At 57.9% G+C, this 273614-nt stretch overlaps 1 protein-coding gene across 2 annotated transcripts; it reads right to left on the bottom strand.

Annotated features, from left to right (window-relative positions):
* Positions 1–30275: 30275 nt before the first annotated feature.
* TAFA5 (TAFA chemokine like family member 5) lies at positions 30276–207491 on the bottom strand. Of its 2 annotated transcripts, none has more exons than XM_086404316.1 (4): positions 136382–136773; positions 98960–99109; positions 57802–57929; positions 30276–32345 (listed from the first exon to the last, which is right to left on the bottom strand). In XM_086404316.1, exons 1-4 carry the CDS (start codon positions 136470–136472, stop codon positions 32337–32339), a joined length of 378 nt encoding a protein of 125 aa, XP_086260442.1. In that variant the 5' UTR covers positions 136473–136773; the 3' UTR covers positions 30276–32336. The 2 variants fall into 2 exon arrangements, with proteins under 2 accessions (XP_086260442.1, XP_086260441.1); XM_086404315.1 differs by lacking the exon at positions 136382–136773 and adding an exon at positions 207249–207491 and having other exon boundaries at positions 31425–32345.
* Between the last annotated feature and the right edge of the window lie 66123 nt (positions 207492–273614).

The raw sequence follows: 273614 nt of genomic DNA, 5'->3' as shown, positions 1-273614 counted from the left end.
TCCGATACCCATCACGGCCCCCTCCCAGGTTGATATTGGGAGCCCCTACCTGCTCCCTGACATCATGGGGGAGGGTCCTTTGGGCACCTCCCAGCACTTCCTGCCCAGGGACACCTGACCCCTGCTCTCTCTGTTCCCGGGTGACCGGTCCCGACCTCGGGGCCTTTGGACAGCTGCTGCCTTGCCTGACCCCTTGGCTCAGGTGCCCTTGAGTCTGGGACAGGCAGTGATCACGGGTGCTGGTAGGATGCTCCCCTGCCGTTCTAAGAAGGATGCTTGGAAGCAGTGGCCCCTGCAGGAAGCACCTCCCTGGTACCGGCCAGGGAGGGGACCGGCACCCCCACCCCGGAGATGGGCTCTGCCCTCTGAGGATGGGATGCTAGGGGTCCATCCACCTCAGTAGCCCCATCAATGCCCCTCAACCTATGTCAGATCCAGGAGGCCCCTGGCCACCCCAGCTCCCGGCTCCAGGGGCCGGCCTCAGGCCTGGACGGTCCTCACAGGAGGGAGCATCGTCAGGAGGTCCCCACCCCAAGACGGGGTGAAGGCTAGAGCATCTTGCCCCTGGGCCTCGCTGTGCCCAGGGGAGACCGCCTGTGGCTTCCCGAGCCCCGGGCTCACCGGCCCCCAGGCCTGCTGGCAGCCTCCCCTCCCCGCTCCATTCTCCAGCCCTGCTCCTTCCATCCTGGGAGTCAGGCTCCTGCTGGAGCTGGGATGCTATTAAGCTCCACTAAGTTTACACTCTTGGGAGTCCCTTGGACTGCAAGGTGGTCCAGCCAGTCCATCCTAGAGGAGATCAGTCCTGAGTGTTCATTGGAGAGACTGATGTTGAAGCTGAAACTCCAACATTTTGGCCACCTGGTGCAAAGAGCTGACTCATTTGAAAAGACCCTGATGCTGGGAAAGATTGAGGGCAGGAGGAGAAGGGGATAACAGAGGATGAGATGGTTGGATGGCATCACGACTCAATGGACGTGAGTTTGGGTAAATTCTGGGAGTTGGTGATGGACAGGGAGGCCTGGTGTGCTGCAGTCCATGGGGTGGCAACGAGTCGGACATGACTGAGTGACTGAACTGAACTCAACTGTACACTGGCCACGTAAGTTGTTACTGGGCATAGGAGGTGGGTGCCAGAGAGGGGTCCCCCTCCTGGAGGGCTCGTGGGGACTGTCCACTCTCCTGCGCCTGCCTGGAGAGCTTTCTATACTCAGATCACCTTCAGCTTGCAGGGGAGGCCAGGCCCGATGTGCCGTCACGGAAAATCCCCATGTGGCCCTTCTCCCCTGAGGACGTGTCTCCTGCACTCATGAATAATCAGCAGAGCCGCTCCCGCCACAATGAACCAAGCTGGACAGCTGGGCGTTGCCACAAGGGTCACCGCTCCCTGCCAGCCCTGAGGTCGGACAGAAGCCCCAGGCCCAGCAGAGCCCCCTAGGCACCAGCGGGCAGGCTCCTCACGAGTCCAGCCGCCCAGCTCTGCTCCCTGGCAGTGGAGGCCTCCTGAGCACCCAGCTTCCCCAGGGCACGGCTGGGCAGGTAGTCGGGGGGACGAAGGCAGGGCCCGGCCTGAGAGCCTCCGGCGGGAAGGGACGCTGGCTGGGCACTGACAAGACAGGGGTCCTCCGTCCCGGGGGCAGGGGTAGTCAATCTGATGGCCTTTCTGCTCAGCTGCCTGCCCAGGACTAAGTGTTGGACGGCGTGACTGGCCGACCGCAGGAACCAACCCTGGAGGGTAAGCGCCCATGGAGGGGGGCCCCAGGGCTCAATGGAGGTCTCGACACCGCAGGCCGTGCGTCTCATGATGGGGGACCCCAAGCCCTGACTTCGCAGCACCCCAGCGGCCGCCGGGCAGGCTTCTCCAGGATCGGGCCCTGCAGGATGGCTGAGCGAGCAAGGGATGGGCCAGGTCAGCGCCAGAGCAGGGCCCTGCCCTCTACCCCTGCAGCCGTAAACCCGCTGTCTTCAGATGCTACATGAGTTTTATGGACAGACAATGCCTCTCATCGCCTGATGATTATTTTTTTAATTTTGGCATTAATCATCCAAGGTCCCCCTACGTATTTTATGAAACGTTCTATCTGCCATTTAATGAGCTCTATACGGCTAATCAGAAAATAAAACGTAAAATGCAGAATGATTTAGCTGGTGCGATGGAGAAGGAAGGGTGGCCAACTAAGGCGAGGAAGGCTACTGGGGCAGAGTTGACCTTGGGATGGCTGAGGAGGGTGGGGGCCGTTCCGAGGGGGGTTTGGAGAGGACAGAGGCGGGGCAGGGGTCCTGATGGTCAGAAGCCAGCCTGGGCCCAGTCTCCACATGGCTCACCTCTAGGACTGGGAGGAGGGTCCCCTTGACCTGGGGGGCCAGGCAGGGCCCCAGGGGCAGGGCACATCTGTGACTTTTTGCTTGGGAATCACTCCCTCACTGACCCACTCCCAGTGGAGGAGGCCAGGCAGTTGGGAAGCATTGGCCGCTACGTGCGTCGTTTACAGTTGATTTAGCTTTTAAAGGCTCCAGAGCTGAGCCCCCAGAGCTCAGGCTAGGTTTTCAAATCATTAGCCTGAAGCAGAGTTCCCTGTTAACATGCAAATCTCTCTGAGCTGAGGCCTTGCCAAGCTGCTGTCATCCACCCTCGGACCGCAGAGCTCAGGGGGTTGGGGGGTGGCAGGGGAGGCTTGGGGTGGAGGCTGGGGGTGCACGGAGGGAGCAGAGCCGGCAGGGGGGTCCTTGACAGGCTTCTGGACGCACTCTGAAGCTGGAGGAGTGGACCCCTCTGAAGCTGGAGCACTGGACCCCTCTGAAGCTGGAGGACGGGTCCTGCCTGCGGTGGTGCCTCCCCCGCCCTCCCCCTGCCCAGGGCTCAGGTCTTTGAGCCCCTGATGGAGGAGGCCGGCTGGCATTTTTTAAAGGCTCCATAAATGTTAAGGACTTATTTACATAAATGGCCAATAAACATATGAAAAGATGTTCAAACTCAATAGTCATCAAAGGCATGCAAATGCAAGCGACGAAGCCATTGATACCGTTTTTGTTTAGCAAATTGGCAGAGATTAGAGAGAAGGTCACCCCTGGTGTGGGCGGCCTGTGGGAAAGGGGTCTGTTCCGGGTTGGTGGCTTCTGAAGGGGTCCCAGTTTCCCAAGACGGATCCGGCCAGGGGCAGCAAGTGTGAAAGTGCACAGGGCGTTTGCACGGTCACCTAACAAAGTCCTGCCTGGGGTTTCGGTAATGGAATTTCTAAATGAGTTTGAGGGTCGTACACGGATATACGCAGGGCAGCATCAATCGTCACAATGGGAAGGGGCCAGGTCAGCAAGACTGAGGAGGGGCTGCTGTCTCTGAAGGGATTCCCAGGCCCACGTTTTAAAGAGCAGGCATGCATGCTATCTAAAACTAGCTTCCCTGGTAGCTCAGTTGGTAAAGACCGCCTGCAATGAAGGAGACGCCAGTTCGATCCCTGGGGCAGGAAGATCCTCTGGAGAAGGGATAGGCTACTCACTCCAGTATTCTTGGGCTTCCTTTGTGGCTCATCTGGAATCCGCCTGCTATGTGGGAGACCTGGATTTGATCCCTGGGTTGGGAAGATCCTCTGGAGAAGGGAAAGGCTACCCACTCCAGTATTCTGGCCTGGAGAATCCCATGGACTGTATAGGCCATGGGATCGCAAAGAGTCGGACACAGCTGAGCGACGTTCACTTTCAGAGTGATGACTATAGCCCTGGAGACAGCACCTCAGCTCTGAGAAATTGCTTCAAAGAGGCAGGGGGAGGTCAGTATAGGTGTGATGTTGGTGAAAAGGGAATACGTGCAATTCAGCACATGTTTGTTTGTTTTTTTTTTTTTGCAAAGTGTTTCTGCTAGTCACCAGGGCTTCCCTGGGGGCTCAGATGGTAAAGCGTCTGCCTGCAAAGCCGGAGACTCCGGTTTGATCCCTGGGTCAGGAAGATCCCCTGGAGAAGGAAATGGCAACCCATTCCAGTATTCCTGCCTGGGAAATCCCATGGACAGAGGAGCCTGGTGGTCAGACGTGACTGAGCGACTTCACTTTTCTGCTGGTCATGAGGAACAGATGGCTCCATGAAGGATTTTAGTGCTTTTCTAAGTATGAGGAGATGCCAGGGTCAGGCTCATAAAACCTCCTGAAAACGTCTAACCCGAAGACCTGTTCTGAGGGCCTCATTCCTGATCTCCAGTCTGAGCTCCTTTCTGGGGCTGTTGCAGGTCAGCAGCTGCAGCAGCTCATGTTTCGATCCTTGCCGGGGTAGACGGCAACCTGGACAAAGCTGGGGCTGAGCTCACAGTGACAGCGAGACAGAGCCACGTCCACAGGAGCGAAAGGCGAGGCGGAGTCAGTCTGCAAGGGCTGCTGAGCAGCTGTCACAACCCGGGCGGCTTGCGACTGCGGGGACGTGTTCGTTCAGGCTCTGGAGGGCGGGGGCCTCAAGGTGGGGGCAGGGCAGCTTCCTCTGGAGGCTCGGGGAGGGTCCTTCCTGCCTCCTCCAGCTCCGGGAGACTGCAGGTGCCCCTCGGCCCGCGGCGCGTCACCATCCCTGCCCCTGGCTGCACACGGCCTCGCCCTGTATCGGCTTCTCTGCATCTCCCACGGGGACCCTGGTCACTGTGGGCAGCACCCACCCTTCTCAGCACGGCCAGCTCTTAACTTGACCCCAGCCTTGAAGACCAAACAAGGCCGAGTTCCCAGGGTGGGCGGGCATCAGGACTGCAGTGTGCTTTCCGGGGGACACGGTTCAGTCGACAGCAGACCGCAGCCGCCCATCTCCGAGTCCGGTGTCTCCTCTGGTTGCCACGACAACCCTGAACAGGGCTGATGGACAAGGACGCGCTGCCGGGGATCAGGAGCTCCTCCAGGGCCACAGAGCCGACTCGGAGGGTGGGTCAGACTCCTCGATCCCCCCTCCGCCTCCGTCCCCGTAGGCCCAGGGCGGGGCTGTGACCTCCTAGTGGGGGCCCCCCATCACACGACCACCCTCCCATCCCCAGGCCAGCCTCCTTCCTGCCCTCGGGTCAAGCAAACTCCTTAATGCCGTGGACTTAACGTCCTTGTTTTCCTTTATGGTTTCACCTCCCTTATCTACAGCCCTGAAACCGAGCGTGGTTTTGCCTTTCGGGGGGACTTTGTAAAAACAGAAGTGCACGCACGTATTCATTCAGTGCCCTGCGTCTTCCGCTCAGCGTGACGGTTTTGAGATTAATCCCTGCTTTTCCCAGATTTGTGGTTAATTCCTTTTCACCGTGAGTGATGTTTCACTTTGCTGTTAAGCCTTTGGCTCATCCCTCGAGGCTGTAAGGAGCAATGAGACCCAGTGCTGCCCCCTTGGCGAAGGTCCCCGCGTGGGCACGGCGGCCGGGGGTCTCCAGGCTCACATGCTAGACGCGGCCCCTACTGCCCTTGGAAACGCCAGCCAAGCTCCCAGTGGGGCTGGACGAGGTCGGTCTTTATTTCCTCCTCTGCGTTTTAGAGACTGCTTAGAGGTTCCCAAACATTGTTTGGATAGTTACATTATTTTGGAATCATGTTAAGAGAGAGGAGGCTGAACAGTCTTGTGCAGAAAGCTTGAACTCTGCAGTCAGAGGGACAGCGGCTCACCCCACAGCCCACGTGACGCTGGACGAACAGCACCTCCTCTCTGGGCCCGGGGTCCTCACCGTGCTGCCTCGTGGGCAGAGGGGATTAAAGGAGTCACGTCCTGATGGGTTTGCTAGGACTGCTAGTCTAGAGAGACAGAAGCATTCCTGTTTTGGAAAATAATAAAGCTGCACAAAAAGCAGATGGACAGGCAGCCCATCGCATGGAGCTGATGTTCCTCGAAAGGCCCAGCCCCAGCGCTGTGGTCCCCAGAAGCCTTCTCCCTGAGCCCAGGGGGTCTTCCTCCCACTCTGTCCCAGCCCCTCTGAGGGGTGACTCTGCTCTTACGGGGCTTCAGGGTCTCCAGGGAGAGCCCTGCCCAGTGAGTTAAAATGTGAAGCCACGGGTCAGGGTCACAGGCCTGTGTCTGAAGATTTGGAGCCAGAATTTAGCTCAGGGTCTAGCGAGTGGACTTGATTCCTGGGCCCCCCAGACACCCCGAGGCAGCAACTCCACACGCAGTTCAGCTCTTCACACTGACCGTCTGTGCCCCCCCAAATTCAAGTGCTGAACCCCCCACCGCGAGGACCTCAGCATGTGAGTGTATGTGGAGATAGGTCTTTAAAGAGGTGATGATGGTCCCAGGAGGTCACGGCGGTGGGCCCCGGTCCCACATGACCAGGTCCTTGTAAGAAGACACTCAGGGGGACGGCCACACGAGGACATGGGGAGGAATCCGCGTCTACCGAGGGGAGAGGCGTCGGCAGCAGCCAGCCCCGTGAGCACCTTGACCTCGGACTTCCACCCTCCAGCATGTGAGGAAGTAAACGTCTGCTGTTGGAACCGCCCAGGCTCTACGGAACTGAAGCAGCCTCGTCGTCACCCCCTTTCAAGCTCAGCCTGATTCTTGCCTCCAAGCTGGCTCCAAAACTGATCCATCCTTTCCACCTTCTGCCTCTCCTCCTCCTCACGTGTGTCCCTGGGCACTTTGTCATGGTGAGGGTTAGCTTTATGTGTCAGCTTGGCTGGCCGTGGAGGCCCCGACAGCTGGTTGGACGTGGGTCTGGGTATGTCTTAGAGGGTTCTGTGGACAGAGTAAGTCAGGGCCCCCCAAGGGTGTGTGTGCTGGGTGGGTGGGGAGCCCTCCATCCCTCGACCCCAGCATGGCACAGAAGGTAGAGGAGGAGCAAGCCTTTCCCTCTGCAAACCCGACGTCCATCTGTTCCTGCCCAGAGACGTCGGGGACATTGTTGTCTGGGCTCTCGTGCTTTGAGATTCACACTGGGACTCAAAGGACCGGCTGCCCTTCCTTATCTCAGGCCTCAGACTCTGCTGGGAGTTGCTCACTGGCTGTCCTGGGGCCCCAGCCTGCAGGCAGCTTGTGGGGCTTCTCGGTCTCCATCACCACGGACACAGATTCCTACAATAAATGTCTTCTGTTTAGAGGCTTCCCCGGTGCCTCAGTAGTTAAAGGATCCCCTTGCCAATGCAGGAGACCCGAGTTTGATGCCTGGGTGGGGAAGACCCCCTGGAGGAGGAAATGGCCACCCGCTCCAGTGTTCTTGCCTGGAGAATCCCATGGACAGAGGAGCCTGGCGGGCTGCAGTCCTTGGGGTGGCAAAGAGTCGGCCATGACTGAGCTCAGGCATATCCCACTGGTTCTGCTTCTCTGGTGACCCCTGACTCCTCAGCAAGGAGGCCCAGGGGGAGTTTTGCCAGAGTGCGGGGTGGGGAAGCTGTGGGCTCCAGCCTCTGCTGGAAACTCCCCTGAGTCCCCAGACTGGGTGACACCATGGCACCCAACCGGCTGCGTGGACCTCAGGAAGCATCAGTCCTCCTGTGTCTCCTCTGAGAACAAGCAGCTGCCTGGGAGGCAGTTACGCAGATTAAACAAGAGGCCCGCCCCATCGGCCATTCCATGCACGGCGGCCAGTGTGCCCTCTCCCCTGGTGAGGCCAGCCACTTCCGAGTCTTCTGAGTAGAGGAGTGCCGGGGTGCCCTGCGCCAGCCCAGGTTGGGGCGTGCACCCCACCCCACTGACGGCAGAGCCACCGGCGGTGAGAAGAGGGACACCTGACGGGCCAGGAGCAGAGCTGAGACGGATGTTTGGCTGAGGTTCAGTTACATCTCAAGGAAGTTCCCTCTGAGAAGTTTTGCAAAGTCCACTTATAGGACAAAAAAGGGCCACGGCCCAGTTTATGATGCTACGCCAGCCACCGTCGCACGGAGAGTGGGCACCTCGCTGCGGAGACGATGGGTGATCCCCTTGTCCACGCTGTCCCTGCCGGGGAGCAGCTCCCTGAGCCTCAGCCTCCTGAGCCTTTCATGACTGGTGTGGGCTGGGGGCAGGGCACTGGTCAGTGGGAGCAGGGCCGGGCTCTAGGAGAGTCCTCAGGGAGACCCCCCGACGTGTGCATCCTGCGTTGTGGCCCAGCCCGGACCCCACCCCACTCCTTGGCCCCTGGGATGCAGCTCTGTGGGAACCTGGCCTCAGCTCTGACCCCGTCCCAGGACCCCCAGTCCCTGCACTCTGCCCCACTGTCCCCGGGCACAGGGCCCTCCGTGGGGGCTTCCTGTCTGTGTTCCTTGCCATGACCCCAGCCTCCTTCCCGAGGCCCTGGGGCCCTTTCCAGGGACTCCCCAGCTCCCCCGGGAGGCCTCTCCCACCCCTCCTCTGCAGTGCTCCCCACAGCCTTGGCCGCTGGACAGCAGCCTTGGCTTCAGCGGGCGGGGGAGGGGGCTCTGGTGCCTGCTGTCGGGCTGCCTCCTCAGCACCAGGACACGGTGGATGGAGCAGCCCTGGACCCTCTCTCCTCGGGGTCGAGTTCTGGGAGGTTCGGCTCAGGGCCTGTAACCTGAGACACAGAGCAGCCTGGCTGGGAGTCCCCGCACCGACGGGCTAGCTCCCCTCACAAGGCAGCTCCCCTCACAAGGCAGGGAGGAGGGGACGGTGGGAACACGCTGGCCTCTGGGTTTCAGGGCGTGTGTGTGATCTAATTGCCAGGAGCTGTAACAAGGCAGGCCAGGCCCTCCTGCCCCTGCAGACCAGGGGGTCCACACAGCGCAAGCCCACTCTGAAGCAGCTGGCACTCTGACGGGCACCTGCCCTGGGACACGGGCAGAGAGCTGCCTGGGCACTACAGGGCTTCCTTAAAACGCCTGACACTGCGAGGGGTCATATAACTGCGGGCAACAAGGAAAAGCACCGCCGTCTTTGCAGGAGGCAGTTAGTCCATCACATGCTGGAAGAAAGGCATCCCGCCCTGAGAAGTGGCTCTGAAAGCTCTGATGTCCGGGATGGAAGCTCGGTGTAGACCAGCATCAGACAATATGCTGCAAGGGTGCCCGTGCGCACGCAGCACACACACACGCACATACAAACACATATGTGCACACATGCAGCACACACACACACATACATGTATGCATATACACACACGCAGCACACACACGAACACACTCACATACAAACACGTGTGCACACATGCAGCACACACATACACGCATACATACATGTATGCATGTGCACACACGCAGCACACACATGCGAACACTCACATGCAAACACATGTGTGCACATACGTACACACACATACAGGCACACACACATGTATGCATATGCACACACGCAGCACGCACACGAACACACTCACATACAAACACGTGTGCACACACGCAGCACACACACATACAGGCATACATACATGTATGCATATGCACACATGTAGCACACACACATGCCTACAGATGCTTGCACACACAAGTACTCACGAAAACATGCGTGCACGCACCTGTGCAAACACACACAGGTACACACACACAAACACATCCAGGCATACACACGTGTACATGTATGCACACAAGCACACATACCTGTGCACATGCATACACACGCACGTGGCTTTTATCTGTTCGTGAGGATGGACCGCCATAGCTGGGGTAAGCGGAAGTGAGTGTGGAAACTATGAGCAAAATGAAATAATTTGGTTAAGTTTTCAAATACAAGGGAGAATGTGTGGCCATAAAAGAAAAATAGATTGCTACCTGTATATAATTATTTGCCTTGAAGAAGAGGAGGTGAAATTCCTGGACTTGAAAGATATAGAAACGACATATGAAAGCCACCTCTTCCTCTAAAACTTAATCAAATATTAGGGGAGACGTTGGTCCATGTCAGGACTTTTCCATAGGAACTTTCAATATCGGAAGAGCCCAGATTGAAGTTTATAGATTTATGAAAACAAAATGCCATTTGATAATTTTATGCCCAGCTCAACTATTATTTGAGTGCAAAATAAAGAGAGACCTTTTGTTGTATAGAGATCTCCCATTGCCTTCTTGAAGAATTCTCTAGAGGGCGAAAGCTGTCTGCTCTGAGCCATCCTGTTCAAAAGCTGTAACGAGTGAACTGGTGTGGAGCTTATTATGAAACCTTATAAATGTAATATGCAGTCTAAAGCAAGGGTAGAAATGATGGCTATCGAGTGAGGATTAAATATTATAGGCTATAACACTGCGAAAATAATGATACGAACTGAAGAGCAGGTGGTGGGGAAAGCAGGCTGAGCGTTGGATCAGCAGCGACCTTACCATCCTTCTCAGCACAGGTCCATGGTTTAAAGCTCATTAATCAAACAATCCAAGTATCCTTATCACATTTAAGTGAATGAAGTTGTGTGTGTGTGCTCCGTTGTATCCAACTCTTTGTGACCCCATGGACTGTAGCCCATCAGGCTCCTCTGTCCATGGAACTTTCCAGGCAAGAATATTGGAGCAGGCTGACTTTTCCTCTCCCAGCAGATGTTCCCATCCCAGGCATTGAGCCTGTGTTCCCTGTGTTTCCTGAACTGGCTGGAGGATTATTGACCCCTGCACCCTCTGGGAAGCCTTGTAAGTATGAACTGGACAACTAGAATTAATAAGAGTAATTGTGAAGCCGGAAGTGTTGCCACCTTATGTTGACCCTCCGGCTCCCAAGCCCACAGGCTTGCAGTTGGATTTGGTCAACAAGGAGATAACGCGAGAGACCAAGGGGACTAGGCACGCAGCCTTCTTCCCAGAGGTCCCCTCAGCGCCGCTGGGGCTGCCGTGTCCCCTGACCGCAGGTCGCGGCTCCTGTCCGCGTGGACTGCTTCACGCGCCGCTGGCCTCTGCCACGTTTCAGCAACTCCTTCTCCTGGCCCCTTATTCTACAGAGCTGGCTCTTCCTACATGAAATGACCACACACAGCCTGCTTTCAGGAGAAAGAAAGAAGGGAGAGGGGAAAAAGTAAAGAAATTCAGAGAAGGCAGAAAAAATAGCACAGCACTACTTACTACTTGAACTGGAGTGGGGAGCCTTTCCCTTCTCCAGGGGATCTTCCCAAGCCAGGGATTGAACCCAGGTCTCCTGCATTGCAGGCGGATTCTTTAGTAGCTGAGCCACAATGGAAACCCACACATGTGAAAGTATTCCAATATAATTAATTATAGCAAATTTGAGAAAAGCAGTCATATGGCAAACACAGCAGACGTGCCCACGACACAGGGAGACGTTGTGGAAGCACAAGAAGGGCCAGAGCCTTGGAGGCAGATGAAACGACAGTGTCTGGGGGCAGCTACTGTTAAACGTGGAATGGGAGTTACTGCAGACGAGGAGGGTCACTTGACAACGAAAAGCCTGATTCATCAGGGGCACATGCAAAAGTCCAAATACGCGTGCACAAAACCAAACTCCAGATTTCAGCGTGCCCCAGTTAACAGAACTGCAGCACAAGTGGGCGCATCCACCACCATTCTGCAAGATGGTAACAGAGCTTTCACGATAAATCAAGAAGCAGAAATATGAGATTATGAGAGGTCAAAGCGACACAATTACCAATAACGAGCAAAGAGACCGCATGAAAATACAGACTGTAGGAGAATGCACCTCAGACTTGCAGGGTTGACTTTCTTTTAAGTAGACGCAGAATGCTTGTGAAAATTGACCCGGACTGGACTACAAATCAGCGCATTTCAAAACCAAAACGATTTTACCACGAGACAGAGCACACTTTGTGAGCATGGTAACGTTGCACGTCACTGACGAAAACAACTTAAAATATCCGTACGTTTAGAAGGGGTAAGCAGACTGCCTCCCCCACCATGAACACTAGTCGGCGATGAAATTAACCAGCTACCTGTACCCCAGCACGGAGCCGCAGGGAATTACGAGGAGCAAAGAGGAAATGCCCGAGGCTACAGGGGACATGGTTCTCCTTATACGACATTTTAAATGATGAAATTTTAAGACTGGAAGACTGATTAGTGTTTTCCAGAAGGTGGGGCGTGGGGAGGTGTGAGGAGGTGATGGGGGAGGGTGTGGTTAGAAGGGTGCTGAGTGTGAGAACTGCTGAGTGTCCTGACTGCTGCTGGATTCATGAAGATAACACTGTGCAGGACGGAATCCACGCACGGCACACGTGTACCTGCCACACCACACGCACACACACACACCACATACACGCACGCGCACACACACACATATACACACGCACATACACACACGCACACATGCACACACACACATGCACACACACACATACACATGCCACACACACATGCACACAACCACACACATCCACACACACATCCACACACACATATCCACACACACACACACACACCACACATGCATACACACACACACACACCACATACACACACACACATCACACACACACCACACACACACACACCACACACATACACACACCACACATACACACACACACATACACATCCACACATCCACACACACACACATACACACACGTACACACACGTACACATACGTACACACACATCCACACACACACACACACACACACATACACATGCCACACACACACATCCAAGTAAAAGCGGGGAAATCTGAGCAAGATCAGTGAATTGTGCCACTCCAGTGAAACGCCACACTAAAATTTTACATGATGCTTGGATTGGTGAAAATAGGGCAAAATTGCATGAGATTCTCTCCATATTATTTCTTCTACCTGCATGCAAATCTCTAGCTCAATGAAATTTTTAATTAAAGATGTTGTGTATAAAAAAAAAGTTAAATACTTGTGGTTTAAAGGATAAATAACAGTGTAAAGTATACAACAGACATTTCTAAATAATAAAAGAGTCTATGATCAAAAATGTTAGACACAGCTGATGCAAAACTGGAGAAAAGTTTGCAACCTTAAACTCTTACTTTTGGAAAGAAGAAGGACCAAAAATAACTTAAGAAGTTAGGAAAAATAACAAAAACAAAACCAACAATGTAAATATCAAAAATATAGGATGAAGGTAATAAAAAAGTAGAAATTGATAAAATTGAAACCAAAATAAAGGTATTCAATATTTTCAATGTTAAAAGTTAGACTTTTAAAGAAAAATTTATCAACATCGACAACTTGCAAGAAATTTATCCAGAAAAAACTTCCAAAAACTAAAAGTCCGTTGCATTTTGAGGACAAATAAATGAATACTAGGGATGTAAAAGACGATAACTGTACTTCTAGCATGACCATATTATCCCCTCAAAGACAATGTCATTTAGAGATTAAGACGGTAGAGTGCACATTCCATGTATTTTTACGACTTCCCCAAAACATTAATAAAATGACTTTTTAACTTGAAAATCTTTTCTGAAGTTCTAAAAAGATGGGGGTGCGAGGAATACAGATTTTGAATCCAAGAAATAAACCAGTGAAGAGTAGCTAATTGAGTGAGTCCGAGAGGTCTGTGCTCCAAGCAGGCACGGGAGTGTGGGGAACCGAAAGGACGCATCCCAGAGAACTCACAAGGGAGGGAGGAGGAAGGGAGGGGAGACGGCTGGGACCTGTGGCGCCAGCACGGCCTCCGTTTGGAGAGCAAGTCGGCGCTGAGCTCTCCTCCCCACCCACGGCCACTCCGCTACCTCTGCTGGAGTCTGGGGATGTAGTTTCCACACTCGGCAAAACTGAGATGTGGGGACCGTATGCAAAAGACTGAGACATAACCTGGCAGGAAACCCTCGCCTTTCAGGTGAGAGATGAGAAGATAGTCTTCTGGGGAGTCAGCCAACCAAAGAGAAAACATCGAAATGCGCCTCGAGTCTCCAAGGTGATGAGTTCCCACAGAACGGGCCATCCACGTGTCCTTGGAGCAAATCCAGATTCCATGCGTTGACCCTGTAAAGCTTCCAAACACGCTGCACCGTGAGCCATCAGCCCAGGAGTGTCACGTGGGGGAAAAGTTTACGTGGGAGACAGCGGCCAGAGCTACAGAGCAGCGCCACTTGGAGGAAACGAGGACTTCCCAGAGAGCAGAAACTTTCCCCAAAGTCATCGTATACCCCAGAGAAATAAGAAAAAGATTGCAATAATAAAGCAAGAACAACATGCTATCTGTAACACACGAGGAAATTCAGAGAACAGTAACAAAATAGTGATTGGAAATGAAAAACATGGCTGTCAAAATGAAAAACCCCAGAGAAAGTCTGCAAGAGAAAATCGAAACAATCTCACGGTGAGGCGAACCCACAAAAAGTACGCAGAGATAAAGGGGAAGTAATGAAAAACAAAGAAATCAAATTAGAAGATCAGTTCAGAAGGTCCAACATCCCAATAACAGGCATTATAGGTGAGAAGAGTCAAAGTACATTAAACAGAAAAGATTAAATCAACAACAACAAAAAGCAAGGACATTTCTCAGAAATAAAGGGCGTGGGTTGAGGGATTAACAAGGCCCTGTGGATATCTAGCACAGGAATGAAAAGAAGCCCGCGCCAGGGCTCCTCCCATGGAGCTGGGCAATAGAGTAGAGACCATGCTGTGATCTTACTTGTAGGAAAGTTGGCTCAAAGGGTGGAACCAACAAGGTTTTGGGTTTCTCAACAGCACGACCGGCATGCAAAAGACAGAGGTATGCCTCTTCTGAGTCAGAAGGGAAACGGTTTCCAACCAGAATTCTTTACCCAGCCAAACCCTTCAGTGTGTTTTCATGGTCAACAATAAAATAAATATGTAGAAAAAGATAAAAGCCACTTTGGACAGGCAGACTCTGAAACCATTGCTTCCCTGGAGTGCTTTCCTGGGAGGCTCGGGAGGTCGTGACCACCCGGCCGAGAGCAGGAGCCCACCGAGGGCTCAGGGCACCGGACATGCTGTGCAGAGCGTGGCCGCCACCCTCAGGAGGCAGGTGAAGGCCTCTGTGTGGACAGCCGTCCACCAGACGCAGAGCTCACCATGCCCGGACTGGAGGGCATCCCTGTCAAACGGGCACGTGGAGGTTTACCCAGGGGCCTCACCCCGGCCGTGTCAGCGTCTGACCCAAGCTCTGTGCAGCTGAACTGCTGACTGGGGCCCTCCTCTGCCATTCCTTGGCTGTGTGCATGGCTCATCTCCTGGGATTCTGGGCCATCTGAGGGCGTGCACCCCACTGCACAGATGGGGCTTCTCGGGGCACATCCCGGGAGCTGGAGGAGGACTGAGCAGTCAGCACAGCTGCGGCTCTGACTGTGGCCGTGCTCCTCCCAGTCACCAGCTCCCGGTCCGCACTACAGCCCCTGCAGGGGCCCGGCCTCTGTGAGCGCAGGGGTCCCCGCCTCATTCACGACCTGCTCAGGGCACTCTGCAGAGGGCCGCACTAACTCTCCAGGTGCCAGGCGTCCCCACACACTCTGCTGAGCTTGTTTTCCCCGGGTGTCTTTCCTGTGCGGTGGCCACGGTGCTCTGACCTTTAAACTTAGCTCCCTGACTGTTACTCTCACTGTAAACCCAGTGACAGAAGGTACGGATATGTTCTTAGCTTACAAACTCTTAAAAATCTAAGAATGTGATTTCCACAAAGTCAGGGAGATGATGGCTCTGGGGAGAGTGTGGGAGAAGAAAAGACTGGGGTGAGGTCGTGGCGGCTTCGTCAGGCTGGGGAGGCTCCGACTCTTCACGGAAATGCTGGAAGGATGTGTGTTTCCTGTGTTACTGCTGCTCACCTGCATCGTTGAATGAGTGATATGATACATCTCACAGTAGAGACATTAAAGATGAGAGAACTCTATAAGCACATGTGTCCTGATAAATGTGCAAACTTAAGTCAACTTGAAAAGTGTCTGATAAAGTATAACTTCCCAACAATGATCCCCAAAGAAACAGCAAGCCTAAAAAGACCTTTAAGAGTTAAAGAAACAGCACTGGTCTTTTAAAGGCCATCTAGCTCATATTTTCAGTTTAAAAACTGGCACAGATAGCTTTATGGGTGAATTCTACCAAATAGTCAATGAACAGAAATCATTCCAATTTCATAAAGAATCATCCAGACAATAAAAAATGAAAGAACTCTTTTTATGAGGTATCTTCTTGATCCCAAGTCAGTGAAGGACAGTATAAGAGAAGCGTAGGTCAATATAATTTATGAGCATCGATTTAAAAATCAATCAAAGTGTTAACAATCCAAATGCGGTAATCCATTAAAAATTACTCATGGTCAAACTGAGTTTTCTTAGGAATAAGAAGATGCATTAATACCACATGTATAATTCACCACTTAAAAACATACAGTTATGAGAATAGAGGCAAGAAAGTACATATAAAAATTTTAACCTCATTTTTGATAAAAGCTCTGAAAAAGCTATGAATAGGAGAGTACTTCCTAAAGTTGATATAGGTTATCTCTAAAAACGGACCACAGACATCATGCTTTAGTATAAAACTTGTAGACACACTCTCTTTAAAATCTGGGACAAGTTAAGAGTATTTCAATTTGGTGGAGTAAAACAAGATAAATAGGAAAAGATTTAAAAGGAAAAATGTGACAGTATTGCCAGACAATTTTGTGGCATCAACAGACGTATTATTCAAAATAAGCTTCTCAAAGCTGCTTTCTGTAAAACCTAAAGGAGCGAACACTGGTGCATGAAAACCTGTTGAGGAGAAAATAACAGAACGACAATGAAAGACAATCAGAAGATCTAAATAAATATTTAAATACACGTTGTCTCATTTATGTCAAGTCTCAATACCTATACAATGCCGCCTTCACTGACTTCAGTGCACGTCTCATTAACATTCTAATATTTTTGGTAGAACTAGACAAAGAGCATTTTAAAAGTTTATATTTGGATATGCGGTACTGATAACAGTTGATATTTACAGGGCACAAATGCGACCCTTACAAAATACACATTTGTTTCAAATCAATACGGTACAGTCACCACGATAGATCATGCAATAGGCCATCAAACAGCCTCAATTTCAAAGGGCTGAAATCATGCAGAATACTTTCTTTGGCTACAGTGCAACTAATTTAGACCTCAGTAACCCTAAAATATCTAGAAAATCCCCAAATATTTAGAAGTTAAATAACCCATTTCTGAACAATCCATGGGTCGAAAATAAATAACCAAGCAAATTAGAGAAATACTCTGAACAGGACGATAATGAAAACACAACAGACCCACACGTGTGCGATGCGGCAGAACCAACTCTGGGAGGGAGATTCACAACTTTACATGTTTGCATTAGAAAAGAAGGAAACCCACAATGAAACGTGCCACTCTGCCCATGGTTTGTTGCCACCGCAGCCAGAGCAGACTGAGACGGGGCGATGGTTTCAATGGTGTGCGTTCATGTCAAAACGCTGATGTTTTCCACAGTTGTACGCTTGAAATACCTTCAGTTAATTGCACACCCATCGTAACTCTGTGTGGGCTTCCCTGGTAGCTCAGTTGGTAAAGAATCCGCCTGGAATGCAGGAGACCTAGGTTTCATCCCTGGGTTGGGAAGGTGCCCTGGAGAAGGGAAAGGCTACCCACTCCAGTACTCTGGCCTGGGAAATTTCAAGGAGTGTATAGTCCATGGCATTGCAAAGAGTCGGACACGACTGAGTGACTTTCACTTTCACAGCTCCGTAAAGCTGCTTCTTAAAATCCCAGCGTTTGGTTTCATTGCTTCTCTCCGTTACTTACTCGCTTTCTGGTTCGCTGACCTCCGCCTTCACTGCACCGTCTTCCTCCCGTGTGCACGGAGTCTGCTTACGTGCGTGCCTTCCTCCCATGTGCACGGAGCCTGCTTACGTGCATGCCTTCCTCCCGTGTGCACGGAGCCTGCTTACGTGCATGCCTTCCTCCCGTGTGCACGGAGCCTGCTTACGTGCGTGCTTGCTAAGTTGCTTCACTTGTGTCCCACTGTTTGCAACCCCAGAGAGTGTGCCCGCCAGGCTCCTCTGTCCATGGCATTTCCCGGGCAAGAATACTGCACAGTGGGTTGCCATGCCCTCCTCCAGGGCATCTTCCCGACCCAGGGATTCAACCTGCATCTCTTAGGTCTCCTGCATTGGCAGGCGGGTGCTTTCCCACAAGGGCCACCGGGGGAGCCCCTCATGGACTTTCTCTGGTTTCTTAAGGAGGAAGCTGATGTCAGTCACTTCATACCTTTCCCCCTTCCTAATATGATCTTTTAAAGCGCTGCACTGGCTGCATTGAAGAGATTTTCAGTGTAGTGTGTTTTTATTTTCATTCAAGTCAAAATATTTGCATTATTTTAATTAAACATGTTAAGTTCACAGTGTTCCTTATCTTCTGGATTGTGTAGAAGGTATTTCCAAGTATTGGGGAATTTTCCAGATACTGTTTTCTGATTGATTTCTAACTTGTGGTCAGATTCAGTTGTGGTCAGACAGCATGTATTACATGATTTTCATTTCTTGAATTTTTTTGAGATTTGCTTTTTCTCCAACATTTGGTCTGTCTTGGATCATCCTCCATGTGTCTTGAAGAGAGTGTGAGTAAAGTTAGTTCATTAGAATGTCTAAAGTTAACAAAGACTGATCAGACATGTACAACTACTTTTGAACAGAGTTTAGTAATTTGAGAAAATATAGGCACACAGCCCTACCATGGGTCCTGGCACGTGTAGGGGCCATTCTGTTGGTGGAATGTTCTAGAAGTGTAATTAGGTCCTCGCTGCTCTTATCTGAGTCATCCATGGCCTTACTGATTTTGTGTTTCTTTCATCAGTTACTGATGGCAGAATAATGATATCTCCATTTCTAATGGTTCAGTTCAGTTCAGTTCAGTCGCTCAGTCGTGTCCCACTCTTTGAGACCCCATGAATCGCAGCACGCCAGGCCTCTCTGTCCATCACCAACTTTCGGAGTTCACTCAGACTCATGTGCATAGAGTTGGTGATGCCATCCAGCCATCTCATCCTCTGTCGTCCCCTTCTCCTCCTGCCCCCAATCCCTCCCAGCACCAGGGTCTTTTCCAATGAGTCAACTCTTCACATGAGGTGGCCAAAGTACTGGAGTTTCAGCTTTAGCATCATTCCTTCCAAAGAAATCCCAGGGCTGATCTCCTTCAGAATGGACTGGTTGAATCTCCTTCTAATGGTTACCATCTCTGAATGTCCTTTCAGTTCTGACCATTTTGTTCCATGTACTGTGTATTCATTTTCAGGCACATAAACATCTAGAATTCTTTTATTTTTCGGATATACTGACGCTTTGTCATTATTGAGTGGTCCTTTTCATAGTATTGTTCCCTGTCAGAGACTCCACTCGTCTGTTATTACTCATGAATCCCCTCCCGGTTTCTCCCGCCTGCTGTCTGGATGGTACAAGCTGTCCGTTCTTTCACTGTGTGTGGTTCATGTTAGGGTTTGCCTGCATAAAGCACGTGTTTTGTTCTTACTGTTTTATCCCGTCTGTCCTCCCTTGACTTGTCATTGGGGTGCATTCTGTTTACACGCGGCTGCTGCTGTGCTGGGTTTGGGGCCGGCTCACTGTCTCTCCCATGGTCTCAGCTCAGCTTTCTTTCTACAGCCTCCCCTTCCCGCCTTCCGGGGCTGACCGCATGTCAGTAGCACACCGCTTCCCTTCCACTTTCAGCTTTCTAGGTAACACTCTGCTTTTAGCAGCTGCACAGTGGATTATACTACGTTATCACACCTCATTTAAGATTAATATTAAGTGACTTCTGAAAAAAAAGGAACTTTGTAACAGAATATTTTCTATCTGCAACCATCATCTTTTGGGCTTATATGCCTTTATGCAAGACAAGTAAAACCTCTGTACATTTGAAACCCAAACAAATGTATTTTGAAGAAATTACGAAATTGTGGACACGCTGCTGTTGTTTGTATTTATGATACTTGACCACTTCTTGCACTGCAAGGCTACTGGCAGGGAATTTTCTCACTTTATTTTACTGGAAATGTCTTTATTTCACATTCTATTTGAAGGATAGTTTTTCTGGAAGTAGATTGTTTGTTTGGTACATTTTTTTTTCTCCTAGATACTTCCGATGTGACTCTGCAGTGTCTGACCTCCACATTGGTTTTCTGTTTGCTTTTTTTAAAAAAATAGAATTATAGTTGATTTTCAGTGTTGTTAGTTCGAGGTGTACACCAAAGTTATTCTGTTATACATAAATACACACACATTTATAAATCTATTCTATTTCAGATTCTCTTCCCTTATAGGTTCTTACAAAATATTGAGCATAGCTCCCTGTGCTGCTCCACAGGTCCTTGCTGGTTACCGATTTTGCGCTTAGTCATGTGTGTATGATAATCCCAGCCTCCTGATTCTCCTCTCCCCTCACCCCTTTCCCCTCTGGTGACCATAGGTTTGCTTTCTATGTCTGTGGGTCTGTTTGGTTTTGCAAATTACTTCACTTCTGTCATGTTTTAGACCCCACGTATAAGTGGCACCTTATGATACCTGTCTTTCTCTGACTTACTTCACTTATTATGATGATCTCCGAGTTCATCCCTGTCGCTGCGAATGGAGTCATTCCATTCTTTTTCACGGCCGAGTAACACTCCCTCGTATGCACACACGTGCGGGGCCTCTTCTCACCCACTCCTCTGTCCGTGGCCTGCCTGGTCTCTGGCGGGGTGTCAGCCGAGCGTCCGAGCACCGCCACCTCTGTGGAGCGGGCTGCTTTCTCTTGCGGTTTTTGAGGACGCCTCTCAGTGCTTGTCTTGCGGAAGTTTCACTAACACGCTCTTCGTCGTGGTTTCTTGTTTGTTTTTTTTTTAATTTTATTTTATTTTTAAACTGTACATAATTGTATTAGTTTTGCCAAATATCAAAATGAATCCGCCACAGGTATACATGTGTTCCCCATCCTTTTCTTGTTTTTGTTCCACTTGGGGCTGTTGGCCCGAAGGGTCTGTGTATTCACGTCTTCTCCAGACGCGCAGGCCTCGGCCAGCACTCCTACAAATGCTGCTTCTACGCCATGTTTCCTCCTCTCGTTCCAGGGCCCTAATTCTGCCTCTGCTGCACAGTTTCATCTCCTCCCCAAAGGTCTCTGAGGCCTTCCCACTCTCCGTCCACAGTTTCGGTCCATTTTTCAGATCGACTCACTTTTACTGGCCCATCTCCAGGCTTACCAGCCTGCTCCTCTGTTGGCTGCCGGCTGCTATTGAGCCCATCTGGTCAATTTCTCAATGTATTTCCTAATGTTGTACTTTTCAGGCCCAGAACCGCCATTCTTAGATGTCGTTGGGGTTTCTTTGTGGACCTTCTCTGCCTCTCTCCTCACTGATACCCCATGCCGTGGCATGGCGTGCACGCTCAGTCATGTTCCTCACTGATACCACGTGGCGTGGCATGGCGTGCACACTCAGTCATGTCCAACTCTCTGAGACCCCAGGCTCCTTTGTCCATGAGATTTTTCCAGGCAAGAATACCGGAGTGGGTTGTCATTTACTCCTCCAGGGGATCTTCCCCACCAGGGGTCGAACCCTCGTCTCTTGCCTCTTCTGCACTGGCAGGCGGGTTCTTTACCAGCTGAGCCACAGGGAAAGCGTCCTGCTACCACACTGTCCTTTAAGTATTTGAACACCTTCATGAGAGCTCTTGGAAGTCTCTGATAAATCAGCAGCAGGCTGGTTCTGAGATGATGTCAATGTGTAAACTTTTTTCAGAGTACAGATCACACATTCCTGCTTCTTTGCACATCTGATAAATTTTGGTGGAAAGCTCAAAGTAGTATGTTGTGGGCACTCTGAAACGTCTGTTATTTTTTGAGGGTTCTTGCTTTGTGTTACACTTGGCAATTCTTTTGCCTGCACTCAGACTGTGAAATCTGTCTTCCCTGAAGTGAGGAGCAGCTGACACTTCTGCTTCAAGCTCCTATTTTCTGGGTTTGTTTTGTGTTCTTTGGTTTCAGCTCGGCTCACTTTAAATCCTGACTCCTCGTGTGTGTCTCACACCTGTGTGGTCTAGTGCTCAGCTGAGGATTTGGGCGGAGTCCACCAAGGTTTGGGGGCTCACCCACTTTCTGGGTCTTCGGCTTCTGTCTTCCTTGGTCACCCTGTGTTCCTCCTTCTGATGCCTCAAGTTGGAGCATCTCCTCTCACGGCGGCCTGGACCGTGCAGGCTGGAGACTGTCCTTTATCAAAGGCACGGCCTTCCCATCCGTCATCACAAGCCTTTGTCTCCAGTTTCTGCCGCACGGCCCCCTGTTGCTTAGTGATCAGCCAGGATCACTCAGGACTGGACCCTCAGTCCTGGATCTGGCCCCATCTGTGTCCCCTGCTCACAAACCTGCTCTTTCTTCACCCTTCCTGCCGCCTGCTGCTCCGCTCTGTCACCTGCCGCCGTACCCTCCGAGGCCGTGCGTTTTCACCGCCGCGGCTGGGGTTGGGAGTAGCCCCAGGAAGAGAGCCGTGAAGTTGCGGTTTTCACCTGATCAGCAGCAATCTTCCAAAAGTAACTCTTCCCCGTCTCTTCCTGCCTCTGTTCAGTGCCTTCGGAGTGTTGTGTTGGAGAACTGGGTTCAGGTTTTGTAGTTGTTTCTTGGAAAGAGTTGCCAACCTTACCATTCTCCAGTAACCAGCATCCCACCTCCCTGATCCTTGTTCCTTCCTGAGCCTCCAAGATTCGGCCAGTGATCTGCTGGGGCCCTTCTCTCGAGGCCTGGGAGGGTGATCTCCTCTTCAAATTCCTCGTGCAGGCAGGTTGGCATTCCCTTTATGGAGGAGGAAATGTCTGAACAGGCCCCAGGAGACGATGCTTTGAATAGGCGTCTTTTTTCTGCTGGGCGTCTGCAGCGCGTGGTGCTGACCCTGTGGGTGTGGCCGTGGACTGTCCAGCACGTGTCCTGCCTGTGCCCTGCAGGGGCAGGGCGCCGACCAGGGCTGGTGCCAGGAGAGCCCACGTCAGGTCACACCTAGGATGCCGCCGTAGGGCAGGGCATCACCCAGGGCCAGGTCTGCAGGCGTGTGCAGTGGGCAGAGATGATGCTGGGCATGGTGCCTGCGTGAGCCTCATGGAGCAGAGGGCAGGTCTAGACCCGACTCTTGAAGCACCTGAGTTTCGCAAAGGAGGGCAGAGCTGAGCTCAAACCTCCAGGTCCCCCTGTCCTAACAGAAGGCTATTCTGGTTCAAGCCTTCATCCCAACCAGGTCAGGACAACTTAGGCTGTGATGGGCCCTGGCCCCCACGTCCAGCAGTGCGCTCCCCACATCCCCGTGGCCCAGTGGAGACGACATTTACCCGTTTGCTTGTGGGGGTCGTCTTCCCTCCCCTCCCCTCACCCTGCAGCAGAGCCTGGACCCAGCACTGCGTCTGCTCTGTTCCCCACCACCCCTCACCCCCAGGCTCGTCCCGCGCTGGGTGGGCTGCGGTGAAAGCGCAGGTGAGTGAGTGCGGGAGGGGTTCTCACCCCCGGGAGCCAGGAGCCGGGGAGGTGACGCCTGGGTGAGCTGGGGGCTGGGAGCCGTGGCCACAGCCCTTGGTTCCCGTACTCCTGTTCCCTACAGCATCTTCCCCTTCAACACATTATTATCCGTTTTTTGGAAAACCACAGTTCATCTGGAGCCCACACCTGACGCTGCGTCCGTGCTCCGGGGTGGACGCTGCTGTCAGATGTTTCTGGGCCCCCGGGCGCCCCTCCCTGTGCCTGCTGGACTGTGGGGCTCGTGTCTGGGGGCCTCTCTGATGGGCCGCGTGGCCGAGTAGAGGGCGTCCCTGCAGGAGGACGCTGGCTTGGCCCTGCCTCACACTGCGCCAGGCGGGAGCAGCCTCCTGTCGCTGAGGAGCTGCGCCCCCGAGCAGGCCTCCTGCGGGGCTCAGCTGCGGCAGGACACACACATGTGGGCTCTGACACACACCATGGACACTCCCATGAACACACGTGTGTGTGCACACACAGACATTCACACACACACAGAGACATTCACACACACACAGACACACACACAGAGACACATTCACACACACAGACGTTCACACACAGACATTCACACACAGAGACATTCACACACACACAGACACACACACACAGAGACACACACACAGAGACACATTCACACACATGTGCACATACACAGACATTCACACACACACAGACATTCACACACACACAGACACACACACAGACACACACAGACACACACACAGACACACATTCACACACATGTGCACACACACACATAGACATTCACACACAGACACAGACACACACACAGACTCATCCTGGGATCAAACAGTGTCTGGAAAGCTAACTGGGAAACCAGAAGCTTCTCTGACCATCTGGCAAAGCAGGATCCCATGAACAGACAGCCCAATTTAGCATCTGAGCACAACCCTCACCCACTGCTGTGGAATATTCGCATTTGATTGCCCTCCCCCGGCACGTATGTCCCTGGAGCCTCACCGGAAGGGCCTCCGGGACAGCACTGACCGGCATGGGGAGGAGCTGTCCAGCCGCCCCTAGGGAGCTCCGCTCAGCCCCTCGCTCCCCCGGCACCCCGACCCCACTCAGCTCTGCCCTGCAGGAGACTGCGGCCCCTCCTGGATGCGGCGTGCACGCCCGCCTCCCCTGAGCCTGTGCTCCTGGGGTCACTAGGGCTGAGGGCTGCACCCCGGGGGCTGGAGAGAGGGCGACCACCCAGGGGCCTAAACGCCCCCTCCAAGCCTTGACCTTGACTTCACCTTGACTATGGAACACAGAAGCCAAGTCACCTGATCACAGCAAAAGCGATCTTTTCTGGATGAAGGAGACTGTTCAGAAATTCCTTGGACGAGAACAAAGCCAAGAGCATGGATCCCAGCGGCCACGTGGTCTCTGGGGGGCATGCAGGGTGCTTGCTGTCATTCCTGCAGCTAATGCTTCTTGTCTTCTTGTGAAGAGTGTCTGCACGTAAGGGGATGAAGCAGGGCTGAGAGGGTCTGGGGGAGCCCCACATGGAGAAGCCTGAGTGTCCACCTGGCTGACCCCCGCCAGGATGCACCCCACGCCCACGACACAGACTATTTCCCCAAAGGGATGGGCCTCCTCAGGCCGCAGCTCACCTCCAGATGATTGAGGGGCTCTCGCAGTCATAATTAAGGGGAAGTTTATGAACCCCAAGCAGAAAAGTAAGTTTAATTATTTGCAAGTCAGAAGCTCATTCTCTCTGGGTGACTTATGACAGCCAGCCTCCAGCCTTGGGGATGAGATCGGTTCCGTTTTAGGCATTAAATTGATAACTTGACCAAATCGATTTCATTAGCGGCTCTGTCATATCCGCAGTTACTGATGGGCGCTCGGCCCCGGGAGCTGACCACAGCCCTGCGAAAGCGGGAGGAGGCGGCGGCTCCACAGAGCTCGTGGCCTGCGTGGAGACACTCCTTCTGCCAGGACCTGTGCTCATCGCCAGATCTGCCCTCTGCCCCCGGGTCACCTGGGACTGCTCTTGTCTTCGGGGTTCACGGGGCCAAGGCGGTGGGGGCATCCGGTGGGTCCAGGCACCTGCTCGGGGTGGGGTGAGGCCCTGCGCCCCTGAGCATCACGGATGCTCCTGTAGGGACAGCGGCCTCCCCGGGCGCACAGCGGATCCGAGCCGCTCCCGGACCGTGTGGGTTCTGGGACTCGGGGCTGTGTTCACTCTCCTGAGTGCTCAGCCCGAGGTCCTCCAGCCTCCTCCCTCCACCTGCCAGGCTGCACAGGGGGCAGGGCCCGCTTCTGTGTCTGTGTCCTGGGCGTCCCGCCTGGTGTGGCCCCACCCCCTGAGCCAGTCAGATGGTCCCATGGTGGTCTGTGGGTCCCAGCACAACATGACGCACAACATGGCGTTTCTGGGACGAGATGGGGCTGGCTCACGGGGCCACGGCCCCGACGTGGGGTGGGATGGTCGGCGTCGCTCAGAAGGGAGCCCAGGCTGTCCGTCTGTCCGGCTCGGTGAGGCCTCGTCCCTCAGAAAGGCCCCGGGAGCCCTCACTGATGGGGCCTGGGGTGGGAGGGCAGCGGGGCCATCCTTGGCATTTGGGGCTGGGCCTGGACGTTCCCACTGGGTCACCTGTCACTCAGGGGTGGGCTTAGCTCTGGGGTTTGCAGCCAACCTCTGCCTGAGAGCTGGCCTTGCCAGGGCCCAGCCAGTGTCAGACTGAGCGTCACCTGGAAAGTGCCTCGGGGCAACCCTCCTCCGCCCTTCTCCCAGGAGTGTTGGGGGCCCAGTGGTGACCACGGGCTCAGCAGGCGTCTCGGTGTCTCCTTGGCAACAGGAGCTTTTCCTTCCTCGTCTCTCTTCCTGCAAGTGAGGCCAGGCTCAAATGGGAGGGCCATGCTGTGGCGGCTTGTGTGGGAGGTACCATCTCCACGCTCAGAGAGGCTCATGACCAAAACGCTCCCCTTGACCGGGTCTGGCGCTCGGCCAGCCTGGCGTCGGTATCCCATGTATGACCTCAGCAGGCCCATCTTAGCCAGAGTCCTGCCGGGTCAGTCTCAGGGCACCCACCTTCACTGACAGGAACCCCAGCCCCACCGTGTCCAGTCCCGGCCTCCGTCCACTCTGCTCCTTGGCTGTAAATCCCCAGCCATCCGTCTGCTCTGCTGGGAGTGGAACTTGACCTCCCGACTGTTGCAGAGGTCCTCAGTGGAACCTTCCTGACCGTTTCCACACGCCTCAGAGTGAAAGTGTTCACTGCTCACTCGTGTCTGACTCTTTGCGACCCCATGGGCTGTAGCCCACCAGGCTCCTCTGTCCACAGGATTTCCGAGACAAGAGTCCTAGAGTGGGTTGCCATTCCCTTCTCCGGGGGATCTTCCCAACCCAGGGATCGAACCTCGGTCTCCTGCGTTGCAGGTAGATACTTTACCATCTGAGCCACGAGGGGAGAGTGACTTTTCCTTAGCGCTCGCCCTCTGCGGAGCTGAGGTGCTGTGAGGCGTGGACACCTCCACGTTTGGGTTCCTTTCTCGCCTCCTGGCTCACTCCCGTCTTTACCACGGGACCGGACGGTGCGGCGGGCCTGGATGGCCAACTTCTGGGTTCCTCTTGCCCTGGAATAAAGCCCTCTCCTGGTGAGGGGCCCCTAGGGATGAAGGGTCAGCGACACCACAGGCGGGTCCACTGGGTGCCGCCCCAGTAGCAGGGGCCCCTGCACCCCCACCAGGAAGGAGGCGGGTTTCCTCCCTGCGGTGCTGGCAGAAGGAATAAATGAGGTGACATCTATAAAAGCAAAAAATAAATGTGGTTATTATTTTAAAGCAATTCCATGACCCTGGGCGCAGGAGAAGAAATAAAAGATAATTTAAGATTCAGTGTGTCCCCTAAGGAAGCCAGTGACTAAATGGAGAAGATATATGACCAGGAGACCAGCTGGCCAGCCAGAAGGGTGCACATGGGTCCTCCAGGGCAGTGAGAGCCGAGAGCCCACCCCCACCTTCAGGAGGGACGCCTGATGCCCAGGCCAGGAAGAGTGGAGGGGTGACGGCCTGTGCGTTGGGTGATCAGGCCCTGCCTTGGCGGTCTGGAGGGTGGCTGAGAGACAGAAGGACAGAGGGGCGTCTGAATCAGGCCAGGGCTGTGAGCTCTGACCTGACCAGTGGAGCTGGGGATGCGGGGCAGCGCCTGTGAAGGTCCGCATGCGGTTCCTGGTAGCTGCTGGGTCCCCTGTCTGCATGACAGGACCCCCGGGGCAGGACACAGGGTGTGAGCAACCTCCGTGGGATGGGGGCATCTTAGTGGGGAGCAGCCGGCAAGTCCCGATGCGGGTGAAGAGTGCTGGTGGGCAAACACGGGCATGTGTCCTGGGAGGGCAGGCTGCCGTCCTGAGGTCCTGGAGCTGCACTGAGAGGCCCAGACACCTGTTTCAGCCCCTCTCCTTGTCCCCCGCTCCCCGGGGCCCCTGAGTCCACTTCCTCCCACTCCTGTCTGCCTTCTCTAGCCCCTCCCCGAGCGCCCACCACCCCCATCTCTGCCAGGAGCCCCTTCCACACCCTGGTGTTGCCTCTCCCTGGGCTGGGCTGACCCAGCCACTCAGGGAGCCTCCTGAGCCCTGAAGTGGGTCCTCTCGGTGGCACTCAGGTGCTGTCACAGGTTCTGCTGGGGACACAGGGCCTACTCAGACCAGCAGGACGAGAGGTGGCTCCCACTCTTGCTGAGCCCAGCACTCTGAGAACCTCTGGGAACCTCCTGAGCCTCACCTCCACAGGGGGTTTCAACAGAAGCACACTCGGGTGGGCAACAGCCTCCCTGGCTGATGGTGTGTGACTTGGACTCCTGACCTAGGAAGTGCTCAGCACACAAGGGTGACCATGAAAACAGGCACGTGTACACACACACACACACACACACACGTGCACACACTCCCTACACAGCATGTACAGTGGTCCTGGTTGGCTGGTTCAGGAACCGACCATGGAGGGCGTGCCTGATCGCTGTAGAGACAGTCACAGAGGGATCCGCTTAAGAAGCCCTGCCCTGCCCCTGACCCGGAACCTCACCTGCCCCCGCAGGCAGGCGCCCCCAGGACCCCCATCACCCGCAGCCTGCTTCACTCCTTCCAGGAGGCGGAGCTGGCTCCGAGAGATGGGGCAGTGTTGGCGGCCCTGACTCAGAGTCACCCCTAAATCAGCACCCACCCTCCTGTTCTCTCAGGCTGCCGGCGCTGGGTCATTCACGTGCTCCTCCTCCTTGCTCTCCAGGAACCCGGTGAGCTCCGCCCAACTCCCTTTACTCCACCAACGGGAAAGCCGAGGCCCAGAGCGCAGGCGCATCTGAGCTGTGCGGGCAGCCGGGACAGGGCCCACGCCCAGACTCCTGCCCCTCCTGACACACAGCGGGGCGGCCTCCGCAGCCGAGGGTCGTGTCCCTGGGGAGCATGGCCCTCCAGCAAGGCTGTCCTGCAGGGGCTGGAGAGCAGTCCTTCCCCTCCTGGGGACGGTGTCCACGCCTGCCCAGCCTCAGGTCACAACCCGGCTGGCACCGGGCCCCGTGGGGGGAGTGTGTGACCGTCCCCCACACGAGGAGGTGGACCTCACGTCCTTTCCACACCCTGCAGGTGGGCAGCAGGGAGGCCTATCGAATTTGGTGGGTCAGGAAACTGAGGCCAGGAGCTCAAGTTAGAAGAGCCAGACTTGGCCCAGCCTGGAGTGGACAGGGCAGAGGGGGCGTGGCCAGGCCAGGGGAGGCGTGCGGGGCAGAGGGCATGTCCAGGGCAGAGGGCGTGGCCGGGAGGAGGGGCGTGGCCGGGTCAGGGGAGGCGAGGCGGGGCCAAGGAGACGTTGCTTCCACACGGAGGGCTTTGCAGTGCGTTCTGGACGCCTAAGTGTCCACACATTATGGAGACGCTCTCGCCGGGCACTCTGGCTTGTGGCGGGAGGGGAGACCCCTGCTGATGGGAAGGCCAGCCTCAGAGTTCGGCTGTCGCTGCAGCACACCCGGACCATCCAGACAGGTACACCGGGCTCCGCTTGGAGATCAGGGTCTGCTTTTATGAACCCTGGCGGTTACGAAGCTCTTTCTCTTTCCTCTGGCCTCACGATTCTGTTTTCCCCTGCTATGCCCAGAAGGCTCTGGAACAGCGGCCGTGCCCCTGGCTCTGGGTAGGGGAGGTTACTTTCCTCTGGCAGGCACGCCCCCTGCGCCCTTCCAGCGCATCTCCGTGTGCACAGAGGGAGGAGCCGAGGGCTGGTCGCTCTCCCGGCCACACTGCCCCGCCCTCCTGGCCTCTGATGGCCAAGTCCCCCAGGTGCTTCCTGTGATGTAGTCCCCGGAAGGTCCTGTCATGGCCGCCCAGGCCGCCCACAGTGTAGGGCACACCTGGGTGCCCTGTGGTGGCAGCTAGGCCTGTGTTCTGTCCTTCTTCCTCCCTCCTGGGATGAGCCCGGCTCTGTGCGGGAGGGCGGGGTCTCCTTCACTCCCTGGAGCGGCTCCAAAGGCCAGTGAAGCCTCCTCAAATCTAGCACAGACCTCGAGATGCCCACGGCCCGCCCGCCAGGCTACAGGTCCCAGAGTTGAAATTTTATCAAGGGCAGTTGCAAGCTGGTGGTCACAGCCTGCCCGATTTGGAACACGCCGATATCTGCTGCTTGGAGGTCCAAGCAGATTCCCCTAGAAAGGGGGGCCTTAGACAAGGGTCTCCTTCTGGAGCCCCGAGCAGGGTTCTGCAGCTGGGCCTGGGGGCATGAGCAGAGCCTGGCTCACAGACCCCGGTGTGGGTGAAGGCAGGTGGCCGTCAGCCTTCCCATGGGCTTGGCCGGGGATGAAGCATTAGCTACCGGTCAGGTGCTGCTCGCCCGCCCGGGGCTGGGCATCAGGGAGCCTCCGTGTGGTCCAGAAATGCCTGGAGGGCTCTCGCCTGCACTTGGTCACGGGGCCCACCTCCTGGGAAGGAGGCCCTGTCACCACCTGTGCCCTGAGCTCTGTCTCTGCCAGCCACACTGGCGAAAGCCCCTCCCAGGACACCGCGGCCAGCGAACAAAAGCCATGCTTATCAAAGGAGTTTCTCTTTATTTTCATAATTTAGCTGAATCAACACAAAATTGAATACTGTAAAACAAGGGGAAAATGCTGCAACATATCAAACTCCCAGTCTCTGCCCTCAGAAGGTGTCTACACCCACTGTTGAAAGAAACAGGCCGGGGGGAGGTGGTGGGGACGCTGGCAGGCAGGGCAGAGGTGCGCTGGGCCGGGGACCCCCCCAAGGCCTCCCTCCCCACTCCTGGAGTGACCCCGGGCCGAGGAGCCTGGGGTGGGGCAGCACCCCGCGGCTGCCTCCTCTGTGATGAGAAACGCAAGCCCAGCCATCTCTTTCACCCCAGGACAACACGTGCCCGTGAATCTGTGGTGACCGAAGGTAACTAAATACTCATGGACGTTGGGATGGGTCTTAAATAAATGGAGTTTCTCTCCTATCTTTAGTCTATGGGTGGCTGGAACAAGTTCTATATAGATTTTTTATAACTTTTTTTTTTTAGTAGCATAGACCTAGCATAACGCTCCTGTTAATTGGACTCTTAGGTAGTATACTTCAGCTGAAACTCAGGAGGATAAAGGGGTCTGGCACAGGGCGGCCGGGGGAAGGTAAACGTAACTGTTTGTTATCCGTGGGCCTGGCGACCCCACCTCGCAGGAGGGACGCGGGAGACGCGGGCTCAGCCCGTCCCCCACTGTCTCCGCCGTCTGGCATGAAGACTGGGATCACGGGGGCATCCGACTGGGAAGACGAGGTCGGCTGCCAACTGCCCTCCAGGTCTGCGAACGTCAGAGGGGTAAGAAAACAGGAAACAAAATTGGTCGGAACAGGCGTGATCCAGGGACTGGACACTCCCAGGACAGAGGCCCAGGAGGCAGGACGATCCAACCCAGACCATGGGAAAGGCCACTGGCCCTTCTGTGTCGCCGACCAGCGTGCCTGTGCTGCCCGGACCTGGCCCTCAGCCCGCTGCCCCCGAGTCCTGCCCCCTTCGCACACTGAGCGCCCCTGTGTCTGGGGGTGCAGGTCCCCAACACCCACCCCAGACCCTTTGGGAGGCCCCTGTCCCGGCCTGCCTCTCAGGGACGGCTGGGGCTGCCACATGAATTGTTAAATAGGATTTTCTACAAATATACAACATATAAAAACTGTTAAATATATAACTTTCGGCTTTGCAAAATACATTTAATGATCTCTTTCAAACAAGTGTTACTTTCGCTTTCTTTAATTTGCTTTCTGGAGCTAAAGGGCGGTCAGATGAGACAGCAGTCATGGGAGACCCAACATGCTCTTGCGGATCCTGGATTGTCCCGCTATCTGAATGGGGCGGCGAGAGGCGCGTCGAACTGGTTAAAACAGAAAGTGATTTTAGTAGGAGAAGGTCCACCTAAGTACAGAGGAGCAGGTGTGCACGGCAGGTTGTGGTCCCCGGCAGGCGTGCCCGTGGGGTCCGCGTGGGGACATCACGGGCCACATGTCCTCCGGTCACGTCCTCTGGCCGCGCGGGGCGGGGGCAAGGCCCGCAGTGTTCGTGGGGCGGGGGCCGCCCAGGCACGTCTCTGCCCCCGTGTACCCCCCGGTACACAAACCCAGGGACTCGGATGGTGAGGGCGAGTCCACTTGAAAATAGATTTTGCTCTTTGGTCTATTGAATATACTGAAAGGATAAGAAAATAAAAGCGATTCGGACAGTCTGGGGCTCGAGGAGAGGCCACGTCTGCGTCCGAGACTCAGTCCTCCAAGGACCCGGCGCTGTCCTCCACTCTCGGGCTGGCAGGGCTGCAGCCTCGTCCTCCTCCTTCTCCGAGTCCACGCCGGGAGGGCGGCCAGGCCAGGCTCCAGGGGTGCCCGGCGACACGGCCCCGCGGTGTGTCCCCGGCCCGAGTCCTGGGGGAGGCCAGACAGACTCAGCACGGGCGGCCGAGGAAGCAGGCTGTCCTTGACGGGCTAGAGAAATGGAGCGTGGGCGGATGGCAGCGGGTAGGTGGCGTCCACGACGGGCCGAGGACCGCGGCCGAGCTGTGGACTCTCCAGGGAGCCGGGGCCGCTCCTGGGGCCCCTCTGGGGCTGTGTTTGTCAGGAGACCTGAGAAGCAGAGAGAGGAGAGCCGTCAGCCTCCACACACACCAAGAGTCCCCGTCGGGAACAGCAGGAGCCCAGGGACCCCGCGAGGTTCGCCTCACCCGGACAATATGCTGGAAAGACACCAGCAGACCTTCTTGAGGAAAAAAACTAGTTTTCAGAGCCAAACTGGAGGAGAAAGCTATGCTTGTCACAAGAAGTCCCTGGGAACACCCTCTTCCTCCGGGTGGGGCCCTGCCTCCCACCCTTGGCTGTGACAAAGGAACGTGCTGGAACTCTCAGCTGCTGGTGTGAACTGCCTGTCCTCCGCCCTGTGCTGGCCAGGTCCTTGGGTCTGGGTGGCATCGGCCTGTTTCTTTAACCGTGTACACAGCAGGTGCTGCATAATTGCACAGAGGACAGCGCTGGAAACAAGGGTGCCTCACCCCCACAGAGCCCCTGGCAGGATGCAGAGCTGGGGTGTGCATGCTGGTTGATGGGTGCACAGCCCCCCAGGCAGCACTGGGGCATCTCAGGGACACGACAGAACACGCCAGGTCAGCGCCGTGAGGGGACGGGGTCCCCAGCCTCTGCTCTGCAGCGGGAGCATCACGGGTGAGACAGTGGACACAGGATAGGGGAGGAGGCTTCCCCGGGGTACCCCCGCAGCCTCCTGCCCAGTGTCCACGTCCGCGCCGGGCCCACCCACTCGGCAGGATGGGGCCTCCCAGGGGCTGCAGAAGCAGGGCTGGTGTGGGACCCCAGGGCTGTGGGTGCGTGTCCAGAGTGACAGGAGCCCCGAGGGGAGCTCCATGTGCCACTGGAGAGGGGGATGAGCATGAGAGCGGGCAGCAGGGGAGACGCTCGGAGCCCCTGTGTCTCTGCCGACTGAGGCCCGGCCCAGGAGGGGGTGGGGAGCAGGGCCAGGGTGGGACACATCCTGGGCTCACTCTCCAGACCGGCGCAGGGTCCTGGGCTTCCTGTCCAGACTGGGGCAGGGTCCTGGGCTCACTGTCCAGACCATTGCAGGGTCCTGGGGGGGTCACTGTCCAGACCGGCGCAGGGTCCTGGCGGGGGGTCACTGTCCAGACCAGTGCAGGGTCCTGGTTGCATGTTTCTCCCCATCTGACCAGCTGCCTAGCAGCCCCGGGACCCTGACCCTAATCCACAGCGAGCACCCCTTCCCCAGCTCTCCTGAGTTGGACAGAGGCCCCTGTGTGTGCCGTGGTGACCCTTACCTGCCCAGGACCCCGCAGGCAGCGTCCAGGCCCACCCTCTGCTCTGCTGCCCACAGCCCAGGGCAGCTGCCCCTCCCTGACCTGTCCAGTCACGTCCACGACCGAGACCATCCAGCCCGCTCACTCACAGGCTAGCTCGAGGAGCTAACCAGGAAAGGAAGCACTGAGCCCACTTTTTCTACATAGAAAGTTGTATAAATTCTTACTCGTGGATAAATGGGAAAACACTGGAGCATAAAAAGAAAATAAAAGCCCACCCACGTTTCCATACCCGAAGGTAAATATTTTGATAACATTACTGCATTTCCTCTGCACTCTGTAACAGCTCACATGCTCTGTGTTACAGCTACAATGAGGCTGGGGCTTGGCATGAAAGCTCGCGTTGTCCGACGCAGGCCGGCAGCCTGTCCGAGGGGTCGGCGACCCCTGGCCACGTCCATGCTCACGCGCCAACCCCAGGACAGACGGGCAGGGCCCGGGCTGTCTCAGCATCCCCCCTGAGCCCCGCCTGGGGGGCTACTTCTCACGTCTGCGAGCTCAGACAGCAGAGGCTCCCACGCCCCGTAATTCCACCGAAAAGAGGCAGGGTTTGGTTGAGGACTCGTCTTCACTCCTCGTGCCGGCCAGAGGAGTGGAACACGCTCACCAGCGGGGTCCCGGCCACGCGCCTGTCTGTGCCAGTTCGTCTGGCCGGGCTCTGCGTTTCTTCCCGATCTGAACAAGGACGCGTGTTTCATCACGGGCAGGCCCGCGAGAGGCCCCGGCACGTGCCCCGTGGGCCTGCCGCCCAGCTTGGTCCACCCGCGGTTCACATCTGTGCCGTGTCGCGGACACCCAGGTTTTCTTTTCTGGGAGGGAAGCAGGGCTGGGAGTCCATTCGGGACGCCCTCATGGCTTAAAGCGACTCAGTCTACACACCGTCCTAGGGCTTGTCCCAGAGGTTCCCCCATCCTCAGGAGGCCCCTGCTTTCCCCCACACCCCCGGACTCTGGCTTTTCCTGACCTTGGGCGGGCAGGTGGGTGGGGCAGGAAGGACACCAGGCCCCTGTCTGCTCCGGCCAGTCCCCCCGACAAGGGCCCAGCCTGGAGACAGAAGCCAGGACGGGTACACGGGGGCCCGTCCAGCTTCCACCCGAGCCCAGAGAGTCCCCTTCTGTCTGCGGCAGGGCCCAGGCTGAGTGGGGGAGGGAGGCAGACCCAGAACCACCAGAGATGGAGGCTGCAGCCAGACCGGCCAGGCGGGGGCTCACAGGTTTGCGGCCTTTGTGGTCAGACGTTGGGCTCAGCGGTCCTGGCCTTGGCCTGACTATCAGGAATGGACAGGCGGCCTGACGTCCTCAGAGGTGGTGTCCGTCTGGGACAAAAGGCCCGGCCCACCCAGAAGCACCCATGGGTGGGGACTGCCAGCTGGTCCCGAGGCCCAGTGACCGGGAGAGAGGCTGGGGAGTCGGGTCTGCAGCCCGGGAAGGCGGTCAGGAGCCCGGGGACCGGCTGCGGCGGGGCCGACAGGGCTCGTCTGGCCACAGAGATGCGTTTCCAGGCGAGGGACTTCATGGCCGAGGCGCGTCTCGGGGTCCCTGCTCAGGGCCCTGCGCTGGTCCTCATGGTGCCGGCTGGCCCCTGCAGGCAGCGGGAGGCTGCTCTGCTGGGAAGTGGGTTCTCTGGTTTCCAGCATCCTTCCCTGGGGACAGGCCCCTCGAGACAGTAGGCCAGACCCCCAGGGACCCCCGGGATCTCCTGGCGGGCTGCGCCCACACCTGGGGACCACATGCCTGAGCTCTGGCGGTGACAAACGAGAAGGGAGGCAGACCTGAGCTGGCGGTCTCAGCCCCAGGGCCCCTGCCTCCACCTGCTCAGGGACAAGCGGAGTCAGCGACTGGGACCCCAGGCTTGGCGGGACTGTGGGCTCCATTCCGCCAGGAGCTCGGGCAGCTGTCTGTCTGTCTCTGGAGGGGGCATCCGGCCTGGCGTCCCCTCCGCGTCTATGCGCCTGGGGGTTGTTCTGAGTGTCCCTGGAGGGGGGCATCCGGCCTGGCGTCCCCTCCGCGTCTATGCGCCTGGGGGTTGTTCTGAGCTGGCGCTGTGGACCCGCTCGCATTCCCGTCCAGGTGAGTCTCTCCCACCAGCCGGGGAAGCACGTGTTCTGAGGTGATGAGTTGGTTTTTCTCGGTGTTTGGAGCCTATAAAGCTTTGTTCACAAAACACAGGGACACTCTCCAGCTCCAGGAGTCCACGGAGCTGTGTTACTGGTTCCTCTGAAAGTTCCCACTGCCTTCTAGGTCTGGATGAATCTTCTGTTCAGGAAGCTTGAGGTTCTGATTTGAACGCCCTGAGCAAGAGGTCTTGAACAGCAGAGACACGGAAACCATGGGGCCACGAGATGACGGTGGCCTGCGCGAAGTGGCTTGACCACGAAGCCTGTTACTGCGGAGAAGCTTCTGGAAAGGCTGAGCATCGTCCCCTCCACACCCAGCCAGCCGTGTGACTGAGGCTCTGGGACTGTTTCTTGACCTCACACGTGAGGAGTGCTGTTAACTGAGCCCTGAACCCAGAAGGTCCCAGACGCGCGAGGAGGGAGGGACATACTCATTCCCAGAGGGGCACAGATGCTCAGATGTGGCCCCCTCTGCCCAGGCGTGAGGGAGGCAGCCACCTGGAGACCCAAGTCCTGGTGAAAACTCACAGCTGCGGCTGGTACCTGGGGCAGACAGGGCGGAGACGGGACACAGCAAATGGTGGGGCTGCAGACAGAGGCCAGGGCAGCCCGTGGCCCGGGGACTCCTGGCATGAGACAGCGGGGCCCCCTCCTCGCCTGCCCCTTGGGGACCAGTCTGGCTGCCCTGATCACAGCTACTGGTCACCGCAGCTGCCTCCACAGCTGTCTGTCCCCACCCCACCTGCACCCCCCTCTGCCTCCCTCAGGGGCTGCTGGACACCAAGAAGGTGACAGCCATGCCGCCTCCTGATATTTAGGGTTCCCAGGGGACAGGGAATGAAGGGCTTCGTCCCCTGGAGCCCACAGCCCCTAACGGTCACACGAAATGCCCCTGACCAGCGGGGACACCAGTGATGACACGCAGTAGGCACGGCCCGTGCCTGGGAATCCGTCCTGGAGGCTGCAGGCTGTGGTGGTCTTGTGGGACCTCGTCGAGCCGGTTCTGAAGGGCCAGGCCTCCACGATGCCCCTGACGAGAGAGGCCAGGGAGGGGAGGCGGCCGGGCGGGGGCAGGGGACGCCTGGGCGGGCAGCTCTGTCCCTGCCCCGCAGCCTCAGCACACTGCCCTCGTGCCTATGAAGCCGTGTGGGGTGGCCACCCGCCCCGTGGCAGGGGACACTGACGGCCGCTGTGCACATCACGTCCCCAGGGCACCCCCAGGCCCGGGTCTGGGGCCCCAGCAGATGGGGAGAAGCTGAGTCTGATCTCAGGGCCCCCTCTCCGGCTACCCTCACACTTTGGCCCCTGGCGAGGACTCAGGTGACCACGCCTGCCCTCCCGGGCTCAGCACCGGCCGTGGGTCTCCCCTCCTGGGGTCTCTGGCTAACAAAGCTGCTGCGTGGCCTCAATCACCCCGAGCCACTGGCCTTCCAAGGCCAGGGGAGGCAGGCCCCACCTCTGGCCGGGCTGGTCAAGAACCGGCAAAGGATGGGAGGGCAGCCGGCACCCAGCCCGAGGCGGGAATGTGAATGAACTGGACAGTCAGCTCGTTTGGGTCTCAGTGGCCTTCCCCTGGCAAAGCAGACCCTGCGTGTTGAGGAGAGGAGCTGATTCAGCACCTGCTCACCAGGGCGAGGATGCTGCACCGGTCACAGTGGAACCGGCCCTCGGGGGACAAGCGACGTGAGTGTGTGAGTGTGTGTGTGTGTTTGTGTGTGAAACGCCGCGAGGGGCTGAGTGCTGGCGTGGGCGTCCCACTGGAACAACGAGACGGAGAAGACTCGAGAGCCAGCGCTTGTAACACACCAGGGGCTCCTGGGGCCACCGCAGACCTCTCTCCCCGCGTCGGTCCTGCAGGCCTGTCTCCCCAGCAGGCGGTGAGTGCCTGGCCTCAGGCAGAGGGAGGCGGCAGAGAGAGACCTCCACTCCGCCCGAGGGAGGCCGGGACCCCGGCAACATCCTGCTCAGCTACTGCCCAGCTCTTGCAGGGGTGCACCGCCTGGACAGGGCCCCCAGGCTGAGACGGCAGGCGGGTCCCCGCCCCAGCCCCCTCCAGCGCCGCACTGGGCAGTCCTGGACCTCCCCACCCACTCAGCTGCCCCTGCAAGGGCCGGCTCGGCTTTTCCACAGGGGGTCTGACAACACTGGCCTCTGGTCTGTCTGCTCTGTCCCTGGGCACCGGCAGACTCTGAAGTCCCTTCTGCCTCCGCTCCCCGCCGGCTCCACCAACACCAGCAATGAGAGCCCGGCAGATTTGGCCAACCATCGCTCGCAGCCGCCCCACCGTCCCGAAGTCCCAGCAATTCTGGAGATGACAGGGCATGGCGGGGGGTCCTCCGAGGGGCATCAGGCAGTTTCCCTGACGCCTGGCTGTCCACAGCGTGCGGGGCCCCGCGTGCCCGGGGAGCTCAGGGGGGAACCCCGACCCCGCTCTGCCTGCCGCGTCCGCTTTCAGTGGGTGGGGAGTCACTGCTGGACCCAGGCCGCATCCTCAGGGGGACACGTGTCAGCAGAGGGTGCGGTGGCCCCACCAGGCGGCTGTCAGTCAGAGGAGCCTGGGGAGCAGGCCGAGGATCCGGCCAAACACTTTCTGGCTCAAATACCCATCCACGTCCATCTGTTAAAAGGAGCTTCACTGAGGGACAGCTCACAGCCGAGGTGCCCTTCGACGGGGTCAAGTCTGCGGTTTGGTCCGTTCAGAGCCGGGAAGCCATCACCATGGTCAACTTGGAACACCTGCCAACATTCCCCAGAGTACACCCGTCAGCAGTGACCCCCACGCCCATACCATCCCGGAGAGCCCCCAGGAAAGGGGTTCTGCGTCACGGGGTGGATGTATCTAACTTTCTGAGCAACTGCCAGCCCGCTGTCCAAAGGCGCTGACACGTGCACCTCTCTCGATGACGCACCGCCCAGCACTTTCCAGCACTTTCCGGAAAGACTGGCAAATTCACACGCCTCCCAGCGTCCTTTGTGAGGCTCCAGAGTGAAGCTAAAGGAGATGGGACCCAGCCCGGGAGCCCCAGGAGCCGCGCCGTCTGCGCTGTGACCCCTGATGGAGAACTTCTCGTCACACGTCCCATCCACATTTCACGCTTTAGGAAGTTTCTACCCCGAGCTGCGATCCCGTCTGCCTGCTGCCCGCTCCTGGGCTGGGAACCAGTCCCCTTCCATGGGCCTCGGTCCTCGTGGAGGGGAGCTTGACTTTCAGAAGCTCGGGGTATGGGGGCTGCCCCTGAGGATGGCCCAGTGCCGGCCTCCTGGTCACCGGGAGACCTGTAGAGGCCTCGGCTGTAAAGCAGGGTGACGACAGCCCACGGCGACCACTGGCCTGGACGGGTGACCTGTAGAGGCCTCGGCTGTAAAACGGGGTGACGACAGCCCATGGCGACCACTGGCCTGGACGGGGGCCCTGGGCATGTGCTCAGAACAGCGCCGGGGGGTGTCTGCCGTCACTGCTGGTCACTGACTGTGTTCAGGCTGCTGGGCCTTCAGTGTCCTTCTTCCTCCTGAACTCAAATGCCCCCCTGACTCGTCTCCAGCCACTTCATGGTTTCCGGTGTCTTAGTCTCTAATCCAAAGGAAATTTAATTTGGGATGAGGGGTGAGGTAAGGATCCCACTTGAATCTCCCCCAAATATAAAGCGGGTGTTCTCAGCATCCGTGTCATGGGCCACCCCTTCCCCCTCGCTCCCCCGTCCGTGGTACCAACATCTGGATTCGTGTCGGCCACGTGGTCTGGTCCTCGGATCAGAGAGAGCTTCGGAAGAGTGAGCGTCTTCGTGGGTGGTGACTGGGTCCTGACTTCATGAGCAGGGCCCGCTATGGACTCAGGAGGTGGGTGGGTGGCAGAACCAGGCTGCAGCCACACTGCCCAGCGCTGACCCCCTCACAAGGCTTCTTTACCCCCATGTCGCTCCCCAGCGGGAGGTGGACACTGGGGCATGTCCCAGAGTCCCATTCCACACTGTGGCTGAGTCCCACCCGACAGGAGGCCTGAAATCACTCTGTAACGTTCCAGAAAAGTCTCATCGGAGATTTGATTGAAGTTGCATTAAATCCAAACATCAAGTTTGAAAGGACAACGTCATAATATTTAGACAATCCCTACCTTATCAAAGTGTGTGACACCTTTCTATCCATCTCTGCAAGTCTTTGTAAGTTTCCCATGGGGAGGCTTTGTCATGATCTTTATAGGTGCTTTTTCTTACTGGAGTTATTCCCAGCTGTTTTATGTTTGTTCCTGCCATTAATGCAGCTCTCCTCTCTTTCACTTTCATTTCTTTATTAACTGTAATGAAACCGTTATGCTTTCTACACATAGCTGCCTGGAGGTAAGAACACAAAGGCTTTTTTCCAGTCTCTCCTCCACGAGCCAGTGGGCATGTTTTTCCTTAAAGCTGCCTACACACCTCACCTCCTGTTTTCACCTCCTAAATGACCCATGTTTAAGCGACTGCTGACTCTGTGCCCCAGGCCTCAGGACTGTTGAGCCTTTATTAGTCTAGTCTGGGACTGGCAAACTCATGCTACCAGGGGCCAGTTCGTGTACATTTTCAACTTTGCAGGTTGTAAGGTCTCTCTGCAAAGACTCAGCTTTGCCATTGCAGTGAGAACACATCCCTAGATGATATATAGGTGAATAAACCAGGCTGTGTACCAATAAAACTTTATTTACAAAAACAGGTAGGGGGCCAGATTTGACCAGCAGGTGGTAGTCAGCTGACCTCTGATCTAGACCAGAGCTTGCTCCTGTCTATGACAGTTTACAGTTGAACACAAGTAGAGAAACTTCTATGTTCCTCATTGGTCTAATTTAACAAATTCTTTAATTCATTTTCAAGGCATTCAGGTGATCCTCCAGAATTTAGGAAGTACCTGTTTACTTTCTGTAGGTAATAGTCATTGCATTTTCTCATATCAAATAGTTTTGTGAGTGCCTTTGCCAGAACTTCCAAAAAGTAATCAGTCCTGGGGGGCTGTAGGCCAGCCTCACGACAGCCACTGGCCCTCGGCCCAGGAGGGCCAGGGTGGGGCCTGCGTGTAGTGCAACGTCAGCCCTGGCTCCAGGGGGACACCGGGTTCTGGGAGGGCCCACCTTCTCCTCCAGGTTAGCCTGGAGGGCTGCAAACATCGCTCCTGTGATATTTTTTCTGAGGAATAAATACAGGGTTTGACTGCTGTCTTTTTCCGCATCTTCTGAATTAGAACACGTGTTATATTTGATCTCCTGACAGATCTTGTCCTACCTGATTCTGAAATATTAAAGTGTATTTGCATCTCATATCAATCTACTGTGTGGGGGACTGTCCTGGGTTCTTTTGAAGGCCTGCAGAAATCAGCAGGTTGTCATTGTATGTGAGTGCCAGCATAAGATCACCCAATCACCACTCACACCAGGGGAGGGATCCCCTGAGAAGCATGTGCACCCTGAAAACAGTGCTGACTCCCAGAGGGCCCCGGGCATTGGCTGAAGGACCTCAGTGCTTGGCAGGGCACACAGCCCTCATCACAGACTCAAACCTCTCTACTGAACAAAAGGACTCTGCGAACTTTAACTGTGGGGACCTTCCTGGCATCAGGGTTTCACCAGCCCCTAAAATGAACAGGGTCATTCACTGCATTTTCCAATTTGGGGAAGAGACACCTGTGTGCAGAACGCTTCCAAGAACATGCCAGTTAAAACATCTGGAACTTTTACTGGAAAACATTAACATTGCCTACTTCTTTGGTTATAATTCCCCCTGCCCCCAGAATATGATATATTTAATCAGATTTCCATGTGTCGTGATCAGGGGCCCAGCTCTGCACACGCTCCTGAATAATTTGAGGCCACATTACAGGCTGATTTTTCTTTCTCCCTTTCAGGTTTATGCTCTAACTTTTAAAAAACCTACACATGACAGAAGTAAAATGCATTTGTATAGTTTTTCCAGAGATGCAACGATCAATTCCCTGTCTTTAAAAAAAAAATCATTAATATTTCTTTTTCATCTTCACAGCTTTTCTCCTCTCGTTTTGAAGGTGGCTTTTTCTATAGCTTGGGTTCTTCATTTTTGTTCTGAGTTAAAAATAAAGTTATTTAAGCCATAGTGTATTGACGAGTCCATCTTTCCCTGTGCCCACAGGTGCACTGTGCTGTTCTCATCACATCCGAAATGAGATTTAACAATAGCTCAGATGTGTACACTGTATCGTCCAGTAAGTGCCAGCCCCACAAAATGCTGCTCATGTTCTACCTGTCTCAACCCTTACAGCAGCCCTGGTGGGGCTCCCCTGGTGGCTCAGATGGTAAAGAATCTGCCTGCAGTGCAGGAGACCCTGGTGCAATCCCTGGGTCAGGAAGATTCCTTGCAGGAGGGCATGGCCACCCACTCCAGTTTTCTTGCCTGGAGAATCCCATGGACAGAGGAGCCTGGTGGGCTATAGTCGCATCAGGAGTCCCCAAAGAATTGGACACAACTGAGCGACCAACACTTTCACACTTTCAGAGCAGCCCTAGGAGTCAGGGAATAGCATTTTGCCCATTTTTATAGATGCAGAAATGGAAACACAGAGAGCAAGGCCATGCACTCTGAGTTAAGCAGATCAGGCTGCTCTGCCAGGGAATCAAGCGGGAAGATTGATCTCACATGCACAAAACTCATGGGCGGGGCTTCGTGTTTTATTTCATCCTTGACCAACAAATTATAGGAAGGCCCTGGTTGCTCGGATTATGATTATTTTGAGAGGTATGGTTTCAAATACATGGTATCATGATTGGAAAAGAAGGCTGGCACATTCCTCCTTTTCAGTTCAGTTCAGTTGCTCAGTCGTGTCCGACTCTCTGTGACCCCATGAACTACAGCACGCAAGGCCTCCCTGTCCATCACAAACTCTGGAGCTTGCTCAAACCCATGTCCATCGAGTCAGTGATGCCATCCAACCATCTCATCCTCTGTCGTCCCCTTCTACTCCAGCCTTCAATCATTCCCAGCATCAGGGTCTTTTCAAATGAGTCAGCTCTTTGCCTCAGGTGGCCAAAGTATTGGAGTTTCAGCTTCAACATCAGTCCTTCCAAAGAACACCCAGGACTGATCTCCTTTAGGATGGACTGGTTGGATTTCCTTGCAGTCCAAGGGACTCTCAAGAGTCTTCTCCAACACAAGAGTTCAAAAGCATCAATTCTTCAGCACTCAGCTTTCTTTATAGTCCAACTCTCACATCCATACATAACTACTGCAAAAACCATAGCCTTGACTAGACGGACCTTTGTTGGCAAAGTAATGTCTCTGCTTTTTAATATGCTCTCTAGGTTGGTCATAACTTCTTCCAAGGAGCTAGTATCTTTTAATTTCATGGCTGCAGTCACCGTCTGCAGTGATTTTGGAGGCCCCCAAAAATAAAGTCAGCTACTGTGTCCACTGTTTCTCCATCTGTTTGTCATGAAGTGATGGGACCAGATGCCATGATCTTTGTTTTCTGAATGTTGAGCTTTAAGCCAACTTTTTCACTCTCCTCTTTCACTTTCATCAAGAGGTTCTTTAGTTCTTTACTTTTTGCCATAAGGGTGGTGTCATCTGCATATCTGAGGTTATTGACATTTCTCCCAGCAATCTTGATTCCAGCTTGTGCTTCATCCAGCCCAGCATTTCTCATGATTTTGCTTTCTATAAACTTATGTTAATCAGTACATAAAGGTTTCTGTGACAGTTCCACTAGTTTGAACTGTAGTGAGTCATTTTGTGTCAATAATCGTGTGCACATATATATCAATATATGACACCACATTGTTCCACTTTACCTGGACTTACCAGATGGCTCAGACAGTAAAGACCCTGCCGGCAATGCAGGAGACCAAGGTTCGACGCCTGGATGGGGAAGATTCCTGGAGAAGAGAATGGCTACCCACTCCAGTATTCTTGCTTGGAGAATTCCATGGACAGAGGAGCCTGGCAGGCTACAGTCCATGAAGTCACAAGAGTCAGACACGACTGAGTGATAGCACACTTTCACCTACTGATTTCTCTTCCACTCATTTGCCTCGTATCTTTATTATTTGCTTTTAAACTTCTGTTTGTAGGAGTGCCCCGAGAACGCAACACGTTTGACTCTTAAAAACACCCTGCTTAGTCTGTGCCTTTTGGCAGCGGAGACTAACCCGTTCACACTTATTGTCGCTGCTGATGCTGCGGTTCTGTCCTGAGCAGCAGGTTCCACAGCCTCTCTCTCTGCTCCGTTCGAGGTTCTTTTCCTCACACACAGGCTTACTTGCTTTCCTTCCACACGGGTTTAGAAGAAACCATGTTCTTGTTTCTACTAGTGGTGGCCTTTACGTTAATCAAGTGCACTTTTAATGACTAAGCCATTTCCTTAGTGATGGCTGTTCCTTCTTCCCACAAAGAGACACTCAGTGACTTTTCCTCTGCAGCCGCCCCCCTGCAGCTCTGTTAAATTAATCAGAAGTCACAAATCAGTTTATTATTACACAAAAATGTTCTCCACCATACATGGAGTGCATTGAGTAATAGTGTTGTCAAGTTTGTGTTCAGCTGTGTAACCCCCATCATAGGAATGATTTACATCTAAGCGCTGTGTAGTTAATTGGCATCCAGTCACCAGTGACCTTACCTATGGCCTATGACCTTTACAGTCATCAGCCACTCATTCATATTTCTTTGATGGCTCCAGGGCCTCTTTTATTGACTCTTTCAGGAAAGGTATGTGAATGGCACACTTTCTAAATTCTTGCAAATTTAAAACTGTCCTTTTCATTTTGTCCAAAACCACAATCAGAGATAGAACTGAACTCACAAGTAAAGGATGAGATGGCGGGAGGGCATCACCGCCCCCGTGGGGGCCACAGAGGATGACATGGCGGGAGGGCATCACCGACCCCATGGGGGCCACAGAGGATGAGATGGCGGGAGGGCATCACCGCCCCCGTGGGGGCCACAGAGGATGACATGGCGGGAGGGCATCACCGACCCCATGGGGGCCACAGAGGATGAGATGGCGGGAGGGCATCACCGCCCCCATGGGGGCCACAGAGGATGAGATGGCGGGAGGGCATCACCGACCCCATGGGGGCCACAGAGGATGAGACGGCGGGAGGGCATCACCACCCCCGTGGGGGCCACAGAGGATGAGATGGCGGGAGGGCATCACCGACCCCATGGGGGCCACAGAGGATGAGATGGCGGGAGGGCATCACTGCCCCCGTGGGGGCCACAGAGGATGAGATGGCGGGAGGGCATCACCGCCCCCATGGGGGCCACAGAGGATGAGATGGCGGGAGGGCATCACCGCCCCCATGGGGGCCACAGAGGATGAGATGGCGGGAGGGCATCACCGACCCCATGGGGGCCACAGAGGATGAGATGGCGGGAGGGCATCACCGACCCCATGGGGGCCACAGAGGATGAGATGGCGGGAGGGCATCACCGCCCCCATGGGGGCCACAGAGGATGAGATGGCGGGAGGGCATCACCGCCCCCATGGGGGCCACAGAGGATGAGATGGCGGGAGGGCATCACCGCCCCCATGGGGGCCACAGAGGATGAGATGGCGGGAGGGCATCACCGACCCCATGGGGGTCACAGAGGATGAGATGGCGGGAGGGCATCACCGCCCCCATGGGGGCCACAGAGGATGAGATGGCGGGAGGGCATCACCGCCCCCATGGGGGCCACAGAGGATGAGATGGCGGGAGGGCATCACCGACCCCATGGGGGCCACAGAGGATGAGATGGCGGGAGGGCATCACCGCCCCCATGGGGGCCACAGAGGATGAGATGGCGGAAGGGCATCACCGACCCCATGGGGGCCACAGAGGATGAGATGGCGGGAGGGCATCACCGACCCCATGGGGGTCACAGAGGATGAGATGGCGGGAGGGCATCACCGACCCCATGGGGGCCACAGAGGATGAGATGGCGGGAGGGCATCACCGCCCCCATGGGGGCCACAGAGGATGAGATGGCGGGAGGGCATCACCGCCCCCATGGGGGCCACAGAGGATGAGATGGCGGGAGGGCATCACCGACCCCATGGACGTGAGTTTGAGCAAACTCCGGGGGACAGTGAAGGACAGGGAGGCCTGGCGAGCTGCAGTCCACGGGGTCGCAGAGAGTCGGACATGACTCAGCGACTGAACGACAACAGAGACAAAACTGTTTTCCGGCAAAACCCTGGAGATGGTGCTGCTCTTCTCTCTGGTGCTGGGTCTCACAGTTTGCAGGCAGCTTCTCTGTGCCTTTGGAGGGAGGTCCATGGACTTTTCCTACTGCTTTTGCTTTTTTCTCCAATCCAACCTGGGAGATTAGAGAGTTTCCCTTCATTCTGCCAAGTCCAGATACTGCTGTGGACGGCCGAGTTCCGGAGGCTTTTGCTCTGCCTTAACTGGGGGCTCCCCTGGCTCCGCAAAGCTTCTTGAGAACCCTCTCTTCTCACCTTCAGCTGGCCTTCTTCTCACCATGTGGCTTCCCCCAGTGGCATCCACTTCCACATTCTCTTTGGCTTAATTTCCTGCATCTCCTATGAAGCGTCGCTTGGTTTAAGGTCGGTCCATGCTCCTGCGCTGATCCTCTGCAGCGACACCTCTGCCATCTGCAGCTTCTGTACGCATCTCAGTCCGCTCTGGTCCACGCTCCTGCGCTGATCCTCTGCAGCGACACCTCTGCCATCTGCAGCTTCTGTACACATCTCAGTCCACTCTGATGTCTTGGGTCCCTTTGTGTTCAGCCGCTACTTAGTCCTGCAAACTTTTGGGTGCTTGCCTGCATTTCATCCCAGGCTGCCATTTCCTCCAGGCTCTTTGCTTCTGGGTCACAGAGGTCACAGCCTCTTGTATCTGTTTGATGCCAACAAGCAGATGGTTCCCAGAAGCCTCACATTTACTGCAGAGCCTATTTCCAGAGCTAATCTGCCTTTAAGTCTCCAGAAAGCATTCCCTTCCACAGAGAGCTGGCGTTCTTTTACAGCCTTCTGTGTATATTTTAGATGTGATGCTTTTAAGATTCCTTTTTAAACAGGCAGCGGCTGATCCCACCTGGGAATGTGTCAGCAGGCTTGGGATGAGCAAGTTTGATTCTCTTAATTCTTGGGGCTGTGGGAGGCCCTGCCTGCCCCAGGCTGGCCTGGAAGGTTGGGGCGATGTGCAGAGACCCCGAATCTTCATTGGACACCAAAGGCAGCTCCCAGGGGGGCCTGTTCCCATCTGGGAGGTCAGGTTTTCTGTCTAAACGGCAGACTTTTGAGAAGGAAGGATGAAGGGAACATCACAGCCTTGGTGTGTTGGGCAGGCTTCTCTTGCCCCAGGCGACAGGCTCTTCTGGCTAACTGCCCCTGCCGGGGCTCACCTGCACGCTGGCATCCTCTATTCCTGCTGCTGGGGCCGTGTACTCACAGAGGGAAGCTTCCCCCGTCCTCATCCCCGCCCCTGGTGGGCAGGCTCCACCTCTGCCCGCTTGTTTTGTGACCACGGCAGGGTCTCTAGGTCCAAGGTGAGGTCCAAGCATGAGGAAGGGACCCCAGGCTCCATACCTGGGGGTGGCCTTCTCCTCCGTTATCTCCCTTTCCCCACACCCCAGGACCTGTGAGGTGGAACGGGGGCGTGCTCCCCTCCCACAGCTGAGGAAGCTGAGGCTCACGGAGGGGAAAGTGGCTCCTGCAAGGCTGCCTGTGCATCACACCTGTCACGCCTGCAGGCGGAGGGTGGGGGGACGGGCCTGTCTGGGCATGGCCCCGGAACAGGACTGGATAGAACAGGGGGGCTCGGGAGGTGTGATCCCACACGGGTCCAGGTGAGCCTGAGCTCACGCTCTGGCTCAGGGGATGACGGGGGGCGAGAAGACCCGGGGACAGGACGGCGGGGATGGCAATGGCAGCCGTGGTACCGGCCCAGCAGCCACGTCACCCAGTGGGTCTGTTCAATGCGGAGCTGACGTTTAAAGTGATCTAGATTGAGACACAAATCCTTCTTTTTCATTTTTCAAGAGTGATCTTTAACAAACGTCTGTGCCAAATGTTGTATTTCACGCCCACTGCAGCACCCAGAAGCCATCAGAGCTGCCACGTGGGTGGCGGGGCCAGGCAGGGGACGGGGGTCACACCTGGCCGCAGCGAGAGGGCAGAGCAGGAAGACACGACCACAGGGAGGGGTTTGGGGCGATTAGATGCCGGGCACGAGGGTCAGGCCGGGGCAGGCAGAGCGGATGCCAGGAGCCTGGCATTCTGCATCGGAACCAGAGCCGTGCTGGGTTAGGAAGAAGGTCACCACCCTGATGACTTCTGTTGTGCTCACGCTGACTTAACTTCTGTCTTGAATGTATGATCTGACTTTTCACAGAACAGTAAAGAAGGATCAGGCTTACCTTTGTCTTTTATGAAAAAATAAATCACCAGGCGATGAAACGCCATGTGTAAGATTACAAGGACATCGTAAACCAGCAGGAAAACGCTGTGTTTTCGATGACTTCGCCAGGATTTCTGCCCAATTAGTTCATGAAACATGGAATCAACAAACAGTATTAACTCAAGCAGCTCTTCTGGGAACTGGGGATGACTCTGAACTTCATCCATCCTTATCAAAAGCTCACGTGGACAAGATGGGAACTTGTGTGCTTGCAGGACCTCAGGAGCACTCCTGACCAGGGCAGAGGGCCAGGGGGAGGTGGAAGGCCCTGGGCAGCTGTGGCCAGCGTGCAGGCTGGCTGAAATGGGCAGTGTGCTGGGAGTGATGCCTGCTCACTCTAGAACCGCTGTCCCGATCATCAGGAGGGCTCTCTGCAGGTTCCTCTGTGGGCACACACGCCCTCAGGCTTCCCTAAGGCTCCTAGAGATCTGCGACTCTTTGGAATTCTCAGATCCCCGCCCCCACATCCGTCTGAGCGGTGGGACTCGGGTACCTGGCCAGTGCCCGCTGCCCCCTACCCCCGCCCCAGGTTCTACAGACAGTATTCTCATCCGTTTGGTCAGCAGCCACTTGACCTCACCTTCCAAGCACCGGGCATCCCCACAGCCCCTGAAGCAGCCCCTCCAGGGATTCCTGAGGGGCGCCTGCTGACGCCCTGAGATCCAGGGGCTATGAGTGCTGTGCCCCAGCGTCCAACACAGAGCTGACAGGGCCGGAGGGCAGGGGAGGGGGGAGCGCAGGAGGCGCTGGGGTTACTGGGACTGATCACGTGACCCAGCGGCCCGTGCGGTGCGAGGGGAGGGCCCCCCCGGGGCTGGCTGAGCGGGCAGAGCTCAGCTGACCCCGACCCTGGCCCACTGCTCTCTCGCGGAGCCTGTTAGCCTGTTAGCTCCGTGGGGTCAGGAGCACCCAGCCCCACGCAGTGGCCCGTCCAGCGCCCACTGGCTCTTTCCACTGGACACGCTTCCTCCCGTTTCAATCCTCACCACTGAAGTATTTAAAATCGAAGAACTGTTCTGAAGAACACTGAGGCTCGCGGCACAATTACGGTAAAGAGCCCCCGCAGCAAACGCCCCCCGTCTCAGAGCGGGCCAGGAGCGCCCAGGAAACGCTGTGGCTCGGTCAGACCTGCTTTCCGGCTCGGGGCGCGTCTCCGCAGAGGACGTGAAGGGTGTCAGTGCTCACGGCGCGGTGGTGCCCGGCCGCCACCTACGTTGGCGTTTATACACGGAATCTATTAAAATGCCCCGCTATTATCGCTGTGATGAATAGCAGTGATTCGAATGAACACAAAATGGATTGCAGACAGGGATTGGAGTCACGAAGGGGCATTTTTCATTGTTTGGCAGAAGGAAGAATCTGTGAGGGGCAGGTACCAAGTTCCTTCTGCGGCGGACGCACCATCTGCTTGCCTTTTGACGGGTTAACCCCAGACCTCCTGCACGAAGGCCTCTCGCCCTTGGGAGGGTGTCTTGTACACAGCGAGGAGGGCTGCAGCCCAACCTCCCTGCTGGGCAGCTGGGTCTGCACGGACCCCAACCTCCCCCTCCACCCCCGTCTCTCTGCTCCAGCACCTCCCAGGACGCAGCGAGGCATCTGGACCCAGGACCAGGTCAGAGGATGCCTAGCGTGTGTTTCTCGGAAGCAGAAGACACAGAGAGCCGGCCCAGGTGTGGCAGAGTCCTCAGGAGGAATCCTGCCTGCCAGACGGCGCCCTGGGGCCGGTGAGCCCTCCCACCGAGTAACCTGCCTGCTGAGGCTGCACTGGGCAGGCGGCGGCAGACGAGAAGCCCCCAGGGCTGGGAGGTCCAGGAAGAGCCCTTGGCACACAGGGCAGGTGGGGCCTCTCGGGGTCTCAGGACACACGCCTGGCGGACCGATAGGAATTCAGGATGGCCCACCTCTTCCCCAAGGAAATAGGAAAGACGGCCCCAAGGCAGCTCACTGCGGTCTCTGCTCAGCAAGGCCATATGGCACCTTGCTCCCGGCTCAGAATCAGTTTCGTTTCATTCATTCTCAGAAGAGCAGTGGGAAGGTGGTGATAGAGGATGAGATGGTTGGATGGCATCACTGACTCCGTGGACGTGAGTCTGAGCAAGCTTCGGGAGTTGGTGAAAGACAGGGAAGCCTGGCGTGCTGCAGTCCATGGGGTGGCAGAGTCAGACACGACTGAGCGACTGAACTGCGACAAAGGGAAGGCTCAGCGACAAATGCTTCTAACTGCTGGCTGGCCCGCTTGGCAGCAGAGAGGAACGTGACGTCGCCAAACGTCCGCAGGAGCCCTGGCCGTGCTGGGACAGTCCCGTCCGTGGAAACCCACACCCAGCAGGGCGGCTGGGGGCCGGAAGCCCCGGGTCGTGAGACAGGCCGAGCGTGTGCTCCTCCGTGAAGGGGACGGAGTCCACTGCTCCAGGGGCCCCGGGGCGGGCTGACCTGGGCTGACGGTGGACGGATGGCCAGACGGTGGGGGAGAAGGCCTTCAGCTGTGATGGGAGCGTGGCCTGAAGGATGCCGGTCGGGGGAGTGATGCAGCGCACACAACGCCCCCCAAAGTCCTGGCCCAGGGGGGCAAGGCTCTGCCATCTTGACCGGGGAAGGAGCCCGCTTCCCAGGGAAGGAGGGAAGGACTCACACAGGAGACAGCAAAGCAGGGGCGACGCCTGCAGACACTGTAGCGCATCAGAAAGGCGGTGGGAGCTCCTGGGTGTCCAGGGGCCTGGGGGGAGCCTGGGAGGGTCAGGGGAACCCTGTGGATGAGTCAGAAACCCAGAGCCCTGCTGGGCTGCACTCTGAGGACAATGAGAAGGCACGGCCCCCCAGGGAGGCTGGGGATGGGGTGAAGGGCGCAGTGCAGGGCCCCCAGACCCTGAACCACATCCTTCAGCCAACGCGGGGTCAGCCACCCAGAGCCGGATGTCACCTGCCAGGGCCTCTGGGCTCCCCTCCAGGTCCACGGCCACTACCTTCCCTGCTCGGGGGCCTCCACGCTGCCCCCACGGGGATGCTGCCCCCTTTGTCCTCAGTGAGTCTCGGTCCTTCTGATCTGGGTGCGGCCAGGAGGGGTCGGGACGGGGTCGCCTGTCCCCACAACGCTCGCCTCTCCTTCCACCCCTTGCACCCGGCGTGTGCCTCTCGCCTCCTCCTGGGTGCCACAGAAGTCTCTGTGCTGCATCCTGGGATGGTTTCCCCTCACGTTTTCCTGGGGAATCTTCCAGGGGCTCCACTGCCTGACTCCCGTGCCTGCGGGGTCAGCCCACAACTTTCTGGAAGCTTCTTCATGGCCCATACTGTCCTCCGTGGAGGGGCCATCTTGGGGCCTGTCTGGCCGCCGTGGGCTGTGCTGGGGGTGCATGGTGTCCCGGGTCCCCCGCGTCCTTCACCCTTATCCGCGTGGACCACTTCATCTACAGCCTCCGGAGGACGGGGCTCCCGGAGCGGGGAGCGGGCCCTCGGCTCCTGAAGCTGGGAGGACGGTCCCAGTTACGGACTCCAGGCTGGTGGCCCTGCCCCCGCCCGTGGACTCTGGGCTGGCGTGGAAATCCACTGGCTCCCCGCTCTGGAAGGTCTGGGCTGCTGTTTTCCAGCTCCGAGCGCTTCAGCTGAGAAGCCAGATCCACTCTGATGTCTGCATCTTTGTAAGTGACCTATTTTTTCCCTCTGAGTTTTCAGGATGCTGTTTTCATCTCCACGGGCCTGAGATTTCACGCTGACGCACCTTGGGACGGGGCTTTCTTCACTCATTTCCCGCCGGCGGTGAGTCCCTGCACACAGGAAACCCAGGCTTTGAGTCCTGGGAATTTCTTTAGAAAACACTTCTTTGATAATTCCTTCTTCATTTGTCTCTATTTTTGGATCTTATAGTCTCTAGACCCCCTGAATCGATCTTCTAATGTTTTTTTTTTTTTCTTTCGTACTTCCTACTTCTTCTTTTTTTTTTTTTTTTAAGTTCTCCTCCTGGCTTTATGAGACCTCTTCAATTTTATGTCCCACACATTTGCCAGAGTTTTAACAAATTCTGTTACACAGACACACACTCACACAGGTAGGTGCTGTCTGCAAAGACAGATACACACTTCACGTGGTGTGTGCAGGTATGTGACCCCCGCATCTCACAGCTCTTGAAATACGTCGTGCTTCCAGGAAGCTCCAGCCTCATACAGACAGCAGCCGCCGCGGGCGTGGCGGGGGCGAGCGCCCTCGGCCGCGAGCCTGGCGGGCTCACCGGGTGCCTTGCATCTGAGCCGTCTCCTCTCTGCGGCCTGGGCTCTGGTCTCCTCTGAGCCCCTCACCCCCACCCCCAGCTTCTGCGTGTCTGACCTCTCTCTCCTCCCACCGTTGAGGATCCTGCTGTTTGAACCCTGACAGGTGGGTGGGGGCATCACAGGGGGCCTTGGGCCCCAGCTCATAGCACCCAAGCTTCTGCACTGGGCTTGGCAGGCTGGTGGGTGGCATAGGGCGCCCCCACAAAGTTCTTGTCCATCCGGAACATCAGAATACGACCTTCTTTGGAACTGGGTCCTTAAGATGGAGTGAGGTAAGGACTTCGGGATGAAATCACCCGTCACGGAAGGTGGGCCCCACATGTGATGCTGGTGTCTCTATGGGAGGAAAGAGGGGAGCTCAGATGCCCAGAGAGGAGCCGGCGCCTTCGTAGGGGATGTGGCCTCAGCCCAGGAGCCCCCAGGGCCACAGGCACACCTCAAGGTTGGCAGGACCCTTGACCTTGCACCTGTGGCCTCCATGCTGTGAGGGAAGCTCTCTGTGGCTGTGGGTCATCCAGCGTGGTCACTGGTCACAGTAGCCTGGGAAGCTGGGGCCCCGGGTTTGCTGGAGAGAGGCCCCACGCCCTGCCCACACCCCTGGCAGTGGGCAGGTCTCACATCTCAGGAAGTTCCTCCACACTTGGCGCTGGCCTCCCGGGGCCCAGAGGCGTGCAGCTGTGAGTCCTACGGGCGTGAGCCTCTGGGGGTTCAGGCTCCCGCGGGGCACACAGCCCCTGGGCCAGTGCCTCCATACCATAGGCGGGGGGCCCTGCGTCCTGGCCCCTGAGGCAGGGGTCTGAGGGCAGGCCCGGCCAGTGGTTCCTCGGGAGTTAAGTCCCCCGGGGCCCCCGAGGTCATGGGCCTGCCCCACTTGGCTCTGCGGCTGCGCTGAGCTGGGGAGCCTTGCCCCCGCCCCGAGCTGGGGACCCGCACCCCCACCCGGTGGACTGTGTCCCCGCCCCGCGTCCCTGTCCACCCAGGCATCTCCAGGGTGCGCAAGTGGGAAGCATGCCTTCTGCTCTCTATCACGGTGGGGGGAGCCTGGCGCGGGCAGCTGCAAAGTGCCCCCTGAATGCCCTTTGAGAGCCTGAGCCCCTGCGTGCGGGCTGCTCTGGCCAGAGAGCCTGGCTGCCCGGCCCAGTGACGGCCGGTTCACGACAAGATGGGGGATGCGGGGTGATGACCCATAGGCCACTGGGCACCTCTCCTGGTGTCCAGGGGAGCCCCCTGGGCACCTGTCCGTACCTCACCACCATGCACTCCGGGGTCGGGGACACCTGGGCTCAGGCAGAATTCGGACGTCCAGGGTGGCTCCTGGGAAAGTGCTCTTGGCGTCACGAGTTTCCACGAAATCCAAGGTCCTGAGCAGACTGTACAGAGCCCCCCGCTCCCGCCAAGAATTCCCCTCACCCTCTAGAGCATGGCGTCCATGCAGCACAGGATTAAAACACTGAGCTTAATTGCTGATTTGAGAGACGAGTTCAACCAGCTGGCCTGTCCTGGTCTAGGAGGCGCTCGTTACAGCAGCTACCAAGGCGCATCTTCAACACAGAGACACCGAACGTGGTGGACGGAGCGTGGGTCACATCGCCCTGGGTGCCACCAACACCCAGGCGCTGCCTCAGCCACTCACGTCTGCACAGAAGCCAGGAGTGGGGGCGGTGCTCACACCCACCGGCCCCAGCCTCTGCCCGCCCCTTCCGCCTGCCCAGTCAGCTGCTGTCAGCGGCTGTTTGGTTGCCAAGGAGAGGATGCTGCTTGTGACCTTGGGGAGGGCCTGCGATGTTCACCTTGCCCCGTGTCGACCAACGTCACAGAGCAGAGACAGATCGCTAAGGGAGCCCCTGAAACAGGGATCATGGGGGCCCCAGAAGCCAGGTTCCCCCCACCCCGCGTACCCCCAGGATGCCGGGTCCTCAAGTCGTCATGGCAACTGGCCCTAGTACCCGCATAGCCTCACCCAGGGGCCCGTGTGCATGTCACCAAGTAGCTGTCACCCTCAAGACGGGGATGCACCCGAACATTTTTATTCTATTTCTTCCTCCTTCTTTTAATGCTGATCGTGAGCCACTAAATTAATTTCACAACCCACTAATGGGGTGATGACCTGCACTTTGCAAAGCGGTGATCCAGGAAATGCAGGCATCGGCATGCACCCAGGGCCTGGGTTCTGCTAATCAATTAATCAATTGATCACAAGCATCTACGTAAGACCTAAGTGGGGGATGGGGATGGTGAGACCCCCAAGGCTCATGCCTGCCCTTGGCTCGCTCATGGTTTGCTGGGGACACTGAGAAGGGAGCAGCCACGGCCATGTGGAGAAGGAGCTGGGGCGTGACCAGGTGGGGGCGGGGGGGCGTGGCCACCTGTGGACAAAGCCTGGCTGCAGGGTGCTGGGCTGAGGACCTGGCCACTGGGGTGGAATTAGCCATCTTGTGGCCAAGCAATCCCGAGGTCTCCTAGATTCCCGCCCCCCAGCCCCCACCACGGAAAACCAATTTATGGTAAAATGTGAAACTCCACGGTGCTAATTTGCCAGCTGTAAGAGGCCTGCAATTCAATCCTAGACGAAGATTATGTGCCCCAATTATAAGATGTTTGGGTCAAGAGCTTGCAGCTTCCCTTATAGCTCAGTTGGTAAAGAATCCGCCTGTAATGTGGGAGACCTGGGTTCAATTCCTGGGATGGGAAGATCTGCTCGAGAAGGCATAGGCTACCCACTCTAGTATTCTTGGGCTTCCGCTGTGGCTCTGCTGGTAAAGAATCTACCCGCAATGCGGGAGATCTGGGCTCGATCCCTGCGTTGGGAACATCCCATGGAGGAAGGGAAAGGCTACCCACTCTAGTATTCTGTCCTGGAGAATTCCACGGACTGTATAGTCCATGGGGTTGCAAAGAGTCGGATGTGACTGAGCGACTTTCACTTTTCACTTTGGGTCAAGAGCTCAGGTAAGCATTTAAGCAAGCTTGGAAAACAGGTCTCTGCAGGCCGGGGTCACCTCTGCAGACATTGGGAAGACGACGGAGCCTGTCGGTCCCCTAGGGCCATTGCCCAGTCGCTCGGTGCCACCTGCCAGGGTGAGGACCCGGGGCCCACTTCTTGGGCGGGGCCGTGACGCTCAGGGCCAGCACGTGGGTGGGAGGTCAGTGTCACCGCACACACCTGCCCCTCGGCCGTGCCTCTGAGTGGGGGGCCGCCCCAGGAAGTCGAGGGTCCCGGTGCGTGCATGCCTCCCCCGACCTGCCCCATGCGTGCCGGGTCCACCCGCCTGGACCGCGGGCTTCACGGGCTCTAGCACCAGACACCCCCCAGGGAGGGGGGCTACAGGAGCCCCAGGAGGCACGCGGGGCTCCTGCCAAGCCAGGGCTGCGTCTGAATTCCGCAGACCCGGCAGATTCAAGCCTCAGCTCCACGGCCCGCCGACCCCTGGCCGTCGGCATCTCTGTCTCTCCCAGTTGCAGTTTTCACGGCTGTAAAACTGAGATGATGGTTCTGAGCCCGGAGGTCTGGGGGATGGAAAGGAACGCGCGTCTGCACCTTCTCAGCAGAGGCCTTGGAGTAAATCAAGGATTCGGGCTGTGCCAGCGAGGAGGGGCCAGCCTCAGAACCCCCGCATGGCAGGGCGCCTGGAGGGGCTGGGGGCTTGATGAGAGGGGCACCCCAATTCACCATGATGACACAGACAGGTGCTGCCTGCACCAGCCTGGAGGGCAGGCCTGACCCAGCGGCAGTCCGCCGAGGCACCCAGGGCCTCTGGAGCCCTGCCCGAGCCGCCCCTCCTCTGGGGGTTCATTCAAAACCCCTAACACAGCATCACCTGCACCAGGGCTGGCCCAGGCCCCAGGGAGCCCACACAGGGACCCCCAGGCCTCATGGATCTGGGGATGGTGACCCCGGGGGTGGCAGTCTGCTTGTCGCCAAGGATCCATCCCAAAAAAGGGCACAGCACACAGATGGGGCCCTTGGAAAGGTTACCCGCCTCCTGGACTCTGGGGGAGGCGGCAGCCCCAGCTCAGAGCCCATTCCGCTGCCGGAGCGGCGAGGCAGGTTCAGGAAAGGGGCTGGGGAGCCTGGCACACCTCACGGGTATGGAGACAGGCCCTGCCTCCATGCTAAACACAGAGAAACAAGGGCGGCTGATATCAGACAAGCGCATGGCTGCAGCTCCAACTGGAGATCCGGGGATGCTCGCTGCAGCCCAGCTCTGACACCCTTGAGGGGCCGCCCTGCTCAAGACCCCTGCCACCCAGGCCTGCGAGGGGGAGGCTGCTGGCAGGGCCCCCAGGCCCGAACCCCCACAATCACAAGAGGCTGCCGAGGCATCCATGGGGCAGCGGGGGGCCTGCGTCAGCTTTAGGTCGGGCCTGCGCCGACCTTGGAAGGTGCCCCACTCAAGCTCAGAGCTGACCTCTGGCCGACCACGGGGCATGGACCCACAGCTCCCTGCAGAGCAGCTGGGCCACACTGGCCTCCTGACGGTGCTGCTGAGAGAGCCCACCTGCGCCCGCACATGGAGGCTGCGAGAGCGGGAGGAGCGGGTTTTCCTCTGGCCTAACTCCCAGGGGCCGTGGCCCCCGCTTCTCTGCCTGGGGGTGCCAGCAGAGAGCTCCCAGGTGCTTCCACGAGTTCCCGCTCCCTGACCTAACGCTCCCCGCCATCGAGGTGGGCGTCGTAGCCTGGAGCCCATGCCAGCCCTCAGCTTCCTACGGAAACCTCAGGAGGATGGGCCTGGATGAGGCGTGATAATTGGCCTGTGGAGCCAGCAGTGAGCGTGCCAGGCCTGCGGAGCCCCAGAGCGGCCCCCAGAGGTCACGGCCAGGCGTCCCCAGCTCCTCTGGCCTTCACTGTCCCCCTGTGCCGGGGGAATGCTCCTTTGGAAAAGGAATCTCAGAGAAAACATCCCTGGGACTGCTCTGCTGTTCTCGCCTCCCAGCCCACGGAGGTGAGCAGGGGACCCAGTGCTCCTCTTGGTGGATCCAGGAGGGACCCGGGGCCCCCCGGGGTTCTCAGAGCCTCTGCTCTAGATGCCTGCCTGGGGCGCCTGCATCAGACCACGCCCCACCCCCATTCTTTCCTCTTAAAGGCCCTCTGCCCAGAGGTGGGGTCTGAAGCCCCTCTGTGGGTTCGAACCTTTCCTGCAGCCTGGGGCTGGGAGGACATCGCCCAGAAATGAGAGCCCCCCCACACAACGAGCTGTGTGAGCTGAGCGGCCTGGAGGTGCTCTGTGTGGCCCCTTGGGCCGATGGGCACTCAGTGACCCCGCGATGCTCTGAGCAGCCAGGGGACAGACCCATCCGGCCACAGAGCCAGCAGCCTCTTGCATCAGGAAGCCGGGGCCCGGCTTCTCGCCGTCGCCGGTGTGGGGTCAACCCCCAGCCCCGCCTGCTCAGGCCCCTGGACCCCAGGACAGCCGGGGGGCTGCGTACATACCGTGGTGGTCTTTATCCGCCCGCCGGGCTGTGTGCACGTCCAGCCTGACCGGTTGATCAGCAAGTCGCAGCCCTCCCCCTCCAGACACGGGAGCATGTCACACCACTGCTTTGTCCTGATGATCCGCGCTGTGGACAGAGGACAGAGGACAGAGGACAGAGGTCAGCGCCGGCCGGGGGTGGGGCGGATCCCATGCTGCCCAGCACCCAGCCCTGGCCTCAGGGACGGGAAGGCTGGGTGGGCAGCCCCTGGGGCCAGTCGGGGAGCCCCGCCGGGCGCCGCCCCTGCCCTGGGCTCCCAGCCACCTGCTTGCTGTCTGTGGGCAGCTCTGTCACTGATTACTCGGTCAGCAGGGACGGAGGGCCTTGGGGACAGTGTCAAGGAGCAGCCAAGGCGCCTTCCTGGAAGGGACAACATCGTTCTCTCCTGTGTCTGGAACCCATGTGAGAGCAGGAAAGCCTGCCTGGTCAGAACCCCCTCACATGTCTTGGGAGCCACCCATCCGCAGGTCAGAATCCAGGTGCTGGGTCAGGCTGGAAGGAGGTGGGCAGGGGGCGGGCGGGGAAGTCTGGCAGATCTAACAGTGACCACAGCACTCCCAGAGCCTCATCCACAAAGGGGACCCCCCAGAGGCCATCCTGGGGTGGTGAACCCCCAGAATATGTCCCGGGGCGGTGAGCCCCCAGAGGCCGTCCCGGGGCGGGGAACCCTCAGAATATGTCCTGGGGCGGTGAGCCCCCAGAGGCCGTCCCGGGGCGGGGAACCCTCAGAATATGTCCCGGGGTGGTGAGCCCCCAGAGGCCGTCCCGGGGCGGGGAACCCTCAGAATATGTCCCGGGGCGGTGAGCCCCCAGAGGCCGTCCCGGGGCGGTGAGCCCCCAGAGGCCATCCCGGGGTGGTGAGCCCCCAGAGGACGAAACCCACCACCGCTCTGTGGCTGTAGTCGGGGGGCTGGGGACCCCTCACTGATGGAAACCCTGGAAGGAGGGGTTATGTGATGGAAAGAACACGGATCATATTAACGGACATGTCGTTAAAGGAACCTGGGAACCGCGGGTCGTTTCTGAATTAGGACCAAGTGACCCATGTCCTTCCAGAGGTGATCGCTGTGGTGGCTGCAGACCCGGGCGGGGCGCAGCCCACGGGGCCCACGCTGTTCTTCCTACGCCTCGAAATTCTCAGCAACCTTTGCAGCCTCCTGGCGCTTCTCTTTTCACAGAGGACAGCAAGCACAGCACCAGCCACGCAGGCAGCGGCTGTCCCTGCAAAGCGACAGCCACGCAGGCAGCGACTGTCCCTGCAAAGCGACAGGGGACCCGGGAGCCTCACCCCATGGGGGCCTGGGCCTCGGGGCCCCTGCAGGGGAGCAGGACTTGGTGAGTCTTAACAATGGGTGCCCTGGGAGGTGATCTGGAAGACAGACAAGGACGGCATCCCAGGTGACCCCTTGGTGTCAATTCTGACAGATAAGCAGGAGCTGCCTGAACACAGGGGAGAGTGTCCTGGGACCGATTAGTGATGCCCGCTGCAGGCACAGCAGAGGGCCCTGTGGTGTGTGCTGCCCCACGGCCCCACCCCAGGCATCTCACTATCCATGGTCACCGGTCAGTCAGCCTGAGACCAGCTCCGTTCTAGGCCGAGCTATGGACAGAACCGTGACCCACCAAAGTCACAGGATGACCCCAGGGTGGCTGGGCTTGGAGACGGGATCTTTAGAGATCCTGTTTAACTGAGGTTAAACAAGGTCACAAGGGTGGGGCCTCCCCCCACGGAATCAGTGCCCTTAAGAGAAGTGACCTCAGCAAGACCAGCCTCCCCTGCGTGGACACAGTGAGGAGGGGGTGCCGCCAGGAGCCCGTCAGCAGCACCTGCACCACAGCCTCCCATCTCCGGAGCTGCAAGAAATGGAGTTTCTGCTGCTCAAGCCCCACGGCCTCCAGTTGTCGCTGCAGCCTGAGCCTGAGCAGACAGCCTGGGAGACCCCACGGCTCAGAAAAGCCGCTCATGCAGCTGAAGTCAGAGCGGAAAACCAGTCCAGCTGAGTGGCAGCTCCTGCGGAGGAAGAGATGGGCTCTGCTCCCCCGAAGGGTGAGGGGGATGCCCCAGACACGGCTCCAAGATGAACGACAAAGGCCGCCCACTGCCTCGTGTCCCTCGGAGCCCCCAGGGCTGGCAGGCAGAGACGGCTGCGCCCCCAGCACGCCCCGCTTGGGCCTCCTCTCCTCGTCTGCACTAGGCAGAGACGGCTGCGCCCCCAGCACGCCCCCCTCGGGCCTCCTCTCCTTGTCTGCACTTTATTCCGGTGGAAGTCCCCAGTGCACCACTTTGGTGGCAGTAAAAGATTCACAAAAACCTTGTCATTGCAACAAGCACAAACCTTAAACCCATGGAGCAGCGAGACTGAAACACACACCCTGCCAATCCCTGGAAATCCTGTGTGCACAGCATAGAGAAGATCAAGACGAATTAAAGAAAGAAGGGAGGGTTTCTCTGGGATCAACCAGGACACGCGGGGTGAGAAGAGGCTCACGTGTGGTTAGAAAAGTCTGAATCTGTGCTCCCCTCTGTGTCCCGGGGCTACGCCCAGGGAGATGCTGTCAGGCCACTGTGCCCGGCTCAGAGACCTCCATCGGGGGGGCGGGGACCCAGCCCCTGGCGGCCCAGGGACCAGAGCAGGAACTTGGCCTTCTCAGGCAACAGGCCTGCTCTTCGCTGCAAGAGGGACATGCAGACCAGGAGGCAAGGAGGCTGGGGTGAGGCCCTGCTAGGAGAGGCCACAGCCATCCAGAAAGTGGTCATCCCAGACCAGGGGGCAATGTCAGAGTCCTCCTTCTGATGTCGACGCTGCCCTGGCTGGTTGCAGGACCAGATGACGGAGTGGGGATGGATGGATTCAATCTGCCCTGCTGTGCCAGCCAGGACCTTGAGCCCGGGGTGCCCCCCTCAACCCACCATAGGCTCTGTCCTCCCCGGGAAGCTCAGTGACTGTGGGGACAGAGGAGAAGCTGTAGGTGGAGTACCCGGCCCAGGGCTGGGCCAGACCACACCCCAAACACACGTCCTTCACAGTTGAGTGAGGACAGAAGCCACTCTCGGCCGCTGACCATGGTGCCAGAGATGGTGGACAGATGCTGGGGAGACGGAGCCAACCTCCCCACAGCCAAGGGTTGGGATGCCCACTAGTCCCCTGGAGCCCGCCCCCAGGCTGCAGTGGGCACGGCTCCAGGCCCTTGGTCAAGGCCACGAGCCCCATTCATCTTCCCTGAAGCTTCACGTGAGGGCTGCTTACTCCAAGCCTCCATCCCCTCCGGGAGATGGGGGCACACAGCCCCAACAGTCATGGGGGAGCCCCAAAATGTGACAGGACATTTGAAGGTCAGGGAGAGGGAGGAAAGCTTGAGGGGTGAGGGATAAGGTAGGGGGAGGGACAGAGGTCCTGCCCATGCTGCAGGCACAGAGCCTGCACACACATGTTCACACACACACATGCACATGTGGAAACATGCATAAGGATGCGGAGGCCCTAGATGGAGCACACTCACACGTGGAAACACCCAAAGCACACGCACACGCCTATATGTGGGAAACGGCTCATGTGTGCACAGCTACATACACTGACCTGCACACACGTGTACATGAATGTGGAGCTTCCCAGGCGGCGCTGGTGGTAAAGAACCCGCCTGCCAAGGCAGGAGACGCAAGAGACGCAGGTTCAATCCCTGTGTGGGGAAGGTCCCCTGGGGAGGGCAAGCAACCCACTCCAGTCTTCTTGTCTGGAGAGTCCCATGGACAGAGGAGCCTGGCGGGCTACAGTCCATAGCACTGCAGAGTCGGACACGACTGAAGCAACCCAGCATGCACTCACACTCACGGATGCTTGAGCACACACTCATCACCACACACGTGGGACCGCTGTGAGGGCTGCCTGGCAGGGAGCAGGCACGCGGATGTGTCTGCAGGACAGACAGACACACCGACTCCCTGACCACTGCCCTGCTTCCACCCAGAGAGGTGGCCTGGTGTGTGGGCACCGGCCCTGCTGAGGGTGCTGGATGGCCAGTAGCAACCACACAAGGCCTTCTGTTGGCCTTGGGAGCTCGGCTCAGCCAGCCCCAGCCCACTTCCTGTGGGGGCAGTCGGCGGCACAGGGCTGGGCCACCGTGTTCCAGGGACAAAGGGGCCTTTCATGCCCACACGTCACCACCTCATCTCTGGTCCTGACGTCATGGCAGCTCTCAGCTGGGGAGGGTGTTCCCTGGGGTGGAGGGGGTCCAGTGAGCAGAGTGACGTGGACGACAGCTGGGGACCGCAGTCCAGCCTGTTCCGGTGTCACGACCCGGGGCCCTCGGCCTCTGCAGGCCCGGGGAGTGGGTCTCCTGTGGCCGCATATCCAGTGCCTGTCCGAGGCACAGGGGAGGGCGGGTCCATCCACGCCGGGCCTTGGGGCCCAAGATGGACCAGCTCTGCCAACCGGAGCCTATGACGGGCGCTGCACCCAGGGACCCAGCCTGGTCACACTCCTCTCCTTCTGCCTCACACTCACACATTTGCACATATGCACACATTTGCATATGCACACATTTGCACACAACACACGCTACTCCATGTATACTTGCACTCACACACATCTGCATGCACACACACACACATTCGCACATGTTTGCATACAACACATAAATGCTTGCACGTGAGCACACACATCTGTGAACACACGTGCAACCCAGCACATGCAGTCTGCACACACTTGCAATACACATCTACACACGCTTGCACAGCACACATCTGCATGCACAGTTGCACATCCACATGCACTTGTGCACGCACTTGCACACGTTTGCACACACCACACACATTTGCACGTGAGTACACATCTACACACACACACACGCCTTCACAGGCAACACTTGCACATGCAGTCTGCACATGCTTGTACATACGTGTCTCACGTTTTCGCAGTAGTCTGCACATGCACGCACGTCTGCACACGCTTGCACACACACACATTTGCACACACAAGCACTTCTGCACACGTACTCATGTCCACAGGGTGGTGTGAGAATGCAGGCTGCAGAGCCACTCTTCCCTCCTGCAGCCATGCGGGGGCAGGCAGAGGCTGGTTCCTCCTCTCCGAGTGCCCCTCTGTGAGAACACCAGGGTAATTCCAGGCCCAGAGCCTCAATCCCGGCCACCGTCTCCCCAGAAGGAAGCCACCCCTGCAGCCCAGGTGCTCGTGAAGGACAAGACACGCCTCGTGGGGCACAGAGGACCAGCGTCTGGGGCAGGGAGGGGCCTGGAGCCTGGTGGGGAGCAGGGCAGGGCCCGGGTGTCCCAGGGGCTGAGGAGCAGGGGTCCGCTGGGTGCAGGTCGTGAACACATCAGGGACTGGCTCAGGCAGGTCCCGGGCAATCAGCTGAAGGGCCAATTGCCAAAACTGTGGGGGCAAACCGTGCCTGGCATCAAAGACAGACCCCAGGAGCCGCAGGGTGACGGGGGCCGCAGAGGGGCTTGGGGACACCTCCTAGAGAAGACAGAGTGCCGCAGATTCAAGGGACAGGGCAGCACAGGCCCATGCAGAACCCAAGCGGGGACCCTCAGAACAGGTGCCACAGGGACACAGCGCACCTGCCTCGGGGCCTGCTGGGGGCGCCAGCTCCTTCCTCCTTAAGAGACAGACACACCCTCCCACCCCTGGAGCCCCACTCTGAATATCAGCCACCTGGGGTCAGAGAAATTTGGGGCCAAATTCACTCGGATCCACGGCCAGCCAGTGAGAGATGGGGCACTGCCTGAGCGCGTTACACCCTAAAAAGCTCGTGGGGCTTCACACGTGCCGCTTCTCAGGAACCTGCAGAAGACCCAGAGTTGGGCTCAACCAGCAGAGACCAGCAGCGTCTCTCCTGGGAAGGCCCGGGAGACTGAGCCTTTGTCTTATCTGCAGACAGTTCCTGAGTGCTTGCCCTCACTGTCCACCCTCCAGGGCCACCACTCTGGAATTTTCCATCTCAGCAAAAAAGGCAGCCTGCAGGAGGCAGGAAAAAGGCAGGAGGGGCCGGGACTGAGGCAGAAGCTGCAGGGCCTAAGCCTGGACTCACTCTGCTCAAAGAGGACACTGCACTTTCCCCAGCACACTCCTCGACTGGGCCAAGCACAACTTTGATTGCTCTAATCCTCCAGACCAGGGTCCTGAGGATGTGTGGAGGGTCTGATTGGACCTCAGACCAAGCAGCTCACCAGCCATGAGAGCCTCCTACAGAGGCTGTGTGCAACTGTTGACCTCGTGGGTGTGTTTGTGTATATGCGTGTGTGCGTATGTGGTGTGCACAGATGTGCCCCTGTGTGACACCTGAAGCTCTCTCGCAGGGATGAGCTGCGTGGATGTGGGGCCCCTGCCCCTCCCCACCAGGACTTGTGCGATTCTGGGACCCCTTTCTGCTCCCAGCACACACAAGCTCCAAGGACGGGGAAGGTCAGAAACGCACCCCTTCCAGACGCCTCTGCCGGTCCCCCCGCCCACTTCCGCAAAACCGAGGACATGGACACGCAGGATGACCTTGAAGACACCCGGGGCTGGTGGCTGGCATGCGTGCTTGGACAGCAACTGTGGCGACGAGCGTGCTGCCCTCCGGAGTCTGGACAGATGGACGGGGACGCATGGCACTAATTGGCCCGGGATCACAGAGCCCGCGCTACTCCGCTCAACGCCCGCGCCCTTTGCTGCTCGTAAATTGCATGGCTCCCTTTGGAATAAACTGTTTCTTCATTTCCATTAACACATGAATCTGCTTACTTTACTCAACAGCTCGGAAAAATGAATCACCCAGAACAAAACCAGTGGGATTCCAGAAATCTCCGGCCATCTCTCAGATGCAGTCATAAAGGGACTGTGCCCGTCCAAGGTGGGGAGGCTGCATCTGGCAGCGACGTCCCTGGCCCCAGAGTCCCCCCGGCCTCGCTGGTGACGGAGGGCTCAGGCCACACGCACACATGGGGGAAGCGGCGGCTGGCATTTAACACGAGCAGAGAGACACTAACTACATACACACACACACACACCCCCACGGGGGTCGGGCACAACTGAGATGTGCATAGGTTTCCAGAAGAGTCCACCACACGAGGGGCTGGCACAGGCCCTGAGGATGGAATCGAGATGCTTCTGCTGCAGGAATGTCTGGAGGGTCCCCAGAAGGCCCCATCTTTCTGCTCCTCAGGGCAGCACGTGAGGGCCCCTCCTGGGAGTGGTCACCAGCTGGGGCAGGAAAGCCCAGCGGGGCTGGAGGTCAGAAGGCGCCTGGGGTTGGGGGGCGCTGTTCAAGGGTGTTCCCTGCCAGGCCACTCTAAGGCCAGCCCTCCTGGGTAGGAGGACTTCGAGGAGGGGGCTGGGGGCCCGCCCAGGGAGGCCCTGCCCAGCCTGGGGAGACGAGCCTACCCAGCTGGGCTTCCTGGCGGGCTCTGGTCTCCCTGCATCCCCCCGGAGATGGGTGGCCCTGGGCTCAGGAAAACTCCAGCAACCGTAACACCTGCTGGGACCTGCACGCTTCTGGGAGAGATCCACTGTGCCGTCACACACTAGGAAGCAGCTTCTGTGTTCCAGAAACTCCTGTTTGAAACGCCAAAGCCCAGGCACACCCGGTGAGCCCACCTGGCAGGGGGCTCCTGGGGGCTCCGGACAGAGCTACGGGGCTCGCAGGCTCCGCTGACAGTGGGCCGGCTTGCCGCTCCTCCCAGGGACACACAGGCTTCCTTGTGGGTAGATGGATGGCTGGCTGTCACTCATGAGGAGGCGATGTGACCGATCCTCTCATCACTCACGGGGGCGCAGAAGGAGAGGTCCAGAACTGTGCCAGGGTCACAGAACTGCTGGAGGGGCGAGGCGGGGACTGGAGTCTGCTCAGCCTGACTGCAGCCCCGACTCTGACTCCACATGGCCGAGGCCAGGACCCGGCTCCCCCAGCCGGCCGGCAGGAGGAACGTGACCCGCCCAGAGGGTTCAGGGCCTCTGTTTCCTCACTGTCCATGGGATGAAGGGGCCCACAGGGTGGGGGTCGGGGGGCTGCTGCAAGGATGGAGCTGACGTAAGAGCCAATTGGAATGAGCTGGCCAAGATACCCCCCCCGCCCCCTGCCCCACCACAGTCCATGCTCTTAGGATTATCACGGGCTAGGACAGCAAAGACAGCGGCCAGCTGAGTGCTGTGGGCGGGCAGTGGCTCTGCGGCTGGCAGGAGGGTGGGGGCACAGGGCCCTGGCCGTCTGTGCCAGCGCCCCGTGCCCTCAGGGGCAGCCCAGCCACAGCGAGGACCCCCAGCCCCCACCGGGCACCCCCGCCCCCAGGCACGATTAAGGGCCCCACGCAGCTGCCTGCCCCAGCCTTCCCCTGCCCCCGGCTCTGCTGGCCCACGGTCCTGCTCTGTGGAGGCACTGGCCAAGACCAGCTCAGGCCCCCGCCATCCACCATGTCATTCCCGAGAGAGCAGCTCAGCTCTCTCGTGGACAATGTCCACCTCGTTTGGAATTCTTTTCTCAGGACGCACTCCTGAGAAGGGGACGACGGGATCGAGGGTCTGAGCGTCTCCATGGTGCTGGATGCGTGCGGCCAGGCTGCCCGGAGGGTGGATGAGACCCTGACCGTGCCGCAGATGACCCTCTAGGACGTCCCAAGTATGACTGGTCAGGCTGCAGGCCTCTCCGTGTCCTCGGTCCCCTGTCCCTGGGGGAGCCGGCACCGAGTCGCGTCTGGCAGGTGGGTCTGTGGCCATTGCAGCAGGGGGTCAGGGGCAGCTTTACGATGGCCTTGGGCCTGAGTCAGTCTCCCCACAGAGGCGTACCCTCTCAGCGCCCACCTGACCGCAGAGCTGTGGGCAGAAATGGGGGCCCCTGCTCCTCGCTGGGTCAGCCCGGGCCTGGGCTCCGGGGCTCTGCAGGCGGGGCGGGGGTCACGGGCGATCCTGGAGGCCTGTGTGTGAGCACCCTCCCCGCAGCACCCGGGGCTGCAGGGCTGGGGTGGTGGCTTGTCCCCCGCTCTCTGTCCCCAGAAGCATCCGGAGGGCAGGGGACGGACGGGGTCCCACCGCACTGGACACACAAGGAAACCAGCGGCATCTCACCGGCGGGCATCCCACCCCGCGGGCATCCCACCCCGGGGGCCTCCCACCCCGGGGGCCTCCCACCCGCGGGCCTCCCACCCCGGGGGCCTCCCACCCGCGGGCCTCCCACCCCGGGGGCATCCCACCCGCGGGCCTCCCACCCCGGGGGCATCCCACCCGCAGGCATCTCACCCCGGGGGCATCCCACCCCGGGGCCTCCAGGCGGCTCTCCACAGACCCAGGTGCCGGCGCGGGGCTGCTCCAGCCTGGGGCCGGCTGGACCTGGGTCAGCGGCCGGAGGACAGGAGCCGCTTCCCAGGCTGACCACCAGGGTCTGAGGCCACCTGCCGCTCCCACGAGGGTTTCCGGCGTCCACGCAGACGCACGTCCACACTCGTATTCAGGAGCTTCTGAGTGCTCCAGGGCTCCGCTAGGTCTCTGACAATCAGAGCACGCAGCAGGCGGCTGCCGGGTCTGCAATCGCGGGCGGGCTGAGCTCACAGCCACCGCAGTTTAGAGGGCTGACTTCACCCCCTCCGCCGCCCCCAGCGTCAGGCTGCGCTGACTCCTCTTGTGAGGAACGGGTATGTGAGATTGCCGCCAACGGTCCCAAAATAGGCTCTGGGCCTTTGCCACGTTGATTACGGCTGACAGCCGGGAAGGGGGGACCGTGAAGGCATCGCCACCACCTGGCTCCAGCGTGTTCTGTGGGCCCAGACGTCCCCGCTGGGCGCGCGGCGGGCATCCTGATGCAGGCGGGGGAGGGCTGGGTCTGGGGGTCCGGGCCGTGCAAGGGGGTGGGAGAAGGGGCACAGAACCCAAAGGGACCCGAGACCCTGCAGTCCTGGCCCAGGGCCCCTTGGGGGGACCCGAGGGACGGAGCTCTGGACAGAGAACCCTTCCCCCCGCCGGGCCAACCCCGCAGACTCCTGCTCCAGCCCCCAGCTCTGGGGCCCACCTGGTGGCCGCTGGACCTTGGCCCGAGGATGGAGGGACACGGGGTGGACTGTCTGTGGATCCTGCAGGGGAAGTGTTTTGAGTTCTGTTGGAAACGTCGTGAGGAGACGGGACGAACGGAGAGCGCCCTGGCGGGGACGTGGAAAGAGCTGACGCGGCCACACGTGGCCACTGACCGCACGTCTTTACTGGACAGCACGGGTCTGCGTGGTGGTTTAAAGGCCCCTGTGCTGCGGGGCACAGAGGGGTCCCTGAGGGCTCCAGGGGATGGAGGCGGCCGTCCTGAGTCCACAGGAAAAGGTCTCCGGGACAAACAGCCCTCCCTGTCCCAGCCTTCCGGAACCTTCTCTGACCCTGCCCGACTTCTGCGAGCCAGCTGGGGCCTCTCTGCGGTCTAGGGTGGTCTCTGTGCCCGTCCTGTCCAGGGGGGCCAGGACTCAGGGACTTCTCAGGAGCAGCCTACCTCCTCCTTGAAAGGCTGCCCCCGGGTCTGGCTCCAGGCTCCCTGACCTGCTCTGGTCCCCTCGGTCACGTGGGACAGACAGATGTCAGTGAGCCAGCCCAGAGCATGAACCGTCTGTGATTCCTCTTCCTTTGCGGCAAAGGCTGGCGGCAGCTTCCTGGAGCCTTCTCAGGTGTCCCGAGTACTGCCGGGCCAGACTGGAGGGCCCTGTCCTCCCCCAGTACCGAGACTAGCCATCAGAGATGCAAGAGGGGTGGGAGTGGGCACAGCTCAGCTGCTGGGACCCCTGAGCTCCGGTGGCCTGTCAGCCTCTACCCGCCCAGGCCAAGGGGGCCACGGTCGCTGGCTCAGGCTATGCTCAGCCCACCTGCAAGGCACACCCAGCTCGAGCACTCGGGCCTGCACTCAGAACAGACAGACAGGCAGGGAGACCCACTGTCCCCGGATACGCCTGGGGTCCAGAGGCCCCAAGGCCACGCTCCGCCCTACGGTGGGGTCTGCGACAGAGGCCGAGGTTGTGGGCCGCACCAGGCTGGCACACGCCACACCCGAGACCTGGGGATTCGAGAAGAGGCGAGTCCTCCTCCCAGTCACTCAGGCGGAATCTTTCAATCACCCGGCAAAGAAAAATCTGCAAAACCCAGATTATGTTTTAAAATTAGACAAAAATTTTCTTTCGACAACTTCTAGACAGTGTAATTTAGCGAGCACATTCTTGATAATTATTTTTTCTTTAAATAGTTACAGTAGAATGGATTAATTTTCAAGACGAGTCTCTGATTAGCATGACTCATTAGCTGCCTGGGAGCTGTCCTCACTGGAGTGCAAGGTCAGAGAAGTCCCCTGGAAGACTGGACACCAGCCCCCGCCCGTGGCAAACTCTCCAGATTTGGGTAATCAAATTAGATTGAGAGAGAAAAACCACAGTTGTCGCGAGCTACCTGCTTCATTATCTCATTAGGATCAAGAAACGTATGTGGAGGGGGAAGAAAAAAAATCTTTCTTGGGCAAATTCCCATGAACCGACAGAAGCGCCTTGGGAGAGCAGACAGGAGAGGCAGCCAGGTTTCCAGTTTAACTCGTGACCGGGAGAGCATCCACCCCGGCTCCGGGAGGCCTCGGGGCTCCTGGAGGGCAGCAGGCGGAGGGGTCAGTCCCTGGCTGCGTGGGGACATCACACCTCCGTGTGCGCAGAGCTGGACACGCCCTCATTTAGGGCGGCCACCCGGGGCAGCCGGGCACCCACAGGGCTGGGGGCTGTGCTGGGGGCCCGTCTCCAGAAAGTGATGAGGCTGCGGTCCAGGGGAGAGGTCCGGCCTCTGCAGGAGAGATGCTGGACGTGGCGGCAGACACCAAGGCTGAGAATGCCCGCTGCTTTCAGGGAATCCAGGCCCCCACTAGGACTCAGACCTATCACCTTTCATGGACGATAAGGCCCATGAAATATCTAGAAAACCACTCTGCCCATTCAGCTCTCCTTTCATCCATCCACCCTCCACCCATCTACCTATCCATCTATCCATCCACTTATCAACCCACCCACCCTCCCATCCACCCATCCATTCATTTATTGACCCATCCACTCTCCCATCCGTCCATCTAATCTTTAGTGTGTGCAGCACCATGAAACTCTTGAACTTGCTTTCCTTTGCCCAGTGGTGAGAGGCCTGGTCATGCCTACTGAGAAAGGCCAAATAACCAGGTGCTCAGGGACCCCCTGTCCTCCTGCCCCCCAGAGCAAGCTTCAGAGGGAAGCGGGGGAGGAAGTGACATCACTAGCTGAATCAACCCCACCCCGCCTGCCTCTGGCTCCTGCGCAGCAGACATGTGGCCAGCACACAGCGTCCCAGACTTCCTGCCTCCCCTCCTCTCCTGAGGTCCACTTGGCAGTGACATAAGGAGCCGGGGACGGTCCGTGGGCACCGAAGACTCTGCCCGGGCTCTCTGCCCCCTGATGTGAAGACTGACTCATTGGAAGAGACCCTGATACTGGGAAAGACAGAGGATGAGATGGTTGGATGGCATCATCAACTCCATGGACGTGAGTCTGAGAAAACTCCAGGAGATGGTGAAGGACAGGGAGCCCTGGCGTTCTGCCGTCCATCGGGTCGCAAGAGTCGGACACGACCGAGCGACTGAACAACAATTGTAAACAGGGAACCAGCGAGTTTCTACCCATGAACTGGAGGTTCCAGCGGCTCTTCAAGTATTTCCTCCAGACGGCGCTCCCCGTCCTCCAGCAGCTCAGGCCTCTCCTTCCTGATGGGCTCAGAGCCCCTCTCCCTGTCCCCGCAGGAAGAGAGGCTGTGAGGCCTGGGGAAAGCAGGGCTGGGGAGACGGAGGCCCGGAGGCGGCTTGCAGCCCTGCAGTCCCTGCCTCCATCTGCATGCGGCCCGCCCCTGGGGCCTCTGTCTTCACGTGGCCTCTCCTCTTCCCATGAGGACCCAGGCACTGGAGCAGAGACCCCCTTGATGACCCCGTCTTAGCCGGTCACCTCTGATTACATGGCCACCCAAGGCCACAGTCACAGGCCCATGGATTAGAACTTCAGTGCATCTCTGTGTTGAATCCAACCCACTACAGACACCCTTCCTGGGGCACAGAGCAAGGCAGCCAGGGCAGGCCATGTCCCACATTCAAGTTCCACATCCCACACTTAGGAGTGACCAGCACAAGGCCCCCTGGCCCCAGGAAATGGACTGAGCCACGTGCAGGCTGCTGGAATCCAGGGTCACGTGAACTCAGCACGGAGCCCCTGAACTGGAGGGTGTGGGTGTTGGATCATTGGGGAGACGCTGTGTTCAGACACCACACCAGGATCGATCGAGTTGGCAAAAGGATAGACTGCTTCCAACTAAATCCAACAGCTCCACACGAGCGCTTTATCTCAGAATCTGGGAAAGGCGTCTCTACCAGAAGCACCTCACCTGTGTTAAGATTTACAAACTTCGATTTAAGGAACGGGAAGGAAGCCTCTCCTGACGTCTGTTTATCCACTCTATGGTTTGAGCCCCTCACGGTCGGAGAAGCTCCGAAACGGGGCAGGCTCAGCCTGGACGTCTGGAAGCGGTTCCCTTGGTTACCACTTTGATCTGCGTCCCCAGGTCCCCCCCTAACTTTGAGCTCAGTTTCGGTCCACGCACAGGGCCCTGCCTGGCATTCCTAATCTTGCTGAAATCCCCCAAGCCGGGAGGCTGCGCCGTGGTAACGGTGAGGCCCTGCCAGCTACCCGCGGTGAGGGGGGCGAAGAAAAGGCCCAGGGAGTGAAATGCCCACAGGAGATGCTGGAATCAAAGGCTCTGGGTTCACGGGGCTGGAGCCTCCTAGAAGCCCCGGGGGGCTCACTGAAATGAGCCCGGTGCCCCGCCCTGGGAGGTGGGGCTGGCGCGGGCCGGGGGTCTGGGGGTCCCCACGCATCGCGCTCCTGGGGCTGCGGCAGGGTGAGGCCCGTGGTCTCACGGCAGTTTGGAAAAGCCTCCGGCCCGCGGCCGCTGTGTCCCCCTCCGGCCCGGGGCCCCTGTTCCGGGCTCTCCTGCACTGTCCAGGGCCGCCCCGCCTCACTCGGCACAGGGCCGTTCTGGCTGCCTCGGGGAGCCCACGGCTGAAAGGGGTGACGCGCCCAGGGCCGCAGAAGGCGGCGTTGGCAGCGGGGGGCTGGAAACGAAGTCCTGTCCCTGCCTTTCTTCCTTGATCTGAGCCAAGAATCCAAGAGTCCAGCAACCAGTGACGGCCACCTGGGCAGCAGTATGAATGGCTCCCGGCCCGGCCACGGAGCTGCCAACTGGGCGTTATTTGTAGTCTGCCTCTGCCGGGGTCAGGGTCCGGGGAACGGAGCGGGTGGGACCGAAGCCTCGGAAACGGACTCCCATTCCCCGCCTGGGGCCGGACCGCCGCTCCTTCTGGGGCAAACACCGTCAGATCCTGCTGCAGAGGCGAGGCTGGCGTGAGGCCGGCCAAGGCCAGCGGGCTCTGTCCTGCCTTCCTGCAGCCCCCGTGGCTCCTGGGGACAGAGCCACCCTCCCTGCTGACAAGGGGGCACCGAGGTCCCAGGCAGTCAACCCCAGGCCCCGCGGGGGCAGCAGAGAGCTGGGGCCGGACCCAGCGGTTCAGAGCCGACCTCTGCCACTCGGGGGGCACCCTCTGCCCCTTCCAGCCCTCCAACCTGGGACGTCCGACTGCATGAGCCTACACCTGACTTTTGTCCTATTTCTTCTTTTCTTTGTTATTTCTGTGTCGTGACACTCGTCTCCAGCATCTTTTCCGTGAGTCAGGCTTTCATCCCGTGGGCCATGCTGGAGACCCCCTCTGACTGTGGGACCAAGACCCCCGGGCCACGTGCCATGGCTGCCCGCCTGCAGCCTGTCCCCCACCCCCACCGTGCGTGGGTGCTCCCCGCTGCACCTCTCAGGCCTGACCTTCCCCCAAGGGAGGCCTCTCCTGCCCCCTCCACTGACCACAGGCCCCAGGGCCTTCCTTGGGAACCCTGACCCTGCAAGAGGCCAGTGACACACAAATCCGAGTGTGGATTTGGGGAGTCTGCGCCCCACGAGGGGCTCCATGAGAGTGGGGCTGGCCTGCTCTGGCCCCTGCCGCAGGCCCTGCACAGCTCCTGGTTCAGAGAAGGTTCTGGAAAGAACCCGTAGAGGGTGGGGGAGGAGGAGCTGCTCTGGGAGCACTGCTGTTTCCAGAACATTCCACATCCTTCCATCACCAAGCGTGGCTGGGCCTGGCCGCTGCGGCTCCGGGAGTGGAGGCTCCAGGGCTGAACTGCATCTCATTTCCAAGCTTCCAGGAACGTGCCTGGCTTCTGCTGGTCTCCTCCATCGCTGCCCCGACCAGCAGCCGCCCTTGGTGTTCAGAGGCAGGACCAGTTGCTGGCTGTGGCCACAGGGTGGGCACAAGGTCAGCCTTCTATGCCTGGGGTCCCCGTTGCCAGGAGAGTCAGCAGGAGGCACCGGAAGTTTCCGGGTTCAGATAAGACTCCAGGCAAGGCAACCTCCTCTCCTCAGCAGGTGGACAACGCCTTTCCTGCCCCCAGGGTACCAGGCACCGGTCGGCCCATCAGAGGACACCACAGACAGGGCACCTGCACACCCCGAGCTGGTGCCGGGCAGCTGGTGCTGGTGGGTGCAGGGCGAGCAGGCGCTGGGCCTTGGACCAGGGCCCCCAGGATGGCATCTCAGGGCCCGAGAGGATGGCCCAGCCCCATGGCCCCAGCAGCACCAGAGCAAAGGGGCCAGGTTCTCCCCCAAGGGGGCTCCATCGCCCCCACACTCTTCTTGGGCTTCCCAAGGCTCAGAGTTCATCCACGCCCCCACCCAATCTGAGGGCATCACTGTGAGATGCATGGCTGCAAGGTCAACTTGCTTGGGATGAAGGTCCCCAAACCCATTTCCTCCTTTCCCTGCATATATAGCAAGAACGCACTTCCCAGGCTCCTGCACGGAGGCAGTGGCCCGGCCAGAGGACCTTAGGAAGCCGAGAGGCTCTTTCCAGGCTCGGCCCAGAACCTGCCTGCCCTCCCAGGCCACACGTGGCTCCTGTAAGACGGGGGCCCCAAGGTGTGGGGGATCCTGGGCCAGCGGGGCAGCACCACCATGATCCTGTGGTTACTGTCTGGCCGCTCAGTCGTGCCCGGCTCTTTGTGACCACATGAACTGCAGCACCCAGGCTTCCACGTCCTTCAGTGTCTTCTGGAATTTGCTCAAACTCATATCCATTGAGTCGGTGATGCCATCCGGCCATCTCATCCTCTGTCACCCCCTTCTCCTGCCTTCAGTCTTCCACAGCATCAGGGTCTTTTCCAATGAGTCAGCTCTTTGTATCAGGTGGCCAAAGTATTGAAACTTCAGCTTCAGAGTCGTCCTTCCAATGAATACTCAGGGTTGATGGAATAAAACAAACTTGTATTACAGGCTTGATCATCAGCAAACTTTTCTTAAGCCAGAAAGTGTCCCTGGAGGCTCAGTGGTAAAGAATCTGCCTGCAATGCAGGAGATCAGGGTTTGAACTCTGGGTTGAGAGATCCCTTGGAGTAGGAAACGGCAACCCACTCCAGTACTCTTGCCTGGAAAATCCCATGGACAGTGGAGCCTGGTGGGCTACAGTCCACGGGGTCCCAATAGTCGGACACGACTGAGTGTCTGAGCACAGATGCACAGGACGTCTCACAGCTGTGGCCCTGATGCCCCTGGAGGCTGAGTGTGGAGGGGACCCTGTGAAACTCCGCCAAGCCGGGCGGGCCCTGAGAGGACATCTCAGCTGATCCCAGCTCCCCATGGGCTCAAGGCCACTGCCAGCAGGCACGAGGAGGGGGTGTGGAGGCCTCCCTCCCACAGCCCTTCTCTAGACAGGGTCTCTATGGGGGAGCCGGCTGGCCAGGGACCCCCACCCTGTCCCTGATCTAGGAGTCAGGGTGGGCCGCGGGCAGAGACGCCCAGGAGGCCAAGATGCAGAGTCCGGCTCTGGTGTCGACACGGGTACCTCAGGTCCTGGCTCTGCCCCCCGAGGCTGTGCCCCAGTCTTGTCAGGAGCCTGCACCCCACGAAAGCCCCGTGACGGGGTGGTTTCCAGTGTCAGGCGGTTGGTCAGGCACCCACCTGGGCTTCCACAGAAGCTGGGCAGGTCTGAGACAGTCCAGGGCCCCAGGGTCAGAGCACTGAGGCCCCTGCTCCACTTGTGACCCTGGATGCCCACCCGCCGCCCCCCACCAGCTCTGTTGGGCCATGTCTCAGGCAGGCGGTGATTGAGGCCTGGGATGCGGCGCCTAACGGCCTTGACCTGGATCAGCCCCGCGCTGATGCTGACAGCACAGTGTGCAAGCCACACCCTCCAGTCCTTCAGTGAGGCCACAGCGGCCTTTGTGAGAGCCGGAAGGATGCACAGGAAGGTCACTCCCATAAAGGCGGGAAGGAGCCCTGCAGTCGGGGAGCACGTGGGCCTGAAAACCGCCCGCCTGCACCTTGGGCTCGGGGAGGGAGGTGGGCGGGAGGGGCAGCAGACGCAGATGCAAACGCGCCGAGAGGCACAGCTGCACTTACCCCGGCACCCACAGCAGCTGGGTCGGCGTCCCAGGCGGTGGGAGCAGAGGGAGCCACGGCCACAAGTCTGTAGTGAGAGGCTGGGCGCTGGGTCCCCACGATGTCCCGGTGCATCGCGACAGGAGGCCAGCCCGCCGGGGAGGGGCCAGTCCTCCCACCCCCCGCCCGCTACCCACGAAGCAGCTACCACAACATCCAGCCCCACATCCAGCCCCTAAATCACCCGTGGGCTGGCCGGATGGGTCTGGGGAGGTGGGCACATCCACGGAGAATTGCAAACAGTGGCCACCAGAGCCTGAAACGGCGCTGGCCCTCCATCACCCCATCTTTCTGAGTCCTTTCCCCCCACTGCCTCACATACGAGTGCAGAGCTTCGGAGGCTCAGGGGCTTTGGCGAGGAGGAGATGACCTACTTCCAGGATGTGTAAAGCTGTCCTGGTGGGGCAGGGACAGGGCATCATCCATCCTCCACCTAATGCCTGGTACCTGAGAGCTGTCCCAGTCTCCAACTTAGGGAACAGGCTGCTGCAGATACAGGGGACCCTGGGCTGCCCCCCTGTGCAGTGACCTGGTGCTCCCGGTTCAGAAAGAGGCAGATGTCCAGGGGTGGCCACAGGCTGGGGGCAGGGCAGAGAGGAGCCGGTGGGAATCCCGCCCGGGAGACTGTACAGGGCAGAGACCATGGTCAGCCCATCTCGAAGGACCCCTGAGAGTCACATGGATGGACGTGGCTCATGTGAGAGGAGAGTGGGTTTTGGTGACGCGGAAGCAAGGTCACAACAGCAGTGCCCTCAGCAATTTTCCACAGCATTGTAAGAGCAGAAGGCAGGAAGGACAGAGGGCACGTGGCACCAAGTTCTGCAAGGGCCCTGGTCTCTACGGCCATCACAAACACCCCTGCACCTGGGAGCTGAGCTTCTCAACACCAAGAGAAACCAACAGGAAAGAGCCAGGCAGAGACGGGGCTGAGGCTGATCAGAGATCGTACAAACGTTTCCCCAGCAAATCTGGAGTCTCCAAGGGCCCACCGAGCGTCAGCACGACTGGCTGTAACCCAAGGATGCCTCTGAATGCAGAAATTCCATGGAAAGTTTCAGAAGGCTCTGCGGGGAGGGGAGGACGATGCCCCGGGCGTGAGCGGGCACTGACAAAGGAGGCGCAGCCACGGAAGGTGCGAGAGGCCCTGTGGACGCGAGCGAAGCCTTGGGGGCCCCGCAGGGAAGCGAACCTGAGCTGCGACTATACCCAGCCAAGATAGCACCCGGCACAAACCACATTCGCAGGAAACACGAACCTGAATTTCAGCCGTGTCTTCCACACGTGGGTTTTTGTTCCCTGATACACATGAGGAAAACAGGCATTTTCAAAAGAGCTAACTGTGGAGTTTTTTTTTGGGGGGGTATGAAAGAAACATCTCCATCTTCTTCTGCCCAAATGATCTGCCACAAACAATTAAAACTCGGTGCTAGTTTTAAAGATGACTGCTCAAGGGGGTGGTCAGATCGCAGGCCAGTGCGGGCAACACAGGTCCACAGACCGACCCTCCCAGGGTCCATCAGTCATGGCTTGAGAACCGAGCGCTGAAACGCAAGCGAAGAACAGGAGTGTTTGCAGTCAAGGTCTGGGGAGGGAAGTTCACGGGCCAAAGTTTCCAGGTGAGCCCAGACCGATGAACACAGCGTGACAATCACCACCCCTCACTCATGATACTTCTGGTCCTTGAAGCGAGCCCACGTGACAGAGGACAGAGCAGACTCAGGAGGCCTAGGAGTTTCTTCAAAGACACACGGATACTCAGTGCAAGAATCACAACTGAGCCCAAGGGACCACGTTCACACTCTGGGCTCACGCCCTGGTCACTGGAGATCGTCTGAGTCTTGGAAACAGGCAGCTTCTTTCTTTCTTCCTGCGAGCCTGGCCAGGGCTGCAGGAGCCAAGGGTGAGCCGCAGGTGCGGCTGGCTCTAGGACACAGCGATTCTCGGGGAGGGGCCCCCGTCATAAGTCCTATGACTTATGTCCAGGGTACTTGTGGGTCTCACGGGGCTTGGAGGCCTGAGTGATTCCCTGACAAACACGCCTGCTCGTGTGGGGTGTGCTGCAGGGTCATCCCATGGACGGCAGGTCCTCCTGGACGCCACTTCGCCCCGACAGCAGAGTCAGCAGAGACCCCGGAGTCCTCGTGCCCCCGGTTCGGGTGGACTGGACATTCTGAGCCCCCTGCAGGCGTGGAGCTCCGGCCCGCTGTGGTCCCAAGCCCGGCAACCCCCGCCCCGTCCAGCTGCAGATTTCTGTGCTTCTCAGCAGAGCACCTCAGGTCCGGGAGAAGAGAAAGGCGACCTTGCCAGAGGGGCCCTGGGTGCTCTGGTCTCCAGTTTGGGACAAGACGGTGGTCTTGCAGCGGTGGTGGCGGGGAGGAGCTCGAGGTCAGGGCCCACCTCCCTGCTGAGTCTCCTCCCACTCGGCTCATTCCTCGGGGAGCTCAGCTGGGGAGGGCTTGGTCGTGGTCACCGCCACCAAGGCTGTGGCTCCCCCAGCTTCTGCATCACAGGCGTATCAACCTCGGGGTGTAAGCAGTGTGACCGAATAGCGGGCTCTGGTCGTCCCAGGCTCACCGCGTCCCTGGAACACGGAAGCTCTCCAGCGTTTCCTACTGGACACCTGCAGGCGATGTTCCCCGGGCCCCTAATTCACAGGTAATGTGTGATGAAAGTCTGACTCCCTGGGGTTTAGGGTTTTCATCGGCACAGATAAGTCAGGACCGGCTGTCCCAGCCTCTGGAAATGGTGATTTCCTGTTGTATTTATGACCCAGGACAGTCACCAGAGGCCCGTAAAGCCCGCTGCAGAGAAGCTGCTGTTAATCACCGTCTGCATCACGAAAACCCTCCCTCATTCAACACGGGACGTGCCTCCTTGCCGTCAGGACCGTGACAAAATGCCCTGACCCCACAGTCTCTACTCCTGATGAGCTGGCAAGTCTGCATGGTCGTCACCCAGTGGCTCCGAAGCAGCTCTGTCCTGCCGGGAGCTTTGACCACGGCGCTGCTCTGCCCTGGCCGTCCGCAGCAGACTGCCCTCCCTTCTCGCCCCTCAAGTTTCCTCTGCAGGGCTAGACTGGAACAGGGGGCTGCCTTCAGCCAGCACGCTTCTGGATCCGAGCTGACAGTGGCCACGGGTTTGGCCACATAAGGTGAACAGAGCTCACTCAGGTGCATTTGTCACAGGCACACTAGACGGGTCTCCCAGCAGCTTCTAAGTGGCCTGTCCATGGAACCCTCCTCCACGGAACCTCCTCCACGGAACCCTCCTCCACGGAACCCTCCTCCAGCAAGACCCTCCCTTAAAGATAGCTTCAGATGTCTCCGCGTGCCGAATCATGACGCCCCATGCAAGGCAACACTGTCCTTCGTAATGGACTGTAACCAATACTGCATTTATTTATCAAAAAAGCCACAATCAAGGAAGACCACCCCTAGAAGTACACAGCGATTAGCAACCAATTATGGGATTGGGGGTGGCATGCGCTGGCCCGAGGGCACATTCAGAGCCCGGAGCCGCCCCTTCCAAGAGGAATGAATGAACCGTCCAATGCCAGAGGTGGGGTGTCCAGCCCCTAAAGGCCATCCTTCATCTTCCTGTGATTCCCACAGGCTTGGACCGCCGACCAGGGCAGTCTGCCAGATGGAGCAGGGGCCAGAGGTCAGGATTTTCCATTCCCAACAAACTGAATGGAGAGGCCAGCTAGGGCAGGAGGCAGCTTGCCTGGCGGGGGGGGTCTGCAAGATCTGGCTGAAAACCTGAGCTCCGTGAGGTCCTGCTATTTGGTCACCAATGGGCAGGGACCCCCTTGTGCAAAGTCCAGGAGAAACAGGGCTGGGAGGGGGCTGAGGGGGGGACAGGACCGGGGGAGGGGGCTGAGGGGGGGGACAGGACCGGGGGAGGGGCTGAGGGGGGGACAGGACCAGGGAGGGGGCTGAGGGGGGGATGGGACAGGACCGGGGGAGGGGGTTGGGGGGAAGGGACAGGATGGGGGGAGGGGGCTGAGGGGGAACAGGACTGGGGGAGGGGGCTGAGGGCGAACAGGACTGGGGGAGGGGGCTGAGGCGGGGAGGGGACAGGACCAGGGAAGGGGGCTGAAGGTGGGGGGCAGGACCGGGGGAGGGGGCTGAGGGGGGAGGGGACAGGACCAGGGAGGGGGTGGCGGAGGCAAGTAATTCATTGCCACCCAGCAGGTACTTCCAGATGGTGCGCAGTTCTGCACCATTTAAACCACGCCTGTTCAGAAAGAGAGGCCGCAGAGCCAGCTTAGCCCTGGAAGGGCCTCCATAAGGACACCTCGTGGGTTCGTTTCCAAAGAACCTCCCAGGTGGAGCCTTGGGGACCCCGCTGGCCTGGGGCAGGTCACGGACGCTCCCTCCAGACGTGACCCGAGGCTCGTGGGCGGTGGCTGTGACCCAGGTCAGCCTGAGGGCATGCTGCCTCCTCCGCTCAGGGTGGCGCTGGGCGAAGGTCACCAGGAGGGAGAAAGAGGCACACCGCCCTTCCCGGAATGACTAGTTCTCCTGGAGGAACAGTGACTGGGCTTCAGTCAGGGACCCCAAGTGCCTGTGGTCTGGATGGGTCTCTGGGTTCCGGCCAGGTAAGGTCCCGGGCGCTGAGCAGCGGGTCCCACTCTCCTTTCTCAAGGGTTTTGGAGATGAACCTATGCCCGATTAGAACTGCATCTCTGTTCATCCATTAAGGTTAAAGTCGGGACCTCCTCTGTCTCCTGCGGCTGGGAGTCAGGGTGCTGTGGGATTGGCCGATTCCAAAGACAAGGTCAAGGAGGACGGGGGTGCAGCACCCCCCAGGCCAGGACCTCAGGGCACCTGGAGACCCAGCTCTCAGGGGAGACTCTGCGGCCCTGGCAGCCAGAAGCCGATTACTTTTGTCAGCGGAGTCAGAACAGGAGGGAAATTGAATTAAATTATAATGCAGTGCTGGCGAGCCGACGAGCGTCGCCCTCCCAGCAGAGCCCACGAGGTAAGTCAGCGTCAACAGGGGAGAGCGGCCGGGCCGGGCGGGGGTCAGCTGGACGACGCTGCTCACGCGCGGCCCCCGTGTCAGAACCAATACGGCGATAGGCGCATCACCAGCACGGGCACCGCTATTTCAGGAAATGCAATTCTATTAGAAGTTCTCCAATCTCTTCTCCTGCCTCCTGACTCTCGGGGGCCACAGGCCCTCCTCCTGCAGTGTGGGCGCGTCTCCGGCCGGCCGGGCCAGGAAGGGGCGGTTCTTGCTCCCGAGTCAGCCCTCTAGGGCTCTGGAGCACTCAAACCCGCTGCACACACAGGACGCTGGCCCGGGGCGCCCTCCCCCGAGCTCCCCCAGGGGCACCCAGCTTCTGCCCCACGCACCTGCCTTCCGGATGCCCCTGCCCTTCTGGGCAGGAATAATGGCCCTGCCCTGGTGCCCTCTAGCCCCCCGCGCTTGGGGCCCCGCTGGGCATTCCCAGACAGACAGGCTGCCAGTGTGGACAGAAGCCTCTCCGGGAGCAGCCGGCCCAGGGGTCTCTGCAGCCTGGAGACTTTTCCCCAAACCGGCTAGGCAGCACCTGGGCATGGGCCACAGTGGGCGCTCTGCGTGAGGGGCAGGAGGCCCAGGCCCCACCGCCCACCCGGGGGGCTGGCAGACACTCAGGAGGGTCTCTGGACGCACCAGGTTCCCCTGTCGTGGTGTCCAGCTGCAGCCCTGGCCTGGTGACAACTACCTCAGAATCAGCAGCGCCTGCGAGGCGGGCTCCTCCGTGGGCCCCGGGAGCTGGGAGGGTGGGCTGCCTTCGGGAACACAGACTAGGTCAGCTCTTTGCCTCCCCCATCACTGTCGCCCCGGCTTCCTGGTGTGAAGGGGAAGAAGTGGCCTCTTACCTGCCTTCCTGAAGACCTCCAGGGGGACGACGCCCATCTCAGTAGGCACAGGCGTACCCTGGGTACCAGTTCCCTTCCACCCGCCACAGGGACCCCTGTCTTGGGGAATAGACCCCAGAGTGTGGAGGGGCCCCAGCTTGCTCCGACAGCAGGCTCCAGAGCAGAGCGACATTGTGGCTGATGCCGTCCCCATGGGTCCCTGACACGGAGTATTTGGCCAAGCCCCTGACACAAACGTGGACTCGGGTTGATGACAGTCTCTCCTACCGGCTCCTCAGCCGGAGCAGAGTCAGTAGCAACACCACTCTCAATGCCAGTAAGCGGGGTTTGGGGGAGCTGGGAACGCTCTGTACTTGTTGCTGTATTTTTTTGTAAACTGAAAACTTCTCTAAAAATGAAGCATATTAATTAAAAACAAACAGACGAAGGAAAAACACAGGCTCCAGCCCAGACGATGTGGAATAAGACACGTGGCCCGATCCTGGGTGGGAGGAGAGACCTGTCCCCCCAGAGCTCACAGCCCGGACAGCCCAGCCCCGGTCCTCTGCCGGCTGCCCGACCACACGGACAGAAGAGATCCTCCCCCGTCTGTGGGTGCAGTGCAGCCCAGGCCGACAGCCCAGGATGGAGGAACAAGCCAGACCCCTCTCTCTGCCTGTCTGTCTGTCCTGCCTTCAGGCCAAGAGTACAAGACTGCCAGGCCAGGGTCCCCCTAAATGACCAGCACCCTCACCCCATAGAGCCTGGCCCTGCACCCCCACGGGAGGACCCACAGGCCAGGACTGTCTGGGGAACGAGGGGTGGATTCCTCCTGTGGATTTCACCCTGAGATGCTCATCAAGGTGGAGAAGGACACAGGTGCCGCGGGTTTGTTAGCGCTCTGGGTGGGGGGAGGGGGGGAGGATACACAGTGACACACGTGTGACCTGAGCCCCCGCTCTCAGCTGATCAGACAGCAAGAGACGATCAGCTAATGAGGTCGATACAATCAGAGGAGCAACCCAGGTCTTCCACTCTGCTTCAGAAGCATGTTTTAGAACTTCACACGGTATCGTCATGAGCTCCAAAGACCAGAGCTTTTTAGTAGTGACCCTGGAACTGCAATCAGAGCTCCATCTGAGACCACATGAAACGTCAGTGAGAAGTGTTCACAGACCCACAGGTGTGATGTGGACGCCAGAGCTCGTGGGAAGACATAAGGCACCAGCCCCCGACCTGCAAAGCACGTGGCTTAAGAGGAGAGCCCAGTAACACAGACCTGCTTAAAACAGGAGTTTCTGTTCATCCAGAAATTGCCTGGGAGCCCTCGTGCTCTGATTGCTGGACACCTGTGGCATTATGCAGGGAACAGTCCTGGGTGGGGGTCTGTGCCAATCACCAGATCTGCAGGCCGCCTCCATCCTGCCCGCCTCCTGCGGCTCAGGGACATGACAGACCCCCATCCTCATGGTGGGTGGACACACGGGAAGCCGGCTGACCACGCCAGGCTGGGAGAAGATGTTTGCAGGACAAGCCCCCAAGGCAGGAGTCGGATGCAGACTAAAGAAAGAGCTGCTGAGAATCACCCAACAAATAAGAGATGCTCTTCAGCTGCTCAGCAAGCCTGAGGAATCACGCTCACCATCACCACTCAGCAGAGGGATGCACGTCAGCTCCAAAGCGAGATACTGCTTATACCCCGGAGGATGGCTAAAGTGAAAAGACCCACAGTAGCAAGTGCTGGGGAGGGCACCGGGCAAAAGCGGCTTGACTACGTGGCTGGAGGCGGGCCCGATGGTATACGCACTTGGAGAAACACTTCGGCTGTCCCTCCCATAACTGACCGGCACCCCTGCCACGCCTGCGTACGTACACTGGCTGTGTATGCCCACCGTGTTTACCAAGACACACACACGTGTTCACAGCTGCTGTACTAACAATGATGAAAAGTTTAAAATAACCCAAACACCCGTCTTCTGTGAAACAGACAAATTATGGGACAATGATGCAATGGAATTCTACACAGCTGTAAAGTAAAATATCGCTCCACACAACACAGTCGATCTCACAGACACGGTGAGTGAACGAAGCCGCACACAAAGGTCTACTTTCTCTCTGGTTCTTTTTATGGGAGGCTCCAGAGGATGGGACGCTAGGGATGGGAGGTGGAGGGAAAGACCGCGGTCGGGGGAGAAGCGCCCAGTCCCCGCCGGCCAGTTGTGTGCAAGCCTGTGTGTGTGTTCGTCTCAAAGTGTTTTTATTTAAAAGAATAAACACTGGTTTGGGACTTCCAAATCCTACGCACGTTCATAGAATCTTTTCTGAACGTGTTCCCCGGGCATATTTATGGGTTTGTAACTGTACAGACACAGATTCCCCAGGTCGCCCGGTGCTGGAGAGGAGGCCTTGCAGGAGAAGGGGCCCAGTTCACTTCCCCCTGGCCCTGGGACACCCCCTCCACTTTTCAGGCTCCCCAGGCGCACTCACGGTTAAAGGAGAAGCATCTCTGCACACACACGCCTGCATCTCTGGTTTGGTGCCCCCTGGGGAACTCTGACTGCCAGGCCAGCTGTTGTCACAGTTCCACACGGGAGAGACCCCGGTGTTCAGGGTGGAGGTGAGGGTCACGGTCAAATGGGAAGCTGGGCTCAGGACCTGTGATGAGTTGGGTACTTAAGCCCCCGCGGGGGGGCGGCGCCTGCCCCCCAGGCTGTGGACCCAGCACGTGAGCGTCATGTCCTCCCTGGTTCCGGATGAAATCTGAGTCAGCGTGGCTGCTCGACTGTCAGCTGAGGACACTCAACAAGGTGACCGTAAAGCCAAACTAAGTGCAGCCGAAGCGCAGGGGAGGACCCCCCTGGCCGATCCAGAGAACCGCCCACCGGCGCCCGGCCCTGAGGGCCCACGTCCCTCCCGAGGCCCCTCTGACCCCCAGGCGCCCGGCCCCGTCTCACCCGTCAGACAGGCCGACTCTGCCTGGTCCTGCCTGGCGACTAAACAGTGAAAGGGAGAACTTTACTCGCCTCTGTGGCTCCCTTACTAGGGGCCTCCTTCCTGCGCCCCCCAGCTGCAGAGGGCAGGAAGGGGACGCTGACCCCCCACCCTCCGTGCCGGGGCTCTGAGTGGCAGTCACCACCTGGAGTCAGGCCACCGGGCCTGTGGCCAGATCCCTGTCCTGAGCCGCCTCCCTGCTGACCTCGTGCTCCTTCCCGCCAGCCAGGGGAGCCCCTTGAGCCTGCCTCCAACCCCTGTAGCCCATCCGCTCCCCCGCCCACAGCTGGGCCACACCTGCTGGGGGGAGGAGGACAGTGCCCAGGCCAAGCCCAGGTCCTCCTCGGTCAGCATGGATGCCTCTCTGCACTGAGATCCCTGTGGTGCTGGGGGGCAGGCCCACCTCCCTCCCAGAGGGGCTCCCCATACCCGCACTTCTTGGCCAGGCCCTGCCCTGTAACTCAAACGGTGCCTGGGTCCACTGCTCTATGGAAGCTGGGCTCCCAGAGAAAGCGCTGGCCTCCCTGGGAGGGGCGGGACCCTTGGTGGCCAGCTCCCATGACCCACCCTTGGACTCAGCCTGGACGCGATCAGGATGGCAGGCTGGGCTGCGTCCACTCTGCGCCTCCTTAAGGTCGACCCCAGGCAGGGCCTCACAGTGGCTGGGGTACCCCATGCCAGGACCCAGGGCTGGGCGATGGACCGAGGCTGAGGACAGCCCTGGTCACCAGGCTGAGCACTGGTGTGACCCTCTGCTGGGCACATGGGCACATGGGCAAGGCGTGAACAGAAGGCAGAGGCCACCGCCTCGCTCCTCTGCAGCCACCACACCAGGAAGGAAGGGGGACCCTCAACCACAGGCTCTGCAGGGCACGGACCCCTGAGACTTTGTTCACGACAGTAATCACGGCCTAGCGGCCGGCGAGCACCCTGGATGTGATGCCCACTGCTGCCCGCCTGCTCCTGACACCTGCAGCCCCGTGATGAGCGCTGGCGTCACCGATGCCCGCCTGCTCCTGACACCTGCGGCCCCATGATGAGCGCTGGCGTCACCTCTTCCAGGAAGCCTTCCCTGCTCACTGCAGCCTGAGTCCCTGGTTCCCTCCCCTGGGGTCTCGTGCCTCCTCCAGGCATCTCAGGGTAGGTCAGGACCCTTTGTTCCATCTCCCCAGGTCCTCGATGAGGCTGCCAGCCTGGGCCATTCTTATTCTGCACCCAGGTCTGGACCAGCTCAGCCCTGCTGAGGTGCTTCCCAGAGGGAACTGCGACTTTCCCGGTGGCTCTGAAATCCCGGTGCCCCCGCGATGCGGCTGACCATGCAGGGCCAACTCCACCCCCCAGATGGCCCAGTCTTCGGTCTTTAAAGGCGGGCGCAGGACATTGCTTCTCTCCACGGGTGTTTGTGGAAATAAAATCAGTGATTCATTTAAGGCTTTCAGCAAGGACCTGATGCTCTTGTCAGGCCCGGGCACGCTGGCCTGAGGAACTGCTTACAAAGCTCTGTCACCCCCACGTCAACCGTAGCTTTGTTTTGGGGGTGCTGAAAGCATCCAGATCTAAAGTCCACCCAGAGTCGGGGGCTCCAGAGCTGAGGACCCACGTCACCCTCCTTCCCCGGGGGACACTCAGCCATCTCGGGGCGGTGGGCCTGCCCCCAGCATCCTGGGCAAGGCCGAGGGGCTCCCTGGGGACCTGGGCGAGCCCGGGGTACCAGGCTCTCCTGGCCACGTCTCCCTCCACAAGGACAAGGGTCTGTGATGACGCTGAGCTGCAGGAGCGGGGCGGGATGGAGGCGCCTGCAGATCCGTCTGTCGCCTGGTGCAGACCCCACCCCGGTGCCGTTCCCTGAATAATGTGGCAAGTGTGCAGCAATCAGAGCACGCGGGCTCCCACCGCTCCCCGGGGCACGGCGTCGCCTGCTCCCGGACAGAATTTCCTCCAAGATGTTGCAAAGATCTTTCTTCTCTACGTGCTGATTATCCTCAAATGCTGATGAAAATGTCTAAGAGGAGGGAGGTGGCGTTATTAGCTTTCTGTTTTATAGCTTTCAGTGCAAGAGTCTGGCACTTCCGTTGAATTTATTTTTGAGTATTTCACTCTTTCTGAAGCTCCCGTAAATGGAACTGTTTCCCTGAGATCATTTTCAGAGTGCTCACTACCATTGCAGACAGATTCCACTGTTTTGTATCCTGACCTTGTGCCCTGCGACCAAACTCTTTTATTACTTTTAAGTGTGTATGTGTGTGTGGATTCCTTCAGATTTTCTTTGTAAAAGATCACGTGGCGTGTGAATAGACAGCTTCGCTTCTTCCTTTCCAATCAGAGTGACTTTTACTGACGTTTCTTGTCCAACCACCCATGAGGCCTGCAGGACAAAGCTGGATACAGTGGGCAGAGCGGACATCCTAGTCCTGCTCCTGATTCGAGGGCGAACGCACCCACTCTTCCCACTGAATGTGAAGCCACCTGATGGCTTTTCACAGACGCCCTTTGTCAGGTGAGACGTTCACTTTTGTTTCCAGTCTGCTCAGTGTTTTTATACTGAAAGGATGTTGGATTTTGTGAAGTGCTTTTTCTGTGACTAGTGGGACGACGTGGGACTTTTGATCTTTATTCTATCAATACCAAAGATCAGCAATTTTCATTTTTTGAATATGAAATAAAGTTACACCAAAAAAACCCCACAAATATCACAGCTACTGGTTTTCTTATGTTGAGCCATGCTTGCACCCTTGAGACAAATCACACTTGGTCATGACGTATAGTCCTTTTCCTATGCTTTTGGAAGCAGTTTGTGAGTCTTTTGTGGAGGATTTCTGCATTTATATTTATCAGGTCTGTTATTTAGTCACTCAGTTGTGTCCAACTCTCTGTGACTCCATGGACTGTAGCCAGACAGGGTCCTCTGTCTGTGGAATTTCCTAGGCAGGAATATTGGAGCGGGTTTTCATTTCCTTCTCCAGGCGATCTTCCCAACCCAGGGACTGAATCCAAGTCTCCTGTATTGACAAGCAGATTCTTAACCACCAAGTCGCCTGAGAAGCCCGCTGCAGTATCCGTGTCACGTCTTTTTCTCACACTTCTGCTCTCAGGGTAAACCCAGCTTCATGGAGCAAGTCAAGAAATGTTTCCTCTTGTATTTTTGTTGGAAGAGTTTGAGAGGAATTGACATTAATTTTTGTCTAAATTAGGTAGAATTCAGCAGGGGAACCATCTGATCCTGGGCTTTCCTTGCTGAGATACTATTAGATGATTATCTCATTATCTTGACTTCTCAGGGGTCTACACAGACTTTTCATTTCCTCTTGAGTCAGCTTTTGTCTTTCCAGGAAGGTTTCCATTTCATCCGAGCTTCCTAATGTGTCGGCAGCCAGCTGTTAAGTTGTTTCTCATTTTGGAATTTAAGCCTTTTTCTCTCTCTGATCAGACTAGTTAAAAATAAAATTTTGATAGTTTTGTTGATCTTTCAAATAATTAACTTTGGTTTAGCTGATGTCCACTGGTTTTTTCTATTCTGTTTCATTTGTTTCCATTCTAATTTTTATTACTTTCTTCCTTCTACTTGATTTGGGTTTAGATTGTTCTTTTTTTATAGTCTTAAGGTGAATATCTTTCTTTGGTATCTCTCTTTTTAGTATCATTTATGTACAGGTAAATTTATGTAGCGGGCGGCTGCGACGGTGCACAGAGTACAGCCAAGAGGAGCTACCCCACATCCGAGGTCAGGGGCAGCAGCCGAGAGTGCCAGGCTGTGATGGCACAGGAACGGCCGAGAGGAGCTACCCCACGACCGAGGTCAGGGGCAGCGGCCGAGAGGAGCTACCCCACATCCGAGGTCAGGGGCGGCAGCCGAGAGGAGCTACCCCGCGTCTGAGGTCAGGGGCGGCAGCTGGGAGGAGCTACCCCACACCCAAGGCCAGGGCAGCGGCCTGAAGGAGCTACCCCCTGCCCGAGGCCAGGGGTGGCGGCCGGGAGGAGCAACTGCACGTCCAAGGAGCCGTGGCTGCACGGGCGCAGGAGAGCCTAGAGGAGCTATTCCACGTTCAAGGTAAGGTGGGGCGTGGTGAGGAGATACCCCAGGTCCAAGGTAAAAGAAACCCAAGTAAGATGGTAGGTGAGGCAAGAGGGCATCAGAGGGCAGAAACAATGAAACCATAATCATAGAAAACTAGTCAATCTAATCACACTAGGACCACAGTCTTGTTTAACTCAATGAAACTAAGCCATGCCCTGTGCAGCCACCCAAGATGGGAGGGTCATGGTGGAGAGATCTGACAGAATGTGGTCCACTGGAGAAGGGACTGGCAAACCACTTTAGTATTCTTGCCTTGAGAACCCCATGAACAGTATGAAAGGGAAAAATGATAGGATACTGAAAGAGAAACTCCCCAGGTCAGTAGGTCCCCAAGATGCTACTGGAGATGAGTGGAGAAATAACTCCAGAAAGAATGAAGGGATGGAACCAAAGCAAAAACAATACCCAGCTGTGGATGTGACTGGTGATAGAAGCAAGGTCCGATGCTGTAAAGAGCAATATTGCGTAGGAACCTGGAATGTCAGGTCCATGAATCAAGGCAGATTGGAAGTGGTCAAACAAGAGATGGCAAGAGTGAACGTCGACATTCTAGGAATCAGAGAACTAAAATGGACTGGAATGGGGGAATTTAACTCAGATGACCATTGTATCTACTACTGTGGGCAGGAATCCCTCAGAAGAAATGGAGTAGCCATCATGGTCAACAAAAGAGTCTGAAATGCAGTACTTGGATGCAATCTCAGAAATGACAGAATGATCTCTGTTCATTTCCAAGGCAAACCATTCAATGTCACAGTAATCCAAGTCTATGCCCCGACCAGTAACGCTGAAGAAGCTGAAGCTGAATGGTTCTATGAAGACCTACAAGACCTTTTAGAACTAACACCCAAAAAAGATGTCCTTTCCATTATAGGGGACTGGAATGCAAAAGTAGGAAGTCAAGAAACACCTGGAGTAACAGGCAAATTTGGCCTTGGAATATGGAATGAAACAGGGCAAAGACTAATAGAGTTTTGCCAAGAAAATGCACTGGTCATAGCAAACACCCTCTTCCAACAACACAAGAGAAGACTCTACACATGGACATCACCAGATGGTCAACACCGAAATCAGATTGATTATATTCTTTGCAGCCAAAGATGGAGAAGCTCTATACAGTCAGCAAAAACAAGACTGGGAGCTGACTGTGGCTCAGATCATGAGCTCCTTATTGCCAAATTCAGACTTAAATTGAAGAAAGTAGGGAAAACCACTAGACCATTCAGGTATGACCTAAATCAAATCCCTTATGATTATACAGTGTTAGTGAGAAATATATTTAAGGGCCTAGATCTGATAGATAGAGTGCCTGATGAACTATGGACGGAGGTTCGTGACATTGTGCAGGAGACAGGGATCAAGACCATCCTCATGGAAAAGAAATGCAAAAAAGCAAAATGGTTGTCTGGGGAGGCCTTACACATAGCTATGAAAAGAAGAGAAGCGAAAAGCAAAGAAGAAAAGGAAAGATATAAACATATGAATGCAGAGTTCCAAAGAATAGCAAGAAGAGATAAGAAAGCCTTCTTCCGCGATCAACGCAAAGAAATAGAGGAAAACAACAGAATGGGAAAGACTAGGGATCTCTTCAAGAAAATCAGAGATACCAAAGGAACATTTCATGCAAAAATGGGCTCGATAAAGGACAGAAATGGTATGGACCTAACAGAAGCAGAAGATATTAAGAAGAGGTGGCAGGAATACACAGAAGAACTGTACAAAAAAGATCTTCATGACCCAGATAACCACAATGGTGTGATCACTGACCTAGAGCCAGACATCCAGGAATGTGAAGTCAAGTGGGCCTTAGAAAGCATCACTATGAACAAAGCTAGTGGAGGCGATGGAATTCCAGTGGAGCTATTTCAAGTCCTGAAATATGATGCTGTGAAAGTGCTGCACTCAATATGCCAGCAAATTTGGAGAACTCAGCAGTGGCCACAGGACTGGAAAAGGTCAGTTTTCATTCCAATCCCAAAGAAAGGCAATGCCAAAGAATGCTCAAACTACCGCACAATTGCACTCATCTCACACGCTAGTAAAGTAATGCTCAAAATTCTCCAAGCCAGGCTTCAGCAATACGTGAACTGTGAACTTGCAGATGTTCAAGCTGGTTTTAGAAAAGGCAGAGGAACCAGAGATCGAATTGCCAACATCCACTGGGTCATGGAAAAAGCAAGAGAGTTCCAGAAACATCTATTTCTGCTTTATTGACTATGCCAAAGCCTTTGACTGTGTGGATCCCAATATACTGTGGAAAATTCTGAAAGAGATGGGAATACCAGACCACCTGACCTGCCTCTTGAGAAACCTATATGCAGGTCAGGAAGCAACAGTTAGAACTGGACATGGAACAACAGACTGGTTCCAAATAGGAAAAGGAGTATGTCAAGGCTGTATATTGTCACCCTGCTTATTTAACTTATATGCAGAGTACATCATGAGAAATGCTGGACTGGAAGAAACACAAGCTGGAATCAAGATTGCCGGGAGAAATATCAATAACCTTAGATATGCAGATGACACTACCCTTATGGCAGAAAGTGAAGAGGAACCAAAGAGTCTCTTGATGAAAGTGAAAGTGGAGAGTGAAAAAGTTGGCTTAAAGCTCAACATTCAGAAAACGAAGATCATGGCATCTGGTCCCATCACTTCATGGGAAATAGATGGGGAAACAGTGGAAACAGTGTCAGACTTCATTTTTTTGGGCTCCAAAATCACTGCAGATGGTGACTGCAGCCATGAAATTAAAAGACGCTAACTCCTTGGAAGAAAAGTTATGACCAACCTAGATAGCAAATTGAAAAGCAGAGACATTACTTTGCCAACAAAGGTCCATCTAGTCAAGGCTATGGTTTTTCCAGTGGTCATGTATGGATGTGAGAGTTGGACTATGAAGAAAGCTGAGCACCGAAGAATTGATGCTTTGAACTGTGGTGTTGGAGAAGACTCTTGAGAGTCCCTTGGACTGCAAGGAGATCCAGCCAGTCCATTCTGATGGAGATCAGTCCAGGCATTTCTTTGGAAGGACTGATGTTGAAGCTGAAACTCCAGTACTTTGGCCACCTCATGTGAAGAGTTGACTCATTAGAAAAGACTCTGATGCTGGGAGGGATTGGGGGCAGGAGGAGAAGGGGATGACAGAGGATGAGATGGCTGGATGGCATCACTGACTCGATGGACGTGAGTCTGAGTGAACTCGGGAGATGGTGATGGACAGGGAGGCCTGGTGTGCTGCGGTTCATGGGGTTGCAGAGTCGGACACGACTGATCGACTGAACTGAGCGAAATTTAAGTAACTTATTTGTGATCATGGCTGGCAGGGCAGTCAGCTCACAGCACTTCTGAACGTGTAGCACACGGCCCTCACGGGTCGATGCCAGCCTGCCGGGTGCAGTGCGGGGTGGGGCTTGCAGGCGCCAGAGGGCAGGTGAGCCAGGTGAGGAAGCGCAGGGCTGGGCCTTCGCTCACCTCTGCTGTCCATCTGCCCACAGCTCAGAGAGCTGAGCCAGCCAGCTGGAGGCCGCACAGCAGCACAGAACACACATGCAGGGTTTTAAACGCACACCAGAACTCACTTATCTCAGTATTATAAGACCTGACTGCTTTTCCCCCTAAACTGGGGCCTGCTGTCCGCTCTGCATGTCCCCTTCAGAGAGAGCGGGTCGGGGGTCTGCACAGGGATGGACATGGATGTGGGGTGGCCACTCATGGACGCCTCCTGTTACAGGACCTCCGGAGTCTAGCACAGCCAGGGCCATGGAGCGTGGCCGCCTCCCTGGATCACAGGGCCCAGCTCCTCCAGGAAGCCTTCCTGGATATGCCCTGCCACATCTGCCCAGTTCAGCCTCCGTAAGGTTTGTGCTGCCGCGTGATGCCCCCTCCTCTCATCTCTCGCCTCCGCCTCTGGGCCCCACCCAAGTGCTCCTGCACTGACGCCGGGGAGAAGTGAGGTGATCCAGAGGGCTGGGTGCTGAAACGCCAAGGCTCCGGCCTCCTGGGTACGGGCCTCCCGCTGGGCCTCTGGGTCCTCCTTGAGGCGGCCCTAGCCCCAGTCCCAGCTGTGTCCTGGGGATTCCCAGCCATTCCCAGCTTCTCTGTCCTTCTCAGCTCCCGATCTTCTTCACCAGCATCTAAGTGACCTCACATTTGCTTCCCTTTTGCTCTGAGTATCTCAGCCCCGTCACGGGCTGCGATCGGGGCTGCTGACCACAGTGCTCTTGACACAGTGGGCCAGTGTGGCAGGGAGGGCCCCCCAGGGTCCGCTGGACCTAACAGAGCACGCCGGGACTTGAAGGCTCTCTGCAAGTCTGTTTCCCAGCTACGTGCTTTTTACCACATCCTGCAAGACAGATGCCGGGCCCTGCCTTCAGTCTAAGGAACCGTGGTGTACACTCGCCTCCCCTGTCAGAGCTTCTCCGACCTGAGCTCCAACCCAGCCGGGCTGCAGCACAGCCCTCGTCCTCACTGCGACCCTCACCTGTCGGGGGTCGGTGGTGCCAGTCCCGCACTGTGGTGCAAGTCTGCCAGGCACCCCCTCCCAGCTCACCCTCCTCATCTACTCTGTTCGCGTGTGGCGGGGGGTTCACACACCTCAGAAGCGCACACCGCCAGTGGCTTCAGTGTGCGCAGAGCCGTGTGTCCCTGTCAGTTTTAACCTTAGTGGTTCAGACAGGAAAGAATCTGTCTGCAATCCAGGTTCGATCCCTGGGTTGAAGATCCCCTGCAGAAGAGAACGGCAATGTACCCCAGTATTCTTGCCTGGAGAATTCCAGGGGACAGGACGTCATGGACTCCACAGGGTAGCAAAGAGTCGGACACGACTGAGCGACTAACACTTTCACTCTCACCCCCCCCAACCCCCCAGAAGAAACCCCGTCCCCTCACCCGTCACTCCCCAGCCCCCCGCACCCACGGACCAGCCCCTTGTGTCTCCGAATCTGCCTGTTCTGGAAACTCCGCGTACGTGGAGTCACACACCACGTGCCCTTGGGGTCTGGCCTCCTCACAGAGCAGCACGCTTTCCAGGTTGGTCCACGCCGAGCCGGTGTCACATCTCGTTCTCTTCTCTGGCTCAGTAATGTCCATTTGTGGGCACACCGTTCAGCTGACCCGTTTTTCTAGTAACGGGCTGCTTCCGCCTTTTGTCCGCATGGCGAAGGCTGCTGCGAGTGAGTGTGGACAAATTTTTGAGTCGCCAGCCACAAACTGACGCTTGTCATCTGCCTCTACAAGGATTAAATTGTGAGCTGCTGCAGCCGCTGACCTTCAACAACTCCCAGAAGGAGCTCAGGGTGGAGATCAGTAACGGGGTGCTCTGTGTCCTGGGAAAAAACTGGCAGAACAGGTCTTCAGATAGTTAGGTATTTTCAGGAGGTTTTATGAGCCTAATTCTTGCATCTCCTTGTATCTAGAAAAGCACTATAATCTTTCCAGGTGATGCCCACTCTTCATGACCAGCAGAAACCTCCTGTAAAAGATATGTGCTTGATCAAATGTACTCCACTTTCACCAAAATCGCACAAATACTGACCTTCTTCCCCTCTACCTCTTGGAGCGAACGGTCTCTAGAAGCTGACTGAGGGGCCGTCTCCTAGGCTGCGGCCCTCATTTTGCCCCAAATAAAACTCAACTCACACCCGTCACGGTGTGCGCCTTCTGCAGCCGACACAGTGGGTATGTGGTTTCATTCCTCCTGGAGAAAGAGCTGGGATTCCCCTGAGAGTCGGGCTGTCAGCTCACAGGACTGCTCTTGTTTAATCAAGACCATTCTTCCAAAGCAGCTGCTTCCCGTCACCTCCCGGCACTGGTGTATGAGGCTCTGATTGCCCACATCCTTGGCAACACTTGCGATCATCTGAGGCCCGACTGCAGCCACGCTGTGGGGTGTGCGGGCTGTCTTACTGTGCACTTGATGTGCAGGTTCCTGCTGACTCACAGTGGCTGGCGTCTTTTCAGGGGCTTATTAGCTATTCACGTCCATCTTCTTTGAAGAAGTGTCTACTTGGATCCTTTGACAATTTTAAAAAAATTGTGTTAACTGTCTTCTTAGTTTTGAGTGGTAGGAGTTCTTTATGTGTTCTGGATAAAAGTCCCTTATCAGATCCACAATTTGCAAATGTTTGCTCCGTTCTGTGGGCTGTCTTTTCACTTCCTCAATGGTGTCCTCTGAAGCCCCAGAGCTTCTCCTTTGGACGAGGTCTCATCTAACGGCTCTTCCGCTTGCTGCTTGCGCTCTGGTGTCGCACGTAAGGACCTTTTGCGAAACCCAAGGTCACAAAGAGTCCGCTCAGTGTCCCGCTACAAGTTCTGCCGTCTTCGCCCTTGAACACCAAGCACTTTGATCCACCTTGAGGCCGTCTGCATGCGTGGCGTGGGGCGGGCATCTGACTTCACTCTTCTGCACGTGGAGATCCAGATGTCCCAGTGCCGCCCGTTGAAAAGACTTCTCTTTCCCCATTGAGTGGTCTTGGTGCCCGTGTTGAAAATCAGCTGGAGTGCCGGGAGGGTTCATTTCTGGACCCTCAGCTCCTTGCATGTGCCCGTGAGGAGCCTCCTGGGGCTCCATCTTGGAGCCTCTTCTGGGTCTTCACTTGATCCCGAACCACAGCAGCTGTCTGTGCCCAGGCCCCTCCCAAGCCCACCTCACTGCTCCATGCTTCCTGTGCAGAGCCCCTCAAGGCCACGTCTGGGACCCTCGTGCTTTTAAACTGCTGGAAAGGGTGCCAATGGGCACAGGTGGTTGCCGAGGCTGGTACAGCCACCAAGTGCGGGCCTTGGAGCCCACCCACCTTCCCACTCTAAGGAGGTGTGATGCTCTACCCCGACCCACAGGGGCAGAGGCAGGCAGAGCAGGTGAGCGGGCACAAGGCCTGGGGCCCCGGCTCTCCAGCCCACGCCCTGGGCCCTGCCTCCCGGGCCCCCTGGAAAGGAAAGGCGCACGATGTGGCCTGGCCCTAACGTTGAGGCACATGACTTGGAGGCGTCCGTCCCCTGCTCAGGGCGTGGTGCCTGGCGGACAGGCGGGCTCCCGGCAGGGGTGGTGGGCAGCAGCATTGGCCAACGGGACCCTCCCCACGCTGCGCCAGCCCCGGCTGCGACCTCCTGCCCAGGGCCGCGGTGGACCTTACAACAGACCTGCCCACTGCCGCCCACAAGGCTCCGGGGTCCCCCTGGGCCTGGCTGAGACTCTTAGCCTCACTTCCCCGATGGCTGAGGCAGTGCTGCTTCTGAAAGCACCTCCGCTCTCCCCACTGCACGCCCGGCCCAGGCACCACGCTGCTTCCTCTGCTTTGATTCCTTTCAGAAGAGTTTCAGGAGAATTCAGCCGGTAGGGGAGGACCTCTCTTTATGAGGAAAGAGGCCAGTTCAGGGAGGTGGGCTGCTCGTGGATGGACAGCCTGCTGTGTGCTGGGCGGGGTGCGGCTTGGGGACCCGGCCTCGGTGCTCCCAGGGTGCTTCGGGGCATCAGGACCACCAGGGAACCTGCTGGGGGGCGGGGTCTCCAGAGCCTCAGAGCCCCCGGGAGCAGCAGGACGCAGAGCCCACCAGAGTGGGGGTCGCCACTCTGTATCCGGGCAGGGACGGTGGGTTTGTTTGCATGAGAACCTCTTTCCCCGACGGTCCCGTGAGTGGGAGCAAGCCTGGCCAGGTGCCCTGGGTCACCTGCATGCAAGGTGGCAGGGGAGGGGGCGGTGGTTTCAGTTTGTTGGGAAACACTTCAGGTTCTGAGACACGGCCGGGAGCTGCTGTCTAACCACCAGCACCCCCCGCCGCCTCCTTTCACAGAGATGCTCTCCTGGTGAGCTCCTATCCATCCTTCAGTACCCTCTCAAATGGCCCCTTGGAGATGCAGCTTTGCCAAGGTCACAGGCAGGAAGAGAAGGCTGTACTCTGGGGTCCCACAGCCTGGACCCCAGTCCCCCAGCAGCGCAGGTACTAGGTCCTGGACACCCTAAGAGTCAATCTCCATTCCAGCTCGCCTCCCTCCAGGAGCAAGCACCTTCTCTGATTCAGTGAGTGTGTGAATGAATGAATGATGCTGATAAATAAGTGAGCGGAGGTAGCTGGGCTCTGGTACTTTAAGGCCCCATGTTTGCTGAACATGGTGGGTGGGGTCAGCACAAGCCCTTCCTCCCAGTTTAAGCCCTGCTCACACCAAACTCCAATCCCACCCACCCCCAACACACACACGCAGAGTGAGTTTCCTCTTCACCGAGACAATCCACAGGTGAGGAAACTTATCATGCACACGAGCAAGCAAACAGAAAAGCAAAAATTAAATTAGACGGCAGCATGGAAATGCCCACTGTGCAAAAAAATGCCAACTAACTGGTTTGCGTGGCCTCCCCTGCAAACGGCTGGGTTTAATTTGGGTCTCTGGGACCTGGCTCCTGAGGTGTGGGGAGCTCGCCGGAGAGGGGTGAGGACGAGGTTTCGGATGAGCAGACCCAGATTCAATTAGTGATCAGTTCTGACCCGACTCCCCGCTAGGCGCGCAGAACTAATGAGCAGAGGGGAGGGACGCGGGGCCGTGAGCTCCTGCCAGGCCTGCGCCACCCCGTCCCTCCCTCCCAGCCAGGAAGAATCCATCAACGCCAGCCAGAAGGCACTCGAACGCGCGCTGGCCAGCTGGAGTTACAGGAGCTGCAGACACATGTGATGCGGGGACTCAGCCCACCTCGCTGGGGTCACGATGACCCACCCGGGGCCCGAGGGGCTGACCAGGCCCAGGGTCAGCGCGGCAGCCTTGCGGAAGCCAGGCGTGTCCTCCTGGAGGAGCCCTGGTGATTGTTTCTGAGAAGGGTCCCAAAGGCAAGGATGCGAGCACCACGCACGAACACCCGGCTGCTCAGTCACAGCCCATCCACGGGACGCTGATGGGTAGATGCTCAACAAAGACCAGGCTTCTTAGAGACAAAACCAGCTCCAGACCCTCAAAGGGTGCTGGCAGCCCCGGCAGCACCCTCCACTCGCTCCAGCCCCTGATGGCACGTCCTGACCCTCCAGGCGCCCCCAACATGCCCAGGGAGCCCTTCTGGACAAATGGCCGTGGCCACGGGCCTGAGGGAAGCAGGGTGGGTCCTGGGGCTGGGGGTGGTCCCAGAGCCCTGTGTGCCCTCAGGGAGCTTCTGGACACCCCAGGCTCTGCGGGTGAGGCCCCTGCAGCCAAAGGTGCCCAGGGCACCGGGGCCTGGACCAGTGAGCCCTCACCCAGGGTTTCCCTGTTCTGCTGGAGGCCCGGTGGGGCCACAGCTCCAGACTCCAGGCCCCGAGCAGAGTCACCACCCGGCCAGGTCCCCGACAGTCCTTGGAGAGGCTGCTGCTGACGTGGCGGGTTCCTGAGTAGGCCCGTCCCTGGCGTGGGGCTCACGGCCCTGCTGATCCCTTCCTTGGGGGCCTTTCTCGCTGTGGGGGCCGCCCTGGGACCCGCCAGCTCCTCAGAGAGCCCCCTCCACCACTGGGATGACGCGTCCCCATTCCCGCGGCAGGCCTGCCCTCACTGCTGATGAATCTCTGGCCTCGGTGCCCAGAGCTCGCCCGTGTCTGCACGCCTGCCACCTCTCCGTCATCTTTACCACCATCCCCTGCAGGCACGGTGGGCCTCCCCACGCCCCAGGTCAGAGCAGAGGAGGGCTCCGGGCAGAGGCAGGAGACTCAACCAGGGGCCTCCCTGCGCCCCAGGTCAGAGCAGGGGGCTGGCGGGGCACCACTCCGGGCTGGGGCAGCAGACTGAACCAGAGGCCTGGGACCCCAGAGCCCACACAGAGGCCCTAGGGGAGCAAGGGCTCAGTTGGAAGAGCCCAGGTCCCAGTCCAGCTCTGGGTGACCCGCGTGACCCTGCCGCCCTGCAGGATGGACCGGCTGATACCTCGGAGCCAGCCTCGTGGACTGCTGTGACCACGTCTCCCCCAGTCCCCTGCAGAACCAAGGACCCCACATCCCGCGTGGGGCCACCCACCCAAGGAACCTGGACCAACGCAGCAGGCCCTAGGAGCCCCCAGCCCACCCAGAAGAGGGGGTCTGCCCTGCCAGAGCCACGGGGTGGGCAGGGCACCTGGCTCCCACGCCCACTGCGGCCTGTGCCCTCCCAGCTCGCCCGCCACCCTGCCCCCGGCTGGTATCCCCACCACGTCGGCCTCGGATGCCCAGGCCTCCTGCTGGGCCCCCCGGGTCAGTGCCCTGCACCCCACACGGTGCCCTCGGCATCCCCTGCACCAGGAGCTGCGCCCACGGCAGTGCCTGATGGAAGGTGAGGGGCTCCTCTCTCTGTGAAGACCGAGGATGGTCCCCAAGGCAAGGACGCTAACAGGACACGTCTCGTCCCCCAGATGGCTCAACCTCTGGGGAACTGCCAGCCTACCTCCGGAGCGCATCGGCTGTTCCGGGAGCCTGGGGAACCTGCCACCTGCCAGGCCTGAGGGCAACAGCCTCACGGGCATTCGGGCCCCTCATCCTATGGCAACACCTCGGACCACTCGGCCCATAGCAACCTGACCGGCCAAGGAACGCCCTCAGGCCATGTGGGGACCACGGTGCCCCAAGCCCCACTCCTGCAGGCAGCCCAAGGCGCCTGCTGGAGGTTCCGTCCAGCGAGCAGGGGGCCCGGGAGGAACGTCCTGGATGGCCGGGGGCTGGCGCCAGGGGGCCCTGGGCTCTTACCGTCCACGCAGGCGGGCCGGGCTCGGGTGGTGCCCGCGATCTGCCCCTTTCTGCAGGCACAGCGGGCGGTCTGCCGGGCTATTGTCCTCCGCGGCTGGCTGCTGTCGCGGTCCAGCGTCACAATCTCACAGGTGCCAGCCGCCAGCTGACCTGCAAGAGAGGCACAGGCAGGCTGAGCGGACGAGCCCCGGGGACCAGCCCACGCGGTGCCCGCCCCACGGAGCCCGCCCCATGGAGAGTAACCAGCTCAGCGTGGGGATGGAGGCTGCTCCCTGAGGGACGTCTGAACTGCTGCCAGCGACGCTGTGAGCCCGGCCCTGTGAATGCCGACATGCGCACAGGGGGCCCCGGTGTCCTAACCGTTCACGCGGCGGGGCGCCGGAAGCCCTGCCCTCGCGACAGGACATTACCTGTGGCCAGTCTCAGTCTTGGCCAGAAAGGAAGGAGGGAAGGGACTGACCCCCAGTCCCGAGTTAGGAGTGGGGCTGCGCAAAGCTCGGCGATGGGGTCCAGGCTGACCTGGAGCGGGGGACCAGCCCAGACCCTGTCCAGGATCTCTGGGGGCTGCGCCGGCCGCCACTCCGTCAGGGAGAGCGGGCCACACATGCTAACCTCCAGGCCAGGCTGCCCAGGGTGTCCTCTCCGCCCCTGCTGGGCACACACCTATTCACGTGTGTGCCCGTGAACTGCACACACACACACAGTTACACACAAGGTGCAAACACACGCACTCCACACGCCTGGCGCCTGCACACGGAGGACAGCTTACATGGATACAGGACTGAGGTGTGAACACGCCAGGGCCGAGAGGCACACAGACCCTGAGCCCCACAGACGCGAACGTGCGCGCACACACACACCCGCCAGGGAGAGCAGGCATCGCTCTGAGGAGCCGGCGTGGCCAGTGTCCAGCCGCAGGGCCCGCCCCCCGTAAACCACGACGCTCTGGGCGGTCACACTGGACGGGACGGCCCAGCTGCTAGCCCCACGGAGGCCGCACCCCAGGCACCGCAGAGCTCCTGGTGGCCCCTCCCCACCGTGGGCCAGATCCTGCCCCGCGACGTGGCCATGGCCTCCACCAGGGCGTCCACTCACTCTCTGCCTCACTCATTCCCTCAGCAAATAATAAGCACCTACTGTATGCCGCCTCCTGCGTGGCCCTGGGACCACCGTGGGAGAAAGCGGGCGGGACGCGGCCCCGAGGGGCCCTCCCAGCTTGGGGACACGGCCTCCTACAGATCCCAGTCCGCCCCATGAGCTCGGCAGGGAGACACGTCGGGGAGCACGCCGCAGCTCACAAGGGAACCGTGGGGAGGTGACACCCTGGAGAGGGGCCCCACCTGCAGGGGCGGCGGGGGGGTGGCAGAGTCCACCCTGCGGGGACCAGCTGGCGGCCTCCAGCCCCGGGGGCCCTGTGGATGCACTGCGTCACATCTGGTCCCCTCTCCAGGCAGCCCACTGCACTGACCCATCCTGCCTTTTTGTCCCTGAGGTCACCTCCAGGTCCCCAGCCAGCCTGGGGCCGGATCCCAGGCAGCACCACACGAGCTGGCAGGACAGAGTGCCCGGAGCAGCCACCAGCTGCCAGGGCCGCCCTGACCGGGCGAAGCTGCACCTGGGTGAGACCTCACCCAGGAGGCCCAGCGGTGTCTGCGTCGCCTGGCCCTGGGCGTGAAGGGGGCTGCGTGCAGTGACCCCAAGCCAGCCACCCGGGGCTCGTGGTGGGCAGCTCATGGGGCCACACAGGCACAGGAGGAGGGACGCGGGGCCCTGGGCACCTCCCCCCTGACTGTTGGGACCCCCCCTTCCTGAGCAGAGCCCCTTCCCAGGCCGACACCGCACAGCCCCGAGGCTGAGGCTGCGGCGGCAGGTTTAACGTGCTCGAGCCAATTACCTACAAAATTATAGACAACACCAGGACTGGGGTGAAACTAGACAGACAGACGTGTACGTCAGTCGGTAGACGCACGGAGGCAGCAGGGATGCATCCCGGGAGGACGAGGAGGCTGCGTCTGGTGACAGGCGGGGCACAGCCTGCAGAATGCAGGTTCGCGGGCTGGCCCCGAATAGCCCTGTGCGGTCGGCCGCAGCACGGGCTCTGTCCAGCTGTTATTTAAGCTCCGTGGGGCTGCTCCACTGTCCCCAGTCCTCACTGCGGCCCACTGGGGCCCCGGGCACCTCTGGCTGATGTCAGCGGCCGGCAGAGCCCCGCATGTCCTGGGGTCCTGAGCCCTAGTCGCTAACTAACAGAGCAACCACCCGACCAGCCACGCACTTGCCACCCAAGCCGTGACCTGACCAGGGTCTGGCCTCGGCAGCCCAGCGTGGGAAACCCCTGCCCTGGGCACCTCACGCTTCTGGGGCTTGGACCCTCACTGCCAGGGGGAGGCTGGACAAGACCACCGGCGGGGTGTGGAGAGGGTTTCCACGTCCGTGTGCCCTGCCCCAGGTGGCCATCAACCTGACCATCACCCCCCCAACTTGGTGCCATGACCTTGGACCACAGCCCACGGGGCTGGGGGAGGGGAGGCCAAGGCCGTCAGTGGCCCCACCCCAACTCCTCCGCACAGGCACCCACGCAGAGATGAGGCTGAGAGCAGGGCCACGGGCAGCGGTCCGTGTCCGGGGCCTTAAAGAGCCGTCGGAGGCTGGGGGCCAACCCCCCGGAGATCTCACCGGCATCCTGGGGCTGCACGTCTGAAACCGCAGCATCGGCAGCGCGGCCCTGGCGGGGGACCACGCTGCTCCCTGGGGCCCGGGGGCCGTCCTTGCCTCGCAGCCGCGCAGGCCCCACGTCTGCCCCCAATGTCGTGAGGCCTCCCCGCGTCCTGCTCTACTCACGAGGTCACTGGGCATTTGATGAGGGTTCACTTAACAAGGTCAGGACTTCCCTGGTGGCTCTGACGGTAAAGCGTCCGCCTGTGATGAGGGAGACCTGGGTTCAATCTCTGGGTCGGGAAGATCTCCTGGAGAAGGAAATGGCAACCCACTCCAGTACTCTTGCCTGGGAAATCCCATGGATGAAGGAGCCTAGTAGGCTACAATCCATGGGGTCGCAAAGAATCGGACATGACTGAGCAACTTCACTATCACTAACAACCTTATCTTAGCTTGACCACAGATGCAAAGACCTTATTCCTAAATGCGGCCACCTTCGCAGGGATCAGGGCCATCTGAATGTGTTTTCAGAGACGCCATCAACATACAAAACCAAGGGAACTCGCCTGAGTGTAGAAACGCCCGAGGGGAACGGGCTGGCCTGGGATCCGTGAGCACACACTCCTGAACACAGGGCTGGTTTATTGATTTATTCCCAGTGCACCCCAGGCACACACCCTCCGGCCGTCTGTACCAGCTCTCTCTGCTGCCCTGCAAGCTCCCCCGGGGTCTCCAGCCCTTATTTTTCACCACTGGATTTCATATTTGGGGTTGGCTGTCTGCAGACTCGGATTCCATCCGCTGGCCTTCACCCCAGGGCTTTCGTGTGGGCCTCACCCTGCACTAAGAACATCTTCCCTGCTGCGCTGGGTCTCAGATCTCGTCCCTTACCGACCCCTGGAGAACCTCACGGAAAAATGCTCAAAGCCTGCCGCCTCGCCCCTGGCTCCACTGCCCCCGATGACACGGGCGGGCAGCACGCACTGAGAGGCCAGGACTCCTGGAAGCAAGCGGCCCACGTGAAGGGCGAGGGGGCAGGGACTCGGTGGGCCAGGACCAGCACACGGGCCCGGCACAGAGGCTCCGAGAGACCTGAGGCGCTTGCAAGAAGCGGCTCCGAGACCCCGGGCCACTGTTCCTGCACCCCCCACCCCCAGCCCAGCGAGGACCCGAGGCCCTCTGGGGCTCAGGGATGAGAGTGCCTGCGTGTACACACGCGTGTGCCCAGGGGTGCAAGGGGTGACAGGCTGCTTCTGTGAAGACGGAAAGAAACAAGAGGCTTTGCTGAGAGCCAGGCAGCAGCACAGTCTTTAACAAAGACCAGATGCCAGAAGGAAATGCAAGGAAAGGGTGCTTATCCCCCAGGGACGGGCTGCCTTCCTGCAGCGCCTCCCTGGGCCCCTGGACGGCGGCCACAGTCAGAGTGCATGTGGGGGGTTGTGCAAACCCTCAGTTCTGCGGCCTGGCTTTGTCCCACACTCGTGGGGACCTCATTCCAGGAAAAGAGCTGGCCACCCTACCCTGGACACTGTCGCCTCTGCCTGCAACTGGGGGTCCCCTGGGACAGTCTGCTTGGGATGGGGGAGCGGGAGGCACCCCAGGAGAGGCCAGGTCACTTCTCAGCCCCATCGTGGCCACCAACATGGGAGGCAGCCTTGCCCAGCCTTGGGTGCAGACGCTCCGTGAGCCACAGGGCGAGGGTCTGTGCAGGGGCCTGGTCCCCACTGCAGGGACAGAGACAGAGGATGAACCACAGCCACCGGGCATGGAGGCTGAGCCCGAGGAGGGAGCCCTGCCCGGGAGGGGCCCACCCTGCAGTGCTCACGGCCCTGTGGCCAAGTGATCCAGGCAGCTGAACGTGCCCCCAGGACCGGGGGCTGGGAACGCCCACGGGGCCCCGGGGGCCAGGAGCCCAGCACTGCCCCTGCTAGACTCGCTGCGCCCTCGCGGTGCTGGGCTGGACGGGCAAGAGCTGCGCCCAGCCCTCGATGATGCCGCTGGACGCTGTGTGCCGTTCTCTTCCCTGTCTGCACCAAGAGCTCACAGACGTCACTCTCACGTCCACGGGACCCTGACTGGGTGCCTGGGGCTCGGGGAAGGGACGCTGGGGAACATTTCTGTGGACCATGCCCCCACCCTCGGGGCCTCCTGGTCCCCGGGATCCTGCAGGCTGTGGACAGTCGCTGTCTTCTGCGCATTCAGGGGCATAGCCTCTGCTATGTTCTGGCCGAGTGAGTCAACTTGGCCAGGTTTCGTTTAGTCCCTGAGCCAGAGCAGGCAGGATGGCTGGACACCAGCCCCTCGATGTCCCCAGGATGGTCCCCAAACCAAGGCAGCCACCACCTAGACCCCAAGCCCAGCCACTGGACGGGTAGAGAGGTCCAAAGGGACGTGATGCGAAACTGCAGGTCAGGGGTCACTTCTCAGGGCCGGGAGCGCTGTGCATCCTGGTGGAGGTTTCGGGGGCGGGGCGGTCCACGTGGAGAGGGCAGCCAAGGCCGGCCTGAGGGGCGAGGGCTCCATGGTGACTCGGCTGGCCCGGGTCCTCCCTGCAGCACCTGCCCGCCCGCCCGCCCCCAGAGCCCACGCCAGCCCCTCTGTCCAGGCTGCACCGACATCCATCTGGGAGAGTGTCTGGCAGGACAGATTACAGGACAAAGGTTCAGGCCGCCTTGACGGGCACTCGGAGCCTTGAGAGATCACGGACGTCAGCCCGTGCCTGCATGAGGACGAAACCAGGGCGGACAAGGCGGCCAGCGGGGCCGGAGCTGACCACCAGCTGGGTCAGCACTCGGCACGCACGTGGCGAGGAAGACCAGGGCCTGGACAGGTCCCCGACAGGAGGGAAGACCTGGGTGATGAGGCAGCTCCGCTCTTGGAGAGGGTCCGGGCGTGCCTGGGCGCTGGCTGTGGGGCCGGCCTAACCTCTCCATTTACAGGAACGGGCCTGGGAACTCCAGACCCTGACCCCGCTGGTGTGGGGTCCCAGAGGAGAGGGGGCCATGCCAGGGGTCAGCGATCAGATCCCAGCCTGCAGAGGAGAGGCTACCAGCCACCCGCAACGGCCCAGAAACACAGCAGACAAAGTGCCAGTTGGGCGGGTGCGATACACTGCCGCTCAGCGCCAACTTGACCTTTCACCTCTGACCCTCCGTCCCACTGCTGGCCTCAGAGGCAGAGTCCGACGGTCCTGGCTACGTTGGGCGGTCAGTGCCCCTGCCCTGTCCTGCCCCGGTGACCCTGCCTGATGCTGCTCCACTGGGGACCCGTCAGGAAGGGCAGGGGTAATCGGGGGACAGGCCACGCTGAGGGGGAGACAAGCCTCAGGGCTCGGAGCACAACACCCGCCTTCTCCCAGCTTAAAGACGAGCCTTTGAACGAGCTCACCCTGCCCTGTGGGTCAGCCCTTGACTGCTCCCGTCAGCACACCAGGGAAGGATCATCATGGCTTTCTCAGCAAAGCCTCCGATCGTATGCAAGCCCCAGGGGCCTGCTAACGTGTCCCAGCTGGTTCCCCGGTCGCCGCCCCTCCAGTCCATGGCTACATCCTCCCCTCCTGCGCAGAACCCGGATGGGCTGGGACGAGAAGGGCAGGTGGTGGCCCTTCCCGTGGCCGGTGCGCCTTCTGGAACCTTCTGTGTGAGGAGCCCCCTGCGTGCCTCCCGGCCTGTCCTGCAGCCTCCAGACACGGGAAGGGCTCCGGGGGAGCAGGGGGAGGGAGGAGAGGGTCCCCTCACGGCTGCCAGCTCTGGGAGTGGCCTTGGCTTACAGATGCCCGCCCAGCAGGCCCTCCTGCGATGCTCGCCCGGGTGCCCCGAGGGCCCGGCCTTTTCATCGGCAGGAGAGCAGGTGCAGGAGGGACCTGTAATACGAAGGGAAGATGGCGGGCTGCGACCCCAGCAGTGAAGCGGGTTTCCAGAGACTGTACTTGAAATCCCCCCAACGGTGCCACAGCGGCCCCCGCGGTCAGTGTCCCCCCCGCCCCGCCCCGCCGGCCGAGCCCCGGCGGCCCCCGCGGTCAGTCAGCGTCCCCCCCGCCCGCCCCGCCGGCCGAGCCCCCGCCCCCCGCGTGCAGGCTCACCCAGGCTCGCAGAGGAGCCGCAGGGGCGCTGCGTGACCCGAGCTCTCAGAAACCACCGCGGGCCGTCGGGGACCGCCCCTGCAGTCTCCGTCGCGGCCGGCCGGCCACCTCCAGAGCAGAGGGCAGCGCCCGGAGGAGGGACGCGTGTCCTTGGGATGTGAGATCGCAGGGCCGCGGGACAGAAACACAGGAGCCGATGGAGGCCCCCGAGATGCTCCTGCAGCCGCCACGTGGAGCGACGGATGCCTCCCCAAGGAGCAGCTGTGGGTTCCCGGTTCTGGGCCCTCAGTCGGGCAGGGGAGGGTCATCAGAGGCAGCCCAGGCTGGGCCTGCAGAGGGCAGATGGCTTTAAGGTCGGCTGTGGGCGTGTGGGTCTCTGCTCCGCCCTGGAGAATGCTGGGTGGGGACCAGGCCCCCCAGGACTCACAGGCCCAGCACTGGCCCCTCCCTGCCTGCACCGCCGGCCTTCCCAGGCCCCTGGCCTGCCCTCCCTGCCGTCAGAGCCCTGCTCCCCTCAGCTAGGCCCCTACCCCTAAGGTCCACACGGGGCCTGGCCCACTCACAACCACAGGTCCCCATGGAAAGGACACTTGTGGGCATGCACCCGGTCACCCCACCTTCCAGCCTTCCCCCTCTAGCTGGGGGGGGGACGAAGGCGATCATGGAGAACACTGGTGGCCACACAGCCCGCTCCCCGTATCAGGACAGACTCCACAAGGGGGTGGGCGAGGCCTGCAGGTCAGAGCTGGACACGCCCCCCCAGGCGCCCGTGACCTCTCCACGGGAGGGGCCATCTGAGCCCCGACTCCAGCGGCCTGGTCTCACCCCAGGGGCTCAGGGCACGTCCGGTGGGTGCTGTCCTCTCTCCTGGCCTACACGCTGAGGAGGGCAGACGCTACCTCTCCACCCCACACTCCCTGGTGAGCCCGCAGGGCCCACCCAGGGTCACAGCCTTGTCGGTCGGAGCAGACTTCTTGGGGAAAAGCAATGAGGGTGGGCACAGGCCGTCGGCAGCCGTGGGCCTCCTCGCTAAGGTCACAGCTGCCTGACGGGTTCCAGGGCCACAGACAGCAAGACCCAGGGTTACAAACAACCCCATGTAGCCGGGAGAAACACGGCCCCAGAGAGGCCCACGCCGTAAACCCTGGAGCCTCACACAGGCGAGCATCGCCTTAACTGGTGGAGATGTGAGTGAAGGTCCTGAGTGTGGCCATAACACTGGGACCCGTGGCATCACAGCGTCCCTCTAAGGGGGCAGAGGGAGCCTGACCGCAGAGAGGGGAGGTCAGGTGATGCTGGGCTCGGGGGCTGGAGGAAGGAAGAGGCCATGAGCCACAAAATTAGGGAAACACAAGGGACAGATGCCCTCCTGGAGCCTCTGGGGGGACCCAGCCCTGCCTGAACCTTGACTTTGGCTCAGTGCGACCCATGTCCACTTGCGACCTGCAGGAGCGCAAAAGAGTGTGGTGTGTTCCAGCTGCAGCCCCGGCAAGCAGGCCCTGGGACTGATGACCGGGGACCCTGAGGCTGGGCCCGGTAGGCAAGGCTGGTCGGCGGAGGGGAAGGGCCTCCAGAGACAGAGCCTGTGGCGAGTGGGCCAGTCAGTGTAGCCCACATGGTCCCCAGTCCGGGTTTTGCTGGGGGTGTCAGAGGCAGAGGAGCCCCATGTCTGGGTCCTGGAGAGCTCCCTCCCCAGCTCGGAGACAGTTCCGGGCCAGCTCCTTCTTGGAAATGCGGGGAGAGGGTGTGGCCAGCCTCGCCCACAAGGCCGGGTGTTGAGACGGAGCTGGTCAGCTGGGCGAGGTCCCTGCCAGGAGCCCAGGTGGCCTGGCAGAGGGGCCAGCACCCCAGAAGTCTCCCTGGCAGGTCTCGGCCACAGCAACGGGGCTCAGTGGACCTTCAGAAGTGGCTGAGGCTCCGAGGAGCCGGTGAGGCAGCAGAGTGGGGTGGCCAGGGCCTGACCCTCCCAGATGTCCCCTAAGGCGGGCACAAGACCCCTCTGTATTCTAAGCACGGCCCCGGCTGGAGACTCTGCAGGCCTCCTGTCTGCCCCGCCCTCCCCTAGCTTGCGGGATCTACCTCACTTCTCTGGGTGTAGCCTTCCCCCCGGCAGGGCGGGACAGTCCAGGGTCCGGTCCACAGCTCCCTGGGCTGGTCCTCGGCCTGGCTGCCTGGTTTCAGGCAGAGAAGCGGGGAGCGAAAGCCTACTCCCCGGCGGACTGCACTTTCTGCTGCCCCCCCACCCCCCCGCCCCGCCAAGCACCGCCTGCCTTCAAGGACAGCGAAGGCGACCGCCCACCGCCCCGAAATGCCCGTTACAAAGCGCCCGGCTGGTCCAGCTGGCTCCCGGTCAATTATCCCCGCGAACGTGTCTGCTAATGAGGCGAGCGCGGCTGGCGGGTCCCTGCGGCCCCGGGGGCCCGGCCCGAGCTGGACCGGAACGCTGTTGGCACAGCATCGTAAACATGGGGCAATTACGCCGCGGTTTACGACTTCACAAAGGTCGATAAAAGGCACGGAGCATCACTCTGCATCGGAGCAGCCGGAGCCAGAGACGTCAGAGAACAGGGCAGACTCCTGCCTCGGGGCCCCACCCCCCAGGTCTTGCCCACACACCCCCCACGGTGCCCTGCACCGGTCAGAGCCAAGCCTGGAGTCGCCATGAACCGCGGCCTTCCCTGCAGCCAGGAGCCCAGCACCGTCTTGCCAGCGGGGCCCCAGAGAATCGGGCATCTGCTGTGTCAGCAGCACAGGGAAGACCTTGCCCGGGCCTCTGGGCTCCAGCCCCGTCCCCACCCAAGTGCCCTGGGGCCCTCTCCTCGGGCAGGGTTTGGCCTCTCCTGGCCCCACGCCCTGCACCACAGACAGGACACCCTGGGGCTCCAAGGCACCTGGAGCCCAGTGGAGTCATGGGGTCACGCTGGGCGATTCCCTGGATGGGGCTGGGCATCCAGCGGGGCCACCCAGACCATCGCCGGTGAGAAAGGGGCCCTGCGAGAGGTCCCCCTGCCCCACATGTCCAAGACCCTGCCGCCCCCGCCCTTGCTCCTGGGATGCAGCGTTGCTGTTTGCAGTGACCGTCTCCGCCGTGACCAGGGGTGCTTCCGGCAGGCGATGGGAGGAGTGGCTACTTGGGCCACGAGGTCCCCGTAGGGCGGTCTGCCCCTCCCATCCTGATCCAGAGCCTCTCCCCTAGGTCCTGGCCTCCAAGCGGACCGGCTCAGCCCGTAGGCCAGGCAGAGCCAAACTCCTTTTCCAAGAAGAGGAAATAGGGAAACAGGGGCCCAGCCGCTCCCAGAGGCTGGCCTCAGCAGCCTATAGACATGCCCCTGCTGTGGAGTGAGGCCCCTTCAAAGTCTCAGCTATTGGAGAAGAGTCTACAGGGTTCTGATGGATCCGGATGCTCAGCCACCCCCAGCCGCCTCCAGAATCAGGGTCTCCAGGGTGGCTCCAGCCACATCCATGTTTCAGGTCAGAGGTCGGAGCCTCTGCAGCACCTGCCCGGCAGGCCCCACAAAGACAGGAGAATCTGAGGACCCGGATTTTTGCTGTGGCCTGGGGTGCTCAGCAGCTGTCACAGCACGGCCTCCAGCCCGGCAGCCCAGGGACAGACCCCAGGAAGCCCATCTTCCCCGCCTGTGCCCTGGCATCCAGTGGCCTTCGACCTGTGCGTGCTCCCAGGTCCCCACCCGCCACACAGGCCTTGCCACGGGGTGCTGCTGTGCCCGCCTGCCAGGCCAGGGCCGCTCACTGCTGTCGGCACTGAGCAGGCACTGTCCACGGGCATGGACGGAGGGATGGATGGATGGGTGGATGAGCAGATGGACTGATGAGTGGATGGATGATGGATTGATGGACAGATGGGTGGATGGGTGGACGAATGGATGGGTGGACAGACGGATGGGTGGGTGGGTGGATGATGAATTGATGGACAGATGGATGGACATATTGATGAAAGGGTAGATGGATGGTTGAGGGGATGGATGATAGATGGATGGACAGATGGATCGGTGGATGGATGGATGGATGAGTGTCTGGATGGACAGATCGATGGATAAGTGCATGGCTGATGGACAGACAGATGGGTTGATGAGTGGATGGATGGACAGAGGGAGGGAAGAAGGGGAAACAGCTGACCATGAGGTTCTCGAGGGTCCATTCTCTCTGACCAGGGCCTCAAGGCTGGAACAGTGTGGGGCTCCCAAGAACAGGCGCTGGATAAATAACCTGGCAGGACCAAGATCCAAACCCCACGGGCTGCTGTCTGGAGCCCCTGGCTCCCCTGTAAAGACACCCACACGAAGGGCTGACAATGCTAGCCGACCAACACAGGCAGCCACGGCCTTTGCGACTCGCACTTGGGGGCTGGATTCAGCTGTCCTCTGCAAGAAGAGCAGAGCCAAGTCAGGAGCCGAGGAGGCGGCCACAGCGGGTCCACTGTGGAGAAAGGTCAGAGGCGCCACCAAGCTACGCGCACTGGCCATGCACGGCGGTGAGGGTGGCACTCCCGGGCAGCAGCGGGAGGCAAGGGGCCCTGCAGCAGGGCGGCACTTCAGAAAGGCAAGGGTGGGAGTCCGCGGCAGGGTCTGGAAGGCTGGTCCGGACCCATCAGACAGCTCCGTCTGCAGCCTGGGCTCCGGGCTCGGCTGAGGCGTCTGCTCTTAGGGGGCCTGAGCCATCAGTCACCAGACAGGATCCAGCCTCTGGCGCTGGCGCAGGCAGAGAGCAAGAGGATGAAGCGTCCTGGGGCAGCGGCGCTGGGGTCAGAGACGGGGAGGGGGCCTGTCTCTGCCCGTCCTCCAGCCTAGCCGCCCCGAGCCCAGGCTCACTTTGCTTTCTTTTCTTTCTTCCTTTCCTGTTGGATTTGACACAGGGGTTTCAATAAAAGCCTGCAGCGCTGAGCCCCACAAACACCCAGGCTGCAGTGCTCAGGGCCTGGGGCTTGGACACGGATGACTCAGAGACATGGGAAGTGGGATCTGACTTCAAGGAAGAGGGCTCTGCTGGACAGTGTGCGGCCAGGCCGGCGCTAAGGCTGTGTCTCCGTCCTGATGCTGCCCCTCAAGTGGACGCTGGGGCTGCCCATCCCTGTGTGAGCGCCTGCCTAGGTGACCAGGCCTGGGACTCGGGGCTCCAGCTGTGTCCTGCATCCCTGGGTGCACCTAACCAGCAACGGCACCTCCAACACGGGACCTAGGTTTCCCAGGGCGCATGCCAGGGCTGGGTCGAGGAGGGGCCGTGGACCCGAGAGTCCTGGCTCTGACCAAGGCTGGGTCGAGGAGGGGCTGTGGACCCGAGAGTCCTGGCTCTGACCAGGGCTGGCTCGAGGAGGGGCCGTGGACTCCTCTGGCCAGGAGTGAGGACGCTGAGGCTGGAGGCAGGTCGCTGCCTCGGGAAGTCCCAGCTCACTTGCTCATCCTTCATCCATCTCTGCTTTGTTCTGCAAAGATCAGCAGAGCAGCTCAACTGGACAACTCCAAGCCCACCACCCTCGTGGGCAGGGGCAGGACAGGGGGCAGGATGGATGTGAAGGAGCCTCGCAAGCAAAGGGGCTGGAGCACCCACCTCACCAACAAGGATCCCCCAATGGCCGCAGAGACCACGCAGCCCAGCTCTGCACACTGCCATGAACCCGAGTGGCCAGATTGCCAACGATGAACATTAAGCCGGCCGATCAATTACTCATCACGGAGCAGAGCCGTCCAGGGTATCTTTATGAGCAAGTAAATCCTGAGCTTGTTCCAATAAAGTATTTACGAGGACTCTTGCTTCTAAAGTGCACGATGGCCTTTTCTAATTCAATTGGCGCGGCAAGAGTAAATATGAAGACGTGAGTTCAGGAACACCGACATGGAGCGCCCCAGGTGGGCACGGTGCCCACCGCAGCACTCACTGCAGGCCTGGGCAGTGGGCACCGGGGAAGGCCGCTGTGCCCACACGGACGGGGCAGCCCCGAGGCCGGCAGACAAGCCCGCTCCCCTCTGAGCCCCTCATCAGAAACGCCGGGGCTCCCTCTGCCACGGACGCTTTCACACAGCCTGGACGTTAAGCGTGAGACCAGACTCCTTGGGTTTGAAACCTGGTGCTGCCTCAGTTTCCCTACCTGAGAAATGGGCACAAACAGCACCCCCAGGAGGAGGTGCTCACTCACTAAGTGCTCCCCCCAGAGGCGGGGCTAGGACCTGGCCCTCCCACTGGGCCCACGTGTCCCCAGGTGTGGGGTCGATCAAGTCTCGGTGCTCACGGCTCACCAGCCAGCCAGACACGCAGCACACACGCCCAGCAGGGAATGGGGCCCAGGCCGATGATGCCTCCCGCCTTGGGGGGGGGGCCCTGAGTGCTAGTCTCCCCTCTGAGCAGGTGATGATCTGCAGGGGCCATCGTGTTCCAAGCGCTGCCCCCAGCAGCTCTCACGGTCACTCGGCCTAAGGGGCAATGGCCGGGGCTGGAGCTGAGGGTGGGGGTGTGCGGGGACCCAGATCAGCTGTGTATGAACCTCCTGTGGCTCCTGAAACAGACGGTGCCACCGCCAGGGGGGCCTCCAGCAACACAGAGGACAGCCCCCAGCTTCTGGAGGCTCCTGGGCCCCTCCCCACAGAGACCGGACCCCTGCCTCCATCGTCCCAGTCACACGTCCTGCTCCGTGACCTTCCTGCCTCCCTGTTATAAGGAACTGCGGGGAGGACCTGGGCTGGAGCAGTTGGCTGATGGCCTGGGGAGGGCACGGGTCAGGGCAGGCCTGAGCGGTCCTGGTTCCGGTCCCCCCACCAGCCCCCACAGCTACAGTCGGCCATGACCTTGGATGTCAGACGGAGGACGCGTGTGCCTGCTTTACAGAATGATCCCACTCTGCCTGCCCGGGACGCCCCGAACCCAGCCTCCAAGGCAGGTGAATGCACTGGGACCGTCCTTCTGGCAGCAAATGGCCCTTCCCACACTCGAGTCATCGAAGCCTTGGCTCTGGGGTCCGAAGGGCTTTTCTATAACGAGGAGATGGCACATGTCCTGACTCTGCAGCCGCGGACGCCCGGGTGCTGCTCAGTGCAGACTGAAGGGCTGAGGTGGCCCCAGAAAAATCACAGACGGGCCTGGGGTGCCCGCCCCACCCGTCCCCAGAGCTTTATTTACAGCCGCTGCAACTTGAATCTCATCAAAGTGTTAGCTGCTCAGTCGTGTCCGACTCTTTGTGAGCCCGTGGACAGTAGCTCGCCAGGCTCTTCTACCCAAGGGATTCTCCAGGCAAGAACACTGGAGTGGGTTGCCTTTTGCTTCTCCAGGGGATCTTCCTGATCCAGGAATTCAACCTGGGTCTCTTGCACTGCGGGTGGATTCTTTACCATCTGAGCCTCCTTCATTAGATGTTCTTGTTAAGTTCTTCAAACATTTCAAGGTGTAAACAACAATTCTCATCTGAGGAGCCTTGTAGGCAGGGTCTGCCCTCGTGGCCTCGCCCACATTTCTTGGGGGGCGGGTGGGGGCCTGCGGCCTCAGCTCTCCTTCCGCGATGCTGTTGCCCCCACCGCCCGTCAAACCGACACCCCTCAGTGGAGCAGGCTTTATGAAGGCGCTTCTGCACTCCTGGTGGTGGGCTTATTTTTCCAGTGACTGCACCTGAAGTCTCCGTGCGGGGCTCACACGTGTCACCGACAAGTGCCCCTCCCTCCTGGACCCCTGAGGACGCCTCCGTGGCCTTTTCTGCAGGACTGCGGGGTGGGGGTCCTTCAGGTTCAGTGGGGCTACCCGCCCCCAGCAGATATCCAGGGCCCACCTGTTTGGAAGTGACGCCGTCCTGATGTCAACCAGACCCTCTGCCTCAGCGCCTCACTGCGCTGGCCTACCGGGATCTCTGCCCCTCCTCCTGAGTCAGCCTGGATGTCACCTCCACCAGGAACCCCCCACTCCAGCCCCAGACCCAGATCAGCTGCTAGTGCCTGAGTTCCTACGTCAACGACCTGTGAAAGTGGACGTGCCAACCCCTGCCTCCTGCCAGAGAGGGTCTCGGGGGAGGAGGCACCCGCCACTGGACCTACAACAGCTCACACCCAGAGCCTGAGAAGAGGCCTTGGGCTTTTGTGGGAGAGACTGTGCTCTGATGGGACAGAGAAGTGACCACTGCAGCGGCGGGCTGCTCTGGGTGGCCTCCGGGGGCACCTGGGCTGCTGGGCCATGGTGGCGGGGCTGCCAGGGTGTGGGCACCCAGTCCTGCCCCTGCGGGCACGGCAGCCGCTCAAGGGTTGGGGGTATGGGGTGGAGTGGGGTGAGGTAGGGGGCCAGCTCTTGTGCTCACTGAGAGCCGAGAGAGGATGCAGATCCATGTTCCCTGGACCCAGCGGGACCTCCGCGTCCAGCCCGGAAATGCCCCCACCTGGGCCACCCTTCCTGGAGCCTCTGGGCATGCGGGGATGTGTGGGAGGGGCTAAGTATCCACTCCCAGGCCATGGCCTCTGCTCAGGAGCCGCCTGCAGCCCTGCACCCTCTGCTGCTCCTCGCTCCGTAAGTGCTGCTTCCAGAGGGGCCCAACCCCAGGGAGCAGGGGCCGACCAGCGTTCTCCGGCATCCGCAGGGATCCGAGTCCACTCTCCCCCTGAAGACCAGCGCACTGTGCCAAGAAGCCTCGGAAATCAGGTCCAGGCTCAGAGGCTGTGATGCCCACGCAGCTGTGGGTTAGGGCCCCTGTGCCTGGACCACGGAAGCTTTGCCATCCTGCCCGGGCCCCCGGGGTTGGGGGGAGCCTTCCCTCTGCTGGAAGGGGGTCTGGAGTCACAGGAGCAGGGAAGAGCCGGAGGGCTTTGGGAACAGAGCCCTGCCCCGAGCTTTGTCAGCTCACGGCGGAGCCATCGTCCCTCAACACACACACACACATACACACACACACACACACACACATGGCTGACCCCCTCCCTGAGAACCCTGCTCTAAATGCATCCGCCGTATCCTCTGCACCACGTGGGTGGGTCAGGATCAGGATGGGCTGCGAAGCTCACGATTTTCCTGCCCAGCATCTGGTCTGGGCAAAGAACACAACAGCCGATGTCCCTGGGCCCCGAGACTCAGCGCCCTCCCCGGGGCTGGAGCCAGCTGGGGCTCTCCGCCCCCACCCCCAGCCCCAGGGGTATCCCAGACTCAGGCCAGTAGGCCTCACGGTGGTGCCCGCGAGGGGAGGGGACAGAGGGGTCGGGGGGCACCTGCCCTAAAGGGTGACACAGACCCCACGGAGGGCCTCCGGGGTGAAGGGCAGGGAGCAGCCACCTCACCCCACAGCCACCCACGCCCTGCAGGGCTGAGAGGGGCCCGCACCCCACTGCCAGGAGGAAGGCTGGGCCGGGGCAGCGCACACACGGCCCTGCAGGCCCGGGGCTGTGACTCTCGGGGAGGGGGCTGGCCTCTCCTTACTCAGTGAGCTCTGATCCCGGTGAAACGCGCGTTGACAAAACTCACTTTCAGAACTGTTCTTAAGCGCACCGCTCAGCGGCAGTAAGCATAGTCACGCTGCTGCGCGACCATCACCACCATCCTCTCCAGAACTTTCTCATCTTCCGGAAAAGAAACTGCCTACACTGTACACCGCCCCCCCCCACCCCTCCTCCTCCCCTCCCCTCCCCCACCCCCCACTTTCTGCATCTGCGGCTTTGACGGCCCCGGAAAGAATCGTGCCACCCCACGCGTCTGCGTCTGCTCGGGCGCACAGGTAAGATGCAGGGTGAGGGGTGACGTGCCGCTTGGGAACACGATGGCCAACCCCGAGAGCAGAGGCAGCAGCTAAGGCACTTTTTAATGCTGCATTTTTGCGATTACAAGTAAACACGATGTTTATTTAAAAAGAAGAAAGTCAGAGAAGAAAGAAGTTTCACGGATAATCATGCCACCCGAGGAAGCCACCACAGTGGGCTCTTCAGCACACGCTCATCCCATGTTCCTGCTCTGTGTGTTTCACACACGCATCCGTGTTTATAAACACGGGTCTCCGGGGTAACCCTGGGAGTGTCGCACTTAAAGCATAAACCCACTTTCCTCAGCTTTGAGAGTGTCCCCTGTGTTCCTGCCCCCGTGGTGGGGTCGGGGGGGGTCTCTGTGTTAGAGATGCCGGGGGACCCTGCTCTTCTGCCCCCAGACAGGTTCCACTCCCACATGACCCCGCCAGGTCCCAGGGGAGCTGTCACGTGTCCCAGGACCAGCTCCCTGAGGCGGGATTTCTGGGGCAGCTACCCTGGACACGGGACACACACGTCCCAGAGGCTGAGCCCGGGGCTCCACGGCTGAGTCTGCAGAGGGCGATCAGGGGCCTCCCCAGCTGTCCCCCTGCAGGACCAGAGAGCTGAGGCCTCCTGAGGTCTGACCTGTGCTGGCTTGCAGGCCACAGGGCTGAGCCTCCCGTAACCACTGCCCCGCTCCATCTCCTGTATACAGACCCAGCAGCCCACTTGGGAGGGAGGCTGCCGAGTCCACTGCTCAGGACCCAGAACCCGAGTCTGTGGGCCTAGCAGCTCCCCAGGCCTGACCTTGTGGGCACCTCAGCTGGGCTTAGCAATTCTCACCCCAGCGGTGGGCGGGGCCCAGGACAGTCACATCCAGATTCTGACCCCTCAGGGCTCCAGACGCCAGCAGCCTCTCCTGCCACTCAGGCCAACTAAACAGATTATAATTATTTCCATTGTGTGCCTTGGAGTGAGAAAGGGTCTAATTTTGGAATCAGTCAGTCTCAAGTTGACATTTGAGGCTTGCCAAGTTATTCATGTTGAACCTTGGGAAAGGTACTTAACGTCTAAACCCTCAAATACCTCACCTGTAAAACGGACGTAATACCTGCCTTCCATCGACCAGGGCTCCTAGGGTTAGAGGAGGTGGTGGATGAAAGGCACCTAGACAGATTGGTTCCCACCCCCATCAGCATCATCACCATCACCACCATCATTACCATCACCACCACCATCAGCACCATCACCATCAGCACCATCACCATCAGCACCATCAGCATCACCCCCATCACCATCATCACCACCATCAGCATCACCACCATCACCCCCATCACCACCATCACCACCATCACCATCATCACCACCATCACCATCATCACCACCATCAGCATCACCATCATCAGCACCACCACCATCAGCACCATCACCCCCATCACCACCATCAGCACCATCACCCCCATCACCACCATCAGCATCACCCCCATCACCATCATCACCACCATCAGTATCACAGACATGCACTTGCTGGGTTGGCCAGGTGCGACTGAGCCTCTCCCACCTCAGGCTCTGCTCCTTGCCCCTCTCTTCCCAGATGGCCTCCACCACTCGTGAAGCCCTGCCTGTTTCCCACAGGTCCACTGGTTTCCCCCTCCCCACCCTGGCATTCTCTCCACCCCTCACTCCAGTGCCACTCCAGGGCCAGGGCTCAAGATGAGTCCACTGGAGAGGCCCAAGCTCACAGTGCTGGCATACTGTTGGCACAGAGGGGAACAGGAGGGGAGAAGAAGGAAGCGTCTGCCAAGAGCTCACCCATCCCAGGCCCGAAGAGTCCACAGCCAAACCCTCCTTCAGCCCTGGATGTGGTCTCCATGACAACCTTGAGCAGCTCGCCACTGAGGAGCACCCAGTGGGCACCACGTGGGCGTGGAAGGGCTGTTGTTGCCCAATAGGGACCAACTTCAACCCATGGGACCAGGTGCCCCAGTGAGCCCACATCCCGGCACTGTCCGTGGAGGTCAGATGGAAGGAACCCGGACCTTCCTGTGTGCCCCAGGGATGCCCCAGGCATGTCCACAGTGCGACCCTGCCTGGCTGCAGACCTCCTACTCAGCCAAGGACCCCGAAGCTGGGTGACCTCTGGGCTTCAGTGACCCCAGTAGCCGAGGAGCAGAGGGGCCCAGCCTCAGGACACCCTGCCCCCAAATGCATTCTCCCGAAGCGACATTTGGAGGCCGTCCATCACTAAGGCCGAGGGCCCGCTTCCCCGCGGGCTGCGTGTTGCTGACCATCCGGGGAGCTGAGGCGTTACAGTGAAAATCGCTTGTTGGAAGAGGGACCAACCTGACAGGCTGCAGCCATCTGGTGGAAGCCCCTCACCTAGTATGTCCTCAGACACAGGACCTAGAGCCAGGGTCCTCCACGCCCCCAGCCCCTCGGGGCTCCCCTTGCTGCTGCTCAGATGGCAGCCCGGCCACAGGACGACAGGCAAGAGAGGACCCGGAGCCAAGAGTGAAAACCGCGGATGATAAAGCTATATTCTAGGAAACGAAGCCTCTCACCCAGGAACACAGAGAGGCTGGCAGGTCTGCGAGCTGCTTTGGGTCAGCGCAGGGCCTCTGCCCAGGTGCGCCCTGTGCCCAGGGCAGGTGCCCATGAGGGCACAGTCTTGCAGTCTCTCTTCCAAACTTTGCGTGAAGTTAAAAGTGTTGCCTATGCCAATACAACACAACCTGCTCACACACACACACACACACAAAACGCACACCCCACAGTAAAGATAAGTGAACGCACACACACATGTATGTGTACACATGCTATGCTATGCTAAGTCGCTTCAGTCGTGTCCGACTCTGTGCGACCCCATAGACGGCAGCCCACCAGGCTCCCCCGTCCCTGGGATTCTCCAGGCAAGAACACTGGAGTGGGTTGCCATTTCCTTCTCCAATGCATGAAAGTGAAAAGTGAAAGTGAAGTCGCTCAGTCGTGTCCGACTCTGTGCGACCCCATAGACTGCGGCCCACCAGGTTCCCCGGTCCCTGGGATTCTCCAGGCAAGAACACTGGAGTGGGCTGCCATAAAGGGGGGAACCCAAGGGTGAACGTGCCCCGCTGGACAGGACAGATGTGGCCGCAGAGGCCACCGACAGCCTCTTCATCTGCAAAGGCCTTCAAGCAGCCTCTGCTCTGAAGCACGTGACCGGTGCCCAGGGCCCACCTGCCGGGGCCCTCCCTGGGTTGCCACCCCTGGGGACCCTGTGTCCCTGCACACACACCCCTCCCCCCCAGCTCTGGGCCATCCCCACCCCCTCCAGGCCCCCCGCCCGCCCGCCCGCTCACTGCTGTTTCATTTTCACTGGAGTCTGGCAGAGACAGGGCACTGCAAGGCCGCCCCAAGCGAGGAGAAGCGTGTGACGGGGGAGAGCCTCAACCGCAGCCGCGGAAGGGCGAGGCCTGGATGACGGCGCAGAGCGCCCCACCTGCGCGCTGAGCTGTGGGTGCCCCCGCTCCCAGGCAGGGCTTCTGAACCCAGCGAGGTGAGCAGGGCACCTCGGGCAACACCTGCGGATTTGGGGCAGGCTGCCACTGGCTGCGAGGGTGGGCGCCAGGGCTGCGAGCCTCGATGACAGGACGGCCCCCCAAAAGAACGGCAGCCCCAACAGGCAGGGCGCCCAGCTGAGGCAGACCTGCCGGGGGGGGAGACGGCACAGCGCTTTCGCACCAGGAGGCCACTGAGGCTCCCTCTCCTGGACTGCAGACGCCTTGGGGGCTGCTCACTGAGCACGCTGTCCTGGCAGGTGTGGGGCTGAGAGCTGCCCGCAGGGCACTCCACTGCCCTGGACTTTCGACGGGCACCCAGCCCTCAAGCTCCCAGTCCACAGGCTGAGTCATCAGCAGAGCCGAGCTTCCCCACCCCTGATCCCTGCTAACCTCTATCCCTGCTGACCTCTGACCCCTCTAACCCCACCCCTGCTGACCTTGGACCCCTGCTGGCCTGCCCTGAGGACACCTGTCTGGGGATGAGCCCATCACCAGGCCCCCAGATGACCCCTGTCCCAGGTGCTGACCGAACCCTCCATCACCAGGAGGAGATGGTCCTTCAGGCACGCCCACCATCAGCCCCTGAACCATTTCCATAATCGGTGCCTCCCCCTCCAGGCCCTCCCCACCGCCACCCTGAACACACCTCCCCACAGTGGCCGACTTCAGGGTCCACCTGGCTGGGCCACCGCACCCAGACACGTGACCAAACATGAATCTCAGTGGTTCTGTGAGTGTTTGGGGACGAGATCGACACTCCCATCAGTGAACCAGTGACACAGAGGACGCATTAGCAAGGGCCTCGCCCAATCAGAACGCAGCGTGGCCCCACCCCGGCCTACGGGCTCGCTCCCGTCAGATCTGGGTTTACCATGACTTCGCCATCGTGTGACCCCTCTCTCTGTACACCTCTGGCTGGCTCTGCTCCTGGAGATCACACACACACACACACACACACACACACACACGGATGGTGGGGAGAGGGGTTTGCAAGCAGAGACACTAAAAGTCCAGGGGCCGAACGAGCCGCCTGGGGGATTTCTTCCCACGGGAATCAGAGAGAAGCGGGCGAAGCCTCCACCAGCCCAAGGAGTGTGGGCACAAAGAGGGGATGTGGGGGGGGCAGGCAGAGGGAGGTGGAGGGCTGGGTGGAGAAGCAGAGGGAGGGGCGTCCTCTCCTGAGAGGCGGGTCTATTACTGGCGCTTCACAGGGAACAGTTATGTGAGCACCGCTTTCTGGTGTTAAAGGAAAAAAAGAGACTGTAAAATAAAATGCTGGCATCTCAGCTGTATCTTGTGTCATAAATCCCACACTGCAAAGCAAGGCAATAGAGACACAGCCTGGTCACCGAGGATGGGTGGTCCCGAGTCCCCTCCCATCCCCGCCCAGGGGACCCCTGGGAGTGCTTGTGGCCAGGGCCAGGGCCAGGGCTCGGAGAGGCAGGCGTGGGCCCAAGAGCTGAAGCCCGATGGCTGGTGGTCAGTGCCCAGCGGGCAGAGCGAGAAGATGACGGATGACGGAGCAGGGAAAACCGCGCTGGAGACACGCAGCAGTGGGCAGGGTCGTTGTCCACCTGCCAGGCCACGGAGTGGACGCCAGCAAGACGACAGAGCCCCAAGGACAACTGCGGACGGGGGTTAAGAATAACTCGGGGATCTCAGCTCATCACTCGTGACGGACACCTCCCTCCAGGTGAGGTGAGGCGCAGGCACCCTGGGGCGGGAAGGCGTGTGGGGGTCCCTTTCTATCTGCTCAAACCTCCTCCAACCCTAAACTGCCCTTGTAAAAAGGGGACATCACAGTTTTTTTAAGTGAGACTATAACTACATGGTTCTTGCCCTTGGACCCAAGTGAGAACGTGCCTTATTTTTTTTTTTACTGTGGTAAAATGCACTCACAGGAAATTTACCATTTTAACCATTTTAAGCACACAGCTCACCAGCATTAGGAACCTTCACACTGTTGTCCGACCGTCTCCACCATCATCTCCAGAACTTTCTCATCTTCTCCAACTGAGACTCTGTCCTCGTTAAACATCCCTCCCCCTCCCTGCCCCTAGCCCGGGGCCCCTACTGTCTACTTTCTGTCTCCAGGGATGTGACTGCTCAGGGACCTCACGTCGGTGCAGTCGGACACGATTAGTCCTTCTGGGTCCGGCTTAGGCCGTGGAGCCACACGGTGCTCTCAAGGTTTATCTGTGTTTACCAGGTGTTGGGATTCCGTCTTCCTGAAGGCTGTGTAATGTCCCTCGTACGCCGAGCCCTCGTTTATCCGTTCATCTGTGGATGCCCATCCAGAACGTGCCTTTGGACGGAGCCAGCGAGGCCAGTTCCCCATCCCAGCCCAGCGCCGGGCCCCACCCTCGGCGACCAGACAGGAAGGTTCTCAGAGGCCATGTCACCCCACGTCCCCTGGCCCTCCCTGGAACAACTTTATCTCAGTAACTTTCAGGAAAACACCTTTTTTTTTTTTATTAGATGGAAAAAAAAAATCTGCTGGCACGCGACCAAAATATCTACAGATTAGTAGGCTTTGAAATCTCTTGTGCTCGCTCCCTTGTTAAACCAGGGAAACCAGGCACTGCTTCCAAGATACATTTCAAAAGCTTTGCAACGTGCTTTCTTAACACAAAAGTTAAGATTTAAACAGTAATACCACTAATTCCCCCGCAATCGAGCTTAAATAGAGCCGAATGGGAGATAATGAATGTCCTGTAGGAATCACACGGAAAGTTGCATTATCACACGTAACGATTTTTTTCCACATAATCTCGCCACTTAATAAGGCCACACGATTCCATGCAGGAGGGATTTTAACAGATGCCGCTCCGAACTCAGCTGCCATTGAGACTGTCTCTGTTCTTAAAGGATTAGCATCCGGCAATGTTGGGGGCCTTGTAGACACTAATTAACCAGCGCGAGGAGGCAGGTGAGTCCCGCCGGGCTCCCAGGGGCACAAGATTCGCTGGTGCTCACTGATGCTGAGACCCCACACCCCCGCCCAGAGAACCCTGCCATGGTCTCTGCGGCCCCCACGGACTTGGACGTGACCCAGAGAGTGGCTCCGAGCTCCACCCTTGGAGGACCTCATTCCTGCTGGTGGTGACGTGCTGATCCTCAGGACAAAATGCATTCACCTCCCCAGCTTTTCCGTGCAGTCGGACCACCCTCACGCCATCAGCCGCCTTCACTTCTGGGACACACCAGCTGGGGCTGATGGCACGACTGTGACCACTGCCACCCCGGGGGCCACGGGGACAGAGGCACCCGGGGAGGGGACAATGACTGGGGGGCAGGGAGTCCCCCGGACCTGGAGCTGGTCTCCTTCCAAGACCCCTGCTGCCCCCGAAAGGCAGAAGGAGGACCCCCTGTGGTTGGGGCAGTGAAGGCTGGCAAGGTAGGTGCACGGGTGGAAACACGCTCAGGGCCCTGGGGTAGAGTGCGGCCTGGCATCCCAAGTGCCCGGCACGGGGCTCGGGAAACCCTGAATTCCAGACTCGATGACCTGGGGCTTGTGCGCTCAGGGCCGACAGAGACGGCCACTCTGGACAGGGCTCCGGCCGAGCCGCCTGTGGCTGAGGGAGCGCTCACCGCTGGGATCCAAAGGGCTCCTCTGGGGTTGGGGGGGCACACAGGCATGTCCGGGGGGCACTCAGCCCACCTCCAGCCCCACCCCAAGGCTGGATGACCCGCTGGAGCGTGTTTCTGAGGTCTCAGTAGCTGGAGCCCCACGCCCAGGGGTCCATCCGTCACCCACAGCACTGCCTGCATGCAGGGCCCAGGTAGGCGGCAGGGACCACAAGGTTCTCGCGGCAGGATGTCCGAAGGAGCTGCTGACGGGAATGGGGGACCCCCCACAGTAGCCCCCCCGACTATTGGGAGGAGCCCTGGGTCCCCAGGTGCCAGCCTGTATTCAGACAGACACACACTTGTCACAGAGAAAACCAAGAGGTTCCCTGTACATGTAAGGCCTGCAAGGCCCCCCCGCCCGTGCCCCTGGCTCATCTCATGGGCCCTCTCGAGGGGTGAGACACACAGAGGTCTGCCATCTCCTGGGCAACCCGCAGGGCCAAGCCTGGCTGGGTCCCAGCCACCCCCGAGGCCGCAGGGGCCCCTGGGGGTCTTCCCAGTGAGTCTCCAGGGCCCCAGGGACACGGGCATCCCTCCATGGGGGAGGAGGACCGCTTCCAGGGCCTGGGGAGGGTCTGCAGGCCCCCCACACAGCGGATGGCAAGATGCTCGTGTTTTCTGGCATTTATCACCATCAGCAGCCTCCTAGGAAACCATGGCTCTTTGAAACAGGACTTGGGTAGACAAGAAAAATAACAAAAATAGCTAAAAAGAAGAGCAGCGTGGATCGAGGGCGTATGCGACGCGGGCATGGTGGCGAGTGCTGCCCCTTCCCCCTCCCAACCTCACACCACAGCTGGGGGGCAGCCGGAAGCATCCCCCTTACAGACTGGGCAGGTGGGCCCAGGAAGTGAGGCCACAGCCACAGCTGGATGGTGCCCAGGCTGGCTGGTGGCGAGGACCCCACAGGGTCCTGTGGTTGGGCTCCCAGCTCCCCGGGCACCTGCCCTGGGGGCGGCATGGGGGCGGGGGGCTGGGAGCAAACACACATGGGGCCCCCTCGGTCCCTGGGGATGCTGACCAGGGGGTCCGATGGAGCGTCTCAGCTTGGTAACTAGCCAGACTCAGCCCTGCTGACCCAGGCCGCAGTCTCGCCCCATCCCTCAGCCCACCTGCACAGGCCCCCAGGCTGCTGAGCCAGTCTGGAGCCCCCGCCGGTCACGTGGGGGACAGCCCCCCGTAAGCCTTCAGCCGCACGTGTCTCCCCACGAGAAATCCACTCCCGACACCTGCCAACGTCATTCGCCGAGCGCCACGCACCCTCGGCGAGCCCCTCCCTGGCCCAGCCCTCGGTTTTCCCACCTGTACAATGGGGCACTCGGTCTCGGCAGGCGCCCTCCAGCACCTCCACCTCCAGCGTCCGGGGTAACCCGTCCTGAGGCTCCTTTCACAAACAAGCTGCGAGCCTGCCGGGGACACAGGTGTGCGCCCAGGCTGGCCTGTCCACACGGAGTTCCCCAAGAGAATTCCATAGGAGACACCGTGCATGCGGGCGACTCTGCGGGCTGGCCGCCTGGTCCACTCCGGGTCCTACCTGGGTCCGTGTGGACACACACAACCGTGGCTGCAGGCAACACGGTTGTCCTGTCTCCCCTCCCTCTCCCAGCAAGCTCCCAGGACGCCCCCGTGTCCAGGACGCCGAGGGCTGGCTCTCCACACACGGACCAGATTTCACACGCAATCGCCCCAAGGGCTCTGCCCTGCGAGCCCCAAGACAGCAACCCCCCACGATTGGCCCCGGGAAACACAGGCGGCCTCAGGCTGGGGGAAAGAGCATGGAGAACGCTCCCTCTGCTGCATGTCGGGCTAAGTTCTCCAGGGAATTCTGCTGACCCTGTGGCTCCTGCGCCCCATAGCCCAGGGGCCAGGTCCAGCCTCTCAGCCCCTAGAATGCAGCCACGCGAGGGCTGGGGCAGGACGATGGGAGGAAACCCCCGGCGACTCCCTGCCCACTAGCCAGGGGCTGTGTCGAGAAGCTTCAGCCCAAGGCGGGGGAGGGGGTGCAGGCGGCAGGGACCCCGGGCGGGGCAGGGCTGGAGTAAGGGCAGCCCCTCCATACACACACCATCCTGGAGCCACGGGATGCTCGGGGGCACCTGCTGTCCTGACCCCGCCCCCACCCCGGGTCCAGGCACAGAGAGCGCCAGTGCTCACGGGCACAGACTGGGAGGAGGAGGGCCCTGACTGGGCCGAGGAGCCACGGGCTCCCACTCGGGACTAGGGGGTGCGGAAGTCAGAGACGGATGGTCTCTGGTCCCTGGAAGGAGGTTGGCTCAGGACCCAGAGAGCTCACCCCAGGGCCCCCGTGGGAGCACTCCCACCCCCCAGGGAGCCCACCCGGTGTGCAGGCGAGCGGACACTGGCTATTCCTGGACCACAGGCAGCGCCATCCCCAGTCACTCCTCCAGCAGCTGAAGGGCGCTCTGGACTACTGGTCTCACCTGAGTGTCCCTGTGGCCACCTCCACCCCCCGTCACTCCTCCAGCAGCTGAAGGGCGCTCCGGACTACTGGTCTCACCTGAGCGTCCCTGTGGCCACCTCCTGGGTCCCTGTGCCCACCCCAAGCCGGCAGGAGACCTCCGTCCACAGTACGGGCGCCCTCAGGACCTCCCACACCTCTGTGCCCTCCCCTCCGCATGGTCAGAGCTTGGGGCATCTCGGGCCGCCCTCCAGGTGGATGGCTGCGTCAGAGGCTCTCTGATGAGGGGCTGGGGGAGTAGGACCCCGGGGGACAGCCTGTGATGGGGCCTGGGCATCCCTCTCCTGCCCCCTAGTCTCTGCCTTTAATGGTGCTTCCCACCCAAGAGGAACCACTTTCCCTTCCAGAAGATTCCTCAGGCAGAGTACACCCCCGCCCCTTCTCATGCACAGTTTCCCAGCCTCAGTGGGAAGAAAACTACACCCAGAAGTTTGTTCTCAATGCCAAGACACACACTTAATGGAAAAAAAAAAAAAAAGAAATACGCGAGGTTCAATGGTGAGTCAGCTCGTTAGGACTGGGGAGTGAAGAGAACGAACATCACAGACACATTTTGAATAACGTGCCGGGAAACTGCTAAGCTGGCAACCGACTGTTCCAAGTGGAATCAAACGTGCGCTGGGGGAGGCCGGGCACCGATGCCAAAGTGGCTTTCACAATTTTCTTTAAAAAATGAAAGAAAAGAAAAAACAACTAACTTTCACACAGACACGTGCGGTTCACGAATAGAAACAGAGTCCTGGCCCCATGCGGTCAGCTCAGCCTGCAGACGGCCGGCCCCAGTCAGGGCGGGACACCAGGGCCTCCGAGGGCAGGATGCAGGGTCTCTCGGCGTTGCCCCTTCCATCAAGGAGTGATGGGGTTCAGCAGGAGGAAGTCCCCAGCCCCCAGAAGAACCCCAAACACAGGGAAGGCCCAGGCTGGAGGGGGCTGGTGCTTGCTACATTAAGGTCTGCAAGACCTCTGGTCCTGGGTGACGGCGTCAGTGCCCGGTCACAGGTGCATCATCCTCCAGCCCCCATGCGGTGAGTGGAACAGTGGACCCCAAAGGTAGGTCTGCTAGGTACCCAGAACCCTGGAAGGTCTACCCAGAATTCCGGAAGGTCTACCCAGAACCCTGGAAGGTCTACCTAGAACCCCGGAAGGTCTACCCAGAATCCCAGAACCCTGGAAGGTCTACCCAGAACTCCGGATGGTCTACCCAGAACCCCAGAAGGTCTACCCAGAATCCCAGAAGGTCTACCCAGAACTCTGGAAGGTCTACCCAGAACCACGGACGGTCTACCCAGAACCCCAGAAGGTCTATACTACCCCAAAGGTAGGTCTACCCAGAACCCTGGAAGGTTTACCCCAAACCCCGGAAGTTCTACCTAGAACTCCAGAAGGTCTACCCAGAACCCCAGAAGGTCTGCTGCTGCTGCTGCTAAGTCACTTCAGTTGTGTCCGACTCTGTGTGACCCCACAGCCGGCAGCCCACCGGGCTCCCCCGTCCTTGGGATTCTCCAGGCAAGAGTACTGGAGTGGGATGCCATCTCCTTCTCCGCCCAGAAGGTATAACCTACCCCAAAGGTAGGTCTACCAAGAACCCTAGAAAGTCTACCCAGAACCCCGGAAGGTCTATCAAGAACCCTGGAAGGTCTACCCAGAACCCTGGAAGGTTTACCTTACCCCAAAGGTAGGTCTACCCAGAACCCCGGAAGGTGGTCTGCTCTGGGGTAAATGTCCTTGCAGATACAGTGAAGCTCTCAGGATGAGGTCATCTGGATGCGGGTGGGGCCGAAATGCAAGGGCGCGCATCCTGATAAGAGAGGAGCAGGAGGAGGCCACGTGACACAGAGACTGGAGAGATGGGTCCCGAGCCCGGGAGAGCCAGGGCTGCCGGGAGCCACCAGAAGCACGAAGCGGCCTGGAAGGAACCCCCCCACCCCCGCAACGTCTCAGCCTAGACTCCCGACCTCCAAAAGAAGGGGACAGTAAATGTCCATTCTTCAAGCCCCCATCGTGGGCCTGTGTCCTACAGCCTCTGGAAGCTGACCGCCTACCTCTCTCTCCAGCATCCTCCGTGGAGTGCATGTCCCGCATTACAGGGAGGCCCCTTCGTTCTCAGTTGGCCTGGACACCAAGGAAGTGACCATGGCTACTGGAGCGTGGCCTGTGATGACCCTCATCCAACTGCACGACCCTCTGGGGCCCCTGCTGCCCAGAGCCTCAGCCCCGTGCCCACCAGCCTCCTGCTGCCTGGCTTAGCCTGTTCGCTGGGCCCGGCGCGCAGTAGATGCTCCATAAACATGCGCCCCCGTGGCTCACTGCCTCCACTGCGACCCCCCCACGAGCGTCCCTGTCTGGCCGGGAAGGAACTCTCCATCTTCTGTGAGCAGGAAGCCAGCCCCGTGGCCATAAATAGAAGGTAACCATAAAAATAAACACACGACCGTTAAAATGAAAAATGCCCACCCAAGCCCGCATAAAGTCATCTCGTATGCACAGCCTACGTGCCCTGGCTTTGGGAAACACTGATTTACAGATGGAGGCGTGCTGAGGACTTCCGGGCCGCTCCCAACCCTCACCTCCAGGAGATGCGGCTTCTGCCTCAAGCTGGGACTCAATGGCCATTGCCTTTATGGGCCCAGACGCCAGACAGGGACCACGTCTTTGCCTGAACACTGATGGGGCGTCTGCCCGTCCGGGCGTCCCTGGGACAGAGGTGGTGAGACCCCTGCACGCATGGCACACCTGGCCGGGCTCCTCCCGGCATGCGCCCCTCAATCACCCGCGTGTGGCCTGCTGGCTTCCTGCAGCCGTGGCAACAATGAGAGCAAACCCTGGAAACTCATCCCACTGGGTCCTGGGAGCCTCAGGTTCAAGGTCACGGCGTGGGCAGGGCCACGCACTCTCTGGAGCCTCTGGGGGAGGGTCCTCTGCCTCTTCCAGCCTCTGGAGGCCATGGGCATCCCTTGGCTGGTGGCCACATCGTCCGTCTCTGCCTCCATCTTCACATGGGCCTCTCTTGCATCTCTTCTTTTCTAAGGACGCTTCTCTCTGGGTGCAGGGTGGACCCCATCCAGATGATGGCGCCCAGAGAGTCTTACCTTAACCTCACCTGCAAATCACCCTCCTCCCCAACCAGGCCCCCCCACAGGTTCTGGGTGCACCGTCCCTGGGGGGCCACGGCTCAGCTCTCAGCCGTGCGCTTCTTCAGGAGCCCAGCTCGTCACGCACAGGGTCCCACGGGCACCAGCACACAGCTCGTGCCGGCATACTGCAGGCGCTCAATGTGTGGCCCACCCTGGGCCACTATGTCTAGCAAGGCCGTCGCCCAGGCAATCGGCCCCAGGGGCTGTGGCCGTGCAGGGCTCCTGGGGAAGTGGGGCTCAGGATGATGGCGGGGGGTGGGGGTCCTGCAAAGCATAGCTAAGCATCAGCGAGACCGGGGCTCCTGTCTCAGTAAAGCGTGCGGAGCCTGCTCAGCTGCTCCTGCGGTTGGAGGAGAAGAGAAGGAACTGGCTGATACAACCCGCCTTCTCCAGGCAGAGGCTGACTTTGAAAAGACTGTGTGTTTGAAAGGCTGCACACCCTCCTCCAGACTCTTGGGAAGAACAAAGGGCTGAGGGTGGGCATGTGTGGTGTGGTTTGGGACTTCCCGCAGGGTCCTCAGGGACCTTCCAGAACCAGCCTCCAAGGGGGAAGCGGCAGAGGGGGCCGCCCACGAGGTCCAGCCTCAGCCCCTTGCCGGACTCACTGTCATACCAGGAGACCAGGGCACAGACCAGCCACTGGCACCCCGGGGTCACAGGTCCATTGCTGAGGTCTCACCCCAAGTCCTGCAGGGTGGGGAAGGCAGGCACCACCATGCCGTCCCCGCAGTCTGAGACCTCGGATTGCTCCCCCAAGCCAGGGAGCCGGTGCCCATGGGACCCGCCAGGGCCACAGCTGGTGGACTGAGGCCTCCAGGGTGACCACCCCAGGCCCAATAAGGACCAAGTCATTATTGCCCAGGACACCAGGGAGCTCAGTGTACTGAAGGTAGCCCTCTCAGGGCTGGCCAGGCTCCCCCAAGTCCTGCCCGAGGTGCCCCGACTGTCCCTGGGCTACACTGCCCTGGAGGTGGCCACCACGTGGCTGGAGAGGCACCACCCTGGCCGTCCCATCCCGCCCTAGGAAGGCCTGAGACGGTCCAGGGTCTCCTGGCCCCGACCTCAACCACCAGGAGCATCCTGGCCTGGATGCCAGAGGAGACATCATACCTGCAGGGTTTTCATCGGACGGGGCAGGCTCCATCTCCTAAGGAGGATTAGACGCAAAGAATAAAAAGGACTCCCGTGCACCCTGGGAGAGCAGCAGACAAACACGGGCCCGTGGGTGGGAACGGCTGGACCCGGGGTCACCCGCCCCACGGGTGGGCTGCGAAGACCACTGGACACACCCACAGCCCTTGGCTCAGTCTTGTCAGACACGCGACTCCGTCTACGGGGCTGGGGGTCAGCCACGGTGCCTCACGTGGGTCCCCCGAGCACGGTCTGAGTCTGTGACCCACTTTCTCCAATCACGTGTGGGATCTTCCTACTGAAAGTGGGGGTCGTCTGGGTGGTACCCCCCGAGCTCCCGGGCAGCCAGAGGGGCTGGGGCACAGAGCAGGCCTCCCTCCCACTCCTGCAAAGTTGTGTTTGGACAAAGGGCCACGTGATCCACAGGGGACCATCCATAAATCACCACAGACACCATCAAGTCACCCAGACGAGGGCGGCAGAGCACACGGCCCAGCTCCTGCCCTGGGCCACCGGGGCACTGGCGACGATTGGCGGCAGAGGCCGTGTGGATGGCAGGGGGCGGAGGGCCTGCACAGCCAGGCCATTGGGGGGACGCCCACCCGGTTCCCCACCTGCGAGCGTCTGCCCTTCCCCTGCTAAAAGGTGACCCTGCTTCTCCTCCCCCACCACCCCCTGCAGCTCCACAAACACACACGGGTGCCTGGAAGGAAGGGGCTGGCCCTTCCCGCTGCTCAGGTCACTGCCAGGGGGCTGGGTGGGCCGAGAACAGCCTCCGTCCACCGCCAGCCCCGTGCAGCCAGCTCAGTGGGTGACCCTCCGGGCCTGCAGCCTGGGCCAGCTCGTGGACAGCATCTCAGCCCCAGGCAGGCGGCAAAGGCTTCCCGCCCTAGGGACTACGGAACGGCTAGGAAGCAGGCGGGTCCCAGCCTTCCTGCGCTGGACTCTCCGGGGCCACGTGGGGATGGGCCCTCCCCGCCGGGGTGGGGTCGGGGCAGGGCTTCACTCAAGCCTGGTCAGCGGCCTCCAAATCCCTGGAGGCTTGGGGCCACCCCAGCCCACCAGGCTCTCAGGGCCCAGGCCCGCGTCTGCCAGGAACACGGCCGAGACCCTCGGTCTGACGGGTCCCGGGGTGGCCTGCGGGGCTGGGCCTGTCCCCTGCCCTTTCAGCTGTCCTGGGCTCCCATCTCCCTTAGGAAGCCCCTTGCCTCAGAGATGGTTCTGGAGGGCACAGGTTGGGTCGGTGGTCAGAGCCCTTGTGAGGGAGAGATGGAGGGCCCTGTCCCTCCCTGGGAACTCCCTGAAGCAAGACCCAGCATCCTGGAACGTGCTGGCAGCCGCAGCTGAGGCCTCCCAGATGAGATGACCTGGGGAAGGAATCTCAGAGGGGCAGGGAGTGGGGAGTGGGCGTGGAGTGGGCAGCTTGAGTCCCTGGAGGGGCTCCGTCCAAGATCAGCATTGTCTTCAGCTCAGGAAATACGGGCTGGACCAACCTAAGTTTCAGGTCTGCGACCTGTCCGTTCTGCCAAGGAGACTGAGGGTCCCAGTGGTCCAGTGACTTGCCTGATATCACATGTCCAGCCAGCTTCCCAGTTACAAAGGCCATTTGCACAAGCATGTGTAAGCCCACGAGCCAGGCGCTGGGTCAGCGAGGTACGGGATGTGTGAGGGGGGGTAGGTATGCGACTCCAGGAGCCGCTGGGCTCCGGGTCCAAGCAGAGAAGAAGAGACAGTGAGCGCACACACTGGCCCACGTCCCCTTGGCTCTGTGACCTCTGTGACCTGTCCGTGGACATCGCTGGGCCTCGCTGGATGTGGCCTCCTCGGGCAAGGCGGCCCCAGGGTGCTGGGGGCAGAGACGGGACCCCCGGGCCTCTGCCCTGCTTCCTGCCTCCAGGCTGGGCGCTGCGCCCACGTGTGCCTGCCTGTGTGTCCATGCGCGCATGTGTCCCCACGTTTGTGACCATGTCAGCTGTGTGAGCGCCTCGGTGTGCACAGAGGAACAGACTCAGGAGGAAAGATGAAAGGGAGCGGTCATGGCAGGCCAGCTGGTCACCAGCACAGCAGGACGAGGACTCCAGGCCTCACTGCGTGCCCCTCCAGGGGGCTCGGAGTCCATTCACTGAACACGTGTGAACAGCAGCACACGTTACACGCAGACGCACAGTGACAACCTCGATGCTTTCTGTCACGCAGCTCATACTGCACTCTGCGTCTCCTGTAACCATCTACTGACTGGCAAGTGCAGAGATTAAGGGCAGCTTCCTGATCCAAGAGCAGGTTCTCAGTGTATCTCACTCACTCCATGTGCCTACGGACATAACACCTGTGGAGAGTTTAGTGAACGCATCCACGTCATCCAACCAGTCCACCCTAAAGGAGATCAACCCCGAATATTCAACGGAAGCACTGGTACTGAAGCTTCAATACTCTGGCCACCTGATGCTCAGAGCCGACTCACTGGAAAAGACCCGATGCTGGGAAAGACTGGGGGAAGGAGGAGGGGACGACAGAGGATGAGATGGCTGGATGGCATCACCGACTCGATGGACGTGAGTTTGAGCAAGCTCCGGGAGACAGTGGAGGACAGCAGAGTGCTGCAGTCCATGGGGTCGTAGAGAGTCGGACGTGACTTCACGACTGAACAACAAACCACCACACACACACACACACACACACACACGACGAGTCGGCGGTGCTCCGCTGCCGGGGACCCAGCACCCCCGCCTCCTGCAGGCCTCAGCGGCCCTCCACAGGGAGGGGACCTGGCCACCCCACACTGCCCCCTCGCCGCTGGCACCCCTACACGGGGCTGTGTGCCCAGGATGCGCAGAGACCCTGGTGTAAGAGCCTGGTGCGTACAGGTTTGTAAAGCAGACTCTGGAGCTGGAGCTCACACGGTCTGCTGCAGGGCCCCTGATGCCTGCTCAGGGTGGAGGCCAAGACAGGGCCTGAAGAGCTTCCAGAGATGAGGGCGGAGAGTCTGGCCAAGGGCAGCCCTCCCCAGCCTGCACGCCTGTGCCCGGCCCGGGGGTGTACAGCAGCCGGCCAGGCCCTGGCACCCCAGCAATCACCCCCTGACCAGCCCTTCTCCGCTCTCACTTTGTCCAGCTGTCAGATGCTCCGCAACAAGGCTCCCGTTACGTTGAGTGCGGGCTTTAGATTCTCTGCCACGCGGAAATGATGATACATAGCAATGAGGAGCTGGGCTATTTCAATGCAGCCCCCAAGTGCCCCCCAGCCAGCCCCACTTCCTTGGCCTCACAAAGGGGCTCTGCTGAGGGGAGAAAAGGCAGCGTGGCCGGGCCCCTTGGTGCGCACCCGGAGCCTCCGGGAGAAACAGGCAGGCAGGGTGGGCTGGGCGCCCCCGGCCTCCCGGGAGGTCCGGGCGGGTGGTCAGAAGCGTCTGGAACACAGGGCGTCTCAGTCTTCTGCCGACTCGAACACCAGCCCCGGGCCTCTGTCCTGACCCTCCTCGTTATCACAGCCTCTGAGAACCATCTGGGCACAGCCTAGGCCCCGGAACTCTCCCGTGCTCGGAAGCTCGACACGGGATCCACAATCCTTCCCGACCCACAGGGGGCTGCCTGCATGCGTCAGTGCCTGGGAGACCCTGTGTGGGTTGTAACCGGGGTGATTTTCTGCTCCCACAGATACATTTCTGATGGACCCCTGGGTTCCAGGAACTGTGCTGTCAGGCCTCTGTCCACTTTTTAAAATACACTCACAGACGTAAGAGACAGAGTTAACTCTGGGCTCACTCCTGAGCTCGTGACGACGACAGCGATGACCGCCAGGAGCACAGAGTCACGGCCATTCACAGGACACCACGGAGGGGCTGCTCGGGGGTACGCGTGCTCCCCCCGGCCCTGGGCGCCCAGAATTCCGTTTCTCTTCCAGAATGAGGCGCTAACTAAATAAACCAAAGTGGAATCCTGTTTACTCAACAGTCGGCCCTCAGAGCAGCTGTCCGATTCAGAAAGGACCTCCGGAATCAAGGCCGGGTCCACGGCAAGCGTGTCCGGATGTACACACTCATCTCCCGAAACACGCTCTCCCACAGAGGCTGTGAATCACACGCCCACCCACCTCCCAGCTCTGCGGCCCCCAAGGAGAGGGAGACAGGCAGACCTCAGACCCACAGCTGCAGCAAAGAGCGGACTGTACTGCTCCGGTTACATCAGCGGCGACCCGAGGGCCTGAATCTGCACGGTGATTGAAAAGCTAGGAGAAAAATACCTTCAAGTCTTTCGTAGAGAGAGACGGAAAATCCTTTTTTTCCCCTAATTCCTGCCGTTTCCTTAAGGCCGTGTTCTGAGACCTAGCATCGTTAGGGAGATCAAAGGAAGTCTCCCCTCTGCCTTCTTGGGGCACAGCACCACGCGGGCCTTCCGTCCCCCGAGTAAGAGGCTGCATTTGAAATCAGTTCCCCAGACCGCCCCCCCACCCCGCCCCGGACTAGTTCACAAACACGGGGCACGTGAGTGCTGTGTCGAGGCCAAGGCCAGCCCGAGCTCCCCAGAGGAGGGGCAGGGCGTCCCAAGGGGTGAGCAGGAGGAGGCAGGGTTGTCCAGTTCCCCACGGCCCCCGCCCCAGGCCGCAGCCCTCTTTCCCCCGCCCTCTGAGCGCCCGGCCCGGCTGGCCACGGCGGGCAGGAGGCTCTCACAAAGACCGGCCCGGCCAAGACTGCAATCAGGAACCACAATACGCCTCTCTCTCGTGCACAGCCCTATTCATCTTCGCCAACACTGGGAGACAGACTGGCCAGAGGGGGACAGATTAGCCACGGGGTGACCCGCATCTGCACACAAAAGGCGGAGTGTGGAAAAGCGGCTCCCCAGGCCCCCCATTCTTCACCGCTGAGAAAGCCAGATTCAGGGAAATGGCCATTTAAACAGCTCTCTCCCACCCGTCCGCAGACAACAAGTCACAATTGTCTGTCCGCCCGCCGCGCTCCCCCCTCCTGGGGCCAGTGCGCCTGGAAGGAAGTGGCCCGGGGCCTGCAGCCAGAGGGCCCAGGGGTCCCGTGCATCCAGGGCGGGCCGCCCCCCGGCCCCCCAGCACCTGCCCGGGGCTCCTGACCCCACAGGGGACAGTCAGGGAGGGCAGGGTGCTTGCTCTCAGTCTGACCTTTCAGAGATACGGGGTGCAGGGTGCTCCACCCTGGGAAGCAGGACTGTGACATTCTTCAGGATGGACAGACGGCGCTTCTAAGGACTGCAGAGGGCTGTGCACACAAACTTCCCCTGAGTGCCTGCAGAGCGCGGACCTGCTCCGGGCCCCACGCCCCACCTCCCTGTTCCTACACCGGCTTCCAGAGCGTTGAGCGCCTCGCTGAGGTTGCTGCCCAGAGCAGGGTAAACGCGGAGGTTTCTGTGCCAGGCTCTCCAAAAATCCAATCTCAGAAAACAGCACCCTCTCCAAGCAAGATGAGGCCCCGAACCCCTGCCCTGCCCTGCACCCATACTCTTTGAATCCAGAAGACAGAAACTCTCTGTCGATCAAAACATGCGTTTTGACCTTAAGACACAGGGCCTCAGGAGGACGGCAGGGCCTCTGAAGACAGCAGGACCGGTCGGCTCCCACCGGGCGAGCGGAAGGCCGGGGCTCAGCCAGAGGTGCTCAGAACTCCCTCTCTCACCACGACGGCTCTAGGATCACGGAGAATCTGCGTCCACACAGAACAGCCCCCTCCCCGGGGGAACACACACACAGCCCGGCCCTTTCCACCTTAGAAGCAGTGAACTTCACAGGAGTCCCCTTTCGAGAGATCCCCCTGAAAGCACAGCCCGGTGGAAAGGAACCGTCGTCCACTTGGTGGGCCCCAGAGTCCCCTGGCAGAGAGCGCAGCTGGCATCAGCCCCTGGGTGGCTTGCTAGCCCCCAGGGACCACCCATCCCCAGCCACTCCTGAAGCAAGCCGGTGGTGGAAGGCGGCCCTCACCGGGCCCTCTCGGGGCCGCCTGGGCCTGCAGCAGCACCCCCAGGGTGGGGGGGTGGTCCCCTCTCCCTTCAGGGCCTGGACCCAAAACCAAGGGCAGGAAGTGGACACCAGGCCAAAGGAGCAGGTGACGGGCAGCCTGGCCTCCCACACCTACCTGCTTCCGGAGAGCCAGAGGCAGCTCGTTAATTAGGCTGGAAAGCAGCTGAACGCTGCACACTGACCTTTGTGAGGGCCCGGAGCTAACGAGGATCTGCCTGCTCTTCGGGCCACGGAGGCTTGGAGGTGGGCTGGCCTGCCCTGTTGGCCGGGGTTGGGGGGGCACCGCGCAGTCCTGGGGGCAAGGGGCCTGGGGGCCAGTGCACGGCCACCATGGCAGTGGGCGCCGCCCGGCGGCTGTTCCACAAGGGCAGCCGGGCTGAGCCCAGTGCACCCGGGCTGCCCTCCAGAGCCCAGGCCTCCGAGCCAGCAAGTTCCCAGGAATGCCCCGGTACTCGGGTCCACACCCGCCCTGCGAGCCCCGGGGCTCCTGCCCTGGACAGCAGGTGCAGGGCCGCCCCTCCCACAAATGCTTCCATCAACTTGCTCGACTCAACCAAGTCCCAAGAAAGAGATCCACTGCAGCGCGAGCTCCGCTCTCAAGCAGGCAAGGAGGACGGGGGGCCGGACTTGGTGCGGGGCCAGGCGCTCTGGCGGGCGAGCCCCTGCTCCTAGAGCCGGCGGGCCCCGGGCTCGCCCGGAAGGCGGCGCGGAGAGCGGGGTGCGGACGCGCAGGCCTCGTCCGGGGCTCCCTCCGCCCGGGCCCGCGCCTGGCCCGCCAGCGTGGAGCGCGGGTGCCATCTACCGAGAGCCGGCGGACAGAGGCCAGGCGCCGCTGCCCACGAGCCGTGCGGGGAAGGGGACGGCACGGCAGCCCCGAAGCGGGCCGGGGCCCGGCGGCGCCAGAGGCACCGAGGCCGCCGCGTCCGCGCCGCCCGCCACCTCGGACCCGGGGCTGAGCGCGGCTGCGGGATCCACGCGGGGCCGGGCAGGGTGCGCGCCGGGCGCCGGGGCCCCGCGGTGGTGCCGGGCTGGCCGGGCCGAGCGCGGCGGCGGCGGCCGAACGTGCTGGAAGCCTGGCGCGCGGGGGGACAATTACCTTCTTTCAGGAACTGCGCGTGGATCACCAGGACGAGGAAGCAGCAGAGCGCGGCCCCCGCGAGTGCCCAGAGCGCCTTCAGGAGCTGCATCGCGGAGTGCCCACTCGGCCGACGCCCCCCAAGTCGAGCAGCAAAGGTCCAGGCGCCGCATCAGCGCCCCGCCGGGTGCAGCCGCCGCGGCCGCCCGCTCGCGCCCTCCATCCGCGCCAACGCCGCGCTCCGCCGCGACTGGAGGTGCCGCTCCGGGAGCCGGGCTGTGTCTTTTTGGGCAGGGGGAGGGGAGCGGGCGGGGGCGCGGGGAGGGGGCGGGCGGGGCGGGGAGGTTAGCACCGAGGCTCGGGCCGCGGCGGCCGCCGCTCCGGCCGCTCGGCCACCAGCGCGGGCTGCGGGGCGCCGGGGGCCCGGGCGCGGGGGGGTGGCCGCCGCGGCCCCATGAATCAGCCCCGCCGCCGCCCCCGGAGCCGCGCCGCCGGCAGGGCTCGGACGGCGGGCCGTGGATTGCGCAACGGCCCGACCGCCGGTCGCCTGTCGCCTCCCGCCGCTGCCTTCCTCTCGCCGCCGCCGCCGCGCTCGCTCCGGCCCGGGGCTCAGGGGGCCGCGCTGCCGCCGCCGCCGCCGCCGCCGCGGAGAATCGAGCGCGGGGCCGGGGCTGCGCGCCGGGCTCGGGGCCGCCGCACCATCGCCGCCGCCGGGGCCCGCGCGGCCGGGCCCAGCCCGCAGGCAGAGAACTTGCGTGGCCCGGTGGCCCTCGAACGGTGCCGGCCTCCGCGCTCCCGGAGCCCGCGCCTCCGCCGCGGCGGCCGGTCGAGGCCCGGCCCGGGCTCCCGCGGGCCCCCTGCCCGGCTGGGCCGGTGGCGGCGGCGGTGGCGGCCGCGCCGACAGGTGGGGCCGGCGACAATGCGCGCCTCGCCCGCGGGACGCCGCCGCTCCAGCCCGTGGCGCGCGCCCGCCGCCCGATCGGCTCGGTCCTTCTGGGGAGGCGGCGGGAGGGGCCGCGCGGCGCTCGGACTCCGGCCCGCGCCCGCCGCCGTCTGCGCTCCTGCCGGCCCGCCGAGCCGCCGATGCGCACTGGGCCGCGGAGGGGACCCAGGGGACCCCTGCCGCCCTGCAGCGCCCCCGCCTGGCGCGCCGGCGGGTCAGGCGAGGCCGGTCCGGCCGAAAACCGCGGGTCGGGCTCCACCTAGGCGCGCAGGGGCCTCACTGCAGAGGCGGCCGAGGCGGGGGCCGACCGAGCGGGGATCGAGCCCCTGGTGCGCCCAACCCCCCAGCGCTCCGCGGCTCCCGGGGAGGACGGGGGGGCGGGGACCCCGGCCTAGGCGTCGCCACTGCCCAGGACTGAGCCGCGGCGGCTTCTGAAAATCTGCACCTCGTCCTGGAAATACACTCGCTGCACATTCCGGCCCCAGTAGGTGCCATCCTTCCGGCCAGCGGTCGGCGCGTAGGCGCTCACTCAACGCCCGGGGCTGAGCTAGATGCAGGAGCGGGCCGTTCCTGGCCCGGCCTCCTCATGCCTCTGGGAAGCGCTGGCATTCGCTACCAACCCGTTTTCCTCACCAACTCTGAGTCCCAGAGCCGGGGTATCTGTGCCCAGTTCAGCGTCCCGGAGGCCAGTATAGGTCTCAAGGCAGTTGTTTGCCTGAATTGAATTTCAAATAAAATTCCAAATTCCCAGCAAAGGGCTTTGGCTGGGGATCAGGGAGGGAGCCTCTGCCTGATCCTAAGCCCCACCGTGTGGGGTGGGTGGGGCACAGGAAAAGGTCCCACTGCCAGAGGGTCCTAGGGAGCCTTAGGCCTGGACAGCAGGCCCCAGAAAGCTGCTTTCTGCCTGCAGGGACATTGATGTGCAGGAAGGGAAAGGGGCCACTCCTGGGAGTGCTCCTGGAGGTCAGGTGAGTCAAGGCCCTCCACCCACACTTGGGGACACAGACAGCAAGTCACTCCAGACCAGCACCAAGGTTGCTGCTGCCGACCTGGCCTGAGGTGCTGTGCCAGCCCCGGTCAGAGGGGAGGCCGCCCCTGAAGCAATGCCCCACGCGGGCTGCGTTGCTAGCCAGGACCCCTCCCTGTGGATGGTCCACGAGACAGGAACACCAGCTCTGGGCCGCTACCTGGAGAAGTGGCTGCAGCCTCAGACAGGCCAAGCAACTCAGACCCTGCCTTGTGGGTGGCGGGGTGGGTGGGTGTGGTCTCTCTCCCCTTGCATGGACCCTCGGAGTCCCATTTACTTTAACAGCCTCTTCCTTGGCCTTCACCCCCAGGCACTTTGCAGGAAACTCCCCCTGCAGCAGCCTCTGGGGAGCCGCCCTTCCTAACAGAATAGAGCCTGACCTCCACCAAGGTCATTGGCGGTCAGTCCTCACCTGGTGCTGTGCTGTCCCCCTCAGAAGGCTTGAGGATCGCTGGGTGCTCACTACACACACACCCCCAGGACCCCAAAGGGACCTCAAGCAGAAAGCAAGGCCAGCCTCTGACATCCTCTGTGCCCAGTCAAGTGGCTACTACTGGAAATTTTGAAAATTGCAAGTATTCTCCATTCCCCAGGAGAACTTTTACAAACTAACCATTTCGAAGCTCCTTCTATAAAGAGAACTAAGAGAAGAGAGTTTATAAAGAGAACCAGGGTGTAAATTTATTTTCAACAAGTGCAACAGGAGGGGAGGTGCCGTGGGGACCAGATTATCCTCCGGCTCCAGGGCCTTCCCCAGGGCCACACGTGCCGCGTTGCTTGTGCCCTTAGAGGAGTGACAGGTCCACAGAGGGGATTAGCCGTGCCACTGGGAAGTGAGTTCAAGGTGTCCGAATAAACACCACACACCGCAGGAGGGAACACCCGGGGTCTGATCAAAGAGATGCATCAGAATAAATGATAAAGCCATACTGGTGTGTGTACGCATGCTCAGTCACTTCAGCTGTGTCCAGTTCTTTGCGACTGAATGAACTGTAGCCTGCTAGGCTCCTCTGTCTGTGGGATTCTCCAGGCAAGAATACTGGAGTGGGTTGCCGTGCCCTCCCCCAGGGGATCTTCCTAACCCAGGGATTGAACCCACATCTCTATTGTCTCTTGCATTGGCAGGGGGGTTCTCTACCACTAGCACCACATGGGAATTGCGCCCCCCCCCCCAAATTGAGGACAGTCTTCAGGCCAGGAAGGGTGGGGAGTCCTGGAGCCACATGCTGGAAAGAAGGGAAGAGGCTGTAGCCAGAGGTGTTGGAAGGATGTCCAGGGCTCCAGAGCCAGCACATGTGACCCCAGAGGAGGAAGCATGCCTCCAAGGAGCAGAGGCCAGGCGCTCGCAGGTGGGAGTTGTGGAGCGAGCTGCTGTCAGGCGAGGGTAGCTCAGGCCACAGCTGTAAGAGGGCTGTCCGAAGAGAGAGGAGTCTTCTGCCTGGGGAGGGGCCTAGAGGGCTGGGTGTGGAAGACGTGCCTTCTGTTTGATGTGTCTCCAACTGAAACTTGACCTTCCCTTCAGTTGGCCACGTAGGCAGTAAACGTAAGAGTTTAGGTGTAACTGTGATTTTTGTCACTACCAGAAATCGCAGGAATCTTCATATCACATTACAGCTCATGCAGATAGCTTGAAATATCACCCTGACTTCCAATTATGGTTGTCCCACTGCCAGACATTTTTATGTAATGTTTTAATAAGGAAGCAAACATATTACTATATCAAAATAGGTTTCCCAACATTTGATAAAACTGCATTTCAATATAATTGGTTTTCTTAGTAATCTTGTATGTTTTTATGTTGTTCTGAGAAGGGTTTCATAAGCATCACCAGATTGCCAAAAAGGCCCATGGGACAAACAATGCCTGGGGTCTCCTGATCTCCTGAGAAAGGGAGAGTGTGAGAGAGAGCCAGAAAGGGCAGAATGGACATCTCTGGTCATCCACAGCAGGTAGGGACAGGGGTCAGAGGCAGGACCATTCCCTGGGAGGGAGATGCACAAACATCCCCAGGCTGCAGCTGGCCATCATCAGGCCAGTCTGGGACTTTGCTTGCCCACCAGCTCCACTGCTCCTTCCAAGGGTGCCTAAGTGTCCATATGCCCTGCCTGTTCGCAGGGAACCCACAGTCAGCTCTCCAGGTCAAGCAAGAAGCCTGCTGGTTCAATAGGACGAGAGTGACATCAGTGAGCAGTGACTGTACTCACTTCCACACTTATTCCTGTAGAGAGAGGACCTGGCCAGGAGGACGACCAGGTGTTTGCAGAAAGAGACGGAAAACCCAGGACATGAATACTCTTAACACATGACCCTGGGCGGTGGTGGGGGGTGGAAATCACTAATGACTCAGAGAAAAGTAAAGTAATAAAAATAATAATTCAAATAGCATCATTCTACAAGAAATTTGATAGAATGTGCACTAGTGAAAGAAAGTAAGTTACCGTGAAACAAAGGGAAAGAAAACAAGAAGAAAAACTTGAGAATCAACAAGACTAACCAGCTTGGGGCTCCAGGGGATACCCTGAGAAGTAAAACGGGCATGAGTGGAAACCAGGCGTGGAAATTAAGGGATGCCTTGCAGAACAGAGAGTAGATAGAAATAGATGGGAGGGTCGGTAAAGGCTGAGACATGCAAGGTGTCAAACGCCTATCTACAGAAAGTTTAAAGGAGAAGGTAAAAGGCAACAGAGACTAGGAAATTCAGACAACCGAACACACATCCTTGGATGGCAGCCCCCAGACTCAGAATAAGTCTGACTCAGACCAGGACCCAAGAAATGCAAGGGACTCGGAGCAGCTGGCAGAATGAAGAGAAGAAAGGAATGTTCTGGGAAGTCAGACGCTGGGGTTTCCATTAGCAGCACGGCTTCTAGAAAACCCCGGAGCAGGTCATTCGGCGCTAAAGAGATAAGTTTTGGCACCTAGAATTTTATACCCAGCTAGACTATCAACGTGGTTCCGCATTTGAGGTTTGAGGGCACACAAGACTCCGGTTGACTGGCCACGTGTCCACAGCAGCAAAATGACCCAGGGTGACATCCCAGCAGAAAAAGGAATCAAGGAGTTGGGTGTGGGAATATGGGACTGAAGAATATCTAGCATATTTGATTCTTTAGATGTGAAATAAGCTGTAAAGTATGTGCTTAAAAGCACATTAGGCCCTCACACTGGGGAGAATCTCCTTTAACTGGTAACACCTTCACTATAAAATGTTACATCTCTTTCTTCACAGGGCTGTCTTTGCTGAACAATATTTATAAAGTAGTATTGTAAATGACACTGATCTCTTGGTTTGTTTTAAAATCCACAAGTAGACAAAACTCAGAAAAAAATGTTTATGGTAGAAAGGTAAATACAGATCTTAAACCTTGATTTTTAAAAAAAAAATTATATGAAACAAGGGAAGGTACGGTGGTATTGAAGTGGGCTTTCTGATTTCTCCTGGCTCAGAGTGAGAGGTGCTCAGGCCCTGCCCTGGAACTTGCTCTAAACCATAATGTGTGTCTGACTATTTCCTAACAAGGCTGATCAGAAGCAGTGAGTCAAGGGGTACACATTTAAGTCAGCACTTACAGCCACATTGGGTAAAAATAAATAAATAAAAATCACAGCAGGAAGGCCCAGATGATGAACAGTTTTGTCCCTGGGGAAAAGGTCAGGGTGTGAGAAAAACCGAGGCAGAATCTTGCTTTCCATTTGTTATTTGATTTTTTTTTCTAACATGTGAGACATTTAAGCTCTGTGATTTGAGAAGACCTAGTATTATAAAAATACTGTAAATGAATCGCATTCTGTCCATATAATGTAATAGTCTGCCCTTGTTGAAGAGAACGAAGTGGTATTTATAGAGGGAGATAACAGATATAAACAAAATAGAGATGGTCACAGCTATGTTTTTAAATAAGTGTGAACACACTCTAACAACTAAAGACCATGAGATCAGGAGGGGATGGAGGGCTGGCCTTGGCTGGTGGAGAGAAGTCACCCGCGTGGAAGGGAGTCACGTGGCTTTCTAGGAGGGGGAGGACCAGGAAGACGCAGCAGGTGGGGCCCAGCTGGCAGGCTCAGGGCCAGGAGACCGGAGTCCAGAGCTTGCAGAGGGGACCGAGTTGCCAGTGAGCGTGCCAGACAAGGAAACGGGAGGCAACAGACAGAGGAAGCCACGAAGGGCAAGCGTTGGAGGTCAGGACTGGGGTGACTCCAGTGCAGCCTCGGGCCGCCGACGCTGTGGGAAGGAGTAGGACTCCGGGCTGAAGCTCCGCCTCTTCTGGGTCCAGGCGGGAGAACAGGCCTGAAGGGCAGACTGGGCCCAGAATCAGGGCTTCATCCTCACCTGGGACCAAAGCCAGGGCTGGGGGGACAGCTGGAAGGTGACCGCCACCGTGTGCGTGGGTAAGTCTGGGGGTCACCGTAAGGGACCCAGCCCCCGTCAGCAAGAATAATTAGTTAGCAACAAGTGGGCGTGGAGACAAAGAGCAGGGCTTCCCTGGACGCACCTGTGGCTTGAGGGTGGGCTTGTCTCCAGAGGAGGGGCCGTCCTGCTCACAAGGGGACCCTGAGCTTGACCATCCCCCCGCCCCCACCCCAGGGCCCCGGTGTCCTTGGGAGACCCCAGCTTTACCACCAGACATCCATCCCAATCATCCCAGAACAGGGGGTGCATGGACCCAACTGACGCCCAGAGCACACGACCCCTGAGCGGCTGAGGGCACAGAGAAGCGGGGAGGGGAGCCACGGGGCAGCTCAGCAAGGGTGGGGCCGTGGTCGGGAATCCCAGCTCAGTCCCCATGCTGCCGAAGCCTAGGACTCTGTACTCATGGCTGAGCCACAGCAAGGCTGGAACAGGACCACAGTGACCGTCCTAAGAAGACGGCCATCTGGAAGCCAGGCCTGTGTGTGTCCAAAGTGGGGTCCTGCTTGCCTCAGCCTTGTCCGCACCTTGGTGACTGCAGCCCCCCGCCACCCACAGGCAACCCTCAGTCATCAGGCCAGGCCAGACCCTGTGGTCACCAGGCACTCCTAGGGCCGCGGGTCCCCATGATCCTCCGAGCAGAGGTGTGTGTGTCCACCAAGCAAAGACGCACGTCCACTGATGTCCTGAGTACTGTGCCCTGATCACGCCCCAGGACTGGGCTAAGTGCAGTGTGAGGCTCCCCGTGCTGCAGACGGGAAGGCTGAACACTGGGGGTGGGGCTGCCCGTTTCCACGCCTACTTATGCACTCTGGGGTCAGGCAGGGACGGACCCCTCACCCGGCCGCCCCTCTCAGATCGCATTCAACCGTGTGACCCTGTTGGGGACACACTCCTGCTCTGGGGAGGGCCATGGTGCTGGGGGAGGGGTCAGGCCAGCAGCCAGGGGTGGCCTTATCTTAAGACAAGGGCTAGGGGCCTGAGAGGGGGCCCCGGGCTCAGGTCAGCAGCTGTGGAACCACTGGCCAGCTGTCAGGCCCTCTGCCCCTCGGTCCCTCACGAGTGCTGGGGACTCAGACTAGAGCTAATTGGGCAGATGGCACCTCCCGGACTTGGCTCCCTTCCGCACACACGGAAGGGGCAACATCGACCCCCAGGGAAGCTGGGGGCATGGGCATCGCTATGGGAGCCCCAGCGAGATGGGCCAGGCCATGCTGGTCTGGAGTCACCCCGGAATGCAAGCTGTGAGCTCAAGCTCTGATCCTGTGTGGAGGGCAGATCCCCCAGCAGGGCCGCCTCCTCGGTCCTTTATACCCGGCGCTGGGGGGCGGGCAGGGGCGTCCGGATCGTGTCTCTAGAGCAGGAGTGAGCAGAGCCAACGCAGGCTGGAGAGGGGGACGTTGCGGATGTGAAGGCCGTTAGCGGAGCGAGGGCGGCAGGGACGCTGGGGCGGGGGCCGGCTCAGTCTCCACCACACTCAGACCTGTGTGGTCTGGAGTGCTTCCTCTCTCGCTCTTGTTTCTTCTGTGACACCCAGCACCCCCAGAAGCGTGTGATCTCAGTGAAACCTCCCTTCCCGTCATCCACAGGCTGGCGCTAAGCCCCTGCACCCACGGCCGCTCACGGTAAGCCCCCAGGCCCTCATCTCCCTACTCGGGGACCGCCTTGCTGAGGCCCTGGTGTCTGAGCTTGCCATTGGCCAGGCTCAGGCAGGAACCGCGGGCTGAGCCCTCCTCCTGCATTCTCCCCCGGTCCCCTGAGCTGTAGCCAGGCCCCTTAGGGCGCAGGGCTGAGTCCTGGAGCTTTGCACTCCGTGGACTTCCCTACTGGTGCCAGGTGACAAGGAGGAACTCAGAGGAGGCGACACCTGGGTGAGGGCTGGGGAGGGGCGGGAAGGCGGGTGGGAGTCCAGGGCTTCACTGAGGAGCAGACGTGCCCCCTGCAATGACAGCCTCCAGGGCCCAGCGGCTCCCCTTCTCTGGCCTTGCAGCAATGCCTGTGTGGCTCCGGTCCCCGCCCTGACCGCTGTGGCCCCATCCTCTCCTGTGAAGCCCCGCCTGGTCTCCGCACGTGGTAGCCCTCACTCTCACACCCTAGGTGATCTTGATACCTCCCCTTCGCTCAACGTGTCTCCTGATGAGCCGGAAGGGAACTGCTGCCCACGGGGGAAGCCTGGTGCTCTGGGTCCCTGGAACAGCTACGCATGTGCTGTTCCTCCCAGGGCCTTAGGGGCTGGAGGAGGCCGGAATGCAGCCGGCTCACAGCATCCAAGTGAGCGGCCACTCTAGGAGGCAAACAGGGAGGTTCTGGTTTCGTTTAAAAACAGTCAACTCCTGTTGAAGAGTCCTTGAGGCAATACAGTCAAATTCAAGATGTCTCAACCCTAAATCTGAAAGTCACATCCTCAGAACACCTGGAGCAGATTGCGGGTGTCCAACGAGGTGCACAGGACTCAGGGGAGCCTCTCTTTATTAATAACAAAACCTCTGAAATCAGACGACAACAGGAGTGCCTTCCTCCAGGGAGGGGTGATGGTTGCAGCAGAACCACAGGGTTGGACACCACACAGCAGGTAGGAAGGAGGCAACGGGATCTACTGTGCCAACAAGCGTGAGTCTCCAAGTCACAGAGGTGGGCAAAGAGCAGACAGAACAGCCCCCAGCGCAGGCAGCAGGACCGCGGCCACAGCTGGAGCCCTGCCCTGGGCCCCTTATCACAAGTGGTCCTCACAGTGACCTCCTGAAGCAGAGGTTCCCCACTTACTGCTGAGGAAACAGGCTCAGGAGCTCAGGACCTGCCTCGAGCCAGGCAAGCCGGGGCTGGGCCAGGGCTGGGCCACCTGGCTGCCCTCACCACCCAAAGAGGCTGTAACACCCTCAGAGCTGCTTCATCTCTTCACCCATCCATCACATCCAGCTGTACATCCATCAGTCCACCCCTCATCATCCAGCTCTTCATCCTTCCATCCATCATCCCTCCATCTGTCCACCCACCCTTCCATCCATCATTCATTCCATCATCCACCCATCCATCATTCATTCCATCATCCACCCATCCATCCACCCATCATTCGTTCCATCATCCACGCATCCACCCATCCATCATTCGTTCTATCATCTATCCATCCATCCATCATTCCATCATCCACCCATCCATCCACTCATCATTCGTTCCATCATCCGTCCATCCATCCACCCACACATCTATCTATCTAATCCATCTGTTGTTCTCTCTACCCAACTGCACATCCTATACATCTGTCCACACATGTGTTCCTCCATCTATCCATCCACCCACCAGTCCTTCCATCCATCTAGGCACCCATCGCTCATCTATTCATCCATCCATCCTTCTATCCACCCATCTGTATTTCCATCAACCCACCATCCATCACCCATCTATTCACTCATCCGTCATCTGTCATCCTGTCCTCCATCCATCCATCCACCTATCCATCCATCTACCTATCCATATTTCCTTCTAGCCACCCAACTATCCATCCACCCATCCATCTATTCATCTATCTGAACATTCATTATAATACATCTATCTATCACACATCTGTCTGTCCACCCATCCATCTACCTGTCTGCCAATCCATCCATCTATGTCTCCTCCAGCCTTCTATCCATCCATCTGTACATCCACCCATCCCCTACCTGTGTCTGACTCTGGTCCAAGCAAGGAGCGTGCAGATGGAAATGAGACCCAGACCCTTTCTCCTGAAACTTCTCCTGGAGGAAATGGATGTTGGTCCTGGGCAGTCCAGTTCCGGGAGGCACGTGCTGTGACTGGGGCCAAGAGGGGCTTCCTGGAGGCTGAGCACAGGGCTGGGTGGGCGGCAAGACCAAAGTCTAACAGGGCTGAGGACTTCCAGAAGCTGAGACCCCAGAATAACGAGGCTTCTATGTAGACTGAAAGGCCTCCATCTGAGGGAGATAAAATGCTGGATTCGGCTCAAAGCAGGCAGAGCCAGCAGCAGTGTGGGGCTGGCCTGGCCTTCCAAGCGCTCCGGTAGCTGCTGCTGGGACTGAGCATCTTCTGCTGCTCAGGCCAGAACCAGAGGCTTCCCGGCCGCCGCTGTGGTGACAGGAGCCGGGTCTGGGATCATCTCTTTGGTGCACATCTGGGAGCCCGTCTCCGCAGCCAGCACCAAGGCGGACCCCCTGCACCTGGCCTCCAGAGCGGGTCCTCGCATGTTCCCGAGTCTGCCCTAAGTCCGAGTCCACGGGCCCATCTAGGGGCTCCAGCCAGTCTCCCACCTGCTCCTTACTGTGCCCAGCGTCCCCCAGAGATGTTCCAGCCTGGCAGGGGCTGGTTCCTGCTCCACCCCCATCCCACCACCCCAGGCTCCACCCCGCGACGTGCACCCCAGCCCGGCCACTAGGAGGCAGGTGGCATCATACGGACGCCGGCCAGACCACAGGCAACAATGGAGATCCGACTCCCGGCCCACCCTACGGCCATCAGTGACCCTCAGCTTCCCTTGTTCCTTCTCCCGATTCCAAGTCAGGACAACCTGAGGAGCCAAACATGTCCCTAACCACTCACACGGACGCCTCGCTCTTATCCACAGCCCTGCCACCCCAGACCCGGCCTCTGACCAGCCCCTGGACGCCGGCCTTCATTCTCCAGGATAGCCGCCCCTGCCCACAAAGTGCCCGGGCCCTGGACCACAGTCTCTGCTCCTTCCGCCCCTGGGGCAGCCTTTCTCTGCCCCACCAGGCGGAGCTCAGCCGCCCCGGGGGGGATTGGGGACCTCCCCCTGATTTACCGCCTCTCTCCTGACGCCTGTCTCCCAACCCCCAGCTACTCTCTCCAGTCACGCCCATGTGCAGGCCCATCCTTGTCTCAGGCGGCTTTGGGGAGCCCAGGCCAAGACCCCGTCGCCCAGCAGGGCACCCTTTCTAAGGAGCACAGACGGGGAGCCGTCTGCATGGCCCTCCCAGAACTGCTGGGCTCAGGAGCCCGCAGGAAGGAGCCCGACGTGGTCCTGGCAGGGGCTGCCCGTGACTGCTGGGTGGGAGAGCCGCCTTCACACTCAGCAGGACACCACCCAGCTGCTGCCCCACCCCGGGGGCTCCTTGCCCTTGACCTCTGGGGCCCACAAAAGCTGTCCATCCAGGAGCCGACACTCCCGCGACCCTGCTCGGCGAGCTGGAAGCAAGACCAGATGTCCCGGGACCACTGCTGCCCGGAGGGCGGCCACTCCTGCGGCGGGTGGGGATTGCTCCAGGTGTGGGGACAAGAGGCGGCGAGACCCAGGCCTCGCCTACTCCCAGGAGAAGCCCCTTCTGAGCATGCAGCAACCCCTGGGCCTGTCAAAAGCTGCTCAGCTGAGGCTGCCTCCAGGGTGAGCAGGCCCCACCACAGGAACACAGGGAGCATCACTGCCCAGCGTCCTGTGTCCAGGGACTCAGGAGTCCGGGCCGGCTTCCCCCATCCCCCAAAGAGTTCAATGCTCATCCCCCGAGCTGCTGGTGGGGCCAGACAGACCATTCGAGGCTCAGGACAGTGACCCTTTGTCCTTCCAACCTAAATACCCACCACCATTCCCTCTGGAGAAATGTGCAAATGACCCCCGGGGTGAGGATCGGCCCCTTGTCTGCCAGCATCCTCACGGAGCCTGCACAAAAGCCCGGCTGAGACTCCAAGGAGGGGGTGGCAGCCAACACTGTTTGCTAAATGTCAGAGAATCGGCTGAAGGTCAGGGGCCACGGCCTGGCTGGGGGAGGGGAGGCCAGATCCAGCCCAGCATCCAGTCTGGAGAGGGTCCTGCCCCCGGGACGCACAGCTGGCCCAGGTGCCAGCCTGCGGTCCACCCAGGGCCCCCAGCACCACGCCCTGCAGAGAGGCCGGGTCAGGAGAGGAGCAGAAGGCTGCACCCGCCCGAGGGCAGGGCCCCGGTGGCCTGGGGAGTTCCGCAGAGTTTGGGAGGGACCCCCTCTTACTGTGGAGAAGCAGTTGGCCCCGTGCTGACCCCCGATGACCAGACCCACGCCTGCGGGGAAGGGCCCAGAAATGGGGTGCCGTGGCCCTCGAGGCTGTGACCTGGCCCCGGGAGTCCCCTTCCCGGGTCCAGGCTCCACCTCCTTGGGTGTGACGCCCACTCTGCGGGGGAGGCTAGGATTCCCGCTGAGCCGCGGCCACCGCCCACCCCCCAGAGTCACAGGCCACCCTGTGGGGTCCGCAGTGCTGCTGGGGAACGTTCCTGAATCCCACGCACTTCATTTTCAGAAAGGGACTCCAGGGTGAGGCTTTGGGGGTGTTAACAGCAGCTGCAGCGGGAGCAATGTGCTGACCTTCGCTTGGCGTGTCCTCTGTGCTCCGAGTCTGGTCTAATTCCTGCCTCGGCCCCAGATGAAGTGAAGTCGCTCAGTCGTGTCCGACTCTTCGCGACCCCATGGACTATAGCCTACCAGGCTTCTCCGTCCATGGAATTTTCCAGGCAAGAGTACTGGAGTGGGCTGCCATTTCCTTCTCCAAGAGGTAGTTACTATTACTAATTCCTGATGAAAAGAAATGGGGGCTGTGCCAGGCGGGACCCCCCGAGGCCATCCGCTGAAGCCCGCCCCTGGCCCCTCCCAGGTCCCCCGGCAAAGGGTCAGACATTACCTGGACTGCATGCAGCGAGCGCGAGGCCCGGGACCTGACCCTGAGCAGCGACGCCAACAGCCAGCACATCAGCGGCTAAATAAGGTCAGAGCCCGCGTCAGAGCATCAGAAATGGCTTATTGATTTTAAAAGCGTGGGGGCGCCTTGTTGGCGAAAGTGCTTTATTACACCTGCTACGTGTGGAACTTTCCAGCGGGACCATCTCCACCTCGGTAATAACAGAAGTCCATCATCCCAGCTTGGGTCAGCCTGCGGACTCTCAGAGGAGCGCGAGAGGGAGTGGGTGGCAACGCTCTATAAACTCTCAGGTTTACAGACTGACGAGGCTCCTGATTCTCATCCACGGTCCGCCCCCACCCCCCGAGGCCACAGCCGGGTGCCCAGGAGCCCAGAGGGGCGGGCGCCTCTGCAGAGCGGGCAGGGCCAGTGTGGGCACCAGGCCCTCGTCACAGAGCCCAAGGCACCCTTGGGGCCCGAGGTGGAGCCTGAAAGCCGCGGTCATGAACCCGAGCAAGGCCACGAGTGAGGACCCGCGTGCCCGCAAGGGCCTGGCCCACGAGGCCTCGAGGGCCTGGTGCGCTTTTCAGCTCGGTTTGGGAGAAACGCGCCCTGGGCTGCCTGCCTGTTGGGGGCCGACACCGGCAGCGCCCGCTCACTTCTGGGTTGGCCTCACTCTCCACGGGGCAGATGGAAGGTTCCAGCATCCTGTCTTGGGACCATGGGGGCCCAGCAGGGGGCTGTGTGCCGTAGGGACCCCCGGCGAGGAAGCTCCCGCAGCCCTGCAGAAAGAAGGGCCCTGCTCTCCGTGTGTTGCGTCCACCGCGGGCTCTGTGTTTCCACCTCTGAGACGGAGGATGCTCCCAGTGTTTCACCCGGACAGGCCCGGAGCGGCATCAATGTCCCGCAGAACCGCTGAGGAGCACACGGACCCCGGGACAGGGCAGGCCATGTGGGCGGGACAGCTCCCCGATGAAGGGCGGGCAGGCGTCCTCTGCGTGTGTGACACACACCTCCCTGTCCACGCCTCCCTCCCAGGACCGACGTCTGATGCCGCTCTGGGTCCTGCAACGGCCTCGCCCACAGGAGCCCGGTGTTTCCCTCCTACGGCCCGTCCCCCAGGACGCAGGGGTGGGCACGGGATGGAACCTGTGTGTCCAGGAACCACTGAGAACGCAGGTGCAGGACAGCTGCCACGGCCCCCTCGGGTCTCGGCCACACCCTCTCCTAAGTGCTGGGGGCCCTGAGTCCATGCTGGGTGGCGCTCCCCCGGGGCTGCCCGTTCTGCTCACGTGCCCGCCCCTCTGGCTCCCGGGCACCTGGCCATGGCCTCTGTGATGGGGGGTGCCGAAGATGAGAGCTCAGGTGCTTTGTCAGGGTCCTGACGGATCAGGTGCTGAGGAGGGCGCTGGGGGGCCGGCCTGGAAGGCCGCGGGGACCCAGCCCCAGGAAGCGGTGGGCTGGGAGTTAGAGTCACAGCCCCTCCTTGGGGCCTCGCTCCGGTCACCCCGGTGCCCCCGTCATCCCCGGGTGGTCCCGCCCCCGCTCGCCTTCCTGTTCATGCCATGGCCTCGCCTGGCCCCCATTCCGTGTCCCTTACTCCTCCCGAAGGCTCAGCTCAGACCGGCCCTGGTTCCCGGGACAGTGCAGCCCTGGGTCCCAGAAGACCCATCAGCAGTCTGCAGGGGCCACAGCACGAGGCCCTGAGAACCTGGGAGTCATAGAGACCAGTCACCTGCTTGCCTGGAGGTTGGGAGGGGTCTCTGCTCCCTGGGGAATCGGGCCTACCCTCCTGAGAGCATCCATCATCACTGGCTTCGGAGCAGATCCGCTGCTGGGGGCCCACGTCGGGTGGCAGAGCACCCACCGCCCTGGGCAGCCAGCTGCATGACAGATGGCACAGACGGGGGCTCAGACGGCCGGCCTGCCCCTCTCACCCGTCTGGAGGCCCAAGGTCCAGGCGCTGCTGGCCCGGTTCCGGGAGACGGCTCTCCTGCAGCGCCCCTGCTGGCTGCACATGGCTGTCTGTCTCCCTCGCCCCCCGGCGGGGTCCCCACGGCAGGGCCTCGTCACCTCGCAGTCCATCTCACTGGGGTCAGGACTGCAGCCTGTGGCGGCGGGGACACGACCTGGTGCATACACGACACGTGCCAACTGTATCCTCGGCCCCGAGCAGCCACCCACAGGCCTCCCTCGGAGCCCGCTGGCCGAGTGGACGCCCGCAGGTGGACCGAGCCTCTCTGGTCTGTCTGGCCCACGTGGCTGGCAGGCAGGGTCTCTCTGGACCTCAAGAGTGACCAGCCTGGCTCAGCACCTGCTCACCCCGCGGTCCTTACCAGCCAGTCCTCGTGCCCCCGGGGCCTCGCCTGCCCTCCGCTCCCGGAACCCACCTCCAGTCGTGGTCAGGAAGCGAGCGCTGCTTGGCCAGATGGATAAACACACAGGACAAAGACTCCTCTCCAGCCGCCCTCAAGCCCTCAAGCCAGCCCCAGAGGGAATGTGGAGAGGACCCATATGGGCCCCAACTCCGACTAATAACTTCATTATGGGCTTGGAGGCCACATCTCTGTAAGTAATGGGCTGCTTGGAAATGCAGACGATTCCAGCTCCGGCACCCCGAGAGGTGTGAGGGTGATTAACGCCCATGATGTCAGCTCCGGAGAGGGCCGCCTTCACGTCGAAATTTAATTTGCCTGGTGGAAAACGCGCGACTTTCAGAAACACCCAGGGCCAGGAGCAAATGAGTGTGTGTCACCGAGGAGCCGGCGACGATTTGCCAGCTCCCGACAAATTGAACATAAGCTCACATTACAATGCAGCTGCAGAGAGCGGGAACGCAGTAATGACCGCCGGGATGGTGCGGGGCCGGGAGGGAGCGGGACCGGCCAGCCTCCGTCCGTCCATCCGGGAGTTCCTGTCCCCCGCCGAGCTCCCCCGAGACCCTGTGCTGACCCTTCAGGTGGGCGGGCGCCCTCTGCCCGGGGCGGGTTAGAGGTGGACGCTTCTGCTGGCGGAATGGGGGGTACTCTTCCCTCCAGGAGCCATAGGCGAGGCGGGGCGGCTTGAACCGCACACACTCACCGTCCCCCAGTGGAGGAGGCTGGGATCTGAGGTCCAGGTGCCCCAGGCTGGTCCCTCCGGAGGCCTCTCCAGGGCTGGAGACGCCGTGTCCTCCACCGGTCCCCACCTGGTCGGCCCCCTGGGAATGCGTGTGTCCTGATTCTCTCCTAATAAGGACACTGGTCCTGTGGGATTGGGGCCCCACCCCCCTGGCCTCACGAATCCCCTGTAAAGACCCATCTCGGTCTGAGTCTGGGGAGGCAGTCAGCCCAGGACTCCTGCCCCCCGCCCCCACCGTGCCGGTTCTCGTGTTACCACCCGGCCGTGAGCCCCCACCGCTTGCCTCTGGTCCCCTGACCGTGGACACAGGCGCCCAGCTGGCTCCCCGTGTGCTTGCTGCCTCGGGGACCCACTCACTGTGCGAGCCTCTGCTCTCCCCGCAGGACCGAGCTGGGAGGGGGTGCACGACCCCCAGAGCCGATCAGGGGCGCCGGGGGGTCCGCAGTATCTCCCACACCCACTCCCCCAGGACCAGCGGGGCGGCCAGCTCCCTCCGGGTGCGCTGGGGCTCCGGGACTCCGCCCGATTCCCGGTCCTGATGGCCTTGCTCGCTCTGCGAGGGTGCTCGCTGCACACTGGGCGTGCTCGGAGCCCCCCGAGCACCATGAGGGGGAAAGGTCATCACCCTGCGAGGTTGCGGCAGGACTCTGAGGCTGAGGGTGGCCCAGGAGGCCAGCCACGAGGGCCCCTCCCCTCCTGCCTCCCGCCGCGCACGCGCAACTCCCCACACCGCTTCTAGGGAGGCGTGCTGGTTGTTTTCTGAGATTTTAAGGCCAAACTTGAGCCTGGGATCCCAGGTTCCTCCCGAGGCATCAGGGGTCTCTCTCACACCCATCTCCCCAGGTAGAGACCCTCAGAAAGGCAACACTATAGCAAACACATACCAGCCTTTCTGCCAGAGGACCCGGCTCTCAGAGGAACCCCAGCCCCAGACACGAGGGCTCCTCCCCACCCCCGTGGCCTCCCATCCTGCAGGCTGGCCTGGGGGCGCCCGATTCTCTGAACTGCTCACCCCTCCCCCGTATCTACAGAGCACCTGCAGGGCTGGGTAGGGGACACAGCTGATCCAGCCCCCAACGAGAGAATGCGTGATCTCATAGAGGGCACAGCAGGGCCCAAGGCACTGTCCAGAGCAGGGCCGTGGGGTGAGAGGGCATGGGCTGTACAGCTGGCGGAGGTGAGCGGAGGCTGGGGCGGGAGGTGGGGATGCTCTGGGGCAGGGTGCGGCTGGCCCTGCGTCCTTTCAGCAGTTCTGGGGAGCAGGCAGGCACAATAGGAGCGTGGAAGCTGCCCGTGAACCACGGGCGTGGTGCCAAGGGGCCAAAGAGCCCCGCCCCACACGGCCCTCTCCCCCAGCCCCATCAATACTAAGAGCTGACCACTCCCTTCCCACCAAAGACCCCCACCTTCAAATCTGGACAGGACCCTCAGACTCAGATGCCGTCAGCCTGGGCGTCCGGATACAGTTCTGTGCCGGCCGTGAGGTCCAGTGGGGGTCCTGGACCTGCCGCCCCGTGTGCATCACGGGCCTGGGCTGACTACTCAGAGGGAACCCATGCGCAAGGTGCCTCCGCGTCCTGGGACCTAACCGGTGTCCGGGTTGCAGGAAGCTGAGAGAGTCATTTTAGGACCTGTGGCTACTTCCCAGCAGTGGCCAGCACCCAGAGCTGGGAGGAGGGTGACAAACAGCTGCCCGACCGAGACGCCTCCTGTCAGATGCTAACGGGAGGCCCCCAGTGGGCTGCACACAGAGCCGGGACCAGCGGGCAAGGAGACGTAGAGGGCGGGAGCCCCCGCATCCCTGTGGCTGATCCCACCATGGATCTGTCCCCCCGAGCACCGCTGAGGGACCGCATCCCGGTCCACCCCCGACTGCACCCCACCTGGCCGTCCACGGGCGCAGTGTCTGCGGTGCAGGCTCACGGCCCCATCCGCCCCGGGAGCTCAGCCCTGTGGACCCCGGTCTCCTGCCAGTCCCCCGCCCCCCTCGGGGGTTCCCAGCCTTCCCTTCACAAACCAGAGGCATCTCGACACGGGCCTGCCTGGGACGCATCCCTCCCTGGATGAATACAGATGGCAGAGGCTGATTTAAATAAATCTATTAATTATCCACAGCTTAGCACGTGTGTGTGTGTGTGCAAGCTACGGCTTCTAAATAATGTAATTCCGGAAGCCCCGGCGTCTATTACATTTAATTACCTCTCCCTGCGGTGCGCGGGATCCAGACGCACAGACAGCATGCCGCCCCCCGGGGAGCCTGCAGACCCCGGGGGTTGCTCTGCGGGAGGTGCCGGCCCCCTTGCTCCAGCTCCATGCGGCCGCAGGCCTGGGGCTGAGGGCAGAGGCTGGGAGCATGCCCCCGAGAGGCCCTGCCTCTTCCCCAGGGCCCCCGGGAGCTCCCCAGTGGCCAAGACAGACTCATCTCCTCTGCCCCAGACCCCCTTCTGTGCCCCTGCCAGGCTCAGTGACAGACCTTCTACGGGTGGTCCCCGAGGTCATGCTGTCAAAGCTCCCAACACACCTGACTGCCCTGAGGAGCCTTCAAGTCAGGTCTCAGCCAGGACATGAGGTCCAAGCACCTGGACCCCCAATGGGCAGTCTCTTGGGCAAGGAGAGTTCATGTCTGGACTGGGGTGGGTCTCACAAGCAGGGGACCTCAGACCAGCCCCCCTGGACGCCTGACCTCAGACCAGCCCCCCTGGACGCCTGACCTCAGACCAGCCCCCCTGGACGCCTGACCTCAGACCAGCCCCCCTGGACGCCTGACCTCAGACCAGCCCCCCTGGACGTCTGACCTCAGACCAGCCCCCCTGGACGCCTGACCTCAGACCAGCCCCCCTGGACGCCTGACCTCAGACCAGTCCCCCTGGACGTCTGACCTCAGACCAGTCCCCTGGACGTCTGACCTCAGACCAGCCCCCCTGGACGCCTGACCTCAGACCAGCCCCCCTGGACGCCTGACCTCAGAGCAGTCCCCTGGACGTCTGACCTCTGACCAGCCCCCCTGGATGTCCAGGGGCCTCCGTCTGGGAGGACATGCTCCTGCTCCTGGAGAGACGGACGTGACCCCAGGCCACCGACCCCAGGCAGGTCTCCCGCAGCTCCCTCCCCAGCTTCCTGGGCTCAGGGGCGGGGCGGGGCTCAGACAACGTTCTCTGTGTTCTTTAGTAAGGGATCATCTGGCTGCAGAAGAGCTCAGACCACTGGGAGCTGAGGACCTGGGGTGCCCCATGGCCTGGAGCACGCCGGGGGTGAAATGTCTCCTGCTTGTCTCTGTCTCCCCCCTCCAGTAAAGAAGATCCTGCTGAAGACACAGACAGCCTGGAACTCACGCTGTGTGCAGGGAAGAATGTCAGACAAGCCCACCGGGATGAGCTAGAGCTGATGCCCACCCCCGGAGCAACACCCAAGGCCCCAGAAGGCCAGGGTCTGGACCCCCAGCGCTGCTGGAGAGGAGGGGGCTGCTCTGACCTTGCAGGAGGGTGACCTGCCTGTGCAGGGGGAGAACCAGCCACGCTGCAGGGCCACGAAGAGCCCTGAGCCTGCAGTCACCTGAGCCAGCAGCCTGCATGCCGCCCTCAGACACTCACAGAGCCCCACCTGCCCGCCGGCACCAGGCCCTGGGCAGTGCCTTGGAGTCAGCAGTGAGTGGACGGTGGCAGGCTGCCCAAGGGCTTGGGTCTGGCGATGGGGAGCTCCCGGCCCCTCCTCTGATGCTGGCGGCTACTTGAGCATCCCCTGCCTCTGTCTCCACTGACCGGATGGGACATCTGCCCACAGAATCTCTGCAGAGCCCAGCCCAGAAACTTGGACATCTGGGGACAAGTGTGCCCACACGGTTGTGAGCACGAACAGATGGGGGAGGGCGTTCTAGGCATGAAGGGGTCCCCAGCATTTGATAATTCTCAAATTACACCCCAAACACCTGGGAAGTTTGAAATAACAATCATTTGGTGGTCTGATCTGTTAAAACAATAGGTTTTAATATTCATTTGTTACTGGCAATAAATGGCCATAATAATTTGATGATTAAGCTGCTATGACCTTCACTGAACCTTAACAGTTCTCATTTGCATTCTCATTAAAATGACAGTTTCCCTCTCATTCTTTGAAATCCATAATACTCGCCTTCCCAGAATTTGCAAAGCCTCCCTAAAGAGTAATTAACTCATGTGATTAAAAATGTAATATGTTGGGAACATTTTTTACTTTAGGAAGGTACCAGGTTAAAAGTTTTAATATGCACTGTATTCATCATAAATCATTTTGATTAAAAAAAAAAAACCCTCCCAGAACGAGAAGTAAATGGGAAAGCTTCATTGTCAATGTTGGATTATGATAATTTCTTTCTTATCCTAATTTTCATTAATGGGAAAAAATGATGAACTAAACTAACCCATCAAACTTCTGTACTTTCAAAGCCGCAGCCAGGCTCACAGACACTTCCCCCCAGACCCCGCCTGGCCATGGGGCCTTTCAGAACGTCCAGAAGTCACTTGTCTCCCCAGTTTTTCAAAGGCCCCTGCAGGCCCCCCGGAACCTCTGAGCAGCCCCCAAGGACGCGGACAGCTCAGGGGGCAGGGGCTCCAGATAGAGTGTGCTCACCGCCTGCCGCCAGGGCACATCCTTGTTGCCCGGACGCTCACAATCCGAGGACAGAGGCCTGGGCAACACGGTTGTCCCCCCAGACCCCGGCGGGCTCAGTGCGTCCCTCCCGGACCCCGGCGGCCTCAGTGCATCCCCTACAGGCCCTGACACCAGCTGACTGCCAACTTCTTGGCCGGGTTCCAGGACCCCAAGAAGCCCTCTGAGTGGGACGCCTGTCAGAGGAAGATGCACTGCAGTCCAGGCCCGTCCCCCGGGGTCTCCTCTCCCCGTCTGCCTGACCGCGGTCTCCCCCTGACACCCCCGTGCCGGGCGGCCTCCGCCCAGGGTGGCACCTCTGTCTTTCTCGTCCCCACAGGGCCTGCGGGGAGGTTCTCGAGATGCTGGGAGAATGCACAAATGAGCCAAGGAGCTGTGAAGGGTGGCCCCCAGCGGGAGAGCAGAACTGGGCAGTGAACCCCTCCAGGCTGGGGTGTGAGCCGACCTCCCAGGACCCCAGTTCTCAGCCTCTTTCCTCGGGCCGAGCCCAGGGACAGGAGTGGGTGCCATGCGGCTGGGCAGACCCCAGTGTGCACGATCAACATTTACTTAAGGTTTTTCCAGTTGTCAGTGTGATAAACGGACCCTTGACAAAATCAATGGATCAAGTAAGCCGAGTTAATCTACAGGAGACCCTCCTGAGGGCATGTCCCACTCCGCCTGTCACTCAGAGCGCTGCAGGGGGTGAAGGTGAGCGCTGTGGGCTCTGGGGGCTGGGCTGAGAGGTGGTTTCCCTTCCTCTGGGGCCAGGACGGGGCCGAGGCATGGAGCTGGGATGGGGCTGGTGTGAACACGTGTCTCGGGAGTGCAGAGATCCTGATCACAGGCGAGGTCTAGCAGAGGACCAGCTGCTGGCAGGAGGGGTCCCCTTCCCACGATGGCTGGGCCGGGCCAGAGCCCCCGGGGCATCGAGATGCAGACTCAGGGAGACCCTGGGGAGCCTGGTCCATAAGGATCCCTCCCTGGGCAGCGGCTGAGTCTGGGCCCGGACCTCACCCATGCCCGGTTGCCTCTGTAGGAGGCCAAGCCGAGTCCAGTTAATTTCAGACCAACTCAATTAGAGCAACACAATTCAGTGGAAACCATGTGATCTGACTTACAAATTAAAAAAAAAAAAAAAAAGCCAAAAGCCTCTCCAGCACATTTCTGTCCTCCAGACTGAGCACCACCGACCCGTCCGTGGGGCCCCCGTGGCCCCTGAAATGAGCCGACCACACCCTCCACCTCCGCGGACACAGCAATCCCCTGGGTGCGTCTGTCCCAGAACGGAATGACGCTGCCTCCTGCCGACTGCACGAGGCCATGGACTGTCCTTGTAAGTATAAGTTTAACGGGTACCAGCGTGCACCTATTCCTTCTGGCAGAGGGGAGCAGGTGGACAGGGCGATGGGGCTCAGGCCAGAACCGCTCCCATCTGGCGGTCGGCTGACTCACGGCTGCAGCCTGGGCCCTTCATCCCCAGAGGGAAGGGCCCTCGCCTGGGTCCCCAGCTCTCTGGCCAGCAGGTCGCTGTGCCCACCCCACAGCCCAGCTTTGTCCAGAGCCCGGGACCCCGAGCTCTCTGGGAGCCTGGCCTAAGGGGCTACCTCTGGGGTGGGGGCTGTAACCAACCGCTCCCCGCCACAGTGACGCACGAGCCCCGGGTGGCCTTCCCGGGGCAGAGGCCAGGCCCCGTGCCTTCCTGCAGAGTCTCTGGCCAGCAGCCTGGCAGGGCCCGGGAGGCCTTGGCAGGGCCGCCATGTGCGTCCAAACCCATCCCAGGAGCTAAGGGGCTGCCAAGGCCCTGCCCTGACCTGGGACAAGAGGGGGCACCGAGACCCAGAACAGAGGTCCCCCAGAACACGGAGGCCCCCCGACGCCAGACACGTGGCTGAGGGCCCAGGAAGTCCAGCCTTTGTGGGGGCCACTGGGCATGGAGGGCTCAGGCCTCTGAGGTCACAGGACTCTGAGCCGGGTCAGCCTGTACGGGGCCACTTTCTAGACAGCTCTGTCCCAGGAGGAGGGCCCTGGGGCCTCCCAGCCTGCAGGGAGAGCCCCCTGGAGACGAGGGGGACCACGTGTTAGCTCACAGCCCCCAGGTGGTGTCTCCCGGCTCCCAGCCCCGCCCAAGGCTGACCCAGGAGATTCACTCAGCCAGCCGCCCCCCTCCCCGAGCCTGGCCTTACGGCTGTGGAGACCTCACACGTTAAGGCATCTGGTTCCCAAGCAGGGCACAGCCAGGCCCCCTTCCCAAGACCAGGCCCCCAGCTCCCCACCCCTGCCCACCACCAGAAGGACCTAACTCACACCCCACCCCTACTGAGCGGGCAGAGTCTCTCAGTGTCCCCAGGCGGACCATCCGGGCACAACGATGGCTGGAGGACAGAGGCCGGCCTGGCCGTGCTCAGCGGTCAGAGCATCCGGCCTCCCCAAGGGTCAGCCCAGCCCCGCCAGGACACCCTCCCCTCCTGCAGGAGTCTGCGCTGGCCTGGGCAGACGGACTGGCCTCTGAGTCCCCGACCTGGTGGAGCCCCCGGGGCTCTGCTGGGCCCTGGAGGCGGCGGGAAGAGTCCAGAAGAGCCAGCACATCCCCAGGGTGCCAGCTCCCCGGCTGTCGGGACTGGGAGAGCAGTCCCCAGGGGTCCGCCCACTACCTGGCCGAGAAGGCTCTCAGATGGGCAGAGACACAGATGGAGTGCCCTGGGCACTGCGGGTTCCTGGCTGTGACCCCGGGGCTCCTCTGATGGAGGGGGAGGAGGCTGGAGCTCTCGGGACCCCGCCCCCAAGAATGGGACAGACAGCTGGGACAGCACCGGCCGCGCGGCCCCTGGCACAGGGCCTGTGAGTGCGTCGGCCACAGGGACCCCGCGGCATCGCTGACCCCTTGCAGCGCCAGCTAGAGACTCAGAGGGCCCAGTTTCCTCCGAGGCCCCCAGGCGGTGCCACCTTCCCACCGGGGCTCATGCTCTTCATCACACTGTCTGCCATCCCCTCCAGCGTCCCCAGCTGGCCCCGAGGCCCCCATCCTGCAGCTCTGCCCCCCCACAGCCTCCACATGGGCAGAAGCGGAGGGCTGGCTGGGGCGGGGGTCGCCCTGGCCTGGGGGGTGGGCAAGCCGGCGGCCTGGCTCTGCTGGAGCGGCATCCTCAGCAACGTCCTGCCCCCGGGGTCTCCGGCAGGTGTCTGTCTCCTTACGAGATGCTGCAGGGTGGATGTGCGGATAGGCAAGCCCTGCCCGCCTGCTACTACAGCCGCACGTGACCACACACACACCTCCCAGACGACACGCTGTGACGTAGCCCAGCAGGCTATATTTAGAGCTGAACTTTAAGGCAAATATCAAGGAGTTCTGGAGCGGAATTCTCGATGGGCTCAGAGCACCAGCCAGGCTGCTGTCCCCTGCCTCACCTTGGAGGGGGGCGGGGAGCCCTGCCCCGGACTGTCGGAGAGGACACAGACTGTCCTTCCCCTGGGAGGCCCTCAGGCCAGGGGGCACCTCCTGGTCACCGAGACCCCTGTCCCCCAGAGCATGGAGGGTTTAGAATGACACAGGACAGGGACTCGGAGCAGCGGCAGTGGCCACAGGGACTGTGGGTCAGCGGTGTGCATGGGCCCTCCTCACGCTGGCCCAAGGCCCCAGCACCAGCTGAGGCCTGAGGGAGCGCTTTCACCAGCGGCTGTTTTCCGCACAAACGAGTGAGTCCCCTGGCTCCCGACACACTTTGGTCTGGAAGTTCCTGCTTCAGGCCCAAGAAGGGGACGGTCAGAGGAGGTGTCCCCTAAAGCTGACGGCCTTGGACCAAAATGCATTTGTCCAGGCTCCAGGCCCAGCAAGGCCTCCAGCCTGGAACTGTGGGGGACGACTGGGTGGGCCTCCTTGGGAGTCAGAACCGGGAGTCTCCATGCTGAGTCCCTCCCTCAGACGCATTTCTCTTCCCGGTAGAGAGGAGGACGGGGAGCCCGGACCTCAGCCGTCCCACCCGCAGCTCGCTGGAAGGTGGGAAAGGGCTCGGGAGGGGCCCTGCACCATCTCCAAGGCAGCCCCGCATAAGACCCCGTCTCACAGCAGGGCAGACGGGCTGGCGCTGCATACAGTCGTCCCCTCAGCCCAGGAAGAGCGAGCAGAGGGAAACCACCCAATGCCCAGCGCCTGCGGGCCTCAGCTCTGCGGACAGCGGGGGAAGCTCCATGGTGATACCCAACCTCCCAGTGACTTTCACCTTGGACTCGGGAGGCAGCCGGGTAAGCAGGATCAACCCCTTTACCTGTCAGGGCCGCTGGGCAGCCCCCAGCTCTCGGAGATCAAAGCCGGTGGCCAAACTCCACCTTGGCTGCCTCAGCCTGGCGCCAGGGCACTGTCAGGGTCCCAGACCTGCCTGCCTACTGCCCTGAAATAGCAAAGGCTCCAGGGTGGTTCCCCCATCTGACCCGCAGCAGACATTGCTAATCCGTCCGCCTCAGGCCCCAGGAGATGCCAGAACATCTCCTGTGGGGCATCTGAAGCCAGACTGGTGACCGCAGGGGACAAACGCACGCCACGCTGGACACCCACCGCCCACCGCGGCCTCCCATCCAGCCCCTCCTCTCCCTTGCCCCGTGCCCTGTGGCGTGTGTGTGTGTGAGCAGTGCTACAAGAGAAGCCAAAGTCAGCTGTGCCCTCCCCTGGCATGGCCCTGCGTCCCCCCAGCCAACACAGGCAGGCTGGCCGTCAGTCAACCCAGCAACGACAGTTGGGGCTGCGTTGGCCCCACGGTCACTGCCTGCGGTTGGAACAGCCCACAGAGGCGTCTGCTTCTGTCCACTCGCGCACACGCAGGCCACAGCGTCTCTGACGACCTGGGCTGGAAAGCCTGGAGTCCCGATTCCAGGCCTCCCGGGCCAGTGGGAGATGGCATGAGTCTCCTGAGGGGCTCGTCCCTGTAGCCCACCCGGAGGGGGAACGGACACTTGGGGAGGTCTCCTTAGGCTGAGATCGCTGTCCTTCCAAAGGCCATTTAGGACCTTCCTTCCAGCAGTTCCGGGAGGGTTCCTGCCACTGCATGTGGTGACCTGGCGGGGGGAGGTCTGGGGGAGGCCCTGCCCAGCAGCAGCGGGCCCCGCGGGCATTCCTGCCGCTGCGTGTGGTGACCTGGCGGGGGGAGGTCTGGGGGAGGCCCTGCCCAGCAGCAGCAGGCCCCACGGGCATCCTCATGGTGCTGGCACCCATGTCGGCTTCTGAGACCAGCGGGCCACATGCTCGGGGTATGTACACGCTGTGGCTCCATCCCTCCTCGGGAGAAAGGGGCCGTGAGAGCGCCTTGTGGTGGGGGTAGCAGCCCTGAATGAGTCACTCGAGAAAACCACCTGGACTCACGCCTGGTGCGCAGTGAGCTGCCGGCACTGCCTGAGCGTGGAGGGCACGCGGCCAGCGGCGGTCTCGGGCCTGCGGTCCCTGGTGATGTCCGGTCCTCACACCTGGGTGGGGGCCTGCGGCTCGTTCACCGTTCCAGGCCACACGGGCAGTGAGGGCCACAGAAGGATCCCAGTGCCACGCGGTGGTCCCCAAGCTGCCTGCGTCTTGGCCCCGCTCTGGCCACGTCCCTCTCCCAGAACGCCGGGTCAGGGGGTGTCGCCTCCAGGAGAATGGACAGACTAGATGGATGAGAGCCAGCCCAAGCCCCTGGGAGCGCCACGGCGCTGAGTTCCTGCAGCCTGCTTGGCATGGCGGTGGGGGGTCCCTGTCTCCAAATGCCGCTGTGTGAATACGATGAACACGATTTAAATTCGGAAGAGGGCCCCTTTCTGAAAGGCAGGCAGAAGCGCCGAGGCACCAAAGTTCAGGACGAGCATAGTCTGGAGCCACGAGTGCACCTCTGGCTCTGGGGCGAGAGGGACGCGTCACGGGCCGCAAACACGCAGGGGTGGCCTTCAGATCGGGCCGGCTGCACGGGCAGGACCTTCACATCCCAGACCCCTTGGCCAAGCCTCTCTGAACCTCTGGAGACGACAGACGCACTCTGCTATGGGTGGGGGGTGGGCGGTGAGCCCTGCATTTGGCAGAAAGAGTAAGACCTGCTCCGGCCGGGAACAGACTCTGCGTGTTTCCATTTTGGAGACAATTTAAGATGGGATGGGCACTGCCGTTTCATGCCAATGAATTTACATTTGAAAACTCTTCTTGGGGTCAATTTGATTTCTATAAAGGAGGTCACTTTGGCCAGAAGCCTCCACATGGCGGTGACGGCACTGTGTCATCTCATTCCCAGAAAGACAATGAATTCAGAGAAAACAACCAGCTCCCGGCTGGACCTCAGGCCTGCATTAAGCACCTGCCGTCTGACAGGCCCCCCAGGGGAGTGGATGGAGGGGCAAGAGCTGGGAGCAGTGGTGAGCACTGGGGGAAAGGCCCCGCCCTCTCTGGCGCTGCGCCCTGGGCAGCCTGCGTTAGCCAGGGGCTGTGGTGCCTGGGGGCCTGGAGTGGGCCCCTGGCACTTCACGCACAGAGCAGCCCAGAGGCTGGGGCCCGGCCTGCTGAGCCCAGCAGGACCCCAGGGGGTCCACAGCTCTCTCCTGAAGTCCTGGTCTGGGTCCAGGCTAGCCCTGCACCAGCTGACCCCAGATTCACAGCTGGGACCACCCAGCCGACCCACAGACGCCTGCCTGCCATGTTGAACCACTGAGCTGCTGGCCTGGCACCCAGTGCTGCAGGGCAGCAGCCAGCCGAAGCAGACCCTTAGTTTCAAAAGCAGGCTGGCTGAGACGCCAAGCCAAGCTGACCCGAAGAAGGGGCGGGTCACCGTCAAGTTACTGTCCGTGATGGGAGCAGGGGCGGGGGGCCAGGGAGAGTGGGGAGACGCATGGTATCTCAGATGGTCTCTGGAGACGCGGCTGAAATCCCCAGCGTCTTCCTCGTTACTTTCACTTGTGAGCAAGGAAGTGAGTACCCACACCAGGGATCTCCGCCCCAGGAGCGCTGACCTGGCGCGTTTGGGGAACCCACCAGGCTGCTCTTGGTGCCTTCTCAGCTTGGAAGCGGCCCCAGCGGGTGGCAGCACCAGGGGCCACGCCGTCCCCTGGGACAGAGACTTCAGGGTCCCCCCCATCGGAGGAAGATGGAGGATCCAGCAGGGAGCACACACACGGCAGGCCTGGGGGTGCCTGTTTCAGCCCTGGATGAGCACAGAGCCTTGTCCTGCTCCCGTTTCTGTCGTGGACGAGACGTCAGATGTCAGGCAAGTTCGTTCATATTGACTTTCTCAACTGTCCCACCCAGAAGACGGGGAATGGGGGACACGTTATCCACTTCAGGCAGCAACTTTCAACCCTGCACGTGCGTCAGAGCCCCTGGGGAAAGATGAGGGAACCGGGTCCTACTGGGAGTCTCCAGTTCAGGGGGTCTGGATGGCCCAGAGCCTGCATTTCTGACTGGCTCCTGGGCGAGGCGCAGACCCCACTGAGGACCACCGCCTACAGTGGGTCCTGAAGGTTCAAGGAGCTGATACCCGTGAAGTGGCAGACGGAGCTGGCGGGGGACACAGAGCTTCCAGAGGACGGTCGCTGCCACCTCCGCTGTGACCACTTAGACAGAGTCTCCAGGCCACCCAGGTGCAGCCGAGTGGCCGCTGTCACGTTCGAGGTCCCCTCTGCCCCTCTCATCACACAGCTCCCGCCCAGGGCTGACATCTCAGGGTCTGGAATGACACAGGTGTGTCATGGAAGGAAAGGCCTGGGACGGGGGGTGTCCCCACACCCAAGAGCTCCCTGGACGGGTCCAAACCATGGGGCCAGCATCTCCGAGGGGACAGCTTGGGGATCCCTCCTCCCAGAATGCTGAGGGGTCTCCAGTGGGGCACCCCCCACGCCCCACGTGGCAGAGGAAGGCCCAGCCCGAAGCGCACGAAGCGCAGGGGGCGAGGTGGCTCCCAGGCTGCGAGGGGCTCGGCTGGAGGGCTTGCTGCCTTTCCATTTGAAACAGAGGCACCATCAGGCGTTTCGATCATTTCTATTTTTGTTTCTACGCCTCAATCTTGGCAGTTCTCTCCCGGGAGCTGGGGTGGGGAGGGGGGAGAAACACATTTTTCTCTACCATTTTTAATCTTCTTTTATTTATCAAACTTAGCTCCTCTTTTGGTGGATTAAAACAGACTTGGACAGAGTCTGGAAAAACAAACTCTTCGGAGGCAAGACGAAGATTGAGTTTGGCCAACTGGCTGCTTGCAGCCGTCCGGGAGCTTCATGTGCTTCGTGCACATGAGGGTGGGTCCTCTTCCTCCGCCATGGGGGGCGTGGGGGGCGCCCCGCTGGAGACCCCTTGGCATTCTGGACAGAGGGATCCCAGAGCTGTCCCCTCGGAGATGCTGGCGCCGCAGTTTGGACCCATCCAGGGAGCTCTTGAGTGTGGGGTCCCCCCGTCCCAGGAGCTGTGGCGGGAACAGCTGATTCAGTCACCCTCCTCCTGGGCCACGGCTCCTGGAACCAACCAGCCTGACACCAGCACTGCGGGGGGGTCTCTCCAGAACCACAGAGACGCCTCTTCTTGGAGGACGGGCATTTTGTTCGCTGGGCCCCAGGGGACGCACACGGCCTGGGTGGCCCTCTGACTTCCTGGCTCCTTGAGGAACCAGAACCAGAGTGTGAGGCTCCCCTTCCTGACCCGGCTTGCAGGGCGCCCCGATGAGCAGCGTCATGGAGACAGAGGACCCCACCCCAGGCGCCCCTTCCTCTGAGAGCTCGAGGGCGGGCGGTGGGCTCTCAAGTGTCTCCAGGGACCGTCCGCACGCAAGGGTTTGTGGGTGAACCCCGGACTCTACTGGCACACCAGGCTCGAGTCCCCACGGCCCGGGACGGGCGAGCCCAGAACGAGGAAAGAAAACCCACAGAGCGGCCCTGGGACGCTCAGGGCTGCGGTGCAGCCTCCGAGCGGGGCTTCAGAGAAGGCGGCGGGGCTGCAGCCGCGGGGACACGGGAGGGGCTGGCGCGTGTTTACACGATTAAAATGCCCTCCCCCCCAACGCCCCCGCCAGCGGGGCTGCTCGTTGAACAAGGCCCACACTAGCGTCCAGCACAGAGCTTCCACGAACACTGCCTCCTAGACGCCACCTTGACGGAGGTCTATGGCGTCCCTGGGAAGTCCTCCAGGACAACAGGCAGGGGGTCCACAGCCCTGACAGGACCTCCGTCTGCAGGGTAGGGGCTCCCACTGTCCCCCAGGGTGAAGCATGGAGAAGGCCGTCAGGCCCAGACCAGGAGTTCTGGGCAAAGCTGGGGGCCTGGGGCGCTAGGGAATCCTGGCACCCGCTGGAAGCTCTTCCTGCGGGGCCGCCGACCCCTGCCCTGGACCCTGGCCTGGCACCCACTGGAAGCTCTTCCTGCGGGGCCGCCGACCCCTGCCCTGGACCCTGGCCTGGCACCCACTGGAAGCTCTTCCTGCGGGGCCGCCGACCCCTGCCCTGGACCCTGGCCTGGCAGGTGAGACCACTGTGTGCCGGGTCTGCCTGTCTGGTGCACAGGAGTTTGGGGCTGAGTGGTCTCAGAACCCTCTGTGCCAACGTCTCTGGCCGCCAGGCGGCTCAGTGCAGGCCAGACCATCACTGTCAGATTCCCCCTCGTGTGGGCCACCTGGGCAGGGCCAGTCCAGCCCCCTTTAAGCGCCAGGGGCTGAGAAGAGCCTGGCCTGGCTGCTGAGGGACCAGTCCCCAGTGTGATACCTGGCCCAATTCCTCTGCAGTTCGGGGTCTGCTGGAGTCCTGGGAGCAATTCCAACCTCTCCTGAGGGGCGTGTCTCGTGGGTCTGCAGATGCAGCTGGAAGGGAGCCGCTCTCCTGGCCAGAGCCCACCTAACAGACACCCGAGGGCCACGTCTGAGTAAACCTAGCTGGCCCAAGACCCCGCAGTCAGGACCCTGCCAGGACAGGGCAGGGTCACCGCAGGAACGGAAAGATGGGGCCCGCTGGTGAGGAGAGGGGTGGGGAGGCTGCAGGCTGCGTCCCAGCACCACTCCTGATTCACAGCGAAGGTTCTGCCCTCCGTCCAGACTGCTCCTGGCCACAGGGCAGGGTCGGGCAGGCTGGCCTTGGGTCAGGAAGTGCCAGGCAGGCAGGCAGGCTCTCCTCGGATGTAAAACCCCTCCACCCGCTCTCCTGGGTGACGTTTCCTCCAGAGGAGCTGGAAAGGTCACCTCCTGTCCACTCAGGCCGGCTTCGCAGGCAGGATTACATTTTATGATCCGTTTATGAACATTTCGTCTTTACGTTCCACAAATGTTATTGCACAGAGTGACTGGGGCCTGACCTCCCGCCCTGGGGAGGCTGAGTGTCTTGACTGATGGGTGTTGGGTAATGAGAGCTCACACCACTCAGTCCTCGCAGCTGCAGAGCCAGAGGAGGAACCAAAGACAGGGAGCCGCAGCCCTGATGCTTCCCCGGAAAGAGGTGCAGGTACCTGGCCTGGTCCTGGAGGCAGAGCCGTCCCCCCGAGGCTTGTGGGGTCGGGGGGGTGGCGCTGTGATGGGCCAGGACGCTGCCTTTTGCTCGCCCCCCAGGCAGGAAGGTGCAATGGAGGAGACGGGGCGACTCCCAGGTGCCCCTCAAATCAGGACAGAGACGAGCCGGCCACACAGGGCTCCCAGCACCTAGGAGGCTGGGCTGCAGCTGGTCCCGTCCCCCTCCTGGGGGTGGGCTGCAGGCGCCTGGGCCTCCTGGAGGTTGGGTGGCCACCCCTGGCCCAGGGCCCACCTGGGGCTCCGCCCTGCATCCGGCCCTTGCACACGGCTTCATGTGATGGTGGGGTGGGGAGGGACTAGGGGAAGGGAAAGGCCACCTTCCCTAGAGCAGGACTGAGCATCACCCGTGTCCTTCGAGGTCCTTCCCCTCCCGAGGCCATCTGGACCCACTCGGGACCACCCTCATTCACCTCCACACCCTGAGGCTGGGGTCCCGCTAAGGGCCTGGCAGGGGGTTGTTGGGAAAGCTGTGGTCCCCCCGGTTGGCTCACAAGGACCCCCACACCCTGGGGAATGGGAAGCAGGGCCCCATCAGTGGTGGGTCACCCCCCTGTCATGTGGGGCTGAGGGTAACAGGTGGGTCAGCTTTGTTTGAAAGTAACAGATGTCACCTTCCAGCCAAAACGCACCTCCATCACCTCCCAACAGCCAGAGAGGGTGGTGCTGTGCGAGGAAGCGGCACAGAGACGTCAGCCTTGATGGGCTGAGTTACGTCCCCTGAGAAACATCTTCGAGTCCTGACCCTCGGAAGCCCCCGGCGTCCAAATGTCTTCATCTGCAAACAGGCGGCTGCAGGCTGCCTGGTGAAGATGAAGCCTTCCTAGAGTGGGGAGGCGCCCGAGCCAACGAGACGGTCCTCATGAGAGGAGAGACAAGAGAAAGAGCTCTCCCTGCGAGTTCGGAGGCAGAGACCGGAGCGACGCAATCCAGGCCAAGGCGCCCCATGAGCTGGCAGAGAGCAGACGCCCCGCCTCTCGGGCTGCCAGCCTCTTCTCTGAGTGCGAGGCCAGAGCCCGCTGTCTGAAGCCACCAGTGAGCAGTGCTTTATCACAGGGGCCCCGGGAAGCCCACACGGGCCCAGGGCCCAGGAAACGGCTGGAGACAGTGGAGCCAGGCAGGACACCCACACAGCATGAACAAGTGGGCTGAGCCGGAGGCGCTCAAGGGCTAGTGGACACGCGCCTCCTGGGTCCGTGGGCCCCGCCGGGTCACTCGAGTTGCAGGGAGTGGCCCCCAACCGCAAAGGCAACTGCCGGCCTGACTGCCCGCCAGTCCCCAGGCTGGGAGCAGAGCCCCACCTTGAAGGGCTGTGAGTCTGGGGCCAAGACGAGGCCGGGGGAGCCGAGCCCCAGCACAGGCCGCCTGCAGGGACCCCCAGCACCTCGATCCTCACGCCAGCCGACAGGTTACGTGTGACCACGTGCGCCAGACAGTCTGCCCGAGGCTCTGCACCTGGGCCGGAGGCCGGGCCCGGATCAAACAGGGGTGTGTCGTCATTAAGAGCAGTAGCCCCCGAGGCCCCCGATTCTCCATCTTCCGGCCAGAAATGCACCAAGAGCTCCTCACCATTCCGGGTTCCCGCACACACACCCACAGATCTCAGGGTGACGGATCCGCGGGTCCCTGCAGGAGCGGGAGCAGGGGGTCCCCAGCCCTGTGCACTCGCTGCAGGAGGCTCCAGCGGGGAGCGCCTGGGGGGGGCCCCACATACAGGGGCCTGACCGCGGCCCCCGCATCTCCCTGCACGAGGGTCCGAGGACCCGCCCCTCAGCGCCGGGTCCCACCTCCCCGTGGGAGACGCTCTCAGCACCAGAGCATCACACCCACACATAAACCACCGTCAGGCCTGGCACTGCCTGCTGGCTTCTAACGGCTTCTTCAAACGGCTGCTTCTATCACGGGCGGCGAAAAACGGGCCGACAGGCAAACACAGAACCAACCCGGACACCGGGAGCCACCAATCTGCATCCAGACGTCGGAGAGGGGCCAGGGCCGCGTGTTCGCGCAAGTTACTGACTACATTCTGAACAGCACCGTCTTGTAGAGAAGGAATGACTGGAGAATGACAAGATCCTTACAGCCCAGTAACTCGAGGAAGAACTGGAAGCAGGCACTCGGAGCCTTAGATTCATGGGAAGAGCAAGGGGCATGTTTAGGCCATAGTGGGGGCCGCAGGCGGGGCGCTCTGCTGGAGGTCAGGCAGCGTCCGCCTCCCCAGCCCCTCCTGAGGTCCCCAGGTTTCCGCTGTGAGCAGCCGTGTTCCGGGGCACCTGGTCCATCCCCGGGGGCAGCCCCACCAGCTTCAGCGCATCCGCCCCCTCCACGTCCCGCCTGTAGTCCTCGGCTCCAGAACAGGCTTGCGCCGAGCGCTGGTCCAGCCAGAACACCTGCAGTCTCCCAGGCCTGGGCCCAGTGCTGGGCGGGGAGGCCCTGGCCTGGTCCTGCTAGGGGCTCACTGGGGCCCCAGAGGAGCCGCCCGAGGGGGCGGGACACCAGCAGCCCACCTGCCTCTGGACCCGGACACCCCTCCCCGGGCCGGGTGCCGACGGGCCTCTGCTGTTTGAGCCGGGGTGTGCCAAGCTCTCGTCACCTCTGACCGGGAGCGTCTCAGCTATGACGACCCCCTGGGCAGCCCTGAGTGGGGCTGGGATGAGATGGCACGGACTCCCCTGAGGGCCCCCTTCCCCCCTCGCCAAGCACCGCCAGCTGCCCTGACTGTCCCCTCTGCCTCCCCACGGGCCCCGCTCCACGTCCCACCCCCATGCCCTGATCACCGTTAGCCCTGGGAGCCTTCAGAGGCTGAATCTGACAGCCTTCCTCCAGAGGCTCCACTGCACGTGGAGGGAAACCAAGGCCGTGTCCGCCCCCAGGACCGACTGCCTGCTCCCCGGTTGCACAGGACAGGGGCTCCCTGCCCACCCGCCCGGGGTGCCTGCACGGGGACCGAGGGCCCCCGCCCTGTGCTGTGTGGGTGTGTGTGCGGGGACCTGGCGCTTGGCTTGAGGCCTTTGCATTTTTCTGTCCTGAAGATGCAGGGCGCATGGCCTTGGAGGCCGCCTCTCCCAGCAACCTCACTCCTGGATGGGCTGAGTGTCCTTGTGGAAGACCTGCTTCCTGCCATCCAGCCTTCAGCAAAGTGCCACCTCCCGGGGCACAGCCCTCCCCGAGCATCCGCCCCCTGCAGCCTCTGCACCACCATCAAGCCCCTGTCGTGATTCGCTGAAGGGACCGTCCAGGGTGGGATGGACCTGTCGCGTGCTTGTTTATCTGCTCCTGGCTTCTCCTCCAGGGGCCGGGGCCCTGGTTGGCCAGGCTACGGGTGAAGGAGCCTGGGCTTTGCAGAAGCACGGGCACCACCCGGGGTCTCGGGCAGCCCTGCCTGCGTCACGGAGGCAGAGACGGTGAGACCAGGCCCCGCCGGCCCGGCAGATGGCAGAGACCCACGCGCTGTGCCCCAAATGGCCGTTAACCTCCGTTCCTTATCGCTTCCTAACGCGCTCACACTTTTCCTAAATGATGTCCTGGCTCGGAACAGAGAGGCGGAAGGCAGGAAAGAAAAGCTGCAGCGACAGATGACGCCCTCTCGACGCAGCTCCATCTTTAGGAAAAGTCCACACGATGATTCTGTTTCAGACCAGACACCCAAAGGGAGCTCACCCGGCTTTTCTTTTCGGGGGCAAGGTAATCACAATTCGGAGGCGGCCGCCCGCCAGGCCCATCCCGCGGGGCCCAACCGCGCACAGGCTACCCCAGAGCCCGTGTCCTATTACGGCGCCTTCTGTGCCTCTGATTACCTGGCAAATAAACCAATTTGGGGACCCACTGGGGTCTTTCTGGCCGTCTCTCCAGGGCCTTGCCTTCATTACCACAGAGCCAGCATCTGCCGTGAGACACAGAAATGTCATTATGCGGCAAGAAAGCAGGGCCTGAACGCAGCAATTACCCGGCAGGTCACGGAGGGCCCCGGGGACTCCGCTCAGCGGAATCCAGCCCGGCCCGATCAGAGCCTGCACCCAGGGTGCCCCACGCCCCAGGCACCGTGTCTGACTCGCTACCCAGAGTGAATGCCGCCCCCCTCAATGTGTATTTATTCATGCCTGAGCACAGACTCCTGCACACATTACAGAACACACACTAAAAAGAGAGAAACAAGGAGATAAACACGAGGGCTTCCCCTGTGGGCCCCAGCGGCTCATCTCCGTAGCACCGGAGGCCACCCTAGAGCCTGGAGTCAGGCTTGTGCAGGCCACACACCTCCGCGCTGCCTCACGCGAGCTGTTCCCTTTGTCGCAGTGATAACCCTTCAATAACGCAAAATCCACTCCTGGTGTGTGCTCAGGCCCTCAGTCGTGTCTGACTCTTTGTGACCCCATGGACTGAAGCCCGCCAGGCTCCTCTGTCCATGGGATTCTCCAGGCAAGGGTACTGGTGTGGGTTGCCATGTCCTCTTCCAGGGAATCTTCCCGACCCAGGGATGGAACTCGGGTCTCTTGCACTGCAGACAGATTCTTTACTACCTGGGAAGCCTACCTCCCTGGAAATACAAAAGCAGGCCGTGGGCAGGAGTGCCAAGCAGCGGGCGACAGTGACACGTGTGTGCCACCGGAAACCGCGGGGCGTCCACAGAGACCCCCCGCCACGCCCATCCTGACCCCCCAGCCCCGGTCCCGGCCTGAGGAACCCGGGGTCTGCTCCCCAATCCCCCGCCACGTTCACCCAGGCAGGCGGCAGCCACCGAGGACAGGACGCTGTTGACAAGGCAATCCCAAGTTAACAGCTCCTTGGGCGGTGTTTGAAATGTCAATGTTGAGAACCAGGCTGGAGTCCGTGTTCCCCCTGTGAAGTGCCGGGCGCAGCACGCCGGGCCACGGACCCCTAAGGACGCGTCAGGTCGGCACCTGGGGGCCCCATGTCTGCTCGTCGGGGGGACTCTCTTGGCTCACACACCATCAACACCACAAGGGCAGCTGCTGGGGGTTCCCCATCCCGACCTGGGCTTGCAGGCCAGTAAAGGAGACCCCTCGCTTCCTGGCTCGAGGGAGTGGAAGCCCTAGGAAGGACACGCCTCCTCCGTGCGTCCCTGCAAAGCCTGGGCTGCCTGCTGGCCCTGAGCCGGGTGGGGTGGGGGAGGGGAGTCCAGGCCCTGGGTGTGTGTGCGCGTGTGTGCGCGTGTGGGCATGGAGGGGCTGCAGGCGATGCACAGATCCAGTCCCTCACCCACACACAGACGCTGTCTCTCCCAAGTTCCCCCGAAGAAAACCACCAGACGCTGCAAAACGCTGCTGGCCCGTCGTCAGCCTCGCGGGCGGATCACAGAGCAGGGGGCCTCCCTCCCCACAGGGGCTGTGCACGTGTGTGCGTGTGGCCGCTGCTGTGCTGTGCACAGGGGTCAGCACACACTCATACATGGTTCAGTCCGAGCAGCCTTCGCACACGTGTGTCTGCTATGCGTGTGTGATGTACACACATCCACGTAGCTCTCAGTTCAGATGGTTCACACCCACACAAAGGTGGGGCTTCCCTGATAGCCCAGTTGCGAAAGATTCCACCTGCAACGCAGGAGACCCCGGTTCGATTCCTGGGTTGGGAAGATCCGTTGGAGAAGGCGTAGGCTACGCACTCCAGGACTCTTGGGCTTCCCGTGTGGCTCAGCTGGTAAAGAATTCGTCTGCAGTGCGGGAGACCTGGGTTCCATCCCTGGGTTGGGTAGATCCCCTGGAGAAGGGAAAGGCTACCCACTCCAGTATTCTGGCCTGGAGAATTTCAGGGACCGTGTAGTCCATGGGGGCGCAAAGAGTCGGACACGACCGAGCGACTTTCATGTTCACGCAAAGGAGGCGCAGGCTCTCTGCTCCCTTTCTGCGTGCACAGGGCTCGTGAGTGTGTATCTACACACACGCACGTGCATGGGTCCGATAATTTAAACTACCTGTGTGTGTAGGAGACATGCTCTTCTGAGTCACAGCACGTCCAGTGGGATGGTCACTGTCACACGACCCCGTAGAAACGTCTCTTCTTCCCAGGAGCCGCGCCTGTGCACATTCACACACACAGCCAGGACCAGAGCGTCCCATGGCAGAGGCTCGATTCCTGCCCCTGCGTCCGCTCCGCTGGGCCGGGAGCCTGGCCAGCGTGTCCTCGGGGGGCGCCTGCCGGGAACACAGGCCCAGGGTGGGAGCCCTTCCTCCAGCAGACAGAGCCAGGGAGGGGCCCCCCGGGCGGGGACGCGTGGGTGGCAGGGCCTGAGCAGCGTCGCCGCCTGCCCCCACCTCCCCAGCAGGTGGACAAATACCACCATGGTGGTGCTTCTCCACGGTCCGAGAGCTTCCTCTAGGTTGGCAGCCCCCAGCGTTTTCGGCCACAGGGACTGTCTCATGGAAGACGGCTTCTCCAGGGACAGTCGGGGACAGCTCGGGCAGGAATAGAGCGTGGGGAGCAGTGGACGAAGCTTCGCTCGCCCGCCCGCCACTTGGCAGCCTGGTTGCTAATGGTCCGTGGCCCGGGGGTGGGGGCCCGCTCGAGACACACGGGGCGACCATGTTTCCTCCCCAGCGGCCCGTGTGGAGCTGTGCCCCTGGGGTCATTCTGGAGACAGAAGTGTCAGTGGGACACCACGCACCTCTGCCCGCCTGCCCCACTCTGCCTCCTGACAGGAGGGGACCCTGCGACCCTCTCCGGGTGGGGCCGGCGGCCGAGACCCACTCAGGCCAGGCTGAGCCCGAGAGGGGCTCCTGTGACCCCAGCCTGTGGACGCGCGTGTGGACTTCACGCTCTGTGACCCAAGCTCCTGCGGGCACAGGGCAGTCCCCGACCCTCCCTGAACCGTGGGTGACCTGATACGTAATTGGTGACTTAGCCCCAGAGTCAGTGTTTAAACCTTCTCCCCTACAGCCTCCTCCTGGAGGCTCCTTACGTCAGGGGCAGCAGCCAGGCCAACAGCTGAAGCGCGTGGGCTGAAAGGCACAGCCGGGAAGGGGTGGGTGGAGGGGCGGGGCTCTCTGGAGCCGTGGGGTGGGACGGCGCCCCTGAGCCGCGGGCCGCACCCATGCACACTCTCATCCACACAGGCACTGCACACACGCGCCCCACACCTGCACACACTCCACGCACAAACACGCACATTCATGCACACACATGCTCGCAAATGCACACTCACGCGTGCACACAGGCACGCACACACGTGCACACACACTGGGACGTCCGCTTCTCCACCACGGGGACCCCGGGGCCTCCAGGGGAATAAGAGCCACGTGCCCACAAGGGAGAAAGACACTCTGCCCACTGGGGCCCCTGACAGCCCCCTAAGCCCCAGTCCCCCAGGAGACCAGGCGCACGGCTTCTCCCAGGAGCCCAGGAGGGCTGCCCAGGAGCTGCTTTCAGTCTGGAGGAACCAGCACCCCCGGGTGGCTTCCACCCCCCCAGCACCGGCCACCACATGCACGGCCGGCCCGGGGCCCTCGGGGAGGCCCACCTCTGTCCAAGACCCCACAGCATAGGCAGCCAGGGCAGGGTGCCTCACCCCCGTCAGACGCACGGCAGGAGGGCGGAGCCCACCATGCACATGTAGGTTCTGGCAGTGGCCCTGGCATCCACCCTCCCTGCAGAGCTCTGGCACATGGTCAGCCCCACCGGGGTGGACGCCAGGACCACTGCCAGACCCGACGTGGTGGGGTAGGGCCTTCTGGACGGAGCCCAGGGGGACCCGAGCGTGCTTCTGCAGGGATCTGAGTTTCCTGACTGTGTGCAATGACCTACACCTCTCTCTCACTCCAGATAAGGAATGACTGAAATTCCAGATAAGGAATGACTGAATACCCGCCTTGGGCCCAGGGGGGTAGGTGGCCGCGGTGATGCCAGGGTGGGGTCTGCCTGCTGCCCACCGCAGCATCCGGATCAGGGCGCGCTGGGGATGTGAGCAGGGCAGAGGGGCCCCAGCCCAGCCCGCACCCTCCCGACTCCCACACTCTGCTGCCCCTCTTCCCTGAGCCACTCCCCTGTCTGCCTTCTGGAAGGTTTTGGGTTCCAAGGCCAGGATGACCCATCCTGCAGGCAAGAGAAAGGACAGGAGGGGCGGCCCGGGGGCAGCTGGGAGTGGCACCTGCCGCTGCTCCGAGCCCTGGGGCACTGACCCCTGTTCTGGGTCCTGCATGGCCTCTGGGATCCCGGGGTCTTCCCAGGAGAAGCTTCTGGGCGAGAGTGGCTCTGAAGGGATGGGGCCGGGAGCCCTGGTCTCTGCTCTGGAGCCCAACACCGCATGAGCACATCCTCCATGGAGCTTTCCGGGGAAGAAGGCTCATGGGTGTTCCGGGGCAGGAGGCCACAGCTGCCTGGCCACCCTGCATTCACTCATCCATCCATCCATTCAGTCGCCACCACTGATGCAGACAGACATCTGTGTCCACATAACACAAACGCATTCGCTCCTCTGCTCTGTGTCAGAGGAGGCACTCGGCGGAGGCTCTGAAACACCGCCCTCTGGGAGGACAGCTAAGAGGGCAGGTGGCCCGCATAGCCCAGCCTGGGGCCCAAGATCCCCAAGGCTGGACCCGGTCCCACAGTGTGGAGTGGAGACCCTGGGAGGGGCCCTCTGAGGCCTGAGTTCTCCAAACGCACACATCCGACTTCTACAAAATGAATAAATACCGAAGTTACGAGAGGCCTTCCTCACGAGGGAGGCAATATGTAAAAGCAAAGAAATTGTTCCACAAAGTCACAAGGACAACGTCTCCCTTTCAGAGGCGTGTGGCCCGTCTCGCAGCTGATGTCACTGTTAATTTTTTCTAATGACACATTCAGGAAACAAAGCAAAACAAAAGAACCATCAACTCAGCATTTAGAACAACATGTTTTGACAGCGTATTTTTAAACGAATTCCCCTCTTCCAATGAAAGTGCCATCTTGCAATCTTTGAAAGTCTATTCAGTATCTACCAACATGATTATCTCATTCTTCCCACGATAAAAACTCCCAGATACATAATGACAGCGTGATCACCATGCAGATGCATTCCCGGGACATTGTCTCTTCCTGCCGGGACCAGGAAGGAGGAACAATACACGATGTCCCCGGGAGCGCCTGTGGGCCGCTGCGCAAAGCCGGCTCGCACAGGGCTAAGGGGAGCGAGAGGCACTCCAATGCCCGGCCCGGTCCTCAGGGCCCAGGGCTCGGCACGCCACCCTCAGATGGGGCTGCAGGCACCAGCTCCCGGAAGGCTGGGCCGCCGCACCTGCTCCCGCTCTCCCACAGAGAGCTCCAGCGTCAGGCGTTGCTCCACCCAAGGCCCTGCAGCGGGAGCTGCCCCAGGGTCCTGGGAGGCAACAGGGACGGCCCCACAGCTGCACACACAGCCGGAGTCTCTATCACCCGGGAACACCTGGGCGAGGCCCTCACAGGTGTGTCCTGCTGCCCACCTGTACCAGGAAGCCGGTGGCACGGAGCCCTCCCACCCAGCAGCCCCTGGAAGGTGGGTGCAGGGGTCCCTGAAGACCTCCGAGGCCGGCAGCCAGGCCTGCGCTCCCCAGGGCTCCCTCGGGGCCGCCGGGTGCTCTGCCAGACGGAGCCCCCTCGGGGGGCCCCAGGTGATGGCGTGGGCCCAGGGGGCAGGAAAGGCTCAAGGGACCCCACGTCCTCAACCCAAGGATGGGGGACCCCACAAGCACGCTCTGTGAAGGTGCAGGCTGGCAGGGACACGCAGAGCCCCCATGGGCCTACACCCAGGGTGTGTTTGAAATAGACTTTCTAAGATTGTGGGGGGATCCCACAAGCAGATCAGGCTGGAAGCCTGAGATCAGCGTGTTGGCCCGCCGGCTCCTTCCACGGTCATGAGGGAGCATATTTTCCAGGCCTTCCTCCGGCGCTGGGGCTCGCTGGCCATCTGCATGTCCCCACCAGCCTGCACCTTCACACCTCCGGGTGTAGGCCCACGGGGGCTCTGGCTGTCCCCGCCAGCCTGCACCTTCACACGCCCGAGCCCAGGTCCATGGGGGCGACAGCCCCACCATGCAGGTTCTCGTGAGGACACCGGTCACCCTGCATCAGCCCTCTTGCCAAGTACGGCCCGGTCCTGAGTTCTGGGGACACGACTCCAGCGCCTGAGGACATGACTCCAGCGCCTGAGGACAGTCAGCTGTCTGCCCAGGAGTTCTCAGTTACACAGCCAGGCAGAGGCGCTGCGCTCGACACCGTGGGGCCCGCAGAGCTTGTGCGAGTTTCTGATCTTTAGAGAAAGCGAGTGCAGAGCCTGATTCCGGATGCGAGATTCTGGGGAGGAGAAGCAGTATCACACGTGAGCCAGACCTCACAGAGCTGCCGGCCACAGAGCGGGTGGCGGTCTGAGTAAATACGCCTGCGTCATTGAAGATGATCCTGACCCACCAGATTGACTGTACGTCGAGGCAGGGTCAGAAGCCACAGGTTGAGAAGTGCTGGGCTTAGCGGATCCTGGAGACGAGGGACTCCTGGGAGGGGGGGAGGAGGGCCTGAATTTGGGGGGTTCTCCTAAAGTCCATGCGCCAAGATCCTGGGGTTGGAAGATTCTGGGTGCTGTGGGTGAGGCTGATGGTGGTGATGACACAGAGACAGAGAGAGAGAGACACGGACAGAGAGAGAGACGGGGGAGACAGAGAGAGACGGGGGAGACAGGGACAGAGAGACAGAGGCGGGGGCAGGGAGGCAGGCACAGACAAGGAGAGGCAGAGGGGGCTAGGGAGACGGCTGCTTGTCCACGCCAAGATTCAGTGCAAAGACCACGCCCTGCGTCTCCCCGGGGTGGCTGAGGGCTGCGCTACGGGCCACACGTGGGCATCACGGCCCCACCAGGGTGAGTGAGTCCCCACCAGCATCCACCGTGCGGGCTGGCCTGGGCCTGTGCACCCTATCACCCTGTCGATCGGACCCACTGCCAGTCCAGCCTTCAGCAGGAGCCGCTTAACTCACTGGTCACACCTCCCATCAGTCCCACCGCAGCGCTGACGGGCTGTCGGGTCTGACATGGGCTGGACCTGTCACGTGACCACCTTCCAGACACGGCTGCCCGGGCACAGGGCGGGAGACGGGCCTGAAGCTGCCGGTGCCCCCACTGGAGGCGCAGAGACCCTGCCCCCTGAACCACGGGCTCTGAGCCCCGAGCCCACCCGGTGCTCTTGGCCACAGCCACGCTCCCGCTGTGCTGACAGCTTCGAAGACACACGGCCACGGCCGCTGCTGCGCCAGGATAGCTGAGCCCCAGGCCGGGGAGTTCCCGAGCAGGAGTGTCAGAGGACCGACCCTCGAGCTGGGAGTCTCAGCTCTGGGGTGGCCTGCGGCCCGGTGGCTGAAGCTGTCCCCCAGGCTGTCCAATGCAGCCTCGGTCACCCTATGGGAAGACCTGCCGGCCCTAGGTCCCCTGCTGGCAAGGAAGTGACATGTGTGCCCAGCCTTTCCTGCGCCCTGCCCTCTGAGCACCTTGGACTGCTCCTGGTTTCCCGAGGCAGGCCGGTTTTCCACCCCCAGGACAGGCTGGATGTGAGCTGGCCCCGGGGTTCCTGTTTGCTCTGCTCTCACTGCCATGAACTCACTTGGGATGGCAGGCAGATGCCCTCTGGACTCTGCCAGGTCACCCACAGTGAGTGGACACCCAGCTCACCTTCACTGGGACTTGAAGGTGTGACGCTCCCAGGAAGATATGAGCCCGCCTGCCAGGCAGAGCTGGGCCCTCCTCTCCTCCAGGGTTCCCACTCACGCTGTAGCATCATCTCAGCAAATGGAAGGAAGTGTGAAGTTTCATCAGCCAGAGCCCATGCTAGAGAGGGAAACAGAAACCCAGATGGTGTGGGGATGGAGAGGCCCCCGGGTCTGGGGCTGGACAGGGTGGCGGGAGGGAGCCTGCCCCACCCTGAGAGGGGCAGGAGGGATAACAGGCCTTGCCTTCAGAGCCCTGGTCAGCCCCATGTTGGCTCTGGGCTGCTCACTTTGCTCTTTCACGGAGAACAAGGTCTGCCTGCTGACACCACTGCTGGTCAGATGCCATCACTCCCAGGGGAGGCGGCAGGAAGTGACCGGGGCCTGGGAGCACCTGGAGTGGCCCCTGCTTCCCCTGCTCCTACCTGCTTTTTATTCCCCACAGCCGCTAGGCGCTGCCCCGAAGCCTGGGCTCCGTTTCTGGGACAGAGCTTCCCTCCAGATTGCCCGGGATTCCCTTGTGGCTCAGAAGGCAAAGAGTCTGCCCACAATGCAGGGGACCTGAGTTTGATCCCTGGGTCGGGAAGATCCCCTGGAGAAGGAAACGGCAACCCACTCCAGTGTTCTTGCCTGGAAAATCCCATGGACAAGAAGAGCCTGGCAGGCCACAGTCCACAGAGTCACAAAGAGTCGGGCACGACTGAGTGACTTAACTTTCTTTTCCCTCTGGATGGTTCCAGTGCCCTCATCAGCCAAGCCCACGGCCCCGCTCTGCTCCAAGGAGAAACAGAGATGGCGCGATGAGCAGCCGCAGCCACAGACCGCCTCCCAGTGGCGGGAGAGGAGGGTCTCAGACACCATCCGGAGCTCACAGACACAGGCCAAGGCCACCGGGGACGAGCGTGATGCTTCATGACAAACCAGTACATCCTCGCAGCCCACTGCCCAGGCCTCACGGTCAGGAGGTGTCCGCAACCGCGCTGCCACAGGGCCACTCCGGATCCCCAGAACCCCACATTTGTAAAAACATCACTCATCAAAGACACCCTGGAAACACAGCTGCGGAGTATCTTTGCTTTTATCCTCAGCTTGACGACTAACACCCGGCTGGCTTCCTCCTGCTCCCTCCTCGTGGCACCGGGTAAAAATGGCGCCACGTTTGTTCCTGTCCCTGGGACGGGGCAGGGAGCGGGCGACGCACTCGCGGGGACAGCTCGGGGGCGTCTGCACACTGAACCCCGAGGCCTGCAACCGAGATCTGGAACCTTCCATCCCTCACTGTTTGATGCTGAAAATAAAACAAACCCAAATCGGGGAAAAGAGTTCCCGAGATGCACTCACGTTATTTTGTGAAAGTGCCCAGATGTGCATTTAAGAGCAGCGTCCTGCTGGGTAAATACAGCAGCGGACTGCACGCCAGCGAGAGGCAGTAATTGCTGAAGCGGGCCGGAGGAAACTCACTCACAGCCCTGTTTCCTTGCCCTGGATTCTGCTTTGCTACAGCCCAGATGGGAAGAATTCACTGGACAATTAACTTTCAGGGAAAATTCCATCCACGCTCACGTTCCCCCCACAAACAGACTTCTCCGTGAGTACAGGCCACAACCCCCATCCCCCTCACTGGGCTCTTCCAGGAGCTGGGGTGGGAGTCGGACACAGAATGTAGACGGGGCCGTGACCTCTGGACATCCACGCTCTTCGCACTCCTTGCACCCAGCCCGGCCCGGCCCGGCCCAGCCCTTGAGATCCAGTGGAGCCCAGGTAGGCCGGTCCTGATGGAAACTTCCAGACCTGGGGTGTCTGTATGCTCCTTCGAGCTGTGTCCTGCCCACCTGTCCCTGGCCATCCAGTGAGCTCCGTGCAACCCTGTGGCTGGACGTCCCCCGGCACTCAGCAGCCCTGGGCAATTCGAAGTGACCGTTGCTGCTGCTCCTTCCCCAGAGCTCAGGGTGGGGCCCCGTGGGGTGAGGCCAGCACGGGCAGCCAGGTGCGTTCCAGGAACGTCAGGGAGACTGGCCACACCGCAGCCTCCAGGCTGTCTCATCTCGGTGCTCAGCCCTGCAGCCTCTCCCGCCATCCACCCTGCAGTGAAGCCCCCGCCTCGATTCAGGATTACTCACAGGATCAGCCTTGAACCACCATTCCACCTCCAGGGATAAGCCACACGCACAGAGGTGGTCCCTCCAGCTGCGACTCCCAGGGATGCTGTCCACCTGATCCCACCCAGGACACGTCCTCAAGCTGCGTCGCCTCACCCAGCAGTGGTGGTCACTCCGCCCCCCCGGAACACGAGCTGTGGTTGCTGGCACGACCCTTCCCCTTCCCCTGCTCCATGGTGTTCAGGGGTGGACCAGGGGCTCAGAGCAGAGCTGTGACTGGCCACGGCCCCCAGGAGGGATGGAAATGATGAGTCAAGAAAAGGAGGCGTGGATGCAGAGAACAATTTCCACGGTGCTGCCTGGAGCCGGGGCTTCTGCCAGTGGTTCCCACACTAGCACACAATCAGGGCACCCTCGGGCTTCCCTGGGGCTCAGTGGTAAAGAATCAAAGCAGGAGACAAGCCTTCGATCCCTGGGTCCGGAAGATCTCCTGGAAAAAGGCGTGGCAACCCACTTCAGTATCCTTGCCTGGGAAATCCAACGGACACAGGAGCCTGGTGGGCTACAGTCCATGGGGTCGCAAAGAACTGGACACAACTGAGCGACGAAGCAACAACAGGGCACCCTCTTGCCAGCCCTGGGCCTCTGCTCCCTGGGGCGGTCGCCGTGCCAGCCCCGGATGGCACAGCGGGAGCTCCCCCGCCACAGGAGGTCAGGGCTGCTCCGTCCTGGGCCTCTCCCCGGCTCTGGCGCTCGCCGGGGTCGGGGGGCTTGTACGCACATCGCTCTCATCTCTGCCTTGGCCGTCACGTGGCTTCCCCCGGGGTCTCTGTCCTCTCCTCCCTCTTCAAGGACCCTAGTCAACAAGTTCAGGGCCGCCCTTCTCCAGTATGACTTCCTCTTAACAACTGACACCCGCAAGGACCCTATTTCCAAAGACAGGCACACGCGGGGGTCCCGGGTGGGTGTGAACTGAAGGCAGGACACGACTCAGCCTTCCAAGAGGCAGTCCTGTAGTGGAGGGGAGCCCACGCCCAGAGAGGCCGAGCCCTCGTCCAGGGTGGCACAGCTGCTGCGTGGTCAAGGCAAGACCAGACCCCGGCCCTTGTCCCCAGGAGTTCAGCCACGCGGTGCAGGCGAGGAGACAGAGCTGAGAAGGCCGCTGCTTGCGGACAGTCACACGGGTGTTTGGGCTGAGTGGCTCCTGGGACGGGGGTCTCCAGTCTGCCCCCCTCCTTGGCCCCCAGCACAGCCACCCTTCGAGACGCGGAACGGTTCCACGGACGCTCGAGGGGCTTCTGGGAGCATGAATGTTTCGCCCCTGCCACATGACCGCATAATCAATAGATTAGGGCATTAGGCGCCCGAGTTATTAAAAGTGAAAGATCCTCCATGAGAAGGCGAGGGATGCTTGGAGCCTCTGTCTCCTACAAATATGTAATGAAATTTAAATTGAATCTGGTTTAAAATCATTTACCTTTTGACATCATGTATCAGCACACTAAGCATCGGCTGAGAAGCAAATAACCTTTCAAGCAGAATGAAAAATTACTCTGTCTCCTTTGATTTCATGTTAATTTTCAAATTTAAACTACCCCAAGGCTCTCGGCTCGGGGTCAGCCCCTAAGAGCCTGTTGCTTGCACGAGGTCTGGGCCATCGCAGGCAACCCCTGGCTTGCCCTGCAGACCGGGGTGCAAACTGCCCTGTGGAAAGAGGTGAGAGCCCCGGTCCGTTTCAAGCGACGGTCCGCAGAGCACTGGGGGGTCACTGGCCGGGACGCCCCCGACTGTTACAGTGCCCGGGGAACCATTTTCTCCCAGGGACCTCAGTTTCCTCATCTACACACAGGCCATCGCTGCCTAGCCAGCCCACCCGGCCTCCGGAAGACCCTGGAAGCTTTAGGAATCCCTGGACAGGACCGTGTGGGGCCAAGCAGGAGGCTGGTCAGCAGGAGGGGTCCCCGGGTCATCCCGTCCACAGCCAGGCTTTCTTGCCGGGACCCCACGTCTGGTAAGGTCACGGCGGTAATGGAGCTGGTGGGGATATGGCCTTTCAGGTGAGATGGGGCGTGGTGAGCCCAGCACTCCCCTCTGTGAACCTGCTGAGGCCAGGCGGAGAGCCTCGGGGAAATGTGCTCCTGGACTCCTGCTCGCATTACACAGACCAGTGCACCGAGGTCCCAGAGGCTGAGCAGCTCACCCAGGCCCGTCACTGCATCTCCAAGCTGAGAGCTGGACCAGCTTCCAGGAGCCTGTGGGTCACGGGGCCCAAATGCCACAGCCCGTGCATGTCCGTTGGATTCCGTGAGGTCGGAGCTCTTTCATCTCCAAACAGATCAGAACCCGTCAGCTCATCCTCAGCTTTAGCCACCACTGAAGCCGGGGGAGGATGGCCGGCCTCCCTGGGCAGGCCCGCTGAGTGGGGCACAGCTCTGCCGCTCCCAAAGGCCACGGCGGGAGGCGGGACCCCCAGCAACCGCTACGGATGCCATGCCAGCCTCGCGGGAGTCCCTGGTCCCCGCCCCTGCGTGCACACGCTGAGCAGACGGGAGCGGGGAGGGATGCCCAGGGGCAGGGAGCTGGCACACCAGGCGCCACGTCAGGTGGAGTCAGTGCGGAGACGGTGGCCCTGCTGGGGGTCCGCGCCTCGGGGGTCACGGCAAGGGCCTGGGAGCAGCCTCGGGTGCTGCGGCCTCTGCCCTGCAGCCTCCGGGGCGAGCCCGCCCTGTTTCCCAGAGAAGAGAGTGGGGCCTCGGGCATGGTGCCCGGCCTGGGCCTCCAGCGCACACACAGCAGCGGCCTCAGATGCTGGGCCTCCTCCCAGGACTGCGTCAGCGTCCGGGCTTGGAGGAGAGTAGGTGGCTCCACACTGACCGGGGCTGGGAGGCCCCCAGAGGCAGCAGGACGCTCGGGCAGGCCTGGAAGGTCCTCCAGGAATCCGGCTCAAGCCCTGGCCGCGCCTGTCCAGCCCTCCGGGACCCTGGCCCACGTCCAGAGAGGACCTGGGGCTGGGCCCCCTCCAAGGCCTGCTGCTACTTCTTAATTAGCCAGGCCAGACAAAGGGGCTTTTCATGGGCACTGTCCCCTGCATGGTCACATGTGGGCACCACTGGGCTGGAAGACAGAGTGAGCTTTGCCAGGACTGCACCCCCACTGAGCCTGCCCGGAGAAGACGGACCGGGAGAGGCGGGGCTGAGGAGAGGGCTGCCTAGGTCCCCAGCCCCGCCCCGGGCCGGCCAGGGCAGAGGGCCCCGGCCCCGGGGGTGACACGGCAGGCCTCCCTGCCGCCACTCAGGTGGGGCATCCGGGTGCCCGGGCGGCAGGGCCCTGGGGTTCGTCGCTCCCCCATGACCAGCCGCTTTCCACCAGGGCGTGGTTCGGGGCCCCCAGGCGGCCCGGAGCCAAGCCGCTGGGCAGAAGCCCCGGACGTCTGCGTGCTGGGCTCCCCGGGGGCAGTTACGGCGCCGGCCCAGGCCGGGGCCGGGTCAGAGTTCGCTGCTGTGCCAGCGTGGGGAGCCCGGCCCACAGCCAACATCTGGGCAGGGAGGCGGGGGAAGCAGGGCCGGGCGTGCACCCCGGGGGTGGGGTGGGTCACGGGGGTGCCTGCAGGCGGGCCTGGGTCCCCCTCTGGGCAGCGGCCGATGGAATGTGATACGGCCTGTCAGACGCCCCCAGCACAACCGCGCCCCGTATTCCTCCTACGGTCTGCGTGTCTGGGCAGCCGGGTCAACACCAAGGTCTTGGTTTCCCTGCTTGTGAGCCTCCAACTGTGAGCAACCGAGGGTCTCTCGGGCTTTGCGTCACCAAGGTATGAGTCTGGGGGGTCCCAGGGTGGGCAGAGGGGAGACAGGAGTGCGTGCTTCGTGTGCCCGGGGTTTCCTCCCGGGGAGATGAAAAGAGAACGTCATGGGGACGGCGGTGGCAGGACACGCTGAGTCCAACGAAGCGTGCATGTAAAGCGGTTAGTTCTGTTATGTGAGTTTCACCTCAATAAAAAGCAAAACAAGGAAACATTTTAAAAGCCCGTCAGAGCAGCCAGACTCTCCCTGAGAGCAGGAGTGAGGCCTGCTTGCTGCGGAGCAGACCTGGATGAGGAGCACACACTTGCTGGGGCCCCCACGGGCGCCCTGCCAGGGGGGGCACACGCCCGTGCACCAGCGCCCCATCCCTGGGGCCATGCACACTGCTGGGACGTGGAGGGTGGGGGACCCGCGGGGGCCTGGCTGGGCTGCAGCCACCACTCCCCCCAGATAAAGCACTGGCCTCCGGAGGGGGGGCCTCCACTCCCTCTTTGACTGAGCATCAGCACTGCCTAAGCTCAAAGCCCCCCGGCCAGGGACACGGTCCCGGAACAGGATGACACCCACGCACAGAGAGGCCAGACAGGCCGTGGGCACGTTGCCACGGAGACGGCCATCCTCAGGGTACCCGGGCCGGGTGCGAAAGGCCTGCCAGCTCCGCAAGGGACCTGGGGGTCAGCGCAGGTCCCTCCATCCTGAAGGCCTCCCACGCCGGTGACGCCCGCGGTGGGTGCTCTGCCAGCTTAGAGGACACGCAAAGCGGGCGGCCCCGAGGCCTCGGGACAGGGGCACGATGCGGCGCGAGAGATGTGAGTGGATCACCAGGAAGGGGTTTGGAAGGGCCGCTCAGACGTGCGTACAATGCTCTTAACCTCCACCTGCATGTGCCGTGCCACCCAGTTCTGATCAACTTAAATGCAGAGCCGTCTGCGCACCTCCACCTGGGACCCAGCGCCACCTGGTCTCATCAGTCCTTGGGCGGCACACGCAGCGCTGACGGCGGGGCACGCGGGCTGACGGCGGCTCACCTCAACCACCTTGCCTGGGGGGTCGGGGCCGAGGTCGCTGGGGACGTGGCGAGGGGCACGGGGGGGTCGGGGCCGAGGTCACTGGGGACATGGTCGGGGCTCGGGGCCGATGTCCCTGGGTACACGTGCCGATGGGTGTGGTGTGTTGGGGCCAAGGTCGCTGGGGACGCGGTGGGGGGTGCGGGGAGTTGGCCTGGAGGTGGGCCTGGGGCATGAGGTTGGACGTGGGAGGTCAGCCACCCCGCTGCCCTGGGCAGGGAGGGGTCTCTGCTCTCAGCCCCTGGAGGACACACGCCTGTCTGCAGGCTGCTGGAGCCCTCGGGTGGCCCCGGACCCATTTCCCCCACCAGGCTGGAGGCTGGGGCTTGGCAGGGGTGGGCAGTGCTCCTGACATGGATGACAGAGAGGCCAGCCCGGAAGAATGAGGCTGGCTGCACACAGGCCAGGAGCGGCCCATGGGGAGTGGGGAGGGGTTGGGGAGGGGCCGGATGAGCTAAGCCCTGGTGCTGTGAGACCTCGGAAGACCTCGCGACTGGCAACTGCAATGGTGACCTTGACAAGTTCGACCCCTGGGAAGAAGGAGCCCAAAGTCCCAGAGAATAGGTGATGGTCCTGTGGCTGTGGAGGAAGCTGAGGGCATCTGGTCTGAGGCCAAGGTGCCAGAGCGTGGGGTGGAGATGGGCTGTGAAGGGTCCCCTCCAGCAGGACCGGACGCTGCAGTGTCGGGGGGCCAATCTCCGTGCGGCCCCCATGCTGGAGATTCACCAAGCTCCCGGGTGGGAACGGCCCAACCCCTCTCTCAGGGTCACGTCCACCCTGCCCCGTGAGAGGCCCCCGCTTTGGGCCTCTCTGGTTTCAGCCTAAGACTGGGAGTGACAGTGCCCACCTCGCCCAGCTCTGGAGGCTGAGGGGTGAGTCATCAGGATGCTGGAACAGCCAGTGTGATGGCTGGTAGTTGGCAGCCCTGTTGGTGTCATTTCAACCTTCTGAACTGAGTCCCTAATGGACACTCAGAGCCTTAAACCCAGTGGATTTTACCCTTTCGTCTTGCCTGCCAGAAAGCTCAGGGCTGAGTTCTGGGCTCAATTTCAGGGGCTCCCTTTGCCTGGGCTGGTAAGTCTCAGCTGGGAGGAGTCACCTGGCCCTGCAGGCTCCAGCTCTGCCCAGCCTGGAAGTCACCCAGAAGATCCAAAAAGCCCTTGAGACCTGGGCCATGTCCGTGGAGACAGGGCTGACGGAATGGTCCCCTCGACTCCTGCGTGCTCCTACAGGGTGACAGATCTGCCAGGCAGGCTCACATTTCCACCGTCGACGCCCGGAGAGCCCACACTCAGAGGTCACAGGAAAGTTATCCCCAACAACCTGAATTAAATTTATTAAGAGGTAACGGGTTTTCAGCGAATTTATTAATCAATTTGACAATGCCTGGGGATTGTAATATAAAAATAATCAGTTGGCCTTCTCACCAACGTGAGACACCAAGAAGGTGTCGTTTAATTTTCCAATGCCGACTGCCACCTTTCCAAGCTTATTGTTGCATTAATTGAGACGAAAACTTTGCAATTTGGAATTCCAGAGGAGCATGTGCTCACTCTGTCTGGAGCCTGTGCACACAGATGCCCGTGACTCGGTGGTCCGCATAGGGTTCCTTGCCCGGGGTGCAGGAAAGACCCTGAGGTCACACAGACGCCCGTGACTCGGTGGTCCGCATAGGGTTCCTTGCCTGGGGCGCAGGAAAGACCCTGAGGTCACACAGACGCCCGTGACTCGGTGGTCTGCATAGGGTTCCTTGCCCAGGGCGCAGGAAAGACCCTGAGGTCAGCTGTGCCCTCAAGTCAGCAAGGTGCACCCAAGAAGGGGTACAATCCCTCTGGGGCCGCGCGCCTCACGAAAGGGAAGGGGGGCCGGGTCTCCCTCTGTCCTCCCCCACCCATGGCAGGCAGCTGAGGGCCCTTGTCCACACCAAGCCCACCCGGACCAAACCCCTCCCAGCGGCCCGCAGCATCCCCGGGCCAGAGGTCGGCAGACAGACGAGCTTGTCCACACAGCGAGCCCCGACAAGACTAAAGAGCCCCACGCCGGGACACGTGTGGGCCCCCGGGGAGAGGCAGCGCCAGAGACCACAGACGCCAACACAGCCGGGGCCTGGATCAGCCGCAGCACGGACTCCGCTCCGAGTCAGGGTCTCAGCCTCCCTCTGCTGAGTCCCCAGGCTGACCTCTGGGCTGGGGAAGCCTCCGATCCCAGGTGGGGAAAGGAAGACGAGGAGGTGCTGGGCCACAGGGACCCACCGGAGGGAAGAAGAGCACGTGGAGAGGACTTATGTTAGGACCAACGCTTGTGCACACAGACACACACACACAGACACACTGACACAGACAGACAGACACACACAGACACACTGACACACACAGAGACACACACACACAGACACACAGACACACGGACACACACAGAGATAGAGACACACACTGACGCACACACGGACACACACACATATACACACAGACATAGACACACACACAGATACAGACAAACGGAGATAGAGACACACACTACAACACATACAGACACACACACAGACACACACACAGATACACACACTAACACACACAGGCACACACACAGACACATATACACAGACACACACACTGATACACACAGAGATAGACACCCACTGACACACACAAAACACACAGACATACACACACACACTCAGAGATTCAGACACACTGACACATCAACTCACACACAGATATAAACAGACACACAGACATGCACACCAGACAAATAGACACACACACACACACACAGACACTCTACAAACCACCTACGTTCTGACACTGTCCTCATCTCAGACTTTTTATTTCCCTGCAGGTTTCTGTTAAGGCCTCCTCCTCCGAAATGACCGCCTGTCTCCGGGAGCAGAGCAGGGGCTATTTCCCGCTGGAGCGGCTGTGACAGGGAGACGGAGCAGAGGGAAGGAGGCACGGGTCACCTTGCAGCCGGGACCACACGGATGCGGGCGCGTGCGCAGGCGGGCCCCGGCCACCTTCCCCACGTCCACGCCTACACCGCAGCCACCACCTGGGTCAGCTCCTTGCAGCCTGCCAGCCACGCTGGGCCCTGGGGACCCGCCCCTTCCACCACGAGCTGTAGTCAGGGGACGTCCGTCCAGCAGACACACCTCTCCCTTCCCAGAGCCACGCAGCGTCTGAGGACTTAGGGGACCCCCCAGCTGGGGGAGTCCCAGCGGCGGCCACCACGGGGAGTGGGGAAGGAGGCACTCAGAGGCAGCTTCCCCTCCTGCACCCCCAGCAAACTGGCTCCTGGCACCCGCACAGGCAGGGGCTGTCCCGAGACCCCACGACACCCACTCAGGGTCTGCACGAGCCCGCCTCACGGTTGGCCCTCAGAGCTCCAGGGGTCCCGGGGGCCTAGCAAGCGAGCTGGAAGGGCAGAGTCCTTGCCATCCCGGGGGGTAGCTCTGAGCGTGACTCGGCCTCAGGAAGCGCGTGCTGTGAAATTCACACTGATGAGCAGTTTCTCTGCAGACCTGGGTGCGGCAGGATCAAGCTGTCTTTCAGCAGGATGGCCCTCGGGGCTTTGTCAACTGTCTCCCCAGGAATGACAGGCCCCTTGGGACTAAAGGCACACAGAAGGGCTGGACCCTGGATGGCACCACCTCCTGGAAGCCCGAGCCCCCCAGATGGTTAACAAACGCTCCTGGGGTGATGGGGCCGTGGGGAGCGCCAAGCACAGCTTGTGCCCTGAGGCTGCCCACTGACCAGCTTTCTCCCTCCAGCTGCTCCCAGTTCCCAAGACTCTGCAACCTCTGGCTCCCAGTGAATGTAGGGTCCTGGCCACCCCAGGAAGTGCTGGGTGTCACCCCACAACAGACGACAGCCGTGCCCGTGCTGGCCAGCGCCCTCCACTCAGGTCAGGGGAGGATGGCCCCTGAGGACCGAGGTTTTATTTCTTTGGTCCGTGTTGTGCGACACACCCTCCAGCCTCTCGCACACCCGGCGGTTTGGACTCCCTCTTCCCTCCCCCTCTCGTGCCCCCCACTCCTTCCCTCTCCTCACTGGCAACCACTGGCTTCTTCTCTGTATCTGTGAGGCTGCTTCTTTTTTGCTATTCACGGGATTTCAGATAAAAGTCATGTCATACAGTGTTTGTCTTTCTCAGTCTGACGTTTCACTCAGCACAGTACCCTCCAGACCCATCCAAGTTGCGGCAAATGGCGTTACTTCACTCTTCTTTATGGCTGAATACGATTCCGTTGTGTGGTATGTGTGTGTGTGTGTGTGTATATATGCTGCTAAGTCGCTTCAGTCGTGTCCGACTCTGTGCGGCCCCATAGACGGCAGCCCACCAGGCTCCCCGTCCCTGGGATTCTCCAGGCAAGAACACTGGAGTGAGTTGCCATTTCCTTCTCCAATGCATGAAAGTGAGAAGTGAAAGTGAAGTCACTCAGTCGTGTCAGACCCTCAGCGACCCCATGTGGACTGCAGCCCACCAGGCTCCTCCGTCCATGGGATTTTCCAGGCAAGAGTACTGGAGTGGGGTGCCATTGCCTTCTCCTATACATATACACACACACACACACACACACACACATATAAATAAATACCAAATACCATATCTTTATTCATTCAACTGTCAACTGCTTCCGTATCTTGACAATTGTAAATAATGCTGCTATGAACACTGGGGTGAATGTGTCTTTTTAAATTAGTGTTGTTTGTTTTTTTATTTTTTTTCCAGATATGTACCCAGGAGTGGGGTTTTTGGCTTGTATGCTAGTTCCACTTTGAGTCTTCTGAGGAAACTCCATACTCTTCTCCACAGTGGCTGCACCAAATTACATCCCCAGCATCGGTGTAGAAGGCTCCCTTTCTCTGCGTCCTCACCAGCACGTGTTATTTGTGCTCTGTCTGACGACAGCCACTCTGACGAGCGAGGGGGGGGGAACCTCACCCTGACTTTGATCTGCATTTCCCTGATGATTAGCCATCTCTGTTCGTTTCTAAGGAAAACCGTTCAATATCGTGGTAATCCAAGTCTATGCACAGACCAGTAACGCTGAAGAAACTGGAATAAAACAGTTCAGTGAAGACCTATAAGACTTTCTAGAACTAACACCCAAAATAGATGTCCTTTTCATCATAGGGGACTAGAATGCAAAAGTAGGAAGTCAAGAGATACCTGGAGCAACAGGCAGATTTGGCCTTGGAGTACAGAATGAAGCAGGGCAAATGCTAATAGAGTTTTGCCAAGAGAAGGCACTGGGCATAGTAAACACCCTCTTCCAACAACACAAGAGAAGACTCTACACATGGACATCACCAGATGGTCCACACTGAAATCAGAATGATTACACTCTTTGCAGCCAAAGATGGAGAAGCTCTATACAGTCAGCAAAAACAACTCTGGGAGCTGACTGTGGCTCAGATCATGAACTCCTTATTGCCAAATTCAGACTTAAATTGAAGAAAGTAGGGAAAACCACTTTTCCTTTCCACCTGAATGGAAAAGCATTCAGGAATGACCTAAATCAAATCCCTTACGATTATACAGTGGAACTGACAAATAGATTTAAGGGACTAGATCTGATAGACAGAGTGCCTGATGAACTATGGATGGAGGTTCATGACATTGTACAGGAGGCGGTGATCAAGACCATCCCAAGAAAAAGAAATGCAAAAAGGCAAAATAGCTCTCTGAGGAGGCTTTACAAACAGCTGAGAAAAGAAGAGAAGCTAAAGGCAAGTGAGAAAAGGAAAGATATACCCATTTGAATGCCGAGTTCCAAAGAATAGCAAGGAGAGATAAGAAAGCCTTCCTCAGTGATCACTGCAAAGAAATAGAGGAAAACAATAAAATGGGAAAGACTAGACATTTCTTCAAGAAAATTAGGGAAGTTTTCATGAAAAGATGGGCACCATGAAGGACAGAAATAGTATAACCTAACAGGAGCAGAAGATATTAAGAAGAGGCGGCAAGAATACACAGAAGAATTATACAAAAAAGATCTTCATGACCCAGATAATCACGATGGTGTGATCACTGACCTAGAGCCAGACATCCTGGAATGCAAAGTCAAGTGGGCCTTAGGAAGCATCACTACGAACAAAGCTAGTGGAAGTGATAGAATTCCAGTTGAGCTATTTCAAATCCTAAATGATGATGCTGTGAAAGTGCTGCACTCAATATGCCAGCATATTTGGAAAACTCAGCAGTGGTCACAGGACTGGAAAAGGTCAGTTTTCATTTCAATCCCAAAGAAGGGCAATGCCAAAGGATGTTCAAACTACTTCACAATTGCACTCATCTCACATGCTAGCAAAGTAATGCTCAAAATTCTCCAAGACAGGCTTCAATGGTACGTGAACCATGAGCTTCCAGACGTTCAAGCCGGATTTAGAAAAGGCAGAGGAACCAGAGATCAAATTGCCAACATTCGTTGGATCATTGAAAAACAAGAGAGAGTTCCAGAAAAACATCTACTTCTGCGTTATTGACTATGCCAAAGCCTTTGACTATGTAGATCACAGCAAACTGGAAAATTATTTAAGAGATGGGAATACCAGATCACCTTACCTGCCTCCTGAGAAATCTGTATGCAGGTCAAGAAGTAACAGTTAGAATTGGACATGGACGAACAGACTGGTTCCAAATCGGGAAAGGAGTACGTCAAGGCTATATTCTCACACTGCTTACTTAACTTAAATGCAGAGTACATCATGAGAAACACTGGCCTGAAGGAAGCACAAGCTGGAATCAAGATTGCTGGGAGAAATATCAGTTACCTCAGATATGCAGATGACACCACCCTTCTGGCAGAAAGTAAAGAACTAAAGAGCCTCTTGATGAAAGTGAAAGAGGAGAGTGAAAAATTTGGTTTAAAAGTCAACATTCAGAAAACTATGATCATGGCATTTGGTCCCATCACTTCGTGACAAATAAATGGGGAAACAATGGAAAAAGTGAGAGGCTTTATTTTTCTGGGCTCAAATATCACTGCAGATGGTGACTGCAGCCATGGAATTAAAAGACGCTTACTCCTTGGAAGAAAAGCTATGATTAAACTAGACAGCATATTAAAAAGCAAAGACATTACTTTGTCAACAAAGGTCCGTCTAGTCAAAGCTATGATTTCCCCAGTGGTCATGTATGGATGTGAGAGTTGGACTATAAAGAAAGCTGAGCTCCGAAAAACTGATGCTTTTGAACTGTGGTGTTGGAGAAGACTCTTCAGAGTCCCTTGGACTGCAAGGAGATCCAACCAGTCCATTCTAAAGGAGATCAGTCCTGAATATTCATTGGAAGGACTGATGCTGAAGCTGAAGCTCCAATACTTTGGCCACCTGATGTGAAGAACTGACTCGCTGGAAAAGTCCCTGATGCTGGGAAGGATTGAAGGCCGGAGGAGAAGGGGACGACAGAGGATGAGGTGGTTGGATGGCATCACCAACTCAATGGACATGAGTCTGAGTAAGCTCCGGGAGTTGGTGATGGACAGGGAAGCCTGGCGTGCTGCAGTCCATAAGGTCACAAAGAGTAGGACACAATTGAGCGACTGAACTGAACTGAACTGATGATTAGTGATGTTGAGCATCCTTTCACGTGCCCTGTTGGTCATCTGCATTACCTCTTTGGAAAAATATTTATTAGGTTCTTTTGCCCATTTTTTAATTGTGATTTTTTTTTTATGTTGAGTTGTAGGAGCTGTTTATATGTTGGATATTAATCCCTTATTGATCATACTATTTGCAAATATTTTCTCCCATTCACTATGCTGTCTTTTCAGTTTGTCAATGATTTCCTTTGCTTTTAAGTATAATGAGGTCCCATTTGTTTATTTTTGCTTTTATTTCCCTTACTTTTGGAAGTAGCTCCAAAAAGACATTGCTAGTGATTTATGTCAAGGAGGGCTCCATCTATGTTTTCCTCTAGGAGTTTTATAGTATCCAATCTTACATTTAGATTTAATGCATTTTTAGTTTATTTTTGTAAATGATAGTTTCACTTTTTTACATGAACTGTCCAGTTTTCCCAGCACCACTTATTGAACAGACTGTCTTTTCTCCATTGTATCTTCTTGCCTATTTATCATATGTTAATTGACTATCAGTGTGTGGGTTTATTTCTGTGCTTTCTATCTGGTTCCATTGATCTGTGCATCTGTTTTTGTGCTAAAGCCATGCTCCTTTGATAACTGTAGCTTTACAGTATAGTCTGAAGTCAGGACCGGTGATGTTCTTGTTTCTCAGCTCGGTTCTTCTTTCTCAAGATTGTTTTGGCTATTCAGGGTCTTTTGTATTTTCATACAAACCTTAAAATTGTTTGCTCTAGTTCTGTGAAAACTCCCATTGTATTCTGATAGGGATTGCACCGAACCTACAGATTGCCTTGAGTAGTACAGTCCTCTTAACAATATTGGTTCCTCCAACCCCAGAACATGGTATATCGTCCATCTGTTTGTCCTCTTGTGTCTTCGTGTTATCTTCAGTTTCCTTCATCAGTATCTTCTAGTTTTCTGAGCACAAGTCTTTTGCCTCCTCAGGTAGGTGTAGTCCTAGATATTTTACTCTTTTTGATACAGTGACAAATAGGATTGCTTCCTTAATTTTTTCCAGCATTTTATTGTTAGTGTATAGAACTACAACAGATTTCTATTAATTTTGTATCCTGCAACTTTAACAAATTCATTGATAAGTTCCGATAGTTTTCTGGTGGCATCTTTAGAATATTCTATGTACAGTATTATGTTGTCTGCAAACCATGACAGTTTAACCTCTTTTCCAATGTGGATTCCTTTTATTTCTTTTTCTTCTCTGATTTGCCATGGCTAGAACTTCTAAAACTATATTGAATAAAAGTGCTGAGAGTGGTCACCCTTGTCTTGTTTCTGATCTTAGAGGAAATGCTTTCAGCTTTTCACTGTTGAGTATGATGTGAGCTATAGGTCTGTCATATATGGCCTTTATTATGTTGAAGTAGGCTCCCTTTATGCTCTCTTTCTGGGGAGTTTTTTCTTTATTATAAAGAGATGTTTAGTTTTACCAAAAGTTTTATCTGCATCTATTGAGATGACCATACGGATTTTATTCTTCAGTTTGCTCATGTGGTGTATCTGCATTGATTTGCAGATATTGAAAACTAAGGAAACCCCACTTGGCATGATGTATGATCCTTTCAACGGACCACAAAGTCGGTTTGCTAGTATGTTGTTGAGGGCTTTTATGTCTATGTTCATCAGTTATATTGGTTTGTAAATTTGTTTTGTGTGATATCTTTGTCTGGTTTTGATATCAGGGTGATGCTAGCTTCATAGAATGAGTTTGTTAAATATTCCTTCCTGTGCAAATTTTTGGAATAACTTTAGAGGGATAGGTATTAACTCTTCTCCAAACATTTGGTAGAATTTACCTGTGGAGCCATCTTGTCTGGACTTTTGTTTGTTGGGATTTTTAAAATTACTGATTCAATTTTGTTACTGGCAATTGGTCAGTTCATATTTTTAAATTAATTTTAATTGGAGGATAATTACAATATTGTGATGGTTTCTGCCATACATCAACATGAATCAGCCACAGGCATACGTGTTCCCCTCCCTCCTGAACCCCCCCACCTCCCCATCCCATCCTCCAGGTGGTCACAGGGCCGGCTTTACGTTCTCTGCGTCATTCATCAACTCCCACTGCCTATCTGTTACATATGGTAACATATACGTTTCGATGCTATTTTCTCAACTCATCGTACTCTCTCCTTCTCCCACCGAGTCCAAAAGGCTGTCTTATGTCTGTGTCTCCTTTTATTCCCTGCACAGAGCATCACTGGTAGCATCTTTCTAGAATCCACAGATATGCACTAACATCTGGTATCCGTCCTTCTCTTTCCGACTTACTTCATTCTGTATAAGAGGCTCTAGGTTCTTCCACCCCATCAGAACTGAGTCAAACGTGTTCCTTTTTATGGCTGAGTAATGCGCCACTGAGCATATGCACACGACTTCCTGACCCATTCATCTGCTGAGGACATCTAGGTTGCTTCCATGTCCTAGCTGTTGAAATTAGTGCTGCAATGAACGCCGGGGTACAGGTGTCTTTTTCAGTCTGGTTCCCTCAGGGTACATGCCCAGTAGTGGGACTGCTGGGTAGCATAGTGATTTTATTCCTAGTTTTTCATGGAATTGCCATAGTGTTCTCCACCGTGGTTGCATCAGCTTGCATTCCCACCAACAGTGTAAGAGGGTTCCTTTTTCTCCACACCCTCTCAGGTCATATTTTCTCTTTCTTCCTGGTTAGGATCTAGGGGGACTGGAGCCTGTCCATCAAGTGGTCCCCAGTAACCACTTGGGTCCCAGGGCCCAGGTGAGTCCCCTTCCTGGTGACACCCCAGGCTGTCACATGTCCTCACTGGGGAACTGAGTGCCGTGCGTGCCACCCTGGGGCCTGTCTCTCCTGGGGACCGTGTCTCTGTGGACCTGTCCCTCCTGCTGATTTAATCTGGGTCCTTTCACTCTAACAGCTGTCCCCATAACCTTCACAGCTTTTCTGAGCCTGAGGAAGGTCTCAGGGACCCTGACGCACCGGGAGAGGCGACGGTCGGCACCAGGTGTGCTCAGGCTGACAGTTCTGCAGATGCGGTGCCAGACGCCAAGGCTGCTGGGATGCCTCTGGGTAAAGGCTGGCTCTCAGTCCCCAGGCAGCACCACGGGCTGGTGGCAGTGTGGGGTGGCCCTGGTGACCACCCGACCCCACACCTCGTGGGGACCAGGTGTCTCAGAGGTTACTGGCAAGACCCAGAGCTGAGGAGCCCTGCGCGCATGTGTGCTGAGTTGCTCAGTCCTGTCCGACTCTGTGACCCCATGGACTGCGGCCCCCCAGGCTCCTCTGTCCATGGGATTCTCCAGGCAAGAGTACTGGAGTGGGTTGCAGTTTCCTTCTCCAGGAGCTCTTCCCGACACAGGGATCAAACCCACGTCTCGTACGTCTCCTGCATTGGCAGGCGAGTTCTTTACCACGAGCACCACCTGGGAAGCCCGAGGAGTCCGGGAGCCAGGCTCCCCTCCCAGCCTCTGCCCACGGGGGGATGACTGGGAGTCACGGTGGGCCTCCGAGAGCCCCAGTTTCTCCTTCTATAAAAAGAAAACCACTGCCCATCTCCCACTTTGAATATCACAAAGCACAAGAAATCACTTCACCTGTCTGACACCCAGCAGTGGCTCAAGAAATGTCCTTCCTGGGAGGGCTGCGGGCTTTTGTGTGGGTTCCCGAGCACTGGGGCTTCGAGATGCGACTGGTTCGACTCCAAAGGCAGACGTGTGTTGCAGCTGCAAGCAGGCATGCCCACGGTGCGGGGCGGCACCACAGTTACCCTGCTCAGCGAGCTCACAGGAGGCTTGGGGCAGGAAGTCTGCGAGGCACCAAGCACCCGAAGTCTCCCCAGTGCTCACCCTCGGCCCCAGCCCGCCAGCTGGAGGGAGCCCTGCAGTGGCCTCCGAGACCCCATTTGGGAGCCCCCACTGTGACCATGCTCTCCTCTGCTGATCTCCCCCCCCCGCCCCCCGCATCACAAACCTCCTCTCCCAGGCCCCTTGGGACCAGGCTGGGGGCCCCAGAAGGTCCTGCTCTGTAGCCACCTACCCCGACTGGGGCCCTGGGTGCACCCCTGACTTCCCTGAGTCCCGCTGTCCTCTAAGATGAAGAGAAGTATCGAGCTGGGAAGGTTGCCAGGTCAACCCAGGAGCAAATGGACACTGTCTGCTGGGTGCCTGGTGGTCCATCTGTCCACCAGGACTGAAGCTGAGTGGCACAGGAGGGCCGGTGCTCACCTCTCCCAGGACGGCCCGTGATAAATGGGCAGTCTCACTGCGTGGACAGCCCTGGGGTGACAGCATGCATCCCTCTGGGCAGCAGGTCCGGCCTCGGTCACCAAACCCCTGGGAGGTGGAGTCTGCCAGGCTTGGGGAAGGCTGTGGGTTTCCTGTGGGACCCTGGGTGGACCCTGGAGGCAGGCTTCCACGTGGGGGTCTGGATGGGGCAGGGGTGAGAGGAGCCGCAGAGGGGAGAGTCCAGGGGCAAACGGGGCCTCTATCAGGGTTACAGGCGGGTAGAAACACGAGGTGCCAGCCACGAGGACCCTGGGGCCTGGACGACCTGTCTCCTCTCAGAACTTCGTTGGATTAAAAGGTTGGTAAAGGCTCTTTCCCCACGCAGGTAAGGACAGCTGCTGGAGCCAGTCTTCCAAGTCAGGGTCAAAGCAGGTGGGTCCCCCCAGGTCCACCCCACCCCCGTCAGCCACATTTGCATCGGAGCCTTTTTCACACACACATGTGAACGGCTGACAGCAGCAGTCAGCCCGGATAACTCATCTGCAGCACCTGCTCTTTGCAGGCCCTGGCCCAGCGACAAGGACAATACGACCACCAGGAAGCCCGGCTCCTGCCCAGAGCAGGTCCCAGCCCAGGGTAATCGCAAAGCCCACGTGGCGAGAGGCCGGCGGGCCCAGAGCCCCTGCCTCTGGGGGAGCTCCTGTCTGCTGCTCTGAGTGGAGACGCCCCCACCTTCCAGACGAGCCCAGGTCACAGGAACAAGGGCTGGGCCTGCTCACACGTGGCCATGCTCAGCAAACACAGGGCCCCGAGGACCCTGGGTCCAAGGCCACGAGGTCCTGCAGGGCCGGGCCAGCTCCTGACCCTCCCACGTGGCGTCTGCCTGATCCCAGGAGAGGACGTGCTGAAGTTTCAGCCACTCCGATGAGAATCTGACTGGCGAAGGCCCAGGTCACCCAAAACCAGAGCTGCGTCCTGCCCAGTGCTGGCAGAGGACAAGGCTGCACGGAGCGCCCACCGTCAGGGGCCTGGCCCACCCCAGGGAACTTTCTAGGCCCCAGAGAGTCCCACCCAGGACACTCCGGCCTGTCGCGTCTGCGTGGCCGTGCTGAATCAGGCTCCTCTGTTTCTCAGAAGCGCCTGCCCCTTCGCTGGCTCCAAGAAAACAGGAGGAGCACATAGCATGTCAGGTCTGAGGGGCCAAACCGGGGCCGTGATCACGAGGGAGGGGCCTACGGTGTGCAGACTGTTCTCCGAGGGTCCCGGCCCTGCGGGCAGGCTCATGGCCAGGGGACGGGGCTGACAGGCTGAGGGGACAGAGGTTTCTGGGTGTCCTGCCCACTTCCCAGGGTGCGACAGAGAAAAACCTTCTGACCACCTGAGACGGTGATGGCGACGGCAGGTCTTGCAGATCTCCATGACGACCGCATCCGATGAAGCCGCGTGCATCCCCCCCACACACTGCAGGCTTTAGAGCTGGAGGTGGCCAGCCACCACTGCGCTGCCCCGCGTGGGCTCCTGCTGCCCCTGCCTCTAGAAGCTGCCCCCTTTGCATCCCGGAACCTTATGATGAACACTGAGCTAAGACAGACTGAACACCAACCGCTGCCAGAAGATGCATTTCTGTTGACCACGGAACACTGTCGATTCGGTTGGAGTCTTTGTAAAGAGGCATGTGGGTTGCCACGTCCCTAGGACCTTGGTGTCAGGAGGCCTAAGCCTGCGAGAGGGTTTCAGAGGCACTGGGTGCCCAGGCCAGCCTCTGCCTCCCTGCTTGGCACCCTGTCAGGGCCACAGAGCCCCCCATGTGCGCAGGAGAAGGGAAGAGACACGCTGGGCTGCACGGAAACTCGGGGCAGACCCGGCGTGGCTCCACAGCCGGCCTGCTCCAGCCACCAGCACGGCCGCGAGAACCATAAATTAGCATCAATTAATTAACACGAGCCCTATCAACCCATTAATGGCATTTAGTATATCCGGGGAAGTGCTACCAGGTAATGGAGCTGCTGCAGAGAAACATAATTTAGAAACAGAGCCAGGAGGGGCCACTCACCTGCATCCAGCAGTAGCCAGGGCAGCGCAGAGGCACCGGCGCTTCAGTTCTGCAGCATCCTCACAGGAAAGGCCTCCGGAGAACGGCCCAGAGACCCAACCCTCCCAGACCCAAGGCTTCAGGCTGTGGGTGTGCTCTGAAACCCCCTTTCTCAACGCTCAGTAAAGTCAGATGTGAGTCAGGTCCTGGAGAACCGGCGTTCTTCCCCTCCGCGTCACCCAGGGACCTTGCAGCAGGAGACCCCGGACCTGGCCCAGTTCCAGCCGACCTGCTCATGGGCAGGTCAGCCAGGCTGGGACGACTCCTCCATCACCGCGTCACCAGCGGATTTTAGTAAGTGAGCTCAGAGATGCTTATAATGCTGGTGCTGACTTTCCTCAACAGCAGATGAACTCTCCCAAGCGAGCTCAGGAGAAAGCTACCCGTCACAGGCCGTCAGCCAGGACCCCGGGGGCACCTGCCCCACCACGTGAACCAGCCTCTCTTGCTGGATCCGAGATGCCAAGACAGGCAGATGGGACCCACCCGGGTGACGGGGCATCCTGAAAAGCTCGGGGCCCTGGCTCCCCACACTGTCTCTGCAGGCACTCCATTCTGTCTGTCCTCTTGGAAAACCATTCTGCAGCTGTCAGTAAACCAGAGGCACTGTGCTGAGCACCCTGCCCTGGAGAGGCCGGCCGTGACCATGACGTGGGGTTGGGGGTGGGGTGGAGCCTCGACAGCCGGATGAACACGGAGCGCATGGAGAGGCAGAGGAGCTGGCATACTCAGGGGAGGCTTCCTGGAGGAGGACGTCTCCAACCCTGGGGGCTGGGGGTGTTCCGGGGACCAGTCCAACCCCAGGTTCCCACCTTGCACTTGCGACAGCACAGTGGGCAGTTACCGTGGGAGGGGCCCCGTGGGCAGCAGAACATTCCAGTGAGACCAGGTGTGCAGGAGAGAACCAGCACACATACACACACGTTCCCCCAGAGGGAGCCAGGGGTGCAGGCCCCAGAAGGACTCCGCCAGGGGCGGAGGGGACCTCCTGGGCAGGAAACGTCAGCGGCAATGGTCAGGCCCTGAGTGATGTTCGCAGGGAGGAGCGGTGGGTGCCAACGCCATTCTAAGGGGAGCCGGGGCGGGGAGCTCCTGGCAGCCAGCCTGGAGGCAGTGGCCCTCCGAGAATGACGCTGATGTGTGCATGGGGAACTCCGCTGATGGCACTGCAGACAGACCTGGAGGATGGTGAGTGGTGTTTTGGAGAAGGACTTCCAGGAGGCTGGGCACAGGGTTAGAACCAGAGGCCATCCTCAACACAGAGGCCCTGGTGGAGGCAGGCAGGGCAAGAGAAGGCTCCAGGAATGGAAGGGGGTTCAGGGCCAGAGCCTGGGGCTGAGCGGCTGGGGTAAGCTGTGGCCGGAGAGAGGCCGGGCAAGGACCCAGAAGAACGGGGTGCCCGACCCACTGAGAGCCCCCTCCTCTGCTGCCTTGACTTGTGTGGACCGTCTGGCGCTCCCAGGATGAGAGCCCAGGAGGCCACTGTCTCACCTGTCTCTGTGTCCACACACTCCCCAACTCCCTGTCCCACGGGCGCACGGAGTCAGAGATGCGGGGGCTGGCTCTCCCCGCCTCCTGCCTCCTTCAACACGCTTGGAAAGACAGCTGGGTCCCCGGGTGGAGTCCCTCCGAGGCCAGACCTCCGGGGGGGAAGCTGACCCCACAGTAGTGGGCAGCACAACAGGGCCCGGGACTGACCGGGAGGTGGGAACAGCGAGAGAGGAGTGTGGTGTCCCCGGGGCCATCTCACCACGGAGCCGCCATCCCATCAGACCCAGGCCCCCATGCCCGAGGACGCAGCGAGGCCCCGGGGGAGCTGGAGGAGTCCCGCCAGCCTCGGTGGAGACAAAAGCGATTCCACGCCCGACTCCTGCCAGCCGCTGGCACAGATAAGGAAACGCTCCAAAGCCTGCGGGCGCCCTCCACCACGTCCGCGGGGGTAAGGAGGGATGGGGCTGGCTGCCCAGATCCACCGCCAGCGGCCAGGAGGTTTGCGGGAAGCGGGGCCGAGGAGACGGCGTGTGCGGCCTGCCGGGAGCTTCCGTCAGCGCCCCTCCGGGGTGCAACCCGTGCCGAGGGGCACCTGGGGAGGGGCGGGCAGCCGCTGGAGGTCTCCCAGGTGCTGCGGGCACCCTGGGCAGGCTGTGCGGCGCTGGCTCAGCTCTGGGGCCTACGGATGGCGTGCCAGGCTGCAGGCACAGACGGGCCCCCCTGCCCCAGGCACTCTCGGCCCTGGGAGCCAGCCCAGGCCACAGTCCTCCAAACACACACAGCCCATAGGCCCCGCAGCCGCCCCCGGGCGCACGGGAACCTGCCCACGGCCCCCTGCCCCACGGCCCCCTCGTCAGCGGCTCTCCTCCCCGCCACTGGGCCGGCGCCCAGGGCTCTGGGTGACAGGTGGCGTGCGGTGGAGGTCATTAACTCCAGAGCACCACCGCTTTAATGCAAAAACGAGCCCTTCTCAATCAGCGCAGCTGCGGAGCTATATAAAGAAATGGGGATTTTAATGTTTTGCTTTTCTTCCCTTTTCTAGTGCCACATTATCATAACATTTTCCCATAATTACGCCCATAAAAGTCACCTGAAAATACTTCATGCCACAGAGACTGATCTCCATATATCACTCGAGGGGCAGGTCCAGAGCAAGGAATTCCAGGGCAGGGGTCGGCCCGGACGCTTGGTGCCCAAGGCTCGGCCGGCTGAGCTGCGGCACGTGGCCTCTTTCCTGGCTGTGTTGTTCCCCGGGCTTGCTGCGAGGGGTAAGAGGCCCCCCGGGGGAGCCCTGCAGGGTGCAGCCCCTCCTGGCCACGTCTGGGGGACTAGGCAAGCGAGGGGAAGGGTGAGGGCGCACCGACCTGCCTGGCTGGCTTCGGGGGGCAACCCCTCCCCACCTCACGCCCACCCCTGGGCATGGAGTTCCGCTAACACACACCCACCCGCAGGTAACCTGTCTCTCCGTGGCTGAAAGAAACACACGGGGCACATCTTCTCCTGCCAGAAATTCATCAAATAAAAAACGCAGTAGGAGGGAAAAAAAAGACAAATAAACTTCTGAATGGCACCACTTCATTAAGTTTCCAGTACTTTCAATTTTACCTCTTGGAAACCCCCAGAAATAAAATGTGAACAGCAGGAAAGTGGCCTAATCTCTCCTAAATATGCAATAAATTGTATTTGTAAAGAAAACGCAGCACCAGAGAGCCTACGCTTGGTTAGTATTCTAATGGATCAACAATAATTCAGAAGTTGTTTGTAGTTTCTTCTCGTAGTTATGTGCGAACCATGATGCGAGATTTAACTTGAAGCTGCCATTCAATCCTGATGAGATTTATTCAGAAAAAATCAAAAGTCAAAAACAGAGTCACACTGACTCTCCCACCCTGCTCCCTTGTACTTTAAAAATACAGACTTTCTTCCCAACGTTTACACACTGTCCAACAAGCCTGTCCAAATAGGGGACTCGCAGTCTACGTGAAAGCCCAGCCGTCTCCACCTTCAGATTAAATACTGTGCACGAATATCAAGTCAAGGCTTAGGGTGCTAAGGCAGCCTCTAGGTCACCATTCTCATTGTTATTACAGTCTGATGTGACGAGCTGACTCATTGGAAAAGACTCTGATGATGGGAAAGATTGAAGGCAAAAGGAGAAGGGGGTAGCAGAGGATGAGATGGTTAGATGGCATTACCGACTCAACGGACACGAATCTGAGCAAACTCCGGGAGACAGTGGAGGACAGAGGAGCCTGGCGTGTTATAGTCTGTGGGGTCGCAGAGTCGGACAGGACGTAGTGACTGAACAACAAATGCAAGCTAGCACGAGAGACGGCATCTTTGAGGTCTTAGGACGAGCACAGCATACAAGCAAACCTCTCTGGTTTGGCCAGAGCTGTCCCACTCTAGCCAAGAACCGAGTCCAGACAGACCTCTTGGCTCTGGATACGCTAAGGGGAAGAGGACCTAGGCCAGCACTTTCCAAGCCGCAAGGACAGAGATCTCCCCCAACCAGGGAGAAGGAGAGTTTCAGGGTCTCATCCGAGCTCTTCACCTCCCCAGGACGCCTCTTTGCCGAGCGCCCAGCCCTGCTGTAATGGGAATGTACACAGACACGGAGTACGCATCTTGAAAGAAAGCCATCGAGGGCCCCATTCCCCTTCCTGCTTCTCCTGGCAATTCTTCCCCAACAGGAGAAAATGACAAGGCTGTGTCACTATAGCAACTAACCTAATTGGTGGACTGCAGGTCTTTCTCCAGCCAGAGGGTGGAGCCCATGTCCTTAAACATGAAGCTCGGCAGGCTGCAAAAAAGCCAGGCTTTCAGGGGCCAAGAACAGCAGAGCACCCCTGACTGAAAACCAGGCCAGGAAATATTCCAGTTTTCTTTCAGCCGTGCCAGGAAGTGAACACCTTTTGTGCTGCAGCAAAATGCACAGATTGAACAGGCAGGATAACTGAACCCTGAATGGTGAGTTATCAATCTCCCTAATTAATGATACAGATAGATCTTCTCCAAAACACAAAAACATTTCGGGTAATAAAAATCCTGACAGATAACAAAAACAATTTACAAACACGGATGCTAACTATTCTTCTTCATCCCAGATATACTGGAAAAGAGAATGAAATCCCAGGGATTGTTTCATTTGCTTTTTATTTGCTTTATCAATTTTAAAAAAGAAGGGGGGTTCTTTTCTCTCCAAGACTGCTGTTCCAAGCTATCAATTATTATCATGTCTATTTCGTATTTTAGTGCCATGCGTTAATTTCTCCAAGTGCATATGTCTACTTTGTATTCTACCGAAAGGTTTTAATTTCTCCAAGTGCCTTTCTGGTGTAATGGGGTGTGTCCACAAACGTTATCTTACTGTCAATTATCCCATTCCATGGAGACAACCATAAAAATGTGGTGAACCCAAGCTTCTGCTATTAATGATTTCTGCCATTCTGGATAATAAGATGTTTTTACCACATGTCCTCATCCTGGTGGAAGAGCTGTTTCTAGAATGCCCGGGAGGCTTCCAAAAGGCAGCCTGAGTGTCCCACGGGACCTCGGGTTCCACCAAGTGTCCGAGCAGCGGGCACAGTTCACTCTGACCCCAGCCGGGAGCAGGCGGCCGTCTGGCAGAGGTGTGAGTGTCAAGACAGCGGAGAGAGGGTTCCCTTTCAGGTTGAAGCAGGGCTGGCGCGGGGGTGGAGCGAGCAGCGGCTGCACAGAGATCCGAAGGCGAGAAAGGAAGGCCCCGGCTGGTGTACCTGGGGCGGGAAGTGTTGAAGCCACGGGCGGAGGTGTCACACACTTCACAACAATCAGCGGCTGTTCTTTTCCCCACCCGGAGGGCTGCCTCCCCAGCCAGCCTGTGGTTGCCGGGTTCTCACCGCGATGTTGTCCCCAGAGCCAGCAAGGGACAGCGGCCGGCGGACGCGGACAGGGACACAAATCGCCTCCCAACACGGCCGGTTGTGGTTGGGACCCCTCCCTTGCCGCCACCAGGAAGTGCATCCACAGGGCACCTCCTCTCGAGCCCCGAGTTTACCTGCCCCGGGGACCTGCCCCAGGGTCCCGAGATGGCCGCAGGGAGCTGGGGAGAGGACACAGGCCTCCTCCCTCAAGCCCCAGACCCCCTCCCCCTCCAGGGAGCCTGCCCCGGAACACACTGGGAAAGGCTCCTGGGGCGCATCCCCAGGGATGCGGTGCCAGCCAGGGCAGCTGGGCTTGCGACCCCGCAGGGAATCTTCCGGCTCCGAGACCCCTCCCCACCGCTGCCACAGCGCGCCAGGCAACTGTAGGGAAATGCACAGCCCGGCTCAGACCAACCGCACCATTCCAGCTCTGAGCACGGATTCCCCAGGGTTCCGGGTTGGGGGGCGCCGTCCCAGGACTGGGCACCCGCGCGCCCAGGGTCTCCATGGCCCGCTGCGGTCCCATTTTGGAGAGCGCGAAGGCTCGGGCTGGAAGCTAGGAGGCCGAGGGAGGGCTGCGAGGTGGCGGCGGGGAGCGTGGTACGCCGCCGGCCTCTCTCTCTCTCTTTTTTTTTGTAAAGAATCCATATTTTTCCATCGCCTCCCGCGCCCATGGCAATTCTCCATGACAGGTGTTCCTCAGCGCCCGTCCTTTCCTCCTGCTGGGGTGGGAAGGGACCCGGACCCTGTGCCAGGCGGCCGGCGGGGGAAACCTACCCCACCCCCAGCCCTCGCCATTCCGGCTGGGAACCCATGCCCGGACGCTGACCACTCCCCACCCACCCCAACCAGCCGCGAACCCGTGTCTGGAGCACTGACCACTCACCCCACCCCAGTCCTTAGGCTCAATGTCCGACCACCTCCCATTCACGCAGTGCCCAGCCTGTGCCCCTGACACAGAGCACCCCGACGCACCCAGGCAGACCTCAGCCTGTTCCTGGCACCCCAGCCCCCAGCCTGTGCCCCGGGCGCCCACCAACCCGTGCCACCACAGCCCCGAGCCCGAGGCCCCGCGCCAGACCCATGGGGGTCACCCGGTTCCGGTCCCCGGACGCTACCCGCGAAATGCCGGCGGCAGCGGGCACCCCACCCCTCACTTCTCTGTTTTTAGGAGAGCGCCGGCGAGCCTGCAAGCCAGCAGCTCCAGCCGCGCGTCCTAGCCCGAGCCCCGCTTCTGCCCCGGGCGCCCCGCTCCGGAATCGGCCGCCGCGTCCCCCCACGTTCCCCGAGCGAGTGTCGCCCGCGGAAAGCCCCGGGCAGGGCGCTCCGCCGCCACCCCCGGCAGCGCTACCCGCCCGCCCCAGACCCTCCGCCGCCTCCGGAGCGCGCGGCTCGGCCAAGAAGCCGCCGGCTCAGCTCGCATCGTGGGCCTGGGCCGGGAGCGGCGGCGGTACGCTGGGCAGCCGCGGGCATCTCCGCGTAGGGACGCGCCGCGCCACCCGGGGCCTGGCGCCCGGGCCCTGCCCCGGAGTCGGGGGAGGGAGGCTCAGAGGTGGCGCCGGCCTCGGAAGTGCCGGACCCCCGTCCTCCTGGCCCAGCGGAGGGCCGGTGGGGACCCGGGGGACCACGCGCCCCGAGCTCGCAACTCCGCACGGACTCCGGGCGGCCCGAGGGGCGCCCTGCCGGAGCCGCGGCCCGGGATCGGGGGCCGGGGCCGGGATCCGAGGGCCGGGCGGGGGCCCGGGCCGCGCGGTACTCACTGCAGTAGGCGATGAGCAGGCTGGCCAGGATCATGAACGCCCAAAAAGTTGAGGACATGCTGGGCAGGGCGGTCGCATCTTGCCGGCTGCCGGTCCTGGGCGATGGCGCCATTGAAGCCGCGGCGCCCGCGCGGGGGGCAGCAGCGCGTCTCAGCAGCCGGCCCTGCCCGCGCCCCCGCGCCGGCCTCCACGTGCGGGCCCCGCGCGCGCCATCCTCCGCCGCCGCCGCCGCCGCCGCCGCCGCCGCCGCGCCCGGGCTCCGGCCCACTGCGCCCCGCGCCGAGCTCGCGCCCGCGCCCGCGCCCGCCGAGCCCGGGGACGCCGGCCCTGCCGCTCTGGGCGTCGCCGCGCGCCCGAGCCAGGCGCGCGGGCCACCGAGGCGAGGGGCGCTCCCGAGGCGCGTGCCCGGCGCCGCGGGGGCCCAACGCGGGCCCTGGTACAGGCGGGGGAGGCAGGCGGCGGAGGGGACGAAGCGCCCGATCCGCGCCTCTGGATGGCGACAAAGACGGCCCGCCGCGCCCGCGTCCGGAGCCCCTCTCGGGGAAGACGGGCGGCCAGCGTAAAGTTTGCGGACCGGGCCGAGTGGCCCGCCAGCCCTCGGGGCCCATATCCTCCCCTGCCTGCGGTGCTCGGTCCCCGACCTTGCCGGGGGTGGGGGAGCCGGACTTTGTTCCAAGCACAGGAGTCTTTGGACCCTTGCCCCAGATGGGCCTTGTCTTCTCTGCTCGGAGTTGAATGTTGGCGTCCTTGAACCCCTGGACAGCACAGCCTTGGCCCCGTGCAGTCAGTGGAGTTCCGGCACCCGGAAGGCCGGGCACACGCCCCAGGAGCCCTGTCTTGGCCCCTCTGAAGCACCCCGCTTCTGCCCACCGCCCTGGCCTTGGTGAGTCGTCTTGGTGCCGCGGTTCACAAGAGCCCAGTCCTGGGTCTCCAGCTCCTCCTCCGGAGACTGAGTCCTCTGAGTTCAGTGTGGCCATCCCCACCCCTCCCTCTCCTGTCTCCTCAGCGGGACACGCTGGCAAGTCCAGGTGCCCTCAGGGTCATCTTTCCGCCCTGGGAGGCTCTGGCCCTGCAGCGCCCAGACTCACTGTCCACCCCAGCGCTGACTGCCCGGCCCTTTGTGGACCTGCTGCAGGAATCATCCTTCCTGATTCCGGGGCTCTTCTGGATTCTGCATGAGGAAGGGGAGCTGGGCACCCATGACGTCCCGATGAAGCCGGCGACCCTTTCTCAGGAGCCACTGGAGGGCCCGGGCACTGACCGAACAGCTGGGAGGAGCCGAGGTGGAAGGTCACTGGTCCCTCCTTCCACCTGAGTCCTGGCTGGGGAGGCCCCAGAGGAACCACAGAGCCTGCCGTGAGGGCGTGAGGATATAGCTCTCCCAGGACCATGCACACGTGCACACAGCGTACACACACATTCACACCACGTGCACACACGTGTACATATAGCAAACACACACATGCACGCCACACACTTGTACACACAACATACACACACATGCACACCACACACTTGTACACACACCATATACACACATGCATAGCACGCATGCACACATGTATACACACATGCATGCCACACACGTGTACATATAGCATATCACACATGCATGCCACACACGCCCTGTGGGGGAACCAAACAGGTAGAGAGGAGGAGGCTCAGGCCAGGGGGTCTGTCTGGTCTCAGGGCTCGGCTCCATGGTGCCTGGGCCGGGGGCTTGGACAAGGCTGGTGCCATAATATGGTTGTGTCCAGGCTGAGTTTCTTCGTGAGCTTTCTGGTCCTGGTTAATCACATCCTCTGACTTCCCATTTCAGTGTCTTCCCAGCTGCAGCTGCCCGTCTCCCTTGGCTGGCAGGGAGGTGCTGCAGAACCCGGGCCCCTGAGAACTGGGGGGCAGGAGGGCAGCGCCTCGTGTCTCCTCTGCCCCCAGCCCAGGGAGGGCGTCCCTCAACTGGAATGCAGGGGACCGCCACGGATGCCTGCATCCCCACCTTCACAATTCATTCCTTTGATTTCAGCCTTTCATCCTGTTAAAAGGGTGTACAGGATAAAAACCTTGCACCTCGCATTTCATCGTGTTCTCTCTGAACATCCTGGACACTCCTTTCTTCAAAGTCTGTTTGCTGAGCACCTGTGAGATGCCAGGTGCTGGAGGAGTGGGGGAGGAAAGTGGGGCAGGCGTGCCCTTGGCCCCTGCAGATGTGTGCTGGTTTGGGAAAGCAGCCATCACACTCCCGTGTGCAGTGATGGAGTGCTGAGAGAGCGCCTGGCGCAGAGGAGGGCCGCCCCAACGCGGGCTGTGGGCTGCAGTAAGGGCGTCCCAGGAAAGCTTCCAGAAGAGCCGTCTTCAAAAGCGCTGTCCTTAAGACACACACACTCACACAGACACACAAACACTTGAAATGAGTTTCACAGAACAATACTTATACCCTCAGCACTCTCTGACATGTTCAATTCTATCCTAATTCATTTCTTAAAATGCTGGTTGCCCACCCAATAATTTTGCTGACTGTAATTTTCTTTGCTTGACAAACACGGTTCCAAAGAGAGATGTGGTCTGTGTTGAACCTGGGCGGACAGATCGGGGCTGTCCTGCCAAAGGATGTAGGGGATGCAGGATGGTTGGGGAGGGGCCCCCACGCAGAGGGAGGGGCACACGGAGATAAACAGCTTCCTCCATTCTAAAACTCAGGCCTCGAGAGTTTTGTGGCTGCAATGTTAGGAGTCTGACATGTTAAAGAAAAAAAAAATTCAAGGACTCTTGTCGAAGATGGTAAGGCAGACTTTATTCAGGACCATCACAGCGTGCCTGGGGACCACGGGGACGGGATTTTGCTATTGAGGAAGCAGGCTGGGCTCCTTACTACAGGCAGCAGGGCGAGTGGGCATTTATAGCCCAGAGCAGGGAGGGGAGTCAGGAGATGGGAAATTACTGATAGGAAACAGCAGGGCTTGGGGGGCTTCTGGCTAAACTGACCGGGCAGGATTCTTGCCCCAGGCAGGCCAGGTGGTCAGAATAACCTGGTGATCGCGGGAGGGAAAGGAGCCTGATCAGATACGGAGGGGCTGGTTCTGAATAAACAGACTTGGTAGGGCTTCCCTGGTGGCTCGGTGGGAAAGGTGGTAAAGAATCCGCCTGCAGCACAGCAGAAGTGGGTTTGATCCCTGGGTTGGGAAGATCCCATGCAGAAGGGAATGGCTACCCACTCCATTTTTCTTGTTTGGAGCATTCCAAGGGCGGAGGAGCCTGGCGGACTACCAGCCACGAGGTTGCAAAGACTCGGACAGGACTTAGCAACTAAATGGCAAAACAAGGGTTCTTGCTGAAACTGGATACTACAAGGAAGTGGGGTCAGAGAAGGTTCTGGAGGCTGAGTGAAGATTGATGGAGCAAAGAAGCTTTATCAGGGGGAAAACTTTAGGAAGTCAGAGCACATGGATGAGTTCACGCCTGTGCACTGAAAACTCTCACCAGGAAGAGGCAGGGGAATGGAGTTCTTGGTGCTTATGACTCGAATCCAGGGTGATGGAGAGGCTGGAACCCAGTGAGGCTGGAAGGGGAAAGGAGGTGGGGAGAGAGACAAGGCCGGGGCCTCCTGACCTGGGCCGACAGCCCTGAGGCAGTCGCAGCAACACAGCCGGGGTGCAGCCCCAGTCCAGCGGCAGAAGCTGGAGGCTCCCGGAGGCCTGGTGAGAGACCAGGATGGAACTTGAGGACAGGGATGAGCAGGGCGCTGAATCCTGTTGCTAGGAAACAGAAAGCTCAGTCCTGGAGCCAAGCGTGCTACCCAGCGACAGTTTGTGGCTCTTGATTGGCTGCTTTTGATTACTGGCCATAATTGATGGAACGTGAAATTTTGAAACACGGATAAGTTTATTAGAGAATCACACCACCTCCACGTCAAACCGAGGAAGCAAGGGATGCAGGTCTGCACCCCTGAGGATATCCCTGGGTTTTACCCCACATCAAGCTGAGAATCACAGGGCTGTGGAGATGTGGCCCTGGGGCAGGGGGTATCCTGCCAGTGGACAGCCTAGGTGGCCGCGGAGGCACCGGGAGTGGACAGAGCCCTTGAGGAGGCTCCCTGAGGCGCTCCTCCCAGGTCTGGGCTGGAACCCTGGCTTCTCCTCTCGGGCTGAGTGTGCCTCGTGTCCCCCGCTCTGCTCTTGAATTTAGGGATACCAGCTGTGATTTTCCCGTTCGCGCTTTGGGGGCTACGCTGGATCTTCGCTGCTGCATGTGGACTTTCTCTAGTGGCAGCGAGCGGCAGCTACGCGCTAGCTGTGATGAGCGGGCTTCTCACTGGGGTCACTCCTCTGGCTGAGGTGCATGGGCTCAGTTGCCCCGCGGCAGGTGGAATCATCCTGGGCCAGGGACTGGACCGGAGTCCTCCGCATTAGCAGGTGGATTCCCCACCACCGGACCACCAGGGACGTCCCTCCCATTCGCTTTTTACTCCTCCATTTTGGGTGTCATATTTGTCACCCTAGTGATGGGCTGCCAGGCTGGCCAGGAGGTCCCAGAGCGCCTGAACCGAGTGGGATGTAGGGGAGCTGCAGGGAATGTCTCCAGGAGACATCCGGGAGGGACTCTGTTATGGAAAGGCGGCCCTCTTTCACGGAGAAGACACGTGGGTCCGGGTAGCAGGCAGCTAAAGGGCTGGACTGTGGTGGACCTGGCTCTTCCTCTTCTGGGAACACAGAAGGTTTCCCTCTGAGGAACGGGCCACGCGGTCTCCCGTGTGCGTTTGGAAAGACATCGCTTCCAAAGTGAGTGTGGGGGAGGGGGCGGGGCGGGGGGCGGGGCGAGGGGCGGGGCGCAGACAGCAGCTGCAGCGGGTGCACGAGTCCACGTGAGAGGCAGGCTGTCCAGGAGACAGGGGATGGAGGCAAGGGGCATTCAGCAGCTCTTAGGGGATGGGCTGGACCCGCCATGGGAACCGGGAGGCAGGGCGGGGGCGCCCTGATGGACATGTCCCAGGTGACTGCAAGTTTCTGTCCAGAAACCCAGGAAGAGGGTGGCCGTGTCTCCATGTCTCCTGGGTCAGGCACCGGCCCGGCGCTGGGGACAGATACCGAGGTCAGCCGCTTCCTGTGCGCGCTCTCAGATGGTGGGAGGCTGCAGCCCAGAAGAAGCATCGAGGGTAGAAGATAGAGAAGCAGGAGTGGGCGCTTCCGCCAGTGCAGACGGTCCGCCCCGTGGGACCAGAGGCCACTCGGCAGAACTCTCAGCTCCTGGAGCAGCGCCGTCCAGGGAGTTGGTCGAGGGCATCTCCACGCTGGTTTAATGAACCATCGCCCATTGTATCAGTTCAGCCTCAGTCGCGATAAGTGGTGTTTCTTCCGTGCCATGCACTGGGCACTGCTCTGTTCTGGGCAGGCACGTGTGGTTACCTGGGCCAGCAGGACCACCCCATGAAGCACTCATCCCGGGATGTACAGGTGGGACAGATGGGCAGGAAGGAGCTGGGCCGTCCCTCCGGGCTGTGTACTGTGAGGGCTGGCGGAGGCCGCACCCAGGCCGTCTGGCTTCAGACAGGGCGCCTTAAGTGCTGTTGCTCCCCTGCTTCTCGTTGCTCAGTTAAGTTCGTTTATATAAAGTTTTGTAAGACAGACGGATAAGCGAAAAGAAAATCAGATGTTCCTTCCTTCCGCCACTCAGAGTCAGCCACACTTGGTATTTTGTTGGTAACTTGTGTGTCTCTTTTTGCACATCCAGTCCATTGATCTTTCCTTTTTTTAATTTTTGTCACAGCTTTATATTAAGATAATTCACAAACCATACGATTCACCCATTTAACCAGTGTGTAATTCAATAATTTTAAGCATTTGTGCAATCAGTCACAATCAATTTAAAACCTTTTTATCACCCCAAAAGAAGTCCCAGACCCCCTGTTACCCCGGAGCCCTTCATACCATTCCAGCAAGCCCTAGATAACCGCTAATCTACTTTCTGATTTGTAGATTTCTTTATAGATCTGCCTAATCTGGACATTTTATATAAGCGGAACTATGCAATGTGTGGCCTTTTGTGGCTGGCTTCTCTCCTTTAGCAGAATGTCTTCAAGGTTCATCCATGTGGCAGCCTCTCCTTCCCATGTCTGAGTACTCGTCCACTGTGCAGCTTGACACCTTCTGTTTGTTCATTCACTGATTCATAAACACGGGCTTCTTTCTTCCCTTGGGCTATCTTATGAACATTTCCGTGCAGCCTTGCCTTCATTACTCTAGATGCATCGCTAGCAGTGAAATCGCTGGGTCTGTAGCTCTTTAGTGAACAGCCTTCTTATATGTAGTGGGTGTTATTTCATGGCACCATGTACTCTTCCAGAACATTCTTTCCATGCAGCTGGAGTACAGGAATGCATACATATCACCATTTATTTAATTAGCAATTCTACTCTGGGGCATTGAGACCACTTCTAGTGTTTTCCTGTTGTAAGCATTTCAGCAACGAGCACACTTGTACTTATATCATTTCCTATAGTTATGGTTATTTGTAGAAAAATACTGTAGAGCCAGAATTGTTAGGTCAAAGTGAGGACATCAGTTTAAGGACTTGAGATGTATATAACCCCATGAATTTCCAAATAATGTTGTATTAATTTACATTCCTCTGGACAGTACCTGACAGGAGCCATTTCAGTCAACTCGTGTCAGCCTGGTTATTATTATTGACTCAAGTTCGTTGGACAATTACTTAATTGATAAAAAAAATTCTTATTTTTTAACTTTGCTTTTATTTGCTCTAACAAGAGTTGACATATGTATGTGTCATTTCAACATCTTTTGTGAATCAACTGTTTATATTGTTTGCTAAGTTTCCTCCTAGCGTTCTTATCTTATTATTAATTAATAACACTTTTAACTTTGGAATTAATTTCTTTCAAGTTTTTGAAATGTAGAATATACAGAAGGGCATAAATAAGACAACAATGGGTACTACCTATCTTACACGTATATTATAAATTATTTTTTCAACTGTTGAATGAATTGTGGGCCATTCATTTTTCGATCTGTAGATTTAAGTATGCTGTCAATGGAAGTATGGGTTTTCATCTTTTGTATCTTTTGATATTTTTAACAGCTTTACAGATGTGGATTCGTCGGCGTTCTCCAGAGAAACAGAACTACGAGGGAGAGGCAGACAGAGCGAGAGATTGAAACGTAAGGACTGCATCGTGCAGGTATGGAGGCCGGCACGCCCGGGATGTGCAGAACGAGGCAGGCTGGGCACTCAGGGAAACACTGGCATCACTGCTGGGACCCAGAGGCCATCCAGAAACAGAACCCCGTCTTCCTGGGGGACCTCACACTGCTTTCTCTTAAGACCTTCAGTTGGCTGGATGAGACCCAGGCACATGATGGAGCATCATTTATTTTCTCCAAGCCTGCTGATTTAAATGTTAATCATATCTTAAAAAAACCACCTTCACGGAAATGACTAGATTGGTGTTTGGTCAAAGAATTGGTCGTCATAGTCCAGCCAAGTGGTCATGAAATTAATCATCACAGGACACGCGACTGGCATACAGTAAACGACACGCGTTTGCAGTAGACACTTTTATAAATTTTGGCATTTGTACGCCTGTGAAATGGAGAAGGCAACGGCACCCCACTCCAGTGCTCTTGCCTGGAAAATCCCATGGACGGAGGAGCCTGGTAGGCTGCAGTCCATGGGGTCGCAAAGAGTTGGACATGACTGAGCGACTTCACTTTCACTTTCACACATTGGAGAAGGAAATGGCAACTCACTCCAGTGTTCTTGCCTGGAAAATCCCATGGACGGAGGAGCCTGGTAGGCTGCAGTCCATGGGGTTTCTAAGAGTCAAGCACGACTGAGCAACTTCACTTTCACGTTTCACTTTCATGCATTGGAGAAGGAAATGGCAACCCACTCCGGAGTTCTTGCCTGGAGAATCCCAGGGACGGGGGAGCCTGGTGGGCTGCCATCTATGGGGTCCAACAGAGTCGGACACGACTGAAGTGACTTAGCAGCAGCAGCATGCCTATGAAAAGGCTTCCCTGGTGGCTCAGTAGTAAAGAATTTGCCTGCAGTGCAAGAAACGCATTCTCCCTGGATCAGGAAGATACCCTGGAAGAGGAAATGGCAACCCACTCCAGAATTCTGGCTGGAACATTTCATGGACAGAGGAGCCTGGTGGGCTGCAGTCCATGGAGTAACAGAGTCTGACGCGACTGAACACCTGTGAACATGCCTATGAAAAACTGTCACACTCAAGAGAATAAATGCATCCACATCCATCTCCCCAGGCTGTTCCCACTGGCCCTCTGCAGTCCCTGCATCCTGCATCTCCCCGTCCGCTTCAGCCCAGGCTGGGCTCATGATGCATCAGTTTTCATATCCTGGATTCGTATTAAAAGTGGACTGACACAGGGTATCCTCCTTTTTTCTGGCTTGTTTCACTCAGTAAAATTATTTTGAGATTCAGCCATGTTACTAAAGCTCCCAGTAAACAGTTAATTCCTTTTCACTGCCAAGTAACGTTCCCTTATGTGGACACAACAGTTTTCATGAATTCACCTGTTGAGGGGCATTTGGGTTGCCTACATGGGCTATCACAAATCAAGCTGCTGCCACCATTCATGTGTAGTTTTTGTATAAGCATATGTTTTCATTTCTTGTGCGTAAATATTATGGAGTAGAATGGCTGGATTGTATCTCAGCTGCACACTTAACTTTGCATGAAATGGTGAACTCTTTTCCAGTGTGGCCGTGCCACTTAACATCTGCACCAGCAGCAAGAGTTCTGGGTGCTCTGTTTTCTCCTATCTTGGAGTCTTTTTTGGTATTATCCTATTGGGTGTAAATCAGTATCTCATATGGTTTTATTCTGTGTTTCCCTAATGACTAATAATGTTAAGAATCTTTTCATAGGCTTGTTCGCATACGTACACATAAATACTTTTGTGGAGAGGTACCCAACATTTTTATTGAGTTGTTGGTTTTCTTGATTTTTGATAGTTCTTTATTTATTACTACTTAAAGCTCAGTTGGTAAAGAGTCCACCTGCAATACAGGAGACCCCGGTTTGATTCCTGGGGTGGAGAAGATCCCTTGGAGAAGGGATAGGCCACCCATTTCAGTGTTCTTGGGCTTCCCTTGTGGCTCAGCTGGTAAAGAATCTGCCTTCTGTGCAGAAGATCTGGGTTCTCTCCCTGGGTTGGGAAGATCCCATGGAGAAGGGAAAGGCTACCCACTCTAGTATTCCGGCCTGGAGAATTCCACAGAATGGGGTCGCAACGAGTCAGACACAACTGAGCAACTTTCACTATATATTAAGATACAAGTCTTTTCTCATACATGTACTTTGCAAATATTTTCTCCCAATCTACAATTTGCCTTTTCATTCTCCAAACTGTGTAAAATGAAGAACCAGAAGTTTTTAATTTTGGTGAAGTCTTGTTCATCAGTTTGCTCTATAAAGTACATATTTTGGTATCCTACTTAAGAAGTTTTTGCCTAACTTCAAGCCAAAAATGTTTCAGGTATGTTTTTTTCTAGAAGTTTTATAGTTTGGGGTTTACATTTAGATCTATAATGTATTTTGAGATGGTTTGGTACTTGGTGTGAATTACACATACAAATTTATTTCTGAAAATGAGTATTTCCATTGTTTTGGCACCGTTTGTTTGAAAGACTGTCCTTTCTCCACTGAGTTTCCTCTGTAACTGTGAAAACTTGGCTGGCAACGTTTGCATGGGTCTATTTCTAAGCTCCCTTCTCTGCACCACTGATCTATTTATCCACGTTTATGCCCAAACTTGATTACTGTAGCTTTACAGAGTCTCGAAATGAGATAGTGTTAGTTCTCTACTTTTTTCTTTTAACTTTTTTAGATGATTTGCATTTCCATGTGAGTTTTGGCAATAGCTTAGGATGTGATCGTCAGCTTAATAATTTTGAGTTTTGACCCACAGACACTGTGTATCTTTCCATTCAGATTTTATTTCATTTCTCTCAGCAATATTTTGTAGTTTCTAGCATACAGGTCTTTTAACCTTGTGCCGTATTTGTCATACTTTTGGTACAAAATCATACTTTGTTAGTTTTTAAGTAATTTTTATTTCAATTTTTGACTGTTCCTAGTTTATAGAAATTCTTTTGTTTTTGTTTTTTTTTTACATTGATCTTTCATACTGAAAGCTTGATAAACTCAGATATTAGGTCTAGTATCTTTTTGTTGATTCCATCAAATTCCTACAGAATCCTAATTTCTGTGAACAAAGACAGTTTTAGCCCTTCCTTTCTAATCTGGGTGGATTTCATTTCTTTTTCTTGCCTTATTACATTGGGCAGAAATGCCAGCACAGTGTTGAATATAAGCAGCTGGAGCAGACATCATCGTCTTATTTCCAATCTTAGAAGTAAGCCTTTATGTCTTTTCCATCACGCATTATGTTCCTTGAAGATTTTGAACAGGTGCTCTTTCAGGTTGAAGAAGTTTCCTTCCATGCCCAGCTTTTGGAGTGTTTTATCCAAAATGGATATTACATCTTCTAAATATTGTTTCTGTGTTTCCTGAGACAATCACAGCATTACTTCCCTCAATTACTATCCCAGTTGTGTTTTCATTTCCATTCAACCCACAACACTCTCTCATTTCCCTTTTAATTTCTTTTTTGAACCATGAGTTATTTAGAAGTAGATCATTTAGTTTAAACGTTCAGAAGATTTTCTAGAGATTTTCTTTTATTGATTTCTAGTTTAGTTCTGTTGACAAAGAGCATATCTGCCTGACTTGAGTCCTTTAAAATAATAATCATAGGGTCTGTGATTGTAAACGCTTTCCTGCATCCTTGACAGGAGTGGAACACCCCTCTTGCTGGGTGGGATGCTGAACACAGTCCTGTCAGGCAGTTAGTGTGCGGTGCTGCTCACATTATCTACGTCTTTAACGATCTATCTACTGGACCTACTGGCGGTGGTTGTGCAGTCGCTCAGTCGTGTCCGAGTGTTTGCGACCCACGGACTGCAGCACGCCAGGCTTCTCTGTCGTTCACCATCTCCCGGAGTTTGCTCAAATGCATGTGCATCGAGTCAGTGATGCCATCCAGCCATCCCATCCCCTGTTGTCCCCTTCTCCTCCTGCCTCAATCTTTCCCAGCATCAGGGTCTTTTCCAGTGAATTGACTCTTCGCATCAGGTGGCCACAGTATTGGAGCTTCAGCTTCAGCATCGTTTACTGAGAGTCATTCCAATCTTTGCCGATAATTGTGGATTTGTCTATTTAAGCTTGAATTTCTATCAATTTTTGCCTCAAGTATCATATTGTGAAATTCTGTAATTAAGTACATAACCACTTAGGATTGTTGTGTCCTCTTAATAGATTGATCCTTCTCTCATTATAAAAAGGCCACATTGATTCCTAATAATAGTTTACTATGAAATCTACTCTTCCGGATTAACATTTCCACTCTATTAATGCAGCATATCTTTATATTAATGTAGCGTGTCAGCATGCTGTAGGGTCTCACTTTTTCTATCCAATCTGGCAATATCTGCTTTTTAGTGGGGCATTTAGACAGTTTACATTTAATGTGAATATTTATTAGTTAAATTTAAATCTAAATATTTTGTGTTTTTCTCAGCTGTTCTTTTGCCCCCATTACCTCTTTTTCTGCCTTCCTATGGATAAATTGAATATTTTTATGATTCAATTCTATATTTTTTGGTTCTGTTGTTTGTGCTTTATCACGTTAGTGTCTGCTTCTCACAGCGTAGCTACATTACAGCACGCTGAATGCATATTATTACAGCCTTCATTTACGGTGTAAGTAACACTCACACTGGCCGATGTCCCGACATGAATAGGGCAGTTGTTTCCTTTGGTATTACTTCTTCCTGCTTGAAGTACCACTTTTGCCATTTCTCACAGAGCGGATGTGTTGGTAAAGCACGCTGGGTTCACTGGCGTCTGCTTCTCGGGCGGTGTTTTCTTGCAGGCTTCTGTCAGCGTCTTCCTCCTGCACCGCTTGTGACAGGAAGTCTGCTGTCGCTCTTACGCGCCTTCTCTATGTAGCCTATCGTTTGCTTCTGGCTGCTCCGTGGGTTTTCTCTTTATCTGTGGTGAGCAAACTGACTATTATAATATATTTAATATAGTATTTCCTTGTGCTTGGAGTTCTCTGAGTTTCCTGGCTCTGTGCGTTCAAAGTTTTCCTCCGATTTGGAAATCGCTTAGCCATTATTTCTTTAAATATTTGTTCTATTTATATTTCTGGAGGATTACCATTGCACACTGCATAAAGCTAGCCCACCGCCTGATAATTCTCTAATTTAAAATTGTTTTCTTTTCTTTTTGATTGGCTTCTACTGCTATTCCTTCAAATTCATTAATCTTTTCCCCCTTAATTTCTAATCTATCATTAATCCCAACAGTGTAGTTTTCATTTGAGACATTATAGTTTTATGTCTGGAATTTCATTTTGGGTCTTTTAAAAATATCTTCCGTGTCTCCACTTAGCTTCATGACCATATGGATTACTGTTTTAACATCTTTTAAAATGCTTTGTGTGCTAATTCTAAAATCTGTGTCAGTTCTGAGGTGGTTTCAATTGATTGGTATGTCTCCCCCTTATATGTTGAAATGTCCTCTATATAGCAGTCCTGGTGGTTTTTAATTGGACAGCAGACATCAGGAATTTCCCTTGTGGAAAGGAAAATGAAGTGAAAGTGTCAGTCACTCAGTCATGTCTGACTCTTTGTAATCCCATAGACTGTAGCCTGCCAGGCTCCTCTGTCCATGGGATTTCCCAGGCAAGAATACTGGAGTGGGTGCCATTCCCTTCGCCAGGGGATCTTCCCGATCCAGGGGCCGAACCTAGTCTCCCGCATTGCACGCAGACTCTTTGCTGTCTGAGCCACAGTGGATGTTTTTGAATTTCTGTGAGTGTTCTTGAGCTTTGTTGTAGGTTGCAGTTCACTTGGAAGCAGTTGGATCCTTTTGAGTCTTGCTTTTGGAGATTATTTTAGGTGGGACAGGGGCAGTAGGTGGTCTAGGATTAATTATTTCCCACGCGCTGTGCTTTGCTGTGCTTAGTCGTTCAGTCTTGTCTGACTCTTTGCAGCTCCATGGACTGCAGCACACCAGGCTCCTCTGTCCGTGGGGCAAGAATACTGGAGTGGCTCGCCATGCCCTCCTCCAGGGGATCTCCCAACCTTGGGGTCAAAGCCAGGTCTCTGGCATTGTAGACAGATTCTTTACCAGCTGAGCTACCAGGGAAGCCAAATTACTTCCCACAGTTAAGGCAAATCACAGATTCTGAGCACGCTGCCCATGGCTCCCTGAACCTTGAGGTTCTGTCTTCTGAGACAAAGCAATGGGAGCAAGCACTAATAACGGGCGCTGTGTGGACAGTGGAGACCGTAGACGGCCACCTTGAATCCTCTGTGGTTCCTTCCCTGGCTTGGGGCAGTTTCTAGCTGCCTGCATTGGCTAGTTCTCAGGTGAGCACTAGAGGGGAGAGGCTGTGTCAGTCTTGGGGTTCTCTCTGGGTGGATCTCTCCTCCTCGGCATCCTGTGGGTGACCTCCGGCCATCCTGCGCCCTCTGTACTCTGGACCCGTCTCCTCCATTCAGAGACCCGTGGGCTCCACCAGGTCCTGCTGCCCACAACCCAGCCTGGGGCCTCTTTCCAGGCAGCAAGTTGGGGCGACGCCAGGGCTCCCTTCCCTTGTTTTCTACCTTTCGGGGGTCACTGTCCTTTGTCTCCTGATGACCAGTATCATGCAGACCCCTGCTTCATGTGCTTGGCCATTCCCCAGTGGATTCATGGGAAGGGTCTATTCCATCGTTGTTGGCCCATCATTTCTGAAAGCAAAAGTCTTCCTTTTTGTAATTTGAATCATGAAAATGTGCTACCCTGTAAAATATGTGATGAAATAGTCATCCTTCCAGTTACTCGCTGCTCAGTGCTGTTTTGAGCCCCAGAGAGGGACCGTCACCAGCCCAGCCCCTGCCCCAGGGGAGCAGTCACAGCGAGCGAGACAGATGCTTCAGCAGCCCACAGGTAAGCGTGTGGGGGTGTTGCCACAGCGGCTCAGAGCAGGCTTCCAAGCAGGAGACACCAGCTGTTTCCAGAATGGATGAGAAAGCTCTGCTGAGCAGAGGGCATCGAAGACAGAAGCAGCCGCTATGCAAAGGCCCCGGGACAGAGGGATGGATGTCCAGGCAAAGGTAAAACATTTGGCAAGAGTGGAACTCAGTGTGTGTGGGAGGGAGCAGTGGGATTTGAAAGCATCTGTGCGTTTGTCATTGACCAGTTAGTCCTGGAGGTCCTGTGGCCTTTGTCAGGCTTCCTGGCCGCGGTCAGACAGGGATGCCCACAGGCATGCTTGGCTGCTCAAGGCCTGAAGGAAGTCCCAGCAAGCAGGATGAGGGGTGCTGGGAATAGGCTTCACCCTGGAGGTGCCCCAGGGTGTCAGAAGACAGTCCTCAGCCACGCCATCATGGCTAGATATTCAATAGTATTCAGCTATTATTTTATAAGTTGTGATATGGTTACTGATTTTGTAATAAATATGTCATTATTTCAGAGGCATCTACTGAACTGATCAGAGGTAAATTAACAGGATACCGGAGATTTAATGGAAAATGTTACGGCGTGGGGGGTGGGGAGGAGGATGAATGCATACATAAATAAATGAGTGAGGAAGAGTAGGTTGGTCGGTGAGTGTTGAAGCTGGATCCAGCCCGTCCTGGCCAAACGAGCCAGCCCTGCCGCCCTGCCCACTCACCACTGTCCACCCCTGGGATCGTGGGCCGGTCACGCTGTGCTGCATAAAACCCAGAGCTGGGCATCTCAGGGGACGCCTGTCTAGTCCTGGGCCCGAGGACCAGGGGCCCTTAGAGTCTCCCCACTGCTCCCAGTCCTCCTCTCTGTGCCCAAGACCCTACAGCATCGCCTTCACGCCTGGGAGGCCTCCACGCAGACCCACTAAGTAACCCTCGCAGACCCTGCAGGGGGCTCTGCGGGGAGCGAGCTCCGCCTCTGGCAAAGGTCATGAGGAAGGAGGCTTGGCATACGCAAAGGCGGGATCAAGCCTCAGGAGTCTCCCTGAAAATTCTCGAGCAATCTACCCCCAAAACCAGAGTCTGCCTACTTTCTGCTTTGTGCTTTCACCTACACCTCTGACTTTACGGGGGGCTGTCCCCCACTACCTCTCTCTGAAAAAAGAGTTAGCTTACAGCTCCAGTTAATAATTCCTGGATGTGACAGTGTTTCAACCTACAAACTCCTTTGGAAATCCTCTAGCCTGCCTGAATAGGTTTTTCTGGCCACATGTGATTGCTCAGAGCCTCCCAACTGTGAGAGGCATGAGATGTTCTAAACTGTCTAAACACAGATTCCTTTGAGTAGTTAAAAGATTGATTAGAAATTGTATTGGTGAAGGGATTTTCACTTGTTGGGCCAATGTTTGCTGCTAAGTTTCCATATCCCTTACCTGCTGTGTCCCTGGCAGTGTATTGATTAAAAAAGTGGTGTAAGTAGTAGCTTTAGTGTTTGTAATCTTGGACCCTTGAGTTAATTCTTTTTCTTGTTATAGCCCACCACACCTTTGCCCTATAGGAATGCAACTTTATCTAATGCTTTTTGGAGGCTGGCGCCTGACTTTAGAATAATCACCTTTAGAGGAAAAGGCCTCCGGGCCAGAAGATGATGCAAATCACCTAAACTTTTGCATATGATAAGTTTGCAGGAAGAAAGCCTGGCTTGCTGCTTGACTCTACCCCTTCCCCCATTATCCTCTATGCATAACTTAAGGTATAAAAACTACTTTGGAAAATAAAGTGCGGGCCTTGTTCACCGAAACTTGGTCTCACCATGTCGTTCTTTCTCTTACCATCTGGCTGAATTCTTCAGCCTCTTTTCTCCACTGAATTTCCTCACTGAGCTATCCTTATTTCAGCCTCTTTTCTCCACTGAATTTCCTTACTGAGCTATCCTTATTCCATTACTCTTTATATCCTTAATTAACGTTTAATTAAGCAGTTGTTTCCTGATCTTCGCCTACGCCGTCTCTCCTTCGAATACCCTGGATCAGCCAGGGCTGGTCCCCGGCAGGGCTCCTTGGTATGGCCCACACAGACTCGTTGGTAGGTCATCTTGCCTCGAGTGGGTGGTCAGCGCTTCTCGACTATTCTTCTGGTCTACTTGGAGTTCCATTTTGAACATTTCCAAGAATATGAGCCCCTCCCCAAAGGGCTCCCACCCACTTTGGCCCATCCAGTTTGTCCTAAGGCCCTTCCTGCGCTTTCCAGAAATGGCCCCAGCACTGAAGGGGTGGGCCAGCTTGGGTTCAGAAGCTCCACAAAGCTGAGGACTTGTCTGCTGGGGGCCCTGGGCCCCATCCAGGGTGGAGGTGTGAGGACAGAGCTGGAAAGCTGCCTGGCCTGTGGGCCCCGTGCTCAAGAGTGGACAGCCCTGCAAGGGTGTTCTCCCACAAATGGCTTTTACTGAGGACTTTTAAAAGTCAACTTTTAAATTTTAAAACACTTTCAGATTCACAGAAGATGGTGATAATATTACAGAATTCCGGGGCTCCCCTAGTGGGCCAGTGGCTAAGAATCTGCTTGCCAGTTCAGGAGACATGGGTTCCATCCCTAGGCTCCGAGACCCCACCTGCCGCAGGGCAGCGAAGCCCGTGTGCCACCACTTCCGAGCCCTGCTCTAGAGCCCGGGAGCCGCAGCCGCTGAGCCCCCGGCCCCGACTACTGAAGCCGCGTGCCCTAGAGCCCAAGCTCTGCAACGACAGAAGCCTCTGCAACGAGAAGCCGGTGCACGCGGTGACGGCGTAGCCCCGACTCGCTGCAGCTAGAGATGGCCCACGCAGCGATGAAGACCCAGCACAGCCCCAAATGAATGAAAACAGGTAAATAATAGAAATAAACACAGACCCCCGTACACCCAGCAGCTTACGTTGGTCCCGTGCGTCCGTTTCCACGTGGATACCTTAAACGAAAATCCACGTTTTCTTCCAATCTGCTTCATTTTCACCCAAGGCCTTGTTTTTTCCTCACAGTTTGGTCCTGGGACCCCCACCGAGGTTCCACATCACATTTGATCACTACGTCTCCTTAGGTCACAGGGTCGTGACTGTTTCTCAAACCTCCTGCGTGCGTGACCTCGGGAGCTTTGAGGTATGCTGGGCAGTGGTTCTGTAGGTGCCCCGTCTAATGGGGTTTGTCTGGTGTGTTTCTCGGGGTCAGGCTGGGGTCCTGGGTTCTGGGGGAAGGCCCTCCGAGATGAAGTGCCCTCGCCACATGGCATCAGCTACGAGCCGCCCACCTGGCTGGCGGCGGCGGTGTCGCCCCGGTCCCCGGGCTCAGCTGTGCCTGTCAGGCCGCTCCTCACGTGCTCCTCTTCGGAGGCTGTCCCTGGAAAAGGCGCGCACTTACGGGCTGGAGGTTCTGTCCCGGCTCCCAGACCGTGAAGTGTCTACGAATGGTTTAGTGTGTTTCTGCCTGAGAGACGTGTCCCTTGTTCTCTTTATGTCCTCAGCGGTGTGTTTATATTAGCACAGACTGGGGGCTGTTTATTTACACAGGGTGTGATTTAATGGTCCGTGATTTATTTCATTCCTCGGCCAACGGGCACCCTCTCAGCGGCCCCTGAGTCCTTTTGACGAACCCTCATCACAGTGGGTGTTTTGTCTTTGATGGCTTATTCAGTATTCTCAAGTTACACTTTTGTCTGTCTACCTGTCTGTACGTCTGTGACAAGCGGCAGACAGCCTGGGTGGGGCCCCTGCATCAGGGCGGCCCCAGGAAAGTCACCGCTGCTCTAGTGTAGATGCGGTTATGTTTCCTGCTGGGCTTTTTCCAGCTGGTGAGACAGAGCTGGCATACGAAGCTGTGCAAGTGCAAGGGATAGAGCGTGGTGATTTTATACACGTACATATCGTACAACGACGATCACAGTGAGGTTGGTTAATATAGAGGCTCCTCAGAAGTTAGAAACAGAACTGCCCTACGATCCAGCAAGCCTACGTCAGAGTGTGTACGCGAGGAGCTGAAATCAGCATCTTAGAGATACCTGCATCTTCACTCTCACGGCAGAATCATTCATAGTCAAGACATGGGAACAACCCGTGTCCCCTGGTGGATGGATGGACAGAGAGGATGTGGAACATATGCTGCTGCTGCTCAGCCGCGTCTGCCGCTCTGCAACCCCACGGACTGCGGCCACCAGGCTCCTCTGTCCATGGGATTCTCCAGGCTAGAACACTGCAGTGGGTGGTCTTTCCCTTCTCCAGGGGATCTTCCCGACCTAGGGATCGAACCCAGGTCTCCTACATTGCAGGTAGATTCTTTAGTCTCTGAGTCACTAGGGAAGCCTGGATGTTTTCATGTACAACTAAATCGCTTTGCTGTATACCTGAAATGAACACAACGTTGTAAATCAAATACGTTTTGTCGTTTTAGCCATTTCAGTTGTGTCTGACTCTTTGCAACCCCATGGACTACAGCACGCCAGGCTCCTCTGTCCCTGGGATGCTCTAGGCTAGAATACTGGAGTGGGTTGCCATGCCCATCTCCAGGGATCTTCTTGACCCAGGGCTCAAACCTGCGTCTCCTGCATTACGGGCAGATTCCTTAGCACTGTGCTATCTGGGAATGCTCGTTGAGTTCAGTTCAGTTTAGTTCAGTTGCTTAGTCATGTCCGACTCTTTGCGACCCCATGAATCGTGGCAAGCCAGGCCTCCCTATCCATCACCAACTCCCAGAGTTCACTCAGACTCATGTCCATTGAGTTGGTGATGCCATCCAGCCATCTCATCCTCTGTCGTCCCCTTCTCCTCCTGCCCCCGATCCCTCCCAGCATCAGAGTCTTTTCCAATGAGTCAACTCTTTGCATGAGGTGGCCAAAGTACTGGAGTTTCAGCTTTAACATCATTCCTTCCAAAGAACACCAAGGACTGATCTCCTTTAGAATGGACTGGTTGGATCTCCTTGCAGTCCAAGGGACTCAAGAGTCTTCTCCAACACCCAGTTCAGAATCATCAGTTCTTCGGTGCTCAGCCTTCTTTATGGTCCAACTCTCACATCCATACATGACTACTGGAAAACCCAAACCTTTGACTAGGCTATGCTTAGTCACTCAGTTGTGTTCGACTCTTTGCAACCCCATGGACTATAGCCTGCCAGTCTCCTCTATCCATGGGACTAGACAAACCTTTGTTGGCAAAGTAATGTCTCTGCTATTTAACATGCTATCTAGGTTGGTCACAGATTTCCTTCCAAGGAGCAAGCGTCTTTTAATTCCATGGCTGCAGTCACCATCTGCACTGATTTTGGAGCCCAGAAAATAAAGTCCCTCACTGTTTCCATTGTTTCCCATCGATCTACCATGAAGTGATGGGACCGGATGCCATGATCTTAGTTTTCTGAATGTTGAGCTTTAAGCCAGCGTTTTCACTCTCCATTTTCACTTTCATCAAGAGGCTCTTTAGTTCCTCTTCACTTTCTGCCATAAGGGTGGTGTCATCTGCATAGCTGAGGTTATTGATATTTCTCCCAGCAATCCTGATTCCAGCTTGTGCTTTATCCAGCCTGGCATTTCACATGATGTACTCTGCATGTAAGTTAAATAAACAGGGTGACAATATACAGCCTTGACGTACTCCTTTCCCGATTTGGAACCAGTCCATTGTTCCATGTCTGGTTCTAATTATTGCTTTTTGACCTGCATACAGATTTCTCAGGAGGCAGGTCGGGTGGTCTGGTATTCCCATCTCTTAAAGAATTTTCCACAGTTTGTTGTGATTCACACAGTCAAAGGCTTTGGCATAGTCAGTAAAGCAGAAGTAGATGTTTTTCTGGAACTCTTTTGCTTTTTCTATGATCCAACGGATTTTGGAAATTTGACCTCTGGTTCCTCTGCCTTTTGTAAATCCAGCTTGAACATCTGAAGGTTCTTGGTTCATGTACTGTTGAAGCCTGGCTTGGAGAATTTTGAGCATTACTTTGCTAGCCTGTGAGATGAAGGAAATTCTGCTGTAGTTTGAATATTCTTTGACACTTCCTTTCTTGGGGATTGGAATGAAAACTGACCTTTCCCAGTCCTGTGGCCACGGCTGAGTTTTCCAAATTTGCTGGCATATTGAGTGCAGAACTTTCACAGCATCATCTTTTAGAGCTTGAAATAGCGCAGTTGGAATTCCATTACCTCCACTAGCTTTGTTCGTAGTGATGCTTCCTAAAGCCCACTTGACTTCACATTCCAGAATGTCTGGCTCTAGATGAGTGATCACACCATCGTGGTTATCTGGGTCATGAAGATTTTTTTTGTATAGTTCTTCTGTGGATTCTAACCATTTCCTCTCAACGTTTTCTGTTTCTGTCAGGTCCATACCATTTCTGTCCTTTATTGTGCCCATCTTTGCCTGAAGTGTTCCCTTGGTATCTCTGATTTTCTTGAAGAGATCTCTAGTCTTTCCTGTTCTGTTGTTTTTCTCTATTTCTTTGCATTGTTCACTTAGGAAGGCTTTCTTATCCCTCCTTGCTGTTCTTTGGAGCTCTGCATTCAAATGGATGTTCTTTTCCTTTCTCCTTTGCTTTTAGCTTCTCTGCTTTTCTCAGCTATTTGTAAGTGCTCCTCAGACAGCCATTTTGCCTTTTTGCCTTTCTTTTTCCTGGGGATGGTCTTGATCACCACCTTCTGTACAATGTCATGAACATGATATTTGTCTTTCTCTTTCTGACGTACGTCGCTCTGTGTAATGGTCTCTAAGTTTTTCACCTTATTCAAACTGAGTCAAATGCGTTCCTTTTTATGGCTGGGTGGTATTCCGTTGTGCACATGTATCACAGCTTCCTTATCCATTCATCTGTTGAGGGACGTCTAGGATGCTTCCATGTCCTGGCTGTTGTAAACAACCCTGCGATGAACACTGGGGTGAGTGTGTCTTTTTCAGTTATGGTCTCCTCAGGGTCTGCCCCCTACTTCTGACAGTGCCAGACACACTGCATTCTCCCAAGGGGAATACCCGCTTGTCTTTGCCCATGGATTTGGGAGGGGCTGGTCTGTGCCCTTAACCCAAAGCTGGCAGAACTCCCCACAAACCAGTGATTGGTTCCTATACCAGTCAGTTCTAGGGTTTTTGCGGAAAATATTGGGAAAGAAATTGTTCACAGGCACTTCCACTCATGTGAGACACACACACCCAGGCCTGTGGAGAGGACTTCCCCCGGGACTGTGTCACCAAAGCCCACATCGGGGGCATGGAGGGGCCACAGGAGATGGTGATCAGCCCTGTTTTCAAAGCCAGACTCAGCCTGGAAGGAGAGACAGCCTTTCTCTCTCTTTTTTTTTTTTTCAATTGTGCAACTACATTTCCCTTTAGGAAGGAGTGGGTTTGAATGAGGTTGCCCACTTCCAATGAAAGCTTCCTGCCCTGAGAGGCTGGGCCCAGAGACCCAAGCTTGGGGAATCCAGGCTGCCTCTCATCGCGCCCACCTCCCTCGGGGAGGACCCACCCTGGACACCACCCCCTCCCATGCCGTGAAGACCCCCTCTGCTCCCACCCAGCCTGGAACATGTTCTCAGGAGGCTGTTTCACTTCTTGGACTTTGAGACCAAGAGATTTATGGGCTGAAGTTTTTTTTTTTTTTTTCTTTTGCAGAGGAACTGTCTTTTGAATGATCGTGTAATTAAGATGCTAATGGCTGTTTATAGAACCTTCTCCTTCTGAGTCCAACTGCTTTCTGAATAATAAGGACGGTCCTCTTTGTTATGGTGGAGAGTAGCATTGAGAGCAGAATCCTTCATTAAATCATGGTTTGCATCTTTTTCCCTCCTTACACTAAAAGGAATTTACTAATGCTCATTAATTTTTTGTGGTGTGAATAAATTGCAGGGAATACTTCTGCTCACAGCCCATTTCCTTCGTGAGTGAGAATAAACACCTTCTTGCCCTCCTTGCTGGCCCCTTGGAAGGTGCCCGAAGAGAACAGCTTCTTAATCAAAGTCTTAAAAGAAGATGCTTTGCCGACCTCCTTCAGAAAAACGTGTTGTGAGTCGGCGGGGTTGGAGCAAGGTCAGCCTGTGGCCGGGCTCCGGGGTTGGAAGCAAAGCTTGCCCGCAGCCCGGCCCTCCTGGGACTGGCTGACCCCCCAGAGGCAAGGCCCTCCTCGCCCTCGGGGACTGGGGCCCGCATCCCATTCCTTCTAGGGGCGGGTCTGAGGCTAGGCGTCCTGCGAAGGTGACCGAGAGCCCCTGGCATGCCTGGGCACAGTGCCAGGCTCCTGCTCCACTCCTCCATCTTGAAGAGGCTGCCACGTTTCCTTAGAGTTAAAGCAGCCACATTCCTTCTCGAGTCGTTTTCCCTGGCTGCTTCCAGATCAAGCCCCACCATGGGGGAGGCAGCTCACAGTCACTAGCAGGGCTGCTGGGTGGTTATATCTGACCAACGAAGGCCCGTTGAGCAGGGACACAGAGTCGGACAAAACCTCCCCGGGGCTACTGTATGTGCAAGGGGCCCCACCTACTCCTAGAAATGTGTTTTCCCCTGGCTCTGGAGCCAGAAGTCCTAAAGCAAGGTGTCAGCAGGGCTGTGCTCCTTTGAAGGCTCGAGGGAGGGTCCTTCACCTCCTCCAGCCTCCTGAGGCGGCTGGGGCTCCTTGGCTTGTGGCCACAACACACGGGAGCGGGGTGTGCCCAGTGCTGAGGCTTAACCAGGATTCTGTGACCTCACCTCCTGCTTGGTTCAGAAAGCTTCTGCTCTTTCAAAGGCTAATGTTTTTATTTACCCCTTTTTTCATTGTAAATACAAAGATTTTTCTAATTGGTATCCCATTTAGCCTGTAGACTTTGACCTATGTCTTGCAGTTAGAAAAAAAAAAAATCACCTAGACATTAAATACAATTCTTACTTCACTCTTCAATCTACCCAACTATCCCACACTCTGGAATTACTGTCATTTTAGACACACTAAAAATCAAAGAGAAATTTACCCAGAATCCTGTAACACCTACGAATTTTTCTTCAGTTTGCTAAGTTCTCTCTCAGGTTCCATCCATACACAAGTGTAATTCTTATTATTATACATTCATTTTGCACTAATTCTATATTACTTTTCAGGGCTTCCCTGGTGGCTCAGTGGTAAAGAATCTTCCTGCCAATGCAGGAGATGTGAGTTCAGTCCCTGGGTCAGGAACATCCTCTGGAGAAGGAAATGGCAACCCACTCCAGTGTTCTTGCCTGAGAATCCCAGGGACAGAAGAGCTTGGCGAGCTACAGTCCATGGGGTTGAGAGTCAAACATGACTCAGCAACTGAACAATGACAAACAAAAACTTAATTCTACAAAAATAACCATTCATTATTTTTGCTTTATAGTCTTCACAATCCGTCTTTGCTTGAAAAGTTCCGAATAAAAGACAAAAATTAAAATCCTATGGTTTAAAAGCAGTCACTGGATTTCCTGCCAGGACAGGACCAGGTGTTGTGTTTCAACAGCTCCCTTTGCTCTGCACTCACAGAAGTAGCAGACAAGGTGTGAACAGAGAAAATGTAAAGACATCACCTCTGAAACCGGGAGACACACCTGTGCGGCTTCATTTCAGCAGCAGGCGGGGGATGTGCGGCTGTTGAGGGGAGTGATCGAGGGCCGCTGGTCGCCAGGTCTACACAGGTGGACGAGGCTTGACACCCACCGAGTAACGAGGCCAGAGTATCAGACTGGAGAGAGAGCCAGGCTGTAGCCAAGGCGTGGGGAGGGACCCGATGAAACAAGACTGGAGGCGACTTGCTCTAAGATCCAGCAACCTAGTCGGAGTGGAGCGGCAGGCCTGGGGACATAACAGACAGAACCGTGAGGCTGGGATCTGAGCCTGGTACCCGCCAGTCCTTTCTCCAGCATCCTTGCCAGCCCAGCACATGAGCCTGTGTAAGACCAGGAACTGGATGCAATGCAGGTGGAGTGGAGGCCTGTCCTCAGGTGGGAGAGGTGAGCGCAGGAAAAAGGCAGGAGGGGAGCAGGGAGGAGAGAGACACAGCAACAGAGGGGAAGTGGCTCCAGACTCCTCCACTCGGATCTGAGGCCAAAGCTGAGAAGGGCCTACAGAAGTGTGATTCTGAGAGATATAGCCAGGAAAACGTAAAGCAAATCAACCCTGAATATTCTTTGGAAGGACTGATGCTGAAGCTGAAACACCAATACTTTGGCCACCTGATGCAAAGAGCCCACTCACTGTAAAAGACCCTGATGCTGGGAAAGACCGAGAGCAGGAGGAGAAGGGGACGACAGAGGATGAGATGCTTGGATGGCATCACCGACTCAATGGACATGAATCTGACCAAACTCCGGGAGATAGTGGAGGACAGAAATGGTGTGCTGTATTCCATGGGGTCACAGAGAGTTGGACATGAAGAAACAGATGCTTGTCATATCAACTATGTTTCTGGGAAGATGGAACATATAAGTCCCTCTGAAAATCCATGTTTAAAACTTCTTGTAGAAGGTTTATGGCTCAAACGTGCATTTTCTGTAGAGTCCTACAGCACGGTTGGAGGAGGAAATGGCAACCTACTCCCGTATTCTTGCCTGGAGAATCCCACGAACAGAGAAGCCTGGCGGGCTACAGGTCCCGGGGTCGCAAAGAGTCGGACATGACTGAGGGACTAATGCAACACGCAGCCTTGCAGCTGACTCTTTATGTTTAGACATGGCCCCAGGTCCATGGGGCTGCAAGGTCCCGGCTGAAAAAAATGCAATATTCTCCATACTGTACGTCCAGAAAGCCAACCTCAGGATCTGCCCAGTGAGTGACCCAGAAACACACAAAGACACAGAATGCCACTGGGTAGAGACACACACACACACACGTGTGTGCACACACACACACACACACAGCAGCACCTTCCTACAGACTTCAGATTTGGGGCACTGGCAGGCAGGGATTGTAAATACATATGTGCTGTGTGTTCAGTATAAGAGGAAATTGAATTTAAAACACAAAATTGATTTGAAATGTGTGTGTGCTCAGTCTTGTCCAGCTCTTTGCCACCCCGTGGACTGTAGCCCGCGTGGATCCTCCATCCGTGGGATTTTCCAGGCAAGAATACTGGAGCGGGTTGCCATTTCCTTCTCCAGTGGATCTTCCCCACTCAGGGATTGAACCCGTGTATCTTGCGTCACCTGCATGGCGGGTGGATTCTTTACCACTGAGCCACCTGGGAACATGGGCAGGGAAGTAAACACTGCTAAAGATAGGAGCTTGGTAATCAAGCCACCAAAAACTCCTAGAAATGAGAACCCCTGCAACTAACATGAAAAGCCAAATGCAGGGATGAAATATCAGAGAACTTGAGAAGGAGACAGATGTGGAAAGACAGGAAAGAGCAAATCAAGTGGGAAGAGACATCAGGAAGGTGGATCCCACTGACAGATGAGAACTGGTTTCTGGATTGTGGGGGAGGGACCCATCCACACACTTGGAGACGCGGCGAGAGCAGGTGGAGAGGCCCTGGGGAAGTGACAGAGCCTTTCAAGGCACGTCAACTTTCAGCTACGTGCCTGCTCTGGAAAAAGGGAAAGGCTTCTCGCTGTACTCTTATAATATTTATTTAGAAGAATCCTGCTTGAAAACCCCCTCTGGAAAATGAGGACATAATTTCCTTATAAACTTTATTTTGTAAAACATGATAAATTTGCATTTATAGTTTATATATATATATATATATATATATATATATATATATATTATTAAACCCGAATTCAACTTTGAAACATTCTGCTGTGATGTTTCAGGTTATGTCCGGATTTTCTCAGGACTGGTGTTCCTTGGGCACATGGACCGTCTGCCCTGACCGACACCCTCCCCAAGGCAGCACCGATTTCTTCCTATTCCACCTGCAGCGTACGACGCTTCTTATGACTTGCAATCAGATGGCTGAAAAGTGGTGGATTTTTCTTATTTTTGCTGGAATTCCATTACTTTTGCATACTTGTGAACATCCTTTCATGTATTCAATGAAAAAAAGAAAAGTTGCTTCAGTCATGTTCGACTCTTTGCGACCTCCGGACTGCAGCCCGCCAGTCTCCTCTGTTCGTGGAATTCTCCGGGCGAGAATACTGGAGTGGCTAGCCATTCTCTTCTCCAGGAGATCTTCCCCGACCCAGGGATTGAACCCGGGTCTCCTGAATTGCAAGCAGATGCTTTATTGTCTGAGCCACCAGGGAAACGCCATTAATTTTGAATAAGGCTGAGCATCCTTTCATGCATTCAGTAAACCTTTGTATTTCTTTTATCTGAAAATTGCCTATTTTGGTTCTTGGCCTGAATTTCTTTTGGGTTGTTCACCTTTTACTCTGGGCTTGTACACACGTTGTAAATTGTAGCACCGCGAGATATTGGTCATGTATATTGAAAAACATTTCCTTCTCTGTTATTTGTATTCTCTATTTGCTTCTGACAGTTCTAATCCTAAAAATACTGTGTTTCTATATAGTAAAGGTGTACCTTCCTTGCACCTTGGTTCATCCATGTAAGGGTTTGATCCTAGACTCTATTCTGTTCCATGGATCTATGTGAATATCTTAATATCAGTAGGAGAAGGAAATGGCAACCCACTCCAGTATTCTTGCCTGGAGAATCTCATGGACAGAGGAGCCTGGCGGGCTACAGTCTGTGGGGTCACAAGAGTCGGACACGACTTGGTGACTAAACCAACCATGTCAGTAGGATACCATCCTCATTGCTATAGCTCTAGAGTCAATCTTGAAGTATTAAAATCAGGCAGTGTAATTCCTCTAGTTATGTTCTCCTCTTTTGAAAATGTTTTTAGCTATTCTTGTCCCTTTGCTTTCTTATATAAATGTTAGAACAGGCCACAAAAATTTCTGCTGGCATTTTGATAGCAATCATATATAAACCTATTGATCATTTTGGGGAGATTAAAATCTTTAGTATGTTGGTCTTTCAATCTATTACCAGTGTATGTCTTCCCATCTCGTTAGGCCTTTTTTTGATTTCTCTAATCAGAATTTTATCGTTTTCAGAGTATCTCACCTATATTGTTATTCCTATGTATCTTATATTTTTGCTGCTTTTGTAAACGTTGTTTTTAAATTTCAACTCCAGAGGTCATTGCTAGTATATAGTAATGACATGCATCTTATATTTTGCAATCTTGCTAAACTTACTTATTAGTGAAGGAGTTTCCTATAAATTCATTTCATGGTGGTGAATTCTTTCAGCTTTCAAATGTCAGAAAAAAAATTTTCTCTTGTCTTTATTTGCAAAAGCTATCTTCACTTGATGTAAAAATCAAGGATTATACTTTTCCTTTTATTGTTTTAAAAATGCTGTCCTCCTGACTTCTAGCTTGGCTGTTTGCTCTCGTGATGAACCTGCTCTCATCTTCATCTTTGTTCTTCTGTATGTGTATGACTTTACCTGGCTGCTCTTCAGAGTTTCTCTTTATTGATGGTTGTGAACCATTTCACGAGTATGCACCTTAGAGTTGTCTTCTTATTTCTTTAACTTGGGGTTCATTGGACTTCTTGGATCTGTGGGTTTTTGGTTTCCATGGAATTTGTGAAAAGTTCAGCCGTTGTGTTTTCAAATGCGCTTCCCTATCTCCGCTCTGTGGGGGTCCCAGGAATATCTGTCTCAGGCTGCTGAAAGTTTCCTTACCGCCCGCTGTTGCTCTGTCCATATTTCATGTCTTTTCCTCTATACATTTCAATTTGGTTTCTATCACCACATTCTCACAATTGCTAATATTTTCTTCTATAAGTTCTAACCTACCATTAATCCCGTTTAGTACATTTTTTATCTCCTGCATTGTAGATTTCATCTCAACACATTCAACTTGGGTCTTTTTAGTATCTTCCGATTAGACTAACATGGTCAGTCTTTAGTGCTTTGAACCATGATATGCAGTTACAACGACTCCTTTCAAGTCCTTTTGCACTCATCCTAATATCAGTGTTACTTATGAGCTGGTTTCCACTGACTGGTTTCCCTCTTCATCTGGGGCTGAAATTTCTGCTTCTTCGTATGCCTGGTCATTTTTGATTAGGTGCCAGACATTATTAATCTTACCCTGCTGAGTGTCAAATATTTTTATATTCTTAACATGGTCTTGAGCTTGGTTCTGACGTATAGTTATGATACTTGGAAGCAATTTTATTCTTTCAGGAATTATTTCACATTTATTAGGCAGGACCAGAGCATCACTGAGTTAGGGAAGATTTCCCCTATTACTGGGGCATGACCTTTCAGAGCAATCATCTAATGCCCCGTAAATCAGGAGGATTCTAGCTGACTGCTGGGAACAGGCAATGTTCCTGGCCCTACGTGAGTGTGGATGTCCTCGCTGCTCTCTTTGAATCCTTCTTCCCTGAAGTTGGGCAGTCTCCTCACTCCCACGCACTGACCGGGCTTCTGCCCTTGCTTTCTCTGTCGCTCTGTGGAACACTGTCCTCCCAACTCCACCGCTGCAGTCAGCTTGGATTCTAGGTTCTGTCTGCTCACCTGGGGGCATGCGCCTGACTCCCCGTGGCTCCTCCTTCTCTGTGCTCCCCTTGGCAGGAAGCTCTCCAGGCTGGAGCACTCTAGGGGACACCTCACTGTTTCCTGTCTCTCACGGACGCCTGCCTTCACTGCCTGATGGCCAGTGTCTTGGAAACCATACTTAAATTTTTTTTTAAATTTCTATTGCTATATAGTTGCTTTGGGCTTCGCAGGTGGTCCTAGTGGTAAAGAACTTGCTGCCAATGCAGGAGACATGAGAGATGCAGATTCGCTCTCTGGGTGGGGAAGATCCCTGGAAGAGGGCATGGCTACCCACTCTAGTATTCTTGCCTGAAGACTCCCAAGGACAGGGGAGCCTGGCAGGCTACAGTCAGTCCATAGAGTTGCAAAGAGTCAGGTGAAACTGAAGCGACTTAGCACACACAGTTGCTTTACGATGTGCATTAGTGTCTGCTGTACAGCAAATTGAATCAGCTGTACATACATATATATATCCCCTCCTTTTTAGGTTTCCCTCCCATTTAGTCACCGCAGGGCAGTGAGTAGAGTTCCCTGAGCTATACAGTAGCTTCTCATTCATTATCTATCTGACGCATAGTAATGCATATAAGTCGATCCACCGTGTTTGATTTTTAATTGTTCATGTATTATCTGGTTTTATTGTTAATTCAAGCGAGAGGTTAAATCTGATCCCTTATACTCTGTCTCTGTCTTCATTGCACACCAACTCTGGCTCTCATGCTGAATTTATTTTTAGGATGTGATGATGTAGAAAATAAACATGCCTGAGTCTTTACGGATGTGAATGAATGAATGAATAAACAAATAGGAGAGAAGAGACAAGTCTTCACTGGACAAGAATTTCAAGCACCGTATGTAGGTGATCTTCCCTCTGGAAGGTAAAGATTCATCCTCAAGGGTGGGTTAGGCTCAGGGACTGGTTCCCAAAGACTAGGCCAGGAAAGGAACAGCAGTGATCGTACAGTGAGGAACTTGGCAGATTCCACCATGGCCAAGTGATGAAGGTCAACAGCACCAACAACCAGTCGTGTGACATCACGTGCCCTCGGTGTGATGTGATGGCGGGGCACTTCTCTGCACCATGATCTCCAGAAATCCATAGCCCTGTCTAATTACGAGAGAAGCCACAGAAAACCCCAGGTTCAAGGACACTCTACAGGGTACATAACCGGTACTCTTCAAGACTTTCCAGGTCATAAGCAACAAGCCAAGATAGAGAAACTGTAGCAGACAGAGGGCTAGGGAGACATGACCACGAAGCATCACGTGGGATCCTGGGTTATATCCTAGAGGAGAAAGAGGACATTAATGGAAAAATTGGTGAATAAGCTGGAGTTTCATTTTAAAAAATGATTTGAAACACAGCCCAAACTGCAGCACAGAGAGGAAAGGACAGACTCGCCAATAAACGGAGTGAGATCAATTGGATATCTGTGTGGATTCCTACTCTTTACCTTACATAAAAATCAATTTCAGACGGATTACAGGTCTAAATGTGAGAACAAGGAAGCTTTTAGAAGAAAGCAGAGGAGCATATCTTTACAATCTTAGTGTAGGCAGATTTCTTAACCAAGACCTAAACTGGGAAAGTGGAAGAAGTGGATTATGGTGAACATAAGAACCTCTGTTTATCAGAAGGACCCACGAGGGGAGTGAGAAGGCAGCCGGTGGACTGGGAGGAGACATTCACAATGCACGTGTCCAACATAGGGCTCATATCTGCACTTCGGAAGAACTTCGAATGGATAGGCAAGAAGAGACAACCCAACAGAAAATGGCAAATTCGTCCACAGAAATGGGCGTCCAAGAGGCCTCTGCAGCCTCGGTGAGTTCTCACGGTCTGTGCACCAGAATGGGGAAGAATCCGAGCAGTGGTGAGGAAACGGGGTGATGCTATCTCTTACTTGCTGCTGTGGAGATGTGCCCCCAGTCGCTTTGGGGAACCACTTGGCAGTGCCTACTGAAGCCCCAGCTAAGAACTCTCTGGGGGAGCCACTTCATTCCCAGGCGTGGGCCCAGGAGACACACGGACCTGTGTTCACCAAGAACCACATACGGGAATGTTCAGAGCAGGGCTTCTGGTGCCCACCAGTTGGTGGCTACCTACCTGCTCATCAATAGAATGGGTGCAGACGTGATCGATTCCCACGATGGACCCTTGACAGCATTAGAGTGGATGAGGCACACCCTCGCCTAACAGCATGGAGGAATCGCACCAATGCTCCTCGGAGGACAAGAAGCTGGACATAAACGACACGCGTGTTGGAGCCCATTTACCCAGAGTGTAAGCCACGAGAGAGCAGTCCATGCTGTAAAAGGCACGGTCGGGTACTCTTTAAGTGTGGGTGGGTGGTGAGTGACCAGAGAACCAGGGTCCCCTAGCAGAGCGGCAGCATGATGGCGTCCTGCTTCTTGATCTGAGTCTTGGTTCCAAGGGTGGATACTATCTGTGAAAATTCAGGAAACCAGACCATTTGATACCTTTACTTTTGGGTAGCAAAACATTGTTAGAAGAGATTTTTTTAATGTCACATTTTGATTTGCCAAAACTTGGTTGAAGGTCCGAGGATGTTTATTGTTTTCCTCTGTATTTTTGTCCTACACTTGAGATAACTGTAATAAAATAAATACACAGAGAAAATGAGCAGTGAAAATTTCCTATCTTTGTATCTGCCTAACTCTCTCTCCCAATCTCTCTGAAAGGAAACTTCAGACATTAATTTTGTGTCCAGAATTCTGTCTTTTTCTCTGGAAATTTTGGTCATATTAAATAGACTATTCGAGTTCGGGGACATTTTAAGTGTTGCTTAATAAAAATTACTTTCTGGTCCATGGTTTCCAAACTGCATTCTCACTCCTCCTTACTTCCTATGATGTTTAAACAACTGCAGATCACACGAAAAGATGGAAAACTTAATGTCCAAACTGGATAATAATAGTACAGGAAGAAACAAATTATATAATTATATGTTAGTTTCATTTCTACATCTAGAGGCGAAAGTCTTCAATAAAGTGCGGAGATGAAATCAAGTCCATTACTGTGTTTAAAAGGGTAACCACTCATGGACAAGCACAGTCTGTTCCAGGAGCCGAGAAGCTGGCTGGGGGACGCCACTCATCCTCACGGCTGCTGCTCTGAACAGCTCAACCCCGTCTTCCTCTGAACCCCATCCTTCCTTCCTGGATGAGACATGGTCTCTGTTCTGAGCTCTGGTCTCTGCTCTGGTTACATTCAGACCTTCAGCAGCCATGAGGTCTGGCTCAAGCCCTCACCCAAAGTAGCCCTTCTCCCTGGTGGCATCTCTGGTGGGCTGTCAGGAAGTTTATGGTGGGACAGGTGCCCTTGGCTTCTCTTGATTTTCTGTCCCCTTCTTGTAACTGCTCTTCTAGGTCTTGCCAGGTCTGCCCAGAGCTACTGTGGGTCAGAGAGCAAGGGCAGAGGCTCGGGGCTGCAGGATCTCTGATGGGGTGTTGATGACTTGCCTTCAGATGCCTTGGGCATCTTCCTGTGAGGCCTTGAGTCCAGCCTCTGGAGCGGGTGACAGGCCCCTACCCCGGCGGCTGTTCACAGCCCTTCACCACCCAGCTCTGTGTCACGTTCCCCCGGGCAGGGCTTCCCCACAGGGCTCAGGCCTGGCTCTCAGCCACGAGCTGGGGAATCATGGCCCTGTCCCCAGGTGGTGGCGGGCCCTCTGCTTCCTCAGAGCCCCCCTTCTCTTTGCCTGACTGAGTCATGGTCAACTTCAGACCACCTTGGCCTTCAATCCTGGCATTTCCTCTTCCCACCTACAAGACGAGGGGCCAGTCCCTAACCCCTCAGTGGCTCATCTTCATCATCAGTCTATGGAGATGGACGATATGCCCCCACCCATGGGGTTTCTTGGGAGAGTGGAGGTGTGCATGGTCCTCAGACCAATGCTGGCAGGTGGCACAGACCCCAGACCTCGGGGGCAGCCAGCATCGTGGTGTCCTCTGCTGCCTCCAGCCCTCAAAGCCCATTCCTCCCCGTTAGACTTTTTCAGGTCCAAACAGCATCCAGGCTCTGTGTTCCAGTTGGAGGGGCCAGGGGCCAGGCCCACAGCTGTATCTCTCCAGCACATCTCCTGTCGCTTGGGCCCCGAACCCTAACCCCAGCCTGGGATCCAATGACCCCCTCTGCAGTTCTCACCCACAGAGCAGGGCAACAGCAGAGGGCTTCATAAGCCTGGGGCTCCAGCGTGCACTCACTCCCTGGAGCGGGGGAGCTGTGTGTCCTCTGGACCCTCCCGGCTGAGTGAGCAGCATCACCAGGCGGATCGACTCTCAATCTCACCAAGCCTTGGAACCCTTCCTCTGCTGCACCCCAAGGTGGTCCCAGCACCTCATCCCACTGAGTGCTGGCCACTGTATGGTCCACTTTGCAGCCCCCCAACCAAGCGAACTGGGGAGCTGGGTCCTGCATCCAGACTCTCTGCTTGTGGGCCCATATCGGAGAATTCAGCCTGGCACAGCTTTCTGCTCCTTCCCCCACTCTCCACACCCTTAGCTCCCATTTCCGCACATACCCCCCAGCTTCTGGCTGTAGGAGTTGGCAAGATGCAGTACGTTTGGTGTGCAGTAAGCCCCCCTCCTTTGGTTTATTCTCTGAGCCTTACTTTTTGGGGTCTGCTGGGCCTTGAGTCCAGTCCTGGGTCTGAAAGCCACGAGAAGCTGTCCAGGGGGTCCCGAGAATTAGTAGCTTCTTGCAAAGTGATCACCTCCTTCCCAATCAAGGTTCTCACTTCAACAGCAGACCCCCTGTGACATGGAGAATTCAGCTTTTGTTGTAATGTGGCCACTGGCAGTGTGAGCCTCTGGGTTTGGTTTTAGGACTCTCAGCTCTGCTGCAGCGGGAGTGGGGGTCCCCTTCTAGGGCAGATGTGGGGTCTTCTGGTTGTGTATGGTGTGTGAACCAGGAGGTCTCTCTCCCCGCTTTGCTGAACACAATTAGGAACAACCAACCAATCTCGTTACACCGTTAGTTTGACAAAACATCCTGAAGTCCTGAGTCACAGGTCACCCCGAGCCTGGCCCCTTGTCCATGTTTGATCAGGAGCATCCAGTCCTGATGCTTCTGGTGTCTCTGCTGCCACATTGCACCACAGAGACAGAGCCAGTAACGCCTGTAAATCAAATCAGATTCAAGAAGCAGTTCCAGAAGGCCTGGAACCTGTTCAGAAAACTTATTCTTAAGATTTTGTTCCTCTAAAAGCATTCTTCATTATTAAATCTTGTGTCGGTCAGTGTTCTCCCAAAAAACAACAGGTAGGACAGGAAATAACCCTTTGTGTTTATAGGGAGGTCTGAAATCCGTAGGGTGGCCAGTAGGTGAGGGACCCAGACAGGACTTAATGCTGAACTCTTGAGGCAGAATTCGTTCTTCTGCAGGAAATCTCAGTTTAGGCTCTAAAATCCTTCAACTGATTGGATGAGGGCCACCCACACAGACAAAGGTCATCCTCCTCAGAGTCAACCAACTGTAGATGTCAATCACATCCACAAAATATTTGTACAGAGGAGCCCAAACTCATGTTTCATAAGATAACTGGGGACTGGAACCCAGCTAAGCCGACACGGAGGACCCCCCTTCTTCACAGGGACTAATTCTGAACATGTCATTGTGTTCCATTGATCCGTTTGTCTCTCTGTGAAGATGTCAGACTGCTGTGATTGAAGGGGTTATTTATACTTCACGTTAGAAATAGCTATTCTAAGACAGTCTTTCTTCTACGTGCAACTTTAAGTCACTTGGTCCTGTTGCCCAAAATACCCATTAAGGATCTGATTGCAATACTACTTAATGTACAACTTACATAGAAAGGACCCATACTCTTTTGCCAACCACACAATTGCGTTGCTAGAAAACCAGAGACTGCACTGAAAACACCATTAAAATCGTACAGGACGTGGCAAGACAGCTGGAGGACAAGATAAGTGAACAGAAAACTCTGTTTAGCAGAAACTTCCAATGGCAGATGGAGGCAGACAGAAGATTCCGTCCGTAATAACGAAATAACTATACGATTTATAAGAATACATTTAAGCAGAAGGTATAGCAGTGAGGTGGAGAATAGCATGCTGTTGTTCTTTGCTCACTTTTGTGACCCTGTAGACAGTAGCCCACCAGGCTCCTCTGTTCATGGCATTTCCCAGGCAAGAATATCAGAGTGGGTTGCCATTTCCTTCTCCAGGGGGTTCTAGAACATCTGGCTAAATGGTGGGAGATGTGTCTTTTCTGGACGGTGGCTGTTGGGTACCCGGGAAGGCAGACACTCAGGCCAGGGATAACTCTGGAGACTCACTCGCAGGGGGATGGCTTCACTGGCAGGGATACTGAAGAAGAAACAGGACAACGTGGCTGTGGCCACGAGGGTCCCTCCAGCCTCTGTGTTTTGGACCTAGTTCTTTAAACTCCATGGAGCTCAGTGTTCTTCCTCGAAAAATGGTCCTCATAACACTTGCTTCTTTACCTATATGATTTTTCAGGGGTTGAGTGGGATATTCAGTGGAAACCATTGTGTAATCTGCAAAGTCAGTTTCTGTGGCTGGAGGGTCAACGTCATGATGGAGCATCAGACAGGGGTCCTGGCACTTGGCGTCTGCCTGTGTGCACGTGCCCGTGGGTGAGCATTCTTCACTTAAAGAATGTCTCAGTTAATAATCCCTCCTTATAATTTCTCAGGAGAAAACTTGGCGCTTTCTAAAACCATGCTGTGGAGACAATTCTCTGGACATTTTTTTTTTTTTACCAGCGAGCATCTTTTCAGGGCTCCCAACCTGCTCTACCAAGGGAACATTTCATGCAAAGATTGGCACAATAAAGGACAGAGACAGTATGGACCTAACAGAAGCAGAAGATGTTAGAAGAAGTGACAAGAATTCACAGAAGAACTCCACAAAAAAGATCATAATGACCCAGATAACCACGATGGTGTGATCACTCACTTAGAGCCAGACATCCTAGAATGCAAAGTCAAGTGGGCCTTAGGAAGCATCACTCCAACAAAGCCAGTGGAGGTGATGGAATTCCAGCTGAGCTCTTTCAAATCCTGAAAGATGATGCTGTGAAAGTGCTGCACTCAATCTGCCAGCAAATCTGGAAAACTCAGCAGTGGCCACAGGACTGGAAAAGGATTTCATTTGAATCCCAAAGAAAGGCAATGCCAAAAATGCTCAAACTACCGCACAGTTGCACTCAACTCACACGCTAGCAAAGTAGCATACAAAATTCTCCAAGCTACACTTCAACAGTATGTGAACCGAGCACTTCCAGATGTTCAAGCCGGATTTAGAAAAGGCAGAGGAACCAGAGATCAAATTGCCAACGTCTATTGGATCATAGAAATATCAAGAGAATTTCAGAAAAACATCTACTTCTGCTTCACTGACAGTGCTACAACCTTTGACTGTGTGGATCACAGCAAACTGGGAAATTCTTCAAGAGATGGAAATACCAGACCACCTGACCTGCCTCCTGAGAAACTGCCTTAATCTGCCTCCAGATTAAGGAGCAACAGTTAGAACCAGACATGGAACAACAGACTGGCTCCAAATAGGAAAAGGAGTAAGTCAAGGCTGTATATTGTCACCCTGCTTATTTAACTTACATGCAGAGTATATCATGTTAAATGCCAGGCTGGATGAAGCACAAGCTGGAATCAAGATTGCCATAAGAAATATAAATAACCTCAGATACACAGTTGACACCACCCTTATGGCAGAAATTGAAGAGAAATTGACGAGCCTCTTGATGAAAGTGAAAGAGGAGAGGGAAAAAGCTTGCCTTAAAACTCAGCATTCAAAAAACTAAGATCATGGCATCTGGTCCCATCACTTCATGGCAAATAGATGGGGAAACAATGGAAACAGTGTCAGACTTTATTTTCTTGGGCTCCAAAATCACTGCAGACAGTGATAGCAGTGATGAAATTAAAAGATGCTTGCTCTTTGGAAGAAAAGCTATGACCAACATAGACTGCATATTAAAAAGCAGAGATATTACTTTGTCCACAAAGGTCCATCTAGTCAAGGCTATGGTTTTTCCAGTAGTCATGTATGGATGTGAGAGTTGGACTATCAAGAAAGCTGAGCGCCGAAGAATTGATGCTTTTGAACTGTGGTGTTGGAGAAGACTCTTGAGAGTCCCTTGGACTGCAAGGAGATCCAACCAATCCATCCTAAAGAAGATTAGTCCTGGGTGTTCATTGGAAGAACTGATGCTGAAACTGGAGCTCCAATACTTTGGCCACCTGAGGCAAAGAACTGACTCCTAGAGAAGACCCTGATGCTGGGAAAGATTGAAGGCAGAGGAGGAGGGGATGAAAAAGATTGAGAGGGTTGGATGGGTTTGAGTAAACTCCGAAAGTTGGTGATGAACAGGGAAGCCTGGTGTGCTGCAGCCCATGGAGTCGCAAAGAGTCGGACACGACTGAGCAACTGAACTGAACTGAATCTGCTCATAGTTTCCCTGGGGGCTCCGTGGTAAAGAATCCACCTTCCAGTGCAGGAGACATGGGTTTGATCCCTGAATTGGGAAAATCCCTTGGACATGGACATGGCACCCCACTCCAGTATTGCCTGGGAAATCCCAGGAGCAGAGAAGCCTGGCTGGCTATAGTCCACAGGGTTGCAGAAGAGTCAGCACAGCTTAGTGACTGAACAACAGCAATAAACCTGCCCGTCAGCTTTCCCTGCTTCCCTGAGATGCAGTTGAACTGACCAGTTAAATACACTTGGGAGGTAGCTGTTTGAAATGCAGACTTAATTCGTGTTCCCAAAGGCTCTTAAATTATTCAGGTAACCTTGGATGAGTCAATTAACCTCTCTGGGCTCACTGTCTTTATCTGGAAGACAAAGGGGCTGCAGGAGACGGGCTGTACGATGGTCCGTGAGTTCCCGCCTGGCTTCTGTGCTCCGACGTGGGGTTCAGGTCCCCAGGGTGTGTGGATCCCTGGTGCTGATGGCACAGGGAAGAACCACAAATGAACTGCATCCAATGGGAAGATGTTGTGAGACGAACATGCATCTTCAGGGAGAGAATAATCATCATCTTCAGTGGACAGGAAAGCTACCTGAAATGATAACAAATTCAAGAAAATCCTACTCTGATTACGAAGCAGGGAATATAATTCAGCTCCGGCTTTCTCGGGCTGCAACATGATATGTTATTAGGGCCTCGGACTAACAGCAGAGAGTTTGCAATTCGGGCCGCACGCCTTTCGGAGCAGAGCTTTGTGCCATGGACATCTCTTTGCCAGCAGGCGTGAGGAACCGTGCTGGAAGATATTTAATACTGAGCGATAATAGGATTCAATGCTCATTATTCAAGAGCAGGCACGGGTTCTGGCCCACGGTAATTATTAAAATCATGTTTATGCCGAGTAATGCAATGAACGTCACCTATTTTTGACCCGACTGAGCACAGGAGGTGGGGGAGGAGATGTTTTACATCTTATCAATTGGATTTACAGTGTGCCTGTGCTGCGGGCGGGGAGCGGGGGTCTGTCCGGGGTCATCAGCACATGGCTGGCGGACGGATGGACGGCTGTCAGGCTGCCCACCGTGTTCAGGTCTCAGGGGACCCCACCTTCTGCCAGGGAGACCTGGGGACCCTGAGCCGGAGCTCACTTTAGCTACAGGATCAGATTCCAGTCTCCTAGCCGGGTCGAGGCCCTTCCCTGCCAGCTGCCATCTTCACTGAGTCCACAGCACCTAATGTCGGTGCGTCAGTTTGCATCATAAAGGTCTCCAGCCCCGAGAGTGGGAGACCAAGGTGAGCTCCTCTCCAAGGGCCAAGGAGACATTCACCAGACCCCTGGAGAAGCAAAGCTGACCCTGCTCCTGCACGCAAACCTTCTCACTTTCTCCAGCCAGAGATACAGGATCGGGGCCCTGATGGGGAAGACCCCAAAGTCCCTGGCCCCTCCCCCACCTGCTCCCCAGGCCCCCGGGGCACCGTTCGGAGCTGTTTCCAGGCATCCTCATGGCCTAGAGGGTCAGATTCTGCTTCCCTGCACAGCTATCCGTGTCCACGTGAAACGCCGATGACTGCTTGTGCCGGGGGCTCCATGTATGTCCCCGGCTGGCGCTGCTGCAGCTGGAATGTTCTGGACTCGGCCCTCTGCCTCAAAGATGCAGGAGGGGCCCTTTCCCCTGCCCCCTGGCACTCAGCCCTCTGACCCCAATGCAGAGCTCCTGGGGCACCAGAATTTCAGGCTCCCATGAACCCTCAGGAGTCCTGCACGTCCTGGGACTCTGGGGGCACTGGGAGCTGGAGGCGGCCTCCTCCAGCTCGCTTTATCCCTGCTCATCGGCCTGTGCTCTGGGGTAGGGGTCAGCTCCCTGAGGCTGGGCTCTGTTCCCATGGAGGCTGCCTAGCAACTGGACCACAGGGGACAGGCCTGGACCAGAGGGGATGGGCCGGACCACAGAAGACCAGGCTGGACCATAGAGGACCAGAAGACATCAGGCGAGAGGACAGACGGACATCCAGGTCGCACATCTGCAGAGCAGCTGCCCCTGCTCCTTCTCCAGGTCCATCTCCGTGCATCGGGAGTGCCTGGGACTTGGCTAATCGTCGGAACCTTCCCCGGAATAGACAGCCTCCTCCAAGGTTCGTGAGGCGCCTCTCGAGGCCTGAGCGCGTGTTCTCGTTACTCGCAGGAACAGCCTATCTGGGTGACTGCAAATAGATTTTGGTTTTCAGCTGCAAATCTGAGATTCCAAATTTCTTCAACCTCATCCACTGTTCTGTTTCAATTCTTCTGTCAAAGGCCTTTGTGGAAGGAGTTTGACGGCTGAGGGCTGATGAACCGGCAGATTGAGTGCTAGGCTGTAGAAAATTTCAAATGTGTGCGGCCGACTCGTTAGGGAGCAAAAGAGACTCGAAGGCATAATAAAAAATCAGATTGGAAAACGTGCTTAATTTATAATGCAAAGTAGATATAGAATAGGTGGTGGCCGGGAAGCTCACCGCGTTCCAAGTGCGTGCGCGCGTGCGCGGACCTGCGTGCTTTTCTGCTTCTGGACGACTGCTCTGTGTTGCTTGCTCATTACTCTTCCAGGACCATCTGGCGGTCCTGAACAGAGCTCCGTGAAGATGGAGTTTGGCAGTTCGGGGGGGACTGGGTGAGTGGAGGTGGGGCTAGATGCCTGGGGAACGTGTGCCCTGGGGCTGATGTGACCAACACAGAGACCTGGGTGCCTCCTGCAGGCACTGCACCCAGAAGTCCCGGGTCCAGCTCCCCCAGGCACCCTGGCCTGGAGCATCTCCACCAGCCCCCAGCCCCCACAACCTCTGCAGGGGGCCAAGACGGCAGATCCTGCAGCCCCCGTCCCTGACGAGGTCAGAGGCTTGGGTGGTGGTGGGAACAAGGGCCCTGGACGGCTGAGGCTGGCCAGGTTGGGGTGCAGGGACCCGTGAGGGCCTGAAGTGAGATGTGCACATTCTGACCCAGAGACAGGCCCTCCCAGTGCACAGAGGGTGCGCTGTCTCCCTGAACCCCCTGGTGGGTGGGGGCCCTGGTGGGTAGACTCCGCTGTCTCCTCCACCCCCGGCCAGCAGGCACCCCTGGCTTATCATCTGTGGGGGGAGGTAACCGAGGGCCCCCAGGACCCCCGGGTGTGAGCTGCAGCGGGGAGTCCACAGGCGGCCCCGGGTCCTCTCTCCCCAGCCTGGCAAGAGCTGGGCAGCGGCTTTTGATCTGTCTTCCAGTGCTGTTTGGAGCGTCATGACTGTGATGAAGGAAACTCACGGAAGCTGGGCGATTCAGCTTTGAGCTGCCAGAGAGCCGGCCTCAGAGTCGGTCCTTCGGGCCTCCCTCCCTGGCTGTCGTGCAGCAGGGCCGAGGCAGAGCTGCTGGGTTCCCACCGGCTTCTCGGGGGGTATGAGCATCTCAGAGCTTGTTGGCCCCTGCCCTCCGTTACGGGCTGAGCAGTGTCCCCCCAGGTTGCCGTGTTGAACTTCTAACCCTCATGACCTCGGAATGTGACTGCGTTTTGGAGACAGAGTGTTTAAAAGGTACTTAAAGTAAAGTGAGGTCACACAGGTGGGCCCTCAACATGACTGGGGTTGTTACAAAGAGAAGTGATCAAGACCCAGAAGCTTCCCGAGTGGCTCAGTGGTAAAGAATCTACCTGCAATGCAGGAGACATAAGAGATGCGAGTTCCATCCCTGGGTTGGGAAGATACCCTGGAGTAGGCAATGGCAACCCACTCCCTTCTTGCCTGGAAAAGGTTGTGAACAGAGAAGCCTGGTGGGCGACAGTCCGTGGAGGGGCAAAGAGTCGGACACGACTGAACAAACACCGACGATCAAGACCCAGCATCACACAGAGGGATGACCACATGAGGATACAGGAAGGAGACACACCCAGGAGAGGCCTCGGGAGGGACCAGCCCTGCTCCCTACCAGAATCTCAGATTCCAGACTCCAGGACTTGGAGAGAATCAGCTTGTGTTGTCTAAACCTCCGTCTGCGGCTTTTGCAGCCACCAAGCTGCCTGGCAGCACATCATATGTGGTTTTGCTGCCTGCATGGTGACCGACCTGTGGTGACAGACAGGCTTGTAGGGCTGGCACGGGCGGAAGGCAGGTGCTAATCTGGGGCGGCCTGAATCTGGATGTGTGAACGTCTGCCTTGCTCGGGCTCCCCGGCCGCAGGGTCTGGGGGAACCCTAGGCTGCTTTCCCATCTCCAGCCTCCCCCTCCTCACCCCCTACTCCAGTGAAGCCCTGAACCCCAGAGAACATGTGCCCATTTCACAGTCCCCCCGATCAGATGCCAAAGCTTTCCTTGACCCTGCCGTTCATTCTCAAGCAACTCCCTCCTTCCCCATGGAAACTTTTAATGAAAAAATAATAAAGATGCTAACTATAGAAATCAGATAAAAAAAGGAAATAAGACACCAGAGCTTGTTGCTGATCAGGAAAAAGTTCAAAAATAGATAAATATTATACATTCCATCAAAAATTTACAATTAATTACTATTTTCATATCCTTGAAGTTGTCATCGAGTTTGATTACCATTCTCAATTATAGACTTTGCAAATGCCCCCCTTCCCAAATTACAAGTGACATTTCTAATTGCTGATCTAAGACTCCGCTTCCCAAAATAGATGGAGAAGACAAAGATAAGTGTGCGGATGATGGTGTTTCATCACCCGGTGTTGGGCAAGCTGTCACGGGGGCGGCAGTGGGAGGGGAAGCTGGCCGGTCCGGTGGCCTCAGGAAACACCCATAAGGCCCGGCCTGTCCGGCCTGGGAAGACCCGCCCCTGCCCACCTCCTTCGTTTCATTTCCAGCCCCAGATGAGGCCCCCGGAGGGCAGGTGCCTCTCCACACTGGAGGGCGGGTGGTCCTCAGGCAGGGAGGGTGGTGGTAGGCAGGGTGGTGGCCCCTCTGCTCAGGACCCTTGGATCACTGGCCACAGCGGCACCTCTGAGCCGCAGACGCGCCCACATCCCCCCCCCATCGGGTGGTCAGTCTGTTCCCTGACGGCCCCGGATGCTGTGTGCACAGTCACGCCCCCTTCTGCCTCCCCACACCCTTGGCCAGGCTCCTGGTCTGTGCCCCGTCTCCCGGTTCTGCATGGCCGGCATGGTGGACTGCCCCGTCCACCCCCCGGTTTCAGGACTCCGCTGGGCTCGGCCTCTGTCACGGGTCTGGACTCCCCTCTTCCCCTACTCAGGGCCCTCTGAAGTCAGAGCCATTGGCTCGTCTTCAGAGAAGCGCCCCAGACTCAGGAAGCTAGAGGCCAGGCTGAGGGACACAGCCAGTGATGGGCAGAGCAGGGACAGAGTGACCGCCCAGCTGCCGCGTCTGCGGCCATCTGTCCTCACAGCTAGGGTGGGCAAAGAGCTGCTTATGTACATGAGGGTCTCCCTGGGCCAGGCAGAGGAGGGCATCCACCCTGCGAAGGACAGGTGGTGGTCCAGGCTGGGGGACAAAGCCCCCAGCGGGAGGCGTGGTCCAGGATCACAGGAGCCGGGGGGAGGAGGATTCTCAGCCACCAAGAGCTGGCTGCTGATCTCGGAGTTTAGATTTGGAAAGGATGCAGACGATTTATGCTGCGTTGCCCGGATTTAACAGCCCTTCAAATGTGCTCTGACCTCTAGAATTCAGGCTGCCTCAGGTGAGCTTTTGGAGAAGGACATGGCAGCCCACTCCAGTACTCTTACCTGGGGAATCCCGTGGACAGAGGAGCCGGGCGGGCTACAGTTCATGGGGCCGCAGAGTTGGACACGACTCAGGGACTAAACAAACGGGGGTCTGGAGTGGCCTTGGCTGGGCCAGCCCTGGCTCTGACTCAGCCCCCGAGCGTCTCTGACAAAGGACCGGATCGCCCTGGGGGTCAGCCTTTAACACCTGGGGAAGCAGGTGGTGATGCAGACCCGGGTCAGCTCCGCGATCCTCCCGTGAATCTGCGGATTCACCCCCTTCTCTTCATCGCATGGCCGCACGCACTCCCCCAGCACCGGCCGGGGGCTTTCTCAGTCCCGGGCAGAGTGGCTCTGCTCCTGGGTTATTCAGACAGAACATCTCCGACGACATCTGAAACAGAGCTGGCCAATGTGCCTGTGCCGCCCGTGTTCACGCACGCGTGGGTCAGTGCGACGGGAGGACGTGGACCCGGACGCAACCCGATGCCCACTGGCCCCGGAGACAATCACTCGCTAATCCCACGGGCCGTCCTGTGTCGTATTCCATCCTTGTTTCTCAGGGGAAGCCATACGGCTTCCGGGTGTCCGCGAACTCTCGGGGGGAGAGGGTCCTTCCATCACACGGTCTCGGGATGTGTGCGCAGCACACGCTGTGTCTGGTGTGGAGCTTGTGGGACAGGAGCCCAGGGCAGAGGCCTCCGGCCACGAGGACCCTGCTGTCCCCAAGGCCAGTCTGAGCTGAGTGTGGTGAGGATGCCGGGCTGGAGGCGTCCCCTAGGAGCCAGTCTCCACAGTCTGCGCCTTCCCGGTCTTTCCAGGGTGCTCCGGGTAATGGTTAATTTTACGTGTCACATTGACGCGCGTGTCCAGGTATCTGGTTGAACATCAATCTAGGCATGTCTGTCTCCAGTGCAGATGGTCCTCCCCAGTGTGGGGCCCTCATCCAGTCCATCTAGGGAGACCCAAAGCGGGAGCGGGGAGTGTCCACTGTCTCCTGGCTGGGACATCCATCCTCTCATGCCTCCCGCTCAGATTTGCCCCTGGACTCCTGGTTCTCAGCCTCCAGCTTGGACCTGAACTACTCCCCTGGCTCCCCTGGTGTCCAGCTCGCAGACTACACGTCCTGGGACGTCTCAGTCAGTTCCTATAATAAACCTCTTTCTGTGTATATATCCTGCTGGTCTGTTTTCCAGGAGACCCCCGACTGCTGTGCTCAGCTAAGGAGACTGAAGTCCCCCATATACTGGGGAGGATCTGGGTGGGGGTCAAGGTTCTGATTCGAGGTCACAGCCCCTCTGCCTTGAAGGACACGACTCACCCTCGGGCCCCTTCTCTGCCCCTCAAGAAGCCTCAGCTGACTGGGGTGAGGGCTTATGGGGGCCTCCAGGCTGTCCACAGCGGTCTCAGGACAGAGGCTGCTCACGAGAATCAGAGGAGGCAGGCTCCTCAAGAGATGTGTAGCTAGGACAGAGTCTGGTTTTTACTTCTCAGCCGGGGTCAGCCATTTCATTAAACATTAGAATTCCTACTTCATCGTTTCTGTGGCTCTGACTCATATCTGATGGGAGAGTTTCATGATCACCCATAAATTTGAGTGCTTATTTAAGAAAAAAAATCAGTGGTGGAAATTTATGATTAATCGTGTAAATTTTTAGAACCCAGCGTTGAGCTTCCCAGGGGAGAGAGGTCTCAGGTCTGGGAAGGGGCTCAGAGAAGCAGAGGCCCCTGGGACCCGCCCCAGCACCTGCTGCTCACGCTCATCTCAGGAGCCCTGAGGTGCTAGGGGAGGACCAGCCCCCACTCAGCACGTGGTGTAGGGCACGTCCCTGCATCGGCCCCGAGATCTGAGTCGGGAGGCTGTGGGCGCTGGAGTCCCGAGTCCACCCCTCGTCCCGGGCGTCCCGGCAGTGTGCCGGCTGCAGGATCAGGGTCCCGGCTGTCTTTCATTAACTAGCCTAATTGTTCGTGCTGGTGGGTGAGGACGCACAGCCCTGCCCAGCCGCAGCCCCGGGAAAAAGCCTCCTAGTGTTGGTCTTCTTGGACCGGAGCCGTGCTCCCAGAGCATTCCTCACTCTGACTTAAACACATCTCCTGCCCACTCAGAGCAAACGCAATTTTCCTTTTTATGATTATTGCTTATTTACATGAAAAAAATGTACACCAGCCCCAAACTACCCACAGCCAACGCTCCCAAGAACCTGGCACCAGACACGGAGACCCCCGAGTCCCCCAGAGACATGGAGATACGGAGAGGGTGGATGATGGCCTGGGTGGGGGATCCTGGAGGACAGCGCTGGTCCCCTCCCACCCTGGCCTCAGCCCTCTCCCCTCCTCCCCCGCAGCCACCTGGCCCCACCTGGAGTGGCTGGCTGGTCAGTCAGGTCCCTCTTCTGGGGGAGTCGGTGGGAGCAGAACAGTCACTGCACCCTGAGGTCACACGTGCCTCTGTCCCGTGGGAGGGGTCTCCTGGCTGTTTGCAGAGCAGAGCCCAGCTCACGAGGCTGCGGGGACAGAGCCTGGAGGCCGAAAGGACTAGCTGCCCACCATGTACCCAGCGGAGAGCATCTGGCATGGGGTGGCCCTGAACTTGTGGCTCAGTGGCTGGGGCGGAGGAAGGAAGGGACGAAGAAACCCCCCTGAGCCTGGCTCCTCCCTTTCTGGGCTGTGGGACCATGCTGGGCTGCCCCTTCCCCACCTTTAAGAGGGATGGGGTCATCGAACCTGCAGGGGGACTGAGGTGATAACTCAGGAGCAGGGAGGAGTGATTACTGGGTAAGAGCCCAATAACGTGAGGTGAAATTGTTAGTTTCTCAGTTGTGTCCAGCTCTTTTGCAACCCCATGGACTGTAGCCTGCCAGGCCCCTCTGTCCCTGGGATTCTCCAGGCAGGAATACTGGAGTGGGTACCCATTCCCTTCTCCAGGGGATCTTCCTGACCCAGGGATCGAACCCACATCTCCTGGCTTACACGCAGATTCTTTACCATCTGAGCCACCAGGGAAGCCCCCAGTAGTGTGAAACCCCCAGGGAATTCCCCCCACAGGCCCTCACTGACTGTGTCCACGGGAAGTACAGGCTGGGGACCCCGGCCCCTCCCCTCACAGCTCCCCCAGTCTGGTCCAGACCTCTTGCTGGGGTCTCTCCCTGAGACTGTCCAGGGTTGGGGGGTGGGGACAGCTAAGGGGAGCTGGGGGTTGCAGTGGGTGCCTGTGAGATGCTGAGAGCAGCCTGAGCAGTTCAGGGTGCGGGTGGAGCTACATGGAGGAGAGGGGTGGGAAGGCCATGCATCGAGGGGAAGGACTTGCTGGTCAGGCACTCCTGGCCCAGGCCCTGTGCTGGGACCCGGGACGGCTTTGGCCCAGCTGTGCCATTGAGGTGGCAAGTCCGCAGGACACAGGCGTGGGGAGAACAGCCAGGAGCCGGGGCAGAACAAGCTGCACCCCCTACTCGGAGGAGGTGATGCCCCCAGAAGGGCTCTCAGCTGGGACCAGTCTGCTCCCTCCCGGGGCAAGTGGTAATGTCTGCAGACATCTTGGGTCATCAAGACTTGGGTGGGCTCTCCCGGTGGCCCAGGGGTTAGGAACCTGCCTGCCAGTGCAGGGGACACAGGTTCGATCCCTGATCCATCCAGGAAGATTCCACTTGCGGTGGAGCAACCAGTCATGTGAGCCACAACTGCTGAGCCCGCCTCAGAACCCGCGCTTCCTGACAAGAGACGCCCCATAACGAGGAGCCCCTGCGCTGCAACCACAGAAAAGGACAAGCAGCAATGAAGACCCAGCACAGCCAAAAATAAATAAATACAATTAAAAAATTTAAAAAAAAGACCTGGAAGTGCCACTGGCTCCCAGCCGACAGAGACCAAGGGAGACGCAGGCCTGCAGCTCCCCGGACGGCCCAGCATAGAGAGCAGCCCGCCCGACCCCATGCCTCAAGGCTGAGGTGGAGAAACTCCATGTAGACCACGGACTGGCCGACTGGCCTCGGATCTGCACTTTGGAAACCGGAGCTGGCGGATTCCACAGCACGTGGCAGAATGCAAGCCCACACCCAGGGGCTGTGAGCGCGGATTGCATTGTCCCAGGATTTGCCAACAAATTTGGGACATAAGGCTGTTCTTTAAACCTTCAAGTCAACCCGGCTGAATTACTAGAAGCCAAGTTCGCACGCATTTTGGAGAGGGCAGAAAGGGTCCTCAGCTAGTAACCATGCCTGGACGCTCAGGTTCCCTGCCTCTCTGTCAATCAGCGTTTCTTTTCAGGGGGCCAGAAGGGCTAGGGGAGGGGCTCCCACGGGTGGACTTTCCCCACGGGGGGCACCGTGAGCAGGTCGGGGCAGCAAGTGGGAATCCACTGATGCCTGTAACGGAGTGGCCAATGAGAAACCAGCTCCCCGTGCCACACGGATTGCTTCGTGCCTGGACGGGAGGGGAGGTTTGTGCAGGGGGAGAAGGAGGCGGGTGAGCAGGAAGCGGGTGGGCTGGGCATGCGGCTGCCCCGGGACCTGATGAGGTGTGGGGCCAGCAGCGTCCTCCCGAAACGGAACGCATCCTGGGAGAAGACAGCGACCAGGACGGGCCCCCAGGGGCAGTTTCATCACAGGCTCGTCTGTCCTCCGGAGACTCCGATGACGACGAGCCTTGGGACGCTTTAAGACGTTGTGACAGAGACGGCACCGTACTCGTGAACATCAAACAGCGGGGACGAGGCGCCCTAAATTATGTTTTACTTTTAAAAGTTACTTCAGGGAGAACGCCTGGCGCACGCACGTGCTTCCTCGATGATGCTGATGAAGCCGGGGAGCGGTCAGTGATCTGCTTGTAGGCACACGTGTGCGTCAGCGGCACTTAGACGTGGTGCGATCAGGCGATCCTACGTGAACACAAAGGAGAAGAGGCAGGGAGGGGCTATTTTACTGCGTAAGGAACACGGGGGACGCAGAAAGGTGTCCATCCGCTCCTGAAAGGCGGACACGTGATCCTTGTCGGCGTCCTCCCCAAGTGGAAATCAAGGGGCCTGAGCGCCGGGGTTGGGAGCACAGGGAAGGTGGATTCCGCTTCCTTCTGGGGGGTCCCGCCCTGCCCCCAGCCCCACCCCATGGAGAACTGTGAATCTGTGAGACGAAAGCGGTGTACTCTTGCAGCAGAGGCTACGGTGGGCAGCTGGGGTAAACATGCACCCCCAGGCCAGGTGAAAACAGGAGAGAGGGCCCTCAGCCTGGAGCTGCTGACCCGGAGAGGCCCTGGGGACTGGAAAGTCGCTGGAGTTGCCCCATCGTGTGTTCAGCCATAAGCACTCACACTTCTCTGCCAGTAATGTCTTGTCTGGGAATTTATCTTCAGGACATGATCTGAGATGAACTAGAGATGTTCACACAAAGGTATTAATTCCATCGACACTTCGCAGGAAAAATGGCCAGTGGCCTCAGTGTTCTCTGCTTTACTTCTGTCTTATGATTCTGTTTTATCCTCCCTGTCCACCCATTTGTCATCTGTCCCCCATCCCTGGACGTGTGTCCGGGACGGTGGGGTCTGGACTGGCCACTTTCTCTTCCGCAAGAACAGCGCTGGGAAACATGATTTTTGTTAGAAGAATGAATGGCCAGCAACAGCCATCAGTTATACTCTGAAGCTCCTTCTGCAGCTGTTAAAGTTATGTCTTTAAAAGAGTTCGAAAGATGAGTGCAAATGTTTGTGTTGTTGTTCAGTTGCTCAGTTGTGTTCAACTCTTTGCAACCCCAAGGACTGCAGCACACCAGGTCTCCCTGTCCATCACCAGCTTCCAGAGCTCGCTCAAACTCATGTCTATCGAGTCGGTGATGCCATCCAACCATCTCATCCTCTGTCGTCCCCTTCTCCTCCTGCCTTCAATCTTTCCCAGCATCAGGGTCTTTCCCAATGAGTCAGCTCTAAAGTACTGGAGCTTCAGCATCAGTCCTTCCAGTGACTATTCAGGGTTGATTTCCTTTAGGACTCTCCAGAGTCTTCTCCAATACCACAGTTCAAAAGTGTCAGTTCTTTGGTACTCAGCCTTCTTTATGGCCCAGCTCTCACATCCATACATGACTACTGGAAAAACCAGAGCTTTGACTAGACGGACCTTTGTTGGTAATATCTCTGCTCTTTAATATGCTGTCTCACATTTGTCACAGCTTTTCTTACAAGGAGCAAGCATCTTTTCTTTCCATGGCTGCAGTCACCGTCCACAGTGATTTTGGAGCCCAAGAAAAAGTCTGTCACTGTTTCTAGGCAATGTTAGAGAAAGCCACAGGCTACGGACCTGCACAAAGTCCCTGGGATCACAGACATGAGACACACGTCAGCCGATGGCCCTGGGGTTGGACCAGCCCCCGGGACACAGGAGGACCCGTCGAGGTGAGCCTCTCCACCTGCCATCATTCACCCCAAGCAGCCGGTCTGGGACTTCATCCTCTAGGGACTCTTGTCGTTTTCCTCTGAGACCCTGAAGCATGTGTTAGGGTCCAGAGGACCACCCCTAAGCTCCATGATTTCCTGGAAGGACCCGTGAGACTCAGTCTGCAGTCCTCACAGCTAAGACGTGTCAGGGCAGCAAGACAGAGGAAGTCAGCAAAGGGCACGTGGAAAGGTGGGGCCTGCGGACCAGGGCAGCACCCACGGTCTGGCCAGGAGAGCCGCCCAGGACATGTTCCGCACCCAGTGCTGAGCTGTGACCTCATGAGTGAGGTGTAGTCTGCCCGGGGAGCCCGTCAGAAGCTCCTGCCCAGGGGTGTGGCCGAGAGCTGGTCTCACCTGGCTGGCACCCAAACTCCAGACTCCAGGAGAGCCGGCGCTCAGCGCAAACCCTGGCTGTCACTCGGAGCCTGTTAGGTCCTAGCCTGTCTGCTCGATCTCGCTGCAAGTGGCCGGCTGCTGGAGCTTTGGGGTGGGTTCTGTGGCAGCCTCCTTCCCTCTCGAGAATGGAGAGGGTGTCCAGAGCCCCCTTTCCTTTACACGGGCTCACACCTGGCAGGCAGGTGGTCCCCAGGGTATGTGGGAGCCCCAAGAGCACCCACCATCGCTGGGACCCCCACCCTGACTCTGGGCTTTCGCCCTACTTCTGGGCCCCCCTCCCCATCCCTGAGTCCCCACCCGATCTCTGGGCCTGCTCCTCTGTCCCTGAATTAACCCCCTTCCCTGAATCTCCCTCCTTCCCTGGGACCCCTCCCTATCCTTCTGTGTCCTTTGTCTCCCTCCTCCCCCACCCCCTGCTCCTGAACAGAAGGCTTAGACCATTCCTGTCTCTCCCCAGGTATCAGGTGGTGGGGTTGAAGCAGTTCTAATATTCTTTGAGTCTTTTATTTTATTTGGGGGTAAAATTAGACGAGAAGAAAGGCTCCTCTGTGTAGCAGTCACTCCTGAAAGAAAAGGCAAATTAAATTATCCCTGGGAGGCTGTGATCCTTTCATAGAAGAAGAAATAGAATCTGTACCGAGTGCTTCCTCCCAGGACCAGGCCTGCATGTGAAGGAGGCTCCGTTCACTCACCACTGGCAGGACGCCGTGGAGGCTGGGGTGAACTAGCGTGTGCGTGCGTGTGCATGTGTGTGCACATAAATGACCGTGTTTCTGCGTGCAGGGTGTTATGTAGGGGGGTGTCCGGGCGCCCCCTCTCTGTGTCCCTTGTCTCCCAGGACTGCGAGGTTAGCTGCCCTTGGTCTGGGGCATCTTGAATTGGGGGATGGCATGCCGCGGGGCTGCGTGTCACAGGGGACGTGTCCTGCCTCCTCAGGGACGCTTTCAGGCTCTCGTCCCTGCTGGCATTCCTGGGGTCAGAGTGCTGCTGACCCGAGTCCCCCGGATGCCCTGACACCTGACTTTGGCATCTTCTCCGGGGTCTTCCGTCTCCCCTCTTCCTCCACCCCCGGGGCTCCAGGAGACCTCGCGGCCACTGGTCCAGCCGCAGCCCTGAGGCCCTGGCTGCTGCCCTCCTGTCCCACCAGACCTCAGCTTCTGTGCCCACTCAGACACCCTCTCACGTGCCCACAGCAGGCTTGGCCACCGGCTCCGGCCTTGGCCGGTCCTTGTCCCTCCTCTTGTCTCAGGGTCCTCCCATCAAAGCCAGGAAGGGCGTCCAGCAGCGCTCAGGGCCCGCACTGCTCAGCCTCCCTATGCTCCTACTCATCAGGAGGAGGTTATTTTTGTGAAATGCATCTGCAAAACACATCTGCTAATTTTCTGTATTTGTTTATCCACAGCAGAAATCTGAACTGTAACTGTTTCACACGGCAGCTCACGAATAAACAGGAGAAAACAACAGAAGAGAAGGATGTGGCAGGATGTGCGTTAATGTCCTCACGCAGGTGGGCAGTAGGTGGGAGACGGGGATGGGCAGGCGAGTCCTGAGACTCGGGTGAGGGGGTCATGGGGACGCGGGGAGGGTTGGACACGCAGAGCCCTGGGCGGATCCTTGCCACCTGGCTTTGCAGAGCCTGAGGCTCCTAGAGGAGAGGGGCGTGAGTCCACCTCCCCCCAGGCTTAGCCTGGGTGGAGCCAGAGACCATCAGATGGCCCTGCCAGCCATCTTCCCCTCCCAGCCCCGGGGAGACAAGGCCTTGTGATCAGGGGGACCAGCTTGTGGCCTGTAGGTTCCCGAGGGTGGAGACGGCCCCTCGGACCTGAGTGTGCACCCCTTGGCGAGGAGAGGGGCACCGGAACACAGCTCCCTCCCACTGCCGCTCGGACAGTGGTGGCAAGTGCGGGGACGGGGCTGACCCCGAGCAGACACAGTGCTGGGAAAGGACGCCGTCCTCTCGTGCCGAGGGAGAGGGGGACGTGGCATCTCATTCCCACGGGACACTGGACACTAATCTCCCTGTGGGGGCCCAAAGACACCCCCTCTCCTGACACCTTCCTGCTGGAGGTCGGGGATTGTGCACTGTTGTTACATGGGCGCCCCGTGTCCGTCTGCGTCCTGATGCCCACTCTTCCCGTGGACGCCCCGTGCCCGTCTGCATCCTGACGCCCTGTCCTCCCGTGGACGCCCCGTGCCCGTCTGCATCCTGACGCCCTGTCCTCCCGTGGATGCCCTGTGCCTGTCTGTGTCCTGACGCCCCCTCCTCCCGTGGACGCCCCGTGCCCGTCTGCATCCTGACGCCCTGTCCTCCCGTGGACGCCCCGTGCCCGTCTGCATCCTGACGCCCTGTCCTCCCGTGGACGCCCTGTGCCTGTCTGTGTCCTGACGCCCTGTCCTCCCGTGGACGCCCCGTGCCCGTCTGCATCCTGACGCCCTGTCCTCCCGTGGACGCCCTGTGCCTGTCTGTGTCCTGATGCCCCCTCCTCCCGTGGACGCCCCGTGCCCGTCTGCATCCTGACGCCCCATCCTCCTGTGGGTGCCCCATGCCCGTCTGCGTCCTGACATCCACTCCTCCTGTGGACGCCCCGTGCACGTCTGTGTCCTGACGCTCTGTCCTGACATGGATGCCCTGTGCACATCTGTGTCCTGACCTCGTTTGTATGAGGACACCCCCACCAGAGCATCAGGACCCACATGACCTCACTGTAATCTATTTATGTCTTCAAAGCCCATCTCCAAACACAGCTGCATTCCGAAGTTCCTGGGTTTTTGGTGGGGGGTTGTGGTCACCCTTCAGCAGCCCAGAGTTTCGGGGGCCGGTGCTCTGACAGGGAGGATGTGAGTGCTGGTCCAGCTCCTCTGTCTGCAGGGAGACGAGGACGGTCCAGGGCTGGGGACATACGCGAGGCCCAGCCAGCTGAGGATGGGGCTGGGGGCCGTGCGGAGGCCTGGGAGCTTCCTGGGAGGAGGGGGCGGGGAGAGGAGGGAAGAAGTGTCCAGCGCCCCCTCCCCCGGGGCCTGCAGGGCAGCCTCAACCCTGACTCTTCCCAGACCCCTGGAAGGAAGTGTGAGCTGTGCCCACCCTGTTCGTGCTCCGGACTAGCTCCAGAGCATGCTGGGAGTGTGTGTGTGTGTGTGTGTGTCTGTGACAACAGTCATCGAATCACCAGATTGTATGTAATATCATATTTGGCCCCTGTAGAGATTCCATTATCCATTTACATAAACAAATAGCACAGACTCATTAAGTTATTAATATCTTACGGAGGCACAATCACCCTGTTTACATCTTTGTGGAGATTTAGGAATAATACAACCATAAATCACCCTGCAACCGAGCGTGCTCAGCAGTGGGGAGGTGGCTTCGCTGGGCTCCTTTCTGGGAAGAATCGCATGCCCTCGACCCAGGGCTTCCTGCCGTCCTGTGAATGGCTCCTCCGCCTTGAGGGTCTGGGGGGCCTCGCTCTGGGCGGTGGTGGAGTTGGGCCCTGTCTGCTCCAGTGGAGCGAGCTTGTGACCAACGAGCCCTTCTGTCAGGTTTGAGTTTGTGGTCAAAGTGTGGACCCATCCAACATGACTCCCACCAAAACAGGGGAAAGGGTCTGCTTCTAAGAGGGGCTGAGGGATCCTGCCCGGACAGGAAGGCAGAGCAGGGTGAGAGAGAGAGGGAGGGAGAGAGGGAGGGTCTGCCCAGAGGTTAGGAGAGGGCGCCTTGGGGTGAATCGAGTACCGAAACCCTGGCTCAGGGCTTCTGTTCATCACCTTTGTGGTTTCAGCATTGTTCCAGAGTGTGGGTCTAACCCACTGGGTGGAACAATCCCTCAGGCTCTCGGAACGCCCTTTGGTCTGTAAAGGCCAGGGCAGTTGTGGAGGCTCCTCGCCGGACGCTTTCTCAGGACTCCTAGGATTACGGGGCCGCGCGACCTTAAAAGGCTGAGTGCAGGTGTGAGTTCCAAAGGATGCGGTTCCACCTCCTGCCTCCTGCCTGGGTCAGGGAATCGCTGCAGTAAAGGACCCTTTTGTTGGTTTTTAATTGCATATAGGTCTTTAATTTGCAGACTCCAACAGACTGTTTCTAAAAGCCATCTGTCCCTGAGCCCTTTCACATTTCTCAGACCAGCCTCGGTTTACCTGGGGGCAAACGCGGGTGACTCTGAAGCTCGCTGGGCCAGAGGGGTTTGGACAGGCTCCCTGCCTGCCTTTCTCGGCTCACCTCTTCCTGTCCTGTGAACTTGCTGGGAGAGTGTCTCTCTGCTCACATCCTTTCTCGCTGCTCCCATGAAGCTGATCACAGCTGCTCTCTGCTCCTGAGATGTGCCCATCAGGCTTCCCAAAGCTGCACAAGCCCCGAGCCACGGGGAGGGCTCTGAACCCCAGCACAGGCTTCCTCTGGGCTCTGTGGCTTCTCAGGGGCCTTGTGCTCATGGATTCCCGGTGGACAGGAAGCCTCTGCTATCCTGAGGCCGGTCCATCTCGGCCCTCCTGCCGCTGACTCTGCCCAGTCCCTCTTCCTTCTCACCGACGTGTGTTCTTTCTTTTTTTAAAAAAGACCAGATGCCATCCTCCCATTTCCTTCAAAACTCAGCCCCTCGCCAGGGTCCTTCGCTCGTCTTTTCCGTTTCCTTAAGTAAATTACGGTGGAAGCAGTACTTTCCCGTCTAACTGGATCTCTCCCACTAAGTGTCCGTTACCTGCTGATGGAGGGTCCTCCAGGCACGCGGCCCATCTCCGCAGCCTGCTCAGGGTCCCCCGGGGGGACTCTTGACCCTCCGGGCCGCCTCCTGCCAGGACAAGGGTGCTCTGCAGGACAGACCCGAGTGTGGAGAGGACTGAGAGAGGCATGAGGTGGTCAGGAAAAACGGTCCACCTTTCCCCTCCCTCTCTCCCCCTGCAGGTTGCTTGCACCCAGCGGACATTCTTCAGAGACTAAAACGCAACCCAGAACAAAGCAGCAGGAGTGCTGGGAGCGTGCTCACACCTGAGGTGCAGAATCCAGGCGGCGGGGGCTACTGGGGGACTCGGCTCACCTCCCGGGTGTCAGCAGTGACGCCCTGCCCATCCATCACCACGCTTACTCACAGCCTGAATCCAATTACGCAAACCTGATCTCAGGTCTTAATTAAATTTTTCAAAATGTGGCCTGCTTTCTCTGGGAACCAAGCAGTGATGTTCCCACCCTGCTTCCTTGGTGAGCCGCTCCTCTGGGGAGCGGGCTCTGGGAGGTGTTCGCAAGCAGAGGCCTCCAGGATGGCCCTCCTCATCCTGCTGGTTCAGCCTCATCCTCTGGTCGGCGTGGCCACGCACACACCTTTCGACAGGAGCCCGCAAATCAGAGACGGGAGCCCGCGAACCCTTGCTGTTTGTCAATTTAATATCCTAGAACAAACAGCCCAGATCTGTGTCAACAGCCATTACGTGGATTGTATTGTGTTTCCTTTTCTATAAATCCAGCTCATTACTCCGCGTTATGGATGTGGGCCGCTGCTCCTGTTTGCTGTGCTGCTCGTGGTTCCACCGACGCCCCCATCCCGGGAAGCCCTCTACTGGGGGGCAGGTGGCCCCGGGTCGCAGTCCTGGGCATTTCCTCCCAGACCCCAGACCCTCAGGGGCCCGGGCAGGATGTCAAGGCTGCAGAGCAGCTGATGCAAAGCTCTGGGGTGCACGCCTGCCTGCCCGGCCCTCCTGATACCTGGCCGGGTAGCTCAGGGCCCAGGCTGCCCTGGTGGCAGCCTCGCCACATTCACGTGAGGCCTCCCTGTGTGCTTCCTGCTTCGGGAGCCGCTGGAACGCGTGCTGGGATCTGCCAAGCTGCGGATGCTGCAGTGTGTCCCCCCAGCTGTCTGATCGCTCCCTCTCCTTGGCCTACATCTCTGTTATCTCCTCAGGCTCCGTTCTGTGGTGGCCTTGCCTCCGCTCAGGAGGGATGGGTTCTGTGGGAGAGGAAGCCTGTGGGCCCCGTGCAGACACAGCACAGGCCAAACCCACCCGGGGCCGCCCACCTCCCAGCCCCATGCACTCACCACCAAGGGCTGCGGGCCACTGTCCATCTCCCGGAGCCAGGCTGCCACCGAGGCACCACTCCTAACCACTGCTCGGGCACTGCTCGGGGCGGGTGATGGGTGGGAAAACCCAGGGTGGCACCTCGTGGCCCCTGGGCACAAGGAGCCTCCAAGTTCAGCTGTGTCACAGACTCAGATTCCCTCCAAAGGCGGCAGAGGACAGACAGGGAACGGGAAACGCTTGGGGGTTTGTGTGTTGAAGCTGCTCGAGGCTTGACTCTCCCTCCCCCGGCCCCTCCTAGTCCTCCCCTTTTCCAATCACCCTCCTCCTCTCCCGAGCCCATTCCAATCACCCTCCTCCTTTCCCGAGCCCGGGGAAGAACCCGCTTGGTGTCAGAGGCCCCAGGTCCTGGAGGGCCCCCAAGACCCAGGCTCTAGGACGTGGCCGCCTCCCGCCAGCTCCCTGCCTGCTCCCTGGGGTCCTGTTCACGGAGCAGGGCATGGTCCTCCCCGACACCGTCCTTACGCTCCAGGGCAGGGGGCAGCCCGGAGCTTACCCTCTGCATCTGGCTGCTGTGGGGCGAAGGCTGCCCCCTCCTAGGCTGGGGACCCACCAACTCGACCTCCTGTGACGCCGGCTCTCCAGACACGGGGCCGCGTCCAGGGGAGTGCCCCAGAACATCCACATATGCATCAGCCTCAGTCCCTGGTAAAACGTCACAGCCAAGAGATACTGCAGACCTGCCGTGGGCCTGGTCACCTCTGAGAACCTCCAGATCCCCGCCAACAGCCCCTGAGACCGAGGTGCCTCTGCGCTCAGGGACCCTCCCCACCGCTCCCCCCGTGTCGTGCACCACCGCCTCACCTGCTCCCCTGCTGCCTGGGCGTCACCTGTCTGCACCCTCAGTGCTCCTGACTTGGGTTCAAGTGCCGCCTCCAGGAAGACCTTGGTTATCCATGTGACCCTGTACTCCCATCCCCTTCCTGCCCGACCTTCCCACTGGACCAGCCACTGTCCATCTGTCCGGGCACTGCTGGCTCCTCCCGCTGGGTCAGCTGCAGGGCCGGGTCGGGCTGGTGGAGGTGGGCGCCCTCCTTGGCCCCGGGATCCCGGGAACAGCTGTGTGTGCCAGAAAGGGTGCAGTGGAAAGGAACGGATGAAGCGGTGGAGTAACGAAGCGCACGTCTGCCCCCAAAGGGAGGACCCTGAGAGTGGTTCGTGATCGGTCTGGAGTCTTGGGACCCTGACACCAGCCTCGTGGTGTATCTGGAGAGGCTTCGGCCAAGCGAAACGTCAGAGGGGAGTGTGCTCGGCTAGGCCGCAGGAGAAAGCGGCGGGTCTGGTGTCCCCGCTCCGGCTCCCAGGGGCTTCTCTCCGCTCCATAAATCTAGCCCACAGCAGTGTTTCCGAAAATGTGTGAAGGAGAAATAAGGCTCCCTGCAGACAGAAAAGCCGCGGTAAAAATGAAACACTCTTCCTCTTGGGTCTTTGATGGGGAGGGAGACGGAGGCCTGCCGCCATCTCTCCCCAATTGGAGCCTCAGTCCTAAATCACCATCTCAGGCCAGACCGACTTGAGTGGTATTATTCCAACGCACTTCTCAGTGAAATGCAAAGTATGCCATCATCATTATTCTAATGTCACTGGGGGCCTCTTGGTCAAGTGAAGATATTTCAAATGCTGCATTTCCAAGTCAAAACCGGCTACACAATATTTAGGGAACTCCACAGAAGAGTCACCCAGCCATGAATCAGAGGCGCCGCACCCGAGTGCCTTTTACACCCAGACAGGCCTGAGAAAGAGGGGAGATAAATTTTCATTCTTTGCACTCACTCTGTCGTCCTCTTCATCCCGAGTGCCGTGCGGGGCTGTCCCCGACACTGTCCCCAGGCCAGGTTTCTGCTGCCGGGCTCATCCCCGTGATTGATAACCACCAAGGTCGTCGCATAGCAAGGGCGCCCTCAATGCAGTCTGGAGCTCCCTGGGGGCCCACGTCCCAGCGACTCTTTGTTTCCTCTTCTGAGAGCTGGAGGGACACTTGACCTCTTTCCACTGCTCCCTGGATGAGCCCCAAGGTCTCCAGGGCAGACCTGTGCAGACCCTGGCCTGCCGCTGTCTGTGTGTGAATAAAGCTTTATTGGCTCAGGCTGCCCCATCTGCCTCCTTTTTGCCTGTGGCTGCTTCTGAGCTGGTTGCAAAGGAGGCCTGTGGCCCTCAGAGCTGGCGATGCTTGCTTTCTGGTCGCTAAGGAAACGTGTGCAGGCCCTGCTAAGCCTCTGCAGTGATGCAGTGGAGACCCGGGGGAGCTCACTAACTCCTGGCTCCTTGTTCTGCACGTCCAAGCTCTCTGTGCATGAAGGCCCCTGCCTAGGAGGCTCTTCCAGTGAAACTGTTCGTCTTCAGGCCCAGGCACGTGTCCTCCAGACATGAAGGGTTTCCTAACTCTGTTCTTGGGAGCCACTTCCTTTGCCTCCACTCCCCACGGCTCCCCTCCACCACCCGCTGTGCCACCAGCATCAGGGCTGGAGCCCACCTTGCCTGACCTCTGTGGGGGTGCCCCACTCTTGAGGATGAAGTTGGAAGGGTACCCAGTGCCCCTGGGGAGGTTGTGCCCTCTGCTTCCTTCCCTCCCACCCAGCTCCGCACCCCCACCCTCTCCAGCTTCTCCCAGGATCACATCCCACGCGGATGTTCAGGCTCTGTCCCAGAAGAGCCCAGGGCCCAGAAAGCAGCAGCCTGGGTTGATCTAGAGGGGTCACCAAGCTTGCCCAAAGCCACTGTGGCTGGAAACACTGCTACAGGCTTTGTTGTATAATGTCTCAGTCCCGGCAGACCCCAAGAATGGGGGTCGAGATTCCCCTGGAAAGTGGGCACCCAGAGAAACCCATGTGGGAGGGGACAGGTTCCCACAGGCAGAAGGCTCTCTGGACTGGCACCCGGGGCTGCAGGAGCGGGAGCAGGGAGCAGGGCAGAAGGAGGCGGAGAGTCTGGAGTGGGAGGCGGGACTGGGGAGTGGGCCCCCTCGGGGACGCCCCCCCCCCCCCCGCTGCTTTTGGTCACCACTGGTCCTAGCAAGGTGCAGTCCAGTTCTCCCGTCCCCCTTCCAATGTGGGTGTAGAGCGATGTGATGGTTGGTCAGTCCTCGGGGAAAAGTCCAGATCAGGAAAAGTCAGTGTCTAAGGCTGACAGAGGCCTGCCAAATTTCAGGCAGAGATGAGGAGCTCTGAGCCTGGGGCGGGGGCCCGAGAGAGGCCCAGGACAGGGAAAGGGCTTCAGGGTGACACGCAGAGGGGAGAAGTGGGGGGTGTTGCGGGGAGAGGTCAGTGGTTCCTGCCTCTGGGAGTCACCCTTCCCAGACCCACCCTGGGGGGGTGGCCTGGCTGTGTTCACACTGAACAAGCACTGAACAGGCACCCCTTCTTCCCTGGGGCTCAGCCCCCCAGACTCAGCTCCCAGCAAGTCCCATGGGACCCCTCGAGCTGTCCTCTGACCTTAATGCGCCGACCCCTGCTTTAACCCCCCGATTTGCTTTTAGATCAAATACGCAACCCCTCCCCCATTCCTCCCCCAAAAGAAAACCACCAGAAAATCTGGTATCAGTGTAAACAAATCCTGAACCACAAGGAGCTCTAGAATACGTGACAGGAATTTCTCACGGTTCTCTTTTAAAATAAGAGAGACATATGGACTGCCCATTTGATTTATTTCATACTGAAAATTGCTGGTAGAAATAACACAAAATAAATGTGGCAAAGAATAAGACTTCACACAGTGAAGGGGACTGTGATCATTTCCATGAAATGTAACTAGAAAAACTTGGTCTGTGTAGAAATACTGCATTTACAAAGCAAAGCCAGTGCTTATTTTTGGCATAATTGGGAGAATCTTGTATGGTCAAGCCGATTGTTGAGCTAGATATTTGTTGTAAAATTAGTACCCAAGCACCCAATTCCCAAAAAATTAATTTCAGTAAAATAAAAATGCAGATAAAGCTGAGTTATGCAAAAAATAATCAACGAATTATAGCAGTTGGAAACATTCTGTTTTGACAAGCTTTAGATCAATAGTTGTAATTCTGTTTTTGGTATTAATATTTATTAAAATTTATTCAAGTATCCATATGGGTTTAAAATACCCTCTTCTTGTACAGATGTATCCATCTGTTCGTCCAACCCATACATCCAACCACCCATCCATTCACCCACCGATCCATCCACACACCCATCCACCCTCCATCCACCTACCCATCCATCCACCCGTCCATCCACCCATCCTTCATCCATCCACCATCCACCCGTCAAGCCATCCATCCACCCACCAAATCATTCATCCACACAAACATCCATCCAGTTATTTATCCATCCAGTCATCTCACTGTTCATCATGCAACCAGCCAGCCAGCCATTCATTCAGTCCCTGATTCACTCCATAAAGTCTGAAGTAGTTTAGAAGAAAATATATTAATCAAGAAAACCATCAGTTAGAATCTGGGAAAAAACCGTTGATCAGAACTCAGACTGGTGAGAAGAGAGGAAAGAAGCTCTTTAGGCCTTGAGTCCTGAAAGAAAGAAAGAAAGAAAGAAAGAAAGTGAAAGCTGCTCAGTCGTGTCCGACTCTTTGCAACCCTATGGACCGTACCTGCAAGTTTCCTCTGTCCCTGGGATTCTCCAGGCAAGAGTACTGGAGTGGGTTGCCATTTCCTTTTCTAGGGGGTCTTCCTGACCCAGGGATCGAACCCAGGTCTCCCACATTGCAGACAGATGCTTTAACGTCTGAGCCACATATTCAGCTCTGAACCTCTTGGTAGAAAAAGCAACGACAGCCAGTTCCATTTCCTTACTGTCCCTTAAGAAAAAACACATCAGTGTATCAAGGCAAAAAGACCCCTGCTAGGCATTCAGATCTGTGACGGCATTTCCATCAGTGATGCCTCCTGGGGGCAATCATCCGGCAGGTGAACCCTCTGGGTGTCACCCCAGGCCAGGCAAGGGCGGTCCCTCTGCGGTGGAGGACGGCACCCCCTCAGCATGGAGAGACGCGAGGACAGGTCACAGCAGGAAAATGACCTCTGGGCTCATTAGATCTACAGATCTAATCTGTTCTTCATCAAAATGATGAAGTTACATGTCTTGTAGAATGCAGTCATTCAAACTCTCCTGTCCCTGGGAGCAATCACTTCAACAGTGACTGAATTCGTGAGATGAGGTCAGATTACTAAAATCTTTCCTGGTCCCTGGACCCTAGTGTCAGTCGCTCAGTCATGTCCCAGTCTTTGTGACCCTGTGGACTGGAGCCCACCAGGCTCCTCTGTCCATGGGATTCTCCAGGCAAGAGTACTGGAGTGGGTTGCCATTTCCTTCTTCAGGGGATCTTCCCAACCTGGGTCTCCTGTAATGCAGGCAGATTCTTTACCATCTGAGCCACCAGGCAAACGTTCTCTTTGTAAATGATGGTTTAATTGATGAGTGAGTGATACAGCCAAGTGTAGAGGCTAAGATGGTGCCCATGCTCCCAAGATACACGCACTTGGAACCCTGGAATGTGACCTTGTTTGGGGAAAGAGCCTATCAGACATCGTGAGCTGAAGGACCTCAAGATGAAATCACCCTGTCTCCAGGTGAGAGCAGAGGGGACACAGGAGGTCACATGAGGTTGGAGGAGGGGACTGAGGGATGTCCTGTGAAGACCTGAGTCACCAGGGTTTCCTGCAGCACCAGAGCCTGGAGGCACAACCGAGCTCCAGAGGGGACAGCCATACCGACCCCTTGACCAGGGTCTTCTGGCCCCCAGGACTGCAGGTTGTGGTCACTGGTTATGGAAACCCCAGGAAATGAGTACACCATGTGTCAAGGATTGATGCCTTCAGATTTGGAATGTCGAGGAAATCTACAAGACGACAGATAATTTATCTATGGACTCAGAATCTCCGTAGGGAGATTTTCTTCTTCACTCAAGTTCACTTACTTTAAAATAAGAACAGAAGACCTCAGTAAAGAAAGATAAACGGTCCCTCCCAATTTTGTTGTTGTTCGTCACTCAGTCATGTCTGACTCTGTGACCCCATGGACTGCAGCACGCCAGGCTTCCCTGTCCTTCACTCCGGGAGTTTGCTCACATTCATGTCCATCGAGCCGGTGATGCCATCCAACCATCTCGTCCTCTGTCGTCCCCTTCTCCTCCTGCCCTCAATCTTTCCCAGCATCAGGGTCTTTTCCAATGAGTCAGCTCTTCTCATCAGGTGGCCTAAGTATGGGAGCTTCAGCTTTGGCATCAGTCCTTCCAATGCCTTGGACTGATGACAGAAACTGATGACAGAAACCTTCTAGTGATGAGAACTACCTACTAAGCGATGATGCAGTCTTGCTGTGTGCCCGGCCCTCAGGGGAGGGGTACGGGGGTTGAGGGCAGGGGGTGATTAGGGCAGGGATGAGGCTGTGAGTGAGGCGGGGCTTGCTGAGTTCCGAGCAGGTCATGACCTCAGGCTGGGCCTGGATCAGGATGGGTGCAGGGGTGTCAGGGGGAGCCTTGAAGGTGGACACAGGGTGGCGATTAAAGGGACCATGCTTCCCCGGACGACTTTTGGAGCGTCTCGAGGCTCCTCAGATTTCCGATGAAATCTATCTGAGCCTCAGGCCTTCAGAACGCACCCCCAATTCCCCGTCCGCCCCAGGAGGGCCTTCCTTCCTCCGTCCGGAGACATTTTTTCCCCAGAGCCCAGAGGGCTGCCTGCTCGGCCCTCGTCCAATTATCTCGCCTCCATTAATGGGCCTCCCTGAGCTTCCTTTTCTGGAGCCATCAGGTTTTGTTGCTAACATTACACTTGGCTCTCCTGAACTTGGCTCAATTATAATTTTCACTTCTGAAGATTTATTTCCTACGAAAAAGCTGCACTGAAGCCCCATAGAAAGAGTCCCACTCCCGCTCCTTGCTGCCCGCTAGCAAGGCTGCGTCCCCTCTCGAGATTGGAACCCGGCCTCCTCGAGGTCCGGCCGGACCCCCTCGTTTTCTAGGGGCTTCCGACAGGCGCACGGGGACATCTCTCAGACCCTTTCAAGTGGAGTCTGTAAAATAGACACTGTATCCATTTGCTTCCTGTTTTACTCCCAATCCTTTCCAGATAAAAACAGAGGACCGGTGGACTGGATGCACGAGCGTTTCCAGAACGTGGGAGATGGAGGCGTTTCGTGCAGACGAGCAAGGGCATCGCACGGTCTCCCTCGACCACCCCGTGACGACGGCCGCACGCAGGAGCCGTTCTTGTGTTGTGTGCACAGCACCTTCAGGACCGCACGCAGCTTGCACACAGGTGGCTGTGTTTTCCCCAGAGGAGGCTCTGATGGATCAGAGCTCAAGGCCGAGTTCACTGGAGGCAGGGATGTAACAGGGCCTGTGCAGCCAGGAATCTGGCCCAACCAGCACCACGAGGTTCTACAGCGGAAAGTCCCACTTGGATATTTTGCAGAGCCACCCCCGAGGAGACACCACGGGGCCGGCCGATTGCCCTAACGGGTGTGGGACCCCCAGCACGCAGACTCCCTTGTGAGAGACTGTCTCACACAGGAGTGTTTTAAAACTCCAAGTGATATCATATGATATTTGATGATATCACTTATATGTGGAATCTAAAAACTAACGATGCAATTTCACTCTTGAACAAAAGAGAAATGGACCTGCAGATTATGGTTGCCAAAGGGGAAAGGGAGGGAACATGCTACTCTATACAAAATAGACAATCAGTGAGGACCTACTGTGGCACACAGAAAACTCTGCTCAATATTTTGTAATAACCTACAAGGAAAAAGAATCTGAAAAATTATATGCATATATATATATATATAATTGAACCATATGCCTAAAACCGACACAGCATTGTAAATCAACTATAGCCCATAAAGTCCAAGCTACGGTTTTGGTAGCAGTTCTGCTTGCATGGATGTGAACGTTGGACTATAAAGAAGGCTGAGTGCCAAAGAACTGATGCTTTCCAATTGTGGTGCTGGAGAAGACTCTTGAGAGTCCCTTGAACAGCAAGGAGAGCAAACCGGCAGATCCTAAGGGAAATCAACCCTGAATATTCATTGGAAGGACTGTTGCTGAAGCTCCAATACTTTGGCCATCTGATGTGAAGAGCCAACTCATTGGAGAAAGTCTTGATTCTGGGAAAGATTGAGACCAGGAGGAGAAGGGGGTGGCAGAGGAGGAGATGGTTGGATGGCATCGCCGACTCAATGGGCATGAGTTTGAGCAAACTCTGGAAGACAGTGAAGGACAGGGAGGCCTGGAGCGCTGCAGTCCACGGGGTCGCAAATAGTCAGATCTGACTTAGTGACTGAACAACATGCTTCCATTAAAATGTAAATTAAAAAAGTCCAAGACATCCTACAATGAGAAGAATCAATTGAATTCATCACTTCCTTATTCAAAAAAATAAATAACCCCTCTCAACATATCCAGACTCATATCCTAGGGTTGAGCTCGGAAATGTGATGTCACAGAGAAAATGATTCTCCCTCTGCACTCTGAGTTCTTGACTGAGACCCCCATGTGGTCAAAAGCAGATCAATGAAAGAAAAACAGAAATGTACTCAAAGGTACCTCACACCCATGTGAGAGCACCCAGGAAAACTAGGGAACCCCCTGAAATGGAAACGACGCTTCACTGTCACCTTAAGCTGCAGACAGAAGAGCTACTGTTGGGGATGGGCAGTGGCCGAGGCTCCAGGGAAGCGCGGCCAACAAGGGCGAGCTCCACGTGCAGGCTTAGATGGGGTCTTCTCGGAGGAGAACCTCCTGCGGTTTTGAGTCACCGTCCTCTTCCCAGTGCGGTTCGGGGGGCCGGGGGGGCGGTGCTTACCTAGGGAGGTCTTCTTACCCCTGGACATCTCAGACCTTCTCCTGCCCATGTCTGCTGCAGCTCAAAATCAGCACAGCCACTATGGAGAACAGTGTGGAGATTCCTTAAAAAACTGAAAATAGAACTGCCATATGACCCAGCAATCCCACTGCTGGGCATACACATGGAGGAAACCAGAATTGAAAGAGATGCGTGTACCCCAATGTTCATCGCAGCACTATTTATAATAGCCAGGACATGGAAGCAACCTAGATGTCCATCAGCAGATGAATGGATTAAAAAGCTGTGGTACATATACACAATGGAGTATTACTCAGCCATTAAAAAGAATACATTTGAATCAGTTCTAATGAGGTGGATGAAACTGGAGCCGATTATACAGAGTGAAGTAAGCCAGAAAGGAAAATGCCAATACAGTATACTAACGCATATATATGGAATTTAGAAAGATGGTAATGATAACCCTGTATGCGAGACAGCAGAAGAGACACAGATATATAGAACAGTCTTTTGGACTCTGTGGGAGAGGGAGTGGGGGGATGATTTGGGAGAATGGCATTGGAACATGTATAATATCATATAAGAAAAGAATCGCCAGTCCAGGTTCGATGCAGGATACAGGATGCTCGGGGCTGGTGCACTGGGATGACCCAGAGGGATGGTATGGGGAGGGAGGAGGGAGGGGGGTTCAGGATTGGGAACATGTGTACACCGTGGCAGATTCATGTTGATGTATGGCAAAACCAATACAATATTGTAAAGTAATTAGCCTCTAATTAAAATAAATAAATTAAAAAAAATCAGTAGCTCACGATACTCCTTATGCCAGAGGCGTAGCATGCTCCGTCCCCTTCAACATGTTGAGCGAGTCAGTTCTACAGGACAGAGCTGGGAGCAGACCCTGCACCCTGGCGGGTCTCAGGCCCGGGAAGCCCCCCTGCACTGCACCTGTGTCCCGTCTTCTCTCACTGGAGCTGCACACTGGCCAGAAACCACCATCTTAATTTGGCCGTCTTGCTTGATCAGCTCTCTTTTCTTTTCTCCTCCTAATTCACCAGCCCAGGGTTGGGACACTCGCCTCCTGAGACCCACACCTCTATCTCTGAGCTCTGTCACCAAGAAAAATATTTGCACAAGACTGCTGATGAGCTAGGGACCACAGATCAGTCACCATCGACAGGGCTCATGCTGGCCGAAGAGGGGAGCGGCACCTAGAGGGCCTGGCCGGCCTGAGGGCCTCCGTGGCTGCTGGGCCCAGTTGCCTTCCTAAATCTTCTGGGGCTCATTTAACTCACTGCAGGAGAAGCCCTGCCCTGTGCTCCGAGATGGAGGCTCCAAGCAGCCTGCGAGATTTCTTCTTGGGCAGATGACAAAGCAGAGCGCAGAGAAAGGCCTTCTAGTCAGAACACCCCGCTCTGCATTTAAGAAGAAAAGGAGCTTTCTGTTCTGTTTTGACAATAAGAAATGCATTTACTTTTTTCTAATTCATTAATATTAGTCTAGGATTTTGCTAAAGTTCTGTTTTTTTTTTTTCCCCTACAACACTCCCTTATGTCTATTCCTTCTAAACGTTGCCAAAATTGTACTTAGGCTTGAATGTTTACTCATGGAAACGATGTAGCATTTGAGAACATTTGAAGTTTCTGGTGTATCAGTGATCCCAAACTATTTGAATATGATCCCGAACTATTTGAATATGAAAATATCTGTTTAATTTAAAAACTACTGCAGATCTGTTACAAGGATGTAATTACAGCACAGGGAATGTGGTCAGTATTTTATAATACATTTTTATTTTATTTATTTTTTTTATAATACATTTTTATAGAGGGTATAATCTATAAAAATATCAAATTACTATGCTGTACACCTGAAAGTAACAATGTTAGAAATCAACTAAGCTTCACCAAGAAAGAAAGAACAAAGGGAGGAAGGAAAAGAGAGGAAGAAAGAGAGAAAAAAGGAAAAAAGAGAAAGGAAGGAAGAAGCAG

The sequence above is a fragment of the Bos grunniens genome, chromosome 5 (genome assembly GCF_055505025.1).
Source record: "Bos grunniens cultivar Pamir isolate PY7600 chromosome 5, Bosgru_T2T1.0, whole genome shotgun sequence".
NCBI lineage: Eukaryota > Metazoa > Chordata > Mammalia > Artiodactyla > Bovidae > Bos > Bos grunniens.
This window is presented reverse-complemented; position numbering and strand designations above follow the sequence as displayed.

Coding starts and splice junctions, on each gene's coding strand:
- TAFA5 (XM_086404315.1), bottom strand. CDS start 207,360: ATGGCGCCATCGCCCAGGACCGGCAGCCGGCAAGATGCGACCGCCCTG. Junction 99,110..207,248: donor CCTGCTCATCGCCTACTGCA/GTGAGTACCGCG, acceptor CCTCTCTTGCAG/GTCAGCTGGCGGCTGGCACC. Junction 57,930..98,959: donor CCGGCCCGCCTGCGTGGACG/GTAAGAGCCCAG, acceptor CTCTGTCCACAG/CGCGGATCATCAGGACAAAG.